The 288,358-nt window shown below is 34.1% G+C and overlaps 2 protein-coding genes across 5 annotated transcripts; one reads left to right on the top strand and one right to left on the bottom strand.

Moving 5' to 3' along the window:
- Positions 1-50,937: 50,937 nt before the first annotated feature.
- On the bottom strand, positions 50,938-258,068 carry AGTPBP1 (ATP/GTP binding carboxypeptidase 1). Of its 4 annotated transcripts, none has more exons than XM_051966097.1 (27): positions 257,871-258,068; positions 225,443-225,519; positions 199,374-199,498; positions 188,186-188,253; positions 182,337-182,400; positions 181,348-181,494; positions 176,729-176,860; positions 174,854-174,947; positions 172,320-172,357; positions 168,856-169,064; positions 166,085-166,262; positions 162,746-162,843; positions 152,350-152,466; positions 148,812-149,518; positions 138,405-138,488; positions 137,124-137,210; positions 136,888-137,036; positions 133,240-133,327; positions 127,680-127,824; positions 124,201-124,354; positions 122,810-122,990; positions 121,324-121,453; positions 119,699-119,830; positions 116,542-116,718; positions 107,492-107,652; positions 71,669-71,706; positions 50,938-55,520 (listed from the first exon to the last, which is right to left on the bottom strand). In XM_051966097.1, the coding sequence occupies exons 2-27, from the start codon at positions 225,472-225,474 to the stop codon at positions 55,423-55,425; spliced, it is 3,633 nt and encodes a 1,210-aa protein (XP_051822057.1). In that variant the 5' UTR covers positions 225,475-225,519; positions 257,871-258,068; the 3' UTR covers positions 50,938-55,422. The 4 variants fall into 4 exon arrangements, with proteins under 4 accessions (XP_051822057.1, XP_051822074.1, XP_051822051.1 ...); XM_051966114.1 differs by having other exon boundaries at positions 55,430-55,520; positions 71,665-71,706; XM_051966091.1 differs by lacking the exons at positions 50,938-55,520; positions 71,669-71,706 and adding an exon at positions 89,564-90,298 and having other exon boundaries at positions 257,871-258,066.
- On the top strand, positions 257,558-261,129 carry LOC127545478 (variant surface antigen E-like). The gene is made up of 3 exons (XM_051972801.1): positions 257,558-257,610; positions 257,687-258,873; positions 260,936-261,129. Exons 1-2 carry the CDS (start codon positions 257,558-257,560, stop codon positions 258,438-258,440), a joined length of 807 nt encoding a protein of 268 aa, XP_051828761.1. The 3' UTR covers positions 258,441-258,873; positions 260,936-261,129.
- Positions 261,130-288,358: the final 27,229 nt, after the last annotated feature.

Below are 288,358 nucleotides of genomic sequence, written 5' to 3'. Positions count from 1 at the left end.
TATTTATTCACTGAACAAACATTTCACAGGACTATATATTTAGAGCTGGAAGGAAACTTATAATTCGTCTACTTCAAAGCTTTCTTTTTTCATAGATGGGAAATTGAAGCCTTAAAGATTGTCTTACCAAAGGTAGTAGGTAGAAGAACTGAGATTTAAAGCCAGCTCCAAAGACAATTCAGACACCCAAACCAGTACTTTCTCTGAGCTGCTAATAATGATGACTGACATCAATAAGCTTTAAAGATTACAAAATGCCTTATATACATCATCTCATTTGAGTCAGACAAAAACGCTGAGCGGTGAGTACTCTAGATATCATTCTATGTTCATTTTACAGATGAGGATCAGAGGATCACAGGTTTAGAGATGCAAAGATGTCCAAGAACACCTAGTCTGCTTTTCTTATCTTGCCAATGAAAAACTAAATCCAAAGGGTCCAAAGTACCTTGGTGGCTGTCCTCTGCTTACCGGCACCCTGGAAATGGATGTCACCTTTGGGCAGTCTGGTCAAGTAAGCGGAGTTTTCTTTTCCATCAGTTGTTTTGATTGGTTTAGACTCCAAGAATATTCTGCTTTCCACTGGATAAACTCAGATCACCTGAAACTTGATCTTCTTGCAGGTTGTTTTGACTGATTTTCAGCAATTTCATAGGATTCTCTCTCTCAGCTTCCTCATCCCTCTCATTGGCTAGATAGCTGGAAGACAGAGCAATAAACTCCTCCCAAAGCCTTCCTTTTTAGGAGATTCAGAGCTTTCCAGTTAAAATCTTCATTTTCTATCAACTGGTCAGTTTTCAACATAACAAATATCATCCACCTTCTGCTGTTCTTCCTTCCTTTTCTTCCCTCATTCAGCTCCCTTTTGGGTATTGCCTTCCTCCACTAAATTGTAAGCTTCTTGAGGACAGGGGTTATCTTTTTCTTATTTATATCCCAGTGTTTAGCACAGTATCTGGCACCTAGTAGGTGCTTGATAAATGTTACTATTGACAAAAATGTTAAGTGATTTGTCCATAACCACACGGCTAGTAAATGTTAGAACTGAGACCCTAACTCATGTCACCTTCATTTCAAGACCAAACTCTACCTGCTACATCATTTCCCCATTATTATCGTCAAGATTTCTTATTTTTCCTGTCAAAGACAAAAGATTTCACCACCAAAACTTTTTTTTAAATTAAGTATCTTTATCTTGCCAAGACCAGAATTATAGCAGCCATTTGTAAGCCTGATTTCTTTATTGATTATCAAAGTTTTGACCAGCTCTGTTTTTTAGAACTGAGACAATGTGCTTCTCCTTAGGCAATTGATGGTCCCTTTGCCTGGGGACTACTGGTACTAGACTTACTGTCAGACACCCAATGGGCTTTAGGCCTGCTGTAGCTCAAAACTCCCATATTCAAGCTATCCACTAGCTTTAGCCTTCAGAGCAGCTGGAACTACAGATATGTGCCACCATAACTGGCTCCACCAGAATTTTTAATAGGACTGCCTCATAGTTTCTGAAACAGATCCAGTCCTATTAATTTCAAGATTTTTCAAGCATTGGCAGTAGTACATTTTGACTGTAAGAACCCAACAAATTAAACACACATAGATTTCTTCTTGAAAAGAACATTCTACATTTATTAAGGCCAAGGATAACATGTACTTTGGCTACTGGGGGGAAAGGAGACACATTTAAACTTGGCTTTTTTCAAAAATGAAGTAGTTTTGAGTTTTAGTCACTCCTGTTCCAGGTGAAATGGGGCAAAAAAAAAGTTAGAGAAACAAAAATGACCTTCCCTAGTATAATCTGTATCAAAATATTGGGGTCCTATTTTGTTGCACTGGGGGAAAAACCCTCACAGCACTTCTTGAAGGTTTTCTCTAATTTTCAGATCCTTTTCTAACTTGTATGTATATGATAAAATGATATGATCTATGATGTGGGGGGTTGTCATTAAATGAATACAGGCACCAAAAGCTGGAGTTCAGTCATGTGAAGAATTCACAGTGGTCATTCTCTTTGCCAAAAGGTAGATTTATTTAGGGAAGAGTTTACAGACAAAATGAAGGGATACAATAAACACCAGGAATGGTAAATATGAAATAGAGTTAGAGAGCATATGAAAGACAAGCTCCTCAGTGGAAAGCATAATTACCCAGTAGAAAGGGGGCACCCCATGAAATTGGGGCTTGCCCTTAGTGGCAGCCTAAATACTGAAAACGACTTAGCACCCTGAAGGAGTTAGCTGTGAGGAGAAGTGGAGTTGGGAAGCAGAGTGGAGTTAGGAGGAAGGGGAAGGAGAAGGGAAAGGGGAAAGACACCACAAGGCAGAGTGCTGTTGTGGGATAACCCAAGGGAAGATAGCAGCAAAGCCATGGGCCATAAGTTATTTTAAAGAGAAATTTTAGCCTCAAGGTCTTGCCATAACTTGATTTCTGACTGGATTACCTTTAGAGAGTGGAACCAAAAAATTAAACTGATCTACATTATCAGAGCCGCTTTCCTACTAGCCTAAGAGATGAGTTTTTATCAATTCCTCTGCTAACCACATCTAACATTGAAGACCTCTTCAATAGCCAGTTAAAGAGGTTGTTTAAAATACCAATTTTTAAAAAGCCAATGTTTAGTTGTATACATGTGTTGTCTCAAAGTGCCAGAAACCACTTTAATTTGAATAAATTTAAGCAACACAACCCAGCAGCTTTTCCCAGTTCCTTGGTTAGAGTGTACTCTATAAGAACTATTTCAGAAAGCGTCTATTCTGCACTGTTTTCAACATTCTAATTGTGGGCCCAGTGTGATACAGAATGGAAAACACTACTACTTCTAAACAACTGGTATTGACAGTTAATGTTGAAAAAGAAGTGAGTTTAGGGAATAAGTAATTGGGAGGTAGCAATGGTTACTAGTTGCACTAACCCATGAATGCAAAGAAAGAATGATAAGGGGAGTTCTGATAGATTTCAGAATTCTGCTGCAGTGGGAGAAAGAGAAATATAAAAAAGGGAGAAATCAGTAGATCCATAAATGGGTAAGTCAGTTTTTCTGAGTTTCAGGTTCCTCACCTGTAATACAGGGATAATGATAGTACCTAACTCCCAGGGTTACAGTAAGGACCAAAGAAGATTACATACACAAAGTGATTTTCAAACTTTAAAGCATTGTAGAAATGTCTTTCTTCTTTATCTATCTTTATCTGATTTTCCCCCCTTTCCTCTCTACCCCACCAAATTTCTTCAATGATTTCCCATTACCTGAAGAATAAAATCCAAACTCCTTATTCTGGCACCATTAGCAATATTTTTCTTATTCATCCATTCATTCATTTGCATCCCTCTACAAACTGGCTTCATCTTACTTTTTTAGTCTTATCTACAATTCTTCCTAATGTATCTCATGGTACAGTCAAACTAGACTACTCACATTTCCCACATGACCTTTCCTTTCTCTGTGTTTTTGCTTACCCTATTTCCCAAGGAATGCTACTCCATTCATTTTCTCAGCTACATGTGAAATAGAATCTGGAAAATCCAGGGTCACATCAAAGGATAGAGTAGTTGTCTTCATTAAATTACTTAATTTACTCAATTTAAAGTAGTTCCTGTCATTTTGAAGAAACATTTATTTCTACAATTAAACACTGACTTTTAAATGGCACTTTTCAGAGTCTCTTTAAGGGGCTACATTCTACATACAAATTAGGGAATCATCTGAGAACTAGGTAAAGTTTCAAGAGAATGATTTGGATTTTTTTTCCTCTCAATGCAATTAAGCTGAATCCCAATATTTCCAGATGGTTTATATGAGATGGAAATTAGAGTTTCTATTGTTTTTCTTACTTTTCTACCCCTACTGAACCTGGGGCAGGGACAACTTAAACTAATTTTACTCCATTGTTATTTCTGTTGGTGACTAGAGTTTTTTAGAAGATTGAAATTAAAAATTAAATTAAAATTTGGGAAGTATTTCAATCTTACAATGAAATCTGTGGACTACCACAGAGAATGCTTATTTCAGATATTCCCTATTACCATGGACTAATACTCCAGTTCCAAATATTCCCCATTACCATAGACTCTTTCAGAGAATGCTCTAATTATCCATTCCTACAATTGTTATCAAGGGTTTTGAATACCCTGAAGTCATACTGCCCTTTGTTAAGATGTGTATTTCCATGGCCCATTTTAGCAGTCCCCAACTAGTCTTTTTCTAGGCATACATTCTAGCTGAAAAAGCTTGCCTTGAATCCAATATTTACCTAGTCAACTCAAAAACTGAAGTCTTTTTTTGAGTATTGGAATTAACTGTAAAAGATGGGAATATGGCATCCATCTCCACAGCTTTTCTAATTTTGTAGACGTTCTGAATAAAAAAAAAAAGAGAGAGAGAGAGAGAGTTGGGAAATCATTCCTGACCCATCCTCCAGGCTTTCTGGTCCATCACACCTGTAAAATTACTGGGCTGTTGGTATAGGGGGAGGAAAGGTCCTGAAATGAGGTTCTCCATCCCAATTTGCAAAATTAGGATGCAAGCTGCATCCTAAAATGCAAAGGACTAGAAGAGTAACAGTTTGGATCTTCTTTCAAAAAGAAGTGTGAGAGTCACTGGGAAGCTATAAATGAAAGGGAAATAGTATTTGAAAACTGGGTCATTTGAGATTCGGTGGCTAAACTACTCATGTGGCTGGCTGGCATGAAGCTCTGTTGCCTTCCTTTAACCACAATTTATAACCCCAAAGGAATGTTCTGAGAGATCTGCCCCTGCTGCAACCTTCCTGGGAAAAGGAATAAGATCAGAACCCATGATACTTTACTGCCAGTTGTTTTCAAAATTTCCCCCATGTCCCAAATGTTTTAGCTCAGGCATCAAAAGCAGAAAAATAACCAATATAGCCAATGTTGTTGTTATTATTGTTGTTTTAATGAATATTCTATTCTAAATGAACTCATATCGTGGGTTTTCTTTTCCCTTAAAATACCAAGGAGGGAGAGGAATAAAGAAAGAGATATAAAATCTTCAATGAAAAAGTTCTTAGAATCTGTATGGGATGGGTTACTAGACATCCCTCTTACCCAAATTGACTACTCCACTATGCTTCTCAACCCCACTTCTCCTTACAGTTAATACTTTTAGGGTACTAAGTCCCTTTTAGGATTTAGCTACCAGCTAATGTTATGCCCTAGCCTCATGGGATGCTCCCTTTCTACTGGGTAATTGTGAGTTCCACTGAGGAACTTGTCTTTCAAAGCTCTCCCAACTCCATTTTCATTTTTACCATTTCTAGTATCTATTGTACCCCTTCATTTTGTCTGTAATCTATTCCCCTAAAAAAAAATCTACCTTTTGCCAAAGAGAATGGCCATTGTGAATTCTTCACATGACTGAACCCCAACTTTTGGTGCTGGCCATCATTTGGTGACAAATCCCATATCATAGATCACATCAAAACCATCTTGCCAGATTTGTTCAACTTGATTGAGGGTAATTGATAGTGCTCAAACTCATCCTAGGCTGTGTCTACCCCAGGTATGTGGAGACTTCCCCCAGATGAATGAGCACGTGAGAACAATTTGTTCCAACAAACATGAAAGTGGCTGAAACAGGTTCTATGGAGTGTTTTGGTCAGAAGATGCCAAGGTCATCCACTGCATCCCAGGCCATCACCAATCATCTTGACTTTCATCTTCCCACTGAAATCTGATGACTCTGGAAGAAATAGTGAGGCTGAAGACTGCGCGCCTCACTTAAATCCAACTTACACAAAAGTCACAATGACACCCTGAAATGTCATTGGTCCTTTGTGAAAATGAAGGACTGACAACAAGCTGATCTCGTTACACTTTATATTTCTCTTACGTGCTTGTATTCTATTAATATGTATAGTGTGTCACACTATGTCTTAATGTGCAATCAACTCCTTAGTAGAGTTCCATTTCCTGAAGGTCAATGTCTTATTAGAATAGGGAATACTATAAGTAAAGCTGTGGGGGAATGGAAAGAGGGCAAAGGTTCCAGCTTCCACTAGCCACTTTTAATCTTGTTCCCTCGATGGTTTTCACTTATCACAATTGGTATTTTAGAAATGGTTTTCACTTACCATAATTAGTATTTATTTTAGAAGCAGAATAAAGTTTAAAGGGATTCTCTCACTCTAAGTCAAAGAATAGCAGCCTGAAGCAGAAACAAGAGAGTTCACAAGTCAAATTTAACCTAAACCTAAGTTTTTTTACAGTGGGGGGGGGGAGGGGGAGAGGGTGTAGTGGTGATTGGGGGAAAGTGTTGTTTGTTTTGGCTGCTTGTTTATTTAGTGTGGTTGCGCCTTGGTCTATAATTAAAAGAGCTAAGGCTTGTCTTTCCTTATTATAGAGAAACTATAAAGCACAAGAGAAGCAGCAGATGACAGCAAATGACCCAAGGACAGCATAAAACAGGTGGAAACCTGCAAAGAACAGTAGATTAGCAGAGAGAAGCCCAAGGAAAATGTTCAGGAGAGAAAAACTCAGTTGGGGCACCAAACAGGGAGCTGAATGGTATAAAGGACAGAACATCAGAGGAGTCCAGCTTAGCAAGAAAATAGTCTTCCTATTGATATCATCCATGGATCATATTGTTCAGAACCAGAAGGAACATCAGAGATCATCTACCACAAATCTTTCATTTTGTAAATGATAAAACTGGCCAAGAGGATCTACCTATGATCTCAGACATATTATTTATCAGAACTGAGTATTCTGACTCAAAATCAGATATTCTGATTCAAAATCCAGTATTCTTTTCACTATATCATGAGATGACCTAAATGGCTCTGCATTAAAGCAAAAGCAATGAAGTGACCTTTTCCCCTGCCAAGCATCAGAAGTTTCCATCTTTTCATCCTCTTGTCATCATGTCTATCATTAAAATTTCAGAATTATATGAAGGCAGATCTATATTTGACATGTGCTTTTTCCATAAAGGCTATGCAGTGAGGTACCCCACACTAATTTTATCCTTTTTCATATATACAGTAACAACAAGATCATGTGATTATCAAGTATGATAGACTTGACTCTTTTCAACAATACAGTGATTCAAAGCAGTTTCAAGAGACTTAGGATGGAAAATACCAATCACATCTAAAAAGTAAACTACGGAGACTGAGTGTAGATTGAAACATAGCATTTTCATCTTTTTGTTTGTTTGTTTTTCTTTTTCATAGTTTTTTCCCACTTTCAGTCTGATTTTCTTATATTCTTTAACATATTTAACATGTATTGGTCTACCTGCCATCTAGGAGAGGGGGTGGAGGGAAAGCAGGGAAAATTTGGAACAGAAGGTTTTACAAGGATCAAGGCTGAAAAATTATCCATGCAATAAGTAAATAAAATAGCTATAATAAATGAAATAAATAAATTTTATAATAAATATAAATAAAAAGCTATAATAAAAATTTTTTTTAATGTGTGTGTGTACTGCTATAGAAATCCCCATGATATTCATGTTTTCCTGAATTGGGTTATCATTACACCATACCAATCCATTTATTCCTCCCTAATTGAGCTTCCCATACCTCTCCCTCTCCCACTTGTGTGCTGGTAAATGTTTTAAAAAACTATCTCTCCAGGTAGGGAAATGCACACAAAATATACTTTTAAATATAATCTGCATTATCAATATTTTCTGTGCCACTTTCCTGGGTAGAAAAGCAACAAAAAAGGAAATCGATATAAATTACAGTTTATAATTTTTCCTAGGTACAATGCTCACCTGGAAATTCATTAATCTATTCTCATGATCTGAACTGAGCTGATTCTAGCACACCCCTTCTTTTGCCCCAACCTATTCTTTTTCTTAAGACCTCACCTCAGTCTCTGACAATGAAGTGATCCTTTCCTTTGCCAAGGTCAATTTCTTTACATGTATCCTTGATTCCATCCCTTCCTTTCTTATCAAGAAGATTATAATCTTAATCATTCTGTCTTCTAATATTCAACAATTTCCCATCTACTGGTTCTTTCCTTTTTATTGTTCAATCATCTTCAGTTATGTCTAACTCTTAGTAACTTCATTTGAGGTTTTCTCGGCAAAGATACTGGAATATCTTCTCCAATTCATTCTGTTTCCAATTCATTTTAGATCAGAAAGATCAGAAAATAGAGAGTTAAGTTTACTAAGTTAACTAAGTGATTTGCCTAGGCTTAAATAGCTAGTAAGTGTCTGAGGACAGATTTGAATTTAAGTCTTGTTGACTCCAGGTCCAGCACTCTATTACTGTACCACTTTTCCTACTACCTTCAAACATCCCTATTTCTCCTCTACTTAAAACACACACACACAATTTCAAACCCTTTGCAAACTAGGTTCTAAATTCATTACTTATATGGGTTCTAAAATTGGCAATGATATCTTAATTGATAAATCTAATAAGGTTTGGAGTTTGCTTGGTTTTTTCCCCAATCTTCATTCTTCATGCTCTTTCTGTTTCTCACCTCTCTGAATTGTCATGGTTCTCTCTTACTTCTCTGACAACTTTTTCCCATATCTTTTGTAGCCTCACTATAACAAAGCCTTAAGTATAGGTCTCCTCAAGGTTCTGTCCCAAGATTTCTTCTCTCTGTATTCTTCCTTAGTAACTTCAACTCCCATGGGTCTAATTATAATATTTTTTTGTGGGGATCTCACAGTCCCAGGGTCACATCATTCAGTGACTTCTCTCTTCCATCAATACACAACTCAAGTACCCTTCCACATAAAGCTTTTCTGATTCCTGTCAACTGAAATTGAAGGACTGTCCATCAAATAGGGAATGACTAACCAAGTTGAGGTGAATGTAATTGAATACTATTGTCCCATAAGAAATGAAGAGTAGGCAGACTTCAAAGAAACTTGAAAAGACTGACTCCTGACAACTTTTAGTTCAGACTTTGTAATTAACTACTTTATATTTTTCATGTTTATTCTCTTTGTATTATCTATATACACTTAGATATGAATTCATATCCCCTATTAGAAGGAAAGCTCTTTGAAAGTAGGAATTGTTTTGTTCTTTGATGGGAGTATTTATACATACATACATATGTGTGTGTGATACATGTTAAAAATCTTACTAAACAATGATGCATTTTAGAGAAATGATTGTTCAGTAAACCATTGGTGAAAGTGGTAGATTTGTCCTACAGGACTTTATCAATCAGAAGTACATGAGAATAGCTAAAAGAGTCTATATATCCTTCAACTTAATTATGCCATTATAGGCATATAGTCCAAGAATGTTAAAAACATTAGGAAAAGTCATATATATGTGAAAAAATTATAATGACGTATAGTAGCAAAAAAAGTGAAAGCAAAATGGCACATATAGACTGGATAAATTTGAACAAATTGTGATACATGGATGCAATGGAATTTTATTAGACTATAAGAAATGATAAATATAAGGAAGTCAGAGAAATTTGGAGAAGCTTGTATGAAGCAATATAGAATGCAATAAACGAAAATAGGAATATAATTTACACACATACAGAAAATATCACTAGATAGCATTAGAACTCTAATCAATGTAACAATGACTTTAGAGGAAAAATAATTAGAAGCTTACCTCTCTTCTCAATAGAGAAGAGAACAGTGAGCGATCTGTTGTCAGACATGGCTAACATATTAATTTGTTTGACTTAGCTATAATTCAGTTGTTCCAAAAGAGAGTTCCACTTGTATGGGAATAGGGAGGGAGGGAAAGTGTTATTGGGAATTGACAACAATGTTGAGAGAGAGAGAGAGAGAGAGAGAGAGAAAGAGAGAGAGAGAGAGAGAGAGAGAGAGAGAGAGAGAGAGAGAGAGAGAGAAGAAGGGAGGAAAAGAGACAGACAAAAAAAGGATATGAACAGACAATTTTCAGATGAAGAAATTAAAATCATTTCTAGTCATATGAAAAAAATGTTCTAAATCACTTGATCAGAAAAATGCAAATTAAGACAAATCTGAGATACCACTATACACCTCTCAGATTGGCTAAGATGACAGGAAAAGATAATGAATGTTGGGGGAGTGGGGAATTGGGACATTAATACATTGTTGGTGGAGTTGTGAACTGATTCAACCATTCTGGAGACCAATATGAAACTATGCCTAAAGGGCTAACAAACTGTGCATATCCTTTGATTCAGCAGTGTTTCTCCTGGGCTTATATCCCAAAGAGATCAAAAAAGATGGAAAGGCACCCACATGTACAAAAATATTTATGGCAGCCCTTCTTATAGTGGCCAGAAACTGGAAATTGAATGGATGCCCATCAATTGGAGAATGGCTGAATAAATTATGGTATATGAATGTTATGGAATATTATTGTTCTGTAAGAAATGATCAGCAGAATGATTTCAGAGAGGCCTGGAGAGACTTACATAAACTGATGCTAAGTGAAATGAGCAGAACAGGATATCATTGTACACAGCAACAACAAGATTATATGATGATCAATTCTGATGGACATGGCTCTTTTCGAAAATGAGATGATTTAGACCAGTTCTAATAGTCTTGTGATGAAGAGAGCCATCTGCATCCAGAGAGAGGACTGTGGGAACTGAGTGTGAATCACAAATTCATAGTATTTTCACATTTTTAATTGTTGTTTGCTTGCAATTTGTTTTCTCTCATTTTTTTCCTTATTGATCTGATTTTTCTTGTGCATCACAATAATTGTGGAAATATGTATAAAAGAATTGCATATGTTTAACATATATTGGATTACTTTCCATCTAAGGGAGAGGGTGGAGGGAAGGGAGGAAAAAAATATGGAACACAAGGTTTTGCAAAGGTAAATGTTGAAAATTATCTATACATATGTTTTGAAAATAAAAAAGCTTTAATTTAAAAAAGAGAGACAAAGACAGACACACATACAAAGAGAGAGAGAGAGAGAGAGAGAGAGAGAGAATCATGAATTTTAAAAAATGAAAACAAAAAGGTAAAGCAGTATCCACCACCCCGAGGGCACATCCAATTTTCCATAGACCTAATGTTGGGCAGCCAGCCAGTCACCAAGCCCATACACATAATGCATGGCAATATATCAATAAGTGGGAACAAGGACCTGACTTATTATGATCTTGACTCATATGGCAATAAATATGAAATCTGAACACAGAAATCGAGCATTCACAGGAAATGGAAACTGCATATTATGGGTCTTAAATTTCATACCAGAATAGCAAATCACTACAGGATACTGGAAAGCAGTTTTAGCTGAAGCCAGAGTCTTATTTTTAAAATTCTCTCTCAGAACAAAGAAAAAAAATGTAGGACATACATTCAAGTTGGAAGAAAATCACTCTTCAAAAGAAAACTATCTAATGCTTCTAAGAAATTAAATAATAAATAAGGGAAAGTAAAATATAAGCCTCAAAAAATACCCCTTCCAAACAGCATTTCAAATAAATCGTATTTCCTCCCCCACCTCCATCCATCCTTCAGAAATGTGGCAGAATTCAATGATAAAGATAAAATGCACAGAAAAGTAGAATGGGAAGACTGAAGAAGGGAGATAAGTATATGTAATAGTAGTGAAATAAAGGGCTTACTTAAAGAAGAAAGAGCTACTATGGACCAGGAAAATTCATGACCAAAATTGAGAAATTGGTGAAGTTTGTCTTTATGGCTCCTAAACCTTATTATCTTTTGTGTTCTTTCCCAGGATGGAGTATTTTTCTGCCTTTGCAATCAGTGCCCTCTTGGTGCTTCTCTCTCTTAGTTCCCTCTGCAAATTTCTTCTTAGATCCTTTATCTTCACTAAGGTATAACTAATTGATAGTTTAAAGTGTGGAGCATTTTAATAGGGATTAGCTACCTTGAATTAAAGAGAAAAGGTCTGTTGAAAATATCAGGAAGGTTATTTTTAAAATAGAAGATTTCCCTGCACTTATGAAATAATATATTTATTTGGTGCTTGAGGTTTACAAAGCCTTTTCCTCAAGATGCCTCTAAATTAGGTACTATGAGTATTTGATAAATATTTGCTGAATGAATGAACAAATGAATCACAGTTAAATATTGCAAAACAAACAGAAAAGAAACTAATGCCCTACAAATACGGAGTGAGAAATACTGAGGAAGACTTAAAATCAGGTACTGTAATAGACCAATGTTACTTATATATTTTACTAGATATGTATTCCTGCATATATTTCTTCCACCTACGCAGATGAATCAATGAATCTATAAAGCATTTATTAAGTACTCACTATATGGAATGCACTGTGGAGATACAAATAGAGAAGACAGGCCAGACTCTCAAGGACAGACACAAGTCAAATGGAATGTATGTTTCTGAAGCTGGATTTGAATTTAGAAAGATGAGTCTTTTAAACTGCAGTCTAACCCTCTATCCATTGTATCACTTAGCAGCTGGTAGGGATGGCAGATCACTTCTCCACAAAAATTTCTTCTCCCACAATTGCCATGAAGCCTGATCTAAAAGTAAAAATGGTAGTATGGGAGAGGTACAAACATACTGCTAAAGCTCCTATATGTATCTAGCAGTCAAACAACAGTTACTGTTAATCAAACCCATTTACTCCTTTTACTACTCGTTGATTTTTTTTGTCCAAATCTTTTAGTAAAATCACTATAGCAATTCCACTCCAAAATCATATACTATCGATTTATTGATCTAGCACTGGAATGGACCTCCAAAGCCATCTAATCCAAATCCCTGTTTTTTGGATTAAAAAATAGATCAAGGCAAAAGATATGAAGAGATAATTTTCTGATAAAAAATTAAAACCATTTCTGGTCATATAAAAATGCTCTAAATCATCATTGATCATTATTGATCAGAGAAATGCAAATTAAGAAAATTCTGAGGTACCACTATATACCTCTTAGATTGGCTAAGATGGCAAGAAAAGGTAATGATAAATATTGGAGGAGATGTGGGAAAACTGGGATACTGGTAATTGGAGGAGTTGTGAACTGATCTAACCATTCTGGAGAGCAATTTGAAACTATGTCCAGAGGGTTATCAAACTGTGCATACCCTTTGATCCAGCAATGGGCCTTATTACAAAGAGATCATAAAAAAAGGGAAAAGGACCAATGTGTATAAAAATGTTTGTAGCAGCCCTTTTTATAATGACAAGAAACTGGAAACTGAGTGGATGACCATTAGTTGGGAAATGGCTGAATAAGTTATAGTTTATGAATGTTATAGAATATTAATGTTCTATAAGAAACAATCAATAGGATGATTTCAGATAGACCTGTGAACTGATGCTAAGTGAAGAAAATAGAACCAGAAGAACATTGTACATGGCAACAAGAAGACTGTGAGATGATCGATTTTGATGGACATGACTCTTTAACAGCGTGGTGATTCAGGCCAGTTCCAATGGTCTTATGATGGAGAAAGCCATCTGCACCCAGAGAGAGGACTGTGGGGACTGAGTATGGATCACAACATAGTATTTTCACTTTTTTGTTGTTTTTTGCTTGGATTTTGTTTTCTTGCCAATATTTTTCCTTTTTGATCTGAGTTTTCTTGTGCAGCATGATAATTGGAAATATGTATAGAAGAATTGCACATGTTTAACATATATTGTATTACTTGCTATCTAGGGGAGGGGATGGGGAGAAGGAATGGTAAACAAATTGGAACACGAGGTTTTGCAAGGGTGAATGTTGAAAGTAATCTATCCATCTGTTTTGAAAATAAAAAAGATTTAATAAAAATTATTTTAAAAAAGAAAAAGAAAACAGATCAAGGGGATGTTTAAAGTTACTACATAAGTAGAAAGCATCAGAGGTAAGATTTAAACCCAGGTCTTCTAATGTTATCCAGTCAATGCACTTTACCCCTATGTCACTTGCTAGTGACCTTGCTCTAACGGACTTCCAGAGGTCCTCAAACTTTTTAAATAGGGGGCCAGTTCACTGTCCCTCAGACTGTTGGAGGGCTGGACTATAGTAAAAACAAAAACTTTGTTTTGTGGGCCTTTATATAAAGAAACTTCATAGCCCTGGGTGAGGAGGATAAACGTCCTCAGCTGCCACATCTGGCCGCAGGCCATAGTTTGAGGATCCCTACATTAGAATCATCTCCTTGTCCCTTCTTTTTCACTATATGATGGCCTGCTTCTCCATTCATACATTTTTTTGGTCTTCCATGGTATGGCCTAATTGTGTCCACCTCATTCTCTAAATCATCTTATGGGATATTAAAAGCCCCCAAATGCAGTTATATTAGCTAGTATCTTAACATGCTTGGAAGCTTATAAACCACTACTAAGAACCATTATTAAACCCTTAGGCTTAGTACTATATTTTTTCTTTCTTTTTTTTTTTTTTTTGAGAAGCTATTGGAGTTAAGTGACTTGCCCAAGTTATCACACAGCTAATAAATATTAAGTGCCTGCGTTTGAATTTGAACTCAGGTTCTCCTGACTTTAATCTAGCTGCCCTTGCCCTTAAGACTTTCAGTTTTATTAGGCTTACCTTAGGCAAGCACTGTCCTAGGTGCTAGTGATGCAATGTTGAAACAGAAGGAAATTACTGCCCTTGTAGTGTTTATCATTTAATAGGATAAAACATGAACTAAAACAACTGCAATACAAATTACAATGTGTTAAATGTGCAGAGGGGATCAAATACAGTAGTAGGAAAGATTTAAGGAAGAGAGAAGTTGCTTCAATTTGTCTCTATTTTCTATTACTGTGCCTTCTCATTGGTCATCCCCAAGGAGTAGGAAATTTGTTCTATTCACAACTTCACCTCAAGAGTTTCTCTTTTTCTTTAAAGTTCAGTTCAAGTACCATCTTCTACATGATGCTTTTCCTGATCCACACCCCTCAACTGCTAGTATTCTTTCTACATTGTTTTAAACTACTTTGCAAATATCTATCATTTCATATTTATATGTGTATATAAATATATATTGCATATATATGTATAAGAAAGAGACAGACACACACAGAGAGAGACACATAGACAGAAATAGAGACAGACACAGAAAAAGAGAGAGAGAGAGAGAGAGAGAGAGAGAGAGAGAAAGAGAGAGAGAGAGATTGTGTGACATCTCTATTAGAATGTCAACTTTTTCTTTTTTTGTATTTGTACTCTCAGTGCCTAGCACAAAGCCAGGGGCAAAGACCATATTTAATGAATATTTGATAAATTATTTTCTCTGAGAAACTCAGAGATTTCATGGAGGAAGTACTATCCAGCTAGACCTTGAAGGAAGAGAAAAATTTCAAGTAGTTGATGTGAATTTTGTGAATGCACAATAGAAGGAGAAGCATAATGACATCAGAGAATGATTGTGTCCATTTTGGCAAGAATATAGAGTGAATGAAGGGGAACAGTGTGAAATAAAACTAGAGTTAGTATGAAGTCACATTGTGGTAAACTGAATGCGAATAAAAAGATATTATCTTTTATCCTATTGGTGACAGGGAGATAATGGAGGTTTTTGAGTAGAGTACAGTGATTAGACCTGTGCTTTAGGAAGATTACTTGAGTTCATGGTCCTCTTAGAGAATGAAGGACAAACAACATCTTGAGTGCTATTAAAAATAAATTAAAGAGGGGAAAGGTTAATGGCAATCGCATAATTGAAGTCTATGACAATAGTCTAGATCCAGGGGAATGAAAGCCTTGTTCAAGGATGTCAGCAAAAATATGATACATAAGAACAAATCTACTTTACAATCCTGTAGTTATTTGAAACTGAGGAAGTTACATTTTAACACAAAATAGCAGCAGCAGATAAAGGAAAAATGATTTACAAAATATGGTAACAATGATTTCAGAATGCAGTTGGTTAGTTCTCATTCACATATAATAGTTCATGAATACCAAAACATTTCATTATTAAAGACCTAATTCTTTGACTGCCAAGATTTTATGGCTCAAACATCAAATGATCTTTGCTTTATTTCCTAGTAATGAAATAACACCTGTGCTTTCTTTATCCTTTACTAAAATTCAGACATCTGAGTGATGGAGAAAAAGCCCAGTATATTCAGGAACAAATTAGCATTACCCTTATTCCTTAAATTAGATTTATTCCCCTTTAGATTCAGAAAAACATAACTGAAATGCCTTGCCCAGAATCCAAATATTATTTGACTTCCCCAAATGGCTGAGCAATGTCATCATTCATCCAATAAATATTTTATGGAGAGCTTAACATAGGAAGATGAATTGATAGTCTGTCCTCAAGGAGTTTATACTCCTGTTGTTGAGTCACATCTGACTGTTCATAACCCCATTTGGAGTTTTCTTGACAAAAACAATGGAGAGGTTTGCCATTTCCATCTCTAGCTCATTTTTCCTGACTCCAGATCCGGTATTCTATCCAATGAACCACCTCACTGCCCTTATACTCAGGTATAGGTGATGATTTACCAATGTAGAATATTAGAAATGAGAAATATATCAAAGGCTCATAGAATTTTGAATTTATAAAAAAAAACTTTGAGATCATTTTAGATCAAAAACCTGATTTAATATAGGAAGACACTAAAGTCAAGAAACAATAAAAGATTTGCCCAGAGGCATACCATTAATAGTAGGGTTGAAACAATATGGAGTGGCCACCCAACCAGGAGAAATTAACTCCATAGCTATGGAGAGCCCCAAGATTCATCTAAGTTATTCTATGCTAGACTGATTCCTATCTTCCATGCTATGATACCTTTTTGGCCTGTGTAATTGAATAAATGCAGAGGAAGACGCTACTGACTATTTGTTCTTAATTAGAGTACATCAGGACACTTTGGGAATCCTGAAGCACCCATTAAAAATCTCCCATCCTGCTATGAATCAGGTAGCTCAAATCAAATTGATGAAACATTTTAAAAATTACTAATGCCATGCAGACAAAAATTGGCACAGGAGATAAAAGGCCAGCCTTAGACTCAGGAAAACTAGATTCATAGTGAAGAAGAAAGGAAGGAAGGGAGGAGGGAAAGAAGGAAAAAAGGGAGGGAGGGAAGAAGGAAGGAAGGAACAGAAAGGAGAAGCATTTAATGAGTACTTACTATGCATTAGGCACTGTAGTAAGCACTTTACAAATGGTATCCCATTTGATTTTCTCAACAATTCTGGAAGGTAGGCACTATTATTATCCCCATATTACATTTGAGGAAATAGAGGAAGGCAGAAACTAAGTGACTTTCCCATGGCTTCATTGTCAATAAGTATCTGAGATAGAAAAAAAAATTACATCTCATGGCACCAAGTCAGTACTCTTCCATTACTCTTTCTGCTTCTTTGATTATGTTTAACAAATCAATCAACAAGTATTTATTAGGTACCTACTGTATGCCAGGATGGGGATACAAAAACAGACAAAAATGAAATCTCTGTAGCTCAAGGATTTTACATCCTGTCAGGAGAATTTATATTCTTTGTATGTAACCCATTTCTTATTTTCCATGCCACTTAATTCTATTAATACCCCCAAGAAAGAATAGAGACTATCTTTCTAGAGATGAGTACAGTCACTAGATTTTGTTTTTGCTAACTAGGAAGACTGGAACTAGATAGTGGCTGAGGTCCTTTCCTTATCTAGAAACCTGTACTCTTTGTTGATAAGATAGGACTTAGAGGAACTGCTTTTTACTACATATCATTACTCATAGACAAGTTATCTGATTCAAAAGAAGCATTTTTAATGCCAGTGTTCATCCAAAAATTTATTATTTCAATAGACTATTCTTTCCTGGAAGCTTCCTGGTATTAATATGAACCTGGTAGCCATCAGATTACCTGATAGCTTTACAAGAACTTGAGAGACTTGTCACAGATTTCTAGAGTCATAGGATTCAGACCTGGGAGGCATTTGAGGGATTGACCATGAATGAGACCAAATCAACAACAAACTTGTGATAAGTGCAAATGTGACCAGTAAGAAAGTTCAAAAAAAATTTCACACAAGTCTTTTATATCTGTTGAGGGCCTCACTCCTGAGCTGACTGCCATCAGTCCATCACTAGAAAACCTGTCTCATCACAAGGCTCCCTTTAATTACACAGATTGCCAAAGGCCAAGAAAATTGATCCTCTATTGCTTCATGTCACATGACCGTAGAGTGGATATTATCATAAGATGGAATGCTACAAAAGCTCCCTTTAATGAGGCTTTGTTTATGGAATTCTTTAATAAAGCTGCAAAGAGCATATTTACACTCCCCACAGACAATTAACAGACAATTACTTCAATTAATAAAAAAAAAAAAAATTAGCATATGATCACTCTAGGAAACAGCACCCTTCACTGAGCTGTTGTAGCATCAATTCCTGGGTGTCTCCCAGGCTTTTGCTTGCATATCTCCTCCCCTTGGAGTGCTTCAGAAAATAAGCCACATTTTTTTTCCAGTTGAAAAGTAGCAACCAAATCTGTTGGTTTCCTTTATGTCTCCCCAGTTTCTTTAGCACGTTAAAGAGCCTAAAAATATGGACCACAAGCCTTGTTTGATATCTTGCCGGTGGGTATTATTTTCTCCACAAAGTACTTATTTATATTTATTGCCCTACTGGAATTACTATCCAGTTTACCAACAAATTCTCATTATAGGGACTTTCAAGGCCCTTCTTCTTGACTGGATTAATTGCTTGTTTCTGTGTGGGCAAAGCTTGCCAAGTGTTTTCTAAAATGGGTTTCTTCTCTTCTCTATAGCAGTTGCCTTAAGAAAAGAAGCTAGACTTAGCATTTTAGGAGCTCTTCCTTTAACATATTCTCCAATGGGTAACTTTGTTTTTTGGGGTTTTTTCCTTATTTGTAACCTAGAGACTTAATGTACTTTCTTTTGTTCTTTTAAAAAATATATATAGTATTTCATTTTTCCAAATACATGTAAAGATAGTTTTCAACATTCATTTTTGTAAGATTGAGTCCCAAATGTCTCTCCTCCTTCCTTACTTCCTCTCCAAAACAGCAAGTAATCTGAGATAGAATAAACATGTACAATTCTTTTAAACATATTTCTATATTTGTCATGTTGTTCAAGAAAAAGTCAGACCAGAAGGGAAAAACCACAAGAAAAAAAAAAGTGAAAATACCATGTTGATCCATATTCAAGCTCCATAGTTCTTTCTCTGGATGTAGATGGCATTTTCCATCCCAAGTCTATTGGAATTGTCTTGAATCGCCACATTGTTGAGAAGAGCCAAGTTCATCACAATTGATCATTACATATTCTTTTTATTGCTTTGTATAATTTTCTCTTGGTTCTGCTCACTTCACTCGGCATCAATTCATGTTAAGTGAATATCAGAACATGTTAAGCTTTTCTGAAATCATCATGATCATCATTTCTTATAGAACAATAATATTCCATAACATTCATATATCATAACATATTCAATCATTCCCCAACTGATGAGCAGCCACTCAATTTTCAGTTCCTTGCCACTACAAAAAGAGCTACCACAAACATTTTTGCACATGTGAGTCTTTTTCCCTCTTTTATGACCTCTTTGGGATACAGACCCAGTAGTGACTCCAGTCACAAAGTAGGTAACTTTGAACTACCCAAGATGCCCACTTGTAGAAAGACAGAGTACAGTAGATAAAATGGTAAATCAGGAGCCAGGAAGACCTGTGCTCAAATTCTAATTCTTCTACTTATCTACTAATTAACCTGCAACTTTGGGCAGGTCATTTAATTTTTCTGAGTGTTGGTTTTCTCAATGACAAAATGTGGGAGTTAGACTAGATGGTTTCTAAGGTCCCTTTCAGCTTGAAAACTATGATCCTATGGCACAGTTAAATAAACCTCTTGCTTCTCTCATCTTGCACTTATCAACCAACCATTTAGGCTTTTGAGATTCAATCCAAGAAATAGTATGCTAAATAATCACCAAGGAGTATTTGCTTGACCCACTCACTGTGAGACAAACAAACTTACAGGCTACAGGAAGATGAAGAATTATATAGCTTACTTGCTCTCATTGAGTTTATAGTCTTAGCTGAAGGCAAATACTAACTAAAACTCAGGTAATGAAAAATGTATTTGGGGGCAAGAGACCTGGATGTAAATAATATTTCCATTTTCTACTGCCTGTGTAACCAAAGACAAATCATTTAATTTTATCTGTAGAATAAAGTACAGTTATCCCTTCCACATCTCAACTTTACCCAATGCTGCTTCTATATATTATGGGGGAATATAAGAAGTTAAATGAAAAGGGCAACTAGTTGGCATAGTGGATAGAGCACTGACCCTGAAGTAAGAAGGACCTGAGTTCAAATGTGACCTCAGAAACTTAACACATACTAGTTGTGTGATCCTGAGCAAGTCACCTAACCCCAATTACTTCACATATGAAAGAAGAGAGAAATGAGTGTTTTGCGGAAGCCACAGACAGACTGTAAAAGCCAATAGACAATACAGGAATAGTTTAGAAACTCAGAAATGCATAAAACATATGTATAGTATTGTATAATATCAATATATTTTATCTTTTAATAACATAATAATTCAGACTTTTTCTCTGGTATGAAGGGAGGGCCAAAACATTTTACATGGATTTTCCAGATCACAGGGAGGGGGAAGCAGGCACCGTGTCCCTAACTCCCATAATGTGCAAGGAATAACTTTAATCCTACTGTAATAGCCCTCCTAGCGCTAAATCCTATAGAATGGGAAGCAGATGAAGAATAATAAAGTGCTGTTAATGTACTAGTCCAGAAAAGGATCATATATTTTAAACTTGGAAGACTTTAGAAGTCATCTAGTTCAACCCCCTGATTTTACAGATGAGAAAACTGAGGCCATAGTGTTTAAGCAAGATCACGCAAGTGTTAAATGCCAGAACTGAGATCTGAATCCACATCTCCTGACTTCAGATCCAACATGGTTTCCACTATAAGACTAAAGGAGAGGGCTTGAAATATGGGTAGACTCTGAACAGGCAAGAGAGGTAAAGCTGAGAGGAAGCTGCTCTAGATAGGGGAATAATAGGAACACAGAAGCAGAAGCAGTACAATAAGTATAGAGGACAGACAAAAGAATTGTCTGCCTGAAATGGATTACATCCATTGGATAAATGGGGTGGCCCAAATTATAGAGACTGTAGAAAGCACAACAGGCACATTTGATCTTAATCTAGCAGGCCAAGCTCCTGGAACAATTTGAAAATTTTCTTAAGGATTGCCTGGAAGATTTCCAAACTCCCTGATTTCTTCCTCTTCTACCAATGAGTGGGAATTCCCAGACAGGAGTAAAACAAAGCTAGTAACCAACCATGCCCTTTCTCAAAACAATCTTTCAAAGAATACCTATTTTGTTCAATAATGTGAAGTGTAAAGAAAGACAAGTGTTTTTCTTATAACCTGACCACCTATTGACCAATTACATTATCTAAAAATGTGTGTGTGTATGTGTGTGTGTGTGTGTGTGTGTGTGTGTTGCACAGGATATGCTAAACATGAATTAAACAAAAGCAAAATTGATCATATACATCATAGTAATTATGTAGAGAGGCAGAGAATTGAATTTCATTCTTTTGCCTCAATACAGAATATATCCCAGGAGGCCTAACATTAATTTCTCTAGTCTTCTACCTTTTCTTATCTCAGATGGCCAGATTTTAAGTGATATTTCTATATGCAAAAGTGAGAAAATAAAGGCCCCACTTATCTGAGCTAAGAAGGAGAAATCAATTCATCCAAATGGAGAAGCACAGGCTTAATAGGAAAAGGGGTAATGCCAGTGTCTAGAAACCTTTTGGGACTGCCCACTTGAGCTTATCAACACCTAAACACAAAAATGATAGAACAGTTGGCCAGCAGCACCCTCTCATGGAAGAGAACAAAAAATACAAATTAAAAGAAAATTATTTTTAAATCAATGTCTATTCTATAAGGGAAAGACAGGAAACTGGGGATGGGAGGGGAGATGGGGAAAGGAAGGGGAAAACCTCCCTAAGGCAGATTACTTGTCTAATTTTCCTTTACTTTTGAACATTTGCTGATCCACCAGCCAACCCAATTCTAGGCTAGTAGACAAAGAGGTTTAGAAAGAGTGATTCTACTGACTTTGGAGATAATTGGAAAGAAATTCTTTAAACCCACAATTACTGAAGAAAAGGAGAATACCCTGACATTGCCCATTTCGAAGAGTTCTGTCCCCTACTTCACAGGATTATTATGAAGAAGAGTTACTGTGCAAACCACAAACAGATGTGAAAAATGTGACTTTTAATATTAAAGAAGCAACAATGTATAGTGGACAGAGTGTTAGGAAATCCTGGGTTCAAAGCCCACCTCTGATATGAATTGTGTAACCCCAGGCAAGATCTAGAGCTAGAAAGAAACTCAAAGGCCATCCAGTCCAAACCCAATTTTATAGATGACAATATTAAGGAAGTTTTTAAGGTTACTTGACCAAAAACATAAAAAGAAGTAAGGATTGGAAGTGGGGTTTTAACCTAGCCTCTCTGATCCTGATTCCAGGAGGCAGATAGGTGGTGCAATACATAGGACTCTGGGCCAAAAAGTCAGGAAGATTCATCTTCATAAATTCAAATCTGGCCTCAGAAGCTTACTAACTGTGTGACTCTCCGTAAGTCACTTCACCCTGTTCATCTCAGTTTCTTCATCTGTAAAATGAGCTGGAGAAGAAAATGACTAACCACTCCAGTGCCTCTGCCAAGAAAAAACCCCAAATGGAGTCGGATTAAAGCAAAAAGCACTCTCTGAAGTATTTCCAAAATATCCTACTACCAACTTCTGTAAGCCTGTTTTAAAATGGGAATGATAATGACGCCTTTAACCTATCAGACGGTAACTGTGAGGCTCGATTGAGGTAATATGTGTAAAGAATCCTGGAAACATTAAAGCAATCTATAAACGTCCGTTGTTATTATTATTGCTATCATGATTAATTACTAGTGAGATGGTCCCTCTCCTCCAAAGTAGTTGGGGTACCCACTTATCTGGTAACCCCTAATTGGTAAAGGTGGGAGGCGGAAGGAGAGCCAGTTCCGGTTCAGGGGCTCAGACCATAAATGGACCTATGGTTCCATCCGAGTTCTTACTCCCCTGTGGCAAGCTGGGCTCTGACATCAAGCAACTGTGTCACTGAACGCTGCTCCCAGAAACGGCTGGCATGATGAGTAGGCTGCATAAAGGTAGCAGAGAATGATTAGCTCATCCGTAATTATATGGGATTTACGATTAGGCAGCAAGTTTATTTTGGAACACTGCAATAACAAGACGTACATGAGGAGGTGGGAGGAGGGGGTGGAGTTCTTGTAGCTTAGCCTTTCGAAAATAATAGCTTGCTGTCTCCATGACAACCTGTTCCCAGGAGGTCAGAACTGAGCCGTTTCCTACCATCATAAGAGATCTTGTTTTTAAAATATATATAATAACAATAATAAAAGTATAATTTTTTAAAAATTCTTTATAAATCATATTTGGGGGCTGCAAGAAGAAGAACCTGTGGAACAAAGCCTATTATTATCCACCACCTGCTAAAAGGAGCCTGGGTCGCAGCTGCTCAGTCTCTCCTCTAAGCCAAGCAGATCTGCTCAGAATGCTAATGCTTGTTTACCAGCTACGATGTGCCCCCGAAAGAGAAGGATGTGTCCAGACAAACAAGGTGTGAACGTCATTTCAGATTGGAAATAAGCCCTTTCTCATCGTGCATGTTTTTTGGATTGAGCTCATATAATTGGGGGCGAAGGCGGGGGGCAGGGGGAGCGGAGGGACAGAGGGTACATAGCCTTTCCGACAGCAGGCTATTCTAGTTAACCTCTTCTCTTCTAGAGATCAGCCAGAGAGGCCGGAAACGCAGACTCTGTCCCCGCATCAGGCCCCTCTTTGGGCTTTCCATGCCATTCTCTTTCACCAAGGACTATTTCACTAATAATTCAGCATCAGCCATGTCCTAGATGTTAAATAGGACAGGATGAAACTGGCTTAAAGTGGTCCGTAAGGTTTTTCATGAGGAGTCATTTTTTAAAGGAAAGGCATTTGATAAAACCTTCAGAAATATTCAGTCTTTAAGATGTGTCATGACAATTGGAAGACTGTCCTAAATTCTGCGCAGAGTATGGTTGGAGCATTTTGGGTAAGAAAGCCACCGAGGTCACCAGATAATTTTCATAAAATCATACATCTGAAGCAGGGGCTCTTAAACCTTTTTTTTTTTTTAATTTTAAATATTTATTTTTTTGCAGCTCCTGGGTCACTTTGGCAGTCTGGAAAAATCTATGGATCCTTTCTCAGAATAATGTTTTTAAATTCATGAAACACAACAAATAGGATTACAAAGGAATTAGAAAGGGTTTGTAAATTACAATTTGTAAATATATAAGAATACAGAGGAAGCTAATTATTTGAAATACAGTTATCAAAATATTTTTAAAAGAAATTCTTGGACCCCAGATTAAGAACCTCTGATCTGGAACTTGAATGGACCTTACTGGTCATTTTACTTTTCAGATGAAGGAGCTGAATTACTGAGGGAGCAGTATATGAACTACTGAAAATCACTTAAGTGTTAAATAATAGAATCTAGATTTGAACTCAGGTCCTGTGATTCTAAGATCAGCATTCTTCAAAGTTACATAAGCTCCACTAAAAGGGATTAATGGTTATTTGCATAACAATTTTCAGGGTTGTGGTATGCTTTGGAAACATAAAAATCTGCATAAATATGAGTTATTACTCAATATTATTGATACCTTGTACATTTCCTTCTGATCATCAGTCAAATAACAGAACCAATACAGGCCCGGTTAGATGTAGCTAAAACTTTGCAGTACAGAATAATACTAGCATTAAATATCATTGGGGACCTCAGGGCAATTGTTCAGATGACAGCAGAAGATTACTTCTCTATCAACCCCAGGTTCATTTTGAGGTAGTCCAGTACTTTACAAAACGAGAGGCCTATTTATGTCACCAGATAATATTAAAAACAGGACTCATTATAATGTTAAAAGAGGTGTGTCTCTATTCCAAGTCTATTTTTTTTTCCCAAGGAGAGTCCAAATTCTTAGGCTATAGAATGGAATATTTGAATAGGCTCGAATAAAGGTAAGATTCACTGGAAAGGGGAAGAGAACTGTTTCATTATTTATGGGCTACTTATGGGCATTTTCTATAAGGTGAAAATTTTAAAAAGCTGTCCTATATCTAATATACATTGTAATCTTGAGTGCCTGTATAGAACTGGAGTCCATTTTACCCAAATCAGTGGAGATTTAGACATGAGCTATATTCTGAGGATTCCCAAAAAAAACTCTGGATGAAGGCAAAATGGGACAATATAATATTATTTTTATTTAATTCAGCTTCCATATCTTGAGCTTAGAGTTTTGAGTCACAGGTAGTACATACTAATCCCCAAGCTCTTCCTTTATATTGTATATATCCATTGGAAAACCCTTTTCTATTGCCTTATTTCAGATATTCTCACTTGCAGTAGGAAAAATAGTATTCCTTTCCAGGAAATTGCTGTCTTGCCAAATAAAAGTGAATTTGTAAAGTAATTCATTTGGCTTAGCTGGACATTGATGGTGCAAGATAATTGCTGTTTGATGTTGCTTAGAACTGAGCTGTGTAGAAATTTCCCAGCCCAGAGAGTCAGTTCTACTTGGACTGCCTCGGATAGCCTTTAGATGCAATAGAAATTGATCAATTGACCTTCATAAGGGCATGCTTAGCATGAAAGCTATAGCTTAGGCTTGTGCAGAGCTCCGGACAGACAGACTTCTTAGACTTCTTGGCTGGAGATGGAGCTGGAAGCTGAAAATGAAGCCTCTATTAAATGCATCAGATCTAGCTGCCCTAATTCTACCCAAGGTCAAGAAGAATGTGCATATAAGGAAGGAAGCTCTTTTATTACTCAGTCAACACGCATACTCATCTGTTTACCTGAAATAACTCTCTAATGTCAAAATGACTTTCCTTCTTGCAGTCATGAAGGATAAAAATTTGGAACTTTCAAGAGATAATATGTTACATTTACGCAGTGCCAACCAACTAACTACTTTAGTTAGCCTCTCCTCTGTTTAGCCTCTCCTCTGTTTCCCTTCATTCCCAGGCTATGCCAGACCATCCTAGGAAATTCAGAGTTCTTTTTGTTATATAAGTTCCCACAAAAATCTGCCTCTCCATCTTTAAAAACAACAAAACTGATTTTTTTTCTGACTTGCTGTCTGATTTCTAAGAGAGGAATCCTTTCAAATAGCTTTACTGGTGATATGATTGTGTTACAACATTTAATGCATCTTCTTATAGTTGGGGTAGTCAATAATTGCAAGGCGATAACAGTGAAAAGTTTTAAGACAGAAAAACTATTCTCAGATTTTCCAAAGATGGCATAGTCGTATGTGGTTGGCATCTCTACTACCTTAGGATGCCAGGTTTTAAATTGGCCTTCATTTGTGGTCTTTCTGTATTTTTTTCTCTCTAGTTTATAGGAGACAGTTAACCAAAGTTTCCTTTTAATTAAATTTTTTTCAGTCATCAGAGAAAACTAACCAAAGCTGATAATGGGCTACAAGTGAACTTTGTGTCTTTGTCAGCACAAAATGAAATGGAGAAATGGGGATGGTAGGTTGTACAATGTGAGACCTAAAGTGCCTATTTCAAAGCAAATATGGCTTAGTAAATAGATCCTTGGGAGTTGTCTGAGTATCAGAAAGATTAAGGGACTTGTCTGGAGTCACATAGCTAGTTTGTGTCACAAGCCTTCCTGACTTCAAGTATAGCATCCTGCTGACTTTGTATGCCATACTGCCACTAAAATATCAGAACAATATTAAAAACAGAATATCAATTCCTTATCACATGCCCTAAACTTTATCCACTTTGCTTAAAACTCCAAACCCATCTTACACCTTTACTCTCACCTCCTATTTTACTAAGATAATATTTCCTTTTCAATCTAAATTCTTCCAATGCTTTTCTTCTGTACTTCAAACTCTCTCTCATTCAAGTAGTGGTGATATAATAGAAAACAATGCAAAAGGCAGAGGACCTGGGTTTGAATGCTGATTTGGCCATTTACTGCTTAGATAACTTTAGATAAGCTACTTGACATTTCACAGGCCTCAGTTTCTCCTCTGTGATATGAAGAGTTTGAACTAAATAATCTCTAAGCTCCCTTTCAGTGCTAAATCTATGTTCTCTTCAGAGAAAGACAACTCTACTGCTTAGTAATATCTCCTACCAAAAAGTGCTTTATATATATTAACTTAACAACAATCCCACAAAGTCAGTACTCCAGTTATTACCCCAGTTTTGCAGTTGAGAAAATTAAGACCCAAAGAGATTGAATGGCTTGATCATGGTCACTGACTCCAGCATTCTATCCTATATGCCATCATTTCCTTTCCAAGGCTAACTCCTCCACATGCATCCTTTAATCTAACCTCTTTTTTCAACTTGCTTGGGTTTTAGTCTAGCAGTCATCCTCTTTCTCTCTTGAATCTTTGATTTCTCATATTCACTAGCTTTTTGCCCTGTCAGAACTACACCTTCCTTGACCCATCAGTATGATTTATAACTGCTGATCATCTCTTTCTTTCTGATGGTCCCTCCTCCCTTGTTACCATACTATTGCATTCTCATTACTGTTCTTCTGTTATGAGCCAGAACTTGAAACAAGGGATAATACAATGGAATTGATAGAAACAATGCTTAAGTTTACACCTTTGAGAGTTCACACATTAGCTCACACATTAGTTCACATGTTTGGGAGATTTCAGGGTTCAGTATGAGATATCCAAATTCACACCTCCCATAATCCCACTCTCAGAGGAGGAGTCAGTCTTTGAGTTTACATACTTCTAAAAGAGCATAAAAACAGCTGAGCTCAGTCAGGAGAGTTCAGTTGAAAAGATTGAGAGAGAAGCGTCAATTGGAAATTGAGAAGCCACAAGTTGGAGTTGATCTAGAGGCAAAAGCTGGAAGAGCTAAAAGACAAGCTGCAAGAACTCTTGGAACCAAGGAGTGAGATAGGCCTCTAAGAAAACTAACCAGGCTATATTGAAGGAGACAATAAAAGATTTGAACTTTTAACACCTGACTGCATTTGAAGTGTTTATTATTTGGAACTGAAACTAAGACTGCCTCCAGAAAGCCTCCCCAAGAAACCTGCCCATAGAGAATGATTATATTATACAAAAGAAGAGAACACTACACTTCCAAATGTTCAGTCTTTTTTTTTTTTGCATCTCCTACATATGTATGTTGTCTAAGTTGGCACTATGCATCCTTCTCTTCCTTCTCTATTCTCTTTCCCTTAAGGATCTCATCAATTCTTAATACCAACTATCATCCATGGAGATATAATCCATAGCTCCAATCTTATCCTACACCCTAAGCTTCTGTTCCATATTTTAATGACCCAAACGCTACCTAGATCTACTACTGACACCCAAAATTCCAAATTTTTAAAAACCAAATCCATGATTTTCCTAAAATGTCTACTTTCCTACTCAACTACCTATTTCTGTTAATGGCACTACTATTCTAATTTCCCAAACTAAAGAAGACAAAACATGGGGCATGGGGTACAAAATATGATAGTGCAAATATTGGAAAGAATGTCATGTGCGAGATGACTTAGACTTGGATGGACATAGGCTGGATGGAAGAACTTGGAACATTTTCCAGAAGTATATTCAAGTTTGCCTTAATCTCTTAAATATTAAAACTTTTCAAAACTGGAATGGACTGCCTGAAGAAACAATGGTTTCCTTTTACTAGAGATATTTAGGAAAATGTTGTGTAACTTTTTCAGGTATAGTATAGAGAAAATTCTTGTTCAGATACAAATTAGACTAAGGGATAAGCTCTGAGATCCTTTCCAGATATTAGATCTTGAAGTGTTGTTTGCTAATTATACAGTCGTATTAGTATAGTTCAGCTATTTCAATCTAGTCTGACTCTTTTTGTGACCCTTTGCTTTTGTTTGGTTTTGTTTTGTTTTAGCAAAGATACTGGAGTGTTTTGCCATTTCCTTCTCCAGTCCATTTTACAGATGAGAAACTGAGGTAAACAGAGTTAAATGGCTTGCCCAAGGTCACTGATAGCACCTCATGCTAATTAGATTTTAAACTGTTGGTGAACCGAAGCTTTATGACTTTTCCATGTATTTCTGTTACCATCACATGTTTTTCATAAGCCTATAAAATTTGCATTCCAATTTATACAGTGCTTAAAGCTGACCCAGGACTCTCTCAAGTACATTGGTAGTGTTTCTAAATTATAGTTATGAATAACAACCTCATCCTTTGCATGAGTATACTAGGGGGTGCTCCTTGCCTTACCCACCTCATAAGGCTGTTATGAGGGAAGCAAATAGCGAACCTCAAATCACAATATAAATGTAATTTGTTCTCCAATTAAGTCAATCTTTTCTTTCTTTTTGAGACAATTAGGGTTAAGTGACTTGCCCAGTCACACAGCTAGTAAGTGTCTGAAGCTAAATTTGAACTCAGGTTCTCTTGACATCAAGGCCAGTTCTCTATCCAATGTATCATCTACCTGTCACTAAGTCATCCTTTTCTGATGCTTGTTCTTACTTTCTATTAAAGTCTTTCCTCAGTGACCCGGTTTGCCTTCTCATTCCATCCCTATCATGGACTTAGCCTTAGTGAATTCAGTGTTATCACTGAAAAGAAACAGCTTGGGATACTGGCTAGAGTGCTGGTCTTAGAGTCAAAAATCTAGGATGAGCTCTCACATTAGACTCTCACTGTGTGACTGGCGAAATCACTTAGCCTCTCTGAGTCTTCATATTTCATTCATAATTTATATTTAATTCATATTTCTTCATATATAAAATAAGGATATTGGATTAGATAGGTTACAATATTCCATCCACTTCCAATACTCTTGCATACTGTTCTTCAACTTCTGTGAGTTTCAGATCTATATGTCCATCTAAATCTTAAACAACGTCTTTTGTCTCTGATCATGATCTTTCTATTTCCCCAACCAAATAGCTCTCTACTCCTAAAATGGCTCTTTGTACAAAACAGATTTTCTGGTTGCCTGGCTCCTTCTTATTGTTCTAGTTTGACACTTCTGTTCTGGTTTTATATCTGTCTTTTCACTCATTTCAATAACATAACTTCCTCTCAAACCTTGAATATGTTATTGCCATCCATTATTTTCTCCCTGCTAGCCCCAAGTTACCACCACTCCACATTCCTGTTCTTAATCCACCAAACACTACTGAAGGAAACTTTGAAACCAGGCTGACTAGTTTCACTCCAAATTCATGTTATCTGGGCTGATGTAACTCCAACAAACTCCCTGTCACATTATTTACAGTGGTTGTTCCTTAAGTTCTCTTCTCTCCACAAAATTTTATCTATTCTACTCCATAGCAGATCAAATCATCTTTTACTTTGAGAAAAGAAAAATCATCTTTATTGAAATGAGAACTCTCTTTCCCTCATTCATATTTTAAAAACTCTCTAAGACTTTATCCATTCCCTCATTTCCATTCAGATACAGAGGACAAGATGACTCTCCTTAGGCTAAGGCTAACCTTGTCCACTTATACTCTATGTTATTCCTTCCTGTTTCTTCCATAATTCATATTCTACTTCTGTCTCTGTCTCTCCCTGTTTCTGTCTCTGTATCTATCTGTCTGTGTGTCTGTGTGTCTGTGTGTCTGTGTGTGTGTGTGTGTGTGTGTGTGTGTGTGTGTGTATGTCTGCATCTCTGTCTCGCTGCATTTTTGTCTCTTTCTGTCTCTCATTTTCAACTCTTTACTTTCTACCAGGTCCTTCTCTTCAGCCAAAAAACATATGGAGATTTCTCCTATCCTATTCCCTCTCCTTAAAAAAACACTTTATCAATTAAAGTTTGGCAGAAAATAAAAGTTTAGAACCCAGTTTCTTAAACTGTGGTTTGCTACATATGAGGTTTTGTAATTGAATGTGGAGGTCACAAAATAATGATTTATTATCAGTAAATTTATATACCTATTATTATATGCCTAGTAATTTTATAAACCTATATACTCAGTATCACATAAAAGTTTCCCAGCGAAAAATTTCTCCGGGTCTGTGAGTGGAAAAAAGTTTAAGAAGCCCTGATTTAGACCAACATGAGTGGGGGAGGTGGGGAGGATGGAGACAACTCTAACAATTTAATTTTCGGTAAGAGCATTTACAGCACAGAAATCAGTAATCCTCCATATCAGGCTCAATTTATCATTTGGCTGATTGTCTAGATTTAATAAAGTGTTAATAATTCAGATTACACTAAAAAGTATGTCTGAGTACGTTTTCCTCGAAGAACCCAGTTGCTAAACATTTACCAGCATTCCCTCATATTAAAATAGTACAAGACACAGGAAAAGAAGAGATCACCAGTATAAAGGCCCAGTGACTGTAAGCTAACAACAGTAACAACAATAACGATAACTGGCTTTTACATAGCCCTCTAAGATTTACAAAGTGTTTTATATTCTTCATCTCATGTGAGCCTCACAACATCACTGTACCAGCATGAGATACTAACCTCGCTTACATCAGTTTGCTCAAACAATTGTCCTTGTTCTCTTTTTCCTCCCACAGTCAAATTTCTGGAAAAGGCAGTCTATACCATAGTTTTATTACCTTGGCAATCTGATTTCATACCTACTTCTTTCCTAAAATGATTTTCTTCACAGTCACCAAAAGACATCTCTTGATCATCTTTTATAATTATTCAGATGTGTTTTCTACTGACCATTCCTTCCTTCTTGACACTGTCTTCCAGAATGTGAAAATTCTAGGATTTTCCTTTGTAGATTTAACATATTCCTCATACCTCTAGTTGTTCCCAAAAACTTTATTATTCTTTTTTCTTCTCTACCCTCTGTACTTTAATAAATTCATCTGCTACCAAAGTTTCAATTACTATTGTTGTTTAGTTATTTCAGTCATATCTGGTTCTTTGTGACCCGATTTGGGTTATTGGGTGGTATTTTTGCAGGGTTTTTTGGCAAAGATACTAAACTTGCCATTTCCTTTTCCAGTTCATTTTTCTAGATGAGAAAACTGAAGCCAACAGGGTTATATGGCTTGTCTAAGATCACACAGCTAATAAGTGTCTGAGGTAGAATTTGAACTGAGGCTTTCCTGACTTCAGACTCAGCACTCTATCCCTTGTGCTCTCTTGTTTCATTCACTTGTATGCAGATGAGTGCCTCATATTTATTTTTAATAATGTCAGCTCTCTCCACTGAACTGGCAGTTCCAATTAGTGTATATCTCCACTTGGATATTTTAATTAAATTGTTTAAATTCAACCCTCTTCCCCCCCCAAAAAAAATTGCCAATTTGTTCCTTTCTCTCTCTCTCTCTCTCTCTCTCTCTCTCTCTCTCTCTCTCTCTCTCTCTCTTTTGCTAAGGCAATTGGGGTTAAGTGACTTGCCCAGGGTCACAGAGCTAAGAAGTGTTAACTGTCTGAGACCAGATTTGAATTCAAATCCTCCCGACTTCAGGGCTGGTGCTCTATCCACTGCACCATATAGCTGCCCCAATTTGTGCCTCTTTTTACCTTGTTTCTCTCTTCTATACTTGCATCTTTGAAATTTGTCAGGTAGCTAACATCAGAGCTTTTTTTTTTAAACTTTTGTCTCTCTGATATCTAATCAGTGACCAAGTCCTCAACATTCTAATTTCAAAATATCTTTCACATCTACTTTCTTATTTCTATTCACCCAAACAAAAGCCTAATTCAGGGGGTCATCACCTTTCTCCTGGACTATTGTAATAGCTTCCTATATATTGTCTTTAACTAATCTCTCCTTTCTCTAAATCATCCTTCATACAGTTGTCAAAACAATCTTGCTGGGTCTGATCACATCACTTCCCTGATTAAAAAAGTAAGTGCCCCCTTTGTCTATAGGATAAATATAGAATACTTATCCTGGCAGACTATTAGGTGGCATTATAAAGTGTTAGGCTTGAAGTCAGGAAAATCTGAATTCAATTTGGCCTCAGATGCTTCCTAGCTGTGTGATCCTAAGCAAGTCACATAGTTCTGCTTACCTCAATTTTCTCATGTGTAAAATAAGCTGGAGAAGGAAATGGCAAACTATGCCAGCATCTTTACCAAGAAAACCCCTAATGGGGTCACAAGTTTTCAGATACAACTGAAAACTACTGAAAAATATCAAGATTAAATGTCTAATCTGGAAACAGTAATATTTTTCCAAAAAAAAATATGTTGCCTACACTGCCTAGCTATTTGTATCTCTTAGAAATATTTTTTTTAATGAGAGATTCCTACACCACCTCATTGTGAAGAAACTCATGTCTCATAAATCACCAATGAAGATAAAACTGTGCCCTTGGACAGGAAAACTTAGCTCTATCTTTCCAGTTCTGATAAACTTCATTAAAATAGACTACTTGAGATCAGAACAGCCAGGATTATTTTGAAATTACTCCTCAGTTTCATCTGCACACTTATAACCTATTTTATAACTTTATAACCCCTGTCATTTATCTTTAACATTTCTTGTAATACTAAAAAATGATTAAGTACATCAATTCAGTGATATAGCATATTCATTATTAAGTCCAGTTTTATAGCTGTTACTGAAAATTTATTGTCATTCCTTCCATAGATTTCTTCCCATTAGAAATAACTATGACTTTCCTCTGTTTATGGATCTCATATCATTCACAGATTTATAGAATAACATTCATGGATTTATAGAACATTATAGCTAAAAGGGTGGGCAGCTAAATGTCACAGTAGATAGAACTCTGGAATATATCTTTAAGCTCCATAAAGGCAGAAACTGTGTATTCCTCCCCCCTTTGTAGCTACAGTATTTAACAAGTTGCCCTACACAAGTTGGTACAGAAATATTCAATGGAATTGCTAGAGTACAGAGCTATAATGGAATGACCCTCTTCTATTATACCAATGATCCTCACTCCCATTATATCTCCAGTTACGTTAAGGGATATGGAAAATTTCCTAAAATCAACTTGAGATGCGCTAATTTTTCCTATTTCAAATAAAATTAATTATAGCAAATTATTTCTATGTGTATTTATAATTAGTTAATTATAATTAATTCAAAATAAGAATAATAACAGCTGAAACTTGCATGGATTTTAAAAGTTTTAAAGACACTCTCTACACTTCCATGAAATAGATAACGTAGGTATTATTATCCCCATTTTGCAAATCAGACTTTTATATAAAATTTAAAGCACACTTTTAAAATAACACATTTGTAGAATCCATCAAAAACAGAACTCCTTAACTACCAAAAAAAAAAAAAGCCTTTAGAAATCAGTGCTTTATATAAATAAGCATTTCTGCCCTCAGGCTGTTCATAGTATTAAAAAAAAATGTCATCACAGCAGCCCCAGATCCCTTAGGTCCCTTTCCCTATTAAGCAGCATTAGAAGAACATGGACGGTTTCTCTTCTAGTTTATTATTAAGGTATTGTGGACGTTCCTACTATGCCTAGTGGGGATTATCTCATCCAGCTAGCATATTCCAAGGGAACTTAGATTGGTTTCTGTGCCCCAAGCACAGGCAAATAAGATTCAGAAAATAAATGCCCTCTTAGAAACAAAAATTCAAAACACAAAAATATTAATTTGGTTCTGGTTTTGTTTGGGGAATTTGTGCTATATTATTGTTCTTTGTACAGTAAATTAGGAAGATGAATGATTCTCATTCAAACTCACTTCCTGAGGATGTTTTGAATAAAAAAATAATAATAATAATACTTTTGTTTCACAGTCCAGTAAAAAAAAAATTATATTATTGCCATCTTATTTATCCAGAGGTCATCCTCTCAACCATCATCCAGAACATAGTGGAGAACCCAAAGATTAATATAAATGGCCTGGGAGTCCCTGAAGTCATCAACATAAAGTCTATGCTCCAGCGACCTATGCCCTTAACTCTCAGGAGGGTCACTGCAGAGCTCACTTGGAACCTATTGACTTATCTCACAGATGATTCTAGCTGTAAAGTCCTATTATTATGTCAATAATACAAATAACTTTCTCATCAATAATAAGACCTCTACTGAAAAGCAACACAGAGATGGTGAAGTGTTTAAATACCATGGGAAACCACTTTCTCCCGTGCCAAAGGGACTCATTCCAGCCAAAGTGATTAACTCCATTTTGGGATGTTTGATTCCATTATATTACTTATTTTTAAGAGAAAACAGTAATACAAAACATTCTTCTATGAATTACTTAGCTCAATTGTTCTCAAACTTTTTGCATTTAACAGGGCCATTCATTTTAAATTGTTATAATTCTTTAATTAAAGTCTTTAAAATGATTTTTCAACATCTGCAACTAATGATTAGTACTGAATAATATAAGGCTGACTAAAAAATCTCAAGTCTTTTTATAAATTTTATTTACGATCTAATACCACTATAAACTACTTGTTTAGTATGACTAACATGAGGCAGTTAGTCAATAAATATTAAGTGCCTTCTATATGCCAGCACTGCTCTAAGTGCTAGATATACAAAAAGAAACAAAAGACATTCCTTACCCTTAAGGAACTCACAATCTAAGGGAGAAGACAACAAACAAATATGTACAAACAAGTAATAAACAGGATAAATAAGAAATAATTAAAAGAAAAAGGCATTAGAATTAAGAAAGATTGGAAAACATTTTAGAAGATGGGATTTGGGGTTGTTCAGTTATTTTTCTAAAACAACTTGTTTTAGAAAGAGTTGGCTCTTTGTGATCCCATGTGAACTTTTTTTTTGATAAAGAAGTGGTTTGCCATTTCTTTCTCTAGCTCATTTTACAGGTGAGGAAACTGAAGCAAACATGTTAAGTGTCCAGAGTCACACAGCCAGTCAGTATTTGAGGCTGGATGTGAACTCCTGAAGATCAATCTTTTTGACTTAAGACCCAGTATTCTAGGCCCAGTACTATACCATCTAACTGCCCCCAGATTGGGATTTTAGTTGGGACTTGAAGTCAGTAGGCAGAAATAAGGAAAGAAAGGGACAACCATCAGAAATGCCTAGAATCAAGAAATAAAGTGTCTTGTTCACAGAGCAATAAGGAGGCTAGTGGAGAGAAATGTGGAGATGTAATGGAGACTGGAAAGGTCACAGGGAATTAGGTTATAAAGGATTTTAAATACCAAATAGAGGATTTTGTATTTGATTTGTAATGTTGTTATAAATGAGCTTATAATAATTGGGAAAGATGTTGAATTCCCTATCTCATCTTCTAAAATGTTTTCCAACCTTCAGTCTACAAGCTTCATTTCCCTCCCTCACCAAATAATCTAATTTTTGTTACAAAAACAATATTTGGAAAATTATTTCAGTTTATCTTTTTATTATAAATTCAAGAATTGTTTTCAATTTCACTGTGTTGTTTTATGGAGGAGGGGCAAATCTTTGATGCTGAAATCATAGAATTATTTTGCAAAAATTGGAAAATCACAGAATCATAAAATCTCAGAGTTAGAAGAGATTCCAGAGGCCAATCAGTCCATTCCATACCTGTCCTGAGAATTCCTTCTTTTTTTTTTTTTTAAATAACGTTTTATTGACAGAACCCATGCCAGGGTAATTTTTTACAGCATTATCCCTTGCACTCACTTCTGTTCTGATTTTTCTCCTCCCTCCCTCCACCCTCTCCCCCAGATGGCAAGCAGTCCTTTATATGTTAAATAGGTTACAGTATATCCTAGATACAATATATGTGTGCAGAACCAAACAGTTTTCTTGTTGCACAGGGAGAATTGGATTCAGAAGGTAAATATAATCTGGGAAGAAAAACAAAAATGCAAGCAATTTATATTCATTTCCCAGTGTTCTTTCTTGGGTGTAGCTGCTTCTGTCCATCCTTGGTCAATTGAAACTGAGTTAGATCTCTTTGTCGAAGAAATCCACTTCCATCAGAATACATCCTCAAACAGTATCATTGTTGAGGTATAATGATCTCCTGGTTCTGCTCATTTCACTTAGCATCAGTTCATGTAAGTCTCGCCAGTCCTCTCTGTATTCATCCTGTTGGTCATTTCTTACAGAACAATAATATTCCATAACGTTCATATACCACAATTTACTCAACCATTCTCCAATTGATGGGCATCCTTTCATTTCCCAGCTTCTAGCCACTACAAACAGGGCCACCACAAACATTTTGGCACATACAGGTCCCTTTCCCTTCTTTAGTATCTCTTTGGGGTATAAGCCCAGTAGAAACACTGCTGGATCAAAGGGTATGCACAGTTTGATAATTTTTTGAGCATAGATCCAAATTGCTCTGAGAATTCCTTCTAAACAAACCGACTAAATGATTATCTGGATTTTGCATAAAGATCTCTGCCAAAGAGGAAACCCATTACTTCTATCAAGAGTCTATAAAGTTTGGGAAAACTGTAATTAGCACAAAGTTTATTTATATTTAGTTTGTTTCTGCTTCTTTATCACTTTCACCCAAGGCTTCCCATTCTACCAAGCAGTAAATATACTTAACTCTGACAGCATAATCCCTACGTACTTTCCTTTCTAATTCCTTTAACTCATCCTTATATGGCCTGATCTCAAAGTCTTAAACCATCTTGACTTTTCTCATTTATAAAACCCTCTTGTCTAGTCTACAATTCAAGCAAAAAATTATCTGCAGGTCCTATTGACCTCAGTTTACTCACCTATAAAATGAGTTAGAGAAAGAAACCACTACTGCATCTTTGTCAAGAAAAAACTCACATGGAATCATGTTTGGTCAGAACTATGAGTATATGGCAACTTACTATATATGTTTTTAATTGATGACTTGTCCAAGTGTGATAGACCTACTTAGTAAGAGAGCCAGCATTAGAAAACAGATCTCCTGGTATCAAGTGTTATATTTATGTAGCTCTTGACACTGCTTCCCAATACTTGGATTCCCAAAAAAATCTCTCTGTCTCATTTCATCTTACCAATTATCAATGATATCTATAAGATCAAATTTTCCTCCTTAAATTAGAATCTCTGGTTCACCCTGTCTATTACCCATGCAAATGTACAAAGGTACATTTATATATAAATATCTGAGATCATAGGTTTCTTGCTGGTTCTATTTCTAAATAGTTTATCCTGTGAATGACCAGCTCTTTTTGACACTATTCTCTTTTCTATGCTTTACTTGCTTCTTATTGTGATACCAGGATCGGCAGATCTATATGAGCAATTTTTACCATCACCTTCCTCCTTTAAAACGGTGTTGATCATATTTCAAGACTCCAGGATTTTTTTTTACTTATGCCTAGTCTATCATTTTTCTGTTTTAAATTGTGGTCTAGAAACTTAATTCATATTCCTAAACATCATTTGCTCAGCAGCCTTTCATTTTCAAATCACCACTTTTAATAATGTAATGATAATCTCTCCTATGCCCCAAAGATCTTCAGGTTCTCGTCCAAATTTTCATAATCATTAGAAATGCTTGCTTACTTAGTGCTAGGTTCCTTCTGTTGACACCATTTGTCCTCATTTGAATCATCAAGAGTACATAGTAGTTTTCATATCTGTCAAGTCTTAGAGGGATTTGTGCCTATATATACATATGTGTGTGTGTATGTATAGTTGTGTGTCTCAGGAATGATGAGGGATCTACTGTACCAAGCCATAAGAAGTAATTCTTTTGGTACCTTTCAAGATGCAGTCACCATTCATTATTTGATCTCATGTCTGAAAACAACTGTTGATCACAGTAACATTTAATGGACCACAAGATATTATTTCCTGAAATGGCCCATATCCCTCCTCTATAGGGAGAACCCCATTTCTAATTACTTAGTCCCTTGTGTTACATTCTCCAACACTTCAACACCTGAACACAACTCAAAATTCTTTATGATCTTTTCCCATTATTTCCCCTTTATTTCCCTCCTAAAAATCCTTCTTCCATTCTTCCAAAGAACTCTTTATTCTCCCGATAACCTGGAAAATAGGTGTGAATTCCTTCAGTGCTTCCACTTTCTCTTCTCAGGGACATTTGGACTTATGGCAATCTCAGGTTTTACTGGGCTCTGGTGGGAAGACATACCCTCTGTAGGTTACTGCAAAATTATTCACCTCTCATTTCCCCATTTCTTGAAGTGACATCCACAAAACTGTTTTCTTTTATACTTCCCCATTTCCACCACCCTTACTTACTAGAGCTGTTTGTTATATTCAGGATTCAACCACTTGGGGAATTCCTGCCTCATACATGTTAGAACCTGACACAATATGTTCAACTGTTTTAAGCATGTAATTGGCATATTCCTACTATGAATGATCTCCTCCTGGATTAATTACTTCCTTGTCATGTCAAAGGAGTTTGCATACTTCAATAAAACTATGAGCTATGCCATGTAGGGTTATTCAAAATGTACAGGTCATAGTGGAGAGTTCTGACAAAAAATGACCCACTGGAGAAGGAAATAAGAAACCAGTACGACATCTTTACTAAGAAAATTAGAACAGACTTCAAGAGATAGTGGAGGACATAAGGGCCTGAAATGCTTTGATCCATGAGGTCATGATGAATTAGATATGAGTGAATATTTCAACAACTATGAGCAAATGCAGAAAGGAGCAAACAGAGGATAATCCTCAAGCAGAAATCAGCTATCTAATTAAGTCTACTTACATAATTCTACTAGATACTAGTTTTCAGATACCTCTTTGGATTTCCTTGGCCATCTGGATTTCGGTCCCACCCATCAGCTGGGATGGGGTTGGTAGAGACAGAAATGAGGCTTAATTTATTAAACTGACAAGACACACAAGACATAATCATACAAAAATAATTATCTATTATACACTCTGTCATGGTGCCTCTTTGCACACAGTGTTATTTAGTCATTTTTTACATGTCCTACCTACTCTTCCAGAACTCACTTGGGGTTTTCTTGGCAAAGATACTAAAGTGGTTTGTCAGTTTTCCCCAGCTCAACACTAAGGAAACTGAGGCAAATGGGTTTAAGGTTTACCCAGGCTCACACAGAACTAGTAATATTTGAACTCAGTTCTTCCTGATTCCAATACCATTGCTCTACTCCATGCACACAGTAGGCCTTTAATAAATGATTGTTTATATGCCCAAAGAACTATCAAACTGTGTTTACCCTTTGATCCAGCAGTAGCACTACTGCTTCTGTATCCCAAGGAAATCATAAAAGAAGGAAAAGAATCCACATGTACAAAAATGTTTGTAATAGCTCTTTTGTAGTGACAAAGAATTGGAAAATGAGTAGATGCCCATCAATTGGGGAATGGCTAAATAAGTTATAATTATTCTATACTATTATTCTATAAAAAGTGATGAATGAGCTGACCTTAGAAAGACCTGGACAAATTTGCATGAACTGATGCTGAATGAAACAAGCAGAACGAGGAATACATTGTACATAGAAACAGCAAAATTGTGCAATGATCAATTATAAAAGACTTGGTTCTTCCAGTGATTCAGTGATCCAAGGCAATCTCAATAAACTTTGGATGAAAAATGTCATCTGCATGCAGAGAGAAAACTATGGACACCAAATGTAAATCAACATCTGCTAAGTTCACTGTTTTTCCCTTTCTCTTATTTTTTTTTCCCTCTTGTGGTTTTTCCCTTTTGTTCTGATTTTTCTCTTCCAGCATGATTCATAAGGAAATGTGTTTGTTTTTTTAAAATGAATGTACATGTATAACCAGAAAAAAAACAGAAAAAAAATGATTGTTGAATCGATGATCTTGCCCTATAAGTTTATATCACTGTGATATAAACCAGAACTTCCAAAAACCTAATGACATTTTAGCATCCTTAAAATATCTAGTACAAACTGCTCCCATTCAGTAGAACATTTAAAAAGAATTAACCTCAATCTGCCATCTGCATGGCAGGTATAACAAAGGTGTGTCTTTGTTCCATCTTTTCTTTTCAGAATTGAAACTTTTGTTAGTGACAGCTGCTCAGAACCCCAGCTTAAGTTAAAAGATTTGAATAACAAGAAAGTCTTGCCCATTGTCCCAATACCTCTCCCACCCTCTGTCTTTTTTTCAAAATCTAATTGTTCCTGGGGATTGGCTCTCATAAATCTTTCCTTCCCCAAGAAAAATACATTTCATATTTTCCAGATCTAATTCCTTTCTCCTTCTTTTCTTTTGTCTATATGGCATAGGTGTAGTAACCTGAACCAGCAAGTCTATAATTTGGCTGCTTTAACAGTACAATCCACTTACAATATCTTAAGCAGCTTTATATCCCATTTTTCTGGATTACTTTCTAAAACCAATAATCTCTAGATGGATTAAAGGATTCATCTTTAGCAAATCCTCTTTCTTGCCGCCAGTCTTTTCTAATATTCCTAAAGAAAATATTCAAGAAAAAAAAAGGTCCATTTAAATGAAAACTAGGGGAGCATCCCAAAGTCACCAGTACCTTACAATTTCATATCTGGATTTATAAAGTGTGGGACTGGGAGCCAGGAAAAGTCCAAACAGTTATTAATAAGTTTAGTTGTCAAAATCAGATTCTTTCAAATGTACTAAGCAGAAGAAACACTAAGAAAACTTAAAGGATTCTAGATAATTTAGCCTAGAAAAGAGAATTGACCACCTTCAAATATCAAATGATCAGTATACTTCTACATCTTAAATGGAATTAAATTTAAATGATAGTAAAATGGAGTTTAATTAAAATATAAGGAAAGTTTTTTTTAACTATTTAGATGACTAAGCATTGAGATTAGCTGCCAACAAAGGCTGTGAAATTTCTACTCCAATAAAAATGACATCTTTGAGCCAAGACTGGACAAATGGCCTCTTAGAACCACACCATAATGGATAAGCAGTCAAAGTAAAATGTTATAAGCAAGTAGTTCTTAGAAGAAAAATTCAATTGACAACAACCATTTGAAATATTCCAAATCACTAACAAGAGAAATACAAAGAAAAAGAACAAAAATTCATCTCATCCAGCAAATTGTCTAAGACAATAGAAAACAGAAACTGGGCTTTGGGAAGATAAGCATACATTAATCCACTGTGACTTAAGTTTTGAATTGGTGTGTTATTTTGAGAAACAATATGAAATTTTATTTTAAAAAGCCATTAAACTGTTAATATTCTCTAATTCAATGACCCCACTACTCGGTATATGTTCCACCAAAAAAAAAAAAAAAAAAAGAATCATATCAAGCAGTTAGTAGTAGCACTTTTATGGTACCAAACATCAAAAAGAAAATGATTCCATATTGATTGGGAATGGTTATCATGAGTTATTGTGACCAAAAAATGTAGAAAGTAAGGAAAGTGTGACATATAAATATAGATAATTGGGACTAGACTTGAGGTTTCATTGGCATAAGGAATTCACAGGTGAGGAAACTCTATGCCAATGCAGGTTCTTCTTTGCAACTTGTAATCCCAAAGAGCTATTAAAAGATCTAAGGGTGTCAAGGATGCTAATCACCACAAGTCAAGAGCAGGACTGCAACCTTGAATTCAAAACACTAGTAGTATCAAACTCAAATGAAAGTGGACTCCCAAAAGTCATAATTGACTTAGAAAACCACAAATTAACATTATTTATGCTGTATTGTATTTTTATTTAGTTTTCACTATAATCTGTTTTCGGGGCATTCTGGAGTTTTGCTGGACCCTTGGATGCCCCTTACTCTGCTCATGCTGAGTTGATGTCTCTGTACTACACTGTTCTGTCTCTTTAATATTATTATAACATAAAAAACAACGAATATAAGGAATTTGTAGAAACAATGAGAAGACTTGTATGAACTGATGTGAAATAAAGGAGATCAACATACACAATGACCACAATATTGTAATAAAAGATAGAATTTACAGAATAATAACTAGTAATTATATTACTATTATTATTATTAATATTAATAATCAATAATAAAATAGAATTAATCTAATAATAATAGAATTAAGTTCTCAAATATATTTATAAATAGCTTTTTTTATCCTCACAACCACTCTGGGAGGTAAATGTTGTGTTGCTCAGTTGTTTCAGTCCTCTCCAACTTGGTAAAGATACTGGAATGTTTTGCCATTTCCTTCTCCAGCTCATTTTACAAATGAGAAAACTGAGGTCAATAGGGTAAAATGACAACTAGAATCACACAGCAGTGAGTGTTTGAGATCACATATGAACACAAGCCTTCCTGACACAGGTCCAGTATTGTACAGCTGCTCTATAATATCAAGAAATGTCAAGAAAAGCAAGCCTGAATGTCAATCAAGCTCAGATTAATTTCAATGATTAATTTTTGTTATGGACAGGATATGATGAAACACACTTCCCTTTTTGAATAGAAAATTATGTTATATATGCAATGAAATACAGTTGCCTTAGTTTTGTTTAGCTATTTTGTTGCTGCTGCTATTGTTGCTACAAAGGAAAGATCATTAGGCAGAAGAAAGGCAATATAATTGGAAATAATAAATTAAAATTAAAGCATCTATAAAACTTAATAAATTCATCATTCTAAGTTGGAAAAATAACCATTTGGGATCAAATATAGCCCCCAAATTCTATGCTTCTATGATCTCAGTTCAGGTTTGATTTGGCCAACGAGGAACAAGTTGATATTAATTCATTTGCATGTCATGTATCACCTCAATTATGTTATAGTCCTCTTCAAGACTGAAAAACAATAACAAAATAACCTAGCTAAATAGTGCAGTGGAAAAACCAGTGGAACCAAGAAGATCTGAAATCCAATTTTAAACACTTACTAGCTGTGTGATTGTGGGCAAGTCACTTAACCCTGTTGGTCTCAGTTTTCTTATCTGTTGGAAAAGAAAATAGCATCATTCCAGCATCTTTGCCAAGAAAATCCCAAATGAAGTATGAAGAGTTAGACACGATTGAAAAATGACTAAACAACAAAAAAGGAGACATTAGTCCAATGATGTTCCTTACATAAGACACTTGCTAAAAGGCAGTTATAAAAGCAGATGTCTTAGGTTGCCTCTCTGCCAAAGCACTCTCTTTTTTACCAATCATATAAATTATAGAAAAACAGAAATTTGAGGTCCTTCTTGTAAAGTATCTTAGGTAATTTTTCCCTTTCTTTTTGATCTTTGGGTATCAAATATGTCTTTTGAATCTCTCGTTTTTAGTGAAAATACAATACCATGCCTGGGTGAATGATCATACATACATCATTGTGACAAAAAAAAAGAAAGAAAGAAAGAAAGAGGTTGCTTGGTTCAGCACTTTCCTTTTGAGTGCTTAAAAATAGTTCTTTTATATCAAAATGACTATTTGTATTCTTGCAAACACAGGCTGAACTCCATCTCCATCTCCATTTCTAAATTCCTTGTCAGCTGAAACATTGTTTTAATTGTGCTTATCAGGTTTCTCTACTATTCCTTGAACACCAACATTTTTCACCAAAATTGTATCATCTTGCTTCAGTTCTTGAACTAGTTTTAAAATGTATAGTTACTCACTTCTGGCTATTTTTTTTTTTTTGGTGAGTTTCTACAGGACAGACTAAATCAGGTTTAAACTAATCTTTTTTTTTTCTTAGTATTAAATTTGATACATTTACTAATATATCAAATAACCACTAAACGTGTCAAATGACCTCCAAAATAAATAAAAATTCCACTTGTAAAAAATTTATATTAATAAAATAGATTAAATTTTAATATAATTTCAAGTAAACAAAAGTGTAATGGGTTGAAACTCAGTTGATGCACTGAGATCCGAGCACTTAAGGCTAATTACCAATTGGACAATACTCCATTAGTATATGCTTGGCGAAAGAATTGCCCTGCCCACTACTCTGTACAAGCTTGATTTGTTGTAGAGGAGAATGGGTGGAGGATTGGGAGGGTGAAGTGAGAAAGCCAGAGTCACTCCTGGCCGGATTTGTGTCGTGATTGCTCTCACTTCGTATCACCATTCCGTTCACATCCAAAAAGAATAAAGATCAAGGACTTTTGCTGATCCTGACTCTGGCTGATTCTAAAATATCCAGGGTACTTACACAGTCTTCACATAAAAGAAATTTAAATAGTTGATTTTAAATAGCACTACAATATAACCCTGTTGAATTAATCAAAATATCAAACATTTTGCTACATTAATATATAATAAAATATATTTTAAAAGTTTGATGTTCCTAAATATTTATAATTTTATATTATTGGCATAGTTATCATAATTGCACATACTCTGTACAATATTAATTTTACATTCATATACTATAAACATAATCTCAATACTCAAAAGTCTAAATAATTCATCCAATACTGCATGATTACATTATAAAATAACAACAGGACAACTTCTATATGAAGTTCCTCATAGTATAAATAGTAAGAAAAATTTTCTTTTTAAAGGTAGCATCTACCAACCATTCACTGAATATAAATGAACATATTCTGATTATAAGGCATGGCTTGCAATTTGCATTGCTAGAAGGAACTCTTGAATTGAAGATATCAAAGAAGCATCTGAATATTTGAGTAGTAACACTGTATTCATCTAATATCACTGAGGAATGATATATGTCATATAAATGAACTTTCCAGATAACTTAAGCTTTCTCATTTAAATGCTCTGTGTGTATGTGAGAGAGAGAGAGAGCAAGAAAATCTTTTGCTTTTTAAAAAACACTAAATATTCCTTTGCTTTATAAAACAATGTATATTGAATGCAATTAAACATTTCTTGTGGATTCAGTGTTAAGCCAATCTTTAAATGATAGACACCATCTATTGCTTATATTCAAAGTCTCTTTAAGTGTTAGCCACTGTTAGAGCTTGCATTCGTGGGCATGGTTTTGAGAACCTGAGATCACTTGATACATAAAGAGGAATCAGAGGATGACTTTCAACAGAGAGCTATCAGGATAAATGTAATAATACACATGACCTTCTTAGATCATCCTTGGGGTGGTAGAGGCCGGCATCACACTATTTGTGGAAGCTCCAAGGATTGTTTTCCTGTTTTCAAGTAAAGTCTTTCTCTTTAGGCAAGACAGTACAGTAACCCTAAAGAACCTATATCAGACACATTTGATGATGGGACTGCTATTTTTCAACAGGATTTTTTCATCAGAAGTGTCAGAAATTTCCTTGTCCCAAGGCATGTGTTAAGAAGCCTGTTGTGTGAGTCACTGGATCCTGTATCATATAAAACTCATTATATAACAGACTGTGGGCACCCATCCTGTCCGGGAAAGGGAAAAAAAGAATCACAGAATGTTGTTAAAGCTGGAGGAGGTCTCAGAGATCAGTCAGTCCAACAGTTTCCAAATTTTTTTTAGACTTAGGATCCTTTTTTACATTCTTAAAAAATATTGATGACACTTCCGCCACTCCCAAAAGGTTTTGTTTAATGTGAGTTATGGCTATCAATATTTACTATAATAGATATTAAAATGAATAATTTTAAAATATTCATTAATTAATTTTAAAATGATGGACCTATTCCATATTAATGTAAATATTTTAAGAAAAATAACTGTATTTTGTGAAACAAGAGTGTCGTTGTTTTACATATTTTGCAAATTTTTAAATGTCTGGCTTAATAGATGACAACTAGATTTTCCTATCTGCTTCTACATTCCATCTGTTGTAATACTGTTTGGGTTTAAGTATATGTAGAAAATCCAGCCTCATACAGATACATAGTAAAAAGGGGTAGCAGTATTTTAATAAGCAAAGAACACCTTAGTACTATTGCAAAAATAGTTTTGACTTCCCAACTACCCTGAGAATTGTGGGGACCTCCAGAGGAGCTTGTACTTCATTTCATGAATGAAACAACTGAGATTCAGTAAAAGAAAGTAACTTGGAAAATTTTTGGTCTGACTTCTTCCAACCTAGATAATGCTGTAATGGGAAAGGCCTCAGGCCCTCTTCCCAATGTGGACCATAATAAAAACCCCATGTACTTTCCTCTAGAAGATTATTATGAAGTACTTTGTAAAAAGTAAAGTGCTATCTATGTAAATGTATAGTGTCTTAATATTTAATATATAAATATAAATATATATAAAATATAAATATATATACCATATATATGTAATATATTTGTACATATATACTTATTGCACAAATATATATGTATACATGTGCATTGTGAATATATATGCGTATATCAATACAACATATATGTCTATATATACATATAAAAGTAAAAAAATTTGCTTTGAGTTTGAAGAATTATTAGGTGAATATCATGTGTAGCCCAGGCCTTAAAATCTTTCTTTATTTGCTAGGAAGAACTATTGGAATAGAAATCTGATGAGGAAATTCTTTCTATCCATGCATATTAATACCTGAACTTCTATTTTAAAATCTTTGAGAATTGTCTTAAGCAGGACTTCTCAAACCTTTTCACTGAGAAATTTTTACATGATGCTGAGTATGTTTTATATAAAATAGGTATACAGATCAAACATTTACTGATAATAAATCATAATTTCTCACCCCTCATATTAAGTTAAAAAGATCCCATAGATGGGGTCATAACCTACAGTTTAAGATCACAGCCAGCAAGTCAGAGGTGGTTCTTAGAGATATATGTCTCTAACTCCATGGCTGTCCCTCTATCCACCATTTAGCCCTGCTTCATTTCTGCTTTCCAAACTAAGTTATTATGCTTCCCCCCATTCCCAAGGGCGCTCTTCTGCCTGGCACACAGCTGGTTTATTGTCTTTCCTAAGTAGAAATGTTGGCGTCAACATTAGCCTCTATAACTTAATTATATTACAATTACATCAGCCTCACCCTCAGTTCTCACTAAGTAGGGGAGAATAAGCACCCAGATACAGTCATGTCTATTTAGGGTGGTTTTTGAGGGGACGAGTTACTTACAGGTATTATTGAGATACATACATATGTGCACACACATATACATACATAACACATATGGAAAATATACATACACACATTATATACTATATAATAGTATAATATCATATAACATATTACATTGCTATATTTTATGTATGTACACACATATTATATGTTCCAAATTAGATGATGTAGCAATTGTTTATTTGCTTGCTTTAACCAAACTGGATGCATCACAAGTACTCCATTTACTAGTTACAGGTTTTGAGCTAGAAGGAAACTTAGAGGTCATCCAGTTCAACTCCCTTATTTGACAAATGAGGAAAGTAAGGTGTAACTTACCCCAAATCACAACAGGGCAAAGTTAGAATTCAAAAACAGTTTCAAACTCCCCACCCAGAATTCTTTGCATTACACCACTCTTTCTCCCAACCTTTAACTTGGGGTCTTCAATATCTTCCTTGATCTTTATTATATTGTCATTTACCTAGCTCTTGATTATGAAAAATGGTTACTCCTTATATGAGAATCACAGAGTCACAGAATGTAAGACTTGGAAGATGCCCCAGAGGTCACCTTCTCCAACCCATAGCGGCAGGAGCCCCCTTTACGACCTGTTCAAGAACTGGTCGTCCAGTTTTGAAGACCTTGAGTGAAGGGGAACCTGACTCCCAGGGAAGCCTGAATTTCCTTTTTGCAAATTCTATCATCAATGTTTTGACCTCAGAGCCAAGTAAAATAATATTGAATCATAGGATCAAAAATATAAAACAAGAGTTTGCTAGAGCCGAATGAACCCAACTTTCTCATTGTATAGTTGAAGACAAGACACTGAAGCTTTGAGAGGTTAGATACAGATGAGCCTATCAGAGTCTAATCCGTGGAGATCTTTCTCAGTTTTAGCTCATCTCCATGAGCCTAGACATATGACTTGGAATGACTTGGAGAGACTGAATTCATTCTATAAATGGCCTTTGCAGCTATCACCTCAACAAAAGAAATCTATATGGGTGACCTAGGACTCTGTGAAAAAAAAATCATGAACTAAGCATTATGTCAATAACAAAATTTAAATTCTGAGAAGAGTAGAAAAGGTTTGGAGCAGCCACTGTGGGGATTAATTTAGAAATTATTCATAGATTTCTGAGTAGCAGTGAGGACTAAGCAGAAATTCAGAGAATCAGACTGAAGGCTGGAAGCAACCTTAGAGGCCATCTAGCCCAGACTCCTTGTTTTATGGATGAGAAAACTGAGGTTCCAAGAAGGAGAATGATTTCCCAAGACCATACAAGTAACAGATTGAAGAACCAGGATTTGAACTTGAGTCAAGTCAACAAACAATTACTAAGCACTTACTATAATTATCCCTTCCACACTGCAGGTGTTAGAAGTGCAGCAATCCTGTGATCTGGAAAATATATGTAAATTTTTTTGGCCCTCCCTTCCTACCAGAGGAGAAGTTTGAATTTTTTCTTTTTTCTTTTATAGGGTGCTCATAGTACTTGGGACAAGTAGTTGGTACAATGGATAGAATAGAGCACTGGCGCTGGAATCAGGAGGAACTGAATTAAATCTTAGATATTTAACACTGACTTGCTACCTTGAACAAGTCATTTAACCCCAATTGCTTCACAAAAACAAAAGATTATCCATTATATTTTACTGAAATATTTATGTTCATATTATACTAAACATATTTTATGCATTGAGTTTCTAACTTTTTCATTGTTTTCTGCTGCTCTTTAATGTGGTCTGCTGCTTCCACAAAGCTCCCCTAAAATTTCCATTTAATTTCTTATGCTGATCTTGGATATATTGACATCACAATAGAGAAAGTCATGTTGTGGAAGAGATAATTGCATATGCAAGGTCTGCTCTTTCTGTTGTGCCATGCTGCCCATGAATTTGTATTGGAGCTAACCAACTCACCTAATTTCCTGCATAACACAAGTCCCTCTGGATCCTACCACCTGAAAACCTCATGTTGAATTTCATCATTCATCCAGGGTTCTCTGGTACCCAGAAGGGAGTCAAAGGGATCTAGGTTCTCTGTCAAAGGCTCTAACCCTGACCAATGTTGTTGCCTCAATTGTAGGGATCTTCTGTACCCTAGTTCCATCTAGCCACAACAGATTAACTTTTACACAGAAATAATTTACTTCCACAAGTATAATTACACACATACACACAAACTTATTCTTCCAACTTGGAGAGGGAATAATCTCTCCTCCCATGCACTATCTCAGTTTTTGAGGAAGGGAAGATTAGGTTTGTAGCATAGCTCAGTTCCCATATTACACAGTTCCAAGTCCAAGTCCAAAACTCTTTGGAGGCTCAAGTCTTAGGTTCTCAGGCTTTTAAGAGCCTTCATATCGGGCTGGCTGGTTATCCCATCTCACCTGAAAGCTGGGCTCTAAGTTTACCATGGCTTGGACCCCTGAATCTATGAGGAGCACCTCCAGGATTTGTAAAAAAAAAAAAAAGGACAGAACAGAAAAACACCCCTACACCTATTTCTCAGTCGAGGTAAAAGAGAGGAAGCAGAGGAAGTAAAGTCCTTCACCTTCTAACCAGTTTAGTTCATACCCTCTGTGAATGCTATGGATGCTATGGATGAACCTTCTAAAGTCCTTTACCTTCTGGATGCAATAGATAAGAGGAGCCCAAAAGAATGAGCAGCTCAGCCTCATCAGTTTTAAAGATTCAAGCAGTCAGTCAAAGGAGGCTACCCCATCCACATGGTAGGGGACATAGAGGGCTCCCTGGCAAACTGGGTATGCACAAAAGACCCCTCATTGGTATCTCCATATTAGAACTGAGTATATTGAAAGAAGACCAGATTATATCTGACTGTCTCTAATGAGGCTGTCAGCTTCACTGGAGTATTAGCAAAGAAAGAATGTGATTTAGTCAAAGCCAGGAATTGGTAATTCCTCTCTTTCTCCATTTCCTTTGTCTGTCTTTTCTCCGTACCTCTGTCTCCCTCCATCCCTCTCTCTCTTTCATATTTCCTTCCCTCTTTTTCTCTTTCCCTCTCCGTCTCTCTTTTCCTTTGCCCAAAGTGACACAGCTAATAAATGTCTGAGGCCAAATTTGAACTCAAATTCTCCTAATTTCAGAGACAGTGCTCTATCCACTGTCATCTAGATATCCCTACTTTTATATATTTTAATGATATGTAATTGCCTTTAAGTCAAGGGTTCTTATCATGGGAACTTTTGAAAAAATATATTTTAATGATTATGTTTTAATATAATTGGATTCCTTTATAATTTGGTGTATTTTATTTTATTCATTTAAAAATATTATTCTGAGAAGGGCTCCAAAAGCTTCACCAGATTCTGCCAAAAGGATCCATGACACAAAAACACTTAAGAACCTCTATCTTAAATCCATATTAAGTCTTTTCCCCCTTTATGGATGCCTCCCATTTCCTAGGGTCCTTACTATATTATACAATTAAAATATTTGTAATATTTGGGGATTTTCTCTGAAAATCACTGCTTTTTTTCCTTCAGCCTCTTAACCTTTATATTCCTTTTCTTTCACATTTCCTGCTCCTATTGTGAACAAGTTACAACTGCAATCAGTGTCTAGCCTTCACCCAGTCATACAAATTTTTCATATTGTCTTGGCAAGATACATATAAGGGGCAAATGAGCTGGACCCAAAAGGAAACAGCAAGAGATCAGGCCAGATCCCATTTTGGAAATTATGCCATGCTTTCAAAGATGCCAAAGTGCTTTGTACAAACTGAAAATTTGATAAGCACACTGTTGTAGCCAGCAGCTCAAGCTCATGATAGAAAGAAATGAGACAATTGCAAGCCATCTAACCCTGAATATAAAGTTTATTTAATCAGCACAAAGAAAATATATTCAAGGATGCAGCACAGGGCAATATGATTATCAACAATGTAGCACATGGAAGTATAATCAGCAAGAATGCAGCACAGGGAAATATAATTATCAAAAATACAGCACGTGAAGTATAATTCACAAGGATGCAGCACAAGGAAATATAATTATCAACAATGCAGCACATGTAAATTTAATCAGCAAGGATGCAGCACAGGGAAATATAATTATCAACAATGCAGCACAAGGAAATATAATCAGCAAGGATGCAGCATAGGGAAATATAATTATCAACAATGTAGCACATGGAAGTATAATTAACAAGGATGCAGCACAAGGAAATATAATTATTAACAATGCAGCATATAGAAATGTAATCAGCAAGGATACAGCACAGGGAAATATAATTATCAACAATGCAGCACAGGGAATTATAATCAGCAAGGATGCAGCATAGGGAAATATAATTATCAACAATGTAGCACATGGAAGTATAATTAACAAGGATGCAGCACAAGGAAATATAATTATTAACAATGCAGCATATAGAAATGTAATCAGCAAGGATACAGCACAGGGAAATATAATTATCAACAATGCAGCACAGGGAAATATAATCAGCAAGGATGCAGCATAGGGAAATATAATTATCAACAATGCAGCACATGGAAGCATAATTAACAAGGATGCAGCACAAGGAAATATAATTATTAACAATGCAGCACACAGAAGTGTAATCAGCAAGGATGCAGCACAGGTAATTTTCAACAATGCAGCACGTGGAAGTATAATCAGCAAGGATGCAGCATAGGGAAATATAATTATCAACAATGCAGCACATGGAAGTATAATTAACAAGAATGCAGCACAAGGAAATATAATTATCAACAATGCAGCACAGGGAAATATAATCAGCAAGGATGCAGTACAGGAAAGTATACTCAGCAAGAATGAGGTACAGATTCAGGTTAATGCAATCTCCCTCATATCCATACAGAAACTTATATAACCAGGAGAGTATATTGACTTCTATGGCAGTGGGAAATCTATTAAGTGTGAAGAGCATTAGTTCCTTAAAGACTGGCCTTTTTATGCCCCAGACAGCTGTGAAGCCATGTTAACAGCTCAAGCTATAGTTAACCAGACTAATAAGTCTTAGTAAAAGTTTCCCTGACTTTAGGGGTGGGGAGGAGAGAGAGAGAGAGATAGAGTAATAAATAAATTCAGCCTATTGGGCAAGGATACATAATGGTTTTTACTTCTATGGCATGTATCATACTTTTACCCAAATCATTGATAAAAATGTAACACTACAAAGAATTCCACTGAAGACCTTTGAGTATGTCCATTCAAATGTTTAAAACCATCAAACTCTACTATTGTATAGTCCATATTTCTCCATCTTTTCTAAAAGAAAAATCAGTCTTTATCAAATGAGAACCTTTATCAAATGCTTTGCTAAAATTTAGGCAAGCTATATCTGCAGCTCTTTACTGACCAAGTCATTTGGGTAACACTTTCAGAAAAAGAAATGAGTTTAGTCTAGCACAACCTATTTTTGATAAAGCTTTCATATCTTTTTGTTATTAAATTAGAGTTGGAGGTTGAGATATCATTTTGTTCCTTCTTTTGAGTGTTTTATTCATAATAGACATATATTTTTGTACATGGCTAATGCAAAAATTTCTTTTTCTTGACTACTTCTTTGCTATCAGGAATGTGTTCTATTTAATTGGAGTAGGAGGTGAGGAAGAGAGAATAAATGATCATTAATTGAAAAAATAAGAATAAAATAAAATATCCATTAAAACATTTAAATTATGAATATCATTACAATTATGAGGGAGAACAAGGAACAGAATAAGAGGAAAACCAGATGTGCAACAATACAATTCATTTTCCATTGGGAATATCAAAGTTCCTATAATATAAATATTTTTCTACATAACATTAGTTGAAAAACAGTGGGGGGAATGTTCAAAATTGTAAAAATAAACTATTTCTTTTTAAAAATAACAAATTCTATAATTTCTAAAAGAATTAAAGTCAAACTCACTGGCTTTTAGTTTTCAAGTTGGATTCTCTTTTCTCTTTTGAAAATTGGGAACATGTTCCCTTTTTCCATTCTGTTCTCCACAGTTTTCCAAATATTTGCCATAGCCCTCTGCAATAAAGCTTATAAGTAGCAATAGGAAAAACCCCAGGAGTGTGATTTGAGGAACTTGCTTAAGAGATGTGTCATTATCATCTCTGACTGCCTGTTTCCCTGTGGAGTCTCAATGTCTGTCTCTCCACACACTTTAGTGTGCTGTTCATTTCTCTCCATTCCCTCTCGCTTCTGTCTCCTATAGTACTTTCACACAGCACTTGCTCGGTGCTTTGTTCTTTGCTGCTGCCATCCCTGCCTCCAAAGTTATCTTTATTTCATTACCATAACCCAGGAGCCCTAAACTACTCCATGCTGCTCTTTCCCAGCAGCCTCTGATCTCAGATTTTATATATACATATAAATTTGTTTTTGTATGTATATATGATAATGTAATATATATACATATACATCCATATTTTTAAATATGTGTAATCCCTTCCACCCTTGCAGACTATATGGATGGAGGAAGAAGAAGAGGCATAAAATTACTGACATTTTTTATAGAACTCCTCATATGCTATTGACAAGAGTCCTCTCTGCATGCACTTTGAGTGGACGTATTATCTGGACTCAGATTTAAATATGAATCAATGAATGAATGAGAAAGCATTAGCAAAGTGCTAATTTTGTGTAAAGTGCTATTTTAAGTGCTGGAATGACAAATTCTCAGGGAGCTAACATTCAAATAGAGAAAGAAAACACATGCAGAAAGATTTAGCTACAAGTCTGATGGAAAAGCTTCATCTGCTATTCTTACATTGCAGTGGTTAAAAACAGCAATGAATCTTCTTTAAGGTCATTTCCAATGATAAAATCATATCTATTTCTGATGATGAAAATTTTGATGGCACCAGAGTTAAGAACTTGCTTTTCTGGATCTTCTAGTAGTCGTAACTGTTTTGAAGGAAAGGATTACAAAATCTCTAGTTAGTTGCCGACATAAATATTCACAAGGTTACACTCCTGGCCAGTTTCTCTGTTAAGGGCTCAACTAGAATCAGGACTGATGGTTTGGGGAGAGTTGCCATTCCCAGGGATCCTGGGCTTCCCAATCACGAGGAGAAGTTGGTCAGCAACTGGTTTTGCTGAGGGTAAGAACAGCAAGTCTACTTTCTTTATATTTACTCCTCTGGACAATGGTTTTGTTAAAGCTGAACTAAAAGTAAGCCTGGTCATCTGGAGAGAGGAGGAGTTCTGTTGTTCCCACAATTCTCTGGCTTATCTATCCCACTGGGAGTAGTTGGTACTGGTGCTAGTGGGAATAACAGAGCCCTTTCATCACAAGGTTTGCTCCTCTAGACAATTGACTCACCATATATAAGATAGCTAATTAAACATGAAGATACAGATAACATATCAACTTTTGTCAAAAAAAATCTAGTGTAACCTGGAAAGCATCATTCATGTCCCTTGGATCAGTAAGCATTCTCTGAACATGCAGGGGAGTTAGGCCTAGTATCACAAACCAACTACAAACAGACATAAAATGAGTTCTTCATTATGTACAATTTTCCATCCTGGTTTTCATTTATGTAGTATTTATCACCATAGCATCTAAATACATTACAAAATAAAAACATATCAAATTATTAAAATAACAAGCATAATAGGAGTGGGCAGGTAGCCTAGGAACTTTGGGCGATGTCAACTTTGTTGTTATTGTTGTTCTTTTTTTAAACAAGCAGATCCTTCTTCATGGAGAACTCGACATCTGGAAAGTGTCCGCTTGCAAATTCCAGATGTTCTTCGGTTATCTGTGAAAAAGAGAAGTTCTAATTTTTGCATTTAAAAAATTAAACCAAACCTTCATACTTCTCACTCAAAAGCAATGAGACAAATTACCTTGGATGTCATTTTTTTCCCCCTAGAAGATATTCCCTCTGAAAGCAGACCAGACATGGAAAATTTACATTCACAAGAAGGACTCCCTAAGACTTTTCCTTTTAAATGGGGAGATTGGAATGGCCACCTGCATGAAGTCTCTTATAATTCTTATGACTAATCAATGGCATGTAGAGGACCAAACACTGGTCCGGAAAAAGGTCATCTGAGTCTTATTCATACCATTCCAGGTTGTTGATCTCTTCATCGATTCTTTAATTCATTTCCCATTCTTTTTCACTTCTACTCATAACTCAGTGAAGTAGTATGAGACAGCAATGAGACTTCAATTTGCATATTCAGGTACACATGTATGTATGTATGAGTGTGTATTGAGAATGTATGTTATCTTGTCTCTGTTCTTGTGTGGCACTGCATGTTTGTATGTTCATATATAAATGGTCTGAGTAGCTCTCTAAGAGATTTTTTTAAAGAAATGTAATATGTAATCTGAGAAAGCTTATCTTTCTAAAATAAAAATATATTTCTCTAGCATTTTATATTTTAATCAATCAACAAGGATTTATTAAGCAACTACTACATACAGTCACTGCTAATAGTTGGGGATACAAAAGAAAGATAGAAAACAAAAACAGCTCCTGCCTTCAAGCATCTTACATTCTAATGGATAAACAATACATATTAATCAGAAGATACAAAATAAATGCAAAATTAGTAGCAGGGAACCTTAAAGGGAAAGGCCCTAACACCTAGGAGAACCAGGAAAGGTCCCACTGGAGATAATGTTGCTGTTGCTCCTGTTGTTGTCCAGTAGTTTCAGTCATGTCTGACTCTTGGTGACTCCATTTGGGGTTTTCTTGGTAAAAATCTTGGAAATAGTCTGCCATTTCCTTCTCTAGCTTATCTTACAGATGAGGAAACTGAGGCAGAGTTAAGTGACTTGCCCAGGGTCACACAGCTAGTAAGTGTCTGTGATCAGATTTTAATTTATATCTTCCCAACTCCAGGCTTTCACTCTGTCCACTGTACCACTGGGCTGATTAGTAAAGGAAGATGGATTCCAAGAGTAAGAGTTTAAGAGAGAAAGCATTCTATCGAAGGGGGATGGCCCATAAAGGTGCAAAAAGAGGAGATGGAATTGGGAAGGGGAGGTGGGGAAGGAAAGAAGAGCATTTTTTCACAACAAACCAATTAAGTAAATAGTAGAACTATTACAATCCCAATTTCAAGACATAGTAATGAAGTGTGCTGGGTGTGATGTGAATGTAATGAAGATGTTCCAAAGCCAGCCTGACAGGAATGAGAGGCAAAAGCTATATATATCATGGCCAATTGTTTTTTTATTGATCGCTAGATTTATGAAAGGGAGGAAAAAACTTTTAATAATACATACTAAACACAAAAATATTGTAACATTTTTCCCCCTGAGAGTCAGTTTTTAAATATTTACCAGCTAGAACTATTCCCCAAAAGCTTTATAAAATTTTGCATGGTCTCTAATCCAGCAGTACCACTAAGTCTTTATCCCAAAGATACAAGAAAAAAACTGAAAAAGAAGTATTTGTTTTATATATATATATATTTATAGCAGCTCTTTTTTGGTAGCCAAGAATTAGAAATGGAGGGGAAATCCCTCAATTGGATTACTATTATGCTTTAAGAAATGATGAGCAGGTGGATTTCAGAAAAATCTGGAAAGATTTATATGAATTGATATAAATTGAAGTGAATAGAACTGGGAGAACGTTGTACATAGTAATAGCAACATTACTGAATTATAATATGACCAAATGTCTCACGAAATAGTCTTTGTTGGTGTCTTCAAACAAATAATACATCCAACTCAGACAAATTCTTTCTTTGCCTCTCTGAGGAAAACTGGTAAGCTTTCTAATATTATTATTTTTGGTCCCTGTATCTATGCCAAAATATTAAGTGGGGTATAGGTTCTTTTTAAATGTTTGTTTAATGGAACTAAAATAAATTCAAGTGAATTCTCTTTAATCTTGAATAAGAATATAGGGACTGATAAAATGAAGTTTTTCTAGTAGTTATTCCATTGATGGTCATTGGATTGGGGTGCCAAATTTTGATCTCAAAAGCTAAGCTAATATTTATAACCAGTCTACAAATTGTGATTGGTTCTTACTAACCTTCCCCACTCCTACCACCCATTTCTAACACTCCACCATTGTCATTACAGAAGCAAAATAGGGGCCCACCGGACTGAAGGCATTTTATATTTTCCTTTGTTGCCCAGCTTACCATGACCAAACAATTTATTATTAAGTGGCCAGCAGATTGTTGACAAATCCCTCTATACTTGGATCAGTTGGACTCCAGGAAGCAGTTTCCTGCCATCATTGTATTCAAATATTTTCCAAGAACATACAGAATTTTTGCTTGAGGTAAAAATTTCCAACACAACCTATCAGATTTTGTGCTCAAGGAAAAGTCCAATGAACGAGGCTTGAATCCTAAATTACATCTTTAAATGATTATGATGTAAAAAATATAAGGCCTGGGGGATGGGGTGGGGACTATGAAAGAACCCTACAATTTTAGAGAAAAATTGTTAAAAAAAAAAAAAAAAGAAAGAAAGGGGGGTCAGGGAAGAAGGAAGGAAGGAAGGAAGGAAGGAAGGAAGGAAGGAAGGAAGGAAGGAAGGAAGGAGGAAGGAGGAAGGAAGGAAGGAAGGAAGGAGGGAGGAAGGAAGGAAGGAAGGAAGAAGGAAGGAAGGAAGGAGGAAGGAAGGAAGGAAGGAAGGAAAGAAAGAAGGAAAGAAGGAAGGAGAGAGGGAGGGAGGAAGGAAGGAAGGAAGGAAAGAAGAAGGAAAGAAGGAAGGAGAGAGGGAGGGAGAAAGGAAGGAAGGAAGGAAGGAAGGAAGGAAGGAAGGAGAGAGGGAGGGAGGGAGAAAGGAAGGAGAGAGGGAGGGAGGGAGAAAGGAAGGAAGGGAGGGAGGGAGAGAGGGAAGGAGGGAGGAAGAAAAGGAGGGAGGAAGGTAGAGAGGGAAGGAGGGAGGAAGAAAAGGAGGGAGGAAGGTAGTGAGGAAGGGAGGGAGGAGGAAGGAAGGAAAGAAGGAAAGAAGGAAGGGAGGAGGGAGGAAGGTAGTGAGGAAGGAGGGAGGGAGGGAGGAGGAAGGAAGGAGGGAGGAAGAAAAGGAGGGAGGAAGGTAGTGAGGAAGTTAGTGAGGAAGGGAGGGAGGGAGGAAGGAAGGAAGGGAGGGAGGGAGAGAGAGAGGAAGGGAAGGAGGGAGGAAGAAAAGGAGGGAGGAAGGTAGTGAGGAAGTTAGTGAGGAAGGGAGGGAGGGAGGAAAGAAGGAAGGGAGGGAGAGAGGAAGGGAAGGAGGAAGGAGGAAGGAAGGAAGGAAGGAACGAACGGAGGGAGGGAGAGAGGAAGGGAAGGAGGAAGGAAGGAAGGAAGGGAGGAAGGAAGGAAGGAAGGAAGGAACGCCAACTGCCAGTTCCCAAAAAAAGAAAAAAAGAAGGAAGGAAGGAAGGAAGGAAAGAAAGAAAAGAGAGAGGGAAGGAAGGAGGGAGGAAGGGAAAGAAAAACCCACATCCTCCATGTCTGGACTTAGTGTAGAGCCACTAGCCCTCAGCCAATTTGTAGAGATGTTGTCTCCTTTATTTCTCCCTTTGTCCAATATGCCTCATTGACATGCCCAGTGTTATTTATGGATGGTATGAATTCCAATCAGTGTATCACTTCTTCCAAAGATACTTCATTTTAATCCTCATCTCCAATTGCAAGATAATATCTAGGTGGTTCAGTGGATAGAGCACCAGGCTCATATACTTAGTAGCTGTGTGACCCTAGACAAGTCACTTCACCCTATTTGCCTCAGTTGCCTCATCTTTAAAATGAACTGGAGAAGGAAATGGTGAACCACTCTAGTATCTCTCCCAAGAAAACCCAACTGGGGTCACAAAGAGTCATACATACCTGAACCGACTAAACAACAATCTCCTTCAGTGTGAGAAATGGATGGGCAGTTTGGTTTCCACAGTTATGAAAATCAAATTGGAGAAATGGAACAAATTAGAAAACTGAAACCCACAAGGACATCAAAGAATTCCACCAAGGATGGAATTTATCTTCTCCTGAAAGAGTGTAGCTCCTTGGGGACAGGGACTGACTTTTGTAATCAGAGTGGTGACCTGAGATTTGAAAAGAATCTTTTGTTCTTTGCCCTTAGCTCTCCCTTCTAGAATGTAAATTCGTTTGAGAGCTGGGACTGGCTAGGTAAGGAGGGCTGGAGATTCTTGTTGCAAACTTTTAAACATACAATTAATGGGAATCAGCGGAGGATAGGAAATAAAATGCTGCCCTTGAAGTTTCAAAAGTGTGTCTACTCACCTAGACACCCATTCTTGCGAAAATGTAAAATAAATCTTTCCTGCATTCATCAGTGAGTCAATGGAGTTCTTGGTAAGATAGCTTGTTTCTCACATTCACGTAACATGAAGCAGGCAATGGAGGAGTTTAGGAGCAGAGGAAGGTTCCTATCTGTGGTATTTTTCTTCTTTATAAGAAAGTTCTCTCTGGGAGAGAGCAGGTTTCTCAGGGAGGTTTTCTGGAGGCAGCTTTCGTTTTCAATTAAAAGTAATAATCACCCAAAATGCAGCCAGGTGGTAAAAATGCAAATGTTTATTTTCTCCTTCCAAAAAAGCCCGGTTAGTTTTGTTAGAGTCTCTTTCTCTCCTTGATTCTAAGAGCTCTTGCAGCTTGTCCTTTGCCTCTGCTTTCTTCTGCCTCCAGCCAGCACAAAGATGGAATGGATCTCTTGTCTCCTTCACTTGGGGGCTGGGCAGCTTTCTGGAGAGCCTTTCAGACCAGCTTGGTCTCAGTGGGGAAGTGCAGGGGCCCAGCCACCACAGTGGTGTGAGAAGAAGATGAATCTGGTTACGCCTCTGAGAGAGGGCTTCTCCTCAACTGAACTGATGCTCCTTTCTCAATCTTCAGCTGAACTCTCTTGAATGGCTCACTGAAGCTCTATTTATGCTCTTTCTCCAAGAGAGGGATTGTGGGATGTCTCCCAGCGTGCTCTCTGGCCCTAAGAGTTTGTGTGGAGGTATGAATTTGGATATCTCATACTAAACCCTGAAATCTCCCAAACGTGTGAACTTCAATGAGTAAAGGTATGAACACAGGCATTGTTTCTCTAGTTCCACTTAGTAATTTGTTTCTTCTGGCCCATAACATCTCCTTGTAGGATCAGATCAATTATACTGAACCACACTAAATTAGATAATTATTGTCTCTATCAATTCTAATGACTTAACAGTTTGTAAAGATTCCCACACCTATCCATGATTTCAGACCTTTCTGCTTTGCCTTAAGGCAAATTCTATGCCCTCATCCCTAGGAGCTATATGTTCCCATTTGAAGAAGTACCTATGCCCCAGGCAGGCCCATAACCCTCCAGACAATCCCTCTTCTGTCTCAGTAGCCTTCTCCTCCAACCAGGGCACCTTCTTTGAACTTCCCTTTGAGAAACACCACGCCAGGCAGCTCAGCCAGACCATTTCTCCACTTTTCCATTATATTGTTTTCTCCCACCAGAATTTAAGTTCCTTAAGATTTCACACTGTCTTTCTTCTTGTCTGCATTTGTAACCCTTCACTTAACACAATATCTGGCACATCATACAGTTCTTACTACTCTAACTGCCAGTTCCCAAAAATAATTTTTTGGGCCCTTATTGGCCCTCAGGTTTGAACGGCTGTCCTTTAAGACCTAGGACCAGAGTCAGTCGTACAGCAGTGTCTGAAACTTGATTTGAGCCTTCCTAATTCAAAGTCCAACCTTCTGTCTGCTGGGCCATTTAGGCTTCCTCTGTAGTGTGCATTGTATAAGCCTGGAGTTAGGAGGCGCTGAGTTCAAATTTGGCTTCAGGCATCTACCAGCTATGTGATTCTAGCCAAGTCAATTAGCCTCTGTTTGCCTCTGCTTCCTCAGCTACAAAATGTGGATAACAGTACTACTTCATAAGGTTACTGTGACAATCAAATAAGATTTAAAGTACTTAGTACAGTGCCTGCCTGACATATACTAAGCACTTAATAAATGTGTGTTCCCTTGCTTTACTACATATTTCTTCAAAGACGTCAAAAAGCAGCGCTGGTAAACATTTAACATCTGGCTCTCCTCAGCCCCATAATTCTCGTTCCCAAAAATACACCTAATGCACTTTTAAATTTAATCTGCATTTTCTTCATCAACTTAGACAATTAACAAAACAAAACAAAACCAAAAAAACCCTGGTTTGAATTTGGAACTTGAACAACTTTAAAGCTGAAAATTTAACAATTGGTTCTTGTGAGCCAAGTTCAACTAACTCTAGCAATGAGTCTCTCTCCATTTCAGTAGGGTTGTTCTCTGACTCTGAGAGTGCTGCTCCTATGCTTAGTCCCTTTTAAGTTATGTCTGACTCTTCATGACTCCATTTTGGGATTTTTCTTGGCAAAGATACTGGAGTGGTTTGCCATTTCCTTCTCCAGATAGGATGGAAACTGAGGTAAAAAGGATTAAATGATTTGCCTAGGGTCACACAGCTAGTAAGGGTCTGAGGTTAGATTTGAACTCAGGAAGAGGAGTATTCTTGACTCCAGGCCTGCTGCACCACCTAGCTGCACCTATCATAGTGCTATGCAAAAGATTTCAAGGCTGATCTGAACAAGATGTGTCCAGAGATGTGGTCTGTTTTGACTGCCAAAGGAAGGTGGGCTTGTAAAGTTCATCAGCTTTTAAAAGTAACCCTGGTTCTGGCCAAATATCAACTGGCAAACCTCAAGGAGTGTGTTTCACATCACTGTTGTTCAAATCCAGGGCCAAATTTCCAGGAGTGGCTTCTTAAGCATTATCCTCTTAAGCTGGATTTTCACAGACCTGTTAGAGAGATAACTACCAGAATACTCCAGAATTGTTGGCACAAAAGAATTTGGCCCCATGAGTTAAGGGTTTAAAGTATCCTAACACCATGAATCACTTTAAAAATCAGTTTTTATCTTCAGAAAGTTATGTGATTTTCAAACTTTTTAAGTATCCCTTCTAGGAATACCTTGGTTTTTTATTAGCATCGCCATTATTATTATTTTTTCTCCCAATACAGAGAAGAGTGGAATAGTATAAAAAGAGCCCCATACTAGGAACTAAGGCCTGGATTTTAATCTAGAGTCTGCCATTCATGAATTACGTGGTCTTTAGTTTATTCTTTCCCCTTTCTGAGTCTGTCTTCTTTTTTAAAAATAAGAAAGTGGAATATTAAATGATCTCTAAGGTCCTAAAAATTCAGGCTTCATTATTATGGCATCAGGAATATGGAGGCATTAGGCATGAGGAGCAGCTATTTTTCTAGCCATTAGGAGTCTTGTAGAATTAGAATCATAAGGACAGAGTCACATCAGAAAATATCTAGCACATTATTAATATCTCTTTTTTGTTATTCTGAACACCTTTCTTTCTTTTTAGAAATTCAATGTTTAAAAGTATGCCCTGTCTCACACTTACAGAATGAGAGTCTCAGGGCTGTAAAGGATCTCAAAGGCCATGGAATCCAAGCTATACCTGAACAGTGATTCCCTCCTAAAACCTAGCCAACAAACAATTATCTAGCATCTTTTTGAAGGTTTTCTGTATTGTACAGCTCACTAAGTCCTGAAATAGCTCATTCTACTTAAGGTCAGTCTTTATTTAAAGGAAGTTTTCCCTTATAGTTTCTCTGTAACCTCTGCCCATTGCCCCTATGGTAGCTACCCGCTGGAGCCAAGCAAAACAGAATCTGGTCCTTCTTCAATAAGTCAACTCCACAAATAATTGCATATAGCCATCACAACCTCCTTCTCTTTGCCTTTCTCCCCTCCTTCCCCAATAAATCTTTTCTTCTCTGGGTTAAATATGCAGCACAGTCTCTTATTTTCTCATCTTATCCAGACCAATGTAATACCCTCCAGAATTGATCTCAGTAGACTTTTTTTGTCTCTTCATTGACTTAATTGGGCTTTCAGTCCAATAAAACCACTAAATCTTTTTCACAGGAATTGTTGCCAAGCCATGTCTCTCATACTCTGTTAATATAGTTGTCTTTTTGGACCCCAAGATAGAATTGAACATTTACTCTTATGAAATTCTATTTTATTAGATTTAGTTCATCATTTTGGTTATTGAATCATTATGAAAGTTGATTCTATCTAATTTCAAATCATCTTTAAATTTGATAAGTATGTGATCTATGTCTACATTCAAGTTATTTGCTCCAGAAAATAACAGGAACCACCTGAGTTTGGAGATGCTCCCACCGGTGGACAAATTCTGGCTTGCGATAAGAAGAAATTCCCTCTCATTTTGCTTTTTGGAGCCAAGCAGAATGAGTTTAATCACAGGATCATGGGTTAGGTCCATGGGGGAATGAGTTTCCTCCAGAAGCAGCATGTTTCCCATCACCTGAATCCTCTGAGCAAAGGCTGGATGACCACTTGTCAGTTGTGCTGCTAAGAATACTCTTTTGCCAGGATAAGTCGGACTAGATGGGCTCTGAGGTCCCTTTTGAGATTCTATGATTCTAAGGTTCTACTGAATTCTTTTCCCCTCATTCTGGTCTAACTACCTCCAAAAATTTTTAAAGAAAAAAACTGACAACAGGCTATATGATAAAGCCTAAGAGCAAACCAATGCATTTGTATTTCATTTGGGAACTTTTATGGCCCTCTGCCAAGCACCTCCAAGCTGAGCAGCTGGCTGAACACACACCAGCAGTGACTCACATTTGTGTTTGTAAGGGGAAACAAATAATTAAAAAAGATCAAAGACTCAATGTGATAATGAGAAACATGCTCATTGCTGCTCATCTACTGCTGAAAATCTCTACTTACAGGGATGGAATTTTTTTATAATTTTTTTTAGCATGGACCTAGTTTGGGGCTTGTTCTGGGTTTAGAACTTTTCTTCCAAGGTGGGTGACATCGCTGCTTGCCACAATCATAACCAACACGTCAGGAAAACATGCTTTGAATGGTTCAATTCTGTTCTCATGCTTCATTCGCTGGCACTTCTTTTCTAGGCTTTAATGTTTTCATCTGTAAAATGAGAGGTGTTGGACTAAATAAACTCCAAGATTTGTCCAGCACTCAAATTCCACGAGTCTGTGATTCATGTGGAAGGCAGCCTTTTATGCCTTTATGTGCCCCCCCATCTCTCTCCCTTGGACCACTACATGTTTCAAACATTGAAGAATGGGATTTCTCAGGAAGTAAGAAGGAGTCCTGTCTTTCAGGGTAACTGTGCCTTGCACAAGTGTTGCTGTGCAGCCGTTTTTGGTTGTGTCCCACTCTTTGTGACCCATCTGAAGTTTTCTAGGCAGAAATACTGGGGTCGTTTGCCGTGCCCTTCCCCAGATCATTTTATAGATGAGGAAACTAAAGCAAAAAGAGTTGCCCAGAATCACTCACTACCAAGTGTCTGAGGCTATCTGCCACCTCAAGAAGATGAGGATTGCTGACTCCAGGTCCGGCACTCTGCGCACTATGGAGCCACCTAGCCGGCCTAGGTTACAAAGTATTTGTTGAATGTGATTGGTTGAAAATAGTCTCCTCCAGATTGATTGATTGTGTGTGTGTGTGTGTGTGTGTGTGTGTGTGTGTGTGTAGTAGTAGTAGTTTATAAATATTTTTCCATCACCAATAAATATTTCATGCATCCTCACTATTTCCTTTTTCACTCCCTTTACCATCTGCTTACAAATATATTCAGAAACCCTCAGTCCCAGTGAACAACCTTCTGTTTCACGCTTCTATATTATCTAACTACTTTTCGAGGCACAGTAGATAGAATACCTGGTCTAGCATTAGGAAAACTCCTCTTCCTGAGCTCAAATCTAGCCTCAGACACTTTCTAGCTGTGTGACCCTGGGCAAGTCACATAACCCCGTTTGCCTCAGTAAACTGTAAAATGAGCTGGAGAAGGAAATGGAAACCCAAGCCTTTACCTTAACTTCTGGCAATCTGCCTTCAATCTTTACTGAAACTACTCTCTCCTAGTTTGCAAACAATACCAATCCAGTAATCTTTTTTTTTTTTTTTACTCTTTATTCTCTGTTACTTTTGACATTATAGCATCCTTATCTTTCTTGGCTTCAACGTCATCAAGTTCTCCTGATTTTTCCTTTGATCTTTCGCTTCTCTATTTTTTATTATCTCTTCTTTTTTTTTCTTACCCAAAATGTCTGTCCCCTGCCTCTTCTTTTCCTACACTCTAAGCGTTAGCAATTTCACTTACTCCTTCAGTGAGTGAATAACATGGTTTCCCTATCCCATCCTTCCCTAGTCTTCCATTGAGCATTTTGGAATATGTGCTCCATTATGAACAAACTGTTCTTCATATTATATCTGTGCTTTTCCCCTTTGGAGATTGTTTTTTCGATATTATGTATCCTCTTTATATGTGCATGATGATTTCTCCCCCACCAAAGATGTAGGAATTTAATACATTCTTGTCGAATTGAATTAAATCCCATAGCTTCAAAGATCACTGCTATGTAGATGAGTCACAAATCAATTTCTTGAGTTCAAACTTCTCTTGGGGATTCTCAGCAATATGTTCTCAACTGTTCAACATTTTTTAATTTGACTTAACTAAAACCACAGAAAATACACTTGTCATATTTGTAGGTGATAAAAGTCGGGAGGGATAGTCAACACACTAGATTTCACAGTTATTAGGATGAACATAATCAGATAAAATTAAATGAGGGCAAGTGTAAAGTTCTACATTTGCATTAAAAAAAAACTTTACGAATTATGGGAAAGGTAACCCTAAATTGTAGTTCATTTTAAAGAGCATTAATGAACTCAAAATGGGTCAGTAGTATGATAGGACAGTCAAAAAAAAGCTAATGCTAGGGTTAGCTAAGGGGAGCACTGGATAGACCACTGGAATTGGAAGGACCTGAATTCAAATCCAGACTCAAACTTACTAGATGTGTGACTATGGGCAAGTCACTTAACCCACTACCTCAAAAAAAAAGAAGAAGAAGAAGAAGAAGAAGAAGAAGAAGAAGAAGAAGAAGAAGAAGAAGAAGAAGAAGAAGAAGAAGAAGAAGAAGAAGAAGAAGAAGAAGAAGAAGAAGAAGAAGAAGAAGAAGAAGAAGAAGAAGCAGCAGCAGCAGCAGCTAGCCTTTGTTGCATTCTAAGAAACTCAGTGTAAGGAGAGAGGTGACAGTTTTATTATATTCTGGCTTGCTCAGATCACATCTGGAAGTCTGGGAACCACATTTTAGAATATCTTCAAACAAGGAGATTTTCATTAAGAAGGGAACCAGGATGACAAAAGAAATAGTTGCCATATTATATGACAATCTTTTAATGAAACTGGAGGTATTCATCATGGAGAAGACTTAAGGGAGAAAGCTTTTTTCATGTGTATACCTGCTTTCTAAGATGGGAGGGAGTGGGAGTTTAAGGTTAGGGGGAGAAGGTAAGGGAAATATATACACAAATAAATATATACATAGCTACATACACACATATTATATGCAATATATATGCATATATACACACACATAGACAAGCTATATACACACAAATGATTGTGTCTGTATAGTAATTTCAGAGAAGGCACTAAGAAGAGCATGGGGGTGCCATCATTATATCCTTAAAGATAATATACATTATATAGGGTTTGAAGTTAAGATAACTAACTTCAATTCTTTCCCCAGATATTTACTAGCTATGTCATCATAGGCAAGTCACTATAATTCTCAGTCTGTTTCCTCATCTATAAAATTAGGACACTAATACTTGCATCATCTACCTCATATTTGTTGTAAAGCAATTTTTTTTCCAAATATAAAGGAGCATTCTCCAGAAGAAAATACTCTCCTTGAGGGCAGAGATTGTTTTCCATTGTGTCTTTTTAGTATCATGAAGAACAGTACTTTGCAAACAGCACACACTTAATAAATGCCTGTTGAATTGATAATGAATCTATACTCCAACCAAACTGGACTTTTCTCTCCTTCTCTGATTAAGAACTGTGTTCTAAAACCCGTGAGTCTTTAATCACATTGTTCTAACCATTCTAACTACCATGTAATTAGGTCTCCAAAAACTGTGCACTAATCCCTGGGGAAGTTAATTTATTCAGCTTTCAAACTTCTATGTGGCTAAGCAATCTTATCATAAACTTTCCTAACCCATTATATGTTGCTAGACACAAATCAGATTTTGTTTCATATCCTAACCAATCAATCAATTACTCAATCATCTTCCCTTCAATCTTTTATCCAAACTGCTGTTTTGGGCACACTAATAAAAGCAATATTACCATTGCTTTTGGAAAGAGCATCAACTCACCATCCCTGAGATTCTCCTAACCCTAAATTCCTTAACATGCATGATCTTCCCCATTATAATATAAGGGACTGTCTAACTTTTCCATTTGTATCACTGGCACTTAGCACAATACCTTGAACCTGACAGGTGTTTTTTTTTTGTTTATTTGTTTCTTTTTTGTGTGTATATGTGTGACAGCTAGATGGCTCAGTGGATAGTACTGGGCCTGAAGTCAGGAGGACTTGAGTTCAAATCCTGCCTCAGACACTTAATACTTCCTAGCTGTGTGACCCTGGGCAAGTCATTTAACCCAATTGCCTCAGCTATAAATATATATATATATATATATATATATATATATATTTGAACTCACATCCTCCTGATTCCAAGGTCAATGTTCTATCCACTATTCATTTACTTCTTAAGTTAGGTCAAGTTGTGGGCAAATAATTTGATTCAAAGAATTCATCCTGGCCCAAATTGAAGTAAAACACCCCATCTGAGTGGAGTCTTGATGTAGACTCTTCAGAGTCTGAGGTCTTAAAATGAAGATCTAAAAAAAAGAATCTCCCCAAATCTTTGGTTATTAATAATAATTATTAACAATCATCTTTCTCAGGGGCAAGAATCTCTTTCTCACCTAAACTTAGTAACTATCTCAGCATCAGCCAAGGTTCTGCCCTGACACAGTAGCAGTTAAATAAATATGTGTTCTTTTATATTAAAGAGTAATAGCTTCTTTGAATAGTCACATGGGTTAACAACTTACAGTTTCTGAGTTTTTGGTGCTTTTTTTTTTTTTTTTAAGACTTATACTTTAAAAAAAAAAAAAAAAACAGTGTATAGGCTTTATGAGAGCATATCATTGTCTCATGTAAGACAAAGAGTAAGCATTGCCAAAGAAGTTGGCCCTTCCATGCTGTTTCCCTTATGGGTTTCTTTGAGTGGCAATTTCTTTTGGCTTATATCACCAATGCTTTTTTTTTTTTTTTTTTAATGAGAGAACCTTGTTCATTTAGGTAATCCAAACATGAAGGGAATGACCCTACTTGGGGAAAAAGATTTTCAATAGAATATATTTTAAAGATACCTTGCCATTATGAAAATTTTCATTTTAGATTATCTCTGTTGACTATAAACAATGGTGGAAGAACATATTAAATGTGCTATATGCTAATATTCCACCATGATTTCCAAGGTTGGAGAAAATATGACTACAGGGACCCATGTAGCGTGGCCTTTAGCTGAGAGCTAATAAAAAGCGGAGAAATAAAAACACATCATTGTAGACAGTACAGTGGAGACAGTACTATTAAGCAGGCCAAGAAGATTATTGCCTGTTTCACCAGCTCCAGCTCATTAAACATTCTGTTGAAAACTGTTCTAAATCCAAATTCTAAATGAAGCAGACTTGCCTGGCAATGAAGCTCTCCAATGGTTCCAGGATGAAATACCATGTTTTCCCTAAAGAATGCCTGAAATGGGACTACCGTGTTCTCTGTAGGCAAAAATGAGAAATGAAAAGGTTGGTCTGGAGATCGTGGGCAGTAAATCCTGGACCAGAAAGATCTACTGCCCCTCCTTATAGAGAAAGGCCCACAAATTATATACAAGTTAAGTTACCAAATTTGGGGTGGGGGGGATTCCAAATGTCCTCAAAATCTTTTCTTCTGGAACTCTGGTAATTCCCATTCACTTTACAATTTAGTTGGCATTGATATTTTCCAGATAATGAGGCCAGTGGCTGAAAATAATTTGCATACTCAAATTTCCTGCATTAATATCTCCCATATTTCATTCTACCTGATGTATATGCTAAGTCCCCACTAGACTCTGAAATCTATGAGGGCAGAAACCAATATTCTTTGTGTGTTGCACATGATAGAACTCTTATGGAAATTTTTTGTATCAAATATATGTGTGTATATGTATATATGTAATATAATAAAATAATGTGTATAAAAAGTTCTTTCAACCATTAAAAGAATAAAAAGCTAATGATTATAAGCACTTGAGAGGCATCTTATTATCCCAATTCACACTGTGAGTACTTCAGACAAAGTAGCTCCAAGTTTAGGGTGCTATATACATCTGCATCCATTTAAAATCATAGCTCAAGAGCCCCAACTATGTTTTTTTACCAGTAATGTGCAGAGTAAAATTATTTGAAAGCAAAGGCATTTAATGAAACAACAGGCCAAAGCAATAAAATATTTCATCTTTATGCCAAGGGCATACCCTCTTAGAAATAAATACACACATACCATCAGTGGTTGAGCAGACACATAGGAAACATATGACCAAGGCATGTACCTGAAGGGGCAAACATCTGAGCAAAGCATGTGGCCCTTTGGCTCGTTTTCCACCAGCAATGATCTTTTAGAAGATCATTCATGTGAGTAGGCAAAGGCTGTGGGAAGACAGAAATCCTTCTCAGCTTTTTTCCTCAAGGATTGTTCTGTCTATACCTCTCACAGCCTTGACTAGGATAGGTTTTTTTTACTCGCATGAAATTCTTTGCTCCAAGCTCCTTAGTACAAGAAAAATAGCCTTCCTACTCAGTTAGTGCCTTTAGGAAGGAAGGAAACAAAGGAGGAAACAAGGAAGGAAGGAAACAAGGAGGAAGGAAGGAGGAAGAGAAGAAAAGGAAGGAAAGGAAAGAAAAGTAGGGGAGTTTTCATTGTCAAGAAAACCCCATAATGGGGTTATGAAAAGTCAAACCAAAGTGAAAAGACTAGCAGTAACTACAACAATTCTACATTGTTGCCAAATAAGACCATTCTCTGCTTCTCAAACAGTCCCTGTAGTCTTCGGTTTCTGTAGCTTTTCTCAGACTCTTCCCCTCTGCCCAACAAGTCCTTCCACAAGCCTAGCTGAATTCCTGCATATTCATTAAAATAAAACTCAAATGTCACCACTTTGATTAAGAATTCCCTAATCTGGGGCAGCTAGGTGTATAGTGGTTAGAGCACCAGCCCTAAAGTCAGGAGGACCTGAGTTCAAATCCACCCTCAGACACTTAATGCGTCCTGGTTGTGTGACCCTGGGCAAGTCACTTAACCCCAATTGCCTCTTCAGCAAAACAACAACCAAAAAAATTCCCTAATTCACCCTGTCTGTAGCAAACTTAATCCTCGGAATTTACAAAGTGTTTTGCTTTATAATTTTCTAGTGTACTCTTTGTATAGTATTATATATAGGACAGGGACCTTGTGGACGCTAGTCTTATTTAAACTTTCCATGCACATCATAGTGCTTTGCAGAGTAGGAACTTAATAAATGTTGATTATTCAATTAATAAAATGATTAATAGATAAATATTTATTGACTCCTTGTACTATGTTGTCTATCGACTTTCAGCTCAAATGACTCATCTTCAAGGGCCTCTAGAATCAAGTATTTCATTTGTAGATCAAATATTTCAGAGATTATAAAACATGCTACAAAACACAAGGTAATTTGCAAATATGCACTCTTAGTATTAGTGGCATTAATTAAAAAATAATGGGAAAAATCCTCATTATGCAAAGTTTTCTCCCTTCTTTATGAGCTAATTCATACTCCTGAAAAAGCAATGAGAAATGACACTAAAATCTATCTTAATATTGAAGGGATACAATATAGACCTTATAGTATCTAATAGAGTGCAGTATAGTACAGTAGAGTAGAGATAGACACTCTACCCCACATCACTCTATAATTTTGCATAATCATTAAAATTACTTACGTACAGATTGAAAGAGACTTTTGACCTCTGGGACAGGAACATCTAAGAAAAAAAAAGAAAGAAAGAATTCAGAATATATGGGAAAGCTGTTGTTGCCCTTGTGTCCTTTGGTGTGTTCTGAGTCCAGGGTCTCAGGGAACTTACAACAGTTCAATGCATGAGCCTTTCCCTAGGAGTGCATACAATACAGATAAATGTACACTTAAACAACCATTTGGGTAAAGATCATCGCTCTATCTCAAACAGCCTTTGCTCTTAATATGTTTAATTCTACAGTCACAGTATAAAGGGCTAGTTTGGCATATAACAGTCCAAAGACTCGGACTACCTTTGCCTCAGAATGAAAGAGAGACTATTTGGGGCTTTTGACAGCAGCTTCTAGCTTCCTACTCTCCCTGACTTCTCATCATTTGTTTTGGTAATACTAAGGATGGGTTAGAAATGTCCTTTACAGAGTTTTCTTTCTACCCATATACTTCCTAGGAATTAATGAGTTAATCATGTATGAATAATACTCAAGCCTTTTGGAAGGAAAAAAGAGACTAAAAGAGGACAAAATGTTATTATTTCCTTCCTATTTCTTTTTAGGCATGCCAGGCTACATTTCATAGTTTGATTGAAATTGTGCCATACAGTCTGTCTATTCACAAACAAATAAAATATTCCGAGCTTCTCGCATTTGGAAGAGCACAGCTTGCATCTTTTTATGAAGAAAAATAAACACTGTGTATTGTAACAACCCAAGTATGATGGATTAAACATGCATGAAAGCCAGAGCAAGTTTTGTTATACAGACTGTAGATTGGCTATTAGGAAAAAGTGAAGCAGCAGGGTTGATGATACAGAACAGAGTCAGTGTGCAGAGAGATGTGTGTGTATGTGTGTGTATGTGTGTGCGTGTGTGTGTGTGTGTGAGAGAGAGAGAGAGAGAGAGAGAGAGAGACTGTTTTAAAAGAAGTGGGTAGAATCAGGCTACATGGCACTATCTACACTGGACCTTGAATAAGGCAACTTTACAGAAATTAAATTAAAATCTAATTCAAAAGTCTGAGTTAAAGTCAGATTCCTGTGACTTTATATGCTAGGATATAACAAAGGAAAGGCAAGAGGAGGTATATCTCAGGGTGCTGACATCTCTACTTAAAGGAAGCGGTCCCTGTAGGCTGGTCCCAATTTAAGAAGTAAGGGGGAGATGGAGTCTTCTGCAGGGATGCTGCTTCTCCTTGGAAGGAGGTACATATCAGATAGAGGGCCAGCAATGCAGACTGGAAATAAGCAGCACATCAAAAATGGTCTCCTGACCACAGCCCACATTCATAGAATATCAGATTCAGGGGAGAGAGACAGGTTTGCTTGTGGTGGAGGTATGGGGAAAAAGAGTGTTTCCTGTGATGTGGGAATTCTTGTAGAAAGTAGACAGCCTGGGTCCTGGGGATTTCAGCCCTTGAACTGCTCCAAGGTGGAGGATACATTTCTACTTATCACATTGAAACTTCGGGAAAAAATGAGTAGTGTAGCTACTAGAAAATCCTTGAAAGAGCATTGAGATAAAAAACAGTCCTCCAAACACAATCACTACCACCACCATCCCCTCAAAGTAAATTTTCCTCATGTATCAGAATTACAGACTTTAGCTCTAACATGGAGATAGAGTAAATAAGTATGGTTCTCTCTCTCCCATTTCACTATTATAATTATTCACTAGCGGAGACCTACATGACCAAAAACATTTGAGAACTTCCCTTACATCAAGCTCTTACAACCGATAGATTGTTTGAAATTATTCTCCTATTGTTTCAAGCAAAGAGGTTTTGTCTCCCCATCATAAATTCTTTGAGAGACCGTATCATCAATTTCTTTTGTATCTTCCATGTAACCAAGTATAATATATTTGCAATGTATTTTCCCACACAAAGATATACAAATGGTTATTGATTTTGTCATACTCTACTCTGTAAAGGACATGTCTAACCCATTCTTATTATTACCAAAATAAATGATGAGAAGCTGGGGAGAGTAGGAAACTAGAAGCTGCTGCCAATAGTCCCAAAGAGTCTCACTTCCGTTCTGAGGCAGAGGTAGTCCGAATCTTTGGACTGGTATAGGCCAAACTAGCCCTTTATACTGTGACTATAGAACTAAGCATATTAAGAGCAATGGCTCTTTAGGATAGAATAATATTCTTTACTCAAGTACAAAGATCTTCTCTATTCAAGTCCCCAGTTCCACTTCATCTCCCCTTTTTCTTGGTAAGTAACTTGGTTTCCTATGTTATATAATGTTATAGAATCATCATATCAGTGAGCATTTATTACAGGGGTACTGTACAAACTACAGCCCGCAGGCCAGATGCAGCAGCTGAGGATGTTTATCCCCCTCATCCAGGGCTATGAAGTTTCTTTATTTAAAGGCCCACAAAACAAAGGTTTTGTTTTTACTATAGTCCGGCCCTCCAACAGTCTGAGGGACAGTGAACTGGCCCCCTATTTAAAAAGTTTGAGGACCCCTGATTTATTAAGTGCCTACAATGTGCTAGTCACAGTACTAAATGTTTGGGGTTCTAAAAGAGGGAAAACCAGTCTCTGTTCTCAAGAAGCTTACAATCTAATGGGGCTGAACAAGCAAAAAACCACAAACTAGATATATAGAACATAATTTGGATATAACCAATGGAAAGAAGTTACTAGGATTAAGCAGGATTGGGAAAGGCATCTTATAGGAAATGGGATGTTAGATGGAACTTGAAGAAAGCCAAGAAGGCCAGGAGATGAAGTTGAGGAGGAAGAATATTCCAGGCATGGTAATGCCCCAGAGTTGGGACATGAAGTGCCTTGTACAAAGAAGAGGCTTTGGATGCCAAACAAAGGATTTTTATTTGATTCTTGGGATAATAGGGAGCTACTGGAATTCACTGAATCTAGTGATCTAAGTTTTAGGAAAATCAATCTGATAATTGAGTAGAAAATGGATTCTTACAGGAAAAGCAATCAGAAATTTAGTGAAACAGAGAATGTGTAAGGTAGGTACCAGCATATATACCTTCTTCAATCCTCTGACATTGCCACCTGCCTAATCAACTCATACATAGATTACTGCAGTAGCCATGAGTTGTCTTCCTGTCTTAGATCTCTCCCCCTTCCACTCTACCCTTCACTCAGCTATGAAATTTATCTTCCTAAAACACAGATGTGCTCATGTCAATGTCTCTATTTAATAAACTCCAAAGAAAAAATCCTATTTGTCAAAATCTTACAAAAATGAAAGTTGAAATTTATCTTTATATGTAATTGGAAAAATAAAATACTGTTGAAATTTAAAAAAAAAAAAGAAAGAAAATCCTATTTGACATTCAAAGCCCTTCACAACCTTACCCAGTATCTGATCAGTATTCTTACCTCTAATTTCCCCCTATACTCCAAACATACACTCTATAATCCAATGAGACTGACATCTTTACTGTTCATTACACAGGATATATTAACTTCCCCATGTCCAAAATATTTTGCTTCCTCATTTTCAGCTCCTAGGAAGCTCCTGGTTTCCTTCAAGTCTAGATAAAATTTTATCTTCTACAAGAAGCCTCTCTGTAGTGCCTTAATACTAGTGCCTTCCTTTTGTTTATTTTCTCTAATTTATGCTGAATATTATTGTACATTATTGTTTATATGATGTCTTACTTGCCAGAATGTGGAGTTTTTGAGAGCATATTGTCTTTTTTCTCTCCTTCCATCCCTCATGTTTAGCAGAGTAACCAGAAAAAAATAGGCAATTTTGCTTTTTGATTGACTGTCTCCTCCCTTGTCTTTTACAACACAACATGTTTGTTGATCTCCTTCCTCTTCTGTATGTGTATATTCTTCTATCTATATATATTCCTACCTTCTTGGAGGTTTTGTTCTTGAAACTCCTTTCTCCCTATACTTTTTCTCTTGGCAACCTCATATATTCCCTTCACTTCAATTAGCATCAATTTATATAGAGCTCCTGAATCTCTCTTTATCCCCTAATCTCTCTCCAGAGTTCCAAGTGCATGTGTGTGTAGGTATAGAAACACAGGTCTATGTATATATGAATATATACACACATATATCAGCTTAAAACTCTACCTTGTTATCCTCCTGGCATATCACACTCAAGTAGATCTAGAAAAGAAAACTTTCATTTTCCTACCCTTTCACTATAACTAAAACCTATCTATTCTTTCCCTACCTTTTCTGTTTCCTGATGGTAATATTATCCTTTTAATTTCCCAGGTTCTCTTGGAGTTATCTTGGACTCCCTACCACCACACCACCTTGATTGTTCCACATCCAATCATTTTCTGAGTTCAGTGTTTTATGCTTGTGAAACCTGAACAATATACTAGCACTGTGCCAGGAAAATGAATCACTTCCATTTGAATTGTCTTAGCAAGATTCAAAAGATCACCTGGAAGGTTAGGGTACTAGACACTCAGGCTCTTTCTTGTACTAAACTACCAAGCATCCCAGCTTGACTTCAGAGAGCACAACTCCAATGGGTCGCTCATGTTGTCTGAATGCCAAACATACGCTGGCCTAAAAGACTATTTTTACAGAAAACTCACACAAGGCTGGCACTCACATAGTAGTCAGAAAAAGCAATACAAGGACACTCTCAAGATCTCTCTGAAGAACTCTGGAATTGAGTGTGAGACATGGGAGTCATTGGCGTAGGACCACCCAGCATGATGTGCCCTCATCAGAAAAGATACTGTGCTCTGTGAGCAAAGCAGAATTGAATTATCTCAGAAAAAATTTGAGATGCACAACTTTAGAGACTCCACCCCAAATGTTCACATGGATTATGTGTGTCTAACCTGTCACAGAGCATTTCAAGCTTGTATTGGTCTGATCAACCACTGTCAACACATTGTAATTTGACTCTAATATAGTGATGTCATTTTGGTCCTCTTTCAAGAAAAAAGGAGAACAACCATCCATCATTTGCCAAGCTCTACAGATTTTACATTTGCAATATCTCTTGCATTTGTCCTTTTTTTGCCCCTGCAATAACTATAACCCTGCTTCACCCCTTCTTTCTAAAACTAGACTATTGGAATAGTTTCCTAAGTGGTCTTCCAAAATATCCCAATTATCTGCACTTCAGTTCCTATGTTAATTCACTTTGTTGATCACTCCTCCAAAACTTTTATTGATATACCAATAATAGATGATTCTTTACCAAATAAAGTATGAAGTCCCTAAACTGACATTCATTGCCCTCCACACTTTGACTACAGCCTACCTTTATAGCTTTAATTCTATTACTTCCCCATTTTCCTATTCTTCTGGCTAAACTATTCTCTGTCCTCTGTTCTTACTCTGCCCTCTCCATCCTCCATACCTAGAATGGATTCCTGTCCCATCCTACCCATCTGAAGCACCTAAGAAACACAGTAGGTAAAGCATTGGATGTGGAGTCATTCTTTATGACTTTAAGTTCAAATCCAAACTTGGACCTTTACAAGATGAGTGATCCTAGGCAGGCCAATGAATCTTGTTCCTTACAAATATTCCTAAGTCATTTTTCCTTCTATTTCTCATAGCACTTATCACATTCTCTCTTGTTTCATAGTGGGATAAGTGTATATTTGGGATAAGGGTCTATTTCTTAATTATCTTGGTAAATGCAGGATGAGTGATACCAGATTTGTAATTTCCCTGAGAAATTTACCAGTGCTGATCAGCATCTTCTCTGCAAAGTGCAGTCTTAAAGGGCTGCTTAGAGTGCTAAGGGGCAGCTGAGTGGTGCCATAGTATACAGAGTGCCAGACTTGGGATTAGAAAGGTCTGAGTTCAAATCTGACCTCAGATACTTACTGGCTGTGTGACCCTGGCCTCAGTTTCCTTATCTGCAAAATGAGCTGAAAAAGAAATGGCAAACCATTGCAATATCTCTGCCAAGAAAAATCAAATGGGGTCACAAAAAATAGTATACAACTGAAAAAAAAAACTACTAAATAAATACAACAGGAGAAAACTAAATGGTTCAGTGAATGAATCAATGAATCAGGATCCCACAGCCAGCCTATCTTTGAGCAGGACTTCAACGTAGGTTTTTCTAGCTCCAAGACCAGCTCCCTACCCACTAGTTTGTCTCTCTCTATATATACATACATACATACATACATGTATGTATGTATGTATGTATGCATGTATATACAAACTCAAATTTGAGCTTACTATAAGGATTAAGTATGATACAAGTATGGTGTGATTCTTGTCAGCATGGGACCTTCCACCACTTCAGACAGATCATATCCTAGCTAGGGTTTAATATATTAGTTCCAGGAGCATAGATTTGTAAAGATCATAAGCCAGTAAGGTTAGTGTCAGAGACAGGATCTGAACCCAGGTTTTCCTGACTCCCAGCCCGCTTTATTCTAATCCACTATTATGTAGCAGAACATGATGAATAGCTTCTCAGAATGCAGTGTGCCAACACACCTTGCTGCTGTAATGGTCTGCAAGCATGTCCTGGCTTTTCCCACTCCATATCTGCTTCCTTTGCACCTGCCTGGTCATATTCCTATGAAAGCATTATTTTTTTCCTTTGAGACAATCAACTGTTTCTGTCTAATGAAAATTTAAAAGTAAAAGAAGAAAACTAGGTATATAGGAGAGGTGAGGGGGAGATGTTCGACAACTCAGAAATATTTTGCACTTCATTCTAAAAGGATTGAGGATTCCCCCAGAGCATTACTCATAACCAGTTGTCTGGAGCAAAATGACCGGAGCAAATCTGAGCGGTTAGGGATTATTGGCCAAAAGAGAATTCTGTTTCCTCCAATGGCAGATTTATAACCAAAACAGAAAAGGCAAATTTCCTACATCCCTCACCAGTGTAGGGATGATTATAAGTATTTCATCCCTCTTCACGTAAAAACCACAATTTCCCAAGAAGTGAGAACCCCCAAAGGAAGGGAAAAATTTTCAGAAACAAATGTTCTCTTGCCATTTTTTCAACATATATCTTCAACTAAATACAATTCTGGAAGCACATACAGCATACCCCAAAAGTCCTGCAGTTTTACCTACTCTAAGACTTTTAGAATACTGTGTGACTGTGTATTTGTATATGTATGTGTATGTGTGTATATGTGTGTATGTATGTAAATATGTGTGTACACATGTTAATACACATGTGCATGGAAATCTATACAAATGTGCATTGTATACATGTATGTGCTAGGTCAATGTATAAGTACATGCATATGTATAGGTGTGCATGTGTGTATATATGCACACATGCACACATACACACAGTATTCCAAAATCTTAGAGCAGGTAAAGCTGCAGTAAGACCTTTGAGATACACTTATGATTCTATATAAGTCATTTAATCCCTATTTGCCTCAGTTCTTCATATGTAAAATAAAGACACACTGTACAAGAAAACAGCAAACTGTTCTAGTGTCTTTGCCAAATAAATCCCAAAATGGAATCACAAAGAGTTGGACACAACTGAAACAATTGTGCTATATACATACATAGATAGACATATTTTTAGTTATGTAGAATCCACTATGGACAAAAATATTAGTCTTAAAAAGCTTTGTTCTACCAGGGAGTAACAGGGTACAACATGTATTGTCATTGTTCAGTTATTTCAGTTGTGTCCAATTCTTTATGACCTTATTTTGGGATTTTCTTGACAAAGATACTGAAGTATTTTGGAAAAGATTTGCCATTTTCTTCTATGGTGTATCCCCAATTTACAATAAAGAACTGAGGCAAATAAAACTTAAGTGACTTGCCCAGGGTCACACAGCTTACTAGCTGTGTCTGAAGCCAGACTTCATATGGTATATCTACTACTACTATATTATCAATCATCCCAAACAACAGGGACAGACGAAGAGGTCATTAACAACTTGGAAGATCATGGAATGCCATGGGTAGGAAGTGTCAGTTGACTGAACCTTTAGAAGAGATATAATCCAATCACGAAGGATAATCTATGCAGAAGCATACGGGTCACTTTCCCATAATCATAGGTCTTGGGACCCTTAGGCTGTATTTTCCTTTAGTCAAAATGGAGGGCAATTAAAAATAGATAGAGATAGAGATATATAGATATAGATATGACTAAGCTGAAGGGAAAAAAATATATGAATCAAAGAGACATCACTTTACAAAATCGTCCTGTTCACAATCAAGAGACATGGGTTCACCTGCTGCTGGAAAAGTCTTCTCTTATAAACTTTAACCTAATTTCCTGGTATGGATTTTGATTTTCCCAACACTTTCTTTTGGATGGGTTTCAATTTAGATCTTACAAACTGGTAGAAAAAGGAAAAAGTTCAGGAATAAAGCTGGATATAGAAAATTTCCCAAATTCAAACATACCTTTGTGAACACTCAAATCAAGAAGACCAAGTACAATTCAGGATTTTTTGTTTTCATCTAGTTCTGGTTTAAATATCTGGGACCTTTTGTCAGTGTGTGACACCATTTTTCTTTTCCAGATTGTGGTGGTAAAAATATTTAGCCAAACACTTTGAACTAATTCTCTTCTTAAAACACAATATGGATTATATATTTGTTTACAGCTTTGAAGCAAAACTGACATTGTACATGCTGAGATGTTAGAGCATCTTAGTCAATTCCTAAGGGAAATTCAAAGACTTCTTGACTTGTACTAAATACACACACACACACACACACACACACACACACACACACACACACACCAGGCTCCCTGTTATTTAGTACAGCTATTCTAGGCATTGTGCCAATTTCCTTTCAAAAGCCACCAAGGAAGGCAGCCCCATGACTAGAACTCAGCAAAAGGGCCTATTAACATTTTGTTTCTTATTCTAAATCTCTTGTCAGGCTACTACAAAAAGAAATGGGGGGGATTAATTCTTCACAACTCTCCCAAAGAAAAAGTTAAAAAAAAAAAAAAAAGTATCTTCCCATTCACACTGTCCCATTTAATCAGACTTTAAGAGGAGCAGGTTTCTCCTATTACAAAAACAACAATAAGTACCTTCTATGTTCCAGGCCCAATGTTTAGCACTGGGAATACAAAGGAAAGAAAAAAAATTTGCCTTAGGAAGACGTTCCTATTAATTACGCTCTACCACTACTACTACCATCACTACTACCACACTGACTAGGGTCAGTGATTTCATCTCCTTGATTATGACCTGGTGATGTGATTTAAGAGAGCAATTCCTAAGTTCCAAATGATATATTTGGGGTTCAGCACCAAATGATGAAGTTGTAGGCACTAAATGTTGGGGTTTGGTCGTATGAAGAATTCACATTGGCAATACTCTTTGGCAAAAAAGTAGATTTATTTAGGAAAAGAGATTACAGACAAAATGAAGAGGCAAAATAGGCACAAGGAATAGTAAATATGAAATAGAGTTGGGAGAGCATATAATTAGCAAGGAAGGGATTTTAACAATTAATAATGGAAAAGACAAGTTCTCTGGTGGAATTCACAAAAAACCAGGAGAAAGGGAATATATCACTAGCAAAATCCACAGAGCAGTTTAGCACCCTAAAAAGTTAGTTAACTCTAAGAAGGAGAAACACAACACAAGGCACAGAGTTGGCATCAGTCTGACTCAAAAGGGGTTCAGCAAAAGATGGCATGAACCATGGACAGATTTATAAGGAAAATTATCCTCAGGGGTTTGACATAACTAAGATTTCTGACTGAACATACAAAGCAAGGCAGGGCTGCCCACAAGCTCCACAGAGAGTGGGGCCATGAGGCCAAACTGATCTCCACCAGTGCCCTTCTCTGTCTGCCCCAGAGAGTAATTCCATCAATGCTCCAGTCCCTCTTTGCCAGCCACACTCAATTACTCAGGACCTCATGACTGGCATGAGAGCTCTCTCCTGCAAGCAAATTGTAGCCTATGGAGCTGTAAATATAGGGATCCTTAACCTTTTTTAGGTCATGGACTCATCTGCAATCTAGTGAAGTCTATAGACTCTTTATAAGAATGTTTTTAAATACATAAAATAAAAATATAAACTATATTTTAGTATATATGTATGTATATATCCATACATACATATATATAAACCAAGTTCATGTACCACTGGTTAAGAACTACTTTCCTAGAGAGTTGTCTGAAGTGACAGCATACATCATAGATGGTAGCAGTGGATAGAACACTGAGCCCAAAGTCAGGGAAAACTAGTTCAAATTTGAATTTGTACACTTAGTAAATGCATGACACTGGGCAAATCATTCAACTTCTGTGTGCCTCAGTTTTCCCCACTGTGGAATAAGAGTAATAATATTATTTATCTTTCAAGGTGGTTGTGAGGATCAGATGAGATAATATTTATAAAGTACTTAGAATAATGACTGGTACTCAATAGGAACTTAATAAATGTTTCTTCCTTTTCTGTTTGCTTCCTTCTTTCATTCCCTCCTTCTATCTTCTTTCTTTCTTCTTTCCTTCTCTCCTTCCTTCCTTCTTTCCTTCCTCCCTCCTTCCTTCCTTCCTTCTTTGAATCAAGGACTTCCTAACTTAAAAGACCAGTACTCAATCTACTATATCACCTTGATCAAAAATGGAATAAGCTGCCTCTTAAAGAAATGAGCATCTTTCTATTGGAGGCACTAAAGAAATGGCTGGATAACACCTGCTATGGTATGTTGTGGAAGGAGTTCTTCCATCAGATTAGGAGTTGGACTATTCAAAGATTTCTTTTAGCTTTAAGATTTTATAATGCCCAGGATCCTGTTTGTGTAGAGGTAACAAATGATAGAGTTTTCTCTACTTCCACACCTAGTTAGAATCCTCAGAATCCAGAACCAGCCTATGCCCAGTCCTATGCCCCACTAGGGTTACTGATGTTCATTGTGTCCAACTCTTTGTGACCCTACAGACCATGTTGTCCATGAGGTTTTCTTGGCAAAGATGCCAGAGTGGATTTGCCATTTCTTTCTCTAATAATTAGGCCCCTTCTACCTTCAATATGAGAAATGACATTAAACTCATAAATTTCTTTTCCCCTTTCTGTAATTATTTCTTTCTTATTTCTGAGTGATTATTTGTGCATTTGTGATATGCTGCATGTTATGTGTTGAGGGAAAAGAGTATTTAAATAATGTTAATAAAATTTCCCATTTAAATAAAGTTTATGGAGGACAAATCTTTATTCTATGAACGTCAAAAACTCTGAAATCCACATCTAATATATCAGTGATATAGTGGAACTGAACTCCCAAGAGCCAATTGTAAAATTTTCATTGTGAACATTTTGTCCTCAGAAATTGGCAGCTATGATACCAGGTTCCAGCTGCAAATCTCTATTCTGCTATTTCTTCTCCCTCTGCCTTTATCTGTTTTCTATAATGCAGACAGTATTTAAAATTCCTTAGAAATAAACTGGTTCCAACTCATTCAACTGATTTCCAGTTCAAATTGGTTCTAATCAGTTAAGCCAGTTCTAATATAATCTATCTAATATAATCCTTTCTTTTTATAGATGAAAAGCTGAGATACTAAAGTGGTTGTGTGATTTATATAAAACAGATACCTTAGTTTAGCAAGATAGTTACAAATTTCTGTGTCTATTTCTGTACCTTCTTCAGAATACCTTTTTAAATGATTTATTGATGCTTTTTTTATGTCTGCCACTACACACCAACCTATTTCCTTATATCTTCAATTAAAAAAAAGCCTAGAATCCTGTTCTTATAACAAAAGATGTTAGCCATTTGAGATAACATCTTAAGAACTCTAAGTCATTTCAGAAAAAATAAGGATGACAAAAGAATCATGGAATCACAGAGGCTGGGCCTCAGTAAGCCATCTAGTTCAATCCAAACTCAAAGAATAATTCCTTCTCCACATACCTAACAAGTGGACATCAAGCCTTTATTTGAAGACTTCCAATGAAGAACAACCTTCTGCCTCTTGAGACAGTCTATTCCAAAGCTTAATTCCAAAGCTTACTGTAGCTTTTCTTTGTATCAAACCTGAATTTGCCTCTTTATAATTTCTCCTGGTTCTTTTTGCCCTTGAGGACAAACAGATTAAGTCTAATTCACATGACAAATGGTTCTTTTCTGTTATTTTCCTCCCTAATATCACTAAACAATAATGTTGGCAGGAGTCACCGATTAGTTTTTTTCCAGTAGGGAAAGAAAGCTTTTAATTACTTATCCTAGGGCATACAATAGTCTAAGCAATAGTTATTCTTCATCCACTTTTTTTTCTGTATAGAAGGTTATACCAGGCTCTTAAGTAATAATGAATTTCATTCAAAAAACTTTGCAATGTTTTTGGGATTAGAATTGAGCAAAATATGATTAAGTATGTCAAAGCAAATACTCTCTTAGACCATAAGTAGGAACCACATATTTGGTCTAAAATTAATTCCATTTCCTGGATGGAAAGGTGTAACTAGAAATCAGACGTGTTACCTATATATGTGATTTAAATTAATAGTCATGGGTTCCAAGGCTCAACAAAAATAGTCTGTGTATTTAGAAGATCCCAATGTACTGAGCGCAATCCATAGGCTGTCTTTTTTAGTCTGAAAATCATTCTTGAGAGAGAGCCAGAGTCAGAGACAGAGACAGAGACAGAAAAGGGGGGTGGGCAAGGACAGAAATTGAGTAGGTCTGCTTTCTACCATCTAGTTTCTCCCTGATAATAATTTTCTAACTAGTCTAAACAATTGTCTTTTCCCCAACACATAAAATAATGGCTGTCTTCAGAATCAGAAAGACCTAAATTCAAACTCAGCTTCAGGTAATTAGTAGTCATGTAAATTAGCAATCTCCTAACTTTAAGAATCTCAGTTGTCTTATCTTTAAAATGGGGATAACAGCACCCACTTATTAAGAGTTGTGAGTAGGATCAAATGAAATAATGCTTGTAAAATGGTTCACAAACTTAACAATTGTTATTGCTTCATAATGCCTCCTTAGGGTTTTATTATATGATAGTCATGAAAATAAACACTTGTCTATAATTCCAGGATATAAAGGAAAACGTGGCAGACCAAAGGAAAAATAGTTATTGTGATAGGAATAATAAAAAGTAAGTAGGAAGGTAAGAGAAATTTAATATTCTCATCCTTTTTTTTTTTTCATCAGTCTTTATATGGGGGATGATAGTTCCAAATGATACTATAGTTTACTCTTCCAGATTATCCATCTGTGGAGAGAATAGAGTTCATGCCAAAAAAACTATTCTTATCTAGAAACCTCTCCTCAATCCTATTTAACATACTAATTTTAAATCAATATTGTGATAAAATGTTTGTAAATTAAAATTTCCATATTAAGAAACTAACATATTTACATGAACATCTTTCACCAGAATGTATTTGCTATCATGTAAACACTATGCCTTATTCTATTTTGTATTCATTCTATTAACCATATTAAGTAGTGATAGACATAACAAAAACTCATGGCAAAAAAGAAATTAAATAGAAGAGAAATTTAGGTTTGGAGAATATAAATTTCATTCCCTGAGGATTTGGGACATAATGGATTTTAAATGACATTAACAACATTTGTGACTTTATGATTTTATTGAAATAAAGGTTTATTTAGAATCTTCTCAACAAGATTTTAATGAGTTCTTTGACACATCAATCTGATTTACTAACAGCCAAAAAGACATTAAATCAAGGAAAGCATAAAAAAGCACAAAATAAAAAAATCAGGGGCTAATTTTTGGTGTGTGTACCAATGTCAACAATGAATCTGTTATTTTAAACAGCCAAGAATGGAAATATGTCTAGATTTAATAATTCTCTCCCTTTTCTGTCATTTCTACATATTGCCATTTCAGATAGTCTCACTATCATAAATATGCCATACTCTAATGAAAAATTAAGGGGAAATGATAGATTTATTAAACTGTTTTAGAAGTTTGTTAATGATACAAAACAAAAGAGAAAGATATTAGGGATGCTTACTATGATGATGGACTGGAAAAATTTTAAGTACATAGAAGCTATTTATGGGTGCCTACCACAGTATTGGGCACATATTTTGCTTATAAATGCTTGTGGACTGATAATACTCTGGAGAACAGATTACAGGATTTTAGAATTCTGTTTTAAAAATAGAGACAATTCCTATCTCTTCAAATTCCCTACCCAATCACATTTGCAAGATTAGAGACAAGCTGTACAACTATTTGCTTATATTTTAAATAATGTAGACACTATTTTTATTGAAACCAAAGTCTCTCCTATATATTTTTCCTTTTAATAGGGTTACCTATTGCTTTTAAAGACTTATCAATACTCTGCCATCTGTCTTTAACCTTAGAAGTTAAAGTTTAAAAGTTAAAAATACTCATATTGTATTGTTTGAAAGAGCATGCACTATAATCAATCCAAATTAATGCTATAATTCCTTTTAAGTTCACTACAAATCTTTTCAATTATCTTTTTTTTTTAACTTCTTTTTTGGGTGGTTATGTTCTATATCTAATAACCAAAAGATCTAAAATCATGCAGCTAAACCTATATGGCTGTTTCAAACTTCTGATGTGGCCTTCAAAATAGTGATAAATTATAACAAAAATTTATTTCTACTTCAGAGGAAATTTAAAGGCTGTATGTATATATCCTGGATCTTAGAATCAGAGTAGGTGACTTTGTATGTTATACACACAGTACATATTAAGATTTTAAGGGAGATACTGAATCCCAAAAGTTTACTGCTGCTGTTTACCTGCCGATGTGACTAAAATTCTACTACTGGAGTTTATTTATTTAAACATTATACTGCCAGGATGTTTTCTTTAATATGCAAAGATCCTTGATAGATCATTAAATCATTAATTAGTCATCATCAATTAGTTTATCAAAGGAATCCAATCCTAAAACAGATTCCTGATTGAAGAAGGTTTATATGTGGGGAGGAGAGATGAGGTCAACACTGGGGAAGAAAGTGAAATGAGTGAAGAAAGATCTGAAACACAAGGCTAAGGAGAAAAAATTTGTGTGGTTCTCTGGACAGGCTTTGGGTACTAGCTTGGATACTTGGCAGATAAGGGTACAGAAAAGGAATGACATACTCTGCACACACATTGTACCTAGGGAAAACCCCAGCATAGGTATCTAGAAAATTTTTTTAGATACCCAAACAACAAAAAGCCCTCTTGATATTTTGGAGTTTTAACTTTCAAAATAATTAGATTTCATAGAAGAGATGAAGCTTTCCTTTAAATTTTCTCTTTAGCTTCCCGAAATTTATATCCAGCTTTCACAACAAAAGCATTCATCTGTTGTTTTTCTTCCATAGATATTCATAACATATAGCTAAGTACACCATAAATACTAAGAAACTATTACTTCAGTATATTTTCTTAAGAGTTTATGTATGCATATTTCTACACTTCCATCAAAAGGAAAAAAAAAGCACAAAGTTACCAAGATTTTATTTTCTATACAATGAAAGGTGTGGGGAAACAGTGATTGATAATGAAACCTTTATTATACAGTTGCATTATTGTTATTTAATTTATTCCTGGGGCATGCACAGTAAATTGCCACAATTATATCCATTACAGGACTTACAATGTATAGTCATCTTAAATGTAGGCTAACTAAATTTAGTGTGTACCATGGCTGTACCTCTATTTGAATGAATACTGGGTTATGTGTCAATAGGGTTTACACAAAATTTCACAACTGTAAACAACATGTAAAGTTGGCACAAGTGGCAAAAACTATTCAAGAAAGATACTTAACATAAGGCAGAATCTTCTATTCAAACAAAGGATATTACTCACATGGATTAAAAGTGTATTCTGTAGATTTCTATATCTTACTGGAATAATAATAAAATATTACAAATTATCCAAATTCCAGATGGATTAACATTTCAAACCAAATCAAATCCTCATATTTTCTAACATGTATTTGTTCTTTGGGAAAGGTCAGGAAATAGACAGCCTCTTCTATGGTACTGTGGGAATAGATTAATCTACTTCTAATAGACTTAGAAGCCTCCTTTCCTTCATCTATAAAATGAAGAGTTGTAGTGTATGAGCTTTAAGATCTCTTCCAGCTTTAAAATACTATGATTGTTTAGAATTTGTGATTGTAACTATTTAAAAAAAAAAAGACATCTGATGCAAATTACTCCAAGTTTCATTACTAAGTCACATTGTTAAATCTAGTTACTGCAGTTAACATAAGAATACAGATTAAGAAAATTATTAATTACAATGATGATGGCACTGGATGCAATAGCACCTATTTTTTTTTAAATGCTGAAATTCCTCAGTCATAGATGAAAAAAGCAGTATTAGTTTTAATGACTAATAAGCAAATAGATTTATTAGATTTTTAAATGGAGAAATAGAAAGATGGAGGTACTTTGTTCTTCTAAAGCTAAATGTTTATAATTCATTTGCTAAATATTTTCTTTTCTAATTTCTTGAATAAGAAACATGTAAAAATTGGAATAGATATTAACAGATGTTTAAGTGTTTCAATACCATTATTTAATGAATTGAAAATATTGCTACTATCCATCTCTATCCATCTATGGGGTTTTTACAATTTTAAACCTTTTGAATCTCTCAATGTAGCATATTAAATATAGCTGCTTTTCACTCACAATATTTCAATTTCTAATCCATAAAGTTATAGGCTATGGAAAAAGTGAACCTGAATATTTCTCATTCTCCATATTTTTTGGAAATAAATAAGATTTTAGCATCAATAACTTCTCTTTACTCAATTAAAGTGCTTTAAATATTCATCTAGTTGTATCATCACTAAGAACAAACTAGCAACTCCCAGTCTGCTCAGGCTTCACTCTGCTGAGACTCTTCAGCATGCTAGAACTAGCACTGTGCATATAAAGGAAGGATAATCCTGCTTTTTTTTTTTCCTTTGGGGGGGGGGGAGGAGGTAAATTGTCCAATACCATCTTCCCATGAAACCTAAAAAAAAAACTTTATTCAGAATGAATGAAATGCTTAAAATACTAAACATTAAAATGTAGTTATTTAATTGGGGAATGCAAAAATAGTTGAAATACTGATAGTTTCTTTTCATTACCACAAGCTGGGAAAAAATGCTTTCCCTTTATAGGCATTTATTGAAAAACCTCCAGAGACAAATTTGAGTATTTTAGGATTCCTGATGAAAAATCACTTTTACTACCCCGAAATGGCTTTAAGAAGATGTGTGCCAAAGGGGAGGCACCAAAGTCCTCTTGAGGACTTATCAAATAGCACTAATATTTGTTATAACAAAAGCTTAATTCACAGAAGATTAACAGAGTCATTAGTTTTTTTTTCAAAAATTAGTATTCTAATATATTATAGTCATTTCTAAAGCCTGTCTAAAATTTGGGAAGTTATCACAATAAGAAGTGATCTAAATACTTCCCTCCTCTCCTCCCCAGATACATTTGATTCTGATATAATTTGTAAGCATGCCCTGAATAAATTTACTTCAATAGAATTAATAATACTTTAGCATAGCACATGCAATATTAAATACAGAAAGGTGTAAATAAATATATAGTCCAATATATAAATTTTCATTTAACAAGCGCTGAGTAGTAGTAATCTCACTGGGTAAATGTGTTTTGTTGGATTTTTTTGTTTTTGTTTTTTAAAAACCTCATAATAACAAACTGTCATGACTGCAGAGATCAGTTCCAGTTTGTCTCAGGAGATACTTGTTCAGAAAAGAGAGCCATACAAATACATAATTCATGGCAGGCACAGGTGCACTACAACAAGAGCTTCAGCCTACTGAAGTAATCAAACCATCTTATGTACATAAAGTTTTATAAATAGATGTTCACATGTGGGTTTCTTTGAATATTTTGAATCTAGGATGTATATGTATAACCATATAATCTGAGTGTATTAAGGGATGAAGAAACAAAAGCAACATTTGATAAATTAATTTTTGATTTGTTTAATTTGGTAACTGTAGAAGGAAATGGTTTCAAAGCAAGTTCTAGATTACTTCAAACACAATCAAAGAGTTAACATCATTCTGAAGAACTTAATTTCTTGTCTTCAATATCCGCCCACTCCCACACAAACAACACACAAATTAATAGAAATCCCTGTACATATATATCATTTTCAACAATTTATTACCACTGGGACCTAGAATTATATTTTTTACTCTGAAACATTGCAAATTTATCCATTTGATTAAGGATAAAGAGAAAAAGTCATGCAATGATACTGAGTAAAGTTTTGTTGAAAAAAAAAGATAATCAATCTTTGATAATTCAATGCTATCAATCAGGGCATTGAATTTTTTAAATAAAACAAATGCCAGTTTTTATCATAAATCAAAAACACATTTATTGTCTTGAAACCAAACTGGCTCCAGTTACTTTTTGTCTTTTTGAGTCACCTCTTTTTAAAAATCTAAAGTTTCCTATCCAATAGAAACTAAGATATTTCTCTTATTCTTTAGCCATTTACAGGGGATGGCAGATGGCTCAAGGAAGGCATGTTTTTGATGACTCCGTATCAGAAAGTGCATCTTCTTGGACAGAAGGTTCATAATCCCCAACATTTTCAGGCATTTCAATGTCTATCTCATCATTACTTTCTGCACTGTAATCAACTTCTTCAAGGAAACGAGGTTCATCTTCTTCCAAAACATAAGTGGTAGGGCTGTAGCCAAAATAGACACAACATACAAGGCTGCATTAGATTTTAAGATTCTAATTTTAACTGTATGCAGAATGGCTACCTACTCTACTACCCTACATATTAACTCAATTATCCAAAATCTTTGGTTCCAATGTAATATAAGTAGGTTGTGTTAACTAGGGGGGAAAAAGGTATGTAACGCAAACATTTGTCAAAGTTCTGTTTACAAAATGGATGATTCATAAATAAGAGAGATGCATTAGTAAAAATTTCTTGTATTTGACTACAAGAGTAAAAATGTTAATTTTAAATTATATTGCAAAAAAGTCAGTATACCCTGTAATTTTTAAAAATTCTACTTACAACTGTCTAGCAAAATGATATTCATACATAATAAAATATTAAGATTTGTCTTTGCATGCATTCATCAATTTTATTTGCAGACTACAAAGACATATTTCTAAAGTTCCATTTTAAGCACCTTAGCTTCCAGCAGCAGGTAATTTCAAGGGGCTGAATAAGTAACTGTGGATGTTTAATTGGTTTCTTGAGTAATGTGCTAAAAAAAAAAAAAAAAAAAAAACAAAAACAAAAACAAAAAAAAAAAACCACTTTTTCCAAGACACTAAAGTGATTATCTACCATTAGAGTAAATTGAAGAAGGCTAAAATAAAATTTAAAAAAACTAAGAAACAACATCTACAAGTTTATAGTTTCCCCAGGACAAGGAAAAATTAAAAAACAAGTGAATACTACACACCCAATTTAATTTCTTTCCCCTGGGTCACAGAATAATACGTTCTCTTAAAAGCACTAAGTGCTTCTAAATATTTCATTAGATAAAGTAGTTTTGGATTAAGACAAGCATTCTATTATAGACTATAATTTATCCCTTTTCTTCATCATCAAATTATATTGGTTTCTCCCAATGTGTTAGAATTTTATACATAGGGGAAGAAACATCTCAGAATACAGATTTATCAGCATTTCAAGAATATATTTTCATTTTGACCACAAATTAAGTTAATGTCACAGACTGAAGCACTGAGGAATATATAATATTCCTTGAATTTGAATAATCCTTTTCCTAAGAATCCAGTGCTCATACTAGATATGCTGTCCTAAGAGCTTAATAAATCATTGTGTGTCTTCAGAGCACATATAGCACAATCATACGTGCTAACATCATAGGATCTAATTACTTAAACTCCAAACCTCATTAGATTTTAGATGAATTTCCCTAAAAAAAAAAAAAAGCCACTGCATTTTTAATATATTCTTGTTCTTCTGAAATCCTGCGTTATATCTAGTCCTCCTTAAAGTACTTGGAGCTCTCAGATAGCAAACAACTCCAAGGCCAAGATCCTAAAGACCTTTTACACATATACATGCCCCAACCCATATCAAGATGGGGAACTAGATAAAGCAAACTGATAGGAATATCATAGGAGGAGGATATGTGTAGAAATCTCTCTTCTTTATTTCTGTTCATGTGTGTCCTGAGGAACAAAAGGCCATAAATTTTATCACTCCTTTCTTTCCACTGCCTTCTACTGAAAAACTATAAAATCAAATACCAACCATGAGAGTTTAACTTTGCATTTCTAAATAAATTAAGGTGTATTAAGTTAGATTAGTTATGTTTTATAAGTCCTTTAACAAAACAGAGAGATTCAAATATATATTTTTGTTGTAACATTAAAAAAACCCTTATTATTCAATTTGACCAATTAAGTGTTAGTTTTAGACAAGCTAGAAAGGGGATACAAAGATAACAGAAGAGTCTGGGTCCATAACACCAAGGAATTTACTATCTAGTCTGAAGAGGTAAGACATGTACAAAAACAAAAACAAAAAAAAAACATGATAGAAAGATATGGTGCCATTAGGAAGGTACAAAGTCCAAAGAAGCTTGGGGTTATGTGGTCTTGAGGATCATAGGACCATAGACCAAGCTGGAAAGGACCTTAAAGATCATCCAGGAAAGTGAAGCCTCCAAGAATGATGGATGGAAGGCATTATGGAAAAGGTGGCATATGAAGTGACCCTTGAAAAATAGGCTATCAACCAGTGAAGATTAGTGGGACAGGGAAAGGATAGTCCAAATGTAGACCACCCTTAGAACAAAGGCAAGAAAACCCCACAGTATGTTTAAAGTAAAGTGAGTAATCCAATTTGGCTAGTCTTTAGGCTATGTTAAGGGAAAAGGCAGTAAGTAAGGTTGAAAAGAACATTTTGGGAGAAACTTGGATATCAGCATAAGAAATTTTTCCACAATAAATAATTCACTACTAAGAAAATGTGAATGCAACACAATAGTCATAAATGAGGTAGGTCTGGAGTTCTTTTAACTTCCTTTTGTGCAGCGCTTTGAGTTTTACAAAACATTTTGCATTTTTTTAAAGCTTGCTTTGATTCACCATTGATAACAAAATAAAAGAGAATTTTCTTGAGCTATTATTCAAGTCTCTCTAAAACTTACTCTCTGGGATGATTTTACTTTACTCCCCTTCATGTACATAACGTTATGTTCCAGATAAACTGGATTATTCACTATTCCACTTATCTTGGCTTCCATACTTTTGTAAACACTGTTTCCCATATTCAGAATGGACTGCCCTCTAACTCCATCTGTAATAAACTTTTCTGTCCTTCAAGGTCCAATTCAGGTATCACCTCCACAAGCCTTCTCCCTTGTCTCTCCAGCTAGCAGTAAAGCACTCCTCTTCCATCAGACCTCTTATCCCAGCTCTACTCTTCATTACCTGGGCAACTTGGAGAAAGTCACTTAAATCTCCCTGAGTCTCAATTTATTTTCAGCTAAAGGCTTCCTAGTCCATTCTGAGGAGCTTTTTAATAAAGTTTCAACTCAAGGGCCAGTGGGATGGAAGACTAAAGGAAAGAGACAAAACAGATTTTGTGATTCTATGCACAGGAATCTGAAGTCTGATTAGTAGGGAGAGGAAAAAAGTCAAAGGAAGAGCCTACAACTGAATGAAATTAGATTTCTATTTAAGACCTTTCAGAAAACAATTGAGGGCAATTCCTCTGGAAGCAGCAAAGCTTTAAGCCAAAAGCAATTAAACAAACTAGTGTTATATGTTGAGAAAAAATGGAAAAACCTAAATAAACACTCTTAGTAAATCCTCATTTGGGAACCTATAGTAATTAAAAAACTAAACTTGTTGGGGAAAGAATCCTGGTTCACATTTGGATGAGGATCAGTGAAGGTAGAAATAGGAACAATGTAGTCATAAAAATAATCTAGAGATCAAAGAGGCAGAAAGAGGAAATAAATGAGTGGCTTGAAAAATATTGTGGTAAGTGACTTATTCAAACATTAGTTTTCCCTCTTCGCCAAAAACAATACAGCTGAGGAATTCTTCACATCCCTTAATGATTTCATTCTTCTAAAGGTGGAGGAAATAATAAAAGAAGCTGCAGTTCTATATCTAATTCTGAACAAGGAGAACTATCTACTGAAGCAGAAATCAAAGGAATCCTAAGGAAATAAACATATCTTGGATTTTGTAATTAAACAAGAAAGGCAAATTAAGTATCCTCTGTCTTTTTCTCTGTGTCTCTCTACCTCTGTCTCACTGTCTTTGTCTCTCTTTCTCTACCTCTCTTTCATTTGAAAAAGTGAAAAGGTAGGGAGAATCCCATGCTTTATTAGGAAAGTCAGTCCAAAAATCAAGTCAATCCAATCCAAAAAACATGCCTATTATCTGCAGGCACTGTGTTAAGGACTAGGAAAAGTGAGCATTAAGGAGCATATCCTGTTTTTTAAAACAGCATGATGAAACTGCCATAGGAATAATATTTCTGTGACTATTGCTTCAATAGGAAAAATGATCACTTATCAACACCGTTAGCAAAACTTGAAAATGTAAAAATATAGCAGTGGGAGCTTTTATAATCTAGCCGGTCCTATATTTAAATATTTTTATTTTTCCTCATATTTTTAGTTAAAAAGAAAGAAGTAAATTTAATTACATTTTAATTTTAAAATTGGATTCTACTAAAGTATTTGACAAAAAAAGGTACAAGAATATTCTAAAATCCAACCTACTTCAATAATCTAATAAAATTTCATGTGTGCAATAACAAGACTGAACATCCTTCAAAAACGATGGCCTATTCTTTATCATCTTTATATTTCACCAATCAAAATAATAATTATTAAAACAGAATCAACATTACATTTAATTTTATCACTTAAAGGTGTTAAATAGTGCACAAAAGTTTCTAAAGTACAAAATTGATTAAATTTAGCTCCCAATTTTTAAAGAAACTAGGAGAATTCAAATTATTACTTTCAATAAAAGTTTAAAATACAACTTATTTATGACTTTTAAAAGCCAATAAGGAGCAACTAGATGGCACAGTGAATAGAGGACCAGCCCTGTAGTCAGGAGGACCTGAGTTCAATATGACCTTAAACACTTAACACTTCCTAGCTAGCTGTGTGACCCTGAGCGAGTCACTTAACCCCAACTGCCTAAAAAAAAAAAAATTAAAAAGTTTATAAATGAATGAGTACACACAGAAGCCAAGAAATTGGAAGTACAAAAAATGTTTACTGAGCAATTTTATTAATTTGATTATGTTCTTTAGGACACTGCCAATAAGAAACAAATCTAAAGAAAGACAATAGAAATAAAAAAAATTTCAAAATTTCTCTCTCTCCTTTGGCTAATAAAATTCAAAACTAACTTATGTCTAACTTTAATCAGCAACTTCCACAAATACTGAAATAGTATCTCCCTCTTATTCTCCTCCCCTTCTCTCCCAAAAAAACCCAGAAAGAAGGAATTACACTATGGAAAAGGGATGTGATATAAGAGGTAGGAGGGAGGAGGGGGAAAAAACTACAAAAACAGACAGGAAGAGGGATTAACAGTTCTCCCAAGGGCTCAATGCAATACAATTACTACCTTGAGAAATTCTCATTCTTGCTTTTGAATCTCTGCCTCATTTTTAGGAAACTGAATTATATCATCCTGTTTTGATAATGTAAAAATATAGCAGTGGGAAGTAACAATGAAATTCTAACAAAAATCAGTAAAAATGTTTTAAAGACTATCTCTGATTATACATAGAAGTTAAATTTGTATGGATTCTTTTTATTATCTATTCACTGGAAAATAATGTGTAACCTATCTGAAACTGAAGGCAAAACTTGTCCACTTCCTTTTGCAATAAGCTAAAAATGTTTATAATCACTGAGTTAAATTTGGTCTAGGATTAAGATGTTCGTTTCTTTATTTGTCTTAAAAGTACTTTTCTTTTATGATTGTAATTTCCCCTTTATTTGGGCTGACAAGCAATTCTTAAATCCACTTAGTGCAAATATATGGTTCGTTTGAATTCTTAGTTACTAATTTCCAATAGTCTCAAAATGAAGAAATAATTCTGGTTTGAATGGAATGTGCTGGCTAACCTGCAAAAGACTCTAGCCTTGGTTTTAAATATGTGACATCTCTTCATATAGGCACAGTATATGGCCATTACAAATGTATTCCAAAAACAGAGATGTACATCAGAGGCCATTACCATAAAAAGCACACATTCTAACTAAGAAGACAACAAATAAAGTAGAGTTCAATTACAGAGCAAATGGAAAGACAGGGATAATGACAAAGTCCAACAATCATTAGGAGGCAATGGCAGGAAGGATGACTAAGGGCAAGAGGAGATAGTATGGCAGAGAATTTCACCATTTTCCCAGAAGGAGTGTAGTTGGTGATTTCCTGCTCACCTCAGCAGTATGAGCAGCTGGGAAGAGGACAATATGTCTGAACTTCAAAGTCTAGCAATGCTTTGGGATGCCTAGGAAGGGCAGGGAAAGTTTAGGTTGAGACAGTGAGTTGGTAAACAGGCAAAAGGTATCCAGTACTTGGTTAGAACTTAGAAATGAGGGCTAAAGCAAGGGAGAGGAAGGACTTTAAGGAAATCCTACTTATTTAAATCCTGATAAATATGCCACCTCTTACTTGAAATCTTCCATGTATCAATCTTCCTACTTCCCCAAAGCACTTTTGTTCTGTACCTCATGTAATGATAGATTTAGAGAGGTAAAACAGAAAAAAATCTAGTATAACCCTTTTTGCAAAGGAGAGATGCTCACTGACTTTTCCCAAAGACACATGGGTGGTTAAGTGGCAGTGGAACTAGAATTAGAGCCTAGGCTGTCTAATGCCAAAATCCAGTACCCTGCACTGTATTACAGTACACCGATTCCCTGACATAACTTTCATATAAGATTATACATTGTCATTATCTATGCATGTTTCTATTTTTCAAACCAAACTTTTAAACAAAATGTTATCAGAACAAGAACTATGTTTTATATGAACTGTATTTCATCTGTAACCAGTCTATGGTAAAAATGTTCTGCACACAGAAGGCCCAAAAAGAGAATGCTGCTTTGAACTGTACAGACATAGTAATGACTTTGATCAATGAACCATAAACTTCTACCTAACTGTAACAAAAGACAAAAAAAATTGTTTAAGAATAAGTTAGGAGTAATGGCTTCAAAATAATTTCCTTGATACATCAAATTCATGTTATATATTTTTGTTTTATTTTTTTAAAAGGACAAACCAAAAGAATATTGGTTCCAAGATGTAGAAGGCCAGATCTCTGCAAAGGTATACTCGAATCAAGGATAGCAGGATGCTTATAGTTAAGCACCTACTCAGCATGAGATAATGGTTCTCTAAACATATACTTAATGTAATGGTGATGTAATGGGCAGTTGGCACATGCTCAATTGTTGTGATATAATTGTACTGAAGTATTTAAGGTAGAGTCTCTCATACACAGAGACAGAAGGAGTCTCACAGATACAGAGACAGAAGGAATCTCTCAGTCACGGACACAGAGGAGTCTCATCCACAGACACAGAGAAGACTTGGGACTCCATCTTTGACCATCTTCGAGGCTCTCCTGCCTTCATTATTTCTCCAACTAAAGACCAAGGCCCATCCAGAGAACCTTCAGAAAGCTAGCCCGGACATTATCCCAAGAATATGAGGAAACATTTTATTCTTACTTATTTTACTGATATATTAAATAATGTAAGATTAGAAATACTTTTTTAAATCAAATTTTCTATTAGATAATAGAAGCTTACATTATAGGTAGACAGTAACACATTACATTCCTTGTGACAAATTTAGTTTAGAATATTTAAAAATATTTACAGATTTACAGGTATAAGATAATTTTAATATAACTAGAAAAGTACCTCAAAGAAAAAATGATAAATTATTTGTAAAAATTAAAAGTGCAGTAAAAACTGGAGTTTTAAATCAATGCAAATGAATTTGGTGGCAAAAAATTCTAAAATAGACCTGATAACAAATTAATTAAGAAAAAACTTATTTATAAATTATGTTCATGTGGTCATGAAAAATTGAAAACTCTGCCTTTAGAGAATTTGGAAACAAAATTTGACTTTGTCATTACAGAAGACAAACAAGATTGTCACATTTTAAGAAACAGAGAATAACTTTCACCTAAAAGTTTGTTTTGTTTAAAAAAAAAAAAAAACTGTCAAGAACTTGATAATTATCTTATCACATTTGTCCATCAAGTTTTCATATAACTGAAAAAAAAATTCAATTTATCCACATGAATAGTTTAGTCCTTATCTCTCTATACTATTGAAAAGTACTTTTAAATGATTTATCAGTATCTTCTTCAAATTCTCCAAAATGACCTTGATGAGAATCTTTGTTTTCTCTCAAATTAGATAAAATAAAATTTTAAGGAAAAATGGCAAAATTTGGGAATTCCTACTTTCCTTCCTTTGTGCTACACATCTATTATAATTGAAAAAGTCAAGGAGTGGTAAAGTAATCCTGGAATAGAAGGAAAAAGCTGTCTACTAAGTAAAAGAGTCAAGGAGCAATTATAGGCATATGAGGCAAAGTATAATAATTATAGGACCACCACAGACTCCTACTGACACTCCACCAATATCCCTATCATTGATTCAGAGAGGCAGGCTTCCTGAAGGGAAAAGAATAATGGAGAGTCAATATTATATCAGATGGAATTTTTTTTAGATAATAAACATAATCATGTCAAATTATGATGAATTTCTATGTGGTAGATTTCCAATGAATGTCCTGGGGATTACTCCAAGACCACAAAATTTAATTCATTTAAAAACAGACTTCATTCAAAAGACAATTCCACAAAACTACCCTACCCCATTTATAAATATTTAAACCAAACCTCCTCCAATTTAATTAGTGGTACAGATGCTGCTTATTGGATATATATCTACAAAAGGCATACTTGCTTTTAGAAACAGGGACTTGATATCTCAAGAGAGGCAAAGAGAATACAAAAAGCAAACCTTTATTGTATCTTTCATTCAAGTGACCCCATAGAAATAGAACTGGACTAAGTGAAAAGTCCCGTTTTCCTCTTGTTATTTGGGGCAAATGCACTTTGAGGAATTCAATTAGCATTTCCCCTATTTTGCTCACTTATTTGTGTACTTATGGTGCTAGATAACTGCTAATGAGAGATATTGTGAAGTCCATAAAAATTATTACTTCCCATGAGATAGCCATGAAATACATACTTGATTGTATTTCATATGTATCAAAAAACAACTGAAGGCATAGGTAAAAAGTCGACTAAAATTAGAGGGGGAAAAAGGAAAAGAGGAAAGGAGGAAGAACTGAGATATAGAGAAATTGAATCAAATTTATAATAATAATGTCATTCCATAATTGATAAATAATCAACAGATATGAACCAGTAATTCCAAGCATTCTGAAGAGTGATTTGGAACCATGCTCAAAGGAGCTATCTATATACTCCTATGCTCTCTGATATTTTTAAATAGGAATGGGTGCTATATTTTGTCAGAAGGGTTTTTTGTTTTTTGTTGTTGTTGTTGTTGTTTTTTTTTTTTTTTTTGCATTTATTGGATCAACCCAAGCATTCCTAATATACTATCAAGCAGCATTGTCACACTTGGTCATAGTGTGTTATCCTGATGATAAATTATTGTAATATCTTTGCGAATGTTTTATTTAAAAATTTTTGCAACAATATTCATTAAGAAGATTAGTCTATAATTTTCTTTCTCTGTTTTGGTTCTTTCTGGTTTAGGTATCAGGCCCATATTTGAATCATAAAAATTTTTCAAATAGTTTATATAGTATTGGAATTCACTTCTTTAAATGTTTGGTAGAATTCATTTTTTAAATCCAACTGGCCCTAGAGATTTTTTTTTTTGAGGCAGTTCACTGATGGCTTGTTCAATTTCTTTATCTAAAATGAGGTCATTTAAATACTTTATTTCCTCTTCTGTTAATCTGGGCAATTTATATCATCCATTTAATTTAGATTGTCAGATTTGTTGAAATACAGTTGGGTGTAATAGCTTTGAATTATTGCTTTAAGTTCTTCTTCAATAGTTGTCAATTCACCCTTTTCAGTTTTCATAATAATAATTTGCTTTTCTTCTTTCTTATTTTAATCAAATTAACCAAAGGCATACCTATTTTGTTGTGTTTCCCCCCATAAGACTAGCTCTTAGTTTTATTGATTATAATTCAATAGTTGTCTTACTTTCAATTTTATTAATCTATTCTCTGATTTTTAGATTTGATTAAATGAGACATAGTATATGAGATGCTTTGTAAACTTTAATGATAGTTGACATTTGCTAAGTACTTTATTATTAATTATCATAACAGACTCTATATACCTTTGAAAAGTACATAAATGTATGTTTCTTTATTAATGGATTTGCATATGGATTTGTAGACCCCTTAGAATACCTTAGGGGTCTGTAAATTACAGAATGGGAAATTAATGACATAGAAAATATAAATTCCTCTTTTGTTTACTGCTTGATTACTCCCATGCTCCAAAATAACACATTAAGATCATATGTAATCATCTAATACCTACAACCACAGAAATGATTATGTTCAACAATCTTATCAATGTCATTAAAAGCATAAAACAAAGAGAAGTGTATTTCTTCAAGTTGTCTGACATTGTCATGAAGGATATTTATTCTCTATAGTCCAACTAGAAAATTCATCCCAGATTAATGGGGCAAATATCCAGATCTGCTGTTTACAAAGGACATTATGTTCCTTACATCAACTCCCAAAACATTATAGTACCTTCTTAGTAAGATCTATGGCTACTCAAAAGAGATTTAGCTTAATCATCAGAAACAAGATAATACAAGTAGATGAAAATTTTTCATTGTCCATACTGCAACATTCAGTCTGAAGGTCAAGTCACTGACATAGTACTATCTATTTATCTATTTATTTATTTATATACATATATATATACACACATACATACATACACATATACATATATAAAATTGTAAAGGGCTGAAACTCTGAATAGGTGCATTGAAATCAAGACAACCAAGCACTTAAGGCTAATTACCGATTGGACAATAACTCTATTAGCATATACTTGGAAAATAGCCCTTCCCACTATTCTGTGCTAGCTTGATATTTTAGTGTATACAGATAATTGTGGGAGGGATTAGGGAGTGGAGTAAGACAAGTCAGGGTCACTTTTGGAGGTAGATGAGGAGAAAGGAGATGTGGAAATCCTGCGTCCATCCCCTTCACTTCTATCTCTAAAGACCAAGGACTTTTGCTTATCCTGACTCCAGCTGATTCTAAGGCATCCAGGATGCTAAATCAGTCTTCACATAAAATCTTGAACAGGTATCACAGAAGGACAAAAAAAAAAAAAAAATGGAACCACAATTTAACAGGAAATAAATATCAGATTGCATTTCATTTTCTTCTCCTTTTATCCCACCCTTCCCTCCCCTGGCTCTCTCTGTGTCTCTCTTTCACACACACAAACACATACTCTTATATACATACACACACATATTTTAAATGACAAATCTACTGATGATACTATTTTTATGAGGCTTATAGAATAATGTATCTCCAAAGAATCAAAATTCCAGTTGGATCATAAGTATTATGGGTGTAAGTAAGTTATAGCTTACTTTCAATGATTTCTTGGAATAAAGGATAATGCCTCAAAAATATGTAATTGAAAAAAGTAACTGGACCAATTAACTAGCAAGATAAAATGATGATAACAGATGGATAGCCCAAATGATGCACAAATACCCACAAAATGTTACTGAAGTTACTTCAGTACTTGTTCTTCAGTTCTTCAGTTCTTCAGTACTGAGTTACTTTTTCATAATCTAGTTCACAATTTATATTATAAAAGCCAATTTACATATGCAAATTTTTATTACTCCATATTATATTTTATACTCCAATTTAGCTTATTATGATTCACATAAAATTGACTCAAATTTATAAAAATACAAGCCATTCCCCAATTGATAAATGGTCAAAGGATATGAATAGGTAATTTTCATATGAAGAAATTAAAACCATTTCTACTCACATGAAAAAATGCTCTAAATCACTACTGATTAGAGAAATGCAAAGAAAGACAACTCTGAGGTACAACTTTATATCTTTCAGATTGGCTAAGATGACAGGAAAAGATAATGATAAATCTTAGAGGAGATGAGGGAAAACTGGTGAAGTTGTAAAATGATCCCACTATTCTCAACTATGCCCAAAGGGCTATCAAAATATGCACACCCTTTGATCCAACAGTGTCTCTACTGAGTTTGTATCCCAAAGAGATCATAAAAGAGGGAAAAGGACTCACATGTGCAAAAATGGTTGTAGCAGCTCTTTGTACAGTGGCAAAGAACTGGAAATAGATAGTGGATGTCTATCAATTGTAGAATGGCTGAATAAGTTATAGTTTATGAAGGTAATATAATATTATTGTTCTATAAGAAATGATGAAAAGTCTAATTTCAGAAAAGCCTGGGAAGATTTACATGAACTGATGCTAAGGCAAGTGAGCAGAACCAAGAGAACATTGTATATAGTAGCAATAAGATTATATGATGGTCAACCGTGATGGACTTGGCTCTTTTCAACAATGAAGTGATTAGGGCAATTCCAATAGACTTGTGATGGAAAATGCCAGCCCCATTCAGAAAAAGAACTATGAAGATTGAATGTGGATTAAAGCATAATGTTTTCATTTTTTTGTTTGCCTGGTTTTTTTCTCATTTTTCCCCCCTTTTTGATTTTTTTTTTTTTTTTGCTTAGCATGACAAATATGGAGATATCTTTAGAAGAATTGCATACATTTAACTTATATCAGATAGCTTGCTGTCTGGAGGAGGAAATAAGGGAAAGGAAAAGATGAAAAACATGGAACACAAGTTTTTGTGAAGGTAAATGTTAAAACTATCTTTGCATGTATTTGGAAAACTAAAATAACATTAAATTTTTTAAATGAGTAAAAAAAAGTTGCCATGAAGAATCATCCAATGGTCTCTACAATCATTAGTGAAAAATATCCTTTCATAGCTTTGAAAGGATATCTTAACATGGACACAAAAGAAGCTGTGGACAGAGAAACCTGGACCTCTTTACATTACCTATCTTGACTTCATCCTGGTATGTTCACAGTATTAAATATAATTCTTCTAAGGTAGTATTGCAAATAGGTATCAGAAAAGAAAAAAGGGAGAACACTCTCCCACAAATCCTCTATTTGACTCAGAAGAGAAGACAATCAGGTTATATAAAATTACTTTTTACTGTTTCAATCTTATCCTTTCCTCAGTGGATTATCACTATACATACTCGCACATACATATGTGTTTATGTATGTATGTGTGTATGTGGATATGTATGTGTATATATATAATACTCTGTCATAATTTTTACCATTATTATTAAATGACTCTCTCTCCATTTTATTCTTTAGGCAAAATAACACTCAATGTCTTAAGACATTTTTTACCTAGCCTATTTCCTAAATCTGCAATTATTATTAATATATTTCTGTATCCTAGATAGCTGGGAGTTGCAATGAATAGAGCACTAACCTTGGAGTCAGGAGACTTGAGTTCAAATTTGTCCTCAGATACTTAGTAGCTCTGTGACTGCAAGAAAGTCACTTAACCCCAACTACCTACCCTTATCTCCCCCCAAAAAATTAAAAAAATATATTGTTTTGTATCCTTTCCATATCTTGTCTTAGATAGAATATGAAATGATATATTTTATATTGATAACTATTATTTGCCATAAATGTGGAGCATAGCAAAATTATTTTCTACATGTTATAGATTCCAAAACCTTGCCATTTTTATCCATGGCTCTGCATTACTAATATATGCCGAACAGCACCACAAGTGCTTGACAATCTTTTCAAGCACTATTTTAACTATTTTGCAGCAGAAATATTCTTTAAGATAACATTCATCCTGATATATATTGATAACTGTTTTATCACTAAAGAATTGAATATTTAGTAAATGATATTTATAAGTGCATTGTATGAGAGTCAGTGTCATTCTAAATACTTTCAAGGCTGTCATCACATCACCCTCTAGTGGACTTAATCTCACAAGTAGAAGGGGAAGGGGAAAAAGAAAATAGTAAAGAGTAAAAGAAAAGAGGAAAGGGAAAGAGGGGGAAAGAAAGAAGGAAAGAAAGGAAGGGGAGAATAAGGGAAAGAAAGAAGAGAAAGGAGAGGATGGAAATAAAAATAGGAAAGAGGAAGAGGAAAGGCAATGAAGAAAATGGAGAAGATAAAAGAAGAGAGGAAAAAGAATGGAAAAGAAAGGGAAAGAAGGAGAAAATGAAAAGAAAAATGGGATGAAAAGGGGGAATGGCAAAGAAGAGTTGGAAGGGGGAAGGCCATCAATAAGGTATTATTTCCCAAGAAAGCCTATTCCATTTTGAAATGGCTCTGTTTCAAGAAATTTTTCTTTACATAAAGAAAAAATGTTTCTTTGCAGCTCCAACCTACTACTCCTAGTTTTTACCTTCTAGGACTAAGGAGAAAATCAAATCTTTTCTCTATGTGATACCCCTTTGACTATTTGAAATCTGCTATTATATTCTTCCTAAGTCTTCACATCTCCAGGCTAAACATTCCCAATTCCTTTACTTATTCTGACATGGCAAAGACTTGAGGCCCCTTCCCATCCTGCTCTGGGTCTAAATGTGCATATTTGTTTTGGGATGAGGGGTGTCAAATACAAGGTAAAATTCCCAAGGTCAGAAACTACTATTATTTTTGTCTTTGTAGCCTACCTGCTGACATATATGCTTCATAAATGACTGCTGAACTGAACAATCCTCTTCTGGTCCTCTCCAGCTTATCATCAAAATATTCTTCCTCATATTTGATGCACAGAATTGAACACAACACTCAAGATATAGTCCAACCAGAGCAAAGTAGAGCAGTAATATGACATCCACAATCCCAGAAAACCTGTTGCTTAATACAGCCAGAGATTGTATTGGCTTTTTCAGCTTCTGTAACACAATGTCAACTAAAACCCTCAGATCCTTTTTCCAAATGAATTGTTGTCCATCCCCTATTTTATACCTGAATAGCTGAGTTTTGTAACCTAAGAAAGCTTTAATCCATCCCTTCTATTACTCTCATTACAGTTATATATGACCAAACTTGGAAAACAAAACTTAAAGCTGAATATCAGAATTTAGGTGAAAGCTACAATAAGCAAGCATCAAAAAGACAATACTCTGTGAGATTATCACCCTCTCTCAGAATCATATATTATCAAAGATTCACAACTTGTAAATTCTACTATAATAACAATCTGTCCATTTTTCTGGCTCACTCTCAAACTACATCTGTTTTTCACCCTCAACATAATGTTCAATCTTTTAACCCACTCATGGTTAAAAGCGATGGTCTCCGGATCCATCTCTTGCACTCTGTCTTGCGTTCTTAATCAGTCTTGATCCCAAAGTTTCTCTCTCTAAGATTTCATTAGCTATTACTCTAAAAGCACTTGTTTCCAACCTGCAAATTCACTATCCCTAGATAACTCCCACTTTCTGACTTTTTTATTTGTGCCAAAGTGACACTGGCAATTTTTAAAAATTTCATTCATTGCAAACTCATAGTATATAAATTTTATCTGGAATGTCAACAGACATTTGATTCTACTATTGTTGATTGTTTTAAAATCTTATTTCCTCCTATCACTATTCCAAACTTTTTCTCCTCTATTCTTACAATTACACTTCCATCACAACCCACTCCCATTCCCACAACACCGTGGGCACACTTTTTATCAGATGGCCCAGTCTCCTTTTTCATAGAAAAGATCAAGATCACCCATTATAAGCTCACTTAGATCTATTCTATTCCTCAAAACTCCTTAGCAGCATGATCCTTTCTGTTCCACTGGTCACAGAAGAGAGAGATATCCCTCTTGTTGAACAAGTCTAATTCCACTACTTCCTTATAGTCTTTCTCATCTCCATCAAGACATCAATCCCTCTGGTTCATTTTTACCTTCACTCATTCTCATCTGCCTATGAAGGTACTCAAATCTCTAAAAATCTAAAAAGCCATATGTGGGCCTAATTCACTCAGCTCCTACCTCATCTTTTTTTCTCCTCTTCATGCTAAACACCTTTAAAAAAATGTTTTCATTTTTTTTTACTATCCATTCAAATCTTCTGTGTTTGGACTTTCACTTATATCACCTGGCTAAAACTGTTTTCAGAGTTCTTAATTGATGACTTCTTAATTGATCCTTTCTCAATATTGATACTACTTCTCCACTGTTCATCTTTTGATGTTGGTAATCACCACCTTCCTCATTTCTGCTTGAGGTGCCATCCTTTATACTCTCCTATGCTCATAGTTACTGGAGCTGCTTTTGGAATATTTTAGTTTTTCACTATTCCCTTTGCCTCATGTTTCATATGTAGATAGCATGTTCTTTAAATTTTATTCACAATATACCTTACTGCAGGCCTTCATTACTACCTCTCTCTGAATTACTGCAATAGCCTAAAAACCCTCCAATCTTTGAAAACATGTAATCTATCCCTAGATTTACTCATATTCAAAAATCTTCAATGAATCTCAACTGCCTCTTGAGTAAAGTTCACATTATTTTGCTTGGCATTCAAGACCCTCTACCACCTAGCACCACCCAGCTCTTACAGACTTCTCTCATTTTACTCTTCTCCACACACGTGTTCCTACTAATAACTTAGACAAGCTTTCTACCTCCACAAACAAATTATGCTCTCATACTTCCACACTTTTACTCACACTTTCTCCTATGACTAGAAAGACCTTTCTTCACCTAATTTTTAACCATCTTCTAAAACCCAACTCAAATGCCATCACCTACATAAAACCTTCTCTGATTCCCCCTCTCCCCATGAATGACCTTAGATCTCAAACAGTTGCTTGGTTTTTAATATCTTTTTTTAATTATAGCTTTTTATTTACAAGATATATGCATGGGTAATTTTTCAGCATTGACAATTGTAAAACCTTTTGTTCCAATTTTTCCCCATCTTCCCCCCATCTCCTTCCCCAGATGGCAGGTAGACCAATACGTGTTAAATATGTTAAAGTATATGTTAAATACAATATATGTATACATGTCCATACAGTTATTTGCTGCACAAGAAAAATCGGACTTTGAAATAGTGTACAATTATTGGTTTTTATTATCTTAGTGAACTGTTTGTGTGATATGAATTATAGTTATCAATATTGATACTTTATAATTCTGGGGAAATTTAAGTTCTTTAAGGACAGAGGTTTTATCTGATCTAAATTCTTTATCTCCTCTCTTAGCACAGTTCTCTGCCCAGATATAATATATGTAAAACATTCTGCAGTCTTTAAAAGCACCATATAAATGTCAGATATTAATCAAGGCTTATTATATTTGCATTAACATAAACTTTCCAAAAATAAAAGGTTAGTTCCCTTCTATAAATGAATAAGCTTCCTGATTTAAAAAGCAAGTCAAATGTTAGATTACTGTAGTAACATTACATGTTATTTGTTTTTTATCTGAATTATTATACACTACTAATTTCTAGTTGCTCTGTCTGGAAATAATATTCAAAAATATAAAGCTAAGGTTCATGAAAATGTGGCCCTTAATACAGAGTCTAAAAATTAAGAATTTTTACTATATGATCTTAGAAACACACCCTAATTTTAAAATATCCTGAAAATACTCAGGATTTTCAAATTTTCCTCCTTTTTCCCTACAAAAATATTGACAAGTTTAAGTCTTAAAGAAAAAAAAAAAAAAATAAAGGATTACACTACCTTGTTACTTTGCAGCTAGATTCAATCAAGTCATTTTCAAACTCAAGAAGGCTGTTAGGCAGATTGTATTCTAATGGTGATGTTAGTCTTTTCAAACGGAATAAACCAACACAAAACTTTGCTCCCATCTCTTCCAATTCTCGTGTCCCAATCTGTAAACCCTAATAAATGAAATAAAAACACATATGAGGTTAAAGTGTAATAGCTACTGACTGTTAATCATAAGTTATATTGATTTAGTACAGAAAATAAAAAGAACTGCATAATCAGCTTTAAAATGTAACTCAAAGTTTTGAATTGAATTTAAGATATTAATAACCTTGTAAGATGAGCTTAGGTACAGTGTCTGAAACTATCTGTTCTGAGAATTTTTTTTAAAGATATTTTTAGATATTTATTGTGCATGAGCTTTTTAAAAGAGTTATTTAGATCAAAACTAATGGAAATATGATAATAGCAACACAGGAAAGGATTCTCAAGACAACAGCCATGAATTTATTTATCATAACAATCAATTTGAACAAGGTTATTCATAATTATTTCTTCTCCTGTGATTTGTTTTAATGATATCATAAAGGAAGTATAACAGAAATGTAAAGAAGTGTTTATACTTCATTGCTTCTTTTGAGGGGGGACAGGAGTGAATTAAGTTTCTCAAGCCAAACTTGATGCAATTATAGTTATCTGCTATGCTCCTGGCAGACTTTAAAAAAACAAATCAGCCAGAGTGGAGTCACAGAATAGTAGGGAAAGTACAATGAATTCCCTCATACAATTCCTCTACACAAATCTAGAAAATGTAGCTAATTTTTTTTCCTGGAATTTCCAATCATTACTCAATCACAATAAGTCCTATTTCCAGTCCAAGTCAGCATATAGAGACAGAGAAGTCTGTGGATAATGGGAGTAAGGTCTGAGAAAGGGCATACTACATAGAGTATTTTAGAACAAGAACTAAAAAAGATTTGTACTGGGGCAGGAAGAAGTTCCAGACCCATAGGATGAGATCTCGACTTTGTGTCGGATGCAGTAACAGGTGCCATTTGGACAGCTCTGTTACTCATTTACCAGTAGGTTATAGATTCAAGGTGAGACTAAAAAGGAAACTTGCAAACAGGGATGGCATGCCAAGGTAAAGTACAGTTATGGGCACCAGGATATGTATTGAGAAATAAACAAGTTCAGAAGCAAACAGTAGCTGTGTGTCTCTGACTACAAGAGCTACTTCAGTTCTAGCCTGTAACTTGATCTGAAACACTAATGAATACTGATGTAAACATTTAAAATATTAGCACAGAGATTACAACAACATATTACACTATGACCATGCTGGATTTATACCAGGAATGCAAGTCTGGTTCAATATGATGAAAAGCATAAATGTAACTGACCATATTAATTTTCTAAATCACATGATTATATCAATGGATGTAGAAAAAGCTTTTGACAAAATGCAATACCCATTCCTGTTAAAAATGATAGAATGCATAGAAATAAACAAAGCTTTACTTAATATGTTAAGCAGTATTTATCTAAAATCAAAAGTCAGCATTATTTGTAATGGGGATAAGCTAGAGGTATTCCAGTAAGATCAGAGGTAAAGCAAAGATAACTTATTATCATTATTATTATTTAATATAGTGTTAGAAATACTAGCTATAGCAATAAAACAAGAAAAAGAAATTGAGGGAATAAGCATGGATAAAAAGGAAACAAATTTTCATAGATAAATTTTTATAGACAATAGGATGGTTTATTTAGAGAACCCTGGAGTCAACTAAAAACTAATTGAAACAACTTTATCAAAGTTGAAGGATGTAAAATAAAATACAAATTACTAAGATTTCTGTATATCATCAACAAAATGCTTCAGGAAAAAAATTCCATTTGAAATAACTACATATATATGTGTGTGTATGTATATATATATATATACATGTATATATATATATGAAATATATATGAAATACATGGGCATCTATTACTAAGATACACACAGAAATCAAATGAAAACAATTACACAACATTCTTTACAGAAATAAAGACTGATATAAATAACTGCAGAAATATTAATTATTTATATGTAAGTCAAGTCAAAATAATAAAAATGACAATGTTATCTAATTAATTTACTTACTCAGTGCCATATACCAAACTACCAAAAGATTACTGCAGAAAATAGAAAAAAAAAAATCATGGCAAAATTCATCTGGAAGAAAATGGGTCAAAAATGTCAAGGAAATTAATGGGAAAAATTGGAAGAAAGGAGACCCAGCAGTATTAGATCTGAAGCTATACTAAAAGATAAATCATCACAGCAATTTGGTACTGTTTAAGAAATAGAAATGTTAATCAGGAAGATCTTCATTTGGAAACAAGTAAAATTTAATTTAAAAAAAGCAAAATGGACAGTTTGGAGTCATTTGAAATAGGAAGAATTCTGAAGTCAAAAGAGAAGTGAACTATGAAAGTTGAAAAGAAAGTTAGCAGAGGAAAAACTCATTTTTTGAGAGAGAAATCATGGTAGAGATGAAATTGTAATATTCCTTCTTATTCTTTGAGTAACAAATCCTCCTTGACCAAGATGTAATTAGTACTAAGTGATACCAAGTAATATTAAAGCCAGACTCTGAAGTTAAGAAAAGCAAGAAGGTCAATCATTGAATTGTAGAATACACAGAGAGAAGTAATGTATAAGAGTACTAGAAATATAAGAAGGGGAAATGTGAAAGGCTTTCAATGTCAAACAGCAAATTTTATATGTAATCCCAGAGATAATGATGAATTGAGTTTATTTATTGAGTAATGGAGTGACATGGTCAATCAGAAAGATCACTTTGGCAAAATGAATATAGAAAAAACTAAAGTATGAAAAAACTTGAGGCAGAAAGACAAACCAGATTATTGCTACAGTTCATCTGTAATGTGATGAGGGTCTGCACCAGGGTGTCAAGAGGAAACAAGTAGTATTTCAGAGATGTAACAAAGGCAGAATTGACATAAATTGCAACAAATTAGATTTGGGGAATAAGAAAGAATGAGAAACAGAAGAATGACAACTAGGTTTGAGACTGAGAAACTAGGAGTATTATAGTATCCTTGACAGTTAATAGGAAAGACCAGAGAAAATTGGGTGAAAATAATGTTTTGAATATATTGAGCTGAAGATGTTCATGGAACATCCAGTTTGGGATGTATAATGAGTTTTTGGAGGAGTGAAAAAGGAAGTTAGACGAGAGCTTAGGGCTGAACAAAAAAAATTGAGAATGATCTCTATAGAGATGGTAATTAAATCCATGGGGACTTATGAGACAAACAAAGAAAATATTATATAGAGGGAGAAGAAAGGAGGTCCGGGACAGAGCTTTGGGTATGATCAAAAAGCACAATCTAGAGAAAAAGTAAGGAAAGGATTTTAAGAAGCAGGAAATAAGACAGATAGGATAACAATCAGGAAAAAATAGATTAATAAAAAACTAAAAAGAACAATGTTTTAAGGAGAAGGTGGTCAACAGGGTTAAAGACTATAAATTAATTAAGAACGATGAGGATTGAGAAAAGCAATTAGATTTGGCAATTAGGAGATCACTTAAGTTTGGAGAGAGCAATTCCAGATGAATATCATCAGAAGTCAAACTTCAGAGAAGTAAGAAGACAATAAGCATAAAGGAGATAGAAGGGCATGAAAGGAAATATGGATATAGAATGAAGCTAGGGTTTTCTGAGGATGAGGGACACAAAGATATGTATTAAGGCAAGTCATAAATTTATCTTTTTTTCAGAGTATCCATATATATATGGAGATCTCTTCAATACTGCTTTGTTATGATATTTCACAATTCTATCCAAATAGTCTGTATCATATTTTTCCTTTTCTCGATTTATTAATCCTCACTCAAATGCCTTTCATCATGTGGAGAATCAAGGTTTTTTGATTTTCTATAATGAACAATAATTCTGTCTCTCCTCACCTTTATATATCCCATTTCCTTTGAATCCTCAAGTTAAATTTCAGTCACAAATCCTTTTCTACCAAGCCTTTGGGAAATGAAAAGTTAAACTTTCCTACTTATATGGAAAATATATATGTTCCAATGTATATTTCATACATTTGATAGAAGACATATGAAGCCATGACTTTAATGCTGGTTCTTCTTGGATCCTGTGGCATCTCACTGCTTATAGCAAATTTCTCTTTTATTCCTACTTTTTCATTTAGCTTCAATCTCTGTCTACTACCTACAAACATACTCATCTCTCCTTCACTCTCAAAAAAAAAAACTTCCCTTGGTCAGTCTGTATCTCTCATGGCCCTTGTGACTAAAGTCCTTGAGAAGATCAACTGTAACAGAGGCATGCACTTTTTATCTCACTGTCACTGGTTCCTGACCTTATCATTCAGCCTAAAACTGCTCTCTCTAAATTGCCAAACCCAATGGCCTTTTCTCAATTCTCATTCTTCTTGACCTCTTTAAAGCTTTTGACACTATCAATCACTACTTCCCCGATAATCTCTTTTCTAATCTTTCACAGGCACTAGTCTCTTCTGGTTTTTCTCCAACCTATCTGACTGTGCCTTCTCCTTGGCTGAATTTTCATCCAGATCATGTTCAATAACTTTGGGTGTTGCACAGCACTTTGTCATGAGCCAACTTCTCTTTTCTCTAAATACTATTTTTGTTCAATGATCTCATCAGCTCCCATAGATTCAATTATCATCTCCATGTTGATGACTCTGAAATCTACTTATCTAGACCTAATCATATGGCTGACCTCTAGTCTTCTATTTACATCTGCCTATTAGACATCCTGAAGTAGATAGATTCCCTATATGTAACAACTTTAACTCAATATGTCCAAAACTGAACTTTTTTCCTCCAATCCTTTCCTCCGTTCAAGTTTCCCTATTACTATTGAGAGCATCACCACCCTCCTAGACTCACAATATAGGTATCATTTTTGACACTTCACTTTCATCCCAATTTCCAATCTGTAGTCAAATGTTGATTTTACTTTTATGACATTTCTCAGTTATGACCCCATCTTTCCTCCAATACTTCTACTACCTGACTTAGGGCATTTTTACCGGTTATCCCTGATTCCTAGAATGCTCTCCTTTTTCATCTTTGCCTCTAGGTCTCCTTCAAATCCCAGTTAAAAATCATATATTCTATTGGAAGCCTTTCCCAATTGTTCTTAATTCTTCTGTGTTTTATCTGTTGATTATTTCCTATTTATCTTTTACATAGCTTGTTTTTACAGAGCTGTTTGCATATCTTCTCTATTAGACTATTAGCCCTTCAAGGGCAGGACTGTCTTTTCCTTTGCTTTGTACCCCCTAGAACTTAAGACAGTGTGTGGTACACTAGAGGTGCTTAATAAGTGTTTGTCAACTGACACCAATTAGAGAGAAATAATTCTCAAACAACTTCATATTGGCCTGACTCACTATGTTACTAAGGGACACAGCACTAATTCAGGACAAAAGAAAATAAATCACAGAATATTACTTACCACAAAAAGCACGTTTTATTGTAATCAATCGTTTTTCAATAGAACTTTTGAATATCACCAAAAAGGCCTATACAAATCTTTCTGAATGTCTTTATTAATCCCATTTTAACTTAAAATGTGTTTTAGAAATTCTATGGTCTATTTTTGAATTAAGTTATATTAATTAAAAATGAAGTACATTTTATTGTTTAAAAGCAAAATAAAAACATTCTCAAGGGTAAAAGCATGACATCTTACAACCTTATTAGCCTCTCATACATTTATGTGTTAGAAATACACACACACATATATATTTATATCACAAAGAGAAAAATTTCTAATCAAAAACTTATATTTTAATTATTTGAAAGACTAAGTCATATACTTTTATTCACAAGATTTTTAGTCTAATTTAATATACTAATCCAAACAACTAAAAGGGAAATAGTTATGTTATTTAAATATTGTAGAACTATTCAAAGTAAAAATAACAACATAAAGAAAGTGGTATTAAATTGTACGTTTTTATTTTAAATAACCTTTTTTTGATTCCCAGTAAAAGCATCACAGCTCCTATATTATATAGATTTTTTCAAAAAAAACTGAAACTCTTACCTCTAGAATCAACCTCTCTTTTTCCTATTTCTATATGAACCAATTTTAAAACAGACACTTTTTCTCCTACAAATGCAGATGTTCCTTATGTGCAGATAAAAATGATTTGTAAAGAGCATATTTCCACAAAACCTATAGCCTAAAAAGTCCTTCCACATTATTTTGAGGTAGCTAGAAAGAGGAATATTACAAATTGGGAAAACCAGAGACTGTCAACAAAAAATTTGCTCAACATAATATACTGTCAATTAAAATTTCCTTTCAACTGGCCCAAAAAGCATGAGTCTCATTACAAAATCTTTGAATGCTTTCTAGTTTATTATAGTTTAAGATTCAGTTGGGCTCCATCAATACTTAACATTTTTAGCTATGTACTACAAAATTTTATTTTTTTAATCTTAACCAATGAGTAATAATCTTTTATCTTATGCTTACAAACTATTTTAATAGAAGATCTTTATCCCATTTCCCTGTGGAAAAAGAGTCAACAAAATAATTTCTACAACATACTATGATCTTTCAAAAACAAAGCAAGGAATGTAAATATCTAGGTTTTCTAATTATTCATCAAATGTCCTATAAAATTTTCATATTTATATATTTGATATGATTTTGAACTTTTAAAAATTACTTTTGTCATGTATCTTAAGTATCTCTACTTTTAAATGTCCTTACTTCAAATGGGAAATTATGATAGCAATCAGAAAATACACAATGGGCAGGATTACCAAAGCAAGATGACTGTGATGATAGTGGTAAGCATTTTATTATCATCAAAAAATAAACCCTTAATGCAACAAATACATTGAGAGCTAGGTATTTAGTTAGTGAAGATAGTATGTGTGTGTGTGTGTGTGTGTGTGTGTGTGTGTGTATGACTATATTCATATTTTTGTCTGTACATACAGATATATATTACCATAAATACTAATATTTACATTACAGTAGAGAGACCCTAGAGGCAAAGTAATAGAATGGCAAAAATTCTTGATTGAGTCAAAAGTCTTAGATTCTAGTCCCAATTTTTCCACTAAGTTTCCATCCAACAAGCCCTGAAAATATGAATTTTACTTAAAAATCTTCACATGCTTTCCAGTTTATCACAGATTAACAATGACTATTTTGGCTTCATTAACACATTTTTAGACTTGTACAACAAGAATTATAAAACCATAGGAAATTATCTTACCTCTTTCATAAGCATATTTCTTCATCTAAAAGATGAAGGAATTGGACTAGATTTCTAAGTTGCCTTCCAATTCTAAAATACTAGGATTCTATTCATAATTCTTTTTCTACATCTAATGTATGAAGACAGTTAAAAAAAGGTTTTCAGTGAAAATGTACTGCTTATCTCAAAATCAATCTGGCAAATACAGCCTAATCAAAATTTTATGCCATAATCTATAAAAAATTTAAAATATCAAAATATCAAATTCTAAATTTATACCACAAAAAAAAAAAAGAAGGAAATATTACTATCAAGTTTTCTCAGATAGGTGTTTGGCATTATTAAAGATATAAAAATTATTAAGAGAAATATGTTTAAAACACTAATTTTAAAATATATGCACTGCAACTCTAAAGCTGACAAACTGACAAAGATGACTGAAGATGAGAATATTTGATGCTGACAAGAGAAGGGATGAGGAACCTTTTTTTTTTTTTTCTGCCAAGAGCCATATGGATATTTATAACATCATTCAAAGGCCATACAAAATTATCAACTTAAAAACTCAAACAGCAGGAGGTTGTTGTACCTAGCTTTCAACACATCATTGCCTACAGTTGACTTGGCAGAACCAGACCAAATGATTTCACAGGCCTTATAAAACAGCCTGCAGATTGGACATTACCCACCCTTGTAGAAAAAGAAGCACACTAATTTATTGTTAGTGGGAACTGTGAATTAACATGAACATTCTAGAAAATCATTTGGAATTAAGCAAATAAAGTGACTAAACTGTTCAAATCGTTAGACTTATAGATTCCTTTGCTAAGCATGTGCCCCAAGGAGGCCACTGATAAAAAAGCTGCATAGATACCAAAATATTTACAGGATCAATTTTTTTCTATTAGCAAAGAATTGGAAACAAAGTATATTTCCATTAATTGAGTATGATTAAACAAAACGTGGTACCATGAATGCAATGGAGTATTACTGTGCTGTAAGAAATAATGAAAATGACGAAAAGAGAGAAGCAGGGAAAGACTAATATGAAGTGGTGTAGACTGAAGTAAGCAGAGTCAAGAAAACAATAACCCCCAGTGACTACAACAATGTAAATGAAGAAAACAAGTATTACAAAACAAACTAAAATAAATCTGTAAAATAACACTATGGTACCAAAGAAGGGATCTAAGAAGACTATTTCTCACATTTCTTTGCAAAAAGGAGGGCACACAAGAGGGAAATATTGCATATATTTTCTGATTTTTCAATATACTGGTCAATTTTCCTGATTTTTTTCTCTCTCTCTCTCTCTCTCTCTCTCTCTCTCTCTCTCCTTTTTTTTTTTTTTTTAGAAAATGTCTTTTAAATTTTAAAGATTGTTCTCTGAGAGGGAAAAGAGAAGGAATGCAAGAAAAAAATTGCTCTTGTACAAAAAAAAAATTCTATTTAAAAAAGAATATTCACCATAAATTACTAATTAGCAACTAGAAGTTAGTCTTAAAACCCCAAACCAAAGTTAAAATAACAAAGATAGTAATGAAATTACAAAGTAACCACAAGAATGTCATCCTAAAGGCAGAACTAGATTTACAGATTTATTAGCTTTATCTGAATGTGTGTGTGTGTGTGTGTGTGTGTGTGTTTAAATTTTTTGTTTAAAAAAGAAAAAAAGAACATTCTAAAACAGGAATGGTCTTTTCAACTGTTTTACTATCTTAAAAAGAAAACTTTCAATAAGGAAGCATTTGATTTCATCAGAAAAGTTTACCTTGTATTTTCCTTGATCACAGCCACACAACGTACTCTCCATGGTGTAGCTTCTCTGTACTCCTATTTCCCTCCATACAACAACACGGGCCGTAGATTGTTTAGACTTTTCCACTACAAAGCTGCAGCTGCTCATACAGAATGCAGGGGCAATATGGCTCAATATCTTAGGCAAGGTCTGAGAAAAAAAATTAGTATTTTTCAAAATTAAATTAAATTATGATTGGTATAGGTCCTATATATCCCATAACTCATTAAGAATTTTAGATTTTCTGTAAAAAATATTCAGCAGCTGTTCAAACAATAACAGCTTAAGTTTATATAACACTCTATAAAATACCTGTCTCCTAACACTCCAATGAGATAGGAAATATAAGGTATTATTATCCTCATTTTGCCCATGGTCACAGAGTTTATATACATATGGCAGGTCAAGTCCTGAGGCCAAAGCTCTTTCCATGTTCCCCTTTCTTCCTTTTCAAATTGTGGTTCTGGTGACTCACTGTGATGTCAATTTTAGGAATTCCAGAGACAAAGTTTCTAATTCAAACCAGTTTATAATTTCAATATCAGAGATGATGTTAATAAGGTAATTGTCATTAAATAATATATATAAAAGTACTATACAAATAAGAAGCAATTTTCAAGTTTTACCAGATGCCATAGCAAAATAATATTGCTACATAAGAAAAAGAATAATTCAACATTATCAATTTTAGAAAAATTAAAGAGTAAATGAAGTTCAACTTTTAGAATAGATCAGTCAAAAAACTAATATTATAGTTCACTTTTCATCTTTAACACCCTTAAACAACAATAAGTAAATGAAATCAGTACAAGAGCTTCTACTAGTGAGGGAATTTCAGTTTCTGGTTTTAAATATTTATTTGAAAGTCACTTTTATTTCCTCATGATTCTTCATTTTGTTTGAGTCCTATTTGCTGGACAGGCCCTGGCAAAGGTTGAGAATGAAAATGTGGAAGACAACTTGATGTATATATTGCTAATCCATACAGACAAAATGCTGGGGAAAAGAGGGAAAGCAGAGCTAATGGAAAAACAGTATCTTAGAATAGGTGAAGAGTACTAATAAGTTCCCCCTTTCAGAAATCTCTCCCCAATGCTTCTTAGCAATTATATACTTGATTCAATTCAATAAACAATTATTTAGCACCTACTGTGTATAAAACACTTTAGTAGTCACTGGGGATTCAAAGGCAAAAATGAAATTGTTTTTGTCCTTAAAGCATTTACATTCTACTGGTAAGAAATGATATAAATATATGTAAATAAAAAGCATGCACAAGTTAATTTTAATAAGGCAAAAGCACTACCAAATGACCAAAGGGGATGTCAGGAAAAGCCTTATGTAAGTCTTATGTATGAGTTTTGCTTTACTTTTCTTTTTTTTTTTTTTTTTTTATAACAGGAACCTTATACAGTCTGGAGAAGTCTATGGGTCCCTTCTCAAAATAATGGTTTTAAATGCTTAAGATAAAATACATAGCTTTACAAAGGAAATTTTTGTAAACAAAGGAAAATACATAGTTTTTACAAAGCAAATATTGAAATAAGGATGTAATTTTTTGCCATCCAAGTTCTATACATACAAAGGGGCCTGTGCATTCTAGATTAAAATGCTCCTAATTTAAAGGACACTTAGAATTCTATAAAGCAGCAATGAGAAAGGAATGTATTCCAGCACAATACAGAGAAGAGATGGCCTACTATATAGAGAGAAGTGAGTTTGATTAGAATGGAGAAGAAAAAGGGAACGATATGAAACAAGACTGGAAATGTAGGCAGAAACCAAATTATGGAAAATCCTCAATGTCAGGTTGAGGACTGAGATCATAAAAACCTAGTTCATTTAATAAAAACGTATTAAGCAACTACTACATATTACATATGAAGGAGGCTATAACAAAACACTAAAGTCTCACTCTATGTTAATAGGAGCCTGATGACTTCCTCAGGCATAGAAAACTAGAAACTTAAAACTTTCTCAAACACCTAAAATCAGAAGTACATTATACAGAACAGAACAGGTTTGTTATTTCCAAAATTCAAAAAGAATTTATCTTGTCCCTGCTCTACAAATTAATAAATGATATTCCTTTAAATTTCTGAATGGTGTCTTTATTTGTCCCTAGAAATAAATTTTTTATTTTTTCAGAGGACTGAAGACAGACATTATATGGTAAATTGACAGGAGAGTAGTGAGGAACAAGGAAGATAAAAGATTTCTTTCTGGGAATCCTGGACAACAATGTCCTCTTAAGGGGGAATCATAACTTCTTAAATCTTCATAATTAAGATTCAATGGATCTGGAATAACATGACCAGGAGAAGATATCTCCATGGCATATCTTTATATAAATCTAATTTAATCAAGAAAATCTAGAACATAAGAGTTTGTACACCTTACCAGGGTTGACCAGTTCTAGAGTGCTGGAACTCTGAAAAGGTGTACTTGAATCCAGAACAGCAGAGTACTTAAGGCTAACTACCTACTCAATGAGAGATAATGGTTCTATAAACAGAAACTTAGATGATATGATAATGTGATGGCTCTCCTCACTATTGGTGCCTGCTGAATGTGCTGTGGTGAGGTAATCAGGGAAAGATTAGAGGGCTGAGGGAGAGAGTCACAGTCTCCCTGCCACAGCGAGCTCAACAGGAAAGATTTCAGGCTCCAGACTCCAGAGTTCAGGATCCTTCTTAGACAAGCCACGTGGCAACTTGCCTGCTTCCTTCATTTCTCCTCCTCAAGACCAAGGACACGGACTGATCCTGACTCTGACTGATCCTGAGGCCCTCCTCAGGAGGAAGCTAGCCTGGACATTATAACCACTCATTTTTAGAGTAGGGATTTTTTGTCTTATGCTGTTATCCTAAGTCACATCTGTATTTTCATGCAGTCCACAGCTTCTATTTCATTTTTTAATCTATTTTTAAAATTTTCATTGAGTAGCTATTTACATGTATAACATTACTTGATCCTTAAATGAGGAATCTCTTTTGTTCATGTTCTAGGAGCAAAGAGGAGGAAGGGACAGAGGAGTTGAAGAAAAAGGAAGAAGGAAAGGGAAGAGAAAAAGAATGAAATTATAGGCTTTTCTGCAAAGCAGAGAATACATCAACTTTACAGAACTCACCCTATATCCCAAATCTTCAACCACATCACAAGAGGCAGCATTATCATTAGTATGCCACACAGTCTCCTTGATGCTGCAGCCATACATAAATACATTTTTCTTTCGAGAGTGACCATGATAATCACAATAAACCTACAAGTGACAATACAATATTCAGAATATTTTAAAGCTCAGGTTTTAAACATTATCAAAGTACAGATAATAAGTATCTTCACACCTATTCTAGAATTCTATTTCTAAACCTCTTAATCTCATTAGAGCTATAATTTAACACAAAGTAAAACATTTCAGGAAGTAACATACAGGTTAAAAAGACAACCTCTGGTAAAGTCGATACCTGGTAATATTCTGCAACCCAAATCACAGGTTTTACTGCTCAGTTTTTTGACCTGTGATATAGCTATTTAATAATTTTCTCTTTTCAATTCTATTGCAATTTTGGTTTATAAAATGTAACTACTATTACCTCAAAAAGTTGCTGGAGTTTTAATTAATTAGTCAATAATTTCAGAAATCAGCTATGAAAAATAATTATAAAAATTATAAGATGAGCATTTTAATAATGAAAAAGTAAAGAGCAGGCTTACAACTTGGTGGATACTTTATGTGTTTTTTTTATCTTTTCCAAAAGCAGCTTAAATAATCTAAACTTTTAGCAAACGGGAAATATTTAATTTAAAAGACAGATGAGCTCAAAAGAAAGAAAAGCAACACACATAGGCATATGCGCGCGCGCACACACACACACACACATACACACATATATCACACATAGGCAACACACATAGATACATATATGCACAAGCAAACAGTCCAATATATAATCTCACATTACACATATACTACTCTGGTTATAACTCTTCTGGAAATTTTAACAAACTGAATACTGAACAAAAATTTCTTCATTTGTGTGCATGAGATTTCTTAACACAACTGTAATAATGATTCTATTTTCTGGGGAATTTAAGATTTTAAGAATTTAAATGATGCTTAAGTTATAACACTGATGGTTAAACAGGGAATCAAATGCCCTGAAATACAGCAACTCATAAGTGTCATTAAAATTTCTACAAGTAAAAGCTGAAGAATAAATGGAAGTAAAAAGTAAAGATCTGTCAAAAGGTAAATATTTAAAAACCCACAAACATTATTTTCGAATTAAAATTGTAAGAAATTACAGAAATGCGAAATTGTCTAATTAAGAGTCTGATTAAAATAGTAGGATCACAGAACTAAAAGAGATCTTAAAAACCATCCTATTCAAATTGTTCATGAGCAAAGTAAGGCTCAGGAAGATAAATTATAAAGAGCTATAATATAGTGTGTTGGGTGGTTTTTTTTAATTATTTAGGGATGTCAACATGTTTATTAAAAAATAATGAAATCATCTCTAAGTCATTGCTTATGGAGAAATGATGTAGCCTTTATTAAGCACTTTATTAGTAAAATAACTTAGAAATTATTAGATGTGTTTTTTAATGTTTTTCCTTATGTGACCAAGACATACCATAGTTCCCTGCACATAGTAGATGCCTAATAAATGTTCTTTGATTTTGAAATATTACTATGGATTTATATATTCATCTCCTTGACTAAGCAGCCTAAAAACAAAAGCTGACACTTACCAGAGGTAAACGTTTAATTGCAGCCATATATTGAAGCAGACCTTTAGCATGGTAAATTGTTGGATGCAAATCTGGGTTTGGACTTTGCCACTGCCGGTTCAAATCTTCTCCACTTAAAGAACAACGGTGGCTACCCAAACACAAATATATACACAAAGAAAGCAACTTGTCACCAAAACCATCACTCAATCCATTTAAGTTATTTTTATATTTTATATATATTCAAATGTGCATAGGTGTCTAAATTAGAATATATAAAATTCTAACTGCCACTAAAGTGAGTTAAGTCAGAATTTTCTTGTTTTTCAAAAATTAATGTATGTTCTAACAGCATTCAAAATAACCTCATGATTAAAATTTAAATTAGATTCTTGGGCTCTGAGCCTTTGTCTCCTATTCTATCAAATAAGACCAATACGTACCACCTTGTTGCTCCTTAGAGTTGGAATGAGTATCAAAAGATACATACAAAATAATTTTTTAAGACTGTAAAATGCTATATAAAAATAATAGCTATTCCAATTTCCTATTGGGCACAAATAATTAAAGAAGACAGAGTTGTTAAACAAATAATTAGAGGTAGATAAGTATAAACAGGATTATTATTCACTAATAGGCTAATTATTTCTCCCTGCAGACCTGCATTATACACCCACATTCCATGACACTAAAAAATAAGAAAAATATTCAAGTTGTTTCCACATTAAATAATTAACATGGTCTCCCCAACCTACCAATTCACTTCAAAACAAAAATGGAGAAAGATTCGTGGCAACAAATTCATTAATTAGAAAAAACTCTTATGACTTTGTCTGCAAATGATCTCTCAGAACCCCTGCCTTTTAGAAAGTGATCTCTTTTAAAATTTGAAATCAAAAAATTCAGTAATTACAATTTCTTTATATCAGAAATAATTTAGCAGTAGAGTTAATCTACTAAGCAATAGTCTTAGTAGACTAAGGCAATGGAAACCATCTCCAGAAGATTCTATAACTAGAGATATGCTAATATTCTTCTCTTTAAATTAAAAAGAGAAAAAATTTGGATTTATTTTCCCTAAAGCAACAAATTGTGTCATCTCCAAAACACTAAAAACAATGCTTAAGAGCCTCTCTACATAGGAAACTATATACTAAATTATAATACTATAAACCAATTATTTGATGAATTCTAGTGTCAAACTAGATCACTGGATGATCTTGCTGTGTTTACACAATATACTGTCTTGATTCAAGGAATACAGCATCTCAAATCTGATAATCAAAATCAAAAGGAATAATTTTTTCAATCAGAATCATAAAAAATAATACATAACTAATTTAAAATTAATCTTAAATATTTCTTTATGAAAATTTACTTTATTTGGGGACAAAAACTGATGTGTTTCAGTTTTCCAAAGTAACTTGATCACTGACATATCATTATCAATAAATCTTTAAAAATCATTCATAACAGTAAGATATTTGTAGTAGTAGTTTTAACTTACTTTCCATTAATGACACCATCTGGGTTTAGCATAGGGACAATTTTAAAAATATAAGATTCACGCAAGCTCTGAGCAGTAGGGTTATTACTCATGAGATATTCCAAAGTTCCTTTCATAACCCAGCTTGAATTAGTTTCTCCAGGATGTACTCGAGCAGATAAGAAAATATAAGGGCGATTTCCTAAATACAAAATTCATGTTAAAATGAAAAGTTACAAGTTTAAAATAAAAATACTATTTTAAATGATTTTAGAAGTTTATTTACTTAATTATGGATCCAAATATTAGATGATATAATAAAACAGTGATCATTACTGATTAAATAATTCACTTATGACTAGACTTAATTTTATTATATTTGAAATGAATATGTAATACCATCTTATACTTATAAATAAGCAATTGTTGGAGGAACCTGAATAGTTATAGTTTTTTCCTCTTATTATTTTCAAAAAAGCTAAAGGGATCAGAAGGAAGCATATATTTATATTCGTTTTATAGGCATTAAGGTTAAAAATCTATCATATTTTGAAATAATTTCCAAACAACCCTACTTTTACATTGTTTTGGCAATCAGTTCTATACAAGAACTTAGCTCATCCTTACATACTTTCACTCATATCAAGGTCACCATATAAATGAACCTTTTTATATATTTTTTTCCTCTTTGTAAAAATATTTTCAAGGAAGTCTAATAAAGTGTGTGTGTGTGTGTGTGTGTGTGTGTGTGTGTGTATTATCATGTGATCATAGATCATATCATAGGATCAGAAACCCTGAAATTCATATCCTTGATCTTAGAGATGAGGGAATTGAAGCATCAGGAGAGTAAATGACTTTTGCCAAATCACACAGAAAGTAAGGAACACAGCAAGGGTTGTTTAATCTCAGGGCCTCTTCCTCCAGGATTAGTGTTTTTCCTATGTAGATTCTCCTCTTTTACACACACACACACACACACACCCCACAGATCATATAGGCTATATGTGTGTGTGTGTGTGTATTTATATATATATATATATATATATATATATATATATATATACACACACACATACATATACATACATATATGCGGTCTCATTTTTATGTTCTTTCTATCTATTTAGAATATATATCTAGAATAAAAATGAGACATTTCAAAATTTTGAATGTAGCCAAGGAATAGTTGTAAACATAGGCATCCAACTGTGCTACCATATTTGATAATTTTCTTAATATAAGTTATTAAACACTAAAAGCAATACCTAATGAACTCTCATTCATTATAAAGGCATGTTGTACTTTTAAATGTAATTAGTTTACTACTTCTTTATTTCTAAAGGAGAAACTGTAGCCAAGGCAACCAGGAAACATATCTGTGTTTTGTATAAAGCAATTTATATACTTACTAAATTGACAGATATTTTCATAATAATTGGACTCTGGCATAGCAGTTATAGTCAATAAAGGACAGCTGTTTCCAGACAGAGTTTCACATAACACATCTTGTCGAAAATAGATTTGCTGAGGATTGTGTGATGATTCCAATTTTTGAAGATGCATCTTGATAACAAAAATATTTGAAAAGCACAGCATAAAGTCCTTTGTAATCTCCCTTATGCTATACAGAAAGTAAAGCATTCAGGATTTGATATCACTATAGGTGGATGGCAACACAGTAACTTTAGAATTTGTCCAAATGAGAATTTAATATTTCATATGTCTACCAATATGGACCTCGATTCCTTATAAGTTAAAAACAATTTTCTTCGGAACATTCTTTCAGTAGACAAGTCATGTTCAACATACATAACCATTCTACTCTGGAAACAAAACCATTTATCCTCAAATACCTTTGACAGTCGAATCAGTTGCATAATCTGATATTTGCTATCTCAGTAAAAATTACTGCAGCTGGCTAACAGACAAAAATTAATGAAATATAAGTTTTTGCTTTGTAACACTATGAAGATATTTTAAAACTTAAAAGTAACTATGAAATAAACTTGGGCCCAACATTTCCACCCACAATAATTTCTAAAGGTAGAAGTAGGGGTTTTTGTTTGTTTTGGTTTGTTTGGGGAGAAATGGACTTGTAATTTCATTAGTGTAGGAAGCACATGGTAAAAAATAAAGAACTTCCACTAAAGCAGTTTGGCACCTTTTCTGGAAGTAATTGTCTTAAAGAGTTGCCTGGGGCACTGAAAATTTGAGTAGTCAATCAAGAGTCACACAAACAGAATACAATAAATATGAAATATTTTGCTTTAGGGGAATTTATAGTCAGATAGGGAGGTTAGTACACACAGAGTCCTAATCTGATACCTCATTATAACATGCAAGAAACACCAAATTATGGCTGTGCCAGCAGAGCACATTTAGTTCAACTATAACAGCATATACTGTCCTAAAAATTCTCTCATTATGCAAAATTGCACCAAAAAAGCCACAGGGTTTATAGGGAAATGGGGTCACAATACTTCAAATGATAGATTTTTCTTTTTTTTTTTTGCAGTGTTGTCTATGATACTTTCTCATTTTTTTAAAACACTTTATTATTTTAAACTTCTAATCAATACTTACAAGTTTTTCTTTTACAGGAATTGCTTGACATTTTTGAAATGTAATTTAGACATCCTAAGACATTTGGGATTTTGAAGGAATATTTTTTCATATAGGAAAGTTCACAAATGCCAAAGAATAGTAAAACACAGCCATGTAGAGAAACATACATGCTAAATGGAAGTAGCTGGCAGAGATGTTTGAGATGCATGCATCTTGTGTTTCCTACATGGCTCAGTTCAGCTGAGTAACAGTTTCTTGAAGATGATTATTCATAAGCAAAAATGAAGTTCACATTTGCTCAAATTGTTCTCTAATATATGAATCTCACTGGAACAAATTCACATTTTCAAAAGAAGCATTATGGAAGAATTAACTGTACAAATTTTGGCAGGATCTGACATTCTAAAAGATTTGTAGTCCTAGCAACAGACAAGGTCAATTTTCTGAATATCAGGCTCAACACCAGTAAACTAGCCCCTTGGCAATTAATCCTTTGGCCATGGCAACCAATGAAACAAAGAAAACTACAAAATCATTCTCATGCTTATGTAATGTTCACTTGTTTCTACAGAAATGCTAAGAATCACAGATTTTCAAAGAATCTATAAACTTAAATTTAGCTGCTGGGACACAATGTGAGATTCCAATCTTATCCAATGACGAAGTAGACATATAAATTAAAGAGTGGAATCATATTAACTTGATCACCTCATTAAAAATGAAACCATAAGTCAAAAGGTAGCTGAAGCTAAATGAAAATATGGCTCTCAGTTTCTCCTTCGAAAAGAAAAGGAAAGAATTGGCAAAGTTCATTTTAAGGTTGCATTCAGGGTTAAGAAGAAACATCATTTTATAAGACGTATGGTAATCTTGCTATCCAAGCTCATGATGAGCATTTGTAAAAATAATAGTGAGAAAATGATTGGTTTGTGTGTCAACATCTGTTAAAGGATGAAGAAATAGAAATTTTAAGAAAGATTTTATTTTTTAAAGCAAATTAAATCAGACATATTTTGATCTTCATAAGGACTTCAATACAAAGATAGGCAAGTAGGAATTGAGGAGATGAAAAAATTTGGGAAATTCAGAAGAAGTCAGAAGATTTATAGACCATACAGAAGTCTTACCTATATATCACATATACTTTCTATGAGAAAAGAAATAGAAATAGTGAGCATCCAAAAATACAATAAAAAGTAAAATTCATTATATTTTAATAAATGTAATAAATTAAATTTAATATTTAATGAGAAATATTATTTATGAGGAAGTCATTTCTAAATTGGCTATCTGCTCATTTTCAGGACATTGACTTATTAAAGCAAAAATCAAGATTAATACAAAATGATAAAATAAAAACGAAAACAATACATGATGCTCATTTAACAATTCCAACCTGATCTATTCATAAACAAACAACTAGAAGTATCATAAAAAATGTTATCAGAGAAATTTTTTTTTTTAAAAAGGAGAAGAAAAAAGATAGGCCACTCATGTAGCAAAAGTGAGGAATAAACAGATGGGCACTTATGTGCTACACTGGTCTTCTGGTCTCTTCAAATGCCAAGAAATCTAGTGAAAGGCTCAAATTTGTTGAGTAGACCTCCTGCTCAATACAGAGATATGGATCCTACCCGGAGGCATAGGCATAAGGGATTGCAATCTATATCAGTGGAAGAAGCATACATATCAATGAGATCACAGATCCATAAAAGTATAGAAGAAATAAATATACTTAGATAACTAAATACAAAGAAGAATGTGACAATGAAAAGAGCCACAGTAGTTCCAAAAAAGAGAAATTTTAATTTGTGAGATAAATTAAGAAAAACTTCATGAGATGGAAGTACATTTGAGCCTTAAAAATGGGTAAGAATTGAAAAGACAGAATTTGGAGCGGGGACAAGAGGAAATGGGTGTATGCCACACAAAAGGAAAAACATAATCAAATCTATAGAAGTAGAAAAGCATGAAATGGGTTTAAGATAAAATGGAGCAATAAAAATTCCTGCATAGGGTTTCTGAAAAGAAAAAGTAGAAAAAGAAAAGAAAAGCTGGTATCAAATTATGAAGAATACTGATTCCCTAGCTAGAATATTGATTATATTGATTTTTTTTCTATGAAAGAAAGGAAATAGTTATATTATTTGCTAACACCTTTATTTCCTTTCCCTTTCTTCCCCCACTCCAATTATTTGCCAAATAATCAATTCTGGCTTGTTCCTTATTCATTAAAATGACTAATTAAAAGAAAACCAATATTGAGTTATATGTCATTTGTATAATTAGTAATAAATATAATGTAATTCACAGATTAGTTCACCTGTAAAGTTGAGTATGTATACGGATAATGATAAGCAAAATAGCAAACGTCATCCTTATGTGGGAAAGTGACAGTGAATGTAATCGTATAATAGGATTTTCCTTTTTGCCCACCAGCAGCAACTGAACTTCTAGAGAAATGATTTCTGCAAGAGAAAAGCACCAAAAAGTCAATAACATTGATCTGAAATGAATTATATATTGAAATATATTTCAAAATGTCTTAGCCCACTTCATTGGAGTCATCTTATTTGAAAAAAATAGTTTCTTTGTCTTAAATAAAATAAAATTCAGTACAAAGAACAACAGTCTTTACACATCAAATATTGCTAGACTGTAATGGCAGGCATTTTCATATAGCATTGTTCTAGCTTTCTTCATCTTTATATGTTAGCAGTAATGTTTTTTAATAAGTGTGTTTATTCTTTCACCACTAGATATAAATTTTTCCCCAGATTCCAAATGCAATTGAAACATCTTTGTCAATTTATTTTCAAATTTGGTACTCAAAATCTTACAAAGGTAAATATTAAAAATGATCTTTACAAGCAAATGGAACAAAATAAAATACTATTAAGTAAAACAATAATAAAACAATTTATTCTTCAAAATTTCAAAACTAACTTTTCTTTTAAAAAGCACGTTTATATGCTTCTAAACTGACAAAGATAAGAGGCAATGATTTCTGTAATATTCTAAAATATAACAACATGAGGTAGTGAATACAGCAATAAATTTAGAATCAGGAAATCATATTGAGTTCTAGTTCTTAATAGTTGAGGGACCAAATGCAGGTCACAACTTTTGAGATTCACATTTCTCATCTTGAAAATGGAAAAAAAATATTAAGCTATATTCTACTATGTGGTAGGATAATTGTGAGGGAAAATGATTTTAAAGGTATATGTGAGTTCTAATCATTATTATCTTTCCTTTATTAAGGTTAGACTCCAATGACTCAATGAAGTGAAAAGAAAACTCTCCTTAAGGTGTAAAGACTCTAAAATGTGGTCCAGCAATGGACTATATATGTCTATTAACCACTGACAAATTTAGCTAAGGTCAGAGAAACTTGCTGGCAGACTAGACAAAGAACTTTTGCAACCATAACACTAAAAGAATTATTAGCATCTCCTTTACATCTCTAATATAAAGTACCCATATCACTGAAAACATGGATCCCTGAAATATTTTACTATTATCTTTAAAATCCATAACACTATTTCTTTTAAGCATCACTATAATAATTTCAAGTTAATTTCAAATGTATAATTTTCATTTATTTAACAAGGATCTATTGATGATGTTTAAATCATGTTAAAATTAAGTAACAAATCGTGTTTAAATTAAGAAACAAATTATAATGTAGTCTCTGTTCCCCTGAAGTTTACATTGAGAGGAATCATAATGTCATAATCAATCTAGTCTAAGCCTTTATTTTACAAACAAGAAAACTGAGGCTCAAAGAGATTTACTGACTTGCCCATGTTCACCTAGATAGGAAATATCAAAAGCAATATGTAATAAACCCAGGTCTTCTTTAGGCCAAGTCAAGTACCTTCTCCTTCATACCATTATGCTTGTTAAAGAGTCAAGATGCAGGAAAAAGTTAAGCAATATAATATGTAATTGAGTAAATATAATAGAATAAAGCTTTAGCTAACTTAAATCTAGAATGATCCTACAATAACTACAAACCTACAAGTAATTCACGGATAGGTTATTATCTGACAGAGCCATCAAAATAGGAGGCATCGAGGTGGTAAGTGCCAAGTAACAAGGAAGACCACTCTTTAATTTATTTTACAAATGTGAGTTTTTTAATGATAGAAAAATTTCATCTTCCAGGACAAAAAGATAAATACTTTGTGACAAGTCTTGTCCCATGTGTTAACATCAAGGGCTCTCAAATCTGCTGACAGATGTAACCAGTAGGGGATGTACTTTTCAAAGGAAATTGGGACACAATTTTCAAACCCTGCCTACAAGTGTACAAATATCCTATTCCAAGTCTAGTATGAAGTAATTTTTTTTCACCTTCTTCCTGCTCTTCACAGTACTTCACCAATTTAATTTGTGGACTACAGTATTGAGCCATCACAAAGATCCTAAAATGAAAACTCCCAGGAATACTATAACCAAATTTGAGAACTCCCAGGTCAAGAAGAAAATATTACAAGCAACCAGAAAGAAACAAATTAAATATCATGGAGCCACAGTCATGATAACATAAGATTTAGCAGCTTCTACACTGAAGGATCAAAGGACTTAGATTATGATATTTTAGAAGGCAAAGAAGCTAGCATTACAACAAAAATCACCTAAAAATGAGTATAACTCTTTGGGAGGAAATGGACATTTAAGGAAATGGGTGACTTTTCAAGAGCTGGATAGAAAATTTGATTTTCAAATAAAAGACTCAAAAGAAGCAGAAAAAGGTAAGCAGAAAAAGAAAAATCTTAAGCGATTCAATAAGGTTAAAATGTTTGCATTCCTACATAGGAAGATGATACTTGTAACTACTAAAAAACTTTATCATTATATCAATTAGAAAGAGTATATATAGAGGGCATGGGTTTGGGTTGACTATGATGGGATGATATCTAAAAAATGAAGTTAAGAGGGTAGAAAAAGGGATGCACTGGGAGAAGAAGAAAAGTAAAGGCAGAATAAGGTAATAATTTCACACAAAGAAGGCACAAAAGAGCTTATATGGTACAGGAGAAGATGGGGAGGAGGGACAAGGCATTCAACACTCAAACCTTCCTCTCATCAGAATTGACTCAAAGAGTATAAAATAACATACAGCATCAGTTGGGTATAGAAATCTATCTTACCCTACAGGGAAAGAAAAGAGAAGGAGGGAAGTGATTGAGTGTAAGGCAGACTAAAAAAAGTATAGGTCATAAGCAAAACACTTTTGAGGAGGAACAGGGTGAGAAAGAGAGAGAGAGAGATAAACAAAGGGAAAATAAAATGGAGGGAAATACACAGTAATCCTAATTGTGAAAAAAAAAAAAAATTGCAGCAAATTTCTCTGATAGAGGCCTCAATTCACAAATATATAGAGAACTGGATGAAATTTATAAAAATACAAGTCATTCTCCAATTGATAAATGATCAAAGGATATGAACAGGGAGTTTTAAGAAGAAGAAATCAGAATTATCTCTAGTCATATGAAAATATGCTCTAAATCATTCTTGATTACAAAAATGCAAATGAAAATAACTCTGAGGTTTCACCTCACATTTATTAAATATAACATGACAGAAAAGAAATATAAAAAATGTTGGAGAAGATATAAGAAAATTGGGACACTGAAGCTCTGTTGGTGGAGTTATAAACTGATCTAACCATTCTGGAAAACAAATAAAATTATGCCCAAAGATATATAAAACCATGCATACTAGATCTGTATCCCAAAGAGATTTTTAAAAAAAAGAGAGAGAGAGATGCCTAGCAGTGGTATTGCTGAATCAAAGAGTATGCAGTTAGTTGCCTTTCAGGGATAATTCCAAATTGCATCTAAACAGTTGGATCAGTTCACAATCACACCAACAATACAATAGTGTCCCAATTTTCCCATATTCTCGCCAACATTTATTATCTTCTTTTTTTGTCATATTAAACAATCTGACAGATGTGAAGTGATATCTCAGAGTTGTTTTAATTTGCATTTTTCTAATCAAACTGATTTAGAGCATTTCTTCATGTGCCTATAAACAGCTTTGATTTCTTCATCTAAAAACTGCCTATTCATATCCTTTGACCATTTTATCAATTGGGAAATGGTTTGTATTATTATAAATTTTACTCTATTTTCAATATATTTGAGAAATGAGCCCTCTATCAGAGACACTTGTTGTAAAGATTATTTCCCAGGGTTTTGCTTTTCTTCTAATCTTGGTTGCACTGGATTTGTCTATACAAAAGATTTTTGATTTAATATCATCAAAATTATCTATTTTGTAATGTTCTCTCTCTTGTTTGGTCATGAATTCTTCTACCTCCTTCTCCCACAGAAGTGATGAGTAGACTATTCCTTGCTCTTCTAAATTTGATCATGATGTCACCCTTTATCTAAATCATGCATTCGTTCTAACCTTATCTTGGTATACAGTGTGAGGGCTGCTCTATACTGAGTTTGTACCCAATTGTTTTCCAGTTTCTCAGCAGTTTTTGTGAAATAATGAGTTCCCAGAAGGTGGGGTCTTTGGGTTTATCAGACTCTAGGTCAGGGGTCCTCAAACTTTTTAAATAGGGGGCCAGTTCACTGTCCCTCAGATTGTTGGAGGGCTGGACTATAGTAAAAACAAAAACTTTGTTTTGTGGGCCTTTAAATAAAGAAACTTCATAGCCCTGGGTGAGGGGGATAAACGTCCTTAGCAGACACATCTGGCTGCAGCCACAGTTTGAGGACCCCTGCTTTAGGTCATTATGGTCATTGACTGTATCTTGGGTGTCAAGTCTAATCCACTGATCCAACATTCTATTTCTTAGCCAGTACCAAATACTTTTAATGATTACTGCTTTATAACATAGTTTGAGATCTAGTTTGCTAGGTTACTCTCCTTTGCATTTTTTCTTTGGTATTATTGACCTTTTGTTCTTCCAAATGAATTTTGTTAATTTTTTTTTTTAGCTCTATCAGATAATTACTTGATAATTTGATTGGCACAGCACTAAATAAGTACTTTAGGTAGGAGTCATTTTTTATTATATTGGCTTGGCCTATCCAAAATCAACTAATATTATTCCAATTGTTTATATCCATTATTTGTGTGAAAAATGTTTTAAAACTGTGCTCCTGTAGTTCCCGAGTTTGTCTTGGCAGAGAGACTCCTAAGTCTACAAACTCCTTATTTTAGAAATGAGAAAACAGAGGCTCAGAGAGGCTAAATGACTTTCCCAATGTCACACGATCAATAATTGTCAGTTCAGCTCTTGTAGATTCCCACAAGTCCACCCCTGCCCACTGTGCTGCCAGGCTATTTAAGAAAACTGGGTAAGAAAAAAGTTCAGGAATAAACCCAATTAATATTACGAGCCAATATACAAAGGCTAGGATTCAATGTAAAAGTGATTCAGAAGAAAGAATGCCATAAGATTTCTTAAATAGATATAACTATAAATGTATCAGAAATTGGATCAGGGTTAAAATAAAAGCTTAACATTTGAACCCAGGTTAAAATATGATGCAATTGTTGAATGACAAAATAATTTAAATGTAAAAATAATATTAAATCTTTCCAAAACAAAAAGGCAAAATAAATGTAAATATAAATTTATGAATGCCACAGAAAGAAGAATTAAATATAACATCATAGTACCAAAGCATTATATAATATTTCTTGAATTTCTCATTTCAGGTCTTACTTCTGAAGCTTACTGAAAAAAATAACAAACTTGGTTGCTTAAAAGGAATGAGTACTAAGATCTTCCTTTGAAAACATATAGAGATTCTTTTTATACACTTATGTTGAAAGAGAATCCAGTTTTTTTTATCATTAGGTAGTAAACAAAAACATTAATTCAACAATTTCACTCTTAGAATACTTACTTATAATAACAAATGTCAGTACCTACACGAATCCACCATGGTCTGGCATGTAATGCCTCCTGAACTGAATACATAAGGGGTTGCATACCTTCAAAAAAGGAAAGGAAAACTATACATTAAGAAAAATAAATACTAAAATTTACAGACAAGAAACATTATTTCCATAGCTTAAAAATATAAATAATTGAAGATAAGGCAATTACATTTATATTTTATGTAAAACCAAATTAAATATTTATTAGCATCTCATGACATTTTTATCAAATGCTATATGTAAGATGTTTCTGAAGCTAGAAACTCAAAGAAAGTAAATATGTAAAAGATTATTTTTTAAAATAAACTATTTTGATATATTAACAAAATATAAGATAAATGGTATAGAAAACTATCATGTCAATGAGCCCTTTCTAAAATTACAAGATGATATCCAAATCACAAATTCTTATCACAGCTTTTTAAAAGTTTTCTCCAATTCCAAACCAAACAAGCTGAAATTCAGCAAAAATATTTTGAGTCACAAATATCTAAGAAAGAAAAGGATGTGCCAATAAATCATACTGAAAAGAATCATAATTAGAAGCCTCCAGATGTAGTGATGGATAAGAAAAATAGGCTGCCATGGCATATTCAGCAATAAGAGATTAAGTAGATGTTTGCAGTTTGTGTAATTGGCTAAATATGGAGCACAGAAGGCACCAACCATTATCCAAAGAATATATATATATATATATATATAAAACATGTGTATGTATATATGTCCATAGTATAGTAGTATATATGTAAATATGTACTATTTAAATATGTATATGTGTGTATATAATTATACAAACATAGCAGGAGTTTTAGATGATGACAGAAAGTAACAATGAATTTAAAAATTACAACGAATTAAAATAATGAAAACACTCAGTGGCATTTAGCACTTTTCAAAATAAAGAATTCAAAAGAAATGTACCCTCAATTATATTTCACAACATTGTAAGAATAATTTCATACTAAGATAATTATTTTGTTAGAAAAATATTACTTACTCATAATGTAACTATCAGTATATGAAAGTTTTAAATTATTAGATGCTGATTTTTTAAATCTGCTTAGTTTAAAATATTATCTGGGTTCATCCTGTAAAACTGAGTTTGATATTTTTCTCATAAAAATGTCCACATGGCAAAGATTAATCAAATTAATTCAATTGTTGCTAATTCTTTTTTTAAAAAAGTTTTATTTTTAAAAGGAATAATATATCTAAGCTAACTAGAAATGAATAGGAATTTTTTTAGAAAATTCAATCTTTGGGTTAATTTTTTGGAGGGAGCAAGGCAATTAAGGTTAAGTGATTTGCCCAGGGACACACAGTTAGTAAATATTAAGTATCTGAGGTCAGAATTGAACTCAAGTATTCCTAACTTCTGGACTATCAACTGCACCATCTAGCTGCCCCAAAAATTCAATTTTGAGGAATAATTTTTTTGGAAAAAAATACAACTCATAATCTTTAATCTTTATATATTTTATTTCTTTGATTGGGTGGTTTTTATTATATATATGTATAGAAAAAATTTTCTGTATGATAAGTATTGTAACTGAAATCACACTAAACAATCTAAAATATCATTTTTGTAAGTTAATTTCAACAGAAATTGATGAAAAAAACAGTACAAATATTAATCTTAATACATTCCTTAAGTAAGATTCCTTGAATAAAAGCAAATATTTTAAAAAACAGAAAATGACCATCAAAACTTTGGAAAATAAACTTTGTCAATATATTTTTAAATCTGGTAGAAAAAAATTTATTGGCTGAAGTAAATATATTAAATAAATTATTTCTAAAATCTCTTTCTAAAACTATTAAATTAAGAAAATGAATTTTGCTAAAGGTTTTTTCCTATAATTATAATCTTAGTTTAGCTTCTCATTTTCTTTGTAAAATATTTTAAATCTCACAAATAATAAAGCATTTTAATATTTTCTCCTCATGAATATTCTGATTTTCAAAATATCTCCTTACAATTTTAACTTATTTTCAGCAGTTATTAATACTACTTGAAATATAATACTGTTAGTTCCCTCCCCACTAAATTGGAGTACACTTTCCCCAGAATTCTGCATGTGCTTTTAAGAGAGAATATTCCCAGGAGGGAGAGATATTTAAATAACTGTAATTATGCCAACTTAATCAATACCCTTTTCAAAAAAAAAAAAGAAGAAACATAAAACATAATGCTACATGCTACTACCATTGTTTAAAACTTGCCTATTTAACTTTTTCAAATATAAAACTTTTAAAGCTTAAATAAAACTATCATCAATTTTGAGCTTGATAAGGATGAAAGGATGGTAATTGAATGTCAAAAAGAATTTCAGAATAAATTTAGTTCAACCCCATTATGTTATAGAGGAGAATACTAAAGACCAAACAGGAGAAATAACTTATCAAAGAGCACACAGGGAGCAGAAGGAAATCTGAACCTGGGTTATTTTCCCAAAAATTTTCACTGCAAATAGTAATAAGCAATAGTAAATGGCTGAAACTTACTTTCAATATTATTCAATCATTTCAGTCATGTCTTACTCTTCATGACCCTATTTGGGTTTTTTTGGGGGGGGGCAAATATAGTGTACTGTTCTGTAATTTCCTCCATCAGTTCAATTTATAAAGAAACTGAGGCAAACAGGATTAAGTGACTTGCCCAGGATCACACACCTAGTAAGAGTCTAAGGCTAGATTTTAATTCAGTCTTTTTGACTCCAGGACTAGCATTTTATCCTCTGAACCACTTTGCTGCTCATAGTTCTCTATACTACAGATTTTAACAGGCTTGAACTTTCAGAAAGCTGGATTTTTTGCTATCATCCTGCTTTTTTTTTTCTGGAATTGAATCTGAACAGTGAATCAATATACACTATAAATTTCAAAAAGCTTTGCACAAATAATGAGTATTACTCAGCAAACACTTCAATAGTCTTTTAAGGTTGGCAAAGAGCATTACATATATTATCTCATTTTATCTATATAACCTTGTGAGGTAGCTGCTATTAGTATTCCTATTTCACAGATGAAGAAGCTGAGGCTGATATTCATTAAAGAATTTGCCCAGAGTCACTCAGCTACAAAGTATTTGAAACAAGATTTGAACTCAGGTCTTCCTGGCTCTAAGTCTGACATAATCTTCACTCTACCACCTCGTGACAACTTCATTAAACCTACAACTTCATTCATACCAAAAGGAACTTATTGAATATATCAAATTAAGAAAGGTTTCTAAAATACTATTTTGGGGAATAATTTTATAGACTAACTAGAGGAATTTATACCAAGGTCGATCTATTACAAGTCTTATCCTCTAGTTATTGTGTTGTATTGCCTCTTATTATTGATATTACTCAAGTTCTTAAAACTGTAATCTATAAAGTCCTATAAAATAAAATGAAATCATGAGTCCTTCACATAAATAATAATAAAATTGATGTTAATTCTAATTTTACACATTAAAAAGATGTATTTTATGGACAAAAACAGCATCCTAAATAAACACATTACACTTGATTTGTAAAAGATAGTGATAATTTTTAAAATTACATCCTTTGTTACAAATAGCATAAAATCCATTTAAACATCATAAAAGGGATAGAAAACTGTCTTACCATAATTAAACTGACTGTTGGATTTTTCACAGTTGATGATATTAAATCGATAACCAATACCTGTCCGCATTCCACTGACTTCAAAGTAAAACCACTGATGATAATGATTGCTATTTATATCTGAGTTCAGAATAAGATCATACTCGTTTCTGATGATAAACAAAGAAAAATAAATCTGTTGAAAATAGGAAAAATTCCTGGGTATATATTAAATGAGGAATTAGAAAAAGACTTACTTTCTTATTTGAATAACTTTCCGTAGATTTCCAGATTCAAATCTGGAATTAAATTTCAAACTTTCTCCTTCTTCTGGTATAGCGTAACTTTAAAAGATAAAATATGAAATATGAACATATGAAAAATCAATTTATACAGATAAAAAATAAATGTTTTATTTTTAAAGAACCATCTCTTTTTTAACTTTTATAGACATATCAGAGGGGAAAAAATAGGCTAACATCTGTAACACAAGACAAATATATTAATGAGCATTCTATCTGCAGTTTAAGTGAGGGACAACTAATTTATTAGTTTAAATAAGACTTTTTAATCTAATAAAGAACTGCTACCATTCAAAAACTGATCTTTAGGTCAAAACATAAATCAAACATATGCTATTCCATTGATATCTAATAAATAAACTGAAATGCAATTTTTAAAAATTAACCTTACTTATAGAATGTGTTAATACAGTTAATACAGTATTTATTCCTTTCCTATGGATATATCCCCATGCATATATACAAATATACCCATATACATGTTTATAATATCCTTAGTACCTAGCACAGTTCCTCATACACAGTAGGTATATAATAAATGTTAGTCAAATTGAACTATAAATATATAATATATATATAATAACATACATGCTTGTGCATATGTATCCATTTTAATCAAAAATGTTTTCACAAATACACAAGACAAAACATATGCAACATATATGCATATATATTATACATATTTTAACATATTCGGATCCAAGGAATAGTGGCTGCAGAAGTTTATACAGGAGTTTTCTCATAAACCAAAAGAGAGGAAAAAGAATTTATCATTTAAGACTTGTCACCTTTTCATTCCAAGGAAGCAATGGCTCTGAATAGCAAAAATAAAAACAAACTCCAACACCCTCAATTTTCATACTTAAAATATTTAATTTGTTTTACTTATTATTCAGATCCTTAAATTTACTAATGTTATTTAATAGTAATAATCACTGTACAAGTAGCAATTTGGTATAGCTCTAATTACTGGACTATTACTAGTTAAAAATATGTAGCTAAGAGAAAACAGCAGAAGAATAGCATATAATCACATTTCACCAAATTACCAAGAATCACCACTATAATCAATACTCAATTATCCATGAATATATATAGGAACACAATAATGTTTAGTCCAATATATAGTAGATATATATTCTTATCTTTTAAAACTACAATGTTAAATTTTGATGATAAAAATTAAAAAGCAACAAAATGAAAAGCAACGAAGAATTTCTAAATTCACATACTTACTTTGGATTATCCAGGTCATACATAACTTTGTCTATGATATCACTTTGATGAATTAGTCTCTCAATATCCTGAGCAATTTTTGTCCTATTAATACAAAAGAGAAATCTGATTGGAACCAGGACTTACAAATGTCAACATATTGCTTTCTCCAAACTGACTTTGGGGCTTAAAGAAAAATCCCATACTGAAAGGTTGAAGACAAAATGTCTTTAAAAGAAAATGTCTTCAAATGCATTTTGGGGGCACATCTTAATAGTATACCTTAACTGTAAAATCACTTATGCAAATAATCAATAGAAGTTACTTAAACACTAAAATATTTAAAGAGGCATTAATTACAGAAACATACCACTTATCTTCAAATGAGACTTTAATCAAGTAAAAAGGAATTTTGAGCATCTAGATGTAATAAAGCTTGGGTACTTTATTCCATAAAAAAGGCAGAGCATCACATACAGGTCTTTACCCAGATAATTTTGTACAAAATAAAGTGGCAGATTAAAGCATCAAGGACATTTACAACAATAACAAAAAAGCTGACAAAAGCTTAGAAAAAGGGAATCTAGAAAAAGTTTGGTAGTATTGAGCATTTTTGGATAAAGGCAACCAGCCCTAGAGACCGTCAGTTAATTCTTAGGGCACCATTAAGACAGTAGAAAATAAAAGCTGATTTTATTAATGATAATCCTGACTAAAAAGTAAAAGTTTAATTATGTTCAGAATAAAGATTCACATTTACATAATGATTTATTATTATTCAGAAAGTGCTTTTGTCATAATTTTTGTTTTCTAATTTTCAAATGAGAAAACTGAGGCTGAGAAGTTACAAGACTTCCTAGAGGTCACACCACAAATAAAGTGCTAAAGCTGGAATTCAAACGCAAAGCTTTCCAGGGCTAGTTCTCTTTTCATCTCCCTGAATTTAAAGAGTGAAAGAAAATATTTCATTTTAAGACATTAAAATAAATAATAGGTTTCTGCACTTCACATGGTAGAACTTCAGTTATCTAAAAAAATTTGGAATACTTCATTTTCCAACAATATTGGGTGAGTTGTGCTATGGTTTAGCTACAAGAAAAAAGCTTTCAAGTATTTAAAGTTACTCTTAATTAGTACTAATCTTAATGGCTATAATTTTAGTTATATTAAAATCTAACATTTAAAATTCAGCACAAGGATCAAAGTAAAACAGAGTAAGCTCTTTATCCCTAACATTCAGATAAACTGAATGCTGTAAGTCTAAATTAACTACTCCATTCCTTCATTGTATAGACAGAGAAACTGAGACTAGGTGATTTATTCAGTGATCAAAAAGAGTAATTCCCTTATTCTCAGTCCGAAACTATAGTTTCTCACATATCTAGTTTATAAAATATAAGCTATATATGATTTAATATAACATTGCTCCACCTATAGTTTAGCTATGAATCAATGCAATGGACATCCTAATTCTCTTATATATCTTAATGACCATCTTTTGATTTGAAAGGCTTTTTTGTATTTAACTTTTTAAATAGTTACTTCTTTACAAATATATCAAAACTTAATTTTTTCAATTATGTTGGTAATCCTTCACTCTGGTTCATTCTTACTAATAAAATTAGATTTATTCGATTTACTTGCTCAATTCATATGTTAATGAGTTAAAAACATAAATAAAGCATCTCAGACCATTAAATGTAATTATTGTTGAGTTTCACTTTCTAATAAATACTTTAGACTTCCGTGAAAATTATGTAAGGAACAATCTGGCAGCAATATGTAACCCTTATCATCACTTTGCAGGTTTGGATTTGTAAAGCCAGTACTCGGGATAATTTCCTTCTCAATTCTTTACCTAAAATTAAGGCAAGCTGCCATCAAGAATCCAGGTTAAAAGAATTAAGATCAGAGCTCTCAAATTGTTAGAGGCCTTGAGGCCATCTAATCTAAATCTTTGTTTTTCAGTTGAGGAAATTGCAGCCCAAAAAGATTAAATGATTTGACCAAGTCACAAAGACAAAGTCTGAGGTAAAGAACCCAGGGAGTCCAGAGTCAATGATACTTTCTCTACACCAACTTTCCTATGAACAATTAGATAAGTTACAGGTGTGTTTAAGATAAAGAAGTAGACTTTTCTGGTTATTTTTTTAAAATAATAATAGAACCCCTTATTTAAACAACTAAGCATAACCAACAACCAGCATCACTACTTCACTTTGATAGACATCATGAAATTTACAGTGGGATCTAGGAAATACAAACATCTAAATACAAATCTGTACATTACATTCAATATTCATAATTACTTTCAAATGCTACTTAACCTAGCTCTTTGTTTTTTTTTTCCCTCCAAGCTTTACAAGAATTCTTCTTTTTAATAAACCCAAACCTTGCCAATTTTTTGTAAAAAGCCCTTTGAGGACTTTGTTACTTCCATTCATCATGGCTTAACTCAATTGCCACCTTTCAGAAGAAGCCTTCCTTCCATGACTACCTGATCTGGCTCTTCACCCTCAGATAAAATCTCTCCTTCAAATTTACCACAGTCCTTTAACTAGATGTCTTTTTAAAAACTTTTCTCCTTCTCTTTTATCATAGGTTTTTGGGAACTTATAATCCCTCCAGAGCTTTAATACATGCTAAGCTTCTTAAGGATAGGGCCTGTGGCATAATTAGCTTTGTATACTCAGCACCTCAATTCAATTTGTGAAACTGATTTAGACCTACATTCATAGTAAGGAGCAATTGCCTAATTACAACTTGTCAGGAAAATAGCAACCTAACTTGATACCTTCCACTCTTTTAAAATCATACTCTTATAAGGTAATGACCTTTTCTTGGTGGTTCTGTCGTCATTTTTCAGGATTGATCAACTACGCCTTCAAACACTTTACCCTTTCTGTTTCCATTAAACTATCACTATCCTGGTTCTCCCTACCTCACTTCCTTCTTTATTTTAATTGCTGACTTCTCTTCCTCCTTCTCTCAACTCCTAAATGTGAAAGTTGTCCAAACTCTGGGCCCTCTGTTCTTTTCTCTCTACATTCTTTTCCATGGAGATCTCATCTACTAGTATTACTTTGACTATCATCCTTAAATACAAGACTTCCAAATATCTTTTCCCAGATGTGACTTTTAACTCTTGAGTAACATTCTTCTATCCCCAATTAACTACTAGATATTTCTATTTGTATAGCAAGTCACCTCAAACTAAAAGTATCAAAATCAAATTCCCTATCTTTTTCACAATCTCCTAGGTGTATATTTCTGTCATTTAGTAACACTGTGTCTATCAACCCAGGCTCACACACTCAGATTCATTTTGATTCTCCTCTCCAGCTCACTACCCACCACTCCCATTATCTAATTAGTCATCTATTTCTATCATTTCTTCTTCTTACTATTTTTTTAATATCCAATCCTTCCTTTCTTGTTCCCCTGCCACAACAGTAGTTTAGGCACTTGTTACCACACCTTATAAGATCTTCCTTAACTGACACCTAACTGATATCTCTGCTTCCACTTTCTCCTCACTCCAATCTATTTTGCAAGCATTCTTCCTAAAACACAACTTTCATTATGTTACTCCCCTACTCAAAAACACTTCAATAGTTTCCCACTTACTATAAAGTCCAAACTCCTTAGCCTGGCATTCAGAGCCTTCCACAATCTGGCATCAACCTACCTTTCTTTCTTTGTATCCCCCACAGTGCCTAAGGGTACAGTGCCACACACATAGCAGGCGCTCAATAATCATTTGTTGATTGATTGACTGAAAGGCCCCAGTTTGCCCTTCCAAGTTCCCTGATCTCAGCCCATGCTTCCTTGCAGGCTGCAGAAACAGGAAAAGAAAGAAAAGTTATATAGCAGCCTGATGGTGATGGTCTGTTAAACCCAATGATTGCTTTTGAACAATCAGAAAAACCTTTCTACATCTAAAACTTGCTATCTTCACTTTCACTCTTTTTGAGATCTATACCTGCTCCCTTCTATCATGCATTTACCCTTACACTCACTTATTCCTATTTATCAATCAGACACGATTAACCTGTTCTGGATACAAGTGCCTTCTGACAAGAACTTGTTATGAAATCTGAGTTATATCAAAACATAACTTTTTAAAACCCATTTAAACAGATTTAAGATTTTCAATAGATAAAAGATACTCCTCCAAAATATCATTTTTTGTCATTTTATGTCTTATTATGTTTTAACCATAAAAGTGTCAGAATATTGTTGAGGAGAATTAATCAAATATAGGGACAAAATTGAAACTGTTTTCTCCATTACACTCATTTGCCTAGGACCAATGTTAGGCAGCATAGGCAAAATGCAGATGGAAAGAGTTCAAACTATAATGGATTGCAAAAAAAAAAAAAAGGAAGAAGAAAAGGATTTAGGGAAAGGCAAGGAAGAAAAGAGTAAAAGGAGGAAGGGAAGATGAAGAGATGGGGAAGACAAGAGGGAAGATGAAGAGGAAAAATAGAGGAGAAGGGGGAGGGGAAGAGGATGGGGAGAAGAGGTTGAGGAAGATTTACCCTAGATTCCTGGCTAACAAAATAAAAATGACTAGCGCAACTGAATAATAACAACCAATGACCTATCCCAACAATATTTCTTACCATTAGTAAGTATACATTTCCAAACAATAACACTTTAAGAATACAAAAATTCAAAACATAATGTTACTGTAACAAAAAATAAAACCATGTATGCTCAAAATTTTAAATTTTGTTCAAAAAATTTTATTCTATATAATGATTGGTCCCTTTAACTCAGGCAGTCTGTAATTGAAGTCAATTATCTTAAACCAACAGAATCATCAGCTATCCAGTGCAAATTCTGAGGTTACTGTAAATGAGTTTAAATAAGCTTCCAGTAAAAGAGACCAATAGAATAACAAAACTAAATAAAGTAGACACTTTTGTCCTCCTGATTAAAAGAAGACCCAATACCTTCCTGATTAAGAAAAAATAAAAAGAACTATGCTTTAAATTCTCAGCTTGAGTTTACTATTATATAAAGTCTCACAAGAAAGCAACAACTCTAAATGCAAACATAGAAACATTTAAAGTGAGGCTTTGCTTTACTTTAAAAAAAAATAATAATAATCTACACAGGTTATAAAGAATCCACGAGTTTAAAATTACTGACAACACAGTGACTTATTATATTATATTATATTACCTAAAAGGTAAGAGTATACCACAGAGAAAGGTCTCTGACTACTTTAAATAGAAAAGGTGCTGAAATAAAAACTAAGTAAAGGCAATTAATTGCACCTCAGATACTTATTCCTTTAAAACAGCATAGCTGAAACTAGTAACTGATTGATGCTGCTTGAGTTTAGATACTATTATGTAATCAACTAGGTATTGTCAGGTTCCCCATGACAAGACTACCCCTTTCTCTTTTCACTCCTCTCTTTTTACTATTAGGAGATAACTTTGTTTTCCAGAGCTAAGGCCCAACAAGTAAACTGTGCTCTGAGTCTACCCTAACAACAATCCATTGTGCTCATTCTCTGTATAAATTCTGCTCCAACTAAGTTACAGAACTGATGATCCCTGAATTCAAGCAAGCACCAACAGGTCAAGACATGAAGTCCTACAATGAACGGAATTTTTATCACTAGACAATCTTGCCTAGTCTCATCACTGTTGGTACATCACACTGATTCTTTGTCTTAGTCTCATTGTATTATTACCTTTTAGAACTATATATATCAAGGTTTACCCTACATGCCCTGGGGCTCTTACAGGAAGTCCTGACACATGTGTCTAGTTTCCCTCCTTCAACAGAATAAAAAAGCTTTTGCCTTATGACCACTGTTAGCTCTTTGTTTTTATTTTATTTCTTAGTTAACTATGTTTGTGATAAATTGTGAAAGCTCTTTGGTATTTTCAGAGTTAATAGCAGTTACCTCACCTCTGTGATTTTTTAGTGATTTGTTTTCATATTTGACAGTATGAAAAAAATCATAGCTATAAATTGTGATTGTTGAGTAAAGAGGTCAATAGAAATTCTGGTAAAACATACATCGTATTTTGGATCATATGAGGAAACAAGGTATAGAACACAGTTATGGTAAAATCTAGCTCAGGATTCTGGCTAGAAAAGAATCTTTATTCCAAACAAAAACTCCTCCACTCTTCCCAAACATAGAATCATGCACTTCAAAATCCAGCAAGCAATTTCTAGTTTCTATAGGAAAAGTTAAGGTGTAACTGTCAAGTTGTTTTTTAAATTAAGAAAGGAAGCTGAAGCTAGATGTCAAATTATCAAGATGTTATTAAAGATTGTAAAAATCTTAGTGAGATGCTTAAAAGGTAAATGGGAAGTGTTCAAAAGTAATTCAAAAGACAAGGTTGAGAATTTCAATTCACATAGAAAGCATGAAAATTCCAAAGTCAATTAATTGCTTATCTGAAGTGGCTACTCATTCATGTTCCAAGCATTGGTTGGATTCTCTCCTAGAAGAGAAGGTTAAAGGACTTGGGAACTCTCCACATTTCAGGTCATCAGAAATAATGAAGTATTCCTAACTAAAATTGAAATCAGGTCTTTAGTAAGGAGGTAAAAACTAACTGTAGTGGCAGACTAAGAAAAGACCCTTGTCAAAGCAGTCAAAAAATCAAAAGAATATCGCACAGGAAAGGAGAGGAAAGAAAAGGATTAATATACACTTTGAGCTAAAAAACAAATCTGAAGCTTTTTCCCAAAGAGGGAGGACTTGGATACTGTGGAAAGGAATTGATACTTTATACCTTTTAATGTATAAAGAAACAATCAGATGAAAGATTATATTCAGTTAAGAATGAGAAGAAAGAGAAACTAGTTATGATATTTGATCACTGACTAATTAATCTTATGTCAAACTTATGAAAATAAGAGTGGAGTTTAGTGTCTTTCTGGGACATTTATCCAATTCTAGTCAAAACAAATGACTACTACTCACTTCTTGAGATTCAAATGAGTACAAACAATACAGTCAAAAGAAAACCAAAAAGTACTGCCAAAAATTACTAAGTCCTGTGGAAGAACCTCAAGAATTATAAGGGAACCAGATTATATTATCCTTACTGTTGCTCATTAACGTCAAGGATGGCAAAAAGGGAAAACTGAAGTAGGAATTAAACAGCTGTCTAAGAAGATGTTGTTTCAAAGCTTAATCTGGGGATTACAAACTACTAGCCATGGATGGAAGAATGTCTGGTAAACATTTATTTGCCTAACATTTGGCAACTGTAATTATAAGAGGTATAATATTCACCATTCTAGGTACTGTAGAGATCAGCTCCAAGAAAGGAAAGATTTTAAATACTAGAAATTCAAAGATGACAAAATCCAGGAGAGGAGTCGGTAATAAAATCTATGGCCTCAAATTTCTACATTCAAATGCCCAAAGTAATAAGCAATAAGCAAGAAGAACTAGAAATCCTAATACAAAAAAATTTCATCTTATAGGTCTCAATGAGAATTGGTGGGATGAATGCATGAGTGGGGATGATACTTCTGAATGGGCACAAGTTATTCAAAAGAAAAAGGATGTATAATAAGGATTTGAAAAGGGGGGAGAGAACAGATGGAAACAGGTTAAGAAGGCATATTCTATATTAAGAAGGTTTATTCAATTGAAAAATCAGAGAGGAAAAGAATAGTTAACAATACTTGAGTGAAGATAAATGAAAGGAAGAACAGAAATTATTTTGTCACCTGAATATAGTACAGACTACCTAAACTCTTTGAAAGACATAACAGATGCAGAGTTTGGAAAGTAGATTGTAAACCTGAAAGACAATAGCAAGTTGCCCTTAATGACAGGGGCATATTGAATAGTGGTGGGCAACTATTTATCCCAAACCAGAAAGAGTCCTCTCTCTATCAAAAGCAGAGGACATAATAATTTCTTCACTTAGTTTAACAATAATATTCTCCTTCCAAAAAGAAAAAAAGGGGAAGTTTGCATTCTAAAATGCAAGAATGGGTTGCTACAGTGGACATAACAATGAAAAACTTATAAGTAAATTATGACGAAAGAAAAGTAAGGAATAAGTTAGTCTTCATACTAAATTTGGGGAAAGCAGATTTCAAAAGACTCAGAAGAAAGATAAGTGGGATCCCGTGCATTCAGGTTCTAGAGAAGAAGTCAACCCATGAGGAATGGGAAACTATCAAGAAAGAGAGTCCTAAGAGACAAATGAAATAATTCCAGTAAAGAGAAAAACTAAGCAACTAACTTTAGTTTTTAAAATAGATGACAAAAGAAGGAAGCAGAGATAGATAATAGAGAATGAATGTAAGCATATGGCACAGTTCTATAAAAATAATGTCAGGAGTGCTAATCCTGAAAAGAACCTATTAAGGAAAGCTAAGGACAACAAAAAGGAGGCTTTTAAAAGTATATTAGGTGAAAAAAAACAAGATCGAAAAACGGCTAGAGGACCATCACTTGACATGGCTAAAGATATAAATAACAAAAGAGAGATAAGCAGAACTGCTCAATTATTTTCTTCTTTTTTCTGTCAAGAAAAATGGCTTTTCCATTCAATATAAGAAGGAAAAAATCACAAATAGAAAGTTAATGCCCAAGATAAAGTAAGAAGACAGACAGAACTTAGCTATCCTTGAAGTCACCTCAACCAGAACTATATTCTTGGGTACTGAAGGAACTGGCAAACTTAATTGTTGAACTATTGTCAGCAATATTTGAAGGCTCAAAGAAAATGAAAGAGGTGCCAGAACAAGTTGTTCTATTCTTCAAAAAGGAAAGAGAATAAGAAACTATGTATCAGTGAGCTTGACTGTAATTATTAGGAAAATTCTAGAATTGGTTATTAAAAAGAAGTGATTAAAGAACATTTAGAAAGGGAATCTTTCAAAGAAAGCTAACATTACTTCATCAAGAAGAGACTGCCAAACTAGACTTATTTTCTTTTTCTGAAAGAGCTCTGAAAACACTTAAAAAAGGAAAATATTAAGAAAAAGATTTTACCTCTATTTTAAAACATTTGCTAAGTTAGTTCATACTTTTCCTACAAAAATGACATTGATATGGGCAGGATAATGGATAATGAATCAGTCAACACTGATTGAATAGCTAGATTAAGGACTTATATCCAGTGTAGTGCACCAAAAACCTATGTCTAGAGTGATGATGTTTTAACATTTTCAATATTAATAACTTGGATAAAAGTATAAACGTTTTTCAAATTTTCTGGTAACAAAACTAGAAGATTTCATTAATGGTGGGATAAGTCAGAATCCAAAAAGATCTTCACAGACTGGAGGGAGGAACATGGTGAAATCCAATAAGCAATAATTGTAAAACTTTACAGGAATACCACAAAAAAAAAAAAAAAATCAACATCACAAGATGAAAGAGCTATGTTTAGAAAATAGCTGATATAAAAAAAGACCTGAGTGTTTGAGTGGACTGAGAATTCAATATGAATCAATATCTGGTGGCCAAATAACCAGTAAATGTCACTGTAAACAATAACTGCTTAATATTTTCAATGATAAATGACTATCAAGAAATCTCACCTGTAGTCTCACTAAACCAATCATTTACAAACCTTTCCCCTTTTAAACTCTTAAAAACTACCCATCTGACATCACTAGATAAATCACTTTATTTCTTTTCTTTGTTTTTATTCATTTATTTGGGGTTTGCAGGAAGAAGAAAGAGATTAGGTTACCCTATCTTGCATTAATTAGAAGTGCCTGACTCCACTACTGATTTGCACCAAGACTCTGACCTGAGCTACCATGGTCTCAGAGGCTCAACATACTTGGGCTGGACTTTATGTGGACACCGAATTAGCTCAGCTAACAACTAATCAAACAATTCACTAGCCTCAGCCTCTCTATAGCAAGGATTACAGGTTATACCCCCACAGTTGTTAGACAGTTATTTCTTAGATTCATTTCATATTTTCTTCTTATTGCAAATTTCCAACTTAAATTTTAAATGTAACACATTAGTATAGTGTATCTAGTGTTTCATTTGAGATTTTATTTTCAACTTGCATCCCTAATAAATCTAAGAGACAACAGAACAGAAATAGTAACCTTTTAAGGAATTTAATCTGTCAAAAAACTGGTCAAGCAATAAATTTTAACATTTTGAAATTTAATGACAGTATGAAGATATTTTTGAACTGACCAGTTTTCAGTTTCTTCTAAATGTCATCATAATAATAAATATTTAACTTTTTTAAACACTAAAAATTAAATTTCAGAATGTGCTTGCATTTGTTAGGCCAAAAATGCTAATAACTTCATTCTTAAGTAATTTTCTTCCTAAACATGTAGCCACAATATAAGAAACATAGCTGATTATTCTTGAAAATTAAGAAAAATAATCACTGCTAATATCATAACTATCCTTTTTTAGAGTAAAAATGGATATAGACTACTCACCTTTGCACACCATAGGGTCTTTCTAAAATAGGCTCCTTAAATGGAGGTGGAATGTGACCAAAATAATCAGGATAAGCCACTTCTGAATATTCAGGAACAGATTTAGTATTTTTCACAATTTCAACATACAGATCAGAATCATGGAGTGGTGGCATGTTGGGTACTTCAACCGATGTTTGCTCCACTGATGAGTTAGATGCAGAATCATCATCTTCTTCAGTTTCAACTCCAGTAAAGCAGAGCTTTCCTAGTTGAACAGTTCGTCCCTCAAAGAGCACATTTCCACAAGTAGAAATATGTGGGCATGTTTTAGTGCATGAAATAGAGGTAAGGTGAGGACTGGAATCTTTCTTTATTCCGGCAGTAAAGCTTTGGGAAGTTTGGGGAGCATTCTGCAGTGTTATTCGATCCAGGGCCTTCACTAGATCACTAGTGAGATACTGGTTTGACATAACTGTTCTATTTTGATCACCTTCCTGTTGTGGTAATGAACTATCACTGTTTTTAATATCTTCCTTTGCCAGATCTAAAAAGGCAGGTTGTTTATCACCTTCCTCTCCTTGTGAAATGGTATTTTTTTTCACTGAATTTATTACACTGTTTGGCTCCACAGATGGCTCTTCTCCTGCTGTAGGAACAACAATAGGCCCACCTAGATTTCCTTCCTTTGCCAAGGGCTTTGGTTCTTTGGCAATTAAATCACATTCCTTCAAAAACAAAAAGTATGATTAAAAAAAATTACCAATATGTAGTCAAATATTTTAGCAAAAATAAAGACAACATTTAAATTCTTTTATGTCGTATTACATGAATGTAACAAACAAGTGACAGCACTGCTTAGATCTAGCCTCACTCTGAAGAGTCTTTACTCAGGTCCTCCTGAGTTCAAATCTGGCCTCAGACACTTAACACTTCCTAGCTGTTATGACTCTGGAGAAGTCATTTAACCCAAGTGCTTCAGCAAAAAAAAGAAAAAGAAATATACAGGTCACTATATTGAGAGAAAGCAGTTCTCTTAGAAATAAAAACAGAGTTTTTTAAAATAACAACACATCTGCTTCATAGTAGATATATTTTCCAATTACATAATTTAATGATGAACTCTTTCACACATCACCTGCCATAGAAATAAACCTAAAATAGAGTAAACTAATAAGCAGAGATATCTGAAAGTCTCTTTAAAATTGATTTCTTTTCTTAAATACAATGAAAGTTAGCAATCAGTAGTAATCTAACTTAATTGTCACTATGAAGAATTGTATTGATAAATTGACAGAAGGAAAAAAATCAATCTCTACTATTTTTTTAAGACAAAAGAATTGAGGAACAATAAGAAGCAAGATACTAATCTTAGTACCAAGTGCAATTTCACTTTCCCTATGGCTACTTTGAATAACCTTTTATTTTCATATGTGCATATTATATTAAGACTTACTATATGACTTCTCAGATGTATGTCTTTTCACGTATACTATTGTAAAGATTGAAATCAACCAAGTAACCTCTACTTACAGCTAGCCCTATGATTTTTCTCCCATTACTGCTCCGAATCAGTTTTTCCATTGTTTGTAAGGGTTTCTCTCTTTAAGTATTTTGTTGTAATTTGGTAATAAACACTAGAGAAGAGGGAAGGTATGAAAAAGTTTTCTCAGTCTTTTTACTCCTACTTTTTCTGACCTGCCCCTCTTGAACATATCGTACTATCTTTGGGCCAAAGATACAGGACAATTCTCCATGAAACTCCCTAAAAATTTAATTAGAATTATAGCAGCTATTTAATCTGTCCCAAGAAAAAAGGTAAATAAAATTCTAACAAACCTGAAGCAAAGAAAATCCCCAAAATAAAAACTACATTTAAATTATCTTTCGTCTCTATCATTTCTCATAAACACTCATAAATTCTGCATCACACACTCAGTCTCTTTTGGAGGAATAAGAAAAGACAATTGTTGACTTTTTGAAAAAGACCTTATATAACATATCAAACTGCTTGCTATCTTGGGAAGGAAGAAAAGATAAGGGAGAAAGGAAGAAAAATTTGGAACACAAAGTTATGAAATGAATGCTGAAAACTACTTTTATACGTATTTGGAAAAAAATAAAATGTTGAGGAAAAAAGAAAAGGACCTTAGAGACTAACTAATCTAGCATTCATTTTACAAATTAGGAAATTGAGGCCCAGAAAAGTTAAACAATTTTAGTGACATCACACAGCTTACCCATTGCAGAATCAAGATCAGTAATTTCCACACACTCAACTCTTCCCTTAAGGCACACTCAAAAATTAAGTTATTTATATTCCATTTAACTTTTCTATTAATTGCTAGTTTAAGCTAATCTATTTACAAAAATCAAATAAAAATCTTTAACATGAATTAAGGATGGTAGAAAATCATAAGTTAGATGTTCTAATACCTCCCCATTAATTTACAGGTAATATTACCAAAAAAGAAAAAATTAATTTAAAATATTACCATTTTTATAGTTGCAATGATATCATGAAAATGGTTTTTATTTATCACTTTCAACTAGTTCTTACTTCCAACATATCAGTGCAATTAAATGAAAGAAGACAATAACAGATGATTAGTGGTTTTTTAAAGTAATAGTTTAAAGATTCAAGTGTTGTGGAGCTAATTATGCATGTCTACAAGTTGTTTCAGCTGAAAAGAGGGCTTAAAAATAACCAAGTCTATACCATTCTTTTTTTTTTTTAATTTGAGGACTAGATCAGCCCTACAAGCTGAAAGGTACATTGGTCACTGACAGGCCAGACCTCAGTTCTGATTAGCAAAAAAGCCTTGACCATAATTTGTTCTCTGGGCAGTTTCAATCTATCTTAAGAAACCTGGTGGTCCCTGAATCTCAGGCATTTAACATCTTGGTGTTACAGTTAATGCTAATTAATATCCAATTGACTTTTATCCTTTGGCAGCTCATGTGTATGCCACAAGTCCTGGTTTTTACCATTCATTTTGTGGATAAAAACAATATATAATCCAGAGAAGCTAAGTGATTTACACAAGGTCATACAACTAAATAGTTACTGATAAAGAAAAATTTTTCCCATTTTAAAAATGAAAAGGAAAATAGGAAATATATTTCAATTTAAGAAATAAAAGAATTCTTAATTGATCAAAACATTAAGGATCTGGATTAAGTTAGCTTCCCCCCACCTTTTGTTTTTCAAAATCACCATAAAATTTTTTCAATTACATGTAAAAATAGTTTTCAACATTCACTTTTGTAATATTTTTAATTACAAATTTTTTTCTCCCTCTCTTCCCTTCTTTACTCCCTAAAACAGCAAGCAATGTAATATTGGTTATACACACACACACACACACACACACACACATACATACAGATCTATTTATGTATCTATATCTACAGATATATATACACAATTATTTTCGGCATATTTCAATATTAGTCATGTTGTGAAAGAAAAATCAAAACAAAAAAGGAAAACCACAAGGAAAAAACAACAAAAATGAAAAAAAGTAGAATTAGTATGGTCCTTTTTTTTTCTCTTTACCTGAAAGTCATCAGAAAGTTCATGGAAAAAATGTTCATACATTTTTAATTCTTCTATTGGTCGTCCTAATTCTTCTTTGGGTTTTAACTTGTTAATATCCGTCTCAATATCATCATTCTGTAACAATCAAAACATATTGGTATCAAGGATTAGGCATGCCTTTAATAAACCAGAATATACTCTCAATATAATGCCATCCAAATCACTACATGGAATTACAACCAAAGAATGAGCAAAATAAATTATGCAATAATTCCTACAAATTTTCTTTTAGTAATTTATCTAATTTAACATTTTAAGTGTTTTTTAATAGAGAAAAATCACAGCATTAAGACATGTATTAAACCAATTCAAAAGAGTCAAACTAAAGAGTGTATACTTAGGGCTAGATACAGAAAAGTAAATGAAAAGAAACCTCACTAAGCTATTCTAGTAATTTTTGAATATAAAAAAAAATTCAGAGACATGGGAAAAGTTGTATGAAGGAATGCAGAGTTGAAAGAACACATACATACATGAATAACCAGTCAATCAACAAATGCTTAGCTCTGTTCCAGGCACTGACCCTGGGACAGAAGTGAGATTGTTATTCCACCCAAACTTACAGTCTATTCAGTAAATACATTTGCATCTAGAACTAAATACACATATTAATACAAAAGATAATTGGCCTGGTGGTGGGGAGGGACGAGTGGTTAACAACAATAGATCCTGAAGAAGTCTTCAGAAAATGGAGACATTAAAGACTTAATGCAGGGAGACAAATTAGAAGAAAATTGAATAATCCAGGCAAGAGGTGTTTGTAACATGAATGAAGTGGCAACATATTCTGGTCAAATACAGCAATGTTATTAACATGTTAAGAGGACCTACCTTTCCTTTCTGTTGTTTGTCCTTCATTCTCAAAGAGGACCATGATTTCAGGGAGGGGATGCTAAGACATCCAAGTGAAATGGATTTAAGTGAGGAAGGGCTAGGCAAAGTCACCTGCCTCACTTTTCCCTCCAGAACCATCTGGGTACAAGGGGCTAGATGTAGATTACTATGACTGGAGATGGCCCATGATGCAGTGGGAGACCTTGGCCTTTTTAAGTTAAGGTCTTCAATAAGTCTCAGCTATACCCATAAAGTGATTAAGGCTAGGTAGCAAACGAGGCAAAGAATCTCCCCTCTTTATTACTTTCTGTTAAAAACTGATAAACCAGCCTTCTGGTGGAAAAGATTTACTTTGTAAGAGGGATTGTTTGGGTGTTTTATCGGAAGTTTTATTTCAAAACAAAATGTTTTGGTATACTTAATAACATACAAATAGTTCTCAAACCTTTTTTATCCATGACCATTTTGAAAATTAAGACATCCTATACTCCCCAAAGAGTTTACTTCAGGCTGTTCATTATGGAAGATTAGAAGCAAACTATGTGCCACTCTGGGAGAAGAAGTTGAAACTGAAAGAAAGGTTAAAAGTATCTACTGGAAGTGGGAAAATCTGTAGTCAAATAGGTCCAATTGAAACTAACTTATGTGCTGTTCAGAGAGGATATCAAAAAGTTCCGGGGACTTCCGGCCAAGAAGGCGGAGAGGAGGCACACAGCTGTGTAAGCTCTGCCTTTTTCTCTCACGATCCATTTCATTACCAGCCTCTGAATTAATGCTTGACTGAAAAAAAAACCACAAATAGTTACCAAGAGAAGACATCCTTGAGATTCGCCAGGAAAGGTCTGTTTTTGCTTGAGGGCGGGGACGGTTTTAGATCGTGCGCAGGCGGCGGGCAGCGGCAGCGAGAGCACAGGAGCAGACTGGAAAGGGGGTGGGGTGTGATTGCAGCCATCTCTGCGGGGAGAGCTTTGCTACAGGATTGGATACTTTGCCCTGGCAGCAAGCCAGCAGCCCAGCATAGAAGCTAAAAACATGGCAGGGAGAGTGGGGGTATGGGGGAGTGGGGGAGGGGGTGAAGAATACAACCCCAAACATCTGGAGTCTCTCAGTGGGACCTGGCCACCCCTCCCCCACAGTGTCTCAGCACGCTCTTGGAGTCTCAGAGCGCAGGCGCAGCACAGTCCTGCTAGTGCCTCACTGCTGCCCCCACAGTCTATAGAGGAAGTTTGGTAACACCACCCAGTCCCTCCCCCAAAAAAGCAGACTCCATTTAGGGTTTTTTCTTTTTTTTCTTTGCTAGTTTGTCTTTGATTCTTCTCTGACAAAATGAGCAAAAAATTGAAAAGGATCTTAACCTTTGACAGCTTCTATATGGATAGAGAGCAGACTCTAAACCCTGAGGAGACTAAAAACAGACTGTCTCCAGATGACTCCCCAAAGGAGAAGATCATCTGTTCCTCAGCACAGATGAACCTCACAGAAGAAATTAAAAAGGCTCTCACAAGAGAGCTAGAAGAAAAATGGGAAAAGGAGACGGAGGCTTGGCAAAAGAGTCTGGAGAAGTCATCCCACTCATTTAAAGACAGAGTGGATAAAGAAATAAAATCCTTGAAAAATAGGATTAGTGAACTGGAAACAGAAAATAGCTCTCTAAAAAACAAAATTGGCGAAATGGAAAAAAATTCCATAGAACAAAAGAACTCAATAGGACAATTAGAAAAAGATATTTTAAAAGTGAGTGAAGAAAATAACATTGAAAATCAGAATCGAACAAATGGAATTGAATGACTCGAGGAGACAAGAAGAATCAGTCAAGCATAACCAAAAAAATCAAACAATGGAAAAGAATGTGAAATACCTTCTTGGGAAAACAACAGACCTGGAAAATAGATCCAGGAGAGACAATCTGAGAATTATTGAACTCCCAGAAAAGTATGATGAAAAAAAGAGCCTGGACACTATTTTCCAGAAAATTATCAAAGAGAACTGCCCAGAAGTCATAGAAACAGAGGGTAAAATAGACATTGAAAGAATTCATCAATCACCTACTGAAAGGGATCCTAAAATCAAAACACCAAGGAATATAATGGCCAAATGCCAGAACCCTCAGATGAAGGAAAAAATATTGCAAGCGGCTAGAAAAACCCAATTCAAGTATCAAGGAGCCACAATAAGGATCATCCAGGATCTAGCAGCATCCACATTAAAGGATCGAAGGGCCTGGAATATGATATTCCGAAAGGCTAAGGAACTTGGTATGCAACCAAAAATAACTTACCCAGCTAGAATGAGCATCTTTTTCCAGGGAAGAAGATGGACTTTCAATGAAGTAAGTGAATTTCACCTACTTTTGATGAAAAATCCAGAACTTAACAAAAAGTTTGATCTACAAATAAAGAACTCAAGAGAAATCTAAAAAGGTAAAGATTAATCTTGGGAACTATATTTCGGCTATAAAGATGTATAAAGAATACATGTATACCTTGTTCTAGAAACTAGATGTGGAAAGGACATTGTACCAGAAAAAGGGTAAAGGGAGGGTACTACATCTCATGAAGAGGCAAAGGAAACCTATTATATCTGAGAGAAAGAATGGAGGGAGATGAATATAGTGGGTATCTTACTGCCTTCAGAATTGGCTTTAAGAGAAAAATTTTAGATATATTCAATTTATGGTGAAACTTCTCCCACCTCATTGAAAAGTGAGAAGGGAAAAGTGAAAAGGGAAGGAATAAGCTAAGTGGAAGGGAATACAGAAACTGGGAGGGAAAGGGGTAAGATGGGGGAGGAACTCTAAGGCGGGGGGGGAGGGAGGGGATACTAAAAAGGGAGGGCTGTGAGAAGCAAGTGGTGCTCACAGGCTTAATACTGGGAAGGGGGGTAAGGAGGAAAGAAGGGAGAAAAGCATAAACACGGGTTAACAAGAAGACAAGTAATATAGAATTGGTCATTTTAACTATAAATGTGAACGGGTAAACTTCCCCATAAAGAGGAAGCAGTTAGCAGAATGCATTAAAAGCCAGAATCCTACAATATGTTGTTTACAGGAAACACACCTGAAGCAGCGAGATATATATAGAGTAAAGGTAAAAGATTGGACCAAAATCTACTATGCTTCAGATGAAGTCAAAAAAGCAGGGGTAGCCATCCTGATCTCAGATCAAGCTAAAGCAAAAATTGATCTAATTAAAAGAGCTAAGGAAGGGCACTATATCTTGCTAAAGGGTAGCATAGATAATGAAGCACCAAGTGGTGTAGCATGTAAATTCTTAAAAGAAAAATTAAGAGAGCTGCAAGAAGAAATAGACAGCAAAACTATAATAGTAGGAGATTTCAACCTTGCACTCTCAGAATTAGATAAATCAAATCACAAAATAAATAAGAAAGAAGTCAAAGAGGTAAATAGAATACTAGAAAAATTAGATACAATAGATCTCTGGAGAAAATGTAATGGAGACAGAAAGGAGTACACTTTCTTTTCAGCAGTTCATGGAACCTACACAAAAACTGACCATATATTAGGACATAAAAACCTCAAACTCAAATGTAGTAAGGCAGAAATAGTAAATGCATCCTTTTCAGACCACGATACAACAAAAATTACATTCAACAAAGAGCCAGGGGAAAGTAAACCAAAAAATAATTGGAAACTAAATAATCTCATACTAAAGAATGATTGGGTGAAACGGCAAATCATAGACATAATTAATAACTTCACCCAAGAAAACGATAATAATGAGACATCATACCAAAATGTATGGGATGCAGCCAAAGCGGTAATAAGGGGAAATTTCATATCTCTAGAGGCCTATTTGCATAATATAGAGAAAGAGAAGGTCAATGAATTGGGCTTGCAACTAAAAATGCTAGAAAAGGAACAAATTAAAAACCCCCAGTCAAACATTAAACTTGAAATTCTAAAAATAAAAGAAGAGATCAATAAAATTGAAAGTAAGAAAACTATTGAATTAATTAATAAAACTAAGAGTTGGTTCTATGAAAAAACCAACAAAATAGACAAACCCTTAGTAAATCTGATTAAAAAAAGGAAAGAGGAAAAACAAATCATTAGTCTTAAAAATGAAAAGAGAGAACTCGCCACTAACGAAGAGGAAATTGGAGCAATAATTAGGAGTTACTTTGCCTAACTTTATGCCAATAAATTCGACAACTTAAATGAAATAGAAGAATACCTCCAAAAATATAGCTTGCCTAAACTAACAGAGGAAGAAGTAAATATCCTAAACAGTCCCATCTCAGAAAAAGAAATAGAACAAGCTATTAACCAACTCCCTAAGAAAAAATCCCCAGGACCAGATGGATTTACATGTGAATTCTACCAAACATTTAAAGAACAATTAACTCCAATGCTAAATAAATTATTTGAAAAAATAGGGATTGAAGGAGTCCTACCAAACTCCTTTTACGACACAGACATGGTACTGATACCTAAACCAGGTAGGTTGAAAACAGAGAAAGAAAATTATAGACCAATCTCCCTAATGAATATTGATGCTAAAATCTTAAATAAAATATTAGTAAAAAAATTACAGAAAATCATCCCCAGGATAATACACTATGACCAAGTAGGATTTATACCAGGAATGCAGGGCTGGTTCAATATTAGGAAAACTATTAGCATAATTGACTATATCAATAACCAACCAAACAAAAACCATATGATCATCTCAATAGATGCAGAAAAAGCATTTGATAAAATCCAACATCCATTCCTAATAAAAACACTTGAGAGCATAGGAATAAATGGACTTTTCCTTAAAATAGTCAGGAGCATATATTTAAAACCATCAGTAAGCATACTATGCAATGGGGAAAAATTGGAACCTTTCCCAGTAAGAGCTGGAGTGAAGCAAGGTTGCCCACTATCACCATTATTATTCAATATTGTATTAGAAACACTAGCCTCGGCAATAAGAGTCAAGAAAGAGATTAAAGAATTAGAGTAGGCAATGAGGAAACCAAATTATCACTCTTTGCAGATGATATGATGGTATATCTAGAGAACCCCAGAGATTCTACTAAAAAGCTATTAGAAATAATTCATAACTTTAGCAAAGTAGCAGGATACAAAATAAATCCCCATAAATCCTCAGCATTTTTATACATCACCAACAAAATCCAACAGCAAGAGATACAAAGAGAAATTCCATTCAAAATAAATGTTGACAGCATAAAATATTTGGGAATCTATCTACCAAAGGAAAGTCAGGAATTATATGAGCAAAATTACAAAAAACAAATAAAGTCAGACTTAAATAATTGGAAAAACATTAAGTGCTCTTGGATAGGTCGAGCGAATATAATAAAGATGACAATACTCCCTAAACTAATCTATTTATTTAGTGCTATACCAATCAGACTTCCAAGAAAATATTTTAATGATCTAGAAAAAATAACAACAAAATTCATATGGAACAATAAAAAGTCGAGAATCTCAAGGGAATTAATGAAAAAAAAAATCAAATGAAGGTGGTCTAGCTATACCTGATCTAAAATTATATATTTTTTTTAAATATTTTATTTTATTTTATAATAACTTTATATTGATGGAATCCATGCCAGGGTAATTTTTTTAACAACATTATCCCTTGCATTTGTTTCTGTTCCGATTTTTCCCCTCCTTCCCTCCACCTCCTCCCCTAGATGGCAAGCAGTCCTACATATGTTAGATATGTTGCAGTATATCCTAGATACAAATATGTTTGCAGAACCAAACTGTTCTCTTGTTGCACAGGGAGAATTGGATTTAGAAGGTAAAAATAAGCCGGGAAGAAAAACAAAAATGCAAATAGTTCACATTCATTTCCCAGTGTTCTTTCTTTGTATGTAGCTGCTTCTGTCCATCATTTATCAACTGAACCTGAGTTAGGTCTCTTTGTCAAAGAAATCCCCTTCCATCAGAATACATCCTCATACAATATCATTGTTGAAGTGTATAATGATCTCCTGGTTCTGCTCATTTCACTTAGCATCAGTTCATGTAAGTCTCGCCAGTCCTCTCTGTATTCATCCTGCTGGTCATTTCTTACAGAACAATAATATTCCATAACATTCATATACCACAATTTACCCAGCCATTCTCCAATTGATGGGCATCCATTCAATTTCCAGTTTCTAGCCACTACAAACAGGGCTGCCACAAACATTTTGGCACATACAGGTCCCTTTCCCTTCTTTAGTATTTCTTTGGGATATAAGATCTAAAATTATATTATAAAGCAGCAGTCACCAAAACCATTTAGTATTGGCTAAGAAATTGATTAGTTGATCAGTGGAAAAGGTTAGGTTCACAAGACAGAATTGTCAACTATAGCAATCTAGTGTTTGACAAACCCAAAGATCCTAACTTTTGAGATAAGAATTCATTATTTGATAAAAACTGCTGGGATAACTGGAAATTAGTATGGCAGAAATTAGGCATGGACCTACACTTAATGCCGTATACCAAGATAAGATCAAAATGGGTCCATGATCTAGGCATAAAGAATGAGATTATAAATAAATTAGAGGAACATAGGATAGTTTATCTCTCAGACTTGTGGAGGAGAAAGAAATTTGTGACCAAAGATGAACTAGAGTCCATTATTGATCACAAAATAGAAAATTTTGATTATATCAAATTAAAAAGCCTTTGTATAAACAAAATTAATGCAAACAAGATTAGAAGGGAAGCAACAAACTGGGAAAACATCTTCACAGTTAAAGGTTCTGATAAAGACCTCATTTCCAAAATATATAGAGAATTGACTCAAATTTATAAGAAACAAGCCATTCTCCAATTGATAAATGGTCAAAGAATATGAACAGACAATTTTCAAATGATGAAATTGAAACCACTCATATGAAAGAATGTTCCAAATCACTACTGATCAGAGAAATGCAAATTAAGACAACTCTGAGATACCACTACACACCTGCCAGATTGGCTAAGATGACAGGAAAAAATAATGATGAATGTTGAAGGGGATGCGGGAAAACTGGGACACTGATGCATTGTCGGTGGAGTTGTGAACGAATCCAACCATTCTGGAGAGCAATCTGGAATTATGCCCAAAAAGTTATCAAACTGTGCATACCCTTTGATCCAGCAGTGTTATTTCTGGGCTTATATCCCAAAGAAGTACTAAAGAAAGGAAAGGGACCTGTATGTGCCAAAATGTTTGTGGCAGCCCTGTTTGTAGTGGCTAGAAATTGGAAATTGAATGGATGCCCATCAATTGGAGAATGGCTGGGTAAATTGTGGTATATGAATGTTATGAAATATTATTGTCCTGTAAGAAATGACCAGCAGGATGAATACAGAGAGGCTTGGAGAGACTTACATGAACTGATGCTAAGTGAAATGAGCAGCACCAGAAGATCATTATACACTTCAACAATGATATTGTATGAGGATGTATTCTGATGGAAATGGATTTCTTTGACAAAGAGACCTAACTCAATTTCAATTGATAAATGATGGACAGAAGCAGCTACACCCAAAGAAAGAACACTGGGAAATTAATATAAACTATTTGCTTTTTTGTTTTTCTTCCTGGGTTATTTTTACCTTCTGAATCCAATTCTCCCTGTGCAACAAGAGAACTGTTCGGTTCTGCAAACATATATTGTATCTAGGATATACTGCAACATATTTAACATATATAGGACTGCTTGCCATCTAGGGGAGGGGGTAAAGGGAGGAAGGGGAAAAATCAGAACAGAAGCGAGTGCAAGGGATAATGTTGTAAAAAAATTACCCTGGCATGGGTTCTGTCAATAAAAAGTTATTATAAAATTAAAAAAAAAAAAAAAAGAAGTTCCAAATTTCCTACTCTGAGTGATCAAGAAGATTTGGGAGTCTGATCTACAGTAGCTTTGTGATCCCAAATTGAGAGAGCCCTAAAATAATTTCACAAATTATTATCAACTCCACCACGGGGCCAAAGAGGTATGGAAAAAATTTATTCATTCAATATATGACATTAATATATTAATTTTTGTTATTAATTATAGAAGTAACCTGTATAATATAAAATATATTTTTACTTTGCCCCATTCATAGCACAAACTCTCATTTCAAAACTACAAATATCCTGAAATATACTGCATATGTTTTCACAGACTTTGTTTCAATATATTGATTGGTTTTGCTGAAGGTTTTTTCCTTCTTGAACTTTTTCTTTTTAAAATATTGTTATATGACCATTCTGGAGATTAATTTGGAATTATGCCCAAAGGACGTATCAAACTGTGCATATCCTTTGACCCAGCAGTGTTTCTATTGGGCCTATATCCTAAAGAGATCTTAAAGGAGGGAAAGGGATCCACATATACAAAAATGTTTGTGGCAGTTGGTGGCAAGAAACTGGTAACTGAATGGATGCCCATCAGTTGGAGAATGGCTGGATAAGTTATGGTATATTAATGTTATGGAATATTATTGTTCTATAAGAAACAATCAGCAGGATGATTTTAGAGAGGCCTGAAGAGACTTACATGAACTGATGCTAAGTGAAATGAGCAGAATCAGGAGATCATTGTACAATTAAATTATGTGACGATCAATTGTGATGGACTTGATTCTTTTCAACAATAAGGTGATTCAGACCAATTCCAATAGACTTGTGATGGAGAGAGCCATCTGCACCCAGATAGAGGACTGGGTCTAAATGTGGATCACAATAAATGTTCACCTTTTCTGTTGTTGTTTGCTTGGTTTTTTTTTTTCTTTTTGACCTGCTTTTTCTTGTGCAAGCATGATAAACATATTTAGAAACATATTTAGAAGAACTGCACATGTTTAACCTGTATTAGATTGCTTGATATCTAGAGGAAGCAGGAGCTGGGGAGGGAGGGAGAAAAATTTGGAACACAAGGTTTGGCAGAGGTGAATGTTGAAAACTACCTTTGCATGTATTTTGAAAAATAAAAAATTATTATTATAAAAAATATTGTTGGGACAGTTACGTGGCATAGCAGATAGAGCACCATTCCTGAAGTCAGGAAGACCTAGTTCAAATCTGGTCTCAGACACTTAACACTTCCTAGCTATGTGACCCTGGGCAAGTCACTTAACCCCAACTGCCTCAACAAAATAAATAAATATATATATTTTTTGTTCCATGGTCTGACTCTCTGGGAAAGAAAAAAGGAAAGCTACTAAGAGAAATTCTGATGATATAAAAAACAAAATATTGAAACAAAGTTTGTTTTTAGAACAACAAAATATACAATATATGTTATTTTACAATTTAATTACATGTACATTAAAATCCTTCCCAATGCCAAAAGGAAGGAATTAGATAACATTTCAAGGCTCCTTTCATTTTTAAGACAGCGCAAAGTTTTACTTTTCTTTATAAGAGCTTACTCTCCTGATGATCCATAGTTAAAAAAAAAAAAAAAATAAGCACATATTTAGCAATAAGCTTCTAGGTCATTATTCAAATTTACTTTTTTTTTTACAACAGTAAAACATAATGTATGTGGTTAGCTGACAATAAACATTTCTACTAACCTTAAAATTTTGGTCTATATCATCATCATTCTCAATTTCATTTTCAGCTTCTAATTCAAGATCTTCATTGTCATCGCTTTCATCTACTACGTCATCCACTGTGATACAAAAGGCTCTATAAGTAGGTGAGAGGTAAACTTTCTACAAAATGACACCCTGAGGAAGACTGTTTTGTTCAAAGTACTAAGAATTCACATCATAAAATACCACAAAATGCATAAATATTTATAAATAACGTTATTAAGAAAATATCAAATAGCACCTTCTGTTGTGACTCACCTTCACTGCTTGTACTTAAATAGCACGAATTGTGAAATCTATGGTAAAATTACATTAGTGTCATATATACATATATGTTATACTAATATAATAATAATTATATTAAATATATACATATATATATATATATGAAGTACCAACTAGAGAATTGTGCTCATGAGAAAATAAGAGTTGCTCTTTTTTTGATGCTTCATCCACTCTGGGTTTTTACAATATTACTCTCAGTTTTCTTCTTACCTGATTGTTCTTCCAATTCCCTTTATAAGCTCATTATCCACTACCCTAACTGCAGATGTACCCCCAAAGCCTATGGCTATTCTGGGTTTTATTTTCTTCACTCTAACTTGCTAATCAGGTCAGCTCCCATAGCTTTAGTTATCATTTCCATAGCGATTTCTCCTAAATCCATATATCCAGAACAGTTTTTCTCTCCTGAATGCTAGTCTTGCATCAACAACTATTTACCAGATATTTTCATTTTAATTGTCCAAATACATTTCAGTCTCAACATATCCAAATAAAAACTTATTATTTCCCCCCCCCTTTCCCTTTATGAATAATCCCTGTGACAAATTTCCATATTTCAGCAAGGATGCATTTCCAATGCTCCATTTAGGAAGGTTCATAATTTCAGGGTCATCTTTTGTTCTTCAATTGGCAAGTCTTATATTTTGGGGGGTTTTTGGCCACATGATTATCAATGTAGCTCAGAATCTAATCACTGTTATCTGATTATTTTTATAACAGCCTCCTGTTTTCCCTCCCTCAAGTCTCTCTCCTGATGTATCTTCCACATAGTGACCAAGATGATTTTTAGAAAACACAGGTCTGACAATGTCACTCCTCTGCTCAATAAAATCTAATGGCTCTACAGGATATTATATAAACTCCTTTATTTGGCACATAAATTCCTTCATCACTTAGTTCAACCTACTTTTCACCTTTTCAACATTATTATATATTATTCCTTTCTTGCACTATGTAGTAAAATTAAATTGACCCATAGTTGTTACTCATATATGACATTCAATCTCTTAATTCCATTTGCAAAAGTTATCCCTCATACTTCAAACACATTCCTTTCTCCTTCCTTCTCTTACAATCCCTAGTTTTCTTCAAAAGTTCAAGCCAACTTTTTACATAAAACCTTTCTTACCCCCAAGTTAATAATGTCATTATATCATATATATATGTGTATATATACATATATACACACACACACACATATATATATGTAAATGTATAAGTGTGTATATTTTGTGTTTGCCTACATATATGGCCAATATAAGCTCCTTGAAAAAACAGAATAAATCATTTTTGTCTTTGTACAACATTACCACAGCTAAGTGGATTGGTGGATAGTGCATTAGGCTTGGCAAAGTCAGGAAGAACTGAATTCAAATCCAACCTCAGATACTTATTAGCTATGTAACCCTGGTAAAGTTATTTAACCTCTGTTTGTCTGTTTCCTCAAGTTTAAAATGAAAATAATAATGCACCTCCCTTACAGTATTGCTGTGAAGATCAAATGAGATCATTATTTGTAAAGAGTTTAAGCACAGTGCCTGGTATGTAGTAGGTACTAAAGAAATACTTATTCCATCCTTCTCCCTGGAACATAAAAAAACTTCAACAAATATTTTTTGATGTTTCTATTTCTCCCTAGTGAATGTATAGCTCTGGGATCAAAAAAATGAAATAAATTTATAAGCAACAGTCAGATATATGAGCTGAGGAAAAAAGTGACTATTGAAGAAAAAGAACAGTTTAATACCAAAAAAGGACTTGAGAAACTGGTATTAGGAAGCAGATTTTCTTGGCTAGCCGGAAGGCAATAAACTCAAGTAAACAGAAAAAGGGATAAATCAAATTGTTCAATAAGTGAGGCAAAATAAGTATATAGATTTTTTTTTTTTTTTTTAACTCAAAAGGTTAGTCTAAAAGGTGTTACTGTTCTGATGTGGAGAAGGGACTACTTATTCATAACCAGAAGATGGCGCTATAAACCCCTAAATGGTAAAGGGAAACAAAAAACTGTCAGGCAATCATAACATGGCACTCCTTATATCTGCATAGTACTTAAAAAAAAAAAAAAAAAAAACTTTTCAAAGCACACCAAAAGAAAGAAAGGTGGTGAACTTATAAAGAAATGGTAGACAAAAGTTACCCAAGAAGAAGAATGTATGCATATTCTACTGAATGCATCACTATTAGGAAGGGCCACATAAATGAGATCCAATCAATTTTGGATTATATGCCCTCTAAGATTTTTTCATACCCTAATTTTAAATATACGATCATTTTACAATTTTAACATTTAAATTCTGCTTTTTTACCACATCAATACAATTTGCACAATTGTTAAACTATTTCTTCTTTTATTTATTGATTTATTACAGACCAAAAAAACTTTTAAAAAACCAGCATACCCAACTTAATCTTCTCTGCTCCAAAACACTTTCTCCTTCATTGATTGTCAAATTTAAAAATCCCAATTATTTTAGACTTCCTGAAAAATTCACTTCTCATTTTCTAACATATACACACACAAATATAGTTCAAAACTAATATAGTATCAGCCACTGATTTATCTAAACTAAAAATACATATCTCATATCTTTAATCAGATAATTCAAGTGCAATTATTAAAGTAAATGCTTTTAGGGAGACAGAAAACCATGAGACTTTTAATAGAAAAAAATTTTTAATTCACTTAATAGGTAAAAAAGCAGCAATTAATTTCATTGACTATATATATTCATAATATATGTCCACATACTTTAAAAATCATTATTATCAATTTAAAAGTTAAATTTTGGATTATATTTGCTTAATGAAATTCTCTTATAATTCACATTCATAAATGTAACATATATCCCTATACTAAAAAGCACTCTTCTGGCAAAATAAATATAAACTAAGGGTTTCTTTTTAAAATAATAGGTGAAGCAAAGTAAAATATGATTAATATATTAAGTCTTCCTTTTTCTGTTCAATCATAAGAAAAATAGACAATAAAATAAAAAAAAACAACGTTATATAGCACGTAGTCAATCATACCTTCAGGTGGTAAATTGTACAGCTGAGCCACAGGTCCAGTCACAGGAATAACTGGTAATTGGAAATGAAAAGCACTTTTAATAGTTGGTAATGGAAGACGATTTTTAGGAAAACATTTCCTCATTATCAGACTGGACGTGTTGACGAGAGGATCAAGAGTCCTGACTGCCAAGCAATCCTATTTTTAAAGGAAAGGAAAAAAGACTATGTAATCACCATGAGTATTAAGTTTTAGATATCTTCAGAGGAAATATTTTTTCTGACATTTTTCAGTAAAAATACCTATTTTATAACAAAGTATAATTTAAATACCTTTGTCCATTTTGAATGCAAGTGTTCTTTTATATCATCAATATGAAAAGTCTGGTAATATTTAAAGAAAATGATAACCAGGTCATTATTCACTGTTGTTAATCAACAATGACTTGGGTGAGTAGCACTATGGCATGAATCAGTAACCTTCTGAGAAAAAACTTTTGTGGCAGATAATATTCTCTGACTATACCTTTTTGATGAGCCATGTTAAATGATTTTTTGATATATGAACTTTCCTCAGCTCTCCTCTGCTATGCCAGATCCTCTTCCCATTATTCAGCACTATGTGGCCTCCATTTTGAGAACAGACCCAGGTTATTCATGATTCATCTCTTTCTTGGCTCTGCTTCTGTCCTGACTTAATCAAACCCTGATTCAGGGACCAAATCATCACCAATCCTTCAAACATTACCCCACACACACAGTTTAGTTGCCTTTTTATGGCTTTCTCCTATTAGAAGATAAACTTCCTGAAGGTAAAAATCTTTCTTTTTTTATTATATTTCTCTACTGAGCACAGTGCATGGTACATAATCAGTATCTGATAATGACTGTTGACTTAGCAGTACTGTTGACTGAAAAACTGAGAGAAATCAAAATGCACACTTTTTTCTATTCACTAGCTTTCTTTTATAACTCAAATATTTATCCTATATTAAACATAACCTGGTCTCATTTCTTAAAATTGTAAATTTTGGGTTAGTTGTATCATGGTGGTAAAGGATATTTTAAACAATGAAAGAACCTCAGAGGCCACTCAGTCCAACTTATTTTTGAACAACATAATCTTTTTTTTTACATATTTTTCAACATACCAAACAAGTTGTCATACATACATGACTTTAAAACCATTACTTCCCAAGCTAACCTATTTTGTTTTTAGATAGTCTAACTTTTAAGAAGTTTTTTTCCTTATAGCAAGTCTAAATTTATAATTTCCATGATAGTGCTTCCAGTTCTGTCTTCAGAAGTCAATTGGAACAAATCTAATATATCTTATATATAACAGCCTTCAAAATACCTAGACAGCTTTCATATCTCTTTTTCCCTTCCCTATTCCCATTTTCTTTTAACCAGTACTCCCCAGGACTGAAAAATACTGTAAATACTGTCTGTGCAGAGAAGAGAACATTAAGACCCTCATCTCTCAAGTCATAAAAATCCAGCTATATTTCTCTTCATGTAGCTCAACGTTGTAGTCTTTTTCTTAGCTGCCATAATAATACAACTGCTGAGTCATACTCACAGTCTATAAAATTATTAAATCTTTTTCAGTTGAACTACTGTATAATCACTTGCAAATGAATTTTGGGGACTCAAGTATAAAATTTCACAATAAATTTTCATACATAAATTTATCTTCTTTGATTTGGTTCAATATTTTAACTTGTTGATATCTTTTTGAAACATTTTGAAACATGACTCAGAGTTTTTACCATCTTACTTCTCATCCTCTCTGCTTTGTGTTATCAAAAAAATTAATAAGAAAGCATTAATTACTTTATTCTGGTTGCTGATAAAAAACTACTTTTTAAAAGAAGCAGAGAAGATCCTCAAGAGACTACTAGAGACCTTCTTCCTATATGACCAGTTATAAATCTATTTAACTACAGTATCAACCTAGCTTGTATATCTCCATATGAAAAACATGGGAGATTTTTGTCAACTCTTCTGTAATAAAATCTCAATAAACCTATTTGCCCCTGTCTACTTGACTAAAGTTGTTGATTATGAAATATACTGCCCTTCTCTTGATAAAGTGAAAGACTATAGGTGTAGAAGATTATATATATAGTTATATATAATCACTGAGCTAGTCAGTTTTGCTTCACTCTTTTTCTTCTTTTTCAAGAAAAGGTACTATCTATGGGTGGAAGTATATTGGGAAAGGAGTAAAAGTAGGAAAAGGGAAAAAAGGCAACTATAATGTCAAAGAATCATAAACATGGTATGTAAAATTATAAGGTACCAATCGTAATAATGGGTTTCTGAGTGATACATTCTGATACTTCCACCAAAAGTCTTCAAGATCCAAAATAGACTTTTATCAAAAATGGAGGGACCACCATAATACTCCCCCAAGGAAAATATCCAAGATTCTGTCCAATGAACTACAAACCCTGGATAACATACTGAAACAGAAGTTACACATAATTTTGCTCTATTCATGAATTTACGTAGCCTCGTTAGTCTATAAACCCACAAGCTGATGCTTAATCTTCTATGCATCTTCATGAGCCTAGTTTTCTAAGCAGAAAGTCAAAAGGCAGTTAATAATATTCATGCTATATGTAAGAAAAGAAAATTTTAACATTTTCCTTTAGTTACTGTTTTAAAGTTTTTACTTTGATGATTACTTAACTAATACCCTCTTAAATAAATTCCCATTTCTCATAATTAAAATCAGTTTTTAATATCTAATAATCTAAGAAAAGGAAATTTAAAAAGCAACTTACTTGTGAAGTGTTGTATAGAATTTTCATTCCATTGGCATCTATAAATGCCTTTCTCCCCAACTTGAGGCTTGTAACACTTTTTAAACTCTGTAAAATTCCCTTCCGGATGAGCATGTTTCTGTGCCGATTATCATGCCGGTGCCAATCTACATAAATTGTTAAAAGCACATGGACATATCCTCTGTCTACAGCTCTCCTGGCATTTGTTTCTTTAACAAGAAAAAAAAGATTAAAAAAGAACACTGAAGATGATAAGAGAAAAGTTGTGGAACTTAAGTTAGAATTATTGCTTTTTTTTTTTCTTTTCACATAGCAAACTTAGTTTGTATTCTATACCATGAAGCATTTTCCTAATGTTACATTTTTAAAGAAATCTTTAGCAATAAAGTTTTAAAACATTTTTTCATCTATTATGTAAACGTAACAAGCTTCAGTAAATACAAATCAGTATTTTCCAGAGATCTATTTATATTATTGTTTAGTGATCAGGATCTCTATATCAGAATCCGAGCCATCTCAAAAAAGTTTTCATTAATAAAAAAAATTTCTTGCATTATGAAACTTGAAAACACATGTATGTATTTGAGTGCAATGAACTGGGCTATATAGAACTATAACTTGCTATATGATTACATGGCTTATAGTTTATGCAAAATAATTAATGTAATAGTGATAATTCATTCTATTACACTATTAATTGAATGAACCCATTTTCATTAAAAGCCTAATTCTTCTCTAAAGATTTCACCTATTATGTAAATATGTCACCCTTCCTTTATCTTATAATTAAATTGTTAACATTTCTACAAAATTAAACTTAATTAGAAAAATGACCAGAAAGCAGCATTTCTGAATCATCCATGTAAAAATATCACTGTTGATTTAATTTGTAAATTATATTTTCAAAAGATATAAAAGTCTTACTTTATCAAATTAAAATTAGCAAGAAATGAATCAATAATAACTGTTTTTTTTTTTTTTAAGTGACCATAATATGAGGGGTGAAATTGAGGGAGGAAAAATAATCTGAGGTTTCATCAGGTTTGTAGTCACATGCTAAACATATTAACAACTGAACAGCACACTTAATATAAAGGCACTTTATTACTAAAAATAACTTAAATGGAATTCCAGTCTCCTTATACATTGATCTACATATCACTATAATGAAGGGCTTTTAAAATGAATCCGCAATGTGATGAATTTGCATGACAAATATTTATATTTATCAGAAATACTAATCTTATCTACTAGTCCAGTGTTAACTTTAAATGATTCTAAGATATGAACCCTGAAACAAAGTTAAACTCTAGGATCCTTAGCTGTCTGAAAAAAAAAAGTATTTTTATATATAATATATATTAATATATATAAATCATTAACATCCCAGCAATTGGAAATTTTACTTACATCGAAAAAAGGAATAAGCTAGCCAGAAAAATAACCCACTAGATATAGTTTTATATGTAGTAGAAATTATCACATCTGCTCTTTTAAAACAATTCTTCAGAAATAGTTATATATATACACAACCAACTATTTCATATTAATTTACCTGATTTTTTTTTATCTAACTGACATGTTCCTAACTAGTCAATTCAGGTAAGAATCAAATCACTTGCTTGGGAGCCAAGGAAGTGTTCCTCATACTCATGTAAACCATTGAATGGAAGAGCTATTTCTTCAATTACTCAAAGATCTAGCCTTAATTTCATCCTTACTCTATTTAAAAGTTGCTCTCCTTTTTTGCTTTTTAATGTTTCATTTAACAAAACAACCACCTTATATCATGCAAGTTCTTATTCAAGTATTAAAAGAATCTTTGGGTACATGAAGGACTCGCATAAAATTCACTTACATTTCGGGGGGAGAGGGAAACTATTTTTTAAGGAATTTCATCGCAGGAGTTACCTAGTACCCATGAAGCTGCTTAATGCTACATGTCCTGAGTCTCATATTTCTCTATATCCCAAATAGCTTTACTAGCATGTACAATATGTATTATTTTAATGTACTAACTTTTTTAATGCTCAATTTCAAAAACAGGGTTTTTCAACATAGACATATTTTAAATATTTTTAAATCAGAAATCACCTCAACTGCTTAATTTTAAAATAAACTTTAATAACAATTCATCTTTAATATTATTTCAAAGCTTCCCTTTTGTTTAAACATAAATATATAGTGTAATAAATTTTATTCCAGAAATAGAGATTTCCTCATTTCTAAAATCCAAGGAAGAATAGCAGCTTATAAGTCAATGGAATAAGTTCTCCCAGAGATAAATCACACATCCTTAAATACTGAAATTCTATCTTTAGAGACTTAGTCTCAACTTGTTAAATGGGACTACAAACTAATTAATAACACTTGCCTAATTTCAACAACCCAAAACAACATTGACAGTTCCAACTAAAAAAATTAGTTGATCTCACACCTTTACAAATACTTTTTGTATTATCAGCTCTGATTAATTATCTAAGTTAATTATTTAAGTCCATAAATTTCTAGCATCATTAAAGTGTTAGCCATAAGTCAAAATTATCAAATGTTAGCAAATTATCAATATGACTGTTGGGAGGGGCTGCTAGCTGGCATAGTGGATAGGGCACCCACCATGGAATCAGGAGAATTCAAATTCAACCTCAGATTCTTGCACTAGCTAACTGCATAACCTTGGGCAAGTTACTTAATTCCAACTGCCTTACCCTATAAAAATTTAAGTTGGGATTAAATAATCTATTAGTTTCAATCAGCCAATTATTCTTTATGTATTATATAAATAACACTCCTTCTGACTAATGCTACTAATAAGGAATCGATGCTAAGTATATACATACCAAGAGAAACAGAACAAGAGAAGTGAAATAGTAATAGGGCAAGAATGGTGAAAGAAATTGATAAAAGAACCACCTAAGATGGCATTCTTCTCCCTATTTTTAAAATGAGGAAATATCTACTTCTGGAATAAAATTTATTAAAATGCAAATTTATATTTAAACAATAAAATTCACAACTGAAAAAATTTTAACATATGAGAAAAACACTCCATCAAATAAAAGGTTAAAGGAAAATTGCACATGTTAGATATCCGAGTAAAAACAAGTTATTTAGATCATCATTTCAAATAAAAGAAGTGTTCAAAATGCTATAATATCCTTAAAATAAGGATTCTTATAAATCATTCTTCTCTGTCAAGTATTTATCAATTGTTCTTTATATTTCTGTTTTAGAAACAAGTCAATACACTAGATTGACATAATGTTCCAACATTTATTATTATATATGAGATCATTTTATCGGACAACTGGAAAATTAAAAATCAAATTTTTATTTAGAATGTAATTTAATTTTAACATTACTGAAGAGAAATTATTTAAATTGAATCTAGTTTCCAATATCTTTAATATGCTAGAATATTCTAGAAGATATCATCTAGTACTTTCTAATATTTAAACACTTACTTGATTTTAGCAATGCAGCAAGTGTGTCTAAAGCAACCCTGTTAACACAACAAGAAAACACAAAAGAACAAAACTAGTAAAATTAGTCTACAGCAGAATAAATTCATTAAAATTATTATTATTTTTATTATTATTCTATTACCCATTCCAAAGTTTAACTTGATTGAACTTATTTTCATGGTTTGTCAAAATACTTTGAGCTCATGCTCCAGTTTAAGACCTAAATGTGTTAAGATAAAATGTCAAGAGCACACACACACACACACAAAAAAAAAAAAAAAAAATTACTTACATCTATCTTTTTATCCGAAGGCAGATTGATGGAACTGACTTTCATTGTATAGGTATCTGAGTCTGTAAGAATCTACCCAGGAATTGTGTTGCTTTAAAAGTTACAACCCCTAGCCCCCAACAGTTCCTGAAACCTGTCATTATAAACTATAAATTCTGCAGAAGTATTTTTGATTTGCTATATTCGAAATATTACAACTATAAAATTTTCACTAACCATTAGGCCATATTGCCTCTCAATTTATTGTTGCTGTTCTTTGAAGAATGCTGCTGTCAATAACAGAATTTTAGGCAAAACATTAAATTTAAGTTTCAGGGAAAAAGAAGATATAAAAGACAAAAGAACTTCATAATACACATGTAATTCTAGGATCAGTTTCCCCCTACACACACACACACACACACACACAGACACACACACACATATCCCATGTTTATAGCACTTTCCTGGACCATCTTATCCCAGACTAAGATATGCAAACTGAAAAAAAAAAAAAAGATATTTCCAAAAATAACTATTGTTTTTCATCTTCCTCCAAACAATCAAATACACAATGAAAATAGCTTTGAATAAAATTCCCATTAAGAAATTGCCAAAGAAAATTATATTACATTGAGATTTCAATTAAACTTATCTATCATTTTTTCATCACTCAGGTTATTAGTAAATAAGTCTGAATAATCTACCACTTTTAAAGGATGAGAAGTGATGCAAGCCAAAACAAGAAGAAACCACATACATAAATATAACATTCAATATGATTTTTTCAAGATTTCTTTTAAACCACAATTGATTTCTGTATAACTCTGAATATATGTGAAATGCTATAAACACAGTTTTACTCTTGCAATGCTTCTATACTAAATATTTCTTCCATCTCCCTGGGTACATCAAATTTGATAACATATGAAAACCACTATATGAATTCTAGTTATTGTAAGTTAAGCATATATCTTTAACTAGAATGCTTAACTTAGTAGCTAGCATGGGCCAGAACTAAAAAGTACAACCAATTGAAGATTAATGGAAGAAAGAAGTAGAAAAATTATTATAAAATATTTCAAAGACCAAATAGAGAAACAGTGTAAGTATGAAGATCATCTTTAACAACTATATGAAAATAGTCCTTTTTCTTACTTTATTAAATCTGATCTTAAGAATGTTGTTCATTGGGAAAATTAGGTTGGCTTACCACATTATTGAGTCTTGTTAACATAATCATATAAGCAATTACCTATTTTTTACCATAATTTAGGAAGGATAACATAGGAGATACTAATTGCTTCACTTTGTAAGTTGTCTAAATAATACTGAATAAATGAAACAATGGCTAGAACTTTAGTTTTAAGATACATGTACAGGAGGCCAAGAAGAAAGAAAAAATAATACTGATAATCATTACAAAAAAGGGAAGACTTTTAATTTAATACACAAACTTCATACAATAACAATGAAGAAACCCACAAATTAAACTGATTTCAGACAAGGATAGATGAAAAGATTTCATCTCATAGCAGTGATCTGACTTTTCTATTCCATAATGCTATATAATACTTAGATAAGGTTGCACAAAATTTGAAATTATTAACCTAACTTATGTGAATGAAATTACAAATTTTAGTTTTTTCCTTTATCTGGGTTTAAATTCCAAAACTAGAAATCAAATGAGAACCCATCAACTGGAGAATGCTTAAAGAAATCATGGTATATGAATGTAAAAGGAAATTATTGTGTAGTAAGAAATGACAATTGTGAAAAATTCAGAGAAGCAAACCAAGATTTATATGAAATAATGCAGAGTGAATAAGCAGAACTAGAAGAACGGTAGATGTGATGACCACAAAAATAAAAATTCTTTTTAAACACTAAAAAGATGTAGAACTTAAATTGAAATCATCAATTCTGGGTCCTGTACATAAAAGAAATGAAACAAACTCGTCCTCTCAACAAAGAAGTAGAATGAATAGGAAAGAATGGTCCACACAGAGTCAAATGCAGTAATTATATGCATTGCTTTTTTCTTTTTTATAAGGAAGGACTCAATTTGGGAAGTGAGAAGGAATAAGTGAAAATGACTGATATAAAAACAAATGGCCTAAATTAACTTTAAGTCTTGTATTTATAAATTGGAGTTTTAGAGGTGAAAAGAACTTCACTTTCTGCTATTACATACAAGAAAACTAAAGCACAGAGAAATTTAAGTTGTACTTTGTTTATACTTATAAAACATTTATGTACTCACTTCATAAGGCCAGTGTTCTTTTTACTAAAAGGGCCAATGATTTTAAACATCAGTTCCACAACTCCATTTTTCCCTAAGGATACTGCATTCACAGCTAAAAAGAAAAAAGAAAAAAGTTATAAATCACAATAACTAAATATGTTTACTGGTATGAGCATACAAAATACATAACATTGGATGAGCATACTCAAGCTATATGTGAAATGCTCACATTTTACTAAATGTAGGAAGGGGTTAAAGGTTTAGTTAGGATTAAGTCACTGATTATAAAAGATAGGACATAACCAGTAACTCAAGATAAAAAGTTTTTTGTTTTTTTTTTTTTAATGGAACACTAAGCCAGATAAATACGAGCAAGGCAAACAAAATCCTGTGTCAAATCCAAGGGTATAGACTGAAGTTTTAAGGAAGGCTTTCTGGAAAAACTTGCGAAATGCACCCTTTAAAAGTTTCTGCCTATTACATGAACTGATGCTGAGTAAAGTGAGCAGAACCAAGAGAACACTGTATAAAGTAACAAGAGCATGTGATTATCAACTCTGATGGACTTGGAGAGATAAGAGAGGGAAAAACAAAATTTTGGAATGCAAAATCTTACAAAAATAAGTATTTAAAACTATATATATATGTATATTTGAAAAAATAAATTACTATTGAGAGAAAAAGTTTCTCCTAAAAAAAGATGAGGAATATGCTGCAGAGAAAAAGGTTTTAAAAAGTAATTCATAATACTCTCTTTCATGAAGGATTTAACAAACATCTTTATATGGGGAACTCTCACGAAAGAGGTCTGCAAAAACTACCCAAAGGGACAATAACATAATTTTTTTAATGAAGTTAAAGTTGCTTATTAAGATAAATGTTACAATTTAATTACAGAATAGATTATCAATTTCACCCCATATCTCATCATGAAACCTTAAAGAACTGTCCAAATGATAAAAATTTGTCTCTATTAAATATTCCTTTAATAAATTATTCATAAAGTCTTGATATCCTTTTGCCAAACAGAAATCTTCACCATAATTGGATACTGCAAGATTAGATCTAGATTTTTTTTAAAAAGCAAATATTTACATTTTCCCTACTTTCACTATCATATGAAATTTTTAAGTACCTAAAAAATAACTCATGTGAAAATGGTGAGAGAAAAAAATTCTAAAATTTTTTAATAATGTTTTTGAAAAGAGTTTTACGATGTAACATTTTTTAAAAATCAAAAATCCTAGTAATATTCTTAATCATCCAAATAATTAATTCCTCAACAGGCTATGAATTGTGCTAGTTATACTGTCCAAAGATTCACTGATAATGTTCATATCTCACATAAAAATACACAATATCCTCCCCACTGTAAAATGACACCTAAACCCACATGGCTATTTTGAGAATCAAATGAGATAATATGCATAAACTGCTTTTTAAATCTTAAATTCACAAGAGCTATTATTATTATTCAAATCCTATTGATTAGTTTTATATCCTTTTCTCTGCGCTAAGACTATCTACTGCTCATTATTGCTAATTCCAATCACCACTGCATGTGTGTGTGTGTATGTGTGTGTAAAAGAGTAATTTAGCTGGTGATGTCTATAAAATACTCATCTAGAATTACAGAAGCAGCAGAATACAAAAGGCACAAGGCAGAATGAAAGTTAAAAAAAGAGGTAGGGACATGGAGGCAAGCACTGGTGAACTGCAATTCTTAAAGCTTTTTTTTTTTTAAACGATATAATTAATTCTGACTCTTGAGATACATTAATTGTTCATTATTAGTAATTAACTGAGAAAAATGACAATATTATTTTGCTTTACATTTATAATGGGCTTTCTTTTGTAAATAAGGTAAAATGAAAGGAACTTTACAATACTTACGATTGGTAGAATACACGCGTAAGAGCTGAAGACAAGGCAGCACTAAACGTTGATTCTGCAAATTCTGTTTCACCAAATTCAGAGTTACAATTAAGGCCCCATTAATTCTAGACTTCACCCCAAATTTTTTATCTATAATAAAAATAAATAAACATAAACCATTTATAAGTAACTCAAGAAAGGAATGAGATTATTTTCCAATTTCTATTTTTAATGTAATTTATCTGCACATTGAAATCATTTTTTGTCAAATTTTTCAAGGTCTGATAAAGTGGGAAAAAATAGTTCTCATTTCTGATATTTTTATATCAAGTTAAACAAAATGTGTATGTTTGTACTGAGAAATGCTCTTGCAAATAGATGACATAAAAAAAAGAATAAAAAATTTTTTTACTGAAAATAAGCATGATCAGTAAAGGATTAAGTGAAAATTGGGCATTTAAGATTTTAAGAATTAAATATATACACTTTAGGAGCATTTAATTGCTTGGTATTATAAAAAATCATTTGATTTGGTAGATTAAAATACTACCTTTTCATACTCCCTCCCATACAAATATCAAAATTATGCAAAATTCCTTAAAAAGATATAAGACTTAAGACCCTCTCACTACTAATAGCTGATGGAGCATAAAACTAAGTCATATGCAAATCAAAGGTATTTGCTACTGCCATGAAAGTGAAACAATGAACAGTTTAATTGAAAAGGGATTCTCTACAGAGAAAACTGGCGAGACTTACATGAACTGATGCTAAGTGAAATGAGCAGAACCAGGAGATCATTATATACCTCAACAACGATACTGTTTGAGGATGTATTCTGATGGAAGTGGATCTCTTCGATAAAGAGAGCTAATTCAGTTTCAATTGATCAAGGATGGACAGAAGCAGCTACACCCAAAGAAAGAACACTGGGAAATGAATATAAACTGCTTGCATTTTTGTTTTTCTTCCCGGTTATTTATACCTTCTGAATCCAATTCTCCCTGTGCAACAAGAAAACTGTTCGGTTCTGCAAACATATATTGTACCTAGGATATACTGCAACCTATTTAACATATATAGGACTGCTTGCCATCTAGGGGAGGGGGTGGAGGGAGGGAGGGGAAAAATCGGAACAGAAGTGAGTACAAGGGATAATGTTGTAAAAAATTACCCTGGCATGGGTTCTGTCAATAAAAAGTTATAAAAAAAATAAAAAAATAAAAAAAAAGAAAAGAAAAGAAAAGGGATTCTCGATAGTAAAGTCCTCCAGAAAGAGGACTGTTTGTTGGTAACACTGTGTCTCCTGCATCAAGTCTTGGAACATTACAGAACCATCTGGACACAATCCAAAATCACTCAAAAGAGTGTGACTTAGCCATCCAATAACCACAAGGAAAACCAAGGGGACAAAAAGTATTTTCCCATTTTTATATGTAGTTAAAATAAATAATGAAAGAGATCAAAGACATCACATTAAACAAAAGAACTGACAAAACTGTTCCTATTGTATAAGAATTTAGTGCATCAGCATGCTAATGGGTAGTTGTTGATGCTCTCTTGACTGCCTTTTTATTGGTATTAACAATTCTAATATTTCTCAATGCCTGGTATTTTCCCATTTTAGATACTTTCTGAATCCCTTCTTAAAGCCTTAATGATTTTGTCACCTGCAGCACAGATTTCCTCTACATTTATTTGGTGTAATACTGTTGCTTTTCCTATTTTTGTTCTCTTTATTGCAATTTTTACTTCTCTAAGTACATGTGAGATTGACATTAGAGAATAAATATGATGGTTCCACTTTTCTTGATGACAGGAAATTTTATTATAATTATATTTGCAGACTTTTCCCACCTTTTTCCATTTGTTATTCTCCTCTCATTTTCATCCTTTATCCTTAGGATGGATATTCTTAGTTAGATTTCTCACTAAGCTTTTTTAAAGCTGGTTTTACCCTCTATTGCTCTGCTCTGTTTTTTTTTAAGTGATAGTGCTCACAATAATCCTTTTCTGTTTTTATTTTGCAGCTATGTTTAAATTCCATGTTGTCCCTGGCTATCATATCTCTCTGTTCAGCAAATCCAGTTTTTAATGAATAAAGTACATTTTAAGTTCTTTTAGTATTTTCATTATAGTACTTGATTTATATCAGTTTTACTTCTATATGAGTTATACATATTGTATGTTTATATATTGTATCTATAACTCATTTTTCATCATCAATAATATTTAAATAGATCAAGAGGAAATTGTCTTAACTTCACACCAAATATTTTTCTCATTTTTATTCCCTTAGCTTTGTAGTCAATTTAAATTTAACTCTAACAAGTCAATTACCTGATTATACATTGACAGTTGATTAACAAATGTCACTTCCTGCCAGTTAAAATATATCTTTAAGATGTTCAATGTCCATATGTAGGGCATTTTTATTCTTTTCTTAAAGAAACTGTTCATGATATATAGGCGTGAAGGTTCTGTGTACTCAATAAGCCTTTGGCCTCTCTCATTTCTTACTCCTGATTCAGATTTTCTAACATTTTTCACTGGCCTTAACTATTCCCACCTTTACCTTCAAATTAGTATCAAAGTATATATTAATTTAGGTCTTAGCAACTTCTTCATAGAATTCCTCTATTAATCTTTGCAACAGATACTGGTACATAAAATTTACCTATTTTCAAAGTGATCTTTTTGCAATTATTTATCAAAAGGACTTCAACACAAAGATAACCAAATGTCTCATTACAATTTGTTGCCTCTGGAATAAGACAAATCTAATTTCACCTATTTTTAATTTACTTTCCAAGGACAGATTATGAACCATCTTTCCATTTAATTACAATCACTGCTTTTTGGTTTCACTTACAGTGAATATGCTGATACTGACATGATTCAGTCCCTCCAAATGGCTGTTGAACAAGGATCTCAAATTTAAAACAGGTATGTTCAAGTTTATAGAGTCAAAAATTCGAATTATTCTTTCCCCCTATTCTACCACCATTACTGAAGGAGCAGTAATAAGAGCCATTTTGCATTTTTTTTTGGAGGGGGGGGGGGGGGGAGGAGTAAGACTATACTTCTAACTTTGTAGTACACATAATAGTCACTAAAAATAATTATTAATGGAAAACAATAATAACAATTTATTTAACTTCCTTCTTAAAACTTTTTCAAGCACATCTCTGCCTACCAAAATTTCTTTCTCCAAAGCCCCTAGCTCAGAGGTCACTTCCTTAATAAAAATCCTTACCCTATATTTATCCCATAGCCATTTAAAGTGATCTCTTTCTCCTTTAATTTTTTTCATAGCACTTTGACTTTTTTTTCATTACCATATTCTATTTTGTATCATAATTACTTAAAATACATGTGTTTCCTTCAGGTTAAAATGTAAGATCCTTAGAGTCAAAGATTATGTTATTTTTCATTAGTTTCTCTTCAGCACTTTGAACACAGTAATGCTGAGTATTTGCAATATTCTCCTACCTATTTTCAAATGACCTTATATTTTATATCTCCCCTACATAAAGATCATAGAGTTAAGAAGGAAGAATGAGTATAATTTCTACTTGTTTGCACTTAGCAATTTCTCTACCTTTTTTTTTTCCTGAGGCAATTGGGATTAAGTGACTTGTTGAAGGTCATACAGCTAGAAGTGTTAAATGTCAGAGGTCAAATTTGAACTCAAGTCCTCCTAACTTCAAGGATGGTGCTCCATCCACTGTGACACCTACCTGCCCCCTCACAAAATCAGGATTATCAGCAGCATGAGTAATAATGACTTAAAAACAAAGAGAACTTCAACAAGCATGCTCTATTACAAAACACAACCAAACATCATTCAAAGTTCAAATTTAGTAGTTCTAAACAAATAATGATAATATTACAAAGGTAATTCTTATTCTAATTATCCAGCTATAATAACTATTCCATTAAAATGATTACCTTTTGGTCCAGTTCTTGCAAGAAGGGTGTGAATTTGAAAAGCCCCTAGCTCAGAGGTCACTTCCTTAATAAAAATCCTTACCCTATATTTATCCCATAGCCATTTAAAGTGATCTCTTTCTCCTTTAATTTTTTTCAGGTTAAAATGTAAGATCCTTAGAGTCAAAGATTATGTTATTTTTCATTAGTTTCTCTTCAGCATTTTGAATGCTGAGTATTTGCAATATTCTCCTACCTATTTTCAAATGACCTTATATTTTATATCTCCCCTACATAAAGATCATAGAGTTAAGAAGGAAGAATGAGTATAATTTCTACTTGTTTGCACTCTCTTCCTTTTTTTTTTTCCTGAGGCAATTGGGATTAAGTGACTTGTTGAAGGTCATACAGCTAGAAGTGTTAAATGTCAGAGGTCAAATTTGAACTCAGGTCCTCCTAACTTCAAGGATGGTGCTCTATCCACTGTGACACCTACCTGCCCCCTCACAAAATCAGGATTATCAGCAGCATGAGTAATAATGACTTAAAAACAAAGAGAACTTCAACAAGCATGCTCTATTACAAAACACAACCAAACATCATTCAAAGTTCAAATTTAGTAGTTCTAAACAAATAATGATAATATTACAAAGGTAATTCTTATTCTAATTATCCAGCTATAATAACTATTCCATTAAAATGATTACCTTTTGGTCCAGTTCTTGCAAGAAGGGTGTGAATTTGAATCATTAAGTCTTCATGCGGTGGAGATTCTTTGCTGGCGTTCAAAAGTAACTGCAACAATATTTGTGTTCCACCTTTGGAGACTAAAGCACTTGCTCTTCTACTACCACCTTTAAATTTAAACCAACACACACAATCCTCAAAGCCATAATAAATTAAAAAATCATTACAGTATCATGTAAACATTAAATCTTTGAAGACTCCAACTTACTGTTAGAAAAAACCATGGAAAAATTATGTACAACTTTTAGGCACACCTTGGGTAGGAACATCATGAAGCAATGAAAAGAATGACGAACTAAGAATCATAAAGCCTGACTCAGCTACTTTTGAACTCTGTAACTTTGATCAAATCTCTTCTCTGATTCTTGATTCCTTCATCTGTAAAGTTAGGGGTTTGAAATAGATGATTTCTGGGTCTATAATCCTATGGTCTTCCTTAAATAATAAAAAAGGAATTATGGGTACCTGCCCTCATAAATATGGGGCAACACTGCCTCTATCTATGATAAAAAGAAAAGATAAAATAGTTACAATGTTATTTTCTTCCTTTCCTACAAATCCATTTTAAACCACAAATATTTTAAATTGATACCCTACAACTTATGTATGATACACAAAAGAGTAGGAAGCAAAGGTACAAATCAGGTCCTCAAATTACCATATTGTCATCAAATAAATCCAATCTTACCTGCATGCAATTCTCATGTAATATTTTTAAGACACCACATCAAAACAATAATAGGATTGTACACACATTCAGTGTGACACTCTTATGTTACAAAGAGTTTTCAAGAAAATAAAGTATACTCTTAAAAGAATTTTGCAAAAAAAACATCCTGTTTCAAGCTGTGTTCCTTCATTTTTAGCTCAGAAATTATAATTATCATAGAGATGCATTATTTTTTAGGCATTATCCTTTATATTCAGCAATAAAACTAAAGGAACTTACCAACTGACACCAATTCAACAAGAATGTTTAAGAGATTAAGTGTGGTCTGAAGGTCTTTTGTGTTCTGAAATAAAAATATTTTATTTTCAGTATTAAAATCATTGCAGATAGTTATCAAAGTCTGTCTTTTAGCATTTACTTAAATTTTGTGGGTACCTTTCCCTTCTCAATTCTTGGGCTTAAGATCAAATGCCTTTAAGGCTTCTACCATGCTCATGTCACACTACAGTCCTTATGCTTTTCCTTCCAGAATCTTTAATCTTTAAATTTACATTTATAAGTGTCAGGTCCTGGCTGAATCACTCAGTTTCTAAGAGAGTCAATTTTCTCATCTTTAAAATGGGGATTAAAAATACTATCATTAACATACTTCACAGAATAATGAGAACATTCCAAAGAGTCATATAAATGAAAACTATTAAGTCCAGCAGGAAATGAGTTAATATTAGGGGAGATTTCCATTTTTTCTTACTATTCTTTCATTATAGTAGAATTCTTGTTAAATACCCTTATTACAATAAATCATTTTAATCTTTTATGCACATGTACTCAGAGGCAATGCCATATAAAGAGGACATTTGAAGGTTTAGCAATAACAGTAGCTAAATTCAAAAGTCTAAAACTTCAAAAACATTTAGACATTTTGTTAATAAAATATCTAGAATTGGAATTAGTCATTTTTATTCAAAATTCCAGTAATGAAATAGGAAAGGAGTTGATAAATTTTTTTCTCTTAGGAGAATAACTATATTTCAATAGAATCCATTTCCTTTGTAATATCCTTTACTGACATAAAAGTATTATTCTGAGAAAAGGTCTATCAGCTTCACCAGACTGTCAAAGAGATCCATGACACACATGCAAAAATACTCTGCACTAAATATTATAATTCAATATTTCTCAAAAGTAAAATTTTACCTCAATAATACATTCATCTTTCCCAGAGTCAAAAGAAGAAATCAATTCCTCTAAAGACTATATTAAGATATATATTTGCCTAAAAGATAATTTCCCAAAAATGTATCAATATAAAACTTCACCACTTAGTTTTCAAATTTCAGCAAAAATGCAATGAAATCTATTATTCTCAATAAAAATTGATAATTACTTTTGTTTCTGAATTTTTTCCAACTTTAAAGGAAATCATTTTTCTTTTAAAAGGGCATGGGAAATGAATGTGGAATCACAATAACATTAAGAAAGATTCTCACACATATCTCCATTTTTTTCAGCATACTATCCTATTCATGTTTTTATATTTATCACACTGAAGCTAGTTTATGAATACATATAGTTAATTCCTCTAACCTGTGTAATCTTAGATAAGACACTAAATCTTGCTGGGCCTCAGGTTTCTTATCTTTACTGTAAAATGAAGGTATTAAACTAGATAACTTCTGAAGTACCTTCCTGCTCTGGATCTATAATATTGCATGTTAAGACTAGTACTTTAGAATGATCATTTTGAAAACTGTGTGGAAAGAATGGAAGCAAGGAATTCAATCTGAAGATTACTGAATAGTCTAGGTAAAAGGTGATAAGGGATTGGATGTGTAGGATAAATAAGGGTAAGGAATAAAGAATGACTATAGATTATAAATTTGACTGACTGGAAACCCTTTCAAAAGAAATAAATTTTGGAAGATAAATGGGTTGGGAAGGAAGACAAGTTCTTTTTAGGACATTCTGCAATTAAGATACCTTTGTGGTATCCATTTTGAAATATCCAACAAGTGCTAAGGCACTAGTGTGCAGGAAAGTGATTAAGATCAAATATACAGATCTGGTTGTCATCTGTGTAGATGTGATAACTGAACCCATGATAACTGATTAAGTCACAAAAAAAAGATAAACACCAGATCAAATCCTAATGGGAATTTCAAGAAAATGACAATGAGTCATTTTGCTAGCCCAGGCTGGCATAAGGATGGAGCAATGTGAAGATACTGAGGATTAGATTTGATCAAATCAAGATTTGATGATCACAGAGCACTGTACATGAAGCATACTAACAAGTGGAGGTCCCAGGCCCATGCTGGGGCATTCTCAAAGCCAAATGCAATACGGATATAGAAACAAATACAAACTGGCAATTTTGTTGCCCCCTAATCAATTTCAGATCTCAGGTCCAATAAAGAGTAAATCTATGCCTGTCCTCTGGAGCAGGGAACAACCTAACAGCAATGTAGCTAAGATTCCAGGGGTAAAAGAAAGTCTTAGATTCAACTTCTAGTCCAGTCTAAAGTGGAACAACCAGGGCAGAAATCTCAGACCAAAAAGAAATCTGCAATTCTATCACCCTGAACCAACAGAACTTCTCAGTTGGTTGACATCAGTCAAGTCCAACAACAATCTACTATTGGTCAAATCCAAACCCAGATCAGGAATTTGGCGAGCTCAGATCAGGGAGACAACTATCAAACTTTTCCCTGAGACAAATCATCTAGGGAGCACCAAAAGCTTTAAGATCCTCTGCTTGACCTGTTCTGAGTTCCTAGAAAAATACTTTTAATACTCCAAAAAAGAAAGAACAAAATCACTTAGAATTTTCTTTTAGAAGTGTACAGAGTCCAAGCCTAACATCAAATCTGAATTCAGGAAGTAGGCAGAAAGAATGATAAAAAAAAAAAAAATTCCATTATGGATATTTATTAGGATAACAGGGATGCTCACATCATAAATTCAGAAGACGATAGTAACAGAGATGAAATCAGATTTTAAAATGTTTTTGTCAAGGAAAGGATAGATCTAGGGAAAAAAATTGGAAAAGAAATTAAAGTTATGGAATTAATAACAAATTCTCTGAAAATCAGAATGGATCAAATAGTAGCCAATGAGTCCACAAAAAAACAAAAAATATTTTTTAAAAGTGAAAAGGCTAAAGAAAAAAAGAGAAAAAAATTTAAGGTATCTCACAGACCAAAAAAAATTGACCTGGAAAGTAGATTGAGGAAAAAAAAACATTTAACAATTATTGGAACAATAATAATGAACACTAAGATCAAAACAAAAGCCTAAATATATTTCAAGCAATCTTAAGAAAACTATATAGATCTCTGAACCAGAAAGCAAAGTGGTAACAGAATGAATTCCCAAAATAAAAACTCCTAGGAACATTATAGCCAAAATTCATGGCTTCTAGATCAAATAAAAATACTGAAAGCAACCAGAAAAAAAAAGAATTAAAGTACTGAAGAACCATTTAGGATTATACATGATTCAGAATCCACAACTATAAAGGTATAGAGAGTTTGAAATATGACATTACAGAAGGCAAAACATATAGGCTTACACTAATAATAATCTATCCAGGAAAATTGAGTATTATCACTAAGGGGAGGAAGGGAAATGAATCTTTAATCAAAGTGAGTAATTCAAAAAATTCCAGATGAAAAGACCAAAGCTCTATAGAAACTCTGAAGTTTAAACAAAAGCTGAGTAATATAAAAAAGCAATATAAACATACAATGATAAAAAATTAAACAAGTAGAAACTGTTTACATTCTAATATGGGAATATGAAACACATATTTCCTCTGAACTCTATCATCATCAAGATTCATCAAAGGAGTCCAATTAAGCAAAGTCTAGAAGTAAGTCTATTATGTCTTTTTACTCTTTAGAGAAAAAATTAAAGAAAGTAGAAGAGGAATATTGAGGGGCATAGGGGGAAAGGACAAAGTTAAATTAGAGGAAATTATCTCACACCATCAAAATGCACAAGTAGGTAATGATACAAACCAAGGAGGAGAAGATGGTAGGAAGGGCTGATACTGTAACTTCACTATCATATGAACTGCTCAAAAGAATGAAGAATACATATATACTCACAACGAGGTTCAAAAATATGTTTCACTCCAAATAAGGAAGTAGTAAAGGGGAAGAAGTGAAAAGGGGGAAAAAGACAAGAATCAGTCCTAAACAAAATAAATTCTAAATAAGAATACATTAAAAAATATATTTATAACTCTTTTTGAGGTAGCAAAGAATGGGAATCTTAAGAGGATGCCCATAAATTGGGAAATGAAGAAACACGTTATGGTATGAAAATATGATGGAATACTATTGTATTAAGAAATGATGAAAGCGAGGCAGCTAGGTGGTTTATTGGATAGAGCATCAGCCTTGAAGTTAGGAGGACCTGAGTTCAAATCTGACTTTAGACACTTAACATTCTCTAAGCTGTGTGACCCTGGGCAAGTCACTTAACCTCAATTGCCTCAGCAAAGAAGGGAGAGGGAGAAAGAAATGATGAAAGAGATGTCTTCAGAAACTTGGGAAGACTATATGAAAAAAGTCGATGTAGGCAAGGCCAAAACAATTTATACAATGACAATAAGATAGAAAAGACAAACAAGTATGAATGAATTAAGATCTCTGATCAGTGTAATGACTAGCCATGATTCCAGATGGGTAATACTGAAAGATACTACCTACCTCCTAAAGAAAAGTGAATGAGTTAGAATGCAAAGATATATACACACACAAGTATATTTATATATGCATGTGTAACATAAATATGTATATACACACATACATGAATATGTCCATTGCTTCAACTATAGATACTTATGACAAGGATTTTGTTTCTATTTCATTCTCAACTGGGATGAAGAAGGGGTTTGAGTAGACAAAAGAGAAGGATTTTTGCTAATAAAAAAATTAAACGTAATTTTTCTAAAAAGACACTGTTCACAATTTAGAGAAATTTCCTTCAGATGCCTGATGAGTATGGAAGCAAGAATAATGAGGTTAAGACATGAATGAGAGCAAAGGAAGCAGACAATAAGTACTGACATTTTTTCCTTAGAGATTTGGTTGTGAAAGAGGAATAAAATAGGATAGGATCAAGTGAGGGTTTATTAAGTAAGGAAGGAACCAGGGCATATTTTTAGACAGTAGGGAATGTGTTAGTAGACAGGGAGAAACTGGAGAAAGTGAAAGTAATGGAAGGTGCATGTGAATAATTTTGAAGGGAGAGGATGGAATCAAGGGTACAAATAGAAGGGTTGACTCTGCTGAGACAAAAGATTATCTCTTCATCAAAGACTTGAGAAAAGAAGTGACTAGAGGAAAATGTCACTGCATTTTAAGATAAAAAGTAAGTAAGAAATGGTAGAACATGGCAAACAGCCTTTATATTTCCCTCTGTAAAGTATGAAGGAAAATCCTCAGCTAAAAGGCTACAAGGTAACATTGTGAGAAGCTTAAAGAAAGACACCTGAACAGCAGCTGTGGAGAGAGCAATAATTAAGAAGAAATAAAAAGGATTGTCTAGCCACAGATCCTCAAATGTCACTGAAGTCTAATTAAAGTCTGGGAAGATTATTACTAGATGTGAAATTTTTTTGGCCATAATAAATTACTAAGGTCTGTGTCAGTGAAGGAAGTATCTCATTAATGTAATCTTCTGAAGTATTCATATAATAATCTCTATTAAATTCAAGTTTACTATCCTTTACCACCACTATATAACATAACAATGAAATTTTAATATTTGTGATTTTTATGGGCTAAATTTACTCATTTCCAAAGTCCAGTTTCATTTCCTACTAGTTAGAATTAATCATAGTGAATTTAAATTTTGTTTTAAATCATGTAGTTATACAACCACATAAGTCAGTATGCTTATTACTTCCCAAAATAATTATACTATAATAATAACACTTAAAATTTAATTTTCTTCAAATATACCTCTATATCAAAATCACTGAGCAAAAGGAATAATTCAACATGTTATTAATCAAGTTTAAGGAAGAAAAAGAATCAATGTTCATTACATTCATTATGTTACTTAGCATTTCTCATGGAAAATCATAACTACAAATATTATTAAATTTAGTTATTTACCTCTAATGTTGACAGGAGAACATCCATTCCTGTAGAACCTTTGGCTGTCATTTCTTTCCTGATTTTCTCTGAAATGCAGAAACAAAGTATCTTTTTCATAACTTAAAAAATATATATTTTATATATATATGTATACATATATATATCTTGTAACTATCATGTACCATTCATAGACCTAAGACACCTACCAAATTGCTTCTTGGGTGATCCTGCCTCTGGTGTAGATGACCCTACTCTCCAGGGTGTAGTATGATGGATTTCCATATTTCAGTGAATGAAGTATTGCCCTCATTTCACCACTGCTCCTGACATGGCCCAAGTGGGTCCCTGTTCTCCAGTCCAACAATTCAAAGGCAATGCAAAAGGCTAGGAATAGGAATCAGTAAAAATAGGACACCAGGCCTCCCACAAATTTTTCAGGTCTACAAATGGAAAATGCTCTCATCAAAAATGGCAGGAAAGAAAATTTAATATTTTCTTTTAAAATGTGTTTTTAAAACATTATTTTAAAATCTTGAATAGTATAATATCATTGGGACACTCATAAAAGCAATGGAAAGAAGCTGCTTCTACCATCATAAAGGACAAGAGAAATCTAGAAGTTTTCTTCCAGCATCCAAGAAAAAGCAACTTTTTCTCTATTACATGCAGTTTTGTGTAGACTTGTCCCTAATTTTTTTTTCCTTTGGTGAGAAAGAAGCTAGAAGAAAAGACTATGTGCCAAAGTACAAAGAGGTAAATAGAAAGTTGTTGATAAAAGTTTTTTTGATAGGAAAGTACTAAAGAGAGAAGGCCAAAACTTAACAAAGGATATCTGCTTCTAAAACATGGTATTCATTATTACTGAATTTATCAATATAATAAACTATGAATCATTTCACATAAGTTAATTTTTCAAAAACTTTTTTTAACATTTTATTTTAATCCTTCTGGACAGAAATCATTCTAAAAATATGTTATAGTCGCCTATCTTCATAAACAGAGTATAATACATATATGTGTATATATTAACTATCATTTAATAAACTACTGATTGACTCTGTCTTACTTATAAATATCAATTGTCATACTAAACAATAATACAATAATAATACAATAATTTTCATGAATTAGTCACAGAAAGTGTTTTAATTTCAAAATAACATATATACCTATATCTGTAGAAACACACATAAAACACAAAAACATAGTAGACTATTTTGAATTTTTGTTTCTGAATTTCACAATGCTAAATTATCAACTTCTCATTTTTATTATCACATCCATTCCCAAACACTAAAAAACTAGACAATCTTTGACTTCGTTACACTTAAAGAATAAGCAGATATTCTATAAAAACCTTTAAGAACTTCACTATGAATAAAGTTGTTATACTTTTGATTGTGTGACACATCTAAGCCACTTTTGCTCGATTCATTGTTCTTGGATAGATTCCAGATAGATCACAGTGTTAAATAGATGTCCTCCAGAGAGGTCAACTATCCACATTAGGTGAACTCCAAATACTAGTAAGTAGGTAAACTGTACTTAAAATTCAGTTCAATTAAAAAAAAATCATGTGGTATTATTCATGAATTGCATTATACTAAGAATGTTCAATTCTAAATTATAATATAAAGCGGGGGGGAGGGGAATTAGACCATATTTTTAAAAAGAGAATAGTTACTAACATATTTGAAAATTTTAATTTCCACATATCTTAGGCCAACTGGTGATAAAGATTTTTTTGGGGAAAATGTATTCAAACTCTCATATAGAATATAAATGTCTAAAATGTATACTAGGTTACCAAATAATTGAAAAATTAACTTAGGAAGTAAAGTTCACTTTGTTTAGAAAAAATATTATATTAAATAAAATTACAAAATCAACATTTTGCCTTATTCAAATACCAAGCAATAATGATACAACTACATTACCCTGTAATTTATACTTAATTCATTGTTCTTAACTCACCTTTCAATTAACACAATCCTTATAATGACTATGTGGTTCTGTATTCAAATGTTTCAAAAAGTGGTATTAAAATTTTATCAAGATTTTTTAGTTTACCAAAATATTGATTGCACCTGGCTCTTTTTCCTCAGTGTTTTTTTGAGTGAGTGGAAGCAGCAGGTGTAGTCAACTTTTGTAGGAGTTTGGCAGTAAAAGAGAGAAAGAGTATAGATAGAAGTAATTGCCAAAGGAGCCTACAGAGTTCAAGTATTTTTTGTTTTGTTTTCAAAGGATAAGGTAGACTTGATCAGGTTTGTAGATGGTGGAAAAAGAGTAAGTAGATAGGGAAAGAATGAATATCAAAGAAAGGAAAAAAATGATGAATGGGAAAAGCTCCTATAGGAAAAGATATAGTATAAAGGGTACAGGTAGAAAGTTCTAAATTGGCAGGAAGAAGAGCCATTTCTGCAGACACAAGCAAAGGAGGAGATAATGGGTAAAGATACAGATAAATTTTGAAACAGAAAATAGGAGTTATGAGGGTACTCATTACAGATGGTCTCAATTATTGCAGAAAAATAGGAAGCAATATTATCTGCTAAAAGGAGAATGAAAACAGCATAGGAGATTAGAGCAGAATAATAGCTAGCATTTATATAGCATTTTAAGGTTTGCAAAGTAATTTACAAATATTATTTCATCTGATACAATAAGCTTAAGAGCTAAGTGCTATTATCACCTCCATTTTACAGATGGGGAAACTGAGACAAAGGCTAAATGAGTTGCCCATGCTAACAAACTGAGTAAGTGTATAAAGGTGGATTTGAACTCAGGACTTCCTGACTTCAGGTCCAGCCCACTGTCTATTGTACCATCTGCAGCCTGCTTTAAAAAAAAAAAAAAAAGCTATCATTTTTTATAGCTCTTTAGGATCTGCAAAGTACTTTACTATGTTCACTCATTTGAGCTTCATAATAACCCTGTAAGGCAAGTGCTATTATTATCCTCATTTTACAGATGAGGAGGCTGAGGCACAGAAAGGTTATATAACTTGCCCAGGATCACACAGCAAAGGAGTGTCTCAGTCAAGTTTCTTCCAAAAACTTTCAAAAACTCAAACTCAAGTCTTCCTGATTCTAAGATTAGCACACTATCCAATGTGTAATCAAAGTATTTGGAACAGTCAAATTTGGGGAGAAAGGAGCTGTCAATAAGAAAAGAATAAAATGATCATCCTGCTAGAGTGAGAAACAAGCTATAATAGGAAATTTTTAACTGACTCAGTTCACATAGTGGTATAACATCTTCAGGTAGCATGGAAATATAAGGACAGAGACTTGGAAAGGAGTAATGAATTATGAATTGGCAAGATATAAACAATAGAGGAAAGCAATTGTGAAGACTTGTATAGATGAACTAATTAACTACAGGGTCAAGATAGTTAAGTAATTTAAGTAAAGCCAAAACAGAGGTGATTGGGAAAATAGAGAGGAATAGCAGGATTGAAACTCACAATGAGGATAAAGAACAGATTTAGGAAGAATAAGGCAGAAGGAAATATAGAAAGACAGAAAAATATGATCAGAGAGGGAAAATTTCAGAGTTCAAGATCATTAAAATGGCACAATTATAGATAAGTGAACCATCAAAGTTATGATCACTGTAGAGTTATAAAGATTGATTAACTAGAGAGCCTGAGTTTTTCAAGGTACATCCATCCATCCATATAGCCATTTATCTATCTAAAGATATTTAGAAAAATCTAACTATCCATATAGATATCACTTAACTAGGTACATTAAAAGATATGAGTGTGCTCATGATAGATGCCTAAATTTTTGCAAACAACTGCAATATTTAGTAATGTATAAGGATATTATGTAAATGTATATAAATATGTACACCCAAAAACTAATATATCTATGTGTATGTATGTACTGTGTGTGTGGATGGTATGTGTGTATATATACATGTGCATATATGTATCCATATGGCATGTCTGTGTAAAACAAAGGCGCACACAGAGATGTCATAGATGTCAATAAGGTCTAAGACATGTGCTGAGCTTCCTACTAAGGAAGGAATAGTGACCAATAGGCACAGATCAAAGAAACAAAAGTCCTCTGAGTGATACTGATGGTGTAAGCCTTAATGAAGCAAAGGTAAGTGACTGTGGTAGAATGAACTCTACAGAGTAGTAGCAGTAAACAAAAATTAGGCCAACTCTTACCCCTGACCAAGTGAATCACAAAACAAAAAAGAAATTAATTAATTTCTGGAAATGATAGCCATAAAGGAGCAATACAACACAAAGGGGCTTTTAAAGGAAGCACTAACATGGAGATACAAACCCCAGGTTAGTATTATAAATCATGAAGATTTCACAGGTCTCCAGAATAGCTTGCCACAAGCATGTCTTTTCTTGTCCATTATACCATTTTTAGTGCTTATTAATGAAACTGATAATAACCCTTAGAATAATTCTATATGTTGACATTCCCAAGTTCCACCTAGGTGGAGACAATGAGCCAGAGAAAATAGATCTCCAAAATGTCACTGGGTAGCCCCTGAGTCAAATAAGAGCTATAAAGATAAAAGGAAAGAAGATTAATGAGGGCAAAGGTCAACAAGGAATTTAAAAGAGTTCAGAAAGAGATAGGTGAAAATATGTCTGTAACTTTACAGTGCTCCTTAAGGGGTCAGACTTGTAACCTAGGATTATTAAAAAAAGAGAGGGAGGGAAAGGAAGGGGGGTGGGGGGAAAGGGAGAGAGGGAGAGAGAAAGAGAGAGAGAGAGAGAGAAAGAGAGAGAAAAAGAGAAAGAGAAAAGCTGTTTAAAGAGCTATTTTTATTCTGCATAGCACACACATATGCAATCTAGCAAAAAAAATGACTATTTAGTAATATGATTTGCAATAATACTGTTTTTTCTTGATTTATCAAAGACATCCGTGTCTTAGTGTAGCTGACTTGGTTATAAAGAAACTTTTCCTACAGGGTTTGTTAATCAAGATTTTTTAGTGATGCCATTTCAATTAATTTTTTAAAAATACTACTACATGGATGCTAAGGATATTATGGTAAGGGTCTAAGAGGACAATGTAATTTATAAGAATCATCAATAATTACTAGCAAAATAAACATGTAAAACATGCCTTCAAACTACCAAACATAAACTATTCCCCATATATTCATAATCTCAGGCATAAAAGTAGTCCTGCAAACACATTTTTATCTCACTATCAAAAAAAAAAGTTTCTCATAAGTAATATGGATGACTACAGAATTATAAATCCACTGCCAGTTTGCAAAAGCCTAAAATACATAATTTGAATAACTCATATGGTAAGTAGAAATCTCATTAATTTTAATATTACTAAATTAATATATTTACAAGAAAGCATGCGATATGTTTTGCAAAAAGAAATTTTGTAATAAATAATTCTATATTGAACATCAGGAAAACCTGGGATTGAAATCTGCCTCGGATTCACTGTAACTATGTGAAACTTGGCAAGTCATTTGGCCTCACTGATTTTTGTTTCCTCATATGTAAAATAAGGAAAACAAAAGGGCTGGGAGGATCAAATTAGATTTTAAATATAGGTATATGTACATATAAACATGTATATAAAATGCTTTTCAAACCTTAAAGTACTAAATAATAATAGTTCACATCTTTAATTTTCATAAAAAACTGAGTAGTGGTACTTTAAATACAATATAAAAATGTCTTTAATATCTCTAAGAAAATAATTTTTGATCCAGTTTAAAGACTGAGTTAAACAGTCTTTCTGACAGAGACTATTAACTAGTCATTCTTCCTGTTTCCTACAAATTAAGAAAATTAAATCATTTCCTGAAATAAAATCAAATTCATTAAGAAGATATATTGCCCTAAAATGTTTCTTGCCTAACCCTCCTGAAAGTTTTGCCAAATTGTTCAATTTTAAGGAATGGAAAGAAATGCCAATTTCTTATATTTAAAAAAATCTCTGGACAACAAATACAACGTTAGATTTTGAACAATTTTCTTTGTGCCAGTTACAAATAATACTACAGAGAAATTTGATATACAATAGTTCAAAGAATTAAAGATGAGGGGACCAGTTAAATGTACAAAACCTGATGGCTTATTTTGCAAAATTTTCAGGTCCCACTGGCTATCTTAGTAAATGTAAACTCTTAACTGTCCACTGTGAATTCTGAACACTATAATTTCTGATGTGTCCTTCTGATCCTTTCCCCTTTCCTGCAGTTTCCCCAAACCAAAAGAAGGAGGGAGAGAGAAAAGGAAAGAGGGAGGGAGAAAATGGGAGGGAGGGAGGGAGGAAGAAAGGAAGGGAGGAAGGCAGAGAAAGGAGGGAGGAAGGCAGGGAGGAAAAGAAGAGAGGGAGGGAGGGAGAGAGGGAAGGAAGGAAGGAAGGAAGGAAGGAAGGAAGGAAGGAAGGAAGGAAGGAAGGAAGGAAGGAAGGAAGGAAGGAAGGAAGGAAAGAAAAAGAAAAAATCTCATCTAAAGTCTGAACATTTAAAGAAAGTTATATAACACACTATAGTATAATATATGAACTATTCCCTACTGTAGGCTTGATAAAGGAATATGTGTTTTTCAAGTTTCTAAAGTTTCACTGAATTTCCTTTCTTGATATATTAAGTTCTTGCCCTTTGTGTACTCATTTTTCATAAATGACAGGGACACATCCATAGCTTTTTCCTTTAAAACGAATCCTGACAAATAAAAAGATATGGTGCAAAGCTGTATCAAAAAACCAAAAACATGCCCTCACCATTTATGAGAAACAAGGCCAAATTACAAAAATTTAGAATATTAGCAGGAAAGGAAATTTCAAGATCAAGTAAAACAGGGTATGAATTACAGAAAAAAACATACATTTCAAAAGCTTGATGATGAGGTTTCTTATATATAAGTTAATTCCTTGTTGTCAGGATATTTGGAAGGAGAAAGCATGTATGGTGGAAAAGGCAAGTGGATTTGGAGGCAGAGACCTGGGTTTGAATCCTAATTCTGCAACTTACTGTGTGACACAAACTCTCTAAGTCTCAGTTTCCTCATCTATAAAATAATGAGGCTGTACTAGACAGCCTCAAAGGTTACCTTCCAACTCAACACCTATGAGCCAATAAAGAGGCCAAATTCTTTTAAATCACAGGACCCCAACATAGAACAGTAGAAAAGAGCATTTAAGCAGGAATCAGGACACCTGGATTTTCATCCCAGCACTGCACTAACTAGCTGGGTAACCTTGGACAAATCACTTAACTGATTTGGACCTGTTTCTTCATCTGTAAAATGAAGAGGTTGGGCAAGATGATGTCAAAGGTCCCTTCTTGTTCTAAAATTCTGTGATTCTATGGTGAAATCAGAATTACAGAATCATGGAATTTTAGAAGCGAAAGAGATCTCAAAGGTCATCTAGTCCATGCAGACATGATTTTTTTTAGGGCTATGCCACACATTTGTATTCATCCTCCAACACCTATCTTTTACATGTCTTTTTTTAATCTAATTTGATTGATGAATTCTCTATATATCCAAAGGAAATCTTTTTAGACAACTTTTTCTTCTTCATTGTAATTGTTTATCTGTGTATTCAGAATTTCATTTCTCATAATTTTCCGTAGTTCTTAGTATATAAGGATCACAGCAATTCTTTCTCTGAGACCTGTTCCCATAAAACTGAAGATGTAGGTTAAATTTTTCTCAGTTTTCCCCTTTTTTAATCACAAAAACTAATATGTAATGGCCATTTCCCCTCAAGATTATCATCATTTCCAATGTAGCAAGAAGTTCTTTGTTAGACACAATCATATGTAGAATAGAATTTCCCCTTGTTAATAACTCCAACTTTTCAAGGAGGAAATTATTATTAAAGCAAGCTAAGAAATTAGCATCCACTCACGTTTCGGTAAGTAAAGCACTCTAGTAAATGTATTAAAGTGTCCCACCACTATTATATTATGCCTCAGTGTCAGGATTGTGTTCTATATTTCTCATTTATATTCTCATTCTCTTTTTCTCCCAATGACTTGTAATTTAGTCTGCTGACAATACTGCTTACTTCTCCCTCCTCTCTCCTTCACTGAGATGCTTTCCACTATACTTTCTCACTATATTACTATGCCACCCCAATTCTATCATTCCCCTTCTTTATATAATGTAACTGTCAGATGATCAATCCTGAATTTATTAAGCAATTACTATCTATCAAGCACTGTATTACGTGCAACTACTCCGAGATTTCAAGAAATTTACATTCTAACAGGGAGACAAAAATGTACAATAGGTAATAAATAAGCTCTATGTGAGATCGATAAAACAGTAATAATAGCTCACCTTTATATAGCACTTTAAGTTATGCAAAAAACATAATATATTTTAATTCATTTGTTCCTGAGAAGGGAAGATTAGAAAGTAGCATTTAAGCTGAGTGTTGAAAAGATTCTGGGAGGCAGAAGTGAAGAAGAACATTCTAGGAATGGAAAAATGTGCAAGCAACAGTAAGTAGATCAGTTTATACCCACTTTTTATGTGTATTGTTTCTTTTAAATAAGATGTATCATTCGGATTCATCTCTCCATGTGTCTCACTTCACCAAGTCTCAATAATATCCAAGAAGTAAAACTATCCTTTCTGCTAAGAACAACAACTCATCATCTTCCCTCCTTCCCTCCTTTCTTCCTATGCTTTGTACACTAATGCATAGTTATCTAGGACCAAGGTCTAAAATTTAAAAATCACTGAACAACTTGAAAATCACAACAAAAATAAGATCATGGAAATCATATTTCAAGAAATCATCAATGTGGGGAAGGAAACTGGAGAAGTTAATGCTGGTCATGATAGTGTCAAGCAGGCCCTGATGACCTAAAAGATTCACTCACTGCCTCTCTGAACTGCCCACAACTTCCAAAATGGCCAAAATGGCTATCTCAGGGAGAAGACAAGTACAGTCTACCATACCAGGGAAAGTAGCAGTGGTAGTGGTAGCAACTACTACACCTAGATCAAATAACCAATTCTATAATTTACCTCAATCTCCCTCATAGAAGACCTGAGAAGCCAACAGAACCCAGAGAAGTCTGTTACCCATTTTAGAAAAATTCCAGTTAAAATGATTTTTTTTAATTTATAAATCAGCACTTAAACTGGTGAGTTTCCATTACCCAGAAAATCTGAAAAAGTAATTATAACATTTATATTTAAATATTTGTTAAGCTGAATACAAATAAAATTAATTTCTTTCAAAAAATTATGAATGAAAACTGCCCAGGTCTTTTATGACCAGAATACAAAGTGAAAATAAAAAGAATCTCTTGAAAAAAATCCCCAAATGAAAACCCCCAGGATCATGTCTGCCAAAGTCAAAAATTTCAGGTAAAATGAAAAAAAAAAAATACTGCCAGCATCTAGAAAGAAATCAAATACCAAAGTGCCACAGTTAGAGATCCCATAAAAGGTGGCAGCTGCTACTAAAAAGGAAAGGAAAATTCCCAAACTCTCATTTTTTGCTTTCATACTGAAGTACTGATTTTTAAAGAAATATTTATACTTCTCCTCAAAAGGAAAAAGCACTTGCAGGGAGATAGAAGGAAGATAGACTGGGAAAAGTCATCTGCAGAAAGTGAAATTTGAGGTAAGTTCTGAAGAAATTCTGACAAGCCTGGAAGAAGGGAGGGACATCATGCCAAAAATAAGAGATGGCCAATGAAAATGTCCAGTTAAGATATGGAATATCTTGAGTAAGGAACAGAACACAAGCCAGATGGATTATAGAGTACACAAAGGAGAATCAAGTATAAGGACAGTAGAAAGGTAGGAACAAGGCAGTTGTGAAGGATTTAAAGCAAATCTGTTCTCCTCTCAAATGCCCACAAACCCCAATAAACTCAAGTGATTCCTTATTAACTCTAAAATCAAACATAAAATCTTTCGTTTGGCATTTTAAACCCTTCACAACCTGCTCTACACCTTTCTCAGATTTCAGGAAGATGAATAAGAAAGCTATTTAAATAGTCTAAATACAAAATGACTTAAGATTTATGCTAAGACACATATAGGTGCTTTAGATGGAACCAACTAAAGTAAACAGCTGTACAAGTGAAGAGAAAATAATCTATGTAGGAGATTATGAATTTTTTACAAAATCTGAGAATAGAGTATATATATGAGATGGGTGCAAGTGAGGAAGCTCAAGGATAGTGACACTGTCTAAAAGACTGGGAGGATGGTGATGCTTTTGATGATAATACAAAAGTTTAAAAAAGGAAATGTTTTGAGGGAAAAAATAATAAGTTGTCTTTTGAACATATAAATGGGATTTAAGAAGTCTACAGGACATCAAATTTGAGATGTCCAAAAGGGGCAATAGAACTAGAGCTACCTTAGGAGATTGTAGCTAGACATATTGTTCTAGAAAGTATTTCATAAAGATTTTATTTAAACCCATGAGAGTACGTGAAATTCAAACAGTATAGAGGAAAAAAAAAAAGTGGGTCCAGAAAAGAGCTTTAAGAACATCCATGATTAATACTTGTGACCTGAAAATCCAGCAAAGATCTGAGAAAGTATTAAGTAGAGGCACTTAGTACAGATGACTTGAACCTCTAGAAATCTATCAAGAGATATGAGAAATAAGAATAAGTAGAAATTTTAGGTAGATAAATGTAGATAGTTTATCCATTAGATTACACTGGAAAACTCTATTCTACACCAGAAATCAAGACACGAGAACAAGGAGATGGAGGATTGCAATTAAGAACAAGCTTAGAGGGATAAATTAGATGTTTTGAAACCAAAGGGGCTGAAAAATCATTCTACTGTGAATTTAAAAGGGGATGAACTCATTGATCTGCTATTTACTATCTATGTAACCTTTGATTATTCATTTAACATTCTTGGGTCTCCTTTCCTCCTCCTGAAATAACTGCTTCTAGATCCTTTCAACTCTAGATTTATAACCTTATAATCTTTCTAACCAAAAAAGGTACATGCTTAAATATATATGCATACAGCTTCCTGTAACAGTTTTTTTTAAACAATGAATGATGTAACACCATTATAATTCTTATTTAATATGAATAAATGAAGTATTTATATCATTAGTTTGGCACATTACAAATTATAACTGTGTTTTTTATATGATTATGTGGTCCAAAACAGGTATTTATTAATGGAAGTAGAAAACAAAAAAAAATTAATTATATGAAAAGATTTTTAAAGAGAAAAAGTTACCTTGACTTTGGGTCAGGTGAAGAATCTTTGATGTAACATATCTGGCAGATTCTGTTTCTGAACATTCAAAGTTGATCTTCTCCAGCTGAGCCAGGAGTGCCACAATCCGAGAATTACTAGTAAGGCTAGAAAAAATATTATTTTACATTTAGACTTCATACCATATTTTTTATTTTAAATGTGATTCTTGCTTTACTAATATCAAGTAATATGAATTCAACTCAATTCAATTTAACAACTATCCACTGAGCACCTGTATGTAATGCAACCATTTTAAGTGGTGGATGAGATTCAAAGTTTAGATAAGATACCTCTCCTCCTTCAGAGAACAAGTGAGGTAAAATGACATAGGCAAAAATATGTAAAAAGCACCTTAAAGAGGTACAAAGCAATATGTTGCATGAGGTCCTGTTATAGTGGGGAAGAAAGAAGTCAATTGAACACGATGGTTCACTCCTCACAGCACATCACTTGGATGCTGTACTTATCTCATTCATCCTGGTTTCAATTATTTGCATATTCCTTCCTTTTAGATTGTAAGCTCCTTGGGAACATCTTTTCTATCTTTCTATTATTAGCACCTTGCCATAATATTTAACATGTTAAGCTTATTAAAGTATTTTAAAATTCAATAGGAATATTATAAGCAAAGATGAGGAGAGAATATTCCAAGGACAAGAAGCAACATGAGAAAAGGTACTGGGAAGTCCACAGAGTTCCTTGATCCAATATTCTAATTTCAAGCTATCATAGAACATCTTGGATTATATGTTTAGAGTTTAAAAAGGCTTCAGAGGTCATTCATTTAATCCAACCCCCTTGTTTCATAAATGAAGGATATGAAGTCCAGAAAGTTTAAAGGAATTAACTAAAGTCACAAAGGTAGGTAAAAGATGGCAAAATTTGTTTTTGAACCCATGTTTTTAACTCCAGATTCAGCACTCATTCTACTGAATCACATCATTAATATTTTAAGTAAAAAGAAATTTTAATAGAAATGCTATTTGACTAAATTGTAATTCTACTAATCTCAGATAAAGTAAAGACTCCAGAAAAATGTAAATTTAAAACTGATATAAGAGAATAAGATACATAATTGAATTCATTAGTGCAAAAAGCAGTTGTAACATTAATTTAATGTGATACTAAATAAAAAAAGATGAATCTTTGTCCCAAAAAATTTTTTTTTCCATTTTGACAGGAATGTTTGTTAATTTTACCTAATAAAATATTCATACTATTCAAAGAGACCTTGATTTAAGAAGCAAATATATATATATATATATATATATGCTTTATAGTCTTTAAAACTAATTTTGAAAGGAAAACAAAAAATGATCAACAACATTGAAAATAAAACATCAAAACGTTCTGCATGAGAATAACTGACTTTTTATCTTCCTTTTCCAGCCACCTCACCCAAGCTCAGAAGCATCAGAATCATTTTCTTGTGAATGGTATAAAAAGGGATTCCTCAGCAAGTAGTCTCATATTAGTAATTAGTATCAGACTACGATCTGACACTAATTACTATGAGTATCAATGAGTCACATAGTTAACCATGTCTAGCTCAAATAACTTCTAAAGTCCTTTCAACTCAAACTTTACCTTTGTGATGGTGTTGTTGAAACAGCTAAACTAAGTAGAATCACTAGAGGGCAGCATTCTCTTTGGAATTATTTTAACACAATGGCAAATCTTGGGCTTAAGTATAGAAAAATCTTAAAAACTCATTTAAATTCAAAGAAACTAGATGAAAATTATTATGTATGAGCTACACAATATGACAAAGTAGAAAAGTCAAGGAACTAGGAAGTCAAGAAGAAATGGGTTAAAGTCCCACCTCTAAAGCATATTTACTAGATGATCTAAGCCAGGGGTCCTCAAACTTTTGTTTTGTGGGCCTTTAAATAAAGAAACTTCATAGCTCTGGGTGAGGGAGGATAATCGTCCTCAACTGCCACATCTAGCCCACAGGCCGGAGTTTGAGGACCCCTGATTAAGCAAATTCTTGAACTTTTCAATGTCCAAAGCAGCCTTCTATAACTGTATGTAGCACAGCAGATGCCCATCACAGAGAGTGAAAACTATAAAATACATACTAAATAAAAAACGGCACTCACATGGCTTATTAAGTCTTCAGTAATCGGTCATTATTGCAAAATTTAACCTATTAGCAAAAATCCAAACTAGCACTTGAAGATTTATCTAGATGAAAATTAAACTAGATGATTTCTAATCTGACTCTAAATCTGTAATCCAGCAATCCATCTTTCATGATGTAAGTTTTTTCTAACCAACTCTGTCATTTCATATACCTATCTGCTGGCAACTGTTTTTTCTAAAGCAAGTAGATCCAAAAAAATGTTACATGTTTTACTATTCAAGCCAATGGCTTATATTTAAATTATTTTATGTACATTCTACAAATTTGTCTGAATTGATTATTTATTCTTATTAATACATCAATTTTTGTTGTTGTTCAGTTGTTTCAATCATATTCAACTCCTTGTGACCCTGTTTTGGAGGTAAAGATATTGGAGTGGTCTGCCATCTCCAATTCATTTTGCAGATGAACTGAGGCAAACAGAATTAAATGACTTGCCCAGGATCACACAGTTACTAAATATGTGAGGCCACATTTGAACTCAGGAAGATGAGTCTTCCTAACTCCGAGCATAGCACTCTCTCCTAGCAGTCCAATTAGCTGTCCTAATTCATCCTGTTACCTAATATGAATTTTCATTTTTACAACCAATCAATAGTACTGTCAATTCTTTAAAGAGTAAAAGTGGAAAATATCTCTGATGATTTTAGCTAAGCATAATACACATGAAAAGAAAAACAAAATCATTTTCACATACTTCACAGGCAGAAGTCACACAAAGCTTCATTATTTAGTTCAGCCTGATACACACACACACCCTACCCTTTAGTCCATGATGCCTAGAAATGACTCAAACAATCCTGGCCTCAAAATGTACTCCCTGTGCTACAGGAACCCTAGACCTGCATTACAATATGATAATTTACTTCTCTAAGCAAATGAGTCCCAAATGTACATATTTAGCATTAATCTTGCTCCTAAGGTTTACTCACACATTTCCAACTACCTAATGGATATCTTTAGTTGAAAGCTGCACAAGCATCTCAAAAACATATCTAAAAAAGAACTTAATCTTTCATCCAAACCCACTCACTGTTTTAGCTTTTTTTTTTTTTTTCCTGCAGAGGCCACCACTATTCTTTGCAGACTATCAAGTCCACAACTTAACTGCTATTTTCAACTTTTCATTCTCATTCATCTCCATAATCAGTAAGTTGTCAAATCTTGTCAATTCCACTTATTCAATATCTTCTCTCATGTACCCTCCTTTCTACTGATAATAACCACCCTAAATCCAGTCTATCAGACTTCTGCCCCAACTTCCAGTAAATGTGACTTTGTCACCCCCCCAACTCAAGAAGCTTCAGTGACCCCTCCTTGTCTTTAGAATAAAATACAGTTTGACCCAACCTTCTATTCTGGTTATACACTAGTCTCCCCTCTTATGCCTCTCCCACATAAACATATACATGCAGATGTACGTGCGCACGCATGTGCGCGCACACACGTACACACACACACACACACACACACACTACAGTCAAACAAAATTAGTCCAGCCTCTCTTCCCTAGATATGACATTTTCTCTCCTGCCTAGCTGGCTGTCCTCCAGATCTGTAACTCTTTCCCTCCTCAACTTTACTTTTTGGAGTCCCTAGGTCTCTGCAAGGTTGAGCTCAAATGTAACTTCCTTTAATAGACCCTTCCTGGTTTACCCACTTGTTAGTATCCTCCTATTGTGTATTTTAAAATATTCTGTATTTATGAACATGTTACAGCCTTACACCCTTTCTCTGGCTCAAGTAAAATACAAGTTATTTTGTGGCAGGAACAATCTCCTTCTTATATTGTAATCCCAACATCTAACACAGGCCCTGGCACACAGCCATAGGAGGGAAAAAGAGAAGCAGGAGTCTTTGAGGTCTTCTTTTCCCTGCCCCCACATGTCAGGCTAATCTCTGAGAAGAGAAGAGGCACTTTAATGATTAGCATACTCAGTCATACCCTACATGTCCTAGTGATTCTGAACACCTGTAGGTCCAAACCCCATTCCCCATTTCCCACCACTTCATTTCACCCATAATCCTCAAAAAACTTCTACTGTGCCTTCTGTTGTCTGCTGTACAGGCAACAAACATGCTTTCATCCCTTTATCTTCAACTCCTTTTATCTCCTGGCTCTCACTGAGACCCGATTTCCCCTAATGATACAGCCTCCCTGGGCACTCATTCTAATAGTGGCTGTACTTTCATTCATTGTCCTTGGGTTATAGGTCAAGGTAAAGAAGTTGAAATACTCCTTGCTTCCTCTGGTGACTTCCAGATTCTCACTCTGCTATCACTCAGTAATTTCTTCTTGGAGGATAATACAATTTACATTTCCCACCCAATCAACATCCAATTAATTGCTGTCTACAAAACTCCAGGACACTCCCTTCCTTTCTCAATGAGTATAATACCTCTCCTTCCCACATCCTGCTCCCATACCATTAGAGTTCAACATTACTGACACTCCTTCAAACACCCTAATCTCCCAAATCCTCAACTTACTTCCTATAATCTACTTCTCCACTTCACCTTAGCTACATACAAAAATGGTTATATCCTTGATCTTGCCATCACTCTCAAATGCACTACCTCTATATTCAAGAACGCTGAAATTCCCTTATCTGACTGATTACAATCTATTGATGTTCCACCTTTCCCTTCAATTTCCCATACCACTATTCTTTACACATTTTGTAATCTTCAATTCCCTGATCCCTCAATTCTCTACCAAGCCATCTCCCTGCACTAGTAACTCCATCCTCCTTTCCCCATCTTCATCCCTTAGTAAACAAGTTCAATTCTATACAATCTAATTGAGTTCACGATCCCTGAGATCATTTATTATGTCCTGTGCCTTCCCTGAGATCATTTATTATGTCCTGTGCCTTTGAACACTCGCGCAATCTGCTGCCTTCTTTACTACACACGTTTCTTGAACTACAGTGAAGAAAAACATTTTGACTTTGTCCTCTAGAAATTTATGTTATACAATCACAAGTGGTCCCCCACTGCTTCTAGGTAATTCTTCTGTAATTCCCTTATAAATTCAAAATCCTGTTCACTACAATGACTCTTCCAAACTTTTTTATCCTCTTTAAATATCCTACAGTTCTTCCTCCCTTATTCCCCCATTCATTCGATTCAAATCTGCTTCATATTTAACTGAAAAAATTGAGACAATATGCCAAGAGTTCTTTCTTCTCTCTTTCACATCTTATGTCACTCTGATACCTTCTGCCATGCTCCCTTCCTTTGCCCTTGTATCATATTTAAAAAGTGGCCATATTCCCTGTCAAAGCAAACCTTCTAATGCAAAGACAAAAAACAACCCATTGCCTTCAAGGCATTCAGAGACAAATGTGAAAGGCAATATGCACAGAATTATGCACAAACAACATAGATAGGAGAATTAGAGATAATCTCAGAAGGAATGAACTATTTTTTGCCAATTTTCTTGTCTCTGTGATAACACTCTGCTAATTCTTTTGCTAGATAATCAGACAAAAGTACAATTTTTACATGTGTCAAATGCATGGTGCTTGTCTTCTCCAAAAAGGAAGTTGACTACAGGTATAAAAGTGGGGCTCCACTTATTATGCCACACACTCAAAAGTAAATAGCTGGGGGAAGATTCTGGGAAGATGGCAGAGTAGGTTAATTTCAAGATCTTCCAATTTCCCCCAAACAGAACAAATACACGCCTCAGGGAAAATAAAGACTTGGGGCAAAACAGAAGTCCTCTCAGTACAACCCAAGAAGATCTGAAACCCCTGGCTGGGGTTTAACTCCTGGGAAGTACAAACACCTCTGGACTAGCTCCAAAGAAGCATCAAGTGCAGACCCTGAAGCTAACTGGATTTGACTGGAACTTCAGCAGAAACCACAGCAATTTTCACCTGCTGGACTGTGTGAAGAATTGGGGGTCTGATTTTAGGAAGACTGAGGGGACCTGAGCTGATTAGGAATGCCAGGCCCAGCTGTGCTGCTGAGACATAGGTCATGGGCAAGAAGGATCCAGCACACCTGGTGAGTGCAGAAGCAGTTGGGCCAGGAAACTACTCACTTGGGGCACTTACAGAGTAGGGAGTTCTTTCTTTGGGGTTTCAGGTCAGAGGGGAGAGCTGAGGTAAAGCTAGAGGCACCATCCCCCTATCCAACATTTAGAAGTGCTTATACTAATACCTTTTATTAAAAAAAAAAAAGAAGAAGAAGAAGAAGGCAAAGAAGAAAGTACCCAGCCACAAAAACTTCCTATGAGAATAGAAAAGACTGGGGTACATCTTTAGAGGAAGACACTGAAGTTAAAAAAAAAAAAAAAAAAAAAAAAAAAAAAAGCTTCAACACCAAAGACTAATGTGAAATCACTCCCTAACCAAAGAGAATTTATAGAATACATACACACATACATACACACACACACATATGAAGAGAGAGACAGTGAGGAAAAAAATAAATAAAATAAAAACCATCCAAGAAAAACAGAAAGATTATGAAAAAAAGTTAATGAACTAGGAAAGGAGATATAATCTCAAAGATGAAAATAACTATTTGAAAATTAGAATTGGGCAAAGGGAAGCCAATGAAGTTATGAGACCAAGAAATAACAAAAAAGATTAAAAAGAATGAAGAAATAGAACAGTATATGAAGTATCTTACAAGAAAAATAATAGATCTGAAGAACAGATCAAGAAGAGAAAATATAAGAATAATTGGACTGTCTGAAAGTTGTGACCCAAGAAAAAAAAAAAAAAAAAAGAATCTTGACACAATAATACAAGAAATAATCCAAGAAAATTATCCTGGAGAGACAGAACAGGAGAGGAAAGTAGAAACAGAAAAAAACCCATCTATCACTACTTCAACAGGATCCTCTGTAGAAAACACATAGGAATATTATTGCCAAATTTCAAAACCTCTAGATCAAAGAAAAAATTTTGTAAGAAACAAGAAAAAACAATTCAAATATGCTGGAGATGCAATTAGAATTGCACAGAACTTATTAGCAGCCACAATAAAAAATCCTGGAAACTGAGGGGATGCCTATTAATTGGAGAATGGCTAAATAAATTATAGTACATGAATGTTACAGAATATTATTGTTCTGTAAGAAATAACCACTAGGATGATTGCTGCAGTTAAAATAATTTACCAGTTGAGTATTTTACAAGAACCAATATTTTCTTCAGTTGAAGTTAAAAGAAATAAAACTGAGAGATCTGCCTGTAGTTGCATATAAAGTACTTTGGCAAAATCCTTTATGGGACTAAGACTGCTATGAGGTCCTCTTCCTCTTAATAGCATCTTCCCTTTACTATAGTGTCTTTCTCCTTACTATAGCTAACTTTGATTAGTTTGCTTAAAATCTTTATGGATTCTCCTAAATGCCCCTTTTGGCCAAAAAAGAAAAAAGAAAAAAAGAAAAAGAAAATACTGGACTGAGTTAGGATTGAAATCCAGAACCTCTAACTCTAGGTCAAGCATGTCTTTTCTTTTCTTTTTTTTTTTTTTTTTTTTATTTTTTAATTTTTTATTTAATAATTACATTATATTGACACTCATTTCTGTTCCGATTTTTTTTTCCCCTCCCTCCTTCCACCCCCTCCCCTAGATGGCAAGCAGTCCTTTATATGTTGGATATGTTGCAGTATATCCTAGATACAATATATGTTTGCAGAACCGAACAGTTCTCTTGTTGCGTAGGGAGAATTGGATTCAGAAGGTATAAATAATCCGGGAAGAAAAACAAAAATGCAGATAGTTCACATTCGTTTCCCAGTGTTCTTTCTTTGGGTGTAGCTGCTTTTGTCCGTCATTTATCAATTGAAACTCAGGTCTCTTTGTCAAAGAAATCCACTTCCATCAAAATATGTCCTCATACAATATCGTTGTCGAAGTGTATAATGATCTCCTGGTTCTGCTCATTTCACTTAGCATCAGTTCATGTAGGTCTCTCCAAGCCTCTCTGTATTCATCCTGCTGGTCATTTCTTACAGAACAATAATATTCCATAACATTCATATACCACAATTTACCCAGCCATTCTCCAATTGATGGGAATCCATTCATTTTCCAGTTTCTAGCCACTACAAACAGGGCTGCTACAAACATTTTGGCACATACAGGTCCCTTTCCCTTCTTTAGTATTTCTTTGGGATATAAGCCCAATAGAAACACTGCTGGATCAAAGGATATGCACATTTTGATCATTTTTTGGGCATAATTCCAGATTGCTCTCCAGAATGGTTGGATTCGTTCACAACTCCACCAACAATGCATTAGTGTCCCAGTTTTCCCGCATCCCCTCCAACATTCATCATTATTTTTTCCTGTCATCTTAGCCAATCTGACAGGTGTGTAGTGGTATCTCAGAGTTGTCTTAATTTGCATTTCTCTGATCAATAATGATTTGGAACACTCTTTCATATGAGTGGTAATAGTTTCAATCTCATCCTCTGAAAATTGTCTGTTCATATCCTTTGACCATTTATCAATTGGAGAATGGCTTGATTTCTTATAAATTTGAGTCAGTTCTCTATATATTTTGGAAATGAGGCCTTTATCAGAACCTTTAACTGTGAAAATGTTTTCCCAGTTTGTTGCTTCCCTTCTAATCTTGTTTGCATTAGTTTTATTTGTACAAAGGCTTTTTAATTTGATGTAATCGAAATTTTCTATTCTGTGATCAGTAATGGTCTCTAGTTCATCTTTGGTCACAAATTTCTTTCTCCTCCACAAGTCTGAGAGATAAACTATTCTATGTTCCTCTAATTTATTTATAGTCTCGTTCTTTATGCCTAGGTCATAGACCCATTTTGATCTTATCTTGGTATATGGTGTTAAGTGTGGGTCCATGCCTAATTTCTGCCATACTAATTTCCAATTATCCCAGCAGTTTTTATCAAATAATGAATTCTTTTCCCAGAAGTTAGGGGCTTTGGGTTTGTCAAACACTAGATTGCTATAATTGACTATTCTGTCTTGTGAGCCTAGCCTTTTCCACTGATCCACTAATCTATTTCTTAGCCAATACCAAATGGTTTTGGTGACTGCTGCTTTATAATAATTTTAGATCAGGTACAGCTAGGCCACCTTCATTTGATTTTTTTTTCATTAGTTCCCTTGAGATTCTCGACTTTTTATTGTTCCATATGAATTTTGTTGTTATTTTTTCTAGATCAATAAAATATTTTCTTGGAAGTCTGATTGGTATAGCACTAAATAAATAGATTAGTTTAGGGAGTATTGTCATCTTTATTATGTTCGCTCGGCCAATCCAAGAGCACTTAATATTTTTCCAATTATTTAAGTCTGACTTTATTTGTGTGGAGACTTTTTTATAATTTTGCTCATATAATTCCTGACTTTCCTTTGGTAGATAGATTCCCAAATATTTTATGGTATCAACAGTTATTCTGAATGGAATTTCTCTTTGTATCTCTTGCTGTTGGGTTTTGTTGGTGATGTATAAAAATGCTGAGGATTTATGGGGATTTATTTTGTAGCCAGCTACTTTGCTAAAATTATGAATTATTTCCAATAGCTTTTTGGTAGAATCTCTGGGGTTCTCTAGGTATACCATCATATCATCTGCAAAGAGTGATAGTTTGGTTTCCTCATTGCCTACTCTAATTCCTTTTATATCTTTCTCGACTCTTATTGCCGAGGCTAGTGTTTCTAATACGATATTAAATAATAATGGTGATAGTGGGCAACCTTGCTTCACTCCAGATCTTACTGGGAAAGGTTCCAGTTTTTCCCCATTGCATATGATGCTTACTGATGGTTTTAAATATATGCTCCTGACTATTTTAAGGAAAAGTCCATTTATTCATATGCTCTCAAGTGTTTTTATTAGGAATGGATGTTGGATTTTATCAAATGCTTTTTCTGCATCTATTGAGATGATCATGTGGTTTTTGTTTGTTTGGTTATTGATATAGTCAATTATGCTAATAGTTTTCCTAATATTGAACCAGCCCTGCATTCCTGGTATAAATCCTACTTGGTCATAGTGTATTATCCTGGTGACAATTTTCTGTAATCTTTTTGCTAATATTTTATTTAAGATTTTAGCATCAATATTCATTAGGGAGATTGGTCTATAATTTTCTTTCTCTGTTTTCAGCCTACCTGGTTTAGGTATCAGTACCATATCTGTGTCATAAAAGGAGGTTGGTAGGACTCCTTCAATCCCTATTTTTTCAAATAGTTTATATAACATTGGAGTTAATTGTTCTTTAAATGTTTGGTAGAATTCACATGTAAATCCATCTGGTCCTGGGGATTTTTTCTTAGGGAGTTGATTGATAGTTTGTTCTATTTCTTTTTCTGAGATGGGACTGTTTAGGATATTTACTTCTTCCTCTGTTAGTTTGGGCAAGCTGTATTTTTGGAGGTATTTTTCTATTTCATTTAAGTTGTCGAATTTATTGGCATAAAGTTGGGCAAAGTAACTCCTAATTATTGCTCTAATTTCCTCTTCGTTAGTGGTGAGTTCTCCCTTTTCATTTTTAAGACTAACAATTTGATTTTCCTCTTTCCTTTTTTTAATCAGATTTACTAAGGGTTTGTCTATTTTGTTGGTTTTTTCATAGAACCAACTCTTAGTTTTATTAATCAATTCAATAGTTTTTTTACTTTCAATTTTATTGATCTCACCTTTTACTTTTAGAATTTCAAGTTTAGTGTTTGACTGGGGGTTTTTAATTTGTTCCTTTTCTAGCATTTTTAATTGCAAACCCAATTCATTGACCTTCTCTTTCTCTATTTTATACAAATAGGCCTCTAGAGATATGAAATTTCCCCTTATTACCGCTTTGGCTGCATCCCATACATTTTGGTATGATGTCTCATTATTATCGTTTTCTTGGGTGAAGTTATTAATTATGTCTATGATTTGCTGTTTCACCCAATCATTCTTTAGTATGAGATTATTTAGTTTCCAATTATTTTTTGGTCTACTTCCCCCTGCTTTTTTGTTGAATGTAATTTTCATTGCATCATGGTCTGAAAAGGATGCATTTACTATTTCTGCCTTACTACATTTGAGTTTGAGGTTTTTATGTCCTAATATATGGTCAATTTTTGTATAGGTTCCATGAACTGCTGAAAAGAAAGTGTATTCCTTTCTGTCTCCATTACATTTTCTCCAGAGATCTAGCATATCTAACTTTTCTAGTATTCTATTTACCTCTTTGACTTCTTTCTTATTTATTTTGTGGTTTGATTTATCTAATTCTGAGAGTGCAAGGTTAAGATCTCCCACTATTATAGTTTTACTGTCTATTTCTTCTTGCAGCTCTCTTAGTTTCTCTTTTAAGAATTTAGATGCTACCCCACTTGGTGCATATATGTTTAATATAGATAGTGCTTCATTATCCATGCTACCCTTTAGCAAGATATAGTGTCCTTCCTTATCTCTTTTAATTAGGTCAATTTTTGCTTTAGCTTGATCTGAGATCAGGATGGCTACCCCTGCTTTTTTGACTTCACCTGAAGCATAGTAGATTTTGCTCCAACCTTTTACCTTTAACCTGCATGTATCTCCCCGCTTCAGGTGTGTTTCCTGTAAACAACATATTGTAGGATTCTGGCTTTTAATCCATTCTGCTAACCGCTTCCTCTTTATGGGGGAGTTTACCCCGTTCACGTTTATGGTTAGAATGACCAATTCTGTATTACTTGCCATCTTGTTAACCCCGGTTTATGCTTTCCTCCCTTCTTTCCCCTTTCCCCCCTTCCAAGTATTAAGCTTGTGAGCACCCCTTGCTTCTCACAGCCCTCCCTTTTTAGTGTCCCTCCCCCCGCCTTAGAGTTCCTCCCCCTATCTTACCCCTTTCCCTCCCAGTTCCCGTATTCCCTTCCGCTTAGCTTATTCCTTCCCTTTCCACTTTTCCCTTCTCACTTTTCAATGAGATGGGAGAAGTTTCACCATAGATTGAATATGTCTTAAGATTTTTCACTTAAAGCCAATTCTGAAGGCAGTAAGATACCCACTATATTCATCCCCCTCCATTCTTTCTCTCAGATATAATAGGTTTCCTATGCCTCTTCATGAGATGTACTACCCCCACTTTACCCTTTTTCTGGTACAATGTCCTTTCCACATCAATTTCTAGAACAAGGTATACATGTATTCTTTATACATCTATATAGTCAAAATATAGTTCCCAAGATTAATCTTTACCTTTTTAGATTTCTCTTGAGTTCTATATTTGTAGATCAAACTTTTTGTTAAGTTCTGGTTTTTTCATCAGAAATAGATGAAATTCGCTTACTTCGTTGAATGTCCATCTTCTCCCTGGAAAAAGATGCTCATTCTCGCTGGGTAAGTTATTTTTGGTTGCATACCAAGTTCCTTAGCCTTTCGGAATATCATATTCCAGGCCCTTCGATCTTTTAATGTGGATGCTGCCAGATCCTGGGTGATCCTTATTGTGGCTCCTTGATACTTGAATTGGGTTTTTCTAGCCGCTTGCAATATTTTTTCTTTCATCTGAGGGTTCTGGCATTTGGCCACTATATTCCTTGGTGTTTTGATTTTAGGATCCCTTTCAGTGGGTGATCGATGAATCCTTTCAATGTTTATTTTTTCCTCTGTTCCTATGACTTCTGGGCAGTTCTCTTTGATAATTTCCTGGAAGACAGTGTCCAGGCTCTTTTTTTCATCATGTTTTTCTGGGAGTCCAATGATTCTCAGATTTTCTCTCCTGGATCTGTTTTCCAGGTCTGTTGTCTTCCCCAGAAGGTATTTCACATTTTTCTCCATTGTTTGATTTTTTTGGATTTGCTTGACTGATTCTTCTTGTCTCCTCGAGTCATTCAATTCCACTTGTTCAATTCTGATTTTCAGTGAAGTATTCTCTTCACTCACTTTTTTAAAATCTTTCTCTAATTGTCCAATTGAGTTCTTTTGTTCTGTGGAATTTTTTCCATTTCGCCAATTTTGTTTTTTAGAGAGCTGTTTTCTGTTTCCAGTTCACTAATCCTATTTTTCAAGGATTTTACTTCTTTATCCACTCTCTCTTTAACTGACTTCTCCAGGCTCTTTTGCCAAGCCTCCCTCTCCTTTTCCCAAGCTTCCTTCTCCTTTTGCCAAGCCTCACTCTGCTTTCCCCATTTTTCTTCTAGCTCCTTGTGAGAGCCTTTTTAATCACTTCTATGAGGTTCATCTGTGCTGAGGAACAGACGATCTCCTCCTTTGGGGAATCACCTGGGGACTGCCTGTTTTTAGTCTCCTCAGGATTTAGAGTCTGCTCTCTATCTGTATAGAAGCTGTCAAGGGTTAAAGTCCTCTTCAGCTTCTTGCTCATTCTGTCTATTAATCAGAGACAAACTACCAAGAAAAACAGAAAAAACTGGAGTCTTTCTTTGGGGTTTCAGGTCAGAGGGGAGAGCTGAGGTAAAGCTAGAGGCACCATCCCCCTATCCAACATTTAGAAGTGCTTATACTAATACCTTTTATTAAAAAAAAAAAAAAAGAAGAAGAAGAAGAAGAAGGCAAAGAAGAAAGTACCCAGCCACAAAAACTTCCTATGAGAATAGAAAAGACTGGGGTTCATCTTTAGAGGAAGACACTGAAGTTAAAAAAAAAAAAAAAAAAAAAAGCTTCAACACCAAAGACTAATGTGAAATCACTCCCTAACCAAAGAGAATTTATAGAATACATACATACATACATACATACACACACACACATATGAAGAGAGAGACAGTGAGGAAAAAAAATAATAAAATAAAAACCATCCAAGAAAAACAGAAAGATTATGAAAAAAAGTTAATGAACTAGGAAAGGAGATATAATCTCAAAGATGAAAATAACTATCTGAAAATTAGAATTGGGCAAAGGGAAGCCAATGAAGTTATGAGACCAAGAAATAACAAAAAAGATTAAAAAGAATGAAGAAATAGAACAGTATATGAAGTATCTTACAAGAAAAATAATAGATCTGAAGAACAGATCAAGAAGAGAAAATATAAGAATAATTGGACTGTCTGAAAGTTGTGACCCAAAAAAAAAAAAAAAAAAGAATCTTGACACAATAATACAAGAAATAATCCAAGAAAATTATCCTGGAGAGGCAGAACAGGAGAGGAAAGTAGAAACAGAAAAAAACCCATCTATCACTACTTCAACAGGATCCTCTGTAGAAAACACATAGGAATATTATTGCCAAATTTCAAAACCTCTAGATCAAAGAAAAAATTTTGTAAGAAACAAGAAAAAACAATTCAAATATGCTGGAGATGCAATTAGAATTGCACAGAACTTATTAGCAGCCACAATAAAAAATCCTGGAAACTGAGGGGATGCCTATTAATTGGAGAATGGCTAAATAAATTATAGTACATGAATGTTACAGAATATTATTGTTCTGTAAGAAATAACCACTAGGATGATTGCTGCAGTTAAAATAATTTACCAGTTGAGTATTTTATAAGAACCAATATTTTCTTCAGTTGAAGTTAAAAGAAATAAAACTGAGAGATCTGCCTGTAGTTGCAAATAAAGTACTTTGGCAAAATCCTTTATGGGACTAAGACTGCTATGAGGTCCTCTTCCTCTTAATAGCATCTTCCCTTTACTATAGTGTCTTTCTCCTTACTATAGCTAACTTTGATTAGTTTGCTTAAAATCTTTATGGATTCTCCTAAATGCCCCTTTTGGCCAAAAAAAAAAAAAAAAAAAAAAGAAAAAGAAAAAAGAAAAAGAAAATACTGGACTGAGTTAGGATTGAAATCCAGAACCTCTAACTCTAGGTCAAGCATGTCTTTTCTGCCTAGAAAGGTTGAACTATTTCTTTTGTTAAAAAGAAATTTTTTCATTTATTTCATATTTGTTTTTCTCTTTTTATAATGGAACATGAAAATAGTTATAAACATCCAGTCCTGCCTCTGGACACACACTAACCATGGGACTTTGGACAAGTCACTTCATCTCTAAGCAACTTTCAAAAGTTACAAATTACGACAAGCTGTAAATTTACATAAAACTTTTCCACAACTACAACTCTTTACTAGGATGAAATAAGTGGGCCAGAATCCAAAGACCCAGCTTACTTCTTGATAATCATTATAATAATTGATTAAATATTATAAGATCATAGATTAAGAATGGAAAGGCACATTAGAGGCCATTTAGTCCAAACTTTTGCCCCAAAATAGTTAAGTGACAGAGGCAAAATTTGAACCCAGGTCTTTTGACTTCAAAGTCCTTTCCTATCATATCAAACTGACTCATCTATAGTACAGCTATTATATATTCATAACAAACTCTTTTTGCAAGCAAGCCATATTGAAGTTAGCATTGATTTTAAAATAAAATTTTAAATGTTTTAACTATTCTCTTCATTGTTGAATAGAAATTTATCATTTTATATAAATATAATATCACCAAATTCTCAATGACACAACCAAAAAAAGGCTGAAATATTCAGTTTATATAAAAACAAAAAGACTTTTCATAATACTATCCTTGGGTTTACCAACTTTAATAAACTGTTGCCCCATCATTACATGATTTATTTTAACAAAGAGGTTAGATAAAAAGAACCATCTAACTCGAACATCAAAAGTAAGCCTTTATAAGTAGCAGAAGGCCATCACCCACAACAAGGGATCTTATCAAATTTGCAGTTAATACAAAGTCTGTCCTCAAGGAGCTCTTATCCTTTCTTTTGTCACATATATTAGATCTGATATACAAAATAATTTTGGCATGAAGGCACTAGCAAAGAAGAGAATCAAAAAAGGCTTCTTATAGAAAATAGATATTTTTCTGAATTTTGAAGGTAATTAGGGATTCTAAGAGATAAAGAGAAGGAGAAAAAACATTCTAAACAAAACAGACAAGAAAAAATTAAGAGATGGAACATCATCTGCAAATAACAGCAAAAAAAAAAAAGGGGGGGGCAGTTTGACTGAATTGAAGAGTATGAAGCAATAGTTGTGGGGTCATATATAAGGCCAAAAAGTAGTTTGGTGACAGGATATGAAATACTTTGCATTTCAGGTGTATGTAATTGAGCCTAGAGGCAAAGGAGAAGCATCTCGGCTTGCTGAGCAAGGAAATAATGTAGTCAGATCTGTGCTTTAGTAGTATCATTTTGGCATCTGTGTGAACAATGAAATGGAGATAATAGAAATATTTGGTAGGAAGACAAATTAGAAGGCTTTTGAAATAGAAATGATGATAGCCTAAACTAGGGTAGTAGATTAGGAGATGAAAGACATGTTGTAGAAATGAAAAAACATGACAATTAATTGGATGGGGGAAGGAAGAGTGTGAAGAAGAATGAGTAGTCAATAACATTGAAGTCAAAAGCCTTGCTAACCAGAAAGATGGTGTTGCACAAGAGAAGAGAGGTGAATTTGAGAGGAATGGCAATTCATTCTTGTTAAGTTCAAGTTAATTTAGAGATATTTAAGGACCATCTATTTTTAAGTGTCCAAAGGGCAACTGTTGTTGTATTATATAGGACTATATATAACATATATTCCTATACACATAGGAGTATAGAAAAGAAAATGGGGCTGGATAAATAGATCCAAGAGTTCTATGTATAAAGGTTATAACTGAACCTATGGGAGTAGGATCAGAGAATAGAGAAAGAAAAAAAGAGCATACTGGTTAAATCCATGGTTAAGAGGCCAGAATGGGGTGATCCAGCAAAAAAAGATACTGAAAAAAAGCATCATATTGGGGGGAGAGGGGGAGGGAGAGGAGAGGGAAGAAAGAACCAAGAGGCATCTGTATCTCATGAAAACCTAAAAAGGAAAAAATATTCAAATGGAGAAATAGGTCAACAGCATGAAACAGAAAGAGCAAGAAGAAAAAGTCTTTGAGAAACTAGATTCCCTGCCTTATCACTATAAGACACTAGAATATGATTTTGTTAATGAGGCATATAATACATTTTAGAAAAACGTACACCAAAAATACTTTAAAATCAAAGACAAAGCTGAAAGTAATCCTTGAAGTAACCTAGCATGATCTTTTTATTTTAATTGTATTCACATTTGAGATAAGTAAATTTCCCTAAAAATCAAAACTTATGTAGAACATCTAATTTCCCCAACATGATACTGGATACCTGAGATGTTATTCCATGTAACTCATTCCTTTCTTGCTGATGAGAGGGAAGAGAGAGAGAAAGAGATAAAAATAAAGCAGCATGGCATGGTAGATAAAGGACTGGATCTGGAGTCAGGAAGACCTGGGTTCAAATCCCACCTTGGACACTTACTAGCTGTGTGACCCTGGGCAAGTCACTCAACCTCTCTGTGCCTCAGTATCCTCATCTGTAGAATGAGGGAGTTGGACTCGTTGGCCTCTAAGATCCCTTTCAGCTCTAAATCTATGATCCTATGATAGCTGGCAGAATGAAGATTCAAAATTATCTCAACAGGATAGGACAATGAGCTGAAACAAACAAACAAAAAAGAAGGTGAAATTTAATAGAAATGAATATAAGTTTCACATTTCTAAAAAAATCAATTGAATAAGTATAGGATAGAGGAAATTTGATGACAATCATTTGCTTTTCTTAAATTTTCATTTTTATTGTTAACTTAAACATCAATAAACATAAAAAGGAACAGAAAAACAAGCATAGCGTGTATCAAACTGAGCTTTTATTACATAGTTTGATAAGGAAAAAAAAAAATCACAGCTAATTATATAATAAAGTTAAGCTAGTAACAAAACTCCCTGTTTGTGTCTTCTTCTGAACCTCCTTCTGCTCTCTTCATGGAAATTCTTTTATGTGAAAAAATCTGAAGAATTTATTAACTAAAATCTCAATATGATGGTTTGCTTACTAAAAAGAAAAAAATCTTAGTCTACCTAATACAGAACTCCTGAATGAGAAAACTTCTACCAACAAAGGTCAACAGTTTCTCTGCAATTCAAAGCCTTGGAGAGCTGTCAAGAACAGAGAGACTAAATGACTTACGCAGGTTCACACAGTTAGCAGATTTGAGAAGTGGGACCTATCCCAAGCTTTCCCAGCTCCAAAGCTAACTCTCTATCCACTAAATCACACTACCTTTCACAGCATCGAATTCATGAAAAATTATAATCTCATTATTCTTTGAACTAATCAAGACATAGTTCAATATTATATTTAATGTGTCTAAAGAGAAGCAAACTCTGACTCAACATGAGGAAGAAATTTCTAAAAATAAGAGCTGGCTAATCAGAAACAAAAAGCCTCATCAAATTGTTCTCTATCAGTGGAGGAATTTTTACCCTGGATGGTTAGCTGAACTTGGTGACTTCTTGATGTACTTTTTCACTGGATCAAATGATACCTCTAGATGGAAAAAGTTTTATAGGTACTCATAGATATTTCTTCCTTTACTTTGTACTTTTTTTCCTTCTTTCCTTTTTTTTTTTTTTTTTTGGCTTATATTTCAGGCAAAGTTATAAATTTAATCCAAACTATTGTTTTTGTATTGTTAACCAAATTACATGAAACTCAGTAAAAGAAATATTATTTTAAAGAAATACTATTTTATTTCCTAATTGTCATTATAGAATTTACAAAGATCAGTTTGAAAACAATGGAACTTTTACAGGCTTGATTTGAAACGATTGTATTTTTTGATGAAAAGGTAAAAAATGAATCTTTTTCTTAGGTAGAATTAAAGTACAGGATGACAGATTATTTATAAAAGAGGGAGACAAAAATGAAAGAGAATTCTTGGTATAGTCAATATTGTTGTTAGTCTGCTGACCTTGTTTTGCATTACTTGGTCTATGTCTTAACAAATTTCTCTGTTTTTTTTTTTTTTTCCACATTATAGCATAATAGATATACTATAATTCAGCTAGTTATTCCACAAACACTGGAATCACTCCTTGTTTTGGTTATAATGAATAAAACTCTAAAGAATTTTTTAAAAATGCAATCTTTCTTTTCCATTTAAAACTATCCCTGAAATATGACAGGATTCCTTGGCAAGGGGAGGTAAAGGGAGATAAAATCAGTTTTGAAATGTATTACCCAGTCTACCATATTTACAATATTTTTTTTTTAATTTCACTAGCAAGCACAGATTCAAAAAGGAGACAGAATAAACAGTGAGTTTTTGGTCAAATTTTATTATACCATTTTTTCTCACTAAAAGGTAAATAAATAGTAGAAATTTTACAAAGAGATTTAAAACATTAGAGGCAGCTAGATGGCAAAGTGAATAGAGTTAGCCCTGAAGTCAAGAGGACCTGAGTTCAAATTTGACCTCAGATACTTAACATTTCCTAGATGGGTGACCCTGGGAAAATCACTTAACCCCAATTGCCTGAGAGGGAAGAGAGGAAGAGAGGAAGAGAGGAAGAGAGAGGGGGGGAGGAGGGGGGAAGGAAAGAGGAGGGACAGAGAGGAAGGAGAGAGGGGGGAGAGAGAGAAAAAGAAAGAGGGGAGAGAGAAAGGGGAGAGAGTGGGGAAGAAAGAGAAGAGAGGGAGGGAGAGAAGGGGGAGAAAGGGAGGGAGGGAGAAGGGAGAGAGAGGAGGGAGAGAGAGGGGAGAGAGAGAAAGAAGGAGAGAGAGAGAGAGAGAGAGAGAGAGAGAGAGAGAGAGAGAGAGAGAGAGAGAGAGAAAACAATATGCATTATGAGGTAGGATACCAGATTCAGAATAATAAAAACTGAATTCAAATTCTTTAAACACATCCTAAGTGTGCGACCTTGGGCAAGTCATTGATCTTCAAATCCTTCTGTGTAAAATGAAAGCAATAACACCTGTAATATTTACTTCATAGAGGTATTACAGGATTCAAATTAAAGGACATGTAATAAAATTTGATATAAACTAGAGAGCACAAAAAAAGTCCACTATTACTTATGCTTTCGAGTGCAGTTTTAAGATAAAAAAATGTATCTTTAGCTTGTCACCTCAAGAGAACATTTTAAAAAACCAAACTTCTTCAGGACAACCTAATGCAATATAGTACAAGCTATGGAAAAAATAAACATGAAAAAATTTTAAAACAAACTAAAAGTTTTCTGTTGTCTACACCATGATCAAAATATGTTCAAGACAAAGAATTAGAGTCTTCTATTAGATCAAGGCTATGAATAATAAAAACTGCAAAAGCCACAAGGATGAGCTAATCATTTATCCTTAAACATTTTACAGTCAGATCATTTTTGAGTTGGGAAAAATCCTAAAGATCATCTACTTTAATCTCCTGGAATTTTCTTTTAAATAGATGAGGAAAAATCAAACAGAATAAGCTACTAAGGTAACAAAACTAGTCAGTTATGGTACCAAGAAACAACTTCTGATACCAAGATAAACAGCTCTCATACTAATGGGCAAACTTCAAAGGAGAAAATAAGAATAAGTGATAAATAGTAGAGCATTTATTAGGATAAAATAATCTTAGATTTTATTTGAAGAAAAATCTACACATGGTTATCTACTCTATTTTCTTATTTTTGTTTTAGTAAACATCTTCCCCAAATAATCAGAATCACAGTATTTCAAAATTGGAAGTATTCTCTGAGACTATTTAATCTAACTAATCAACCAAAAATCCTTTCTACTATACTGCCAATATCACATGAATATTATGGATTCATGGTCAAGGTGTCACAGTAATATAAATAATATAGATTAAGACTCACATTGCATACATTTATGCCACTTTGATGCACTTTTTTTTTAATAATACTCTATGTTATAGTCATCTGTGCTCATATTTCAACCCCCATTAAGTCTCCATTAAAGCTTACCTAAATTTTGCATTTCCTCAGTGTCTAGCATGGTGTTCTACACACAAAAGGCACTTTTATTAAATGCTAACTGAAAATTAATTAGAGTATGCTTAATTTTATTATTATCTAAAGTACCAATTTTTTTAATACAAATTTTCGGAGCTGGAAGGGACCTTAAGAGATTATCTGGTCAAGGTGAAAAAGAAAATTCTACAATGTAACAAACAAATGGTCATTTTGCTTTTCCTTTAATACAAGCAGTTCATTCTAGTTCTAATTATTAGAAAACTTTTGTGTGCATGAAAACTAAATTTGTATTATTTCCACTCATTGTTCCTAGATCTGATGTGTGAGTCCAAGAATACTCAGTTTAATCTCTCTTCCACATGACAGCCCATCACAAATACTTGGAGACAGCTATAAGTCCCTTTAGTATTATTCTCTTTTAAAGGCTAAACATCCTAATTTATTTAACTGATCTCTCATATGACATAATAAAGGCCCTTCACCAATCTGGTTAACTTCTCCAATTCATTATCCAACTTATTAATAACTTCCTTGAACTGTGGCACCTAGAACTAAATATTCCAAATGTGGTCTGACCAAGGCAGAATAAAGACTTATTCTTGAAATTCCTTATTCTTGGAAACCTGCCTGCCATATCAAACTATTGACTCATGAGTTTTATATTCTATTAACATCTCCCAATCTTTTTAAAACAAACTATTATCTAACCATGCCTTCCTCATTTGATATTTGTGAAGCTGACTGTTTAAAATCTAACTGTATGACATTATATTTATTCCTATTAAATTTCATAGTCTTAGATTCAATCAAATGTGAAAATTATTCTTGATCCTAACTGAGGCTATTCCTCCCAGTTTGGGGCCATCTATAAATCTAATATGCATGTTATCCATGCCTTTATTAAGTCAGTGATAAAAAAAAAAAAGTTAAACAGAAAGGAATCAAGCAGAGATGCCTAGGGCACTCTACGCATAACTCTTCAATCTGAAACTGAAACATACATGACTACTCTTCAATTCTGTCCAAACAGTTCAAAATCTACCAAACTATATTGCCTAGCCATATCTTTCTGTCTTTTCCACAAGAATATAAGAGATTCATCAAATGCTTTGCTAAAACTAGCAGTTCTCCGATTTAATAATTTAGTAACCTCCTCATAAAAAATGAGATTACTCTGCCATTTAATTTTTGTTAAAAATCTGAAAAATGGAAAAAACAGCAAAAGAGAAACACATGTAAATAGTGCCCAGTTAGCATACTCATTAAGATCAAAAGTTCCTCCATATATCAGGCAGCTTTGGTTTGGGGTTCAACATCTCATACCTAACGATGATTTCAGAGTAGCAAATTAATTATCAAATATTCCCTTATATATCCTGCTAAACAAGTCTGTGGTTATAAACAAGTTGAATTTTTTTAATACCATATGATAAAAATATGATATAATCACTTCTCATAAAAGGAATCAAAAGGTTTGTCTGAAATTCTACTCTGGCCAAAAATTCCTTCTAAATTCTACTGAAAATATGAAAATTTGTTAATATATCTGTAATCTTGATGATGCCATATATAGCTTAGGGTTCAAATCAGAATAGAAAAAATTCATTATATTTGAGAATCATGATAATAGAGATAATGACTGAATCTAAGGGAGCTGATGATATCACCAAGTAAAAGAGTATAGAAGAGAAAAAAAGGGCCCAGAACATAGTTTCATGACATACTTAAGGTTTTGAGTTACCATCTAGATGAAGATTCAGCAAAGGAGACTGAAAAAGAGCAGTCTGATAAAGGAGAGCCAAAAGAGAGAAGTGTCATGTAAACTATAGAAAAGAAAGCATTCAGAAGAATGTCTGACAGTATCAAAGGTAGGAGAGAGATCAAGAAGGATGAGGACTGAGAAAAGATCAGAAAATTTAGTATTAAAAGACTGCTTGTAACTTTGAAGAAAGCAGTTTCGGTTGCATAATAAAGTTACAAGTCAGACTGCAGAGTCAAGAAGATGACAGAAGAGATTTTTTTTTTTTTGTATTTATGTGTTTCTAATATGTCTATCAATACTGATACATCCAAGAATATATCCTTGATTTGAATAGCTACCATCCCACAAATAATTATGCTGAATCTGTGTGGAGATGCTACAGTTGTCATTTATTCCCAATTAGATTAAAAATAAGGATTTAACACTCTATACAAGAGCATACTAAGTACACTGACCTAAAGAGAACATAAAAGGGTTGACAAATGAACTAATGAACATGTACTAAGCATTTTCTGTATACAAAGCACTGTATTAAGTGCCAAGGTTACAAGGAGAAAAGCAGAAACAGTCCCTGCTTTCAAGAGTCTCATAATAACACAGAAGAAATAACACATCTGGGGGATTTCAGCTTCAAGTTTTTAAGTTAGAGTATCAAATTAAAGGTAATACATCTTCATTTTTTAAATTTCCATTGATAGAACCGACCATATTAACTGATGTTGAATTAATTGACAATGACAACTAACTTTAGTGGTAAGAATCTTTTTCTTTTATCTTCAGTAGCAGCTGCTGAGGAGGGGAGTCAAAGCACCAGCACAGTCAGATCAGATCCCCATTAAAGTTACTTCCCTGGACAACAACTATGGTGGCAGAGCTGATCACAGGGTCGGTGGTCTGTGACCACTATTTCGCAGAGCTCTTGGGCTTAGAGTCCTATCTGTCAGGATCTAGGGTAGGTGATAGAGAGTTGGCATCAGTGGTTTGACTTGCCTAGAGGATGGTACCACTCGTCTCTTTTAGGGAAATTAGAATTGTAGAATAAGGAAAGAGAATTTAAGTGATGATAGGCCAGAGAAACAGAAAAAAAAAAAAAAAAAATAGTGGGAAATTAGCAATAGAGGACTAGATCCCAAGAAAGAAGTTAGACCTAGATGAGATATATGTATGTATGTATGTGTGTGTGTGTGTGTGTGTGTGTATAAACTTTCACATTATTTTCTAAATGTCTAAACAACACTGTCAGCTTCATTATTTCATGTATATGTGCCTTGTCTCCCAAATTATTTATAAATTCATTGTGGACAAAGGCTATGTCTTTCAAAATTTAAAATAATCTTAAGCTCCTATGTACCAGTATAATGGTAGGCATTTTACTTATGCTTTTGTACCCCTTACACTTACATGCTAGGCATATTAGTTGTTTCAATAAATATCTATTATATATTTTTACCATGTTTAACATATATTGGATTACTTGCCATCTAAGGAAGGGGGTGGGGGGAAAGAAGGAAAAATTGGAACACGAAGTTTTCCAAGGGTCAGTGTTGAAAATTTATTCTTGCATATGTTTTGAAAATTAAAAACCTCAATAAAAATAATAAGAATATATATAAAAAATAAAATAAATATCTGTTTGCTGTTAATCACTATGGATTAATGGATTAATTAATCCACTATGGATTAACTCATTAATGTGAACACTCCCCTCTACATTTTCTCATCTTACGTAAGTTTTGTCCATGTCCTTTCATAAATCCTCCATAAAGAATAGTGGAGAGCTTTTCATAATTATGTGACATTTTTAAAAAATATTTCATAGATATTAGGGCAACATTTGATTTATCCTTGATAATCTCTCAGTATTATGTAACCAACCCACCTCTTTTTCCAAACATACATTTGATCAAATTTTACACCATTTTTCTATAACACTATATTTTAAAGTAATAATTCACATTTCTGCAGCATTTTCTAAAATTTTAAGAGCTTAACTCATATTAGTTGCTGTGAGCTATATAGTGTAAATCCTTTTACAAAGATAGAAATAGACTCAGAGGAATTAAGCAATTATCTTTCCATTGTCACTAGTCAAATGTTAGAGCAAAATTTGAATCTACATCTTCCAATTCCAATTCTAATCTTCTTTTCATTTTATCACATGGATTCTAAAAAGATAATTGAGAAAAGAAATTGGAAATTAGGTTTTGAAGTGAGAAATTTAGATTCCTCTGCCCACACACTTAGGTAGCAGTTTGTTAAGGAATAAATCTCTCCTTCAGCTAAGTGTGCCAAAGAAGAGGCTCCACAAGGATTACATAGACCAAGAATTTTGTTTTTCTTCAAACTTCTCTAAAGAAATACAAGCCCTAAGGAAACAACTGGAGTTAAAGTATAAAAATGTTTTGGGTTTTTTCCCATTATATTATACAAATTCTAAAAAGGCAATTCAGAAAAAAAAAAAAAAAAAAAAAACGGAGAGTATTCCTTAATGGAGCTGTTAAAGATTTTGAAGTGAGAAATTTAGTTTCCTCTATCCAAACAGACACTTGGGTGGCTAAGTTGCCAAAGAAGAGGCTCCACAAGGACTACATTTTATACTATAAAAGTATCTGGTTTGGGTTTATTACACCAACTTCACACACTTATTCATACTTGAAACAAATTAGAAAAAAGTATGTATTTCCTTCCTCCTAATAAAGTTCACTTAGAAATTTTTATTATAAATTAAGTAAAGAAATATTAATGTTTCCTATAAGTTTTACATACTTAAATATATTTCATGAAACAGACAGTTTTACTTTAAAGATCTTCAAATGAAAATGATTAATTGGCAGAACTTGACCATATTAATTATTTTGGCACCCACACACAAAAAATTGGTATAACTGGATCTAAAACCAATTTTCTAATATGTGAAGTCAAATTCTTCTTTCATTTGAAAATTTTACAAGTATATGAAATTAAAATATTCCATAAGTATAATAAATTTCATTATGGGAAATAACGTGATTTTAAAATACATTCTTTATTCACAAAAGCAATCCCATACCTAATATGTAACTATATATACACATATATTTTTCTATTTTATAGATACCAAAATATCAAAAATTCATATTATCTAATGTAATAAAAGAAATGTTTTAGCAATCCAAGAAAAGAATTGGAATAAGGGATGTAACATATGTAAAATATGATGATTATTAGTATTCTTATTAAATTTTTTTTAATTCTCATATGTTCACTTAGAACAATGTTGAATAGGTATAGTTTTTATTTAAAGTCAGGGTAGTATGTTTCCATTAAATATCCTTAATATAAAAGGAAAAAAACAGCCTCGAAATAGTTTTCCTTATACAACATGTGTTTATATGGATTACATAAGATCATAATTGCACTTACAATACCTTTTTTCTGATAACACTTTTAATTTGTTCATCTTGACAGTTACTTCTTCATTTCAATAATTCTTCATTTCAATAATCTAAAAGGAAAAAATGACATTAAAAACATCATTTATGTATTCATTTTCAGTGTACTAGCAATTACAATGCAATGAAATATGCTGACTTTATAAAGTATACATAATAAAATAGAAAATACAGAAATATTGTTCATGGATTGTACATTCTCTCAAAGATACTGGAATATATCTTCTATGATGGCTAAATTCCTTAAAAACAGATCATGGGATGGCGTCAAAATCTTAGGGAAATGGATATTTTCAACCATCTAACAGACTGTAGATAGCATGCTTTAGTGGATAAAGATATTCCTTTGGAGTCAAACAGATTCCTGCCTCTAACATATACTAAGTTTATTACTATAGGCAAGTAATCATTCAGTGCTCCCAGACAACTTTGCAAGATTAGAAATTACAGACAAGTAGTGAGTCTCCATCAATTGAAGGAATATTCATGCTGGGAATTCACTACACTGATGAAATAATCTATCAAGAACTAATAATAACAGAATATTCTTTATAACTTAAGTGTGAAAGATACTCTTTCCCTTTCCTCCAAGAGGACTTCCGGTTAAGATGGCGGAGAGGAGGCTCACAGTTGCATAAGCTCCGTGCTTTCTCTCACTATCCACTTCATTACAAGCCTCTGAATCAATGCTTGACTGAAAAAAAACCCACAAATAGTTACCAAGAGAAGCCATCCTTGAGATCCGCCAAGAAAGGTCTGTCTTTACTGGAGGGCTGGGGCGGTTTTAGATCGGGCGCAGGCTGAGGGCAGCGGCAGTGAGAGCACGGGAGCAGACTGGAGAGGGGGTGGGGAGTGATCGCAGCTGTCTCTGCGGGGAGAGCTTCGCTACAGGTTTGGAACCTGCAGCAAGTCAACAGCCCAGCAGAGAAGCTAAAAACACCGGGGCTGAAGAACACAACCGCAAACAGCTGGAGTCTCTCAGGACCTGGCCGCCCCCCCCTTCCCCCCCCTCAGTGACTCAGCACGCTTTGGGATCTCAGAGCGCAGGCGCAGCACAGTCCTGCTAGTGCCTCACTGCTGCCACCTGCAGTCTGTAGAGGAAGCTTGATAACACACCCAGCCCCTCCCCCAAAGAAAGACTCCAGTTTTTTCTGTTTTTCTTTGGTAGTTTGTCTCTGATTAATAGACAGAATGAGCAAGAAGCTGAAGAGGACTTTAACCCTAGACAGCTTCTACACAGATAGAGAGCAGACTCTAAATCCTGAGGAGACTAAAAACAGGCAGTCCCCAGGTGATTCCCCAAAGGAGGAGATCGTCTGTTCCTCAGCACAGATGAACCTCATAGAAGTGATTAAAAAGGCTCTCACAAGGGAGCTAGAAGAAAAATGGGGAAAGCAGAGTGAGGCTTGGCAAAAGGAGAAGGAAGCTTGGGAAAAGGAGAGGGAGGCTTGGCAAAAGAGCCTGGAGAAGTCAGTTAAAGAGAGAGTGGATAAAGAAGTAAAATCCTTGAAAAATAGGATTAGTGAACTGGAAAACAAAATTGGCGAAATGGAAAAAAATTCCACAGAACAAAAGAACTCAATTGGACAATTAGAGAAAGATTTTTAAAAAGTGAGTGAAGAGAATACTTCACTGAAAATCAGAATTGAACAAGTGGAATTGAATGACTCGAGGAGACAAGAAGAATCAGTCAAGCAAATCCAAAAAAATCAAACAATGGAGAAAAATGTGAAATACCTTCTGGGAAAGACAACAGACCTGGAAAACAGATCCAGGAGAGACAATCTGAGAATCATTGGACTCCCAGAAAAACATGATGAAAAAAAGAGCCTGGACACTGTCTTCCAGGAAATTATCAAAGAGAACTGCCCAGAAGTCATAGGAACAGAGGAAAAAATAAACATTGAAAGGATTCATCGATCACCCACTGAAAGGGATCCTAAAATCAAAACACCAAGGAATATAGTGGCCAAATGCCAGAACCCTCAGATGAAAGAAAAAATATTGCAAGCGGCTAGAAAAACCCAATTCAAGTATCAAGGAGCCGCAATAAGGATCACCCAGGATCTGGCAGCATCCACATTAAAAGATCGAAGGGCCTGGAATATGATATTCCGAAAGGCTAAGGAACTTGGTATGCAACCAAAAATAACTTACCCAGCGAGAATGAGCATCTTTTTCCAGGGAAGAAGATGGACATTCAACGAAGTAAGCGAATTTCATTTATTTCTGATGAAAAAACCAGAACTTAACAAAAAGTTTGATCTACATATATAGAACTCAAGAGAAATCTAAAAAGGTAAAGATTAATCTTGGGAACTATATTTTGACTATATAGATGCATAAAGAATACATGTATACCTTGTTCTAGAAATTGATGTGGAAAGGACATTGTACCAGAAAAAGGGTAAAGTGGGGGTAGTACATCTCATGAAGAGGCATAGGAAACCTATTATATCTGAGAGAAAGAATGGAGGGGGATGAATATAGTGGGTATCTTACTGCCTTCAGAATTGGCTTTAAGTGAAAAATCTTAAGACATATTCAATCTATGGTGAAACTTCTCCCATCTCATTGAAAAGTGAGAAGGGAAAAGTGGAAAGGGAAGGAATAAGCTAAGTGGAAGGGAATACGGGAACTGGGAGGGAAAGGGGTAAGATGGGGGAGGAACTCTAAGGCGGGGGGAGGGACACTAAAAAGGGAGGGCTGTGAGAAACAAGGGGTGCTCACAAGCTTAATACTTGGAAGGGGGGGAAAGGGGAAAGAAGGGAGGAAAGCATAAACCGGGGTTAACAAGATGGCAAGTAATACAGAATTGGTCATTCTAACCATAAATGTGAACGGGGTAAACTCCCCCATAAAGAGGAAGCGGTTAGCAGAATGGATTAAAAGCCAGAATCCTACAATATGTTGTTTACAGGAAACACACCTGAAGCGGGGAGATACATGCAGGCTAAAGGTAAAAGGTTGGAGCAAAATCTACTATGCTTCAGGTGAAGTCAAAAAAGCAGGGGTAGCCATCCTGATCTCAGATCAAGCTAAAGCAAAAATTGACCTAATTAAAAGAGATAAGGAAGGACACTATATCTTGCTAAAGGGTAGCATGGATAATGAAGCACTATCTATACTAAACATATATGCACCAAGTGGGGTAGCATCTAAATTCTTAAAAGAGAAACTAAGAGAGCTGCAAGAAGAAATAGACAGTAAAACTATAATAGTGGGAGATCTTAACCTTGCACTCTCAGAATTAGATAAATCAAACCAGAAAATAAATAAGAAAGAAGTCAAAGAGGTAAACAGAATACTAGAAAAGCTAGATATGATAGATCTCTGGAGAAAATGTAATGGAGACAGAAAGGAATACACTTTCTTTTCAGCAGTTCATGGAACCTATACAAAAATTGACCTTTCCTCCAAGAGGCCTTGCCTGAACATTTGTATGAAAGTGACATCTCCCTTCATTTAACTCTTCTAACATGATTGTCCATGCTTTTTATCTGAGGATTTAGTGCAGAAATATATTTTGTTTATTAAATTGTTTTCTCACAATTCCGATTCTTGCTCATATCATGGTGTTCCATGATTCCATTATATGGCATAAATAAGAGATTGTTAGTATTAAACAAGGTGAATTTTTGTGGTAAACAAAAATTTGAGGTCTTTAAAGTAAGTTACAATTTGCAACTATGATCCAGGATAATCTCTTCCTGTTGGTCAATTCTGAACCCTACTCATTGTAAAGCATAACACCAGTAAAGACATACATTCAACATATTACTCATCTGACTACATTTCATAATCTGGCCAATATATAGTCTTCATCTACCTTGAGGTTTTTGTGTATGGATAACTAGGCCACAAATCTCATTTAAAGTTGCCTGTAGGCTAGAATTACTAGACTACCTGAAAGCTATGATCAAAAAAGCATGGATAACAAACATGCTTTCAAGAAATTAACAATCAAAACTTCCCTGGTATCAAGAACCAGAAGGTAAAATAATAATTGAACGAATCTACCAAACAATTCCTGAAAGAGATCCCCAAATGAAAACTCTAAGAAATACGAAAGCCAAATTTCAAAACTATTAGATCAAGGAGAAAATACTTCAAGCAACTAGAAAGGAACAATTCAAATACCAAAGAGTCACAGTCAGGATTACACAGGACTTAGCAGCTTCTCATTAAAGGATCAAAGTGTTTGGAATATGATATTCCAGAAGGCAAAACCAAGCTAATCTTTCAGGAAGGAAAGATGAACATTCAATGAAATAAGGAACTTCCAAACTTTTCTCATGAAAAAATAAGAACTGAACATAAAATAAGATCAAATATAAGACTCAGGAAAAGGACAAAAAGGTAAACAGGAAGGGGAAAAAAGCATGTTATTCAATAAGATTAAACTGTTTACAACCTCACACAGAAAAAAAGCATGTTATTCAATAAGATTAAACTGTTTACAACCTCACACAGAAAAAAGGATACTTGTAACTCTTGAGAACTATATCTCTATTAAGATAGTTAAAAGAAGTATACAAAGACAGAAGGTGTGGATATAAGTTGACTTTGTTGTGACAATATTTCAAAAAGTAATTAAGGGGTGAAAAAAAGGAACAGATTGGAAGAAGAGGAAGGAGGGAGGCTTCTTTATATAAAAAAGTAAGACCCATTGCAATAGAGGGAAAGAAGGAAAGGGGTAAACATTGTCTGAACCTTATTCTCATCGGATTTGGCTCAGAGAAGGAATAACACACAAACTCAGATGGGTATAGAATTATCTTATCGTACAGGGAAGTAGGAAAGAAAAGGGGAAAGAAAGTACAAGAGAGGGAAAAGTACAAGAAGGGAAAGAAGGGAGAGGAGAGGAGCTAATAAGAGAGAGGAACAATTGAGGGAAGCAGTGGTTAGAAGCAAAATACCAGGGACAGAGTAAAAGGAGAGAGAAAAGCATAAACGAGAGAAAGAAGGATGGAGGGAAATATAGTCAGTAATCATAACTATAAATGTGAATGGGATGAATTCTCCCACAAAACCGAAGCCAATCAAGTGGAATAAAAATCAGAATCTTACAATATGTTGTTTACAAGAAACACATTTGAAGCAGATACATATAGAAGTAAAAGTAAAAGGCTGGAGCAAAATATATTATGCTTTGGGTGAAGTAAAAAAAAAAAAAAAGCAGGGATAGCAATCCTGATTTCAAAGCAAAAGCAAAAATGAATCCAATGAAAAGAGATAAGGAAACTACATATCACTAAAAAGTGCCATAAACAATTAAGTAATATCAATACTAAACATAAATGCACCAAGGGGTACAAGCATATAAATTCTTAAAGTACAAAATTAAGTTTTAGCTTCATGACCAAACAAGAAAAAGCATTATGAAATTTAAAAGCTTTTGAAAAAAAAAAAAAATGCCACCAAGATTAGAGGGAAAGCAGAAAGCTAGGAAACAATTTTTACAAGTGTCCCTGATAAAGGCCTCATTTCTCAAATATACAAAAAACTGAATTTATAAGAAAATGAGCCATTCCCCAATTGATAAATATGAAGGAATATTATTGTTTTGTAAGAAATAAGCAGGATACTCTCAGAAAAATCTGGAAAGCTCTCCATGAACTCAAGCAAAGTGAAATGTACTGAGTAGATATTAATAGCAAAGTTGTTGGTTGATCAGCTGTGAATGACTTTGCTATTCTCAGCAATACAGTGATCTAAAACTACTCTGATAGATTTATAATGAAAAATGCTATCCACACCCAGAAAAAGAACTGATTGTGTCTGAATACAGACTGAAGCATACTTGTTTTAAAACTTGTTTTTTTCTTGAGGGTGTCAGGGTTTTTTTTTGTTTTGGGGGGGCGGGGGAGGGATTTATGTTTTCTTTTGCAACATGAATTTTATGGAAATGTTTTGCACAACTTCACATGGGTCTTCTCAAAGGGAGGAATGTGGGAAGGAAGGGGGGAAAACTGGAACTTAAAAATATTAGAAAGCAAATATTTAAAAATTGTTTTGCATATATCTGGAAAAATAAAAAATTATTATATAAAAATAATTTTTTTAAAAAAGAATGCTAAAAACTGTCCTGACATGCAATTGAGAGGGAAAAATAAAACACAATTTTAAAAAATAAAATTATAGTCCCTGTCGTGTTCCGGGAATTTAAGCAATCAACACAATGCTTTCCATAAACAGCAGCATGTGCAGAACCTCTCCATTAGTAAACACTTATTTTCCTATTGTAAATTTTGCAAATGTAGTGGTGAGGTAAATTAGATCAGGAAATTCCTAAATAAACTTTTAAGTGAATGAAATTACAGGATGTATAGATAAGGTATCAGAGACAATAAAATGTAAGGGTGTGGTCCTCTCAAACTTTGATCTATTGGCACCTAAGGCACTGACTACTTGCTCAAAGCAAGTTATGATAAATGGCCAAGAGTATCAGACATGCCCCAAGTGGCCTAAATAAAAAACAAGTTAGTTCTATTTTAACCCCAGCCAACACCACTTCCTAGCCATCTCTGTGTCATGCTGCCAGCTCTTCAACCTTCACCCCAAATATATAATTGAAACTTCTACTACTGTAACCCTGGGCCCTAATTAATAAACATTTCACCTTAGCTCATCCAATCTCAGGTCCACAACACCTATTCCATGCCAATTCCACGCTATATCAATAAGTACTATCCCACTCCTACTTTCCAAATTTAATTATGATAGCAACAACCAAATCAATACTACCATATCCTTAAATGTTAATCTACTGTCAATTGCTCCAATCACAATTCTTTCCAGTTTCCCCATTGAAAACTAATTTCCTTGGCCACCATTCTTTGTGTTTTCTTCCCCTTCTTTATACTGAGTTTAGAAGCTGACTCGTTCACTTGTATTTGTGTACCCTGCACTTAGCATATATAGTAGGCATTTAATAATTGTCGTTCATTCATTCAGAGACAGGGAAAGAGAGAGTCAATTATGAAGGAAGAACCCAGATCTTAAGGAAACTCTTAAAAAATTATCTTTTCACTTTTTTCCTTGTGTCTTTGGGGTAGTATAGCATAAAGTGGGAGCAGGAATACTCTCTCCAGAAATGGCATCTTATAACAGATGCATATGGTCACATTCACTGGAAAGAGTATAGATGCAATCCTATTGGGTCAATGAAAAGAACTGACAGTCCAGAATTTCAAACTAGATTCTATTCAGGAACAGACCTCAGTGCCAAGGTTTCTATTGGTTCTGCTATTATATGGGCTCTGGCTCCATTTGAAAGTATTTTACAGTATCTTTGATCAAGATGTTAATTAAACTTGAAACTGGAAGTAATAGTGGCTATAGTCAAGCAATAAAACACCACCACTTAGAGTCACATCTAGCAATACACAGTCAAATGATGTACAGGGGAGTATATGAGACAGTGGAGGTAGTAAGAGTAATCACTGACTTGAGTAAATTGCCCCTCCTTGTATATGCCTTGGCCATTATGTGTTTGCTATGTGGGTGCCTCTCTACCTGTTAATTCTATGTACATAAACTCTTCTCAGTGATACTGGATGTATTTATGAGAGAATACGCCCAAATTTAAGGGAGATATGTCGCTGCTACTTAATAATACTATGTCATTTTAATAAATGTTTTTGTTTTGACTAAATTGTGTTCTCTGACCACAAAGGAAACACACTGTTGTTAGCTTATAGATTATATAGTTCTAGGATTACAATACTTGGCACTTTATTTGTCCCAGGGAAAATCTCAAACTGCTAGACGTCAGGGGTTTTTAACACAGAATAAATGCATCATACTACAGACAAGTACCTTTAATGAGACTATACTTGAGTTTTTTATCTTAATTGATGTTATTTCATGATTTCACATATCACAGAATCTTCTCTAATCTTCATATGTAAAATTACAAATATATTTATCACATGGAAAGCAATTTAGTTTGAATATAAATTTAATGAAATATTTAATATTTCACAAATATGAATATGAAAGTGAATTTGATGATTTTTTGCCATCAGATTTACTGAATGAAATTGTTTTATATATATATGTATGTATATATAGAGAGAGAGATATACATACACATATATATATATATGTGCTTTCCAACTGCCTTTTCAACTTGATAAACTCACTGCATGATTAAGTGTGATTTGATTAAGGGAGATACCAGGAACTGTCACAGACCTCTGTTCTTCAATTTCAGATGAAGTTCTTGCTTTGTGCAAATTGGAATTGTTTATATATATATATTTTTCAATCATATAATGTAACTTTCAATATTGTAACTTTCAATATTAATAATATACTTCTATCAGTTGTAGAAAATATTGCTTCTAATCCTATTTTCTATAGTGTTTTATATTTTAGAATTTATAATTCTTGGTATCAATAATTAAATCTTAGTGTATCTAATCAAGTCAATCATTTTGTTATATGTGATAAATTTACATTTATATTCAGAAACTAAAATTTACTCCTCTAGTTCTAAAAGCATATGAATTCTATTCTAGTTGGGAAAAAAATGAGTAGGTTAATGCTTCTGGTTCTTCATTTGTGATATGTTGCTTCTTTTAGACTATTAATCAAACAGATACATTAATTTCAACATATGCCATTATCAGTTCCTATGATTTAGGGAGAACAAAATGATCATTCAACAGATTGCCAGTTTTTGTTCAGCAAAAATATCAAGGATTACTTCAATTAATCAATCATTTTGTATTAAATGCCTACCTATCTGCCAGCCATTATGCTAAGCTCCCTATCACCTCCAGAATCAAATATAAAATCCTGTTTGTAGAGGTAGCTAGATGGTGCAGTGGATAGAGTGCCAGCCCCAAAGTCAGAAGGACCCGAGTTCAAATATAGAGTCAGACACTTACTACATCCTAGCTGTGTGACCCTAGTTAAGTCACTTAACCCCAATTGCCTCAGAAAGAAAAAATAAAAATTTTTAAAAATAAAAAATAAAATAAAATCCTGTTTGTGGTTTAAATCCCTTCATAATCAAACAACTAGTGCAGATACAAGCAGAAAGAATAAAACAATAACTCCAAATGAAGCTTACATTCTAATGAAGGAAAAAGGTAGGATTATATACAGAGATAAAGACAGCAATATGTAGATACTGATATAAATATAAATATATATATATATATATATATATATATATATATATATATATATATATACACACACACACATATATATATATACTTACATATTTAAATACAGGTATAGATATATACACATTGAGATATATTTACACAAATATTTGCACACATACACACACAAAAACACAAAATGTTTTATAACTTGGGTCTATTTGATTACTCTGACTTGTGACACAATTTTAATTTGCTATGAAATTTTTCTTCTCTGAGAAATCAAAGGCTGGGTCACTGAACCCAGTGCTGCAATGGAAGGAAAAGAAGTTTTTTTTTTTTTTTTTTTTCCATCTAAGTCTCTTAAGTCACTAACCAGGACTGGGACTAGCATCCTCCCGAGCCATACATTCATGGGCAGGAGTTCCAAAAAGAGACTGAGATCCTGAATTCTGTCCCTCAGTAAAAGGGAATTCTCCTTATATAGTTTTCCCCTAAAAAACAGATGATGATCAGAACAACAATTAGGACTCCTGGACCTGATTCCTATTCACCCAGGTAGAAGGAAGTCCCTACCTGCCATAATCAAATTGAGATTTATACCTCCAACCAACATAGGGAATAGGGAGCATTTGAACTGCAACCAGGTTATGCAGACATTTAAAAGCCAAATATAGTTTATACTTTATTCTACAGACAATGGAAAATATTCAGCCTTTATGTGTGTGTGAATGTGTGTTTTCTCAGCAATAGAAGGGAGGGAAAGCTACATTAAAAAAGACACTAACCTCAAAAGAAAATAACTGAGTCCAGGAAAGAAAATCTGCTACGATATGGTCAATTTCATTTTTCCCTATGATACTGGTGTTTGTCATACCCATTATCTTCAAATTTAATTCAAAAGCATAAATTAAAAAACAGCAAATGAAATATGCAATTATACGAATTATGAGGAAAAAATTTATTGCACTGTTTGAACCTAACCTCTTAAGTGTTGTTTACTGACTTTTAGCCTAAGACCTATGTGATACTGATAAGAAGCAGCAGATTCAAAGATTGTTGCAGAATTTCTCTAAAGGATTTACCAGATTCTCCTGACTATTCCCACAGCTGCCAAACTTGTGGGTGTATGGACTTCTGAATTGCCTTGTTATTTTGTCTTTATAACTCCTGATGCCTATGCCCATTCCAAGCTCAGTTTTAAATGTACTCTTGTATATACATGTCTGCCTTCTTAGAAGAAATAAAGAACATGTACAACCTTTAAAAAATTATGCATTAAGTAGTGGTATATGAATGTAATGGAATACTACTGTGCTGTAAGAAATGATGAGTAGACTGATTTTAGAAAAACCTGGAAAGACTTAGATGAATTAATGCTAAACCAAGAGAACATTGTATATAATAATAGCATTATTGAGAGATGATCAACTATGATTTAATTCTTCTCAGCAATACAATGATCTAAGACAATTCCAAAAGACTCATGATGGAAAATGCTATCCATATCCAGAGAATCAAGAGTCTGACTGCAGATTAAAGCATATAATTTTTTCCTTTTGTTCTGTTTCTTCTTTCACAGCATGATTTATTTCCATATTAATCATGCTGTGAAAGACATTACTCAATTATACATATCTAATCTATATCAAATTGCTTATCATCTTAGAGGAGAGGGATAAAATTTGGAATTACAATTTCAAAAACAATTCAAAAAATTAATGTTAAAAATTATCTTTACATGAAAAAATAAAATACTAATTATTAAAAATAAAATATTATTAAGAAAAAAGTATATGTAACCAAAAATTCCAAGTAATTCAATTTAACAAGGAGTTATTACAAATTCTACTATGTACCCTTTGGCCTATTTTACTTAATAAATATTTGTAAAATGAAATTAAATTCTTAAACCCATGTAATGTTCTGGCTGACTTTCTGGAAGTCCTCAAATGGGCCTTGGTTTCAGCAGAATAATCACCATGAGAATAGTCAGGAATAAAATCCAAAGCCTTTATTATCTCCTTCATAGTCTGTCTCCTTCACCTGGGACCAGGGTAGCTTTCTGGGGCACCTTCAGATGGGCCTTGGTATTAGTGGAGGAATGCAGAAAGCACAAGAGCCACCAGGATGATGGGAGATGGAATGTCTTTCTTCCAGTCCTGGTTGACTCATATACTTTATTGTAATTATATCATTACAACATACTGATTGTGTGAACTTAGAGAACCATTACATCACCATACTAAGTACTAAGTATATATGTAAACTAGATAACCATTGTTTCCTCAATTCCTCTGAGTTAACACCTTGTTTCAAGTATACTTCTCCAGAGTTTTGGTCTTCTACAATCCCAGATAATATTTTCTGACAGTTTTTGCCATTGTCCCTATTGTCTATCTTTGCATCAATATTATCAGATATCAAAGTAACTATTATGTTCACTTGAAGGATCCTGACTTGTTCTTTATACAGTCCTCTTCTATTTTCTTTCATTCTTGGTAATAAATGGTAGCAAATAAATTTCATTTACCTTTATTGTCTGCCTATGCTCTTCAGGAGCCCTAAAGTAGAGATGATCAAATATTCCCTAAGATTATGTTTCTTACTGCCTTTGAAAACATGACTATAAGATCTGGGATTGACATAACCAACCATTGGAATCCTAGTGTTAACTCATTAGAGTTGATAGAGACAATAATTATCTAATTTAGCATGGTTCAGTATGATTGATCTGATCTTACAAGGAGATGTTATGGGCCAGAACCTGAAACAAGGTACTAAGTGGAACTGATAGAAACAATGATTGTGTTCACACTTTTAGAGAACTCATTATAAGCAAGAAGCTCTTAGGGCCAGAGAGCACTCTGGGATAGACACAGAGACATTCTGGGAGGAAGCCCACAAGCCCACTCTTGGAGGTGGAGTCAGATTCATTCCAACTTTCACCTTGGTGCTGGCTGGAGATATTTGGAAGAAAAGAAGCCGAAGCTGGCAGAGGCAAAAGATTAGTGGCAAGAGCTCTTGGAACCAAGCAGAGAGATAGGCCTCTAAGAAAGCTAACCGGGCCCAAGGAAAGAGATAAGAAATAAACGTTTGGATTTATTAGCTGGCTGTATTTGGAGTGATTATTATTACTCTGTGCTGAAACTAAGGCTGCCTCCAGAAAACCTCCCCAAGAAACCTGCTCTCCCAGAGAACCATTATATTTTAAAGAAGAGAACACCACAACTAACCCCTTTATTCACAGAATCTGAGCTTTGTAAAGGACCTCATCTAGATCAAAATGTACCTAAATAGAAATCATTTACAACATTCCTGAAAAAGAATAATTCGGCCTGTACTTGAAAGTCTCCACTCATAGGAAAGCCATTAACTTTCAAGATACCCATTTCATTTCTGACATCACTAAATTGTTGACAATTTATTCCAAGCACTGAACCTAGATCTACCTTCTACCCAATTACACCTAGAACAACTTTATATTTCCAAGCAATACAAATTCTTCTCTCATTTTTCCTCTCCAGTCTGTGTATCTCTATCTCTGTGTGTCTATGTGTATGTATGTGTGTCTTCAAAAATGACTTTTAGATTTACATTGTTCAATAGATGAACACTGTTGCTAATACTACTCCAAGACTTTGTAAGGGAATAAGGCAAAAGAGACTTATCTTAACATGATGAACAATGTAGAATTTAAATTCTCCTTAGAGGATTTCTATTCAAGGAATGTTAATTGGGAACAATTAGGTGGTACGGAGTGCCAGAGCTGAAACCAGGGAGATTCATTTTTCTGAATTCAAATTTATCCTCTGTGTGATCCTGGACAAGTCTTAATCCTGTTTATCTCAGTTTCCTCATCTGTATAATTATCTGGAAAAGTAAATGGCAAATCACTCCAGTATATTTGTCAAGAAAACTACTAAATGGGTCATGAAGAGTCAGACTTGACTGAAATGGCTTAAATGAATAACTTTTATTAACTAGTGTCTGCCAAGTATTCCTGGTTTGTCTTTTGTTACTTAAAATTTTCATTTGAAAACTTTGATTATGTAATATTAAGCTGTTAACCAACAAGCAAAACTATACTGCTAATGTTAAACTGAATGTAAAGCATTAAAGCAAACAATTGAGGCAATAAAAATATTTTCTATGCATATTAGCAACAATATTAAATGGATAACTCATACTTCATATCAAGATTCTTCACCTAACTCCATAATCTATTTATAAAATATAGGACTAAGAGTTGAGAGACTCAAGTTCTACTCTTATTCCTGCCACTTAACTAGCAAAGCATAAAGTACAACTTCTTTGGGGTCTCAGTTTCTTCATCTACAATGGAAGTTTGTACTTTCTAAATTTAAAATTTTTTGCTGAAATGGGGTAAAAGTATTAAAAAAATAATCTGACTTCTACTTTGCCTATTATGGATGAAACATAGAACAAAAGAGAAAAAGATCTGAATCAAATAAGGAGAATGAAATCATGTAAGTGACTTGAAAGATTTGGAATACTGAAGTAAGTCAGACATTAATTACTGGAGAAAAGAATAAAGGAAATTTAGAGAAAAATCTCCACGGCCAACTACTGCTTCCAGAAGGAAGAGAAAAAGGAAGGAAAGGGAGGAAGGAAGGAAAAGGGGGAAAGGAAGGAAAGGAAGTGAACAAGATAAGGTGAGATCTTTCAAGACAGTTGTGAAAATCGAATAAGGCTTCATCTATTTCAAAGTTTGAGAAGGCCTGAAGTAAGGCCTGAGAAGGCCTTAAGCATTAAGTCAAGGGCATACTTAAAGTGTCTCCTCCCTGTAAGGGCATACTTAAAGTGTCTCCTCCCTGTTATCCCCCTAAGGGCATACTTAAGTCCCCTTCTTGTTATCCTCCCTATTTCAACCAAATATGGGCAACTATGTACTTATTGATCAAGTTCAATTTCTTGAGTAGTTCCCCCGTTTAGAATATAAGATCCTCAACTAATAAGGATGAGGGTCAGTGGTGGGAGGGGGATTAAAAGCCTTGACCCTGCCTTTGCTTTGCTTCTAGAGATCTCTCTAGCTTTTTTATTAAATGGTTTCTGATTCACATAGGAAGAAGAAGGAAGGAAAGAAGGAAGAAGGAAGGGAGAAAGGAAGGAAAGGAAAGAAAAAAGGAAAGGAAGGAAGGAAAAAAGAAGGGGAGGGAGGGAGGGAAGAAGAGAAAAAGAGAGAGAGGGAGAGGAGGGAAGGAGGGAGAGAAGGAGGGAAGGAAGAAGGAGGTAGATTAAAGATAACCAGAAGGATTAAGGAATATAATCAGAAGTAGGCTCAAGAAAGATAAGATAGTATTTAGCAAGACAAAACAAGGTAAGAAAAGGAAAACAGAACAAATTTTACAATGATCAGCAAATTCATGGATTGGTAGATGGGGAAAATAGTAAACCAAACAGGTTTTCAAGTTATAAAAGTTATAATTGGCTGTAAATGTTTTAATCACATACTTAAAATTCTACATGTAAACACCCACAAATAATTTAATGAAATCAAGTTGTATATTTCAAATACTATCTAGAATAGTTAAAATTGAGCTATGACTTTCAGCTAGTGCAGGGCTTCTTAAACTTTTTCTACACATGACCTCTTCTCCTCCAATAAATTTATTATGTGACCCCAGAGTATGTAGGTATATAAAATAGGTATAGAAATCAAACATTTACTGATAAGAAATAATTTCAAAATCTCTACATTCAGTTGTAAGATCCCATATGGGATTGTTTACAGTTTAAGAAGCTAGTAGCTAGTGCATAATGTTTATATTTTTCCCACAGGCAACTGACTTAGTTTCATTCCAGATATAAACTGATTTCCTTCCTAGGGAAAAAGGTGAAAGTATCTGAACACCTTGCTACAATCCAGGTTATAAGGAAAATGAAGTGTTCTTAAAAGAAACAGAAGTCCTCAAAGGAAAGAAAAAAAATCTTCAATAGAGAATGAAAAATTTGATCCTTGTCAAGATAATAGAGAATGGAAGGGAAGAGTGTAACACAAAGAAAAAGGGGAAAGACAGTTGTTTTATTTGTTTATTTGAGACTTCTCTTTATCCTACTTGCATGGAAAACTGGGAAGTGGAACAGCTACATAAGACATAATCCCAATAGTGACTGGCATAGGTGCATTAACCTGTTTCTTTTTTTTCCTGATGTGTGGCAACTTGACCCTTCTTTAGGAAAGCTGATAGCACCCCTATTCCTGATATTTCACCAAAATAGTTGTAGACATCTGATTAGCTCCCTGCAGCTCTGAATTCCTGGACTCAAGTGATCCAACAGCCTTAGCTTTCATCAAGGTCAGGGATTGAACACATTTGCCATCACACCTGGCCTATGCTCTGCTCTTCAGGAAGAAAGAGGTGACTGCTCAGTAGGAAAAAGCAGTTTTTCCTTTGAGGAATAGAATGGCTGAATTACAGATGCAGATGACAGAAATCATCCATTAAGAATCAGAAGAAAATAATATGAATTAGGAATTCCTTGTTCAGGCATAATGAGGGAGCTATTTATTGGTCAAGATATCTGTTGTCTGCTCAGGGCACATAACTAAGTCATAAAAAAGAATCTTCCATGACTTATTTAAATGTTAAAAACATTCATTTCACACTAACACAATACTTCCAGAAGGAATCTAAACATATTGCCAACAATTGTGTATTCTGGACAAGAAAATGATGACCATAGGGACACAGGTTGTTTTTTTCATAGTTGAAGGAAAGAACTGTAAAAGTGAAAAACTGACTAAGATGTTGGTGTCTTAGGATGGTATTTTGGTTTCTGGACTATGTCTCACAATATAGAAATGACAGGATCTTGGCCAGAGATAGAATACACCTAACAATGGCTGGTAAGAATGAATTACCCAGTTGTCTTACAAATCAAATCAAGAGAGTTTAAACTAAAAAACGGGGAAGAAAAAAAGATCAACAATGATAGATACTGTGAAAATCCATGACCAATATAGAAAGCAGCCACCAACAAGAAAGAATTCAGGTGAGACACCCAGAAATTCACAGAAAACAAAAACCAAGAAAACAGTAATCAAATCCCATGGCCTTAAATGTCTATATACAAATGTCCTAAGTTCTAATTAGAATTCTAAGTTGAAGTTCTAATGCAAGAGGCAAATTTGATCTTTTAAGATATCACTGAGACTTGGTGGGATAAAACAATGCTTAGAATATGATTCTAGATAGTTATACTTTATTTAAAAGAAATAGTATCAATAAAAGAATGGAGAAAGAATGATTGGCATTATATATTAAGAAGGTATTCTCATATAACAAAATCCAGGAATCAGAGTAGAGAAATACAGTGGTAAAGTATGTGAATGAAGGTCAACAAAGGGAGGGAAAAAGTGATTTTGTCAGAGCACCTAGACAGAAAGAGGAAATAGATGAGGAGTATGGGAAACAGATCACAAGCCTGTCACACATTATAGTAGTAATTAATGTATGATGTCAACGATCCAAACATTTGGTGGAATTGGAGCATATTTTCTCTCTCCCCTCTCCCCTTCCCTCTCTGGCAAAGATTCAGATGCCCATCAATTGGGGAATGTCTGAATTAAGTTATGGCATATGAAAGTAATGTAATATTATTGTTCTATAAAAAACAATGAACAAGCTGATTTTAGAAAGACATGAAAAGATTTACAGGAACTGATGCTGAATGAAACAAGGAAAACCAGCAATATATTATACACAATACAGCATTGTAAGATGACCACCCATGACAGATTTGATTCTTCTCAGCAAATCAGTGCTGCAAGGCAATCCCAATAAACTTTGGATAGAGAACACCATCTGCATCCAGAGAGAGAACTATGGAGAATGAATGTAAATCAAACATATGCTATATTCATGTTTTTTTTTCCTTTCTCTTCTATTTTTTTTTCTCTCATGGTTTTTCCTTTTTGTTCTGATTTTTCTCTCCCAACATAATTCATAAAGAACTGTATATTAAAAAATGAAAGTACATGTACAACTAGAAAAAAAATTATTTTTAAAAGAAAATTTACCCAGGAAGTTTGACAGGCTCAAAAATGAAATTCTAAAGACATAAATGGAAACATATAAACAATTCCAGTGAAGAAAATACATGGAAACTATCTAAAGAAACAGGCTTGGATACGAAGGACCTCATCAACCAATTGAGATTTTCAAAAGAAAGGTACAAAAGACAGAGCCAAGGCCAGGTAAGAGAGAATGAATATATGTATGTGAGTCAGTCAAATAGTTTGATCGGTTTGGCCCCAGAATGTGCATAAGCCAAGACTTAACCGACCCAGACATCATATATTCCCAGGCTCTGTCCCCTACTTCTGCCACTTTTACACCATGGTTCAGTTAAGAATTATTTTCTGGTTTACGATCCCTCATTCTTCATTACTTATTAGGCAATTCTGAGAATACCCCCATTTCAATGGTCCAGGCTATCAGTGGCACATTAGTTTTGTCTAAAAATCTCTATAAAATGTGAACATAGAGTGTCTTGGGGTTTTTATTCAAGTGGAAATCCCACATTTTTTGGGATGCTGTTTTCCACTGGCATCGATTTTCCTTTCTGCTATCCCAATGTGGCAGTTATCACCTTTCAGGAATAATTCCTTTCCCTTTTGCCACTGCAGTACGGCTCATTTCAGTAAAATGTTCAAGAACATTAAGGTTTACCTCAGTAAGCATCATATGTAATGGGGATAAACTGGAACAATTCCCAGTAAGATCAGGAGTGAAACAAGGTTGCCCACTATCACCATTATTATTCAATATTATATTAGAAACGCTAGCCTTAGCAATAAGAGTTGAGAAAGAGATTAAAGGAATTAGAGTAGGTAATGAGAAAACCAAATTATCACTCTTTGCAGATGATATGATGGTATACTTAGATAATCCCCAAAGATTCTACTAAAATGCTATTAGAAATAATTCATAAGTTTAGCAAAGTTGTAGGATACAAAATAAATCCACATAAATCCTCAGCATTTTTATACATCACCAACAAAATCCAACAGCAAGAGATACAAAGAAAAATTCCATTCAAAATAACTGTTGATGGCATAAAATATTTGGGAATCTATCTACCAAAGGAAAGTCAGGATTTATATGAGCAAAATTACAAAACACTTTCCACACAAATAAAGTCAGATTTAAATAACTGGAAAAATATTAAGTGTTCTTAGGTAGGCCAAGCAACTATAATAAAGATGACAATACTCCTTAAACTCATCTCTTTATTTAGTGCTATACCAATCAGACTCCCAAGAAACTATTTTAATGACCTAGAAAAAATAACAAAATTCATATGGAAGAACAAAAGGTGAAGAATTTCAAGGGAATTGATGAAAAAAAAAAATCAAATGAAGGTGGCCTACCTATACCTGATCTAAAATTTTATTATAAAGCAGTGGTCACCAAAACCATTTGGTATTGGCTAAGAAATAGATTAGTTGATCAGTGAAATAGGTTAGGTTCACAGAACAAAATAGTCAATAACTAAAGCAATCTAGTTTTTGACAAAATCCAAAGATAAGAATTCATTATTTGACAAAAACTGCTGGGAAAAATGGAAATTAGTATGGCAGAAATTAGGCATGGACCCACACTTAACACTGTACATCAAGGTAAGATCAAAATGGGTCCATGATTTAGGCATAAAGAACGAGATTATAAATAAATTAGAGGAACATAGGATAGTCTGCCTCTCAGACTTGTGGAGGAGGAAGGAATTTGTGACCAAATAAGAATGAGAGATCATTATTGATCACAAAATAGAAAATTTTCATTATATCAAATTAAAAGGCCTTTGTACAAACAAAACTAATGCAAACAAGATTAGAAGGGAAGCAACAAACTGAGAAAACATTTTTACAATCAAAGGTTCTGATAAAGGCCTCATTTCCAAAATATATAGAGAATTGACTCTAATTTATAAGAAATCAAGCCATTCTCCAATTGATAAATGGTCAAAGGATATGAACAGACAGTTTTCTGATAATGAAATTGAAACTATTTCTACTCATATGAAAGGGTGTTCCACTATTGATCAGAGAAATGCAAAGACAGACAATTCTGAGATACCACTACACATCTGTCGGACTGGCTAAGATGACAGGAAAAAATCATGATGAATGTTGGAGAGGATGCGGGAAAACTGGGACACTGATGCATTGTTGGTGGAGTTGTGAACGAATCCAACCATTCTGGAGAGCAATCTGGAACTATGCCCAAAAAAGTTATCAAACTATGCATACCCTTTATCCCAAAGAGATACTAAAGAAGGGAAAGGGACCTGTATGTGCCAAAATGTTTGTGGCAGCCCTTTTTGTAGCGGCTAGAAACTGGAAAATAAATGGATGCCCATTAGTTAGAAAATGGTTGGGTAAATTGTAGTATATGAATGTTATGGAATATTATTGTTCTGTAAGAAATGACCAGCAGGATGAATATAGAGAGGATTGGAAAGACTTACATGAACTGATGCTGAGTGAAATGAGCAGAATCAGGAAATCATTATACACTTCAGCAACAATACTGTATCTGGATGTATTCAGATGGAAGTGGATATCTTCCAACTAATTCAGTTCCAATTGATCAATGATGGACAGAATCAGCCATACCCAGAAGAAACACTGGGAAATGAGTGTGAACTTTGCATTTTTCTTTTTCTTCCCAGGTTATTTTTATCTTCTAAATCCAATTCTTCTTGTGCAACAAGAGAACAGTACCATTCTGCACACATATATTATATCTAGGATATACTATAACATACTTAACATGTATAAGACTGCCTGCCATCTAGGGGAGGGGGTGGAGGGAGGGAAGGGAAAAGTCAGAACAGAAGTGAGTACAAGGATAATGTTGTAAAAAAAATTACCCATGCATATGTTCTGTCAATAAAAAGTTATATATATATATATATGGTTTTTTTTTTTTAAGATGTTAAGGTTTAGAATGAGCCAAGATAGGGAAGGAATGATTAAATAAGAATTCTGACGCTTTAAATGTTTACAGGCTTAATATGAATCAATCGATACAACAAGCCAGCCAAAAAAAAAAAAAAATTAATGCAAAAACTGAGCTGCATTAAATAGAGTAAAGCTTTCAGGATTAGACAAATGGCAGTCTCATACTATTCTGTCCTTCTGAGACTCCTTATTTGGAATACTGTGTTCAGTTCTGAGTACTGCAGTTTAAGAAGGGCATTGACCTGGACAATGTTCTAAGCAAGGCAACCAAGGGGATGAAGTGCTTTGGGGATGAAGTGCTTTAAGTACATGGCATAAGGATTAGTTGAAGAAACAAGTATGTTTACTTAAGAGAAGATTCAGGGAAGACTTGACAGATCAAGTATCTAAATGACTTATGTAGAAAAGGAATTAGATTTGTTATCTTTGGCCTCAGAGGGCAAAATAAGCAGGCTTTTAAATATCAAAAAACTTTCTAATGTAGCTATCCAAAAACATAAAGGACTATCTCAGAGGTGGTGTTTTCCTACTTCTCAGAAGTTTTTAATCAGAGTCTGAAGAATTACTTAAGAGGTATACAACAGTGGGAATTAGAAAGTGGCTGGGGTGCTTTCCAAGTCTCAAATTCTTTGATTCTGTGATAAAGGTGCGATTATCTTACAACTTTAAGCACTAAATAATCCAGAAACGACCTGGCTTTCATGAAATGACAATTCCAAATGACAATGATCTAACAGTGGTAATATTCTCAGATACTCAGTAACATAAAATTGTTTTTAACATATGTCAAAATATCTCTATGTAATTAAAAATAAAATTTAAAAATGATTAAGTACTTCACTTTTCTTAAATTATATTTATTCAATTCGCTTAAAAGTTTAAAAACATCAAATTTCCCTCTTAAAAAAATATCAGTGATTTCAATACAATATTAAATTGAAGATTGTTATTTTCTCATAAAGGAGAATACTATACTACAAAAGCAATAATGATCAGAATGATTTTGTACTGGTTTTAAAAAATAGAACAGTAAATTAATGAAAAAGATTAGGTAAACAACCTAAAAAAACATAATAGCCTGATATTTGATAAATCCAAAGACCATAACTCCTAGAGTAATAATAGTTCACTAATCAACAAAAACTGAAAACTAAGAAAACTGTTTCTAACAGAAATTAGATATAGACAAAAATCCCACAAATCAAGATAAGATCAAACTGGATTTATGATTTATAATAAAAGATCAAATCAAAGAAATTAGGAAGGCAAAAATGACTTTTGAAACTATGGCGAGAGGAAGGCTTCATAACCTAATGAGGAATAGAGACCAAAGATGACAATATGGTCAGTTTTTATTGCATAAAATTTAAAAATTGTTATATAAATAATGTGGTTAAAATTAAAAATGAAATAGTCACCTGGAAAAATGTTTTTTATCAAATTTCTGTGATAAAGGTCTCATATTCAAAACACCTAATTTTTATATATATATATTATGATGTGACAACCCTGTCAGAAAGAACCACAAATCCTGTTCCTATACAATAATAATAATTCATCCATCCCTGTCATGAAGGGAAGGAGGGAAATAGGAGGAAGGAAGAAAAAAAGGGAGAATTTATATTCTTCTTTGAGGCTTAGCATGTAGGCATTTTAACACTGTTGTTAATATTTTAATATGAATTGGTCTCAAGCCCAAAAAGATATCTTGAAAAAGCTCAAAAAGAATTTTAAAAACGAAATAAAGATATGAGAAAAACTAGGGAAAGAAGTGAAAAGTATTCAAAAGACAGTCAACAGATTGGAAAAGGAAGAACAAAATTTAATGAAGAAAACAACTTCTTAAAAAAGTAGAGTTGACCGAATGCAAAAGGAAGTACAAAACTAATTGAAAAAAATAATTCCTTAAAAATTAAAATTGGTCATCCCTCTATTTTTGTCCATCTGCACTTTTGATTTCCTTCACAGGTTAACTGTACACTATTTCAAAGTCCAATTCTTTTTGTACAGCAAAATAATTGTATGATATGTATACATATATTGTATTTAACTTATACTCTAACATATTTAACATTTATTGGTCAACTTGCCATCTGGGGGAGAGAGTAGGGGGAAGGAGGAGAAAAATTGGAACAAAAAGTTTTGCAACTGTCAATGCTGAAAAATTACTCATGCATATATCTTGTAAATAAAAAGCTATAATTAAAAAATTTAGACTTGGTCAAGTGGAAACTGATGACTTTTAGTCAAACAAAATTAAAAGAATGAAAAATAGAAGAAAATATAAAATACACCATTGGAAAAATAAATGATTTAGAAAAACAGATCTAGGAGAGATAATTTAAGAATTACTGGACTACTATAAGCTATGATCAAAAAAATAAATTATCAAGTAAAACTGCCCTGGTATCCTAGAACTAGAGCATAAAATAGTCATTGAAAGACTCCACCTTCTGAAAGAGATCTCAAAATTAAAAATCCAATACTGTACTGTACTGAATACTGTAACAAAATTCCAGAACTATCAGATCAAGGAGAAAAATACTGCAAGCAGCTATAAAGGAACAATTCAAATATCAAGGAATCACAGTCAGGATTGCACAGGACTTAGCAGTCTCTACATTAAAGGATCAGAAGGCTTGGAATATGATATTCCAGAAGGCAAAGAAGTTTGGTTTATAACCAAGAATCAATTACCTACCAAAACTGAGCATAAGCTTTCAGGGGGAAAAGATGAACATTCAATGAAATAGGGGACTGTCAAATTTTCCTGATGAAAAGATAAGAGCTGACAGAAAATGAGATCTTTAAATATAAGATTCAGAAAAAAAAAAAACATGAAAAGGTAAACAGAAAAGAAAAAAACCTGTTATTCTATAAGATTAAACTGTTTACATCCCCACACAGGAATATGATACTTGTTACTCTCGAGCACTGTATCCCTATTAAGGCAGTTAGAAGTATACATAGACAGAGGGTGTAGATATAAGTTGACTTTAATGCAACAATATTTCAAAAAGTAATTAAGGAGTGGGAAAAAAAAGGGATTATACTGGAACAAGAGAAAGAAGGGGAAGCAGAATAGGGTAAATTGCATCACATGAAAAAGCAAGAAAGACCCATTACAATAGAGGGAAAAAAAGGAAATGAATAAATATTGTTTGAATCTAACTCTCATTGGATTTGGCTCAAAGAAGGAATAACACACATACTCAAATGGGTATAGAAATTATCTTATTCTACATGGAAGTAGGAAGGAAAAGGGGAAAGAAAATAGGAAAGGGGACTGAGAGAAGAGAGGGCAAAGGAAAGGTAGAAGTAGGAGGGAAAAGAAAAGGGAAGGGGAGGGCTGATAAGAGGGAGGAAAGATTGAGGGAGGTAGTGGTCAGAAGTAAAACACCAATGAGAAAGGACAGGGTGAAAGGAGAGAGAAAAGCATTAACAGAGAAAAAAGTAAGATGTAAGGAAATACAATTTAGTAGTCATAATTATAAATGTGAATAGGATGAACTCTCCCACAAAACAGAAGCAGATCAAATGGAATAAAAACCAGAATCTCACAATATGCTGTTTACAAGAAATATATTTGAAGCAAATATACATAGAGATAAAAGGTAAAAGGCTAGAGCAGAATATATTATGCTTCAGTACAAGTTAAAAAAAAAATAAAGGCAGGGATAGTATTCCTGATTTCTGACAAAGCAGAACCAAAAATGGAACTAATTAGAAGAGAGAAGGTAGGAAATTACAACTCACTAAAAGATACTATAAACAACCAAGTAATTTCAATATTAAGCATATATGTACCAAATAGTATAGCATTCAAGTTCTTATAAGAGGACTTAATGAAGTAATATCAATATTAAACATATATGTACCAAATGGTATAAGCATTCAGGTTCTTATAAGAAGACTTAATGAAGTAATATCAATACTAAACATATATGTACCAAATGGTATAGCATTCAAGTTCTTATAAGAGAACTTAACTGAGTTTCAGGAAGAAACTCCCCCTCTCAGAAATAGATAAATCTGACTACAAAATAAACAAGAACGAAGTTAAAGAGCTGAAAAGAATTTTAGAAAAGTTGCAAATGACAGACCTCTGAAGAAAAGTTAATGAAGATAGAAAGGAATATGTACACAAAAATTGACCTCACAATAAAATGCAGAGAGGCAAAAATATTAATTGCATCCTTTGAAACTAATATGGTTAGTCCTAAAGAATGACTGGGTCCATCAATAAATTACAGAAACAATAATTTCATTAAAGAAAATGACAATAATGAGATAACATACCAAAACTTATAGGATACAGTCAAAGCAGTTCTTAGGGGAAATTATGTCTCTAAAGGCACACATGAATAAAAGAGAGAAATAGGAAAGCAATGAATTAAGCATACAACTTAAAAAGCTAGAAAAAGAACAAGCTAAAAATCCCTAATACAAAACTAGAAATCCTGAAAATCAAAGGAGAAATTAATAATACTAAGAACTAGTTTTATTTTTTTAAATAAAAATAGATATGTATTTGGTTAGTTTGATTTTTTAAAAAGAAAACCATATTGCCAGTTTCAAAAGCGAAAAAGGTGAATTCACCACCAAAGGGAAATTTAAGCAATAAATAGGAGCTATAAATCTGACCATCTAAAATGAAATAGATTAATATTTGCAAAAATGTAAATGTCCCAAGTTAATAAGAAGAGGAAATAAAATATTAAATAACTCCATTTTGGAGAAAGAAGTTGAATAAGCCATCAATGAACTATCTAAGGAAAAATTTCCAGGGCCAGATGTGTTTACAAGGGAATTCTACCAAACTTTTAAATAACAATTAATTTCAATATTACATAAACTATATGGAAAAATAAGGTAAAGTTGGAGTTCTAACAAATTCCTTTTATAATGTAAATATGATGCTGATAACCAAACCAGGAAGAGCCAAAACTGTGAAAGAAAATTATAGACCAATTTTCGTTATGAATATTGAGAGAATTTTCAATAAAATATTAGTAAAGAGATTACAGCAATTTATCATGAAGATAATGCACTAAGACCAGGTGAGATCTATATCAGAAATGCAGTACAGGTTCACTATTAGGAAACCTGTCAGCATTACTGGCTTTATCAATAGCAAAAAAAAAAAAAAAAAATCATGTAATTATCTCAATAAATGCAGAAAAAGCTTTTAACAAAACTTAGCATCCATTCCTATTAAAACACTAGAGAGCATAGGAATATATGGAGTTTTTCTTAAAATTTTAAGTAGTATCTATTGTAACAGGGATGAGCTAGAAGCATTCCCAATAAGATCACGGTTAAAGCAAGGATGCCCATTGTCACTGTTGTTATTCATTGCTAGAAATATTAGCTTTGGCAATAAGAGAAGAAAAAGAAATTGAAGAAATTTGAGTATGCAATAAGGAAACAAAATTAATACTCTTTGCAGATGATAGTACGATATACTTTAGAAAATCCTAGAGAATCAAGTAAAAAATTACTTGAAACAATTAACAATTCTAACAAAGTTACAGGATATAAAATAAACCCACATAAATCATTAGTATTTCTATATGTTACCAACAAAGCCCAGCAGCAAGAAGTAAAAAAATTCGACTTCAAATAACTGTAGACAATGTAAAATATTTGGGAGTCTACCTGCCAAGACAAACCCAGAAACTAAATGAACACAATTACAAAACATTTTCCACACAAATAAAGTTAAATCAAACATTTGGGGAAAATATCAATTGCTAATGGGTAGGCCAAATATAATAAAAATGACAAATCTACTTAAATTAATTTATTTATTCAGTGTCATACCAATAAAACTACCAAAAGTTATTTTATAGAGCTAGGAAAAAACGCTAAGAAAATTCATCTAGAATAACAAACAGTCAAGAACACCAAGGGAATAGGAAAAAAAAAAAAAAATGCAAAGAAAGGTAGCCCAGCTGTACCACATTTAAAACTATATTATAAAGTAGCAATCATCAACTCAGCAAAACTATTTGGAATGGCTAAGAAATAGAGGATGGATCAGTGGAATAGGTGACCTCACCTATTATATAAGTAGTAAATGACTATATCTTATTTATTTTTGTTAGGCAATTCAGCTTAAGTGACTTGCCCAGGGTCACACAGCTAGTAAATGTTAAATATCTGGGGTCACATTTGAACTCAGGTCCTCCTGACTTCAGAGCTAGTGGTCTATCCAAGTAAAGGACTATAGTAATCTACTGCTTGATAAACCCTCAATTTCCAGCTCCTGGGATAGGAACTCACTATCTTGACAAAAATTACTAGGAAAACTGGAAAACAGCAAGGCAATAATTAGGCACAGACCAACATCTCACACCCTATACCAATATAAATCCAAAATCAGTACATAATTTAGACATAAAGGCTGATACTATAAGAAAATTAGAAGTGCAAGAAATAACTTTGTCAGATCTATGAAGAAGGGAAGAATTTATGACCAAACAAGGGATAGAGAACATTAGGAAATACAAAATGGATAGTTTTGATTATGTTAATAGACTTTTAGTATATTGGTCTCCAAATTAAATATTTAGAACCATATAAAACAGGTCTAGACACAGGTTTTAGAGATCAAGTAGCAGTTTAATTAATCACTTTCAGAGTGGGGAAAGCAATAGAAGCTCTAGTATAGATCCTCCCCTCCACCCCACAACTCGGCTACCTGAGCAATAAAAGCAGAGATTTTAAACACAAATCATAAGTGGGAACAAAGGAGAGAGGTGGATTAAAACATTTTCAGAGGCTGAATGGTTTTCCATAACAAGCCCAGGAGTTCAGGATAACATGAGTGTCCTCCAGTCCTATAGGAACAGTTCTTAGATGATTATTTCAAATTTAGGAGTAGTTACTTGGTAGGGAACAGGATCAGACTTCTGCAATAGGAACAGGTTCTACACTGTCCTGTTCACTTCACTTACTTTAATATACTTTAACATAACATACATATGAAAGCATTGTCAAAAATTGATTGATCATTTCAAGGTACTGTGAGAGTGACTCTCAAATCAGACTGCTGGGAAAATAGTTATAAAAAATATAGATTACTGCTATACTCATAGCTTATATAGATAATTAAGAAAATCTTAATAATTTTCTTCACAATTAGGGAATAGCTGAACAAGGTACATCAAAGCAATGGAATACTACTATGCTGTAAGAAATGACAAGCAGGCTGGAAAGACTTACATGACCTAGTGCTGAGTGAAACGAGCAGAACCAGGAGAACACTGTACATAGTAACAGCAACTCTGTGCAAGATCAACTATGATAGATTATTATATTACTGAGAAGAGCTAAGCTTAAGACAATATAACCTATAACCCAATTAAAAATCTTTTTCAAATGAAAGTAGGTAATCCTTCCCCAAAAGCTGTTTAGACTGGTTCATTCCCAGCATGAAATACAGGGAGAAGGTGAATAGGGAGGTCAGGATAGAGAAATTCAACAGGTTTCCAGATCACAAGTCAGATCTTAACACTGACTTGTCTAAAAAAACATTCACAACATGCTTAAATTTAAGTGATTTTGATTATCTACTATTTTGAATTTTTCAATTATCATAATTTCCCTTCTCTAGAGGCAGAGAGGATAGAAATATGACTAAAATAAGTATTTCCAGACCTTCTGTAAATACTTTAAAAAAAAAAAAAAAAAAGCATTTCCCAAGACCTGAAAATCTGAGAGCACAGAATTTTGGTATTCTCACTTGTTCCTTTCCACCCCACAAAAGTTGTATGGCAATTCTATTAATCATAGATTAATGTCTTAGACTAATATCGGTCATAATGAATAGCATGCATGGAGGTAACCTAACTTTGTCATCATATACTTTAGGAGAAAAGCTAAATAAATATTTCTTTCATCAGGGACAAGTAGTCAACAAGATATAGTAAACATGCTTTTTGACAATTTTTTTTTTCTATCTTGTGGAAGTTCCTGAGTATTTTTGCACATTATGCAACAGAATGATCAGCTATATGAAGTCTTTCCTGATGCCTCCAGTAGCTTGTATCATGTCCCCATTCACTCTGAATTTATTTTGATGTTATCTGTCCTCTTCAAAAACAAAAAATAAACAATATTTTGTTAACCTATGCACACACACAAAAATGTGTGTCATATATATGTACTATCTCTTTTAAGAAAATGGAAGCTCCCAAAGGACAATAACTAGTTCACCATTCACCTTTGTCTTTGTATCTCCTGCAAGGTAGCTGGAACATAGCACTTGATAAATTTTATTAATTGATAGATTACTAGTCCATGAATATGGTTTAACAAGATAATACTTTTGATGTAAGAATTTAACACAATCATGGAAATAATCACTTCACAAGAGATAACTATAATATCAAACAGTGCTAATATAAAAAAAAGATAGTCCAAAGCTCCATCAGTACTAAAAGGAACATAGCACTCCAACAGCAACCTCACTGCTCTCAGTAAATAATGGTAGCTATCTACTTAATAGACTTGCTTTTATCCAAGGCAGAGCAGTGAGACCCAACCCAGTTTGCAGGGGCTCCAGAGATCCAAAAGCCAAAATCTGGAACTGGGTTGCATTATCAAACTATTTTTTTCCCAAAAGTCTATTTCAACCCACATGGTCTTTGGAATAGTTGTATTAGTATATAGAGTCATCATAGAAAGTATAGCTTCTAATACTCATAAAACTAATCCTAAAAAGTTTTATAGTGTTCACAGTGGTGACACAGGTCCCAAAGGATGCCTTCCCAACCCATGAAAACTGCTTACTTGAACTACTGACAGGTCTATTACTAATCTCACCTCAACTTCTGGGATCGATTGGAAAGAAGGGATCTCCAGAGGATTAATTATGGAACAAGTGTGCACAAGGTGATCACCAACACAGCTTACATTTAGGTAGCTAACTTAGTGATTAGATACTTAAATACAGTATTTCTCCTACAACAAGCCTATGAAACAAGTAATACAAGTATTCTTAGACCAATTTTACAGATGAGAAAACAAGCTCAGAGAAATTATATGACCTGGCCACAGTCACAGAGCAAATAGTACTATAAACCAAACTTCCCTTCAGTGTTCTTAAACCAAGTTTACAATAAGTAATATCCACTAATCATATAACAGTAAAGTTCTCTGGATATTTTTTCCTTCCTTTATAGGCACAAAATTAGTAGAGTTGCAGTGATATATCACTAAAAAAAATTATAACCCACTCAATATTTAAGTGATCCTGTTTTTAAATATTTTAAAATGCAATATCAAACAAATCACAATGTCTCCTAATTATAACAGTTATATTAAAGAAATGAGGCTTCATACTTAGTATTTCTTCATGTAGGTAAATAAAATTTAAGCTTCTGGAAAATCATTTAAACGAAATCCTATGAAGTCATTCAAAATGGGTGTTAAAGAAAAAGTTGTGATGGCTTTTGACATAAGGAATAACTTACATCAGGTCTCTGAATAAATTTTTCCAAATCTTTTTAAAGGAATGAAGAGGAAAAGGATATTATTAACTATTAACTTGTAAAAAGGTTGCACAAAAAAAAAAAAAAGGCTTGTAAATATTTTCAGGGAGTTTTTTTAAGATATTCTGAGAAGTTGCTATTTTCTAAAAATCTATAACATTAAAAGAAATTCAGGAATGTCCCCATACTCTTAATAATTTTCAGCTAGCAAAGCTGTCGCAAGACAAAACTAACTTAAAACTACCTTTTGAAAAGTACTCAAGTGCAGAAGGACAAATGCTAATCATATGCATTTATTTTATTAAGAATAAATTTATATTTATCTTGATATAAAGGAAAGTTGTAGAAAGAATAAATGTTTCTATATTCAAGTACTAATATAATATAACATTCAAATATCAAATCTACCCAACAATCGTTTGTATATAATAGCTTTTTATTTTCCAAATACATGAAAAGATAGTTTTCAACATTCATTCGGCAAAACCTTGCATTTCAAATTTTTTTCCTGCTCTCTCTCCCTCCCTCCCTTTAACATCAATCCAATATAAAATAAATATGTGCAATTCTTCTAATCGTATTTCCATATTCTTTATCCTGCCTCAAGAAAAATCAGATCAAAAGGGAGGAAAAAATGAGAAAAGAGGGAAAAAAACAACAAAAAATGAAAAGACTATGCCTTAAAACATATTCTCTGAATGCAGATGGCTCTATTACAAGTCTTTTGGAATTGCCTTGAATCACCTCAGTGTTGAAAAGAGTCCATCACACCCAACTTAATCTTTACAAATAAAAGACAGTGGCTCTGAATAGAAAAACTGACATTTGATTAGAAATGAATGGTTTAAAAACTGCTGAATCAGTTCATTTTACAAACACATTAAAAAATGCATCCAATACAGTATACTATCTGAAAGTATTGTATATACACAGTACTGGATCAATAATACAACTGGATCATTGACAAGCAAAATGAAAGACAGACATGTCACAAATCATAGATTTAGTGTAGAAAAAGACCTGAGTGAATGGCCAAGAATTGAAAATCAAAGGGATGTCTACCAATTAGGAATAGTTAAACTGTGGTTATATTAATCTAATGGAATATTATTGTGGTATAAAAAATGACAAGGAAGATGGATTTCAGAAAAACCTAAAAAGTCTCATATGAACTGATGCATAATAAAAGTGAACAGAACCAGAACAATGTCCACAATAGTAACAATATTATTTGATAAATAACTGTGAATGACAACTCTTCTCAGCATACAATGATCCAAGACAATTCCAAAGGACTTGATGAAGCATACTATCCATCTCTATTAATTGAATACACACTGAAGCATGCTATTTTTCACTTTCTTTCATTTTTTCCTTTTATCTGCGTTTTCTTGTACAAAATAACTAATATGGAAGTATCTTGCATAATTGCACATGTTTAATGATATCTGGTTGCTCACTGTCTCAAGAAGGGAGAAGCTTCCCATAGGAAGGAGGAAGGTAGGGAAGGATAGAATTTGGAACTCAAAACTTTTAATAAAAATGTTAAGAAAATGAAAAAAGAAAGAAAGAAAAAGACCTTGAACTAATTCAATCCTCTCGTTTTATGGACGAAAAACCTGAAGTCCATGGAGGTTAATATTTGTCCAAGGTCACCAAGCGTCAGAAGCAAGATTTGAACGCCGCCCCCCCAATCCTGCCAACTGCTTAGCAGAGTGAGTACTCCTTTCTATATCAAGACGAAGTGCCAGTCCACATTGATATGTAGGGAAAGTCATAGAAAGGCCACCCACCCATGCAAATACCATTGCATGCTTAACACAACGAAAGGGACACACCCGAGACTCAAACACCGAGCACAAATGTTTGGAAGGAGGGAGGGAACCTCATTTAACAGCTCCCGTAGCTCCTCAGTTAGTGCTCTACTGGCAATTTCCTCAGGAGTGACTAGGGAGGAGAGTAGGAAAAGTATGCACTGTCATCTCGGGTGAACTGATGATTGCTCAAGCCAAACCCACAAGGTGACAAGTAGTAGTAAACAGAACACTTCCCCACAAAGCTATCCGGGAAAGACTATAAACATCCAGCTCGAGCTCACACATGCTTCATGCCCTTCAGACTTCCTACCCTAATCCCAAAAGGAAGGGTGTCCAGGAACGCAACAGAATCTAGTAAAGCAAAAGGGGGCTGAGGAGACGGGCCCCTAACCCCACGACTCTCTCCTCGCAATCCCTCAAAGCAACTGGGACCGGCACTGCAAAAGCGTGGTGGGCGCACGCCACCGCGGCCTCGCTCCTCACTCCCCCCGGGACAGTCCATACACCGGCGAGCCAGACAAGGTGGAAGAGGGGAGAGAAGAGCAAGAGACTTGACACTTCAGAGGCTTCCCCTAAGAGATGGGATCCCCCGGCCTACCCAGGCTCGCCCTCCTCCTCAAATAAAAACGCCCCCCCCCCAAAAAAAAAAGAAAAGAAAAAGTCCAGTCATGTTCCAGTCATGTTCTGGAAAGCCCGAGCTCCGTGTGGCTAAGGGTGCAGGGTGGGGAGAGATAAAGGGTATCAAGGACCCAGGTCGGAGCGCCCCAGATTCATTCTTCTTCCCTCCTCCTCTACAGCAACACCGAGCCCTTCCTCCCCGAGCATCCCGTGCCCGCCCAGCCGCTAGTCAAGGCTTCACGCCGGGCCGCTCCCGGGCTCGTCCAGACCCTGAGAGCCGGGCCCGGGTGGGGGCCCCAGCGCCGCCGCCGCCGCCGCAGAGCCGGGGGCGGAGAGGGGAGCAGGGCGGACACCTCCTCTTACCGGCTCTGGGCGGGGAGAGGGACGGGCCTGGAAGGAAGGGCGGCCTCCGGCTCCGGCTCCGGCTCCGGCTCCAGCTCGGGCGGCGGTGGCAGCAGGGGCGGCTTCTCCCGGAGGGCCCCCACGGGTCACTCGCCGCCAGCCGCCCGGTGTTTTCATACAAACCCCGGCAGCAAGCGAGTAGGAGGAGGAGGTGGTGGCGGCGGCGGCGGCGGAACCTGTCCGCATCCCGGGCAACGTCACCGCGCCGCCCCGCCCCGCCCCCACCCGGCTTCCCGCCCCCCCTTATCCCTCCCACTCCCCTCCCCTCCCTGCTCCTGGCGGGCGGAGATGGGGGAAAGCACGCGCCGCCCCACCCCCACTATTTCCCTGTCCCTAGCGGGCGGGAACGGGGAGCACGCGCCACCCTACGGGCCCACCCTATCCCTCGCGCGCGGGGAAAGCACGCACCACTTCATCACTCCCTCCCCTACCCTTAGCGTAGGAGAGCATACGCGCTGTCACCGAGTTTCGCTGCCCCGCCCCCACACAGTTTCTTCCCTCAATCACCCACTTATTCCCGGCCGGCTTTAAGGCTACGGAGGGGAGCTTTGGGTAAAGTGTGAAGGAGAAGGAGAAACGTGGGGTAGGCAAGGGACAGAAGGGCATCGAAGAACTATGAAGATACTGGGCCCTGCTGCCGAGTCTTCTTCCCACCCCACCCCCATCCTTACCCAGCCCCTGGGACCGGCGCCGGGAGGCGCGAACTGCCAACTGCTGGCACGCGCTGCCTCCCTCTCCGCTCCGATTCCTGATTCACGAGGCTCCCCTCACCTGTCTTCAACTCACCTTTGCTTGCATATGCGAAATGGCTTCCTCAACGTGCATCTTGGATCAAATATCACAATTTTTTCTGGGACCAGTCATACTGGTCATCACACCGCCCGAAAGCATGGAATATTAGGTCCAGCTGACTTCTTTGATTCCCTTTGGGTGCACAGATCTATCACATACTTTGAAATAAATGGTAAACTCTAATACTGATTGATCGGGGTGGGGAGAGAGGGGGGAATGGGGTAAGAGGATGGTTGTTAAAACTTAAGAGGAGACAATGTGGGCAAATATACAACCAGCACATTTTTTTCGTATATTTTACATACTTGCAAAATGTAAATTATAGTTGGGATTCCTTTCAGGTGTGGGTTTGATTAAAAAGCAGATGATATCTTTTCCAAATCCCAGTTTCTGTGAATCTGTTGAAACTAGTCACAAGTAAAAAGAAGTCGGTTCTTAGAAGCTCGGTAGGGACAGTTGTGAAATTAGTCCTTGCTGCCAGACTTCTGGGAATATAAAACCTATCGTTGCAGTATATAGAAGAGGGGCGCTTCTGTTCTTGGTTTGGTTTTCTTTTTCACTTATGGCTTTAAACAAATGAAATAGTGCTATAACAAATCATCAAATTGAAGTTTTCTTTTGCCTTATTAGAGCTAGATACGACTCGCTGATTCTGAAAGTTATTGCAATAGAGCAAAATTCTAACATGTTAGCAAGCCTTAGCCCAGAACCTCTGGTGAATCAATCAACAAGCATTTAAGTGCCTGCTTAATGCTAGGTGCTTCACTAGGTGCTGGGTATACACATTTTTAAAATGAAATAGTCCCTGCCCTCAAGAAACTTAGATTCTATTCTTGGTAGACACCCACACACACACACACACACACACACACACACACACACACACACACTAAGTATGTGATGGTTTTATATCTACAAAAATCAGGTCTAGGTTCAGAAATTTTGTTACATCTATTGAAATGTAGAGGAATTGTAATCCAAAAAGGAAGGGAGGAAGGGAGGAAGGAGGGAGGAGGGAGGAAGGGAGGAGGAAGGAGGGAGGAAGGAAGGAAGGAAGGAAGGAAGGAAGGAAGGAAGGAAGGAAGGAAGGAAGGAAGGAAGGAAGGAAGGAAGGAGGAAGGAAGGAAGGAAGGAAGGAAAGAAGGAAGGAAGGAAGGAAGGAAGGAAGGAAGGAGGAAGGAAGGAAGGAAGGAAGGAAGGGAGGAAGGAGGAAGGAGGGAGGGAGGGAGAGAGGGAGGGAGGGAGGAAGGAAGGGAGGAGGAAGGAAGGAGGAAGGAGGAAGGAAGGAGGAAGGGAGGGAGGGAGGAAGGAGGAAGGAGGGAGGGAGGGAGGAAGGAAGGAAGGAAGGGAGGGAGAGAGGGGAAAGAAGGAAGGAAGGGAGAGAGGGAGGAAGGAAGGAAGGAAGGAAGAAGGGAGGAAGGGAGGGAGGGAGGAGGGAGGAAGGAAGGAAGGGAGGAGGGAGGGAGGAAGGAAGGAAGGAAGGGAGAGAGGGAGGAAGGAAGGAAGGAAGAAGGGAGGAAGGGAGGGAGGGAGGAAGGAGGAAGGAGGGAGGAAGGGAGGGAGGGAGGAGGAAGGAAGGAAGGAAGGAAGGAAGGAAGGAAGGAAGGAAGGAAAGAAGGGAGAGAGGGGAAAGGAGGGAGGGAGGAAGGAAGGGAATGGAAAAAGAAAAGGGGGAAAGAAAAGAAAGAGGAGAGGAGAAAAGAAAAAGAATCTCCTATAACATATGTAGAATGAGTTCTGTGGAGAAAAATTTTATGCATACAAGTTATTCAATAAATATTTGATAAGGAACATGTTCATGGAATGACAAAAGCTGAGTTTTTTTTTCTTGTTTCAAATGGAAAGGGCACCAAATTTGGAAGCTCTAAGACCTAAGTTTAAGTCCTAGTTCAACCACTAACTAGCAGTATAACAATGAATTTCACCTTTTTATTGGCTATCCCTATGCCTGGAAAGTTCTCTTTCCTTACCCTTGCCTCCTGGCTTCCTTCAAGAATCAGATCAAATGCTACCTTCTATCTGAGGCCTTTCCAGGGCTCCCTCTCCCGACTTCAATGCTTCCCCTCTGAAATTACCTTCATTTATACTTTATGTTTTTGACTTTTTAACATGTTGTTTTACTCAATAGAATGTGAGTTCTTTTAGGGCAAGGACTATTTTTGTTTTCTTTGCATTTCCTATGTTTAGCACATTATATGTCCTTAATAAATGTTTGTTGGTCTCTTTTCTCTCAGCCCAGATGGCAGCAGCATGAGTAAGTTCAGTGGTCTTCACAGAGCTGGAAAGCTCTTCAGCCACAGAAGTGACATGACAAACAATCCAAGAAAGCTCATTTTGGGCACGGCTTTGAAGGCCAATTCTGCCATCAGAAAGTGTGTGAGAGTCCAGCTGTTTAAAAATGACAAATAAACCACCACTTTTGTTTCCAGTGTTGGCTGCTTGAATTTTATTAAGGAAAATGATGTTTTGGTTGCTGGATTTGGTCAAAAAGGCCATGCTGTTGGTGATATTCCTGAAATCCACTTCAAGGTTGTTAAAGTTGTATATGTTTCTTTTCTGGCCTTGTACAAAAAAGATTTCTTTGTCAGAGTAAAAAAATTTTCATGTAAAAATAAATAAAATGCTTGTTGACTGGCAAAAAACATAGAGCCTAGACGCATAATCATTTCATTTTGCAAATGAAATTGGAGTCCAGAGCTATGTAGTTATCTGTCCATTGACTCCTTTAAGCCTTGGTTTCAAAATCTATAAAATGAATATATTACATGTTCTACTGATCTTAGAGTATATTGTGTCAAACTTTCCCTCAACTCTGTCTGGTCTTTACAATCATCTCTCTTCCCTTTAAATTTCTAGACAACTTCTCCCTCTTTCCAATTTTTTACAACTTGCCTCCTCCTCAACTCCCCCATCTTCCCTTCATCCCCAGCCCCACAATCTGTCTTCCATTCACATCATTCTACCAATCCTGTTCCCTTCATAGTCATCACTAACTTCTTAATGATCCTATCTAATGGCCTTTTCCCAGTCCTCATCCTGGAAAAACTTTATTTAGTTTTTGGTGTTATTGACCATCTGATCTGACTTGCTTTTTTATTTTCTCACCTTCCATAACAGTGCTCTCCACTGCTTTACCTCCAATCTTTCCATTAATAATCAATTAATAAACATTTATTAAGCATCTACTATGTGTCAGGAACTATGCCTAACTCTGATGCAAAAGACAAAACAAATCAAAAGACAGCCTCAGCCTTCAAAAGTTTACAATTTAATGAGGGAAACAGTGTGTGTGCATGTATGTTTATGGCTATAAGGAACAGGATTCGGCAGGAGATTTGATTGGGGAGGAAGCATGTAAGGATGAAGAGCTAGGGCAAAGGATAATGTAATGAGGGCTCTTGACAGAAAGAAAGAAAAAAGCCCTAAAAGTGAAGAGAAAGTTATTAAAAGAGTGCTGAGAAGGTACCAAATAAAATTGTTGTATTCTTCATTATTATGCTCAAAACTGACTCTAGATCCTCATATACATATGGGTATTCATATGTGTATCATATGTGCATGTATATTTGTACCAAGGAGTATCAGGTGGCTCACAGAGAGGCAGGAATAGTTATTACATTTCTAGTGTCTCCTCCCTCCACCTTTCACCCAGGAAGACTTTAATTCCTATTAGAGAGACAGGATGTTGAAGATAGAAGCTAGTCACCACTCAGTTCTCATCAGAGAAAAGGGGTAACAAGGTAGAATTATATTTCTCTTCTCTTAAGGAACAGTCAAGGGATTATAATTTTAAACTTCAAGCTTACTATATTTTAGTGAAGAAGGGAAGGGGACCATAAGCTTTATATCCAAGATTGGAATCCTTTACCACTAAACATCAGTTCATAAATAAACACATAACATTTATCCAAATCAATGGGAAAATAGAAATCATATAAAGTATGTATATGAAAAATATATATGTATACACACACACACATATATATATATATCAGACAGTACATATGGAATGAGTTCTCCCTTTGGGAGTAAATTAATTTAGTTTAAGAGAATCCCAGATCTCACCCAAAAGGAATTCTTAGAAGTCTCTAATGTAGCAAGCCATAAATAGAGCCATTGAAATTCTTCATGTTGGTTTCTTCCCAGAGTCTTTTTCTCCTTTTATCAACCTGAAGAGAAGTTGGTATTATAGATCTAATTTCTTGAATTAGGAAACCAGAAGAACCTAAAGAAACTGAAGAGATAGCTCCCTTTTCCCTCCTACTTTCATTAACTCTATTTTTTTACATACATGTAAAGGGCATTGATTCCCATCAATGAAAGGAGAGTCCCATAATAATGGGCTTTGGAGCTTGAATTATATATAATTATAGAGAACAAATATTCTTTTTCACACAAAAATAGTTAATTCCCATTGACATTGTGGTTGGTATTACTGATCCAATGAGAGAACTTAAATAGATGGGCAGAATTAGTAATGCAAAGTTCTTTCCTATAGGAATTAACTTCAATATATTACATTAGCCAATAAAATATAACTAGAAAATACAAAGCTGTAACAAAATCTGCTCTTATTAATAATTGTATGAAGGCAGAAAGGAGATAATTAAAAGGCAATAGGAGTTTGAATAAAATCTTGAATACAAAAGCTACTGAAGAGCCAGACCAAACTATATTCACACCACATGGATGATCTGATCCTTTGGGCCAGGACTCTCACTTTTAGCTACTTCCAAGAAAGCTAGGAGTTTATAAAAAGCCTATTCTTCCTGTGCAAACTGTTCAGGATAATAAATAATTTCCTCTGGAAGAAAACATTCCTTTTATTGATTACTCTAGATTTTTGGCATATGTGAGTAGGATAAGAGAAATACTACAATAACAGTTTTGGGGACAACATAATCTGAATTTTGCCAGTTACTTTCAAGAAAACTAATTGAACAAGTTCTGTCATAACAATCTTTTAAATAAATGAACAAGGTAAAAAATTGTTTCACTAACTTTTAGTGCTACTGTTAGCAAGACTACTTCAGGGAGAGGATGTCACTGATTTATTTATACTTTTCCAAACTCTCCCATTTTTCTCTATTATACAATTATACATTCCCTTCTCTATATATACTCTCTTGGTCATCTCATCAGCTCTTATGTGTTCAGTTATCATCTCTCTGAAAATTGCTCCAGTATCTAAATATTCAGCCTTAATTTCTCTTTTTTTTGACCTCCAGTACTATCATAACCAACTGTCTGTTCCGCCTGGATTTGGACCACTTCCATATGGATGTCTCATAACTATCTCATATTCAACACAAATAAAGCAATTCATTATCCTTCCACAAAAATTCACCTCATTCCCTAATTTCCCCCCCCTTTTTTTTTGCCAAGGGACCACAGTCTTTTTTAGATACTCAGAAACTATGGAGTCATTCTTAACTGTTATCCACCTATTCAATCAATTACCAAATTTTATCCATCCTATCTCTATACTAAATCAGTCAACAAACATTTATTAAGTACTTACTGTGTGCCTAAGTATACTGTGTGCTGGAGAAAGGTAAAAACCAAAAGAAATTTTCAAATCTATCCCCTTCTTCCCACTTAACCCCAAAATACTTTTGTTTAGGTCTTTATCACCTCCTACCTGAACTATTTCAAATAATCCTAAATAGTCTCCCTCCTTCCAGTCTCTCCTCTCTCCAATCTAAATAGTTAACAAATTAATATTTCAAGAACAGAGGTCTGGCCATGTCACTCCAATGCTAAGGAAGATTCAGTTACTCCCTGTTGATTCTAGTGAAACATAGACCCCTCTCTTTGGCAAGTCCATCACAAGCTGGTCCCAGACTATATTTCTATTCTAGTTTCACTTTATTATCTCTCTAACATTCTACACTTCAGAAAAACTGGCCTACTTGTTCCCATTCATGATATTCCATCTCTTGCCTCAATACCTTTGTCCAAGGTGTCCCAGTGCCTGGAATATTCTACCTCCTCATCTCTAATTCTTGCTTTGCTCAAATATCACATCTTGCATGAGGTCTTTCCTAAATCCCCCAGTTAGTAATTTTCTCATCTTCCCCATAGTTATTTTTATTGTATATATTTCACATTTACTTATATAGCATAATGGATAGAGAGCCAGTCTCAGAACCAAACAATAGCTGAGATAAAGTCCCACCACTGATATATATTGGTTTGTATACTGCTGGGCAAGTCATTTACCTTCTCTGTGCTCTGGGCAACTTTCTAAAGTTGAAAAAAAAAAGATGCCATCTATATTGATGTAAGCTATTTCCTCATTGTAAATTGAGTGGATGCCCATTAGTTAGGAAATGGATGAACAAATTATGCTACATGAATGTAATGAAATATTATTGTTCTATAAGAAATGATGAGCAGGCTGATTTCAGAAAAGCCTGGAAAGACTTGCATGAACTGATGCTAAGTGGATTGAAACGAAGAACATTGTACATAGCAACAACAAGAATATGTGATAATCAACTGTGATGAACTTGGCTCTTTTCAACAATGAGGTGATTCAAGGCAATTCCAACAGACATGATAGAAAGAGCCATCTACATCTAGAGAGAACTATGGTGACCGAATGTGGATCAAAGCATAATATCTTCACTTTTATTGTTTTTTGCTTGTGTGTGTTTTTTTCTTTTACCTTCTTGATCTTATTTTTCTTGGGCAGCATGACAAATATGGAAATACTATGTTTAGAAGAATTGAACATGTTAAACTATGTCTTGTCGTCTATGGGAGGGGGTTAGAGAGAGGGAGGAAAAACATTTTGGAGCACAAAGTTTTGCAAAAGTGAACATTAAAAATTATCTTTGCATGTATTTGGAAAAATAAAAAGCTATTTAAAAAAATAATTTCCTATACTATTAAATCACAAGTCTAATTTCTATCATCCCTATATGTATAGGTGTTGCTTTTCCTTTTTCTACCCTCATACTTTTATTCTATAACCTCTTTCAAGCAGGGACTATTCTGGTATTGTCTTTATATCCTATTGGTTTCACACAGTGTTTAGTATATCGTAGGTGATTAAATCTTATCTAATTGAATTGAACTAACTTTTATTGTTGTTGTTCAGTCATTTCTGACTCTTTGTGATATATATTTTCTTGGCAAAGATACTGGCTTGCCATTTCCTTTTCAGTTCATTTTACTGATGAAGATACTGAGGCAAACAGGAATAAGTAACTTTTCCAGGGTCATACTTTTAAGTGTCTGAGACCAAATTTGAACTTGGAAAAATTCCTTCCTAACTTCAGAGCCAGTATTCTATCCAGTGTAGCACTTTCAAAGACCTAGCTAAATGCTACAACTTCCAAACTTACTTGCCATAATCCTAAAGACATCTTGAGAAGACTAACTGCATTCCTGCATCCTAAATTCCTACAAACACATCTTGTTTCTATAAACACAACTGAGAAAGATTGGTCGTTCTGACCAAGTCCTGCCTGCACTACTTTTTCTATTACAATCTAAAAGTCTTCATATTTCTTTAGCCTAGGTTTGCTTCATCACCCTGCCTCTTACTTAGCTGACTAAATGCAGCTATATATGATTTTTATACTATGTCCATGCATATGATCTATGCCTTTAGACCACAATCTTGATGCATGACACTATATGTTATGTTCTTGCATGTGACTTCTTTGGTCTATATTTTGCAACTCTAATTTGGATATAATAGACTATTTACCTACAACGTGTACATGTATACTTAGGGTAATATGCTGAAGCTGCAAGTTTTTCTTTTGTTTGATAGAGGAAGGCTACAGTAGACACATCCAAAGAGGGTTACATTTAGCAAAATGCCTGCTTCAAGAGCACAAACATGCATTAGAGAAGTTTCCTTAATTCTACTTCCTTTGAGTCTTGTGTGTCAATAGTATTGCTAAGTACTGAGTGAAGAATTTTATGGAAATAGGAGTGGGTTTTGAATAGAAGTTTTCACTAGGATCAGTGACCACATGGAGAAAACTAAGGATCACCTGAGACTTCAGTGAGGACATCAGGAATCTCAGATCAGGAGCATCTCTGGAGCCCCCTGTAGCAAAGAGAAGACATTTGGTTAAAGACCCCAATATCTTGCCTATGTTGCCTAGTTTTGACTTTGCTGCAGAAATCTCATGGGTCTGCCTCCATTATTGAATTAATTTTGAACCACTGAATTCCCTCTACTAATAAAGTTGTTTCTCCAACTACTTTAGGAAGAGGGGAATGAGATTGTACTTGTGATATTATTTCCCTTTTATTTTACCATTTGTTTCCTCTCCAATCAAGGATTTCATTATTCTGATACTATTCTTTACTTTGACCTAATAAGCTACAGCTGAATATTTATACCCAAATTCATTTTAGAACTTCCCACTTTTCAAATAGGGGAAAGAAAAACAAGCTATATGATAAATTTTCTTGTCTGCTATCTCTCAGCCTCCTCTTCCTCTTTCCCTATCTTTATTGTCTCTCCTTCATCCCCCTCTCTCTCTTCTTCTTCCTTTCAGTTCTTCTCTTTCCCTCCTTCCTCTTGAAGCAGGTTGTGGTCCCTTTAAGAAACTGTATTTCCTTTTGATTTGTGATCCCTTTGAGACTCTCAACCATTTCTGTAGAAGGCATATCCCTCCAGGTAAGTTATCTTTCCAGGATGCCAGGGTCTTTGATTCAATTGGAAATCCTGATCAAAAAGCACCCCTTTGAAGTGTTATTAATTCCAATAGGAGATCCAGGCTGTCCCAGCTCCCCACCTGGTCTGATCTGCTTGGGCTATCCCAGCCCTCCACCAAGATACCCAATATAACAGCTTCCATCAACTAAAGTCTTTGCAGATGGACCTAGGTTGCTCACTCAGCTGCTAGGACCTTCTGTCCACTGAAAAAGCATTTTCCAATAGCTCTGCCACTATAAAAGTCAGTCTCTTGATAAATTGATTTCTATTTAACAATAAACTTTCATTTTACAACTAATAATTCGGGAATGAGTGAATTCTTTCACTCTTAAAACCTGCAGCCGATTTGAAGGGGATTCTTAACTCTCATACTGCCATTAAACTCTAGACCACCAGGGACTGAGACCACTCAAACTTCACTCTCCCTACTCTGTTTTTTTCTTTCTCTTCCTGTCTCTCTTCCTTTTCCTCTGTTTCTCTGTTTTCCTTTGTGTCTTTCTGTTTCTGTCTCTCATTCCAGAGGTCCTAAATCTGCCTTCTGGCATTAAGCATAACAAATTTTAATCCCTCTTGGTCTTGAAATGATTGAACACAATGATCATGTCACCTCTAAATCTTTTATGCTCCAGGACAAACAAGTTCTTTCCTTTAATATGTATGTCCTCATGTACAGGGGTCATAAGTCTATCACTAGAGATACATATCTTATAAGTGGTAAAACTGGAACTTGATTTTTTTTTTTTTTTTGTCTTTTGGCTCCAAGGTCAATGCTGTTCCCATTATTCCACAATGCAAATTTTTTTCTTTTTTATTCCATATTTTTCCTGTTTTTCTCTTCATTTCTCCCCTCATACTTTAAGTGCCTTTAAAATTAATTTCATATTTTAACCATTTATTATACAGTTCATTGTGTAAAGAATTTGCAAAGGAAAACTTGTTTAAATTATTCAGCAGCTTTTTGGCCCCTCTTTATAGTTTCTAAAAAGGAAATAATATCTATACCTATCACTGCAGAAAGCAGATAACCACTTCCTATGTTATTTTTGCAACCAACCATCACATAAATATGAATGTCGTGGCCTCTGAATGAGCCTTCTAAAAGTAGAGGCTGACATCGATTAATCAATATCTCTTTCAAACTACTATTTGGCTCAACTTCTTCATCTTCCTTGTAGCTAATTAAAATTAATAAGAGCATAGAAAGTAGATGGACCCTTTTCTCTTTCTTTTTTGTCAGTTGCTACAAGGATGGGGAAGGGAAAAGGAACATATTCAGAAATGAATGTAATCTAAAAACAAAATATTTTTTCTTAATATAAAGGGATTCATATTCAGAATCATTAAGCCTTGTTTCATTGATGATCCAAAATCTCACTGATTTCAGATACATTCTTGGAGATTTTTATATTTCTTTTTTTTTAATTTTTATTTAATAATTACTTTATATTGACAGAATCCATGCCAGGGTAATTTTTTTTACATTATCCCTTGCACTCATTTCTGTTCCGATTTTTTTCCCCTCCCTCCCTCCACCCCCTCCCCTAGATGGCAAGCAGTCCTTTATATGTTGGATATGTTGCAGTATATCCTAGATACAATATATGTTTGCAGAACCGAACAGTGGAGATTTTTATATTTCAATAAGAGATTTAGATCATAGGTTTCAGAGCTGAGAGAGACCTTTCAAATCATCTTTCCCAAAATTCCTTTAAAAAACTTTACAAAGAAGTGATCCTGCTATTTTTCATGTAATTCATTTGGCTGGTGTCAAACAGATTGGGAGAAAAAAAGAGATATTATTTTTCAGAGATGGAGCAAGCCTAGCAACCCCACCCACAAATTTTGCCATGGATGATGACAGAAAAAAAATTAAAGGGTAGGTAATTTAAAAGAAGGGATAAATTTGAACTTGGAGAAGAGCCTTAAGGAAATGATACCAAACTAAAAAAAAAAAAAAAAAAAGTGCCATTTTCCCCTCTAGTTACTTTGACAGAATTGGAAGACCTAGAGAGTACAAAGTAATTCATCCCTTCCCACACACACTTTCTAGTATGTGAAGGGAGAGAAAAACAACTGAACTGTGATGAGGAAATATCCTACCATCTTTCCAGTATATTCCTCTTCCCCTTCTCAGCCAAACACTTTGAAAAAGCTGTGCCTTTACTTCCTTTCCCCTTAGTCTCTTAAACATCAATCTGGCTTTTAAATTCAGAATTCAACCGAAACTGCTCACTTTAAAAGCATGGATAATCACTTAATTTCTGAATCTAATGACCTTTTATTATTCCTCATCCTTCTTGACTTCTCAGCCACTTTCCTTTATTTTCTCTGGATCCAGTCATATTGGCCCACTTCCTGTTCCTCACAAGATCTAAGCCTGGTGACCACCCCTGGATAAAGCTCTCGATTTTCATAACATTTGTTGTCATTTGCTTTTCTTCCTACTTGTCTAACCACTCCTTTTCAGTCTCCTTTGTAAAATCCTCTTCCACATCAAAACCATACACTTATGGGTCCCCCCACCCAGTCTTTGTCCTAACCTCTTTTCCATTTTTGTTCTATATTATTTAATAATCTCATCAGTTTCTATGGGTCTCATCTCTAATTTAGATAACTCCACAATTTATACATACTGCCTTAGTTTCTCCCCATCTCCAATCCCATATCACCAATTGTCTACTAGAATTTTAAACTAAATGTCTGTTGCCCATCTCAAATGTAACTTGTTCAAAATAGAACTAGTTATCTTTTTCCTGCAAACTGATCTGCCTTCTGAACTTTTCTATTACTATCAAAAACACTACCATTCTTCCAGTCACTCAGGTTGGTAGTTTGAGTGTCTTCCATACTGTCTCCATGTTTCTAATCTAGTGCCAATGTTGTCATTTTGTGTGGGTCAGAAACCATTTAATAAAAAAGACTAGAGAGATCTCTAGAAGCAAAGCAAAGTTTATTATATGTTCTCTTGAGAATCCGGAGTCCACCCATCGAGCAGACAATCGAAAGGAGGAAGTACCGTAGTGGGCAGGGTCAAGGCTTTTAATCCCTAACGCAAATTCCCCCTCCCACCACTGACCCTCATCCTTATTGGCTGAGGATCTTACATTCTAAACTCGTGTAACTACCCAAGAAATTGAACTTGACCAACAAGTACATAGTTGCCCATATTTGACTGAAATAGAGAGGATAACAAGAAGGGGGCTTAAGTATGCCCTTAGTGGGATAACAGGGAGGAGACACTTTAAGTATGCCCTTGACTTAATGCTTAAGGCCTTCTCAGGCCTTACTTCAGGCCTTCTCAAACTTTGAAATAGATGAAGCCTTACTCGATTTTCACAACTGTCTTGAAAGATCTCACCTTATCTCGTTCAGTTTCTATCAGGCCCCACTCCCTCTCATTTTGCCTACTTTAATAACCTTCTAATTGGTCTCCCTTTCTCAAGTGTCTCCATACTCCAATCTCTCTTCTATCCAGCTGCCAAATTATGTCTGACTATGCCAGACTTCTACTTAAACTTCACTGATTCCCTATCATCAATAATCCTAAATATTCATTCTTTATTTGGCATAGAAAACTTTTTACAACTTTGCCCTTTCTAAGCTTCTTACAGACTACTTTTTCCCCCTTGATTTACTCTGTGGTCCAGTCATCCTAGCCTATTTGCTTTTCTTTCCAAACGGTATTGTCTCTGCTTTCATTGTGTTTGTACCTGCTGTCCATCACACCTAGAGAATGTGCTCCCTACTTACCTCCCATTCTTATCTTTGACTTGCTTCAAGACAGTCAAAGCAACATATTCAGAAAGCCCCCTTTACTAGTTTCTCCTTCACTTCCCTTCCCACCCTCATGCATTCCCACATAAAAATACCTTGTACCTACTTTATCTGTATCATGTATGTGCCTCTATTTATATATTTTGTATCCTCATTTAGAAAAGAAGCTCCTTAAAGGCAGATATTTCACTTTTTTCTGTTTCACCAGTTCTTAACATAATAATTGATATATTAAGTGCTCAATAACCCTTAATTGATTGATTCACGGATCAAGAAAAAGAAATATGTTGAATCCAGACAAATAGCAGAGTCTACTTCAAGTTATTTCAAAATAGAGAGGATAATTGAAGATTTCTGAACTCCTGAATCACCTCCATTGGCTAAAAATAGATCTTTAGGGTATTTTAAAGGTGTGAGTAGAAAAACTCCAAAGAGAGGTCTTCCTAACTCTCTCTCTTTCTTTTGTACAAGTGATGACATTAGTTAATAGGCCATAGTTTTAAAGCTAAGTGGAATCTTAGTCATAAAGCCTGACCCTCTCAGTTTACAGATAAGAAAACTGAGGCTCAAAAAGCTTAAATGAGTTGTTTTGGGTCACACAGGCAGTAAGTTGCAGTGCTGAGACTCAGACTCAGACTCAGGTTCACAACCTATGCCCTTTCCCTTGTACTGAGTTCTCTGTTATGGATTTATCCCGATCCCACCATAGCCTTCCTTCCTACTCAAGCTCCTATTGTAATCCTATCATCTGCTACTGTGTTTCAATTAAGATCAATTGCAAAAGGCATTAACTATGTACAATTCTTTAATCATAATAAAAGGTATAGATAAAAAAACAAATGCATCTATACTTCCAGCTCAGCACCTACTCTCAGACCCTAAATCAAGTTCAAAGACCCTTACTACCAGCAAGTCCCAAATTCAGGAGCTCATCTCTTCCCAGCTACTCCCAGGAGGAACTCATCAGGCACCATTTACTCTAGAGATTTCTCACTCTTAGCAAAACCTTCCCAGGTTTAAAATGAATTACATAAGCATATTGTCATAAAAATATTTCCACATAGGAACAACTGTTGTCTCCTGAGGATTTCACATAGAAGCTTTGAAAACAAAGCTTGCTGAAGTTTGCAAATTAGTATTTTGTAAAAATAAAAATTAGTAATTCCCTGAATGATTCTCAATTTCACCTTTTCGTCTAGAATCTCATAATTAGGGAAGAAAATAAAGGAAAAATGTTCACAGTTATTTGTGTTATGTATCCCTCTTTACACTCTGAGCTCCAATGACATCAGGCACTAGATTTTGTTTTATTTTCATTTAATGTTTGAGTCTGCCCCAGAGCCCAGCATAGTGCTCTCTGAATGGTCCCAGGTGGTGAACTAATATCTGTGGAAGTTGCTGAAATCTAATGGTATTGAAAGCCTAGAGAAATAAAAAGGAAGGACTAAGCATGAAAACATTTCTGATTTTAAGGGATTTTTACCATTGCACCAGTGTGAGCAACCACACTTAAGTCATTAACTCAAAGTTATAAGATCATATAAACATTCTCTCTTTCTAAGTGCTGGAGGCATGAATTCACTGAGAATTTAGAGCCTTAGTAAAATAGGTACCTGATTGTAAGAAATGGGGAACCTTAAAATTGTTCAAACTGTGATTTTTTTTTAAATTATGATTGAAAACTTTAAGAACAAAACCAAATAAGTATATTAACAACTATTTACAGTAAAATATTAATTTCTATGTATAGTTTGTCCATAGCTGCTCATTGGCTGTTCCTTCTTTATTCCTTTCCAGTATTTTTCTTTATTCATCTTTCTACTTGCATAGATATTTTGCCTTTCAAATTGTCCCAGACAGCATGAATAGTGGTTTGTTTGTTGTTTTGTTTTTCCTCCTGGTTCTGCTATCTTCAATTCATGTTATTTTGTATGAGTCTTTCCAAAATTTTTAAAAAAACATTCTTCACATTTAAAGCATCTACAAAATGCTATTATATAAATACCATAGTTTATTCAGTCATTTTAAACATGTCATTTCAATTATTTTCTGTTTTTTGTATATGTGATGCTTATATATACAGGATATCCAAAGTCTTTCTATAATTTAAACTATTAAACCTAAAAACTCCATTGTACTAATTTTTTTGAAACACCTTATATATGTATAAATAACATGTATTTATATACATGCATGGCTGAAAGCAGAGCAATTGAGATCAAATCCTGCCTCTGTCACTTAATACTTTGTGACCAGTCTCTGGGCATCAGTTTACTCATCTTAAAAATGACTAGATGTCTCCAAAGCTCTCAATCTTCCAGCTCTCAATCTATGATCTTTTAATCTCATCTTCTTACTTGCACTGGCTAGGTAATTTTGGACAGGTCACTTAACCTTTCACTGCTCTCAACAACTCTAAAACTAAAAGTTGTTGACCTGCCTTATTAGAAGGAATTGTTTCACGTAAGAGTTCCCTAGACCATTAAAATCATAGGATTAGGCCCTATTTTAAAAATCTCAATAATGATTCTCTTAAATTATAGTCCATTAAAAGGAACCCAATACACTAAATAGATGAAACCAAATGGAGACACTGAAATGGCAGCAAAGCAACAACAGGGATGAGAAACCCATGAGTCTGGCTCTTGCTGATACTAGGAAGATCATTATTGTTGGGAAACTAGGTACAGTCTTTAGTAACCCAAACCTATCTTCCCATCAGGACATGTCAGATAAACTTTATAGGTCCTAAGGGAAGGCAGACCCCATGGGAAGAGGTTGTTTGATGACTTCCAGAATGGAAGAAGAGATTTCTTAACAGATGAGGGACTTGAGTATCAAACCATTCTGCATTTATTAGGCAAAATAAAATATATACTATATTTGCTATCTTGTTAATCTAATTGCTTGCAGGAAACTAAGGGTCCTTTTAGGGAAAACAAGAAAGATAATGATATTTCAAATATTATCCTGGATAGGTAGATTGGCATTAAAAAAAGAGAGATTTTATGAGATGCCCCCTAAAATTATATTCATGATTAATTATTAATCAATAGGTTATATTTTTAGGGCTCATCTTGGACCACTGATTTTTTGGAGGATAACTGAGTTGAGATCACACACTTAACAGTCACCAAGACAGGTAAAGTATTTCAGATTCACTAACCACCATTACTACCAATGAATAGTCATGGGTATGGGCCTTTGCCAAGGATTGTTGTATGGAAGAATGTTTATGAAAAAGACTTGAAAGGAGTTTAAAAGTACTTTGACATATCTGTGGCTTTCATTCTTTGGTGGGGGCAGTAGAAGGTGTAAAGCAGTAGGAAAGGTGTCAAGGAGGGAGGTTGCTCCCCATGTGATCTGCCTAAAACATTCTTCGGTCCTTAAAGAGCTACCAGGATGTATTCAACATGTAAAGGACTGCTTGCCGTCTAGGGGAGGAGGTGGAGGGAGGGAGGGGAAAAATCGGAATAGAAGTGAATGCAAGGGATAATGCTGTAAAAAATTACCCTGGCATGGGTTCTATCAATAAAAAGTTATTAAAAAAAAAAAAAAAGAGCTACCAGGATGGCGAGGAGAGGGGAGTTTGAAATCATTCAACTCTCCATTTCTCTAAAATATTAAGGAACAATTATGTCTCTTATAGAAGATAAAAACTATAGAAGTTACAAAGTGATTTCTGAGGATTTGGAAATATTTTCCTCTTTGGCCTGTAACCCAAAGATAATGTAGGCATGAGTTCAAACTGTGGAACAGTTTGTGAAACAAATGTGAGGGGACCCCCCTACAGATATATGATGGTTATTCTTTTACTTGCAGAGGCCCATGACTCAGATTTTCTTCATAAGGCGATTAGAAAATAATTGTGCCCTGGCATCTTCTGTTTAGCACAGTAGGATATGCCACTTAGATTCAAAGTACAAAAGGTTTTTAGGAAAGGGGCAAATTTCTGAGGGACCTGAGATAGCCTATGCTCCCAAGCATCATTATTATTTCCTAATACCACTCTAGTTAGTTTCAACCTCTTGAAGATCAATATTTGGTTTTCCTCTTAAACAGCTAAAATGCATGCTATGCCCACCTTGTCTGCTATTGCAGCAGGATACCACCTGGTCTCTTTGGTTATATTGTTTCAGTATTCTTCCTGTAATGAGTATTTTTGATGGATGAACCTAAGTTTCCTTGATCCTTAGAGAATAGTGACTCTTAACAGGTCTGGCATTGAGCCTGGCCTAGTTCAGACTTATTCAGTGAGATTTATTTGATGTGATTTTACTCTTTATCTAAAAGTGTTCCACAATTGAATGAATTTCTTGGGGACAAAGAAAAAGACCAATGTAACAAGGCCTCTGACTGAGCAAACCAGGAATAATTCTTTTTTCATTTGGGATGGAGGAGAGGGGAAAAGAGTGTGCATCTTTCATGTGTCCACTTAGCGAAGCTCAGTAGAATCTGTCTCATGACTGATGATAAGTGAAGTGCGTAGAACCAAGAGAACATTGTGCACAGCAACAGCATGATTATACAATGACCAATTCTGACAGATGTGGTTCTTTTCAACTACAAGGTGATTCAGGCCAGTTCCATTGGTCTTGTGATGAAGAGAGTCATCTGCATCCAGAGAGAGAAGTGTGGATCATAACATAGCATTTTCACTTTTTATTGTTGTTTGCTTGCATTTTGTTTTCTTTCTCATTTTTTTCTTTTTTGATCTGATTTTTCTTGTGCAGTATGATAATTATAAAAATATGTATGGAAGAATTGTATATGTTTAACATATTAGATTACTTGCCATCTAGGGGAGGGAGTGGAAAGTTGGGAAGGAAAAAAAATTTAGAACAAAAGGTTTTGCAAAGATGAATATTGAAAATTATCTATCCATATGTTTTGAAAATAAAAAACTTTAATCAAAAAAATTTTATGACTCTCACAAAATATTTCTGACTTCACTCTATTCAAGAAAATTCTGGGAACATCAGTATTAAACTCATTTTGTTTTCAGGCTAATTACACATTGAAGGTAGAACACATTTTGTGTAAACTGGCAAAAACATAAAGTGGACCCACATCCTAGCTTTTTGACTATCAGTAAAACTCTATTTTTTTGGAGGACATCAAGCAATCCTGCCTTTCCATGGATCCCACTTTCCTTCATAGTGTATACAATCCAGATACACAAAGAATAAAAATAGAAGGCTGGAGTAGAATTTATTATGCTCCAACCAGCAGGGTTTTTTTTAAAGCCACAGTAACAATCATGATCTTAGACAAAGTTAAAGCTGAAATAGACTTAGAGAGATAAATAGAAAAATTACTTTATGTTAAAAGATCAGATAATGAAGTCATATTAATACTAAAATTATATGCACTGAGAGGTAAATGAATTACAAGTGAAAATAAACAGCAAAATTGTAACAGTTGAGCATTTCAACCCTTCTCAGAATGATATAAAAAAAATAAGAAAGAGTCAAGGAAATGAATAGAATTGTAGGTGTTGTTTTTTGTCCTTCACATTTGAAGAATACCAAAATGACATCATATCAGGATTTGCATTTGTCCTGATGTCCATTTGTGACTGATCAGACCAATACATACTCAGAAGGCTCTACCACAAGCTGGGTACAAATAATTTGTAGGAGCATTAAGGATAGAGCTGTTTCTAAATCTGCACATCTCATGTTTCTTTTAAGTTACTTTTATTCTGCTTTGCTTATAGCGCACAGGGCCTTCTCTAATGTGAATGCCATTCTGTACAATCCTGTGCCAAGTCTTGCAATCAACTCTAAAGTTCTTCAGCGAAACCTTGAACTGTCATTGTATCACTTCTTCTGAGCTCCATGTGAGCAAGCGCTTTCTTTGAGTTTTCCATAAAACTGGCCTCTTTGAGATCAATATATGTTTGTCATTCGAATCATGTGACCAGCCCATTGGAGTTGTGCTCTCTGCAGTAGAGGTTGGATATTGGCAGTTCAGCTCCATAAAGAGCCTCAGTGCCCAATACCTTATCTTGCCAAGTGATTTGCAGAATCATTAATGAAAGGAGTTCAATTTTCTGGCATGGCACTAGTATACTATCGAAGTTTCACAAGCATACAACAATGAAGGCAGCACAATGGCTTGGTACAACTTCAGTTTGGTAGGCAGCCTGATATCTCTTCTCTCCCATACTTTCTTTCAGAGTTTTCCAAATACTCTCCCTGTGCAACAAGAGAACTGTTCGGTTCTGCACACATATATTGTATCTAGGATATACTGTAACCTATTTAACATGTAAAGGACTGCTTGCCATCGGGGCGGGGGTGGAGGGAGGGAGGGGAAACATCGGAACAGAAGTGAGTGCAAGTGCTGTAAAAAATTACCCTGGCATGGGTTCTGTCAATAAAAAGTTATTTAAAAAAAAAAAAAGAAAAGAAAAGAAAAGAAAAATTACCCATGCATATGTTTTGTAAATAAAAAGATTTAATAAGTAAGTAAGTAAATAAATAAATAAATAAATAAACTCAGAGTTTTCCAAATGCTATGTGTTGACAATGTGTATATAAATCTCATTATCTATGTGGTCATCCCTAGGAAATATACTACCAAAGTGAGTGAACTTATCTACAGCATTCAAAATTTGTCCATTTGCTGTAACTAATGATTCAACATATGAACAATCTTAGATAAACTAGATGTGATAGTCATTGGGAAAGAATTAGATGAGAAAAGAAAGGAATATAACTTTTTCTCAACAGTACATGGCACCTTTATAAAAACTGACCATCTATTAGGCTATAAAATCTTATAATTTAATTTAAAAGGACAACAATTAGACAACATACCAAAATTTATAAGATGCAGCAAAAGCAGAAATCAGAGGAAATTTTACATCTCTAGATGCTTATTGTCTATAAAATTGAGAAAGAACAGATCAATGAATTGAGTTTTAAAAAACAGAAAAAGAACAAATCCCTAATTAAACACAAAATTAGAAATCCTGAAAATTAAAAGTTAATTAATAAAATTGAATTTAGTTTTTCTATCCATATGTTTTGAAAATAAAAAACTTTAATCATTGAATTAATAAAAATAGGAATTGATCTTATGGGGGGACAATAAAAGAGATATACCATTATTAATATGATTTTTTCCAAAGAGAGAGAGAAGAAAACCAAATTACTAATTTAAAATTTAAAAAGTGAATAGACTACAAAGAAAGATGAAAATAAAATAATTATTATAAATAATTTTGGGGGGCAGCTAGATGGTGTAGTGGGCAGAGTACCAGACCTGGAATTAGGAGTTCTTGAGTTCAAATTTGGGCTCAGGTACTTAACACTTCCTAGCTGTGTGACCCTGGGCAAGTCACTTAACCTTCAATTGCCTCACACACAAAATGGGGGAGGAGCAGAGGTAAATTTGGCCAATTATATGCTAATAAATTTAACAATTTAATTGAAATAGAATACTTACAAAAAATATGAATTGTTCAGATGAACAGAAGAAATAGAATATAATAAACCTGTTTTAGGAAAAAGGAAATAAAACAGGCCATAAATCCTAAGAAAAAGCAATAGGACTAGATGGTTTTAAAGTAAACTCTGCCAAACAGTTAAAATTCAACTAATTCCAATGTTAAATAAATAATTTGGAATATTAGGCAAAGAAGGAGTGCAATGAAACTCTTTTTATAAAACAAAAATGGTGCTGATACCTAAATGAAGAAGAGCAAGAACCGAAAGAGAAAATTATGCACTAATTTCACTAATTAGTGCAAAAATCCTAAATAAAATAATTGCTAGACTATAGAAATATCACAAAGATTATACATTGTGACCAAATGGGGTTTATAATAGAAATGCAGGGTTGATTCGATATAAAGAATTTACATAATGGATTATATCAATAACAAAAGCAAAAATATTATGACTATATCAATAAATGTAGAAAAAGCTTTTGACAAAACACAACTCTTATTCCCATTTAAAAACCCTGAAATCATAAGCATAAATGGATTTTTCATTAAAATAAGAAGCATTTACCTAAAACCATCATTAAGCATTATCTGCAATGGGAATAAGGTAGAAAATTTCCCAATAAAATCAGCAATAAAACAAGAATGCAACATATCATCAGTATTAGTTATGATTATGTTAGAAATGTTGGCAATAACAGTTTAAGAGAAGAAAAAAGAAATTTAAGGAATCAGAATGTACAACGAGGAAATGAAACTCTCTTTTATAGATGATATAATGGTATACTTGGAAAATCCTAGAGACTCAATTGATTTCAATAATAATTTTAGTATCACAAAAAAAAAAAAAAAGACTCCTGCAAGAAGTAATAGTAAGAGATATTTCATATGAAATAACCATAGACAATATAAAATCCTTGGGAATATACCTACCAACACTAACCCAGAAATTATATGAACAAAATTATAAAACACTTTTTTTATAAATATAGAGATACATTTAAATAATTGGAGAAACATCAATTGTTCATGGATGGGCTGAGCCAATACAAGAAAGATGACAAATCTATCTAATTCATTTATTTGGTGCCATTCCAATTAAAGTACTAAAAATTACTTTATTGAGCTAGAAAAAATGATAATAAAATTCATTTGGAAAAACAAAAGACCAAAAATATCAAAGGAATTAATGAAAAAAAAGTAAAAGAAGGACATTTAGTAGTTACAGATCTGAAACTATATTATAAGGAGATAATTATGAAAACTAGCTGATACTGGCTAAGAATGATGGATCAGTGGAATAGATGTTCAATTGTAAATTTGTTTTTGAAAATCTCAAAGATTTAAGGTTTTGTGATAAGAAGTCACTGTGGGTTAAAGAAAATTTCTAGAAAAACTGGAAAGCAACTTGGCAGAAACTAAGTGTAGGCCAATATCTTATACCATTACTGAGATAAGGTCAAAATGGTTATATGACTTAAACATAAAGAGATATTTTAAGTAAATCAGAAGAGCATGGGAACATATTATCTATTAGATTTATAGATAGGAGAAGAATTTATGAATAAACAAGAGCATTGTGATATATAAAATAGATAATTTTTATTATATCAAATTTTTTAAAGTTTTGTACAAATAAAAATCAATATAGCCAAGATTAGAAGGAAAGTGGATAAAGGCCTTATATCTCAGGTATGTAGAAAACTGAGTCAAATTTATAATATGAGTCATGATAAAATGGTCAAGGGATATGAAGGCAATTTTTGGAAAAAGAAATTAAAGTTATATATAGTCATATGAAAAAATGATCTAAATTATTATTAATGTGTTGTTGTTGTTGAACCATGTCCAACTCTCTGTGTCCCCATTTGGGGTTTTCTTGGCAAATATTGAAGAGGCTTCTCAATTCCTTCTCTCATTTTACATAGGAGGAAATTGAGGCAAACAGGATTAAATGATTTCCTCAAGAACACATAGCTAGAAACTATATGAGACCAGATTTGAACTCTGATCTCCCTGTCACTAGACCTGTATTCTCTCTACTTTACCATTTAACTGCCCTCATTATATATTCAAGAAATGCAAATTTAAAAAACTGAAGTATCATCTCACACCAACAGATTGCCTAAAATGATAGAAGGAGGAAATGACAAATGTCGGAAGGGATGTAGAAAAATTGGAACACTAATACACTATTGTCACTATTGTGAATTAATCCAACCATTTTGGAGAAAATCGGGAATTATGCCCAGAGTTTTCAAAAGTATAACCTTTGACTCAGCAATACCACTATCAGGTTTGTTTTCCAAGGTGATCAGTGGAAAAAGAGAAATAACCTTCATGCTCTAAAATATTTATAGCAACTCTCTTTGGGGTGGCAAAGAACTAGAAATTGAGGGAATGCCTATCAATAGGGGGATGACCAAACAAGTTGTTTTATATGATTGTATTGGAATACTACTATGCTGTAAGAAATGATGGGCAAGTTGATTTTAGAAAAAATATGGAAAGATTTGTAATAAAGTAATTTTGAATGAAATAAACAAAATCAAGAAAACACTGTATAGTAGTAACAGCAGTATTATTCAAATAGTGACCATGAGTGATTAAATTATTCTGAGTAAAATGAATAATCAAATCAACTACAAAGGACTTAAGAAGGAAAATGTTATCTACCTCTAGAAAAAGAACTGATATATGGAGGTATAAATTATGTGATTCCACATATATATTTGTTTCAAACATTGGCCTTTTCTAATTCAAGATTGGAAGAGAGGGAGGGAGATAGCCCAGAACTCAAAATGTGACAAAAAAAATTTTAAAACTTTAAAAATATTTATTGATATAAAAAGATGTATATAACCCACATGACTTTACAATAAAGCAAGAAAACAAATCTAGGTTGTTCCTTGGTTCATATAATTCCTTACTGCATCAAGAAGGACAAGATCCTCTTGTTTCCCACTGTCCTTGCTGTCAAAGGTATTATTATTATTTCAATATTTCCATTTTTATAAAGGCAGTGTGGTATATACAATTCCTTGTAATGATGTATGCTTGTACAAATTTGCATGTGAATAGATAGGTAGAGAGATAGACAGATGATAGGTAGATAGATAGATAGATGGATGGATGGATGAATGGATAATCTTTTCTCCAGGTCTCACATTTATACACAAGCCTAGGGCTAATCTTATGTATTATTCAGTATTTCCAACTCTTCTCAAAGTCCACATGTTTTCTTATATACAAAAATAAATGCCTTCTAGTACATATGCCTGAATATTCCCAAAGAATGAGGAAAGGGAGGAAATACCTGAATATCTGCTATAATTTCAAATAGATGGCTAGTATCCCATTATCAAGAAGAGGGACTAGTAGAATTATTTGTTAATGGATATATATAAGAATCATTTGTAATGAGCATAATGCATATATGCAAATAGATGTTGCTAAAGTGTTTGAAAAAGATTGTTTCTTAAGTAATCTGTTACATATTGTTATTTACATTTGCTCATATGACTGTTCTAGAGGTAATTTTTAGCCTAGCACTTACTTGAATTAAAAAAATTACAAATGAGTGGGGTTGGAATTTATAAGATTTTACAGACTCTGAAGAAAATATCTAATGTATAAAGAGGCTGTTAAGGAAATTGGAGTTATACAGCTAGGACTCCATTATTTTTAGTTCAAATCTTTAAGTATGTATTGAATACTATTTTCCACTACTAACCTATTATTTTCTGGATGCCTTGGGGATACCAGAATAAATACTATATAAGACATGATTTTTTTTTCCTTTAAAAAAAATACCTTAAAATCTCAATGAGAAGACAGGATATGCAAATGAAACAATTCGAATAATAAAAGTTACTATAAAAATTCCTTTCATGTCTCCTGAATATAAATTGTTACAACATAGCTGTTGGGGGTAGTTTGAACACCTACTTCTTCAGGTTTGATGTTGGATTGAAATGAGACACTCAAAAATCACTAAATAAAAATGAAATTTACTTTGCCCTGACACAACAACGATATGCAATAAAGATACAATGGCTCTTAGCTTCTCTAAACCAGGTTCTTGCATCTCCATGTGGAAATTTGTCTAATAAGCAAAGCAAGGTGTGGTGATTTATGGTTTTTAGATATCCATTAAGTCAGAAGGGCTAGAAATCTACATGAGTGGTCTTTTAAATTTTTCCTTAGGTAACCAAGAAGTTGCATCCTGAGAAGTAGAGACCAATCAGTATCCAGGGACACTTTATTGTTTTATAGGAAAAATTATTCTTTCTATAGGAATGGGGAATCCTAGTCTTATGGCAACCTAGCCTAGCCCTAAGTCACTTGAATTGAAAATTCAACAGTTAATTTCCAAGCTCAAATGTTTGTCCTAGAGGTGGTTTATCTTTGGGACATTATTCAAAGGTCACTTTACTTTAGAGCAGACTTATATAAACAGAGAAACATGTGATCACCTATGTCTTTTTCCCAAATAATCATTACTAAAATATAACTAGATAAAGAGACTAGAGTTTTTTGGAATGGAGAATAAATTTACCATGAAATAAAAAAGTTCACTAATCCAAAATATTCCTATAGTCTTATGCAACAGGTTCTGATCTTGTTATTTAATGTGTCTTTATCTAACCTTTAACCTTTAATCCATTCTATATCTCAATGTTTCATGATGGCACAAAATTGACTCTGCTTTTTTGAATTTGAATGTACAGTCATTTTATCCTTGATTTTTTCACGTCTTAAAATATCTGCTCTATTAAGAGTCATTTTAGGACTGAATACTGAAAATAGCTACAAAATTATCTATGTCAATGAGTGACTGACTACAAACTAAAGATAATGGTTTTGTCTTTGCTCTGTGGCAAATATTGTATTACAATGTATTGAAATAATCTATTCCACTAACATAGAGTAACTTCTGCAATGTAGTAGAAAAGGACTAAACTATAATTTAACAGCCCTGGCTCTAGGTCCTATCTCTAACCAGTTATTTGACTTGGGAGAAATCACTTCCTCTCTTCAAACCTGTTCCTCCTTTGTAAAATGAGGGCATTGAGATAGATATCTCTGAGATTCTTTCTAGTTATAGTCTATGATTCTATGAAACCACCTATATGCTGAAAATACTACAAATGAAAAAGTGATATTTGGAGGGAGGTAATAAAAATTCTTTTCTCTGGACTTCCTGGGGGGTTCTGTTGTTGTTCAATCCTTCAGTTATGTCCAATTCTTCATGTCCCTATTTGGGGGTTTGTTGGCCAGAGTACTAAAGTGGTTTGCCATTTCTTTTTCCAGTTCAATTTACAGGTGAGGAAACTGAGATCCACACAGTTAAGTGATTTATCCAGAGTCACACAGCTAGTAAGCATCTTAGATAATATTTGTACACAGAAGCTCATTCCAAGCCCAGTGTTCTATCCATTCTGAAATTTACATAGTTTAAATTATATTTTGATAAAAAGCAATCTAAACTACATAGTTGGTTTATAGTAGTATGTGCCTCTCAAAACATCAGAAAATACAGGATTTCAGAGTTGCAAGGACCTCAGAAGTTAACTAGTCAAAGCTGTTCCTAAACTGGAATTTCCTCTATTGTACCACTAATAAATGGTCATCCAAACTCCAAAGATTTCTTTTCAACTTATTACCTCCTGAGGCAATGCATTTTGTTTTGGGACAACTTATTGTTAGATTTTTTTTCTTTATACAGTGCTAAAATATGTCATTCTGCAATTTCTCTTGCCTCATTTTGCCTTCCACGATCTAGTAAAACAAAATTAATCCCTTTTTCTCTTTTTTTCCCTCCTCCTCCTCCTCCTCCTCTTCCTCCTCCTCCTACTCCTCCTCCTCCTCCTCCTCCTTCTCCTCCTCCTCCTTCTTCTTCTTCTTCTTTTTTTTTTTTTTGCTGAGGCAATCGGGATTAAGTGACTTGCCCAGGGTCACATAGCTAGGAAGTGTTAAGTGTCTAAGATCAAAAATTTGAACTCAGGTCCTCCTGACTTCAGGGCTGATGCTCTATCCACTGTGCCAGTTAGCTACCCCCCTTTTTTCTTTTAATAGACCTCAAATATTTGAAGGCAACTATTTGCCATTGCTAACTTTCCTCTTCCAGGCTAAATACCGTCGATTCTTTCAATATGACTTCCTTTGGCATGACTTCCAATTCTCCTGTCATCTAAGTCATTCTCCCCTGAATACATTCTAATTTATCTCAATCCTTTCTAAAACTGAACACAAAAATTTAAATGAGGTATAAAGCTTCTTAAACTGTGGGGTATGATTCCAAATAGAGTAACTGAATGAAGAAATCATGAAATTATGGTTTGTTATCAGTAAATGTTTGGTTTGTATACTTATTTTATCTACCTATATGCCAAGAGTTGCAAAAAAATTTCTCAGGTGAAAAAGGGTTGTGAGTGGAAAAAGTAAAAAGCCCTGATTAAAGCATAAGTATATTGAGATTATCACACCCCTTGTTGTAAATATTATGCTTCTATTAATGCCGGCTAAGGTGTCTTTAGATTTTTCTGAATGCCATATTTTTATGGAACATAGAGATTTTTGTTCCATATCTATGGAACAAAACAAACATTTTCATAAATAGTATAATAAAAATGATTATACATGGACTGCAAAATCTATTATGTAAAACCTACTATTTCTTTTAGATATATAATGAAGGGGGCAGCTAGATGGGAGTTAGATGGCGCAGTGGATAGAGCACCACTCCTGAAATTAGGAGGACCTGAGTTCAAATCCAGGCTCAGACATTTAATACTCCCTAGCTTGTGACCTTGAGCAAGTCACTTAATCCCAATTGCCTCAGCAAATAATAATAATAATAATAATAATAATAATAATAATAATAATAAAATATATAACGAAGTTATTGTGTAAGTTTCTTTTTCCTTTTTTTCTTCCTTCCTTCCCTCTCCTCCCTGTCCCAGTCCTAGAGATGACAACCATTACACACACACACACACACACACACACACACACACACACACACACAAAATTATTCTACACATACTTTTATTTGTCAACTATTTCTCTGAATGCAGATAGCATCTTCCTTCATGTGTCCTTTACAATTCATTTGGATATTTATAACAGTCAAAGTGACTTATTCAAAGTCATTTTTTTCAAAGACCTTTTTAAAACAATAGTGATGATACTACATACAATTTTCTCCTGATTCTACTTATTTCACTCTTCATTATTCTGTGCAAGTCTTTTTAAGATCACTGAGTTCTTCATTTCTTATAGACTTATGGCATTTCTTCACAATCATTTACTATAACTTGTTCAGACCTTCCCTGCAATTTCCAATTCTTTGCCATCACAAAGAGAGTTGTCATAAACACATATAGGTTCTTTTCCTTTTTCCATAATTGTCTTTGAAAACATATCTGGTAGTGATATTGCTGAGTCAAAGGATAAAGGCAATTTAATTGGATATAATTCCAGACCACTCTTCAAAATGTCTGGATCACTTTGCAACTCCATCAACAATGAATTAATATCCCAATTTTTCCATATCCCATCCAACATCAATTGCCTTCTTCCTCAAGCATGTTAGCCAATCTGGCAAGTGTAAAAATTACATCTCTCCAATCAATAATGACTTAAATCATATGAATATCATATCTCAGTGTTGACTCATCTTTGTCAGAATTCTGACCAAGGCCAGTGGGGAAACCAAAGATAGCAAGTTCAAGAAACAGAATTAACTATAAACTACTTAGTTCTGAATTGGGTTGTGTCACCATTATGAAAATATAAGAGCAATTTGAAATGGAAATTTTAAGAGGAGGAAGATCAAAACTTATTGGCATTAGGACTAAACTGTCCTCTGCTTTGTAGACTTGAAGTAGCTTCAATTGCTCTTAAAGAGAAATTTTAGTCTCAGGGGAACATCAAGATGATAGACTATGGCTGTAGTGCCAGGATTTCTTGGAATCTTCCTTGATGAGGGTGTCTTCCTGTAGCTCTCTCACCCTTGGGATGGCAGTCTGGGGAGCCATTTGTGTGTTTTCCCACTTCTATTTTCAAAGTTTGGTGTTCTTTGGATATATATTATGCCTTCTATTTGGCTGGAAAAGTCAATCTTTTAGTCTTAGTAAAACTTATGGTGTGTAATAACTTTCCTGAGGCAGCATTCAAAGAAAAAAATTAGGCCTGGCTCTCAAGGAACTCAGTCTAATTCTCCATGACACAGTCTATTATTTTGCTTTTGCTTTACTTTTAAAGGCTTTCTTCTATTCTTTCAAGGAACATTAAATTCTGCTTGATAACTTGGGGATTAGAGAAGCATTTTTCTATCCCTTTCATCTTCTCTAGGAAAAAAAATCTAATCAGTATCTGTCCATTAGTTATTATTTGGCTGTAGCCAAAACAAAATATAGTGTAATCTCTACAGATCCTGTTCTCCAGACTTCCTGGAAGTGAGGTGGCACAGTGGATAGAGCACTGAGCCTGGAATCAGGAAACCTTCATTCACGTCATCTCAGACATTCAGTAGCTATATAATTCTGCCAAGTCATTTAACTTCTGAATGCCTCATTTTCCTCATGTTTATAAAGAGGATAAAAATGGCACCTACTTCCCAGGTTGTTGTGAAGATCAAATGAGATAATATTTGTAAAATACTCAGCACAGTGCCTGGCACATAGGAGATGCTATATTAAATGTTAGTTATTACTATTATCTATTAATTATTGATGAAGATGCTGAGTTCTCTCTTTTTTCTTGTCAGTTCTTATAATTATGTGGCAAAACAAATTGTCTGTTCATGCATCTCTTGGTCATGCTGAGTACCAAGTTACTGAGGACTCCTGAGCCAGACTTTATATATAGCAGATTTATGTTTGTATGGCTTTACTATCTTTCCTTAAAAAAAAAAATGCCCTCTCAGCTACTTTTGATCCATAATTAGTACATTCCTGCCAAAACCTTAATGCAAATTGAAGCTGCCCTCAGCTGTGATGTGCAAGATTTTAAATAGAAATTCAACTTCCATGAAGAAATATGAATTATTTCATGGGGAGATCAAGCCCAAATAAATATGACAATACTACCTAAGTTAATCAAACTATCAAAAATTACTTTATAGAGTTAGAAAAATAATATAGTTCATCTAGAGAAACCAAAGGTCAAGAATCTAAAGGAAAATCATGAAAACAAGTGGGAAGCCAGGAGACCTAGTAGCACTGAAGAAGTACTAGGTATATAAAGTACCCAGGTACTAGGAGGTGGGAGAGTGGGTTCAAAATGTGAATAATTCACATGAGACATTTATCACAGTCATAAAGGATGCCATTTATTGATATGAAATGGCTCACAGAATAAATCAAATATGATTAATCTAAATCCTTCAGGTGATATAGCTACAATGTTTACAGAAAGAGGGGGAAGAAAGTAAGGGTCTGGGGAGTCAGGGAGGAGTTGAGAGGGGTTAAAGTGGGTCCTAGTTAAGAACAAACTTGCATGCACTTCTACATGACCAGCTGCATGGTGAGACTAGTTGCACAAAAGGGTTGAATCTGTCATAGTTTGATAATCAAGACAGTCCAAGGGATTTGGCCTACCTTTCTGTGTGACAACGGGAACAGGAAAAATTGATTAAAGTTCTGAAAAAGGAGGCAGGATGGAGTGATTAAAGTTCCTTTTCCACATCAGTACCCAGATATCAAACTATACTAAAAAGTAAGTCCATCAAAAAAA

This window comes from Antechinus flavipes, chromosome 1 (assembly GCF_016432865.1).
Source record: "Antechinus flavipes isolate AdamAnt ecotype Samford, QLD, Australia chromosome 1, AdamAnt_v2, whole genome shotgun sequence".
In the NCBI taxonomy this organism is placed as follows: Eukaryota; Metazoa; Chordata; class Mammalia; order Dasyuromorphia; family Dasyuridae; genus Antechinus; species Antechinus flavipes.
Note: the sequence above shows the minus strand (reverse complement) of the source record. Positions and strands in the feature narration are given on the sequence as shown.

Bases quoted from the DNA above. Each gene is read 5' to 3' on its own strand.
- AGTPBP1 (XM_051966091.1), bottom strand. From the start codon at position 225,474: ATGAACAAATTAAAAGTGTTATCAGAAAAAAG. The intron at 162,844-166,084 runs GTATGATTGACT...TTTGTATCACAG, and splicing joins GTACAATTTACCACCTGAAG to TGGATGACGTAGTAGATGAA. The intron at 119,831-121,323 runs GTAAGTGTCAGC...TGTCACTTGTAG, and splicing joins CAATTAAACGTTTACCTCTG to GTTTATTGTGATTATCATGG.
- LOC127545478 (XM_051972801.1), top strand. From the start codon at position 257,558: ATGTTCCAGTCATGTTCTGGAAAGCCCGAGCTCCGTGTGGCTAAGGGT. The intron at 257,611-257,686 runs GTGGGGAGAGAT...CCTCCTCTACAG, and splicing joins CGTGTGGCTAAGGGTGCAGG to CAACACCGAGCCCTTCCTCC.